Raw genomic sequence first — 250,365 nt, 5'->3', positions numbered from 1 at the left:
AGCTGTTTCAAACACTGAGCTCTTCAGGAAGCGCATTCCTGTGGCTGAGCCCTGGAGATGTGTTGTTGGGCTGCAAAGCAGGAACGCACCTCACGCCCCGCAAGTCCAGCAACCAAGAGCAAGATAAGGATCAGATGGTGAAATGGCGTTGGCAAAATACACGTTCTCAACAGGAGGAGGAAACCACTGCAGGAGGGAGCAAGGCTAGAAACATGCTGGTAGATTCGAAGCATGGGCCAGTCCTGGTGGATCCAAACCCTTCAGACTTCCTCATGCAGAGCTTCGGGGCAAAGCTACTGACTTCAACAGGCCCAAAATATCCATTAACTACAAATTGTATAAGAAAGATGTACTTTAAAAACCTCAAAAGAAGGCTTTTTCCCCAAACTATCCCTGCTTTACATCATAGCAGGTTTTTGCCTTTTTCTTTCAGAGCACCATAGACCCCAGACACGCACAGCATCGACACAACAGCTGCATTTCTGAACACGCTGATATCATCTTTTTGTCCACCTTTTGTAAACATACCATAATGCTCTGCCTATAATCCCTAGCCCTCGCCTCCTTGCTATGTTTGCTAATAATGATTATTGCCCTGCCAGAGAACAGGAAGCCTCCAGAAGGTGGTGGGGTGGCAGATAAACAAATGAAGAGTGACTATGGAGAAAAGTATCATTTCTTTCTTCTCACACTAAAATCATTTGAGAAGGAAAGAATTGCTCAAGCAAACTGCAGCCCATATAGCCAAGAGTGGGTTTGCTCAGCAGTTGCTGTGGGCTACAGCTCCCCTCTGGCTCTCAGCCTGGTGTGGTGGGGAACCACAGGTGGATCACATCTCCTCTAGTTCATAACACAGCACACCCAAAATGTAAAGGCTTGAGCTCCAGGGAGAAGCTGTGGGGGCCAGAGATCACAGGCAAGATCACACTGCATTCTCAGGATCCCCTTGTGTTCCCAAAACATGGAACATGAGCCCAGACACAGGGCTGTAGTGCCTGCTGCCCACTGTGAGCTGGCCTCATATGCAGGATCTTGGGGAAAGGAGAAAATTGCAGTCATTTCTCCCTCTGTCATGAGAGCTGGTCATGATTTCAGAGCTGTTTAAACTATGTTAACATGAATTACTTTAACATGCATTGCAAATCCTACTGAAATGTTCATCCCATGAACACCATTGATTTCTGTTAGCTGGTGTTCATGTTTGAAGCCATTCTTCCCCAAGCACGTGCTCTCTATGAAGGCATGTGTCTGTATCGCATACAAGGTTTTAGAAGAGTTATTTTTAAATACTGTCTTTCCATTTAAATTAGAACAGGAAGCATTTATTTAATCTATAAATGAGGTAGGTGATTTAAAACACTTAATACTGTGACTATGAGAAGAAACAAAATCACCTGCTGCCCATGTCGCTGGCCAGATATCAAACAGACTAATGCTGAAAGGACACGCATGATCCACGATTGCCCATCTTAAGCATCCCAAAACTGTGATGTGGAGCAAAAAAAAAAAAGAGTTGGCACCACTGGTCTCCAGAGCAGAGACATGATATATAATCCCCTACACAGAATAATGATTCTTTAACTATTTCTCTCAAATGCCCCATTAAGTTAACAAGTGGAATGACTGAAAACGCTCTTTGAAAAATCTATCACGTGTTCCTCATTCTTCACCCAACCTGCTTACTTTGGCCTGTGTTGCAGGGGTGTGTCAGCACCGCAGGCACCATGGTCACTGATGCAGAACTCCCCCATCTCAACCCTGTGCTGTAGCAAAAAGCTTTACTAGCACGGGACCCAAAGAGCAGTAGGCTGGAGCTTGTGTTGTTATAAGTGTGTGATTAAATGGAATGTTACCTGCAGTCACATCCCAGTGCAGTTTTATGGTCATCTGCGTGTTCCCCCCATCAGCAGTCCTGCTGCATGGCTCTGGGAAAGCAGTGCCAGCCCAGCCCCAAGCCAGTCGCAGCACGTCTTCCCTACATTGGTCCGTGCACCAGCTGGGTTACAGCAAACTTCTGAACATAGCGTATGTTTTGCTGCAAACACATGTACTTCACCCCAGTGCAACCTGCTCAGGAAACACAGCTGGCATGAACAGCACAGAGAGAGAATGCTTACATTGTGTTAAAGAGTTTTTAAACACTTGTAGGCATATTGGGTTCTGTAAAATCATTGTTTTATAAACTGGACTTTGGGATACATAACTCTAGCCTCAAACTCAGAAAAAAAAAATCTCCCATCCAAGTGCAAGTCCCAGTGCCTTTTATGCAGTAGCCAGCAGGAAGGTTTCTGTTCCACTGAGCAGAAAAAGAATGTTAATTGCAAGGGAAGTTGGGTACTGAAATGCTTTGCCTAATGGACTGCTGTGCTGGGGGAAGGAGATAAGCTTGAGAGGCCAATTCTTATTTTACCATAAAAGAGTGCAAACTCAGTCATGCTGCTCCCTTTCTTCCTGGCTTTGAAGCGGTCACTCCTCTCCTAGTAGGCTTTCTTTGGCTTTCCGGCCGAGCTACCTAAAAACCATAATAAACTCTCAGTCTCTTGGGGGCTTTCCAGAGGAGTGAAGCTCTGCACTCAGCGAGGAGAGATTCCTTTCCTGGCTCATGTGAGACAGAACTGTCATTCCAGCAACCTAAGCCATGCCCTGCCACATCCTCATGTCCAGACCAATCAGGTACAATGTCCCCAGCCACCTTGTGTGGGCAAACCTGAGCTGGGCTGAGTGTTCTCACGCCCAGCCTAGGTTACGGCGTGGGGACGGTGCCCCTCCACAACCCACGTGTACCCCAGCACTGTTTATTAAAAGGTTACCTGCTTAGTAATCAAATTGGCGTTGATTATTGAGTTTGGCTTTTCACAGCATCAATTTTGGCAACCCAGGTAGGGTAGATGAAGTGCTTAAGGATTTGGTTTAGTGGCAGAGAGGTATAGTTGGACTTGATCTCGGAGGCCTTTTCCAACCTGGTGATGCTATGATTCAAAGGCAAAGTCAAGCAAAGAGCTGGAGCCAGCTCCAAATTAGCAAGAGTTTTGACTGTTGTGAAGTTCATAATGATACCATGAAAAAGGCCAAACTCAATAATCAATGCCAATTTGATTATTAAGCAGGTATTGCTTTAATACATAAGATGATGTCGGACACACAGGGAATCATTTCACCTAATGTGTGTGTGCGTTGAGGCTGGTTACAGGACTTTTATACTTGTTAAACATACATATTCATATAGATTCTGAGAAACACTGATTACATATTCAGGAAATATTAGTTAAACATACATAGAATTCATTATCATATCACCCACTCTCGAGTGTACATCACAGTTCCTTTGCATCTCCAGAATCCTCTGGTGCTCTTTATTTTCTTACTAATTGTGAGCTCAGGTCTATCCTTTGCTCCTGCTGGGGGACTGTTCTTGTTTCAACTAGTAAACAAGCTAAACTCCCCTTACAATCACATTCTTGCTGCAAGCTGGCCATGATTCGATTCTTATGATTCTTATTATTCTTACTGATTTAGTCCTTCCTTAAATTATAACATTAAAATTAGACCTTGGAAAGTAACAGAATATGTGTAAGATTTCTCGGAAAAAATATATGCATGTATGTACGTGGGATATTTATTCCGTAAGCTGGAATAAATATATATAAAAGCGTAACTGGTGAGACTGCTCCTCAAATCCTGTGTTCAGTTCTGGGCCCCTCACCACAAGAAGGATGTTGAGGCTCTGGAGCGAGTCCAGAGAAGAGCAACGAAGCTGGTGAGGGGGCTGGAGAACAGGCCTTATGAGGAACGTCTGAGAGAGCTGGGGGTGTTTAGCCTGGAGAAGAGGAGGCTGAGGGGAGACCTCATTGCTCTCTGCAACTACCTGAAAGGAGGTTGTGGAGAGGAGGGAGCTGGGCTCTTCTCCCAAGGGACAGGGGACAGGACGAGAGGGAATGGCCTCAAGCTCTGCCAGGGGAGGTTCAGGCTGGACATTAGGAAAAAATTTTTAATGGAAAGGGTCATTGGGCACTGGCAGAGGCTGCCCAGGGAGGGGGTTGAGTCCCCTTCCCTGGAGGGGTTTAAGGGACGGGTGGACGAGGCGCTGAGGGACACGGGTTAGTGATTGATGGGAATGGTTGGACTCGATGATCCGGTGGGTCTCTTCCAACCTGGTGATTCTGTGATATTTTTTCTCGCTGCACACGATCGACAGAGATTGTATTGTGGGGTCTGATGAAGGACGCTCGCTTTCTAAAACTCAAAAAAAAAAAAAACAAAAAAAAAATGGGAAAAGAAAAAGAGTCTTGCGAAGCTCTTCGCCGGCGTTTTTGGGTCGGGACCCCACCGCGGCCCCCGCCTCCCGAGGGGCGGGCAGGGTGACTCCAGGCCCCAGGCTGCCGGGCGGCGGGACGGGGCGCGACGTGGCGCTGGGCGGCCCCGCTCCGGCCGCGGGCCCCGCTCCGCCGCGCCATGGGTGAGTGCCGGGGGGACACACACAGCGCAGGGCGGGGGAACGAGCCCCTGGCGGGACGGGGAAAAAAGTTTTCCGAGCAGTTTTCAACTTTTCCTAAAGGCGGAGGCTGCGCCCACCCCTTCCTTTCTGTTCTTTTAGCGCTCCCAGCAGCTGATGGAGCGAACGCAGAGAGGCGGTTTGCTATAGCACAGCCCCTAGGGCCACCCCGGGAGCACAGCCGGAGGCTCTTCACGCTTCTCCCCTCTCTTTCCGAGGAACGGGGAGGGGGCGACTCAGTTTTGCTAAAGGCAGCAGCGCCTTTTGCAGCGCTTCTTGGCGCTGGGCTGTGCAAAGAGGGACTCCAGCAGCTCAAAAGTCACCCCAGTCCCGGTCAAAAGTCAATCCCAGTCTCAGCCGGGACAGTGGCACCGGTTACTGCCCCGTCCTGGAGCGCAGCCCTCCCACCAGTTTGCCAGAGGCAGGGGATCGCCTGGCCCAGCTCCCTGGGACACCCACCAGGCTTGCTGTCCTCATGCGAACGTCTTGAGAGTCCTCGAGTTTTCCAGCTACATCAGAATAGGCTGTACACAAAGCTGGACTTCAATCAAAACTGCCCGGAGGAGAAGGACCTGGGGGTGTTGGTTGACAGCGACTGAACATGAGCCAGCAGGGGCCCAGGTGGCTGAGAAGGCCAAGGGCATCTTGGCGTGGATCAGAAACGGCGTGGCCAGCAGGTCCAGGGAGGTTCTTCTCCCTCTGTACTCGGCACTGGTGAGACCGCTCCTCGAATCCTGTGTTCAATTCTGGGCCCCTCACCACAAGAAGGGTGTTGAGGCTCTGGAGCGAGACCAGAGAAGAGCAACGAAGCTGGTGAAGGGGCTGGAGAATAGACCTTATGAAGTTAGTGTTTGATGGGAACGGTTGGACTCGATGATCCGGTGGGTCTCTTCCAACCTGGTTATTCTGTGATTCTGTGAAGAATGGCTGAGAGAGCTGGGGGTGTTTAGCCTGGAGAAGAGGAGGCTGAGGGGAGACCTCATTGCTCTCTCCAACTACCTGAAAGGAGGTTGTGGAGAGGAGGGAGCTGGGCTCTTCTCGCAAGTGACAGGGGACAGGACGAGAGGGAACGGCCTCAAGCTCTGCCAGGTTTAGGCTGAACATTAGGAAAAAAATTTTCCCAGAAAGGGTCATTGGGCAGTGGCAGAGGCTGCCCAGGGAGGGGGTTGATTCACCTTCCCTGGAGGTGTTTAAAAGACAGGTGGATGAGGTGCTGAGGGTCATGGTTTAGCGATTGATGGGAATGGTTGTACTTGATGATCCAATGGATCTTTTCCAACCTAGTGATTCTGTGAAAGTTCATAAACTACTACTGCTCATTAAGTTAACAAGAAATACAGAAAAATCTGATGGAATCAGCTGTGGTACTTACTGTAGGGCTGTCTGTGTCTAACTGAGTTTATGGCTTGAAACTAATGGCATGCCCACTTTATGCCAAGCTTTTTGTTCTCAGAGAGCAAATATTTTTTGCTAATTATCTGCATAATGTGTACAAGGAGTGATAAAAGCAGTGCAGGAGCATGGTGGGAGGCACTGGTACATAGCTGGGATGGTGCAAGTTACACAAATAAACACAGAGGGTTACAGAATAAATACAAATATAAATATCACCATCACTGGGAAATAACCTTTGTTGCTTGCTGCAATTAAATGCCAAATAGAGAGGGACACTTCCTATTAAACACAGCTTATGAGGGGAAAAAAGCCCTTAGGCAGGGTGAGAAAAGTTTTCCATGGTCTGTTGGTTATGTCCCCATTCTTTCTACATAGTCTACTGAAATTGTGAATATTTCTAATTAAAACCAATGTGAGATAGTATTATATACTGGAAACGAACACAAACCTCTAAGGTCATAAACTACCCATGCCTTCAAATTTGTAACTGGCGGGGAAGTCACTGTCACTGCTTTTCCCCAGAGATCCCTACATCAGTGATGGCTCTCACAGCATGTGCAATCGCCCCTGCCATTAACATGACTAGTAGTTTGTACGTGGTCAGCCTTTCATTGTTTCACAAAGGCAAGAAGAGTGTGCAGCAAGCCCTTTTTGTTTTTAGGGTTGTTTGGGGTGGGTGGGTTGGTTTGGGTTTGATTAGCTTTTGTGATTGTTTTTTCTTTTTCTTGTTTTACCTAAACTTACATACTTCTTAAACTTGCATGCTCAGCTATATGGGAAAGGCAAGGTCAAAGAATTGCTTCTTGTATTTGGGCCAGGCAACAGTGAGCTTTTCAGCTCATAAAGTTTGTTCTGTAGTCCTGGACCAGCCTGAGAAAGTTGTGCCTGGCTCAGGGATTCTGAATGCTGTGTGCTGGAGAAGGAGAGATGAAGAAATTGGGGCCACCCCCACGATGTCAGGCTGAGAGTGCAAGATTAACTAGGAGAAATAGACTTTGTGAGCAGTGTTTCTAGTATGGAGTGAGAATGCAGAGCCTGCAGCGAGAGCTGATAGTACCACAGGCAGTGAAACATGAAAATGATAATGTAGAACAACTCAGAACCAGAAAGCGGAAGCTGCATTTCCTGCCAGAACAGGTTTTGAAATTAAAATCACAGGAGACCAGAGGATCCTTCCGTGCAACTCCAGGCAGTACAAATCACTGTCTCCCACATAAATACAAGCCTTACCTTTGTTAACAAAGTTCTGTTTTCACAGTTCTGCAGCCCAAATGAGTGTCTCTGCAGTCAGTGGATGTGTGCAGGCCTGGTAGGTGTTGTGAATACACATAACCTCGTGCCTTTTGGGGAAATTCAGCATCATGGTTTTGTGGATGGAAAACTTTGGGTGTCCTGGGAGAGTTTTTTTCCAGCTTGTGCATGCCGATAGCTTGCCTACTAGGGCTAGAGAAATGAACCTAGTGTTGCTTGCTTGTTTTCCAGGTCGTGCACTGCTGGTCCTCCTGTTGTCTGCAACTGTCTCTCTCCTGGGTGGGCTGATATTTGGATACGAGCTGGGGATTATCTCTGGTGCATTGCTGCAATTGCAGATAGACTTTCAACTCAGCTGCTTCAAGCAAGAAGTTCTCGTGAGCGCCCTCCTTATCGGAGCTCTGCTCGCCTCTCTGATTGGAGGGATCCTCATTGACCGCCATGGACGGAGGAGAGCAATCCTGGTCAGCAGCTTGGTCCTGTTGGTTGGCAGCCTTATTCTCACACTAGCAAGATCATTTATTGGACTGGTCATTGGGCGCATCACCGTGGGCTTTGCCATCTCTGTCTCATCCATGGCCTGCTGCATCTACGTCTCAGAAATGGTGGCTGCTCATCAGCGAGGGCTGCTGGTGTCTCTCTATGAAGCAGGGATCACTGTAGGCATCCTGCTGTCCTATGCACTGAATTACATCTTTGCAGATGTGGATGAGGGATGGAGGTACATGTTTGGACTGGCCATTGCCCCGACGGCCATGCAGTTCCTCAGCATCCTCTTTCTCCCAGTGAACCCTGTTAAATTAAGCTCATGGGACTCAGACTGCCAGAAGGGCCTCATTCAATTGCAGAACACCAAAGACAGAGAGACAGCAAAGCGGGAGCCCTATGAGGAGAAGCATTACTCCCTTCTTGATCTTTTCAGGACCAGAGACAACATGAGAAGGCGGACTCTGGTGGGCCTGGGATTGGTGCTCTTCCAGCAGTTCACTGGGCAGCCCAATGTGCTGGGCTATGCCTCAAAAATCTTCCACTCGGTGGGGTTTCAAAGCAACTCCTCAGCGATCCTGGCTTCTGTTGGGTTGGGGGCAATCAAGGTGGTGGCCACGCTCATTGCAATGGCTTTTGCAGACAAGGCTGGTAGGAGAGTGCTACTCCTGGCTGGCTGTGTGGTGATGGCCATCTCTGTCACCACCATTGGCCTCACCAGCCGGAACGCTCCGCTGGCCATGGCCAGGGACTGCAAGGCAGCCGTAGACCCCAATGCATCCCACAGCCTCACCCAGTACCTCCTGACACCTGTATCCTCCCAGCCTACTGTGTCACCCATCCCACCAGCACTGGGTGCTATGAAAAGTCAGGCAGACCTTGGTTTTGCTGCTACAAGGAACCTTACAAATTTTTTTGCCAGTACTCAAAATAAAGAGGTTGTTCCTGATTCTTCCCTCACTCAGCAGAGGGGCTTGACAGGTCAATCTAATAAAGAGACAGTGAAAAGCACTGACCTTCCTTTCCGTGGTGCTTCTTGGACGGAACATATGGTTTTAAATTGGATTACACTGCTGAGCATGATGGCTTTCGTGAGCGCCTTCTCAATTGGATTTGGACCAAGTGAGTATGGTATTTATATATCCTCACACTAACCCAGAGAATAAAACTAGGGCTGATCTTTATAGTCTGCTTGAAACATTCACAATGCAACTGCTTTACCAAGCAGCTCAGTTTCTGGAAACTGGAAATATTTCCTTTTCAGCCCACTGAATCATTTTCTAGCATTGCAGATCTATCAGTTATCAGGCTGTTACAGCACTAGAATGATTTCTTTTCCATGTTATCACTACCCTTGTAGTGTTTTTTTTTTCCTGTCTTGCTTATTACAAAGTCAGAGCACCCCACAAGCACTTCACAGCACCCTGATGAGGAGGAAAACAGGGCTGAGGGGCTTCTTCTCTGTGATGAACAAAGCCAATGGCAGAACTGGAAGTGGAGCCTCCTCCAAGTTTCTCAGCATCATTTGGTCTTTTCCTGAAATTGTTATTTATTCATCAGATGAGAATAGGAATTAGTTCATGCTTTCATTTGAGCTCTACTCTTTTCTGGCAGTTATTGCTTTAAATGCTTTAATGGGAGAAAACATCTAACTCAAGGAAAAGCAGAAGTTCACAGCAAGCCTCACGGGTTCAACAGTGACTCTGTAAATTATTTCAGGTGAAATAACCCTGCGACAGGAGAGACTACTTTACTTCAGCTCTGATTTTAGCTAAAACGCAACATGGTCTCCCTAATACCGTCCCTTTCCCATTTCTCTACAAAAAGAGTGTCCTGACAGCAGGCGTGCCAGATCTTTTCCATCTCCTCTGAATGGAATGACCAAGTTGCTGGCTTTCTCCTTTGCTCTCTGGGTCCTTTCATTGGTGTTTTATTCCTCCGTGGAGAGCTGAACGTGAGAGTTTTGAAATGTTGTGCTATGACCTGACTGAGATTGATGAATGCTTGACACCACCAGCAGCAGATGCTTGGTGAAGCCAGAGCTTAAAACCCTGCTGAAATCTTCCTTGGCCATTTCTCAAAGAAATTGCTTAACCCCTACAACTGTCTTTCTGATCTCTCTAATCCATGCAGTGACCTGGTTGGTCCTCAGTGAGATCTACCCTGCTGGGATAAGAGGAAGAGCCTTTGCCTTCTGTAACAGCTTTAACTGGGCTGCCAATTTACTTATCAGCGTCTCCTTCCTGGACCTTATTGGTAAGTGTCTGTCCCTCATCCCTCTATCTCCCCCAGATGGTTAGTGAAGGCACTCTCCACAAACTGTTTGGAGATAAGTGGTATCTTGAACTTGATGCTGGAAGTAACCCTGATGCTTGTGACGGCAGAAAAAACAGGTACCGGCAACACTGCCCTCCACCACTGATTTCACAAAAATCATCCATCACCCACCGGGCTGTATTAAAATACTGCAGTATCGGGAAACTATGGAGTTTGTACCTTTCATGCCAGTAGCTTTACGATGTTTCTTGCTAGCAAAGCTCGTGGCTGAGGCACTCAGTGGGTGCTGCTGGATCCTGGAGCTTGGCTGCCTTCTCCTTCCCTCTGTGGTGCTGCTGGCAAAGCTTGGTGGGACCATCCTTCTCCCTTGCTGATTCATGGTCCAGACCTTGCAGATAAGGAGCTTCCCTTCCCTTTTGAGTGTTTGTCAAAATAAGATGCCTCTGGCAGGCACCTGTGACCATCTAGCAGTAAGCAACCAGCTTCCTTTGTATCCCATGATGTGACCTACCTCCAACGGATCCTTCACATGCTTGAATCTCTCTGCAGATGCCATTGGTTTCTCCTGGATGTTTCTTCTCTATGGACTGATGGGAGTGATGGCTGTTATATTTATTTACCTATTTGTTCCGGAAACAAAAGGACAGTCCTTAGAGGAGATAGACCAGCAGTTCTCCAGGAAACGGTATGTGTGCTGCTGAGCGTTGGCCTTGGATGCTTCCCACCAGCAGTACCTGAGGTCTATGGCACCAAGTAGCTCAGTGTCACAGCAAAGGCTGCTGAGAATACCTCAGCTGGCAGCGGGGCTATGGGATGGGAATGCAGTGTGGTTCAGCAGCAGGTCACTGCCCTGAGCCTTGCAGACATGCTGCTTGAAGGCAGTAGTGACTGTTGGGAGGAAAAGGGCTAAAAACCAGGGGTTGTGAGTGGGAGGAGGAGAGCAGGACCAGACCATGACATAGGCATGTCAGGACAGTGAGGTCCTTAGAGTAAGCCTGGACTGATCCTTCTCCTCAGGGGCAGAGACAGTGCCTGGTGTAACACATGCCATGGGCTTTCACCCTGTAATTCCCATGCAAAGTCTGTAATTCTGGCCGGGCTAGGGAAGATCGAGTGGTATTTGTAGAGTTCTAGTTGTGAAGGAGGTGTCAGGGCAAGGATCGCTGGAGCAGAGAGGTGGTGCAGCCGCACAATGACAGGGGGCAGGAGCACCCACCACATGGGGAATGGCCAGAGAGGGCTAAGTGCTGTAAGCCTGGCTCCTGGCTTGCTCCAAGCAGCAGCTGCTCCAGCTGACCCTCCCCGTTGCCTGGCAGGGTTTGGGAAGGAAACGTGTTTAGGAAGAGACACGGAAGAGGAGCGAGCTGCACGCATGCCCAGTACCAGAGAGTAGAGCACAACAGCAGCACGTGAAACCAACGACGCACCTGCAGCATCGCCCTGAGGAGAGGAGCAGGCTGGGCCATCTGGACAGTTCTTCTCCACAGCCTTTAACTGGTGACCTCTGCTTGGAGGTGGTTCTCACCGTAGCGCCTTAGATCTTGGACACGCTGATAACTGTCCTTTGGGTCCTTGGAGCATCGTAGGTCCCAGGCAGGGAAGATGTCTTTCCTTTGGTATCTTTTATTTTTCATGGTTTGTATTTTCTGTCACGTGAAAGATGCTCAGTTTTGTACACAGGAATTAAAGCACAACTATCGCTGACAACGCTTTCCATCCAGGCAGTTCTTTTGTGAGCAAGGGGTGTCATTTTCTACTTCTTTGAAATACGTGATGCTTTACAGAGGAGACGAGTAGCGCAGGAGGAATGTGTCAAGCGCACAGCAGCGACATGAACACTGTCACCCTTTCCGAGCTGCGCCCGTTTGCGTGTCCCCCAGCCCCGGGGCGGCCGGGGCCGCGGCTGCACCGCGCTGGGACCGCCGCGAGAGGGCGCCCCGACACCGCCGCCCCGCCGGCTCCGCGGCGATACCCACCCCGCCCCCGCAGACAGACAGACAGACAGACAGACAGACAGACTTACTGCTACGGCCGCAGCCCCAGCCCTCGGACACAGCGTCTGAGCCTGAGGGACAGCCCCCCCACCGCCCCATGCTAAACCTCTAGGACTGATAGAATCACCAGGTTGGAAGAGACCCACCGGATCATCGAGTCCAACCATTCCTATCAATCACTAACCCATGTCCCTCAGCGCCTCGTCCACCCGTCCCTTAAACCCCTCCAGGGAAGGGGACTCAACCCCCTCCCTGGGCAGCCTCTGCCAGTGCCCAATGACCCTTTCCATGAAATTTTTTTTCCTTATGTCCAGCCTGACCCTCCCCTGGTGGAGCTTGAGGCCATTCCCTCTCATCCTGTCCCCTGTCCCTTGGGAGAAGAGCCCAGCTCCCTCCTCTCCACAACCTCCTTTCAGGTAGTTGTAGAGAGCAATGAGGTCTCCCCTCAGCCTCCTCTTCTCCAGGCTAAACACCCCCAGCTCTCTCAGCCGTTCCTCATAAGGCCTGTTCTCCAGCCCCCTCACCAGCTTCGTTGCTCTTCTCTGGACTCGCTCCAGAGCCTCAACATCCTTCTTGGGATTAGGGGCCCAGACCCGATCTAGTGGGATGTCCCTGCCCATGGCAGGGGGCTCCAAACTAGATGATCTTTAAGGTCCCTTCCAACTCAAACTGTTCTATGATTCTATGGAGCCCCTGGAAGAGGAATTCAGGGGTTACTGCTGCCTCTCATCCCCATGCTGCACACCTCTGGGGTTGATGGAGCCCCTAGGAAAAGAAGGTGATGGGAATGGGAACTAGGTGTTGCTGCTGCCTCTTCCCCCTATGCTGCACCTCTGGGGTTGATGGAGCTTCTGGAAAAGGAGGGGATGGGAATGGGAATTGAGGGACAGCCCTGTGAGGGAGTGGGCAGGCAGATGGGGCTGCCCTGGAGGAGAGGGGAGACCCTTCGGCCTCAGGATGCAGGGCTGTGAGCCCAGGCTGGGGAGGCTGCAAACAGGGTGGGTGGGGTTGAGGGGGTCAACTGAGTTTTGGGGGCAGCAAACAGGGGTGCTGGCATTGCCAGGCTCTGCGGGTGATAGTGCAGAAAGCTGTGAGCCAGCCTGTGGTAATGGGGGCTCATAAACCCAGGCTGAGAGGGCTGTGTTCCCTTCCTTCTTCAGAAAAAAACTCATGATGCAGCTTTTCAACCCCAATTGTCTGAAGGGGCCATAGGCTGAAGCTGCCCATGAGGCAGGAGGGACCTGCCAGGGGCTGCCCAGCTCAGTCGCACCGAGCACACTGTGTTCAGGCATCTGTTCTTGCAGACAGTGCAAGGGGATAGTAGAGGAGGTGCTGGGAGAGCCTGGGGATGCTGCAGAGCAGAGCTCACCTCTGTTCTTGTAGCTCTTGCACCGAGGGGGTGTACGCACCCAGGAACAGCCTCCTGCTGGAGAGACTACTCAGAACCTGCCAGTGTCACAACATCCTCCGTCTCCATTGCAGCAGGGTTGGGCTGATGGGACTGAAAAGTGGAAAAGCCAGAGAAAATTGTTTAAATGAGGAGCTGAAGGAAATTCAGAAGGTATAGAAGTTCAGACTTGCACCACTTGTGAGGAGGATGTGGCCACCAGGGAAAGGGCAGCAGGGAAATAAGTGATGCAGCTGCAATAAATAAGGTGAGTTTGACTGTGTACAGTACTGGCAGCCCCACTATTATTAAGCAACAAAGCAAGGGCAAAACTTAGAGGTGGTTCTGTCCCTATACCAGAAGCTTAAAAAAAAAATTAAGATAACACCAGGCTTTCCCATTGCCCTGAATGACAAGCCCAGTGCCACTACAGGTTTCTCGAAATGAGAGGTCCTAGATTCCATTGAGAAAAATATAGAGCCAGGACTGTGTTACTGACTCTAATAAGGGTAAAAGTAATGATCAGCAAATATAAAATGAGATTAGAGAAGCTGATCCGGTGGGTCTCTTCCAACCTGGTGATTCTATGATTCTAATAAGCTCAGTGATCCATCAGGGAGTGAAAAAAAATATGTTTGGATACAATAACAAGTCTCCTGGCCCAAGCAGTGCTGGAAAAGGTGAGAAGAGTGGCTGCTCTGGGTTTGGTAGAAAGCAATGCACAGGATCTGCTTCACAAGGTGTTTGTGGGAGAGCTGCTCTCTGCTAGAGACCACAAAGCAACCAGCTTAATGCTGTAGCAGGAGAGAGCACACCAAATAAATCCAGTGTGTGGCTCTGCAGTTTCAAGAAAGGGAACTATGAAAAAATAAGGTGATTAGTCAATAACAACAAAACAAAAAGGAACAGACAGAAAGCAAGGAGCCTGCAAGCAGTCTGGAGGTGATTAAAAAACACTCTATTAAAGCCCAAGTAGATCACATGGGCAACTCAAAAAAGAACTAAGTCCTAAAAAACACCCTGCCTGACTCACTGTTAAGGTTAAGGAGGTACCACAGGGAAAAGGTCAGCGTTTTAAAAGTGGAAAGGTTTCCCACATGAGGAGTCAAGGAAAACCCATAAAACATTGCAAGGAAGGTGTAGACAGAAAATTAAAAGAGCTAAAAAAAGGTGTATGAAGATTTCCTTGAAAAGATTTCTTTTTTTAAAAAAGTTTCTTTAAATATATCAGAAGTAAAAAGCTGGCTAGGGAGCCCTTGCTCAATACAAAGGCGCAAAGGGTACCAGCAGGATAAGGCAGCTCAGGTACAACTTTGTGTTAATCTTCACTGCTGCAAGTATTTGAGAGATTCTCATACCCGGTTCATTCCACGTAGCCCATAAGCGAGAGGAATTAGATCAATGTGAATTTAGAAATGGCTATAGCAGAGGACTGGCAGGTTGCTAAAGTAGCTCCCACCTATGAATCAAGCTCCGAAAGGGAACCCTGGGAGCTAGAAGTGTGTGTCACCTGTACCCCTGCTGGGTTGGTCAGGTCTGCACTAGCAGTGAGCACATGGGCAGACAGAGGGGTGGGAAAGAGCCAGCAGACAGCTGCCAAAGAGGGAAAAACCTGCCTTGCCAGTGTGCTGGGGCTCTAGGAAAATATCAGTATGCACACAGGTCGGGAGAACTCAACGGGCAGAACAGATGGACGTTTTCAAAGAAGATATTGGCAAAATTATTTTTAAAAATTTACATTGGCACAGAGTAGAAACGAAGGTCTCCCTTTAGGGATAGAAACCTAGTTAAAAGATATCCCTGTCTTGCAGGTAGCAAAGAACAGGGTTCAACAGACAGTTTTTGAGGACAAATGAGATTCAGCAATTGAGCTGCCCAAGAATCTCTGCTGGGTCTGTGTTTACTCAACACTTTCATTTATGGTGTTGGGATGGGAATAGACAGTAAAATCTCCAGGTTTGTGGATGATACTAAGCTCCTTCAGGAACTAAAACATTTTGCCACTGACAAGTGGTTCCAGAAGAACCTTGCAAAGGTGAGTGGACAAAAAGGGCAGGTGAGGTGGATGTGCCAGGGAAAGCTGCAGGCTAGTGTCAGCGGCCTCTGAAAGCTGTATGGGGTTAGCATGGACTGGAGGAATCCTTGGATGGGCGAGCCAGCTCCCTCCGTCATCATCTAACTGGACAAAAGTATCCCCACTCTAAATTCGTGGCCCATTAATGTAGCAACAGGCAGTTTCTCTTTTTCTCTCCCCTGAGGCTGAGACCTCATAAGACCAGAGGATACAGAAATGCTTGAGGCAGTGATAAATCTTCTTTAGTTGGGCTTTTATTTCCTTTTCTTTCACAATATTTTCTTTAGTTTCCTAGCCAAATTTTTTTCTAAGGAAAGATTTCTGACTTCCTTTGAGCCACAGCTCAACATCTGTCCACATTGGGGGCTGAAGTAATACACTGTTAAGGGGTTTTGATGTCAAGCCCAAAACCCCATCAGGGATTTATGCAGCTCTCCCCTTTCCTCCCTCCTCCTCTTCAAACAGCCTTTCATTTGCTCTCACTAATTGTGCTGTCATGCCTTTCTTTTTACCCCGGGTTGTGCAGACAGCCTTTCATGCAGACAGGTTTTGGTGACAGATGCCTGTGCCATGAGCTTTTTAGAAGGCAGGTTGCACTGCAGAGCATGCGCATCATTTGATCGTGCCGAGCCCCGCTGAAATGATCCAGGCACCCATCCAGCCCAAGGGACAGATTAGGCAGTGACTTGCCTTGCCCTCCCCTGAGCTGCTGCTGGATAATCGCTGCCGGTTGGGAGAGCCCCGCCAGCCCACCCACAGACACCACTTGCTCCTCTAAGTGGGCAGGAAAAGATTAGCTGAGCATCTCTTGGAAAAGTGGAAGGGGAGAGTCTTCAGGAGGATTTGGGCTGGGGACAAGGACACTGCAAATCTGTGTCCCAGGTGAGGTGGCTGTGGGTAAGGGGAGCACAGCCAGGATTGTGGGGGGATTGCACGGGGTTGAACAGAGCAGTTCTGGACTGCGCCCCCTTCCTTGGGCACTCATGCAGCCAGAGCCATATAGAGGATGTGAAGATCAATGCTTTTGATGGCTTGTATGAAATTGTGAAGCAGGGTTTGGGACCATGTAAATCAACACGCTCAAATGGAAACCTGCTCTCAGGCCTTGTGAACAGAAGGAGAACAACACTTTTGAGCAGCTACCAGATCTCAAAGCATCTGGGACACAACCAGAAGCTATTCCTGGAGAGGTTCAAAGTTCAAATTTCCTCAAAGCTGGGAATACTTTTTTGTTGGTGGGAAGACTGGGATATAGAAATGAGGTAACGTACAACTCAAGTACGTAGGTTATCCTTATCCTGTTATCTCCATTTTATAGCTCTTCTCTTGGTCAGAAGACACCGAGAACAGTAAGAGACTAGCGCCGATTATCAGCCAGCTCAATAAGACTTTTCAGAGGGGCTGAATGTCCCATTGTGGGACCTCTGCAGACCTGCCTGGGTCCTCTGCTGCCCCTTCCCCACAGGGTGCCTGTCGGATGCTGCCATTGGCAGGAGGAGCCCCAGCACCCCCACACCCCCTGCACCCCTCCTTGTGCTCCCCTAGATCCCCATCTCCTCCCTGCTGCAAAGGAAATAGCTGCAAAAGTCACTGCCCTGGGGTCTGTGCCATGGGGTCAATGCTAAGACAGAGCCAAAGAGGGAAGTGAACTACATGTTTATCCTCTTTTTATCTGATTAGGATTTTTTTTTCTTGCATTTTGAATGCCTGTCTGCACAGATTTCTAAGACAGACAGAGAAGCATGTTATTTGTCCCAGGTTCTGCAGGCCTGCACAGGGATGGGATGGGATGGGATGGGATGGGAGGTGGCAGAGCTAGGGGCAGTCAGCACTGAATGGAAGGAGGTTTTAAGTTAAGTTGCAGTGCACTGGCAGGGTGGACTTTTAAAAAGCACTAACACCCCCTCACGCCTCCCACTGACACACGCTTGTGCTCCTGTAGTGTGCCATATTAAAAATCTGAATAATACAGAAGTAATTACAAACCTTGTCTTCTTGTCCAGACTGACCTCACAAACCAGCTTGTATACAATCAATGTGAAGTTTGAGGGGCAGAACGTACCATCACCAAGTCCTGAAGCCCCAGCTGTGGTCATATGATCTAGGTGACAGACTGAAAACAGAGGGAAGCGTCAGTCCTTGCTACACATGCCCCCACAACTCAGCAGAGAAATGTGGGGATTGGTGTCCGTGTTGCTCGTGTGCACGTGAAGGCAGCAGTCTCAAGGACTGGATCCTGCTTACTATCTGCTTGGGGGGATACAGGGCTGGATTAAAGGAGCCAGGATATATGAAATACGATAACTGGAAAAAATATAAACCACAAGATGGGCTGTTTAATGCACTACAGACCCAGAAAAACAGCCAGAGCTGAACAAAAACCATTCCTTTTACAAAAGCAAAGATACCAGCATGACCTGGGGAGAACCTGGAAGGAGAATGGCATGTTGAGATGTGCCTTGTTAACTTGTGTGTCTCCAGGCACTGCATAGATCAGACCCAAGCCCAGTGCGTGGCACAGACTTTCTCCCTTCACATCTTTCCTGTCCTCTCTGAAATGATCCTTGCAGCACAAGCACTTCCAAGCTCCCCATATTTGGTGCCTGTGGCTTGTAACCTTGTTCTTCCTGGCCTTCTTTACACTGCTTCTATCTCTGGCCCCAGCTCCCCAAGCCCAGACTTCCCTCTGCTTGTTAAATCAGTTGGAGAGTTACAGTCACTTTTAGCTGCAGGAGTAAAGAAGGGACAGAAAAGCCAGTATGGAGACAGGAATGGTTGGATTCAATGATCCAGTGGGTCTTTTCCAACCTGGTGATTCTATGATACCTTGGGATGATGGGCTGGGAGTGAGACCTCAGGTGCACTAGTAGCCATGCAGTAATCACCACTCTGCCCCTGGGCCCACCAGGACAAATTCAGCCTCTGAATAAGCAGGAATCACATAATTACCTTTGCTGGGGAGTTTTCCAGTTGCCTCTAGGTACTTCTCAGCCGCTGAGTTGAGCTCTCCCCACTGGGAATAATTTTCTCCTTGCAACAGTGGCAGGAGTGGGAAGGAGCTGCCAGTTGTCAGGATCCATTTCCCCTTGGAAAGATCCTTTACGAGGGACTGAGGGAAATCACCAGGCTTGGGCACCATGGTTCCACCATGACAATCCTGACACCGCGCCCGTGATGGTGACTGTGCTCACTGACAGGTCCTGGGAGTAACAACTGTCCTTTGTTTCTCACTCAAACTCACAGCTGAGACCCAGTGCACGTTGTGACCTCCTGCAGCAATACAAATAAAAATGTCAGTCCTATGACTATTAATAGTGTTTCTATTCCTGCTGCCACTATGATTGCTTTTGCTACTATTAATAATAATATTTACATATGCAAAACCACAGATGCAAAACAGATGGTTTGGTTGAGGCCTCTGAAAATACTTGTCTCTGCCACATATATTTATGACAAATACAGAGGGTTAACCACACAGACTGCTGTACCAAGAACAAATAGATGGGGAAAAAGAATGAAATAATTCCTTCCATATTCCCAACAGAGGCCAAAACTCATCCATTCCCTCTCTCTGCTTCTCTCCTTTCTAGCATTTGACAGTCTTTTCCAATACCAGGTCAGGGATGGTTTCCATATTTGTTCAGACTTGTCTAACTTTATTTTCCAGTTCAGCTATTATTTTTTCAGATGCAGCTTTTCCTGATGGATGGAAAATACAAAAGAAATCTCTCATCTGCTCCCTGCAAGTTTTTTCTGACCACTGGGAAGCTCGGGCATTATTCCAGGCCTGGAATAAACCTTGCCTTGTGGAGAAAACCTGATCCTTGTTTGCTGAGTTCACACGTCTGGGAATAATTTAGGTTAAGGGGAAAAGTAAAAGTGATAAAAACTACCACCATCCCTGAGGCCATCTCATTCCCTTCACCATGCAGGCCTGCCTGGGACGATGGCTGTGGTCATGCAAGATGAACAACCACATCTCCACAACCAGCCAATTCCATAAAGCGAGACAGAGGCAGCACAGAGCAGGATAAGAGTTTTGGTGGTTTCCCCCAGGCTTGTTTCACAGAAACAGAAAGCCAACAACACAGCATCCCCCTCTGCTTTCGGTGGTGGCTGCTGTAGGGCTGGACTCTCTCAGCAGCAGAGAGCAGAGGCTTGAGTAGCCACCTTGCTTCTTGCTCCTGGTTTTCCTGCAAGGATGAGGAGAAGGAGAGGGACAAGGCTGAAACGAGGACCTCTCTTGCTGCATTGATAAGTAGCTTTGAACAGGAGTTATAAGAGTCCCACCAGCATGAACATCTTCATTGCGAGCACGTTTTGGTCTCTTGTCCATATATATAGTTATGTGAACACCAGAGGCTGCCCTGCACCCACGGGTGTCGTGTTTGTGGCCAATGGGACTCCCCAGTTCTTTTCTGCTGACAAACACCTTTGAGGACACCCAGATCTCCCTGAGCAGCCTCAGGCCCAGCTGCTCCTTCCATGAGCAGGAGGAGGAGGTGTCTACATGCTCTGGCACAACACACCAAAGCTTAATCAGAGAAAGCCATTGGACAGCACGCTAACGAGTACAGCACGGTGTCCGCAAGCACTAACGTGTAATAAAGTGCCCCATGAACTAAAGAGCCCCCAAGTACTACTGAGGACTAAGTAGTCCCCAAATGCTCACATCTTTCTCATGTCAAATTCCACTCTTTAAACCAATCCCCATTACATTTTACACATCAGGCTGTAGAAGGCCTCGGAGGGGCTGTTAGGGTCTATGGTAGGAGAATAAAGCAAGTGACAAAAAGTCTTTTAATGCCTGGTTAAAAATGGCCAAAATGCAGCTTGCAGTTACCTGATAAGCTGCAAGGTCTCTACTGGGAGAAATATTTTGGTTTTTAAATTGTCTAAGCCCTTGAACACTTACAAGATGCTGGTCTTGGCTCCAAACTAAAGCTTTGTCAAGTCCATTAAAACAGTATTAAAAGCCTGGCTTTTGTTCCATAAAGACTTTTAATGCCTGTTGGTTGTGGTTTGTTTTCTTATAATGGTTATGACCGGTAATTATTGAACTTACCAGAGCACTGCAGATGTCTGCAGGTCTGTGTGATTTCCAGCATCAATCCTCCTCCCAGCACTGTGGCTGTCCCATCACTGCCATCCCCACCATGCCGGTGTGGGAACCAAAGAGCTCAAGAGGGAATTAACATCTCCAGAGATGCATAAAAGGGCAGTGCCAGGGGACAACATTCAAGTTCTTTGTCCATGGGCTCTGCTCATTGCGAGAGAAAATAGTCCTGATCTTCTCTCAGTGCAAATTACCCTCTTACTCTTTACAGGGAAACTTGAGAGATTGAACCTTTACTGGTTCAATCAACTTTTTTTGTGAACAACTACCTAATGGCTATGGACTATGCCTGGACTATGGTGTCCATCACCAGGGCTCTTTTGGTATTTTATATTTGGACATCAAAACCTTGGATATTTGAACAGCTGTAATTTTTTTTTTCAAAGCAGCACTGTAATTCATTCAAAGATTCAATCTCAGAGTGTCAACAATCAAGGAAGCCAGAGTTCAAGCTACAACAGGGTATTTCTTACTGTCCTGCACTGCTCCTCTGTGCTTTAAGGACTCTCTGGGGCAGATCAGCGTCGTGGTGCTGGTTTGCTGCTATCGCTGTGTGACGAGAAGTGTGTATGCATAGTAGCAGAGGCCAACACACAAAATAAATGGCATTTAAAGCTCAGTGCGAGTCTTAACTGTCAGGAATGCAACATTAAAAACAAAACTTAAAGCTTCCATATTGCAAAACCTATTAGCTGCTTTACCGTTTTTGCAGTCATGCCAGTTCACTCGTACTGAAGATTTTACCAAAGCATGACAGATCATGTGTTTGGCTTGGGCCAGGCTTAAAGTTCCAATGAAGCCTAATCTTGTGACCTGTATTTATTTTGGCAAGGGATGCCTTTTGGGCAGACGACTTCCTATCCTTCCTAATCTTTCCCGCAGGAAAGAAGCTGGGAGTTACGAGTCAGGGGAGGAAGGCAAAGCCAACCAGACACGGAGCAAAAGGGAAACAAGCGCTGCACATGTCGGTGAAGTGGGCCAGGTTCAGGGACCTTGTCTGTTAAGGGAAGAAATTAAAGGGGAAGTCAGCACCTCCGCTGTCATCATTTGAGATGCATCAAATCCATCATTGTTTCTCTGGAATTTTACCCATCTGGAAATACGTCTGGCTGCAACTGCAACAGATTCACGGCTTAAAGATGGAAAAGTCTCTGCTTGGCTCAAATTTGTCAAAGCTCCCGTTGAAACAGAGAAGAATTTTGCTGCTGTAAAGCCCTGGCAACCTCCTAGGATTTGTCACTGCTGCTCACAGGTCTCGGCCATCCATTCCCCATGGAGCAAGCTGGCTCTTGGCAGTGCTGCAAAGCACCAGTGGAAGGAGCTGCTCTCTCCTGTGTGACAATAGAGGGAGCATGGACCCTTTGCCAGGCAGCCTAGCTGGATGCCACCAAGTGGGTAACTCACTTGGCTCCTTACCTCCCCATTTCCAAATTCTACATCTAACTCACGAGCAGCACGTGTAAATACCAGCCCTGGGCATCATGCTTTTGCCATCCTTCTAAAATCTGCATCTGCACTTCCCCTACAACCACATGCCACTTTTAACACTATAGTTCAATTTGCTGCAAATTCTTTGAAAGAGATCGGGGAATCTGGAATCTGTTCCAGTCTTCACCTTCTGCTTTAACACACAGGCCAGTGCCAAGTGTCTGTACAGGGACCCTTTTTGTGTAATTACAGCTCGATCTGCACACAGGAAATACCCAACATTCCCCTTGGCCTCACCTTCAATTTACTTCGCAGCTTCTAAACAGTAGCTGCAAGATTAAAGACAGAGAAAAAAAACAAACTGAGAGAAATACCCAGTGCACACACTGATTGCTTTCTAAGAGAAAGTCAGGACCCCATGGTGGCATTTAGCCAGCTCTGGAGGCACAAGTCACCCGGGACATGACACAGTTAAGCCAGATGCATGAAGTACCAAATGGCTTTCTAAAAATGTCTTTCTCATAATGTTTTGAAGCAAAGCTCTAAGCATGAACCTACCTTTCTAGTTCAGCAGTTAGACACTACACATCAGCCTGGCACTGCAACTGCTGGTGAGCTTCATAAAATCCCTATTTTGTATTCAGAAATAAGACAGTGAATACAGAGACACAACAATGTGGTGGAGGATGTTTTCAGAAGACAAAAGGCCAGTCAGGTTTGGACTCTTGTTTGGTATCTTGGTTTGACCAATTCCCATGAGTTAAAATAAAAAATTCTGAACACTTGGAAATATTCCACAGTTTCATTCCCACGGAAGAGAAAGTGCTTAAAAGCGCTCTAAGGTTAATGGGAACGTGATGAAAGAGCCTTTTCTGTAAAGCAGCGTTTTGAGTAAATGCCTCCTTTAAATGCATTTTCCAAGCATTATGGCAGAAAAATTTGGGATACAGTTCAAATCTTTCAAACTTCTGGAAAGTGAGTGGTGAGGAAGCACCGCTGCAGAGATGCTCCAGTTCATGGCTTAAGGGTTCTACAGTGGCCAAGCTGGGGCTGCTGGGAGCCAGTGCACACATGAGCACCCGTATTTGCTCTGATAAAAGCCCCCAAACCCCGCACAGCCACCCAAAAGGCACATGCATGCTGCCTGCAGGGATTGGTCCCAGAATGATGTATTTCCAAAGCGGACTGGTACTTTTTGCCTCAGAAAGGAAAGCTGCATCCTAAAGTTGCCCTAATTAAGAAACTGGGGAGTACACGAGCGTGCTGCATCCCTAATTTCCATTGAACGGTAGGGCCAAGGACAGTGGTTTGGAAATATTGTGAGTTTGATCCATGGAGGGCCACCTTCCTCCTGATGTAAAACAGTATATCCCAGGTTTGCTTTACAAACACAGAAGTGCACTAGAGCAATGTGTGGTGCCTCACAGCAGCTCAGAAGCCATTAATTACTAAACGGGTGACAGGGATGAGTCTCCCTCACCACCAGTGTGTGGTTACTTGCTCCAAAGGGGAGTAGGATTTGCAGAGGGGTTGCACATGCTCATCGGGTGCTTTCCCTACCTGCACGCCTACCCAGTCTGCATATGCCACACCTGTGCAAAAGTTGGTTAATGCAATTACACGCATAATGTGTTGATTAATTGGTACCACTATTCTTTTTTTACAAAAGATAGAAACTCCCCAGCATCATAAATAGTTGAATTATTATTATTTCACTATTATTGTATTTTTTGCTGGTTCCGAATACTTGGGCCAAAGCGGTTGCAAAGATTTCAATAAGAACATCAAACCCACCAGCAAAAAAAGAAGAAAGCCTGCAATGGCTACTGGTTTTAAACCGCTTAAGAGCAGCTTAACGTGCACTGTGTATTGAGTTTAGTTCTATAATAACTGCTTTGCAAGGTTACCTCTCAGCAAAACTGCGATCAGTAATGATAAACCTTAAAAAGGCTTTAGCACAGATATACATTTCAAACCTGATGGCTCCAGAGCAGGGAGGGATATGTTTTATGCAGAATACATGCAGAAGTCTTGCAGGTGACTTGCTGAATCAGGACTTCAAAGTGAGAGCTATTTTCTACCACTGTGGTGCTTTGCTAAGACGTTGAATTTTAAATGACCCTGCTTAAAACGGTTGATCTCAACATTGTCCCCTCTGCTCCTGTCCCACCCTGTCCACATATGTCCAAGCCTAGAGGCGAGGGCACAGCAGATCAAATCGATTGCACACTCCCATGCTATGGATGTTAGCGAACAAGCTCCTCGTGACCCCTCACCTTTCTGCCATGGGAAAATGATGAGAGACTCATTTCCCCTTGTTTGCAGGAACAAACAGCAGAAGCCTTACATCACAGAAAAGTGTTATATTAATGAGCACGCTTCATGACATAAAATACTCTTTGTAGTGCAGTTAAGCAGTTATGCAAACCACTGAGCTGCCCCAGCAAAGTTCTCAAGATTCATCAGATGGCTGAGGAAACAAGAAGTTTTGCGTTTCTGTTGACTTAGTTTTAGTGCCACAGAAGGCTGTGTGGAAAACGGATGGAAAGAAAGGTTCTGGTGATAGACTGATCCAGCTGAGTTAGGGAGAAGTAATCAGACCAAAGCAAAGCAAATAAGAAGGCTGCCTCCAGGCAGCCTGGTCAGGAGGCTGTGCCTGCCTTTCTGTTTGTGTTTACCAGGACATAGCTCCTGCCATTAACTGCATTGTGCTTGCAGGGAGCAGCAGCTCCAGTGATGGATGGCTTCTGTGGAGATCCTTTGTACCTGCCAACAGGGCTGAGCAATAAACAGCCTCAGGCAGCATCCACTTCATTTCCTTAACACGTAATTGTGCTGTGCCCAGCTTTCAGATCATGCACAGGAGCCAGCTCGCAGTTGCAAAGTGAGCGTACGTGCGTCCAGACAGTTACACATCAGCAAGTTCCTGCAGCTCCCTCCGTCTTGGGAGAGAGGTGACATACTAAGGGCTGAAAGCCAAAAGGAGAAGGCAGTGGGTGCTTTATCAATTACCTGTGGACCGCTGACCATTTGTCAGTACAGGGTGCGTGTGGAGAAAGAAAAGCCTCATCTGGCATCTTTGCAGCGTTCCCAGCATGTACTTGCACTCAGTTAAGAAGCTGCGTTCATGTTCAGGGCTCAGATCATCTCTCCTGTGATAGAGCACTGAGCACTGATGGTGCTGGGAGAGCCTCCCGGAGCCAGGCACCACCTCGCAGCATCATGATCTTTGCAGTTCCACGAGCAGTGTGTCAGAGAAAGCACAGGAACATGATTTCTGTTTAGCTGCATTCAAGCATTTAGAACCAAGCCATCTTAATCCAGAAAAGGGAGGAGGTAATGTAGCTCTGATCCTGGCATCTGCAGCCACCTTGCCTCTGAGAACCAGCCCCCACTTTGCCCAGGCTGACAAGCAGGCTCTCTACACTCAGTCTCCCACTTGTTGCCAGCATGGCTGGCTCTACGCAGAGGTCCATGATCTTTCATTTAGCATTGACATTGGCCTGCATAACATCTAGCAGAGAGTACGAAGGTGTGTGACCTCAGCCTGTCCCAATCCCTCAGCCACTCCTGCCCTGGGACTCCTGCCGATGGCAGTGGGAGCTCCCAACACCAAGCAGCTCCAGCCCCAGCCCTGAGCACTCCAACTTGCCAGCATGTTTGCAGAGCAGACTGTGTCATACTTCTAAAGAGTGACAAATTACCAGGAAGGGCTCCCCCCGCACCCCAGCTCTGCTGTGCGCAGCCGAATTCCCCCGTGCCGCATTAACAGCTAATAAAACAATACAGCTTTTAGTGGTGGACTTCAAAGAGATCTCAGGCAGAAGAATGAATTTAGCATTTCTTCACTTACTGTCAGCACTGGGGGAGAGAAGGGCAGACTGAGGTCGAAGGCTTCAGCAAGCAGCGGCAAACAAATACAGCCTGGTATTCAAGCTACTGCAGAAAAATGAGTGGTAAATCAGCTAAGCTGTTGGTAAGAATGAGGTTTTTCTTCTGCTTTATCACTGCTTATCCACTTCAGATGCTCTGTTCTCTTTTTTGTTGTTGTTTTCCTTCTCTACATGAACACTAAAAAGAAATTACCATCAAAATTAAGGAAAGAAATAGTTATACCTAAACCACAACAGCTCAATACAGCATGGAGAATCTTTAGGCAACCTGCCCCAAACTGAAGCAAATGTAATTATTTTCAGACGTAACAACACAATTGTATTTGGTAATGTGCCTTGAGGTCCCACAGCTGATTTACAATTATGTGTCCATCTTCAAAATGATTTCTGCAAACCATTAGCTCATTGTCCTGTGCAGTCACAGTAAGCATCTATATTAACTAAGCTTTGAATTGTGCACTTAAGAGTGGATTAATATTACTTAATAGGTACCTCCGTTTTAGGAGCTGGAGAAGGAAGTACAAGACAGAAGGGCAAGTGGGGAGAATACTATTTGTCTCAGATGGCCAAGGAAGTATAATTTGAGCTATGCTATGTAGATAAAGACCCTCCAGAAGCCTCCTCCTGCATGGAGCAAGGGAAACACAGCGCTGGCCAACATAATCTGCAACTACAACAGAGATGCTTGCTGGTGGAGAAGACAGTGAGAACTTCACAGGTCTCACCAATAAGGCTGTACTTCATGAAGGCTGGAGCCTACAGGGCAGTTTGGAAGGGATTAGAGATGGAGGAGACCTTAAAGTGATGAAGCATCATTTTGTAAAATTGCCGCAAACAATATGGCTTAGAATCACAGAATAACCAGGTTGGAAGAGACCCATTGGATCATCGCGTCCAACCATTCCTATCAAACACTAAACCATGTCCCTCAGCATCTCGTCCACGCGTCCCTTAAACACCTCCAGGGATGGTGACTCAACCCCCTCCCTGGGCAGCCTCTGCCAGTGCCCAGTGACCCTTTCCGGGAAAATTTTTTTCCTAATGTTCAGCTTAAATCTCCCCTGGCAGAGCTTGAGACCATTCCCTCTCATCCTGTCCCCTGTCACTTGGGAGAAGAGCCCAGCTCCCTCCTCTCCACAACCTCCTTTCAGGGAGTTGGAGAGAGCAATGAGGTCTCCCCTCAGCCTCCTCTTCTCCAGGCTAAACACCCCCAGCTCTCTCAGCCGTTCCTCATAAGGCCTGTTCTCCAGCCCCCTCACCAGCTTCGTTGCTCTTCCCTGGACTCGCTCCAGAGCCTCAACATCCTTCTTGTGGTGAGGGGCCCAGAACTGAACACAGGATTCGAGGAGCGGTCTCCCCAGTGCCGAGTACAGAGGGAGAAGAACCTCCCTGGCCCTGCTGGTCACGCTGTTTCTGATCCAAGCCAAGATGCCCTTGGCCTTCTTGGCCACCTGGGCCACTGCTGGCTCATGTTCAGTCGCTGTCAACCAACACCCCCAGGTCTTTCTCCTCCAGGCAGCTTTCCAGCCAGACTTCTCCTAGTCTGTAGCTGCTCAGGGTTGTTGTGCCCCGAGTGCAGGACCTGGCACTTGGCCTTGTTAAACCTCATGCTGTTGCTCTCAGCCCAGCGGTCCAGCCTGTTCAGATCCCTTTGGAGCCTCCCGACCCTCCAGCAGATCGACACTTCCACCCAGCTTAGTGTCATCTGCAAACTTGCTAAGGGTGCTTAGTTGCTTTCTTGTATTTCTCCTCCATTTTCTGACTGACTCTTGTTAAGTCACAGTCTTTACTCCCACACAGTATCTGAGAAAGAAAGAAAAATATCTCTGATTGTTCTGTGCATGTTTCTTTTTATCCTTATGCAGTACATGATACCCAAAACAACAGGAAAAAATTATCCCAGTTTTTAGAGTTGGCATGTTTTAGCCTCTTGAATACCATCATCAATATTCTACATCGTTTCCAAGTCCAGCCCAAATGGCTTGTTCTGGAAAATGACTTTAAAGGTTGCAATCATTTATGTCGCATTTACATCTGCTGCCAAATTTTCAAAGCATTCTCCATTTGGCTGTCCTACAAAACACTTCTGCGGAAGACACTTTCCAAGCATTCACCACCACTGTGCAGTGGCAGGATTTGCATGCGAGTCAGCTCATGGGGAGCTGTGGCGCTGCTCAAAAGCAGCAGGCTCACAATCAGGGAGGGAGACGGCCTCCTGATAACTGAGCTGACAACTTCTAGACTCTCTAAAACCAGACCCTGCCAAGAATGCCCTTTATTCAGCAGTTGCTCCATTCAGTCTCTCTCCCCGTTTGCTTGTAATTTATTCCTTCTAAAAGTCTTGCCTTAGGCTAGTAGAAAATTAAAACAAGGAGCCAGATTTTCTTTTTTTTTTTTCCTCACTTTTGCTCTTTCATCAAGAACAGTGAAAATTTGGCACAGTTGAATATTTTGTTCAGCTCTTTCTTTCAGTCTTTGAAGTCCCCTAAAGCTTTGGTAGGAGTCTAGGCTTCCACTCACATCTGCTTTCCATGAAACCATTTACCGCACTTTATTTGTGCCATATTAGACTTTTTTTCAGGACAGGGACAGAACTAACGAAGCATTTACATTCCTGGGAAAGTGGCATATATACAACTACCGCATTACTCTGATAGAAACAAACTACAACTGACATATTTTGAGTTCTCAAGCAAGCAGCCAACGCAGCACTACATACAGCAAATGGTTACTTCTTATCATTTTAATGCTCACTCAAAATCAAATGCCCTCGGTGCAGTTTTAGCTTACACAGTTATCAAGAGATGCTCTAGCACCTGTAAAAAAAAATAAAATAAGGAAAAGGTTTTATGAAAGGGAAAGCTTAAATGAAAACTTAATGAAAAGGAATTGTGGTTGAACAGAAGCTGCATAGGAGACAGTATCAATGACACAGAGCACTGTCAACAAGATAATGGCATCATGCTGCTAACTAATTGCTAAGGCACTTCTTTTACAAGCAGAAGACTAATCCCGTGACAATGTTCCATTCCAAGGACTTTATTGTTATCAAAGGAGGGAAGGGTGTTAACTGAATCTCTTTATCACATACATCCTGGTGAACCATAGGGACTATTGATTATCCCACTGCTTTCTATTTTGTATTTCTCTCTTTAATAATAATACCCCCCCTGGAATATTTGCCCACCTCTCATATTGAGAATGTCATTGAGATTGTTCTAAGACAAAGGCAGTAAAGTACCAAATGAGAAAACATGCCTTGGAGTCAACATCAAAAGCCCAGCATGCTCATTCCTTGAGCATGATCTCCAATGGCCCTCTAAGCTTAAAGAGGGGATATTTGTTAAAAAGTCAACTGGAATGTGGAAAGTTCATCAGAGAACTATCTATCGAAGCTCAGCGCAGCTCCAGTCGCTGAAGCTCATGGAAGAAACATTTTTTTTGGAATCCAGCCCTTCGCCATCCAGGCAAAAGACCAAATCACAACCAAATGACAGAGTGAAACACATGCTTGCATTCATTCAGATTTGTGAGGAAAAAGTCACTGACTGAGCTTGATCACAGCGATGTGCATCAGACAGCAGGCAAAACTCTTTGTAATATTGTTTCACATTACTTAAGGCAGAAATGACCAAATCAAGCTTTTATATGCTGTTTTGAGTAACCAAATACCAGACTTCGATGTCTAAATGAACATGAAAATCATGCCCCACGTACAGCCATGAACAGCTGCAAGGAAGGGGATAGCATAGCCTCCTACCTCAGTTTCTCTCATGATTTGAAAGTGAGAGAATAATATGTCCATAATGGAAGTTATTTACTACATCCTGTGACTGAGAGGTAGGATCACAGTAGGATTATTCTGGATTTGATGGAAAGCCTGGAGAGGGAGCGTACACCCTATCTCTAAAGCTTTTTATTTTCCCCATCCCCAAGCTGGACAGAGGTGGTTCATCTTCTGGTTTCCTGTGGTCCTCTCCCTTCTTTCTGATACATTTTTCTTCCTAACAGTCTCTGTTTCTCCATGTCTTTCCATGGAAAACATTTCCATATCTGGAGGGTATTGAAATAACCCACAAAATAATCAATGCAGTCCCAAAAGATGACCAACCCCATGTCTTTTAGGTTACAAGAGGTATCGTGGATCTATACATCTTCTTCACTACTATCAGGTATCTTTGCTATCAAATTACACATCTGTTATAGAAATACTGAGCCATGAATTGGGTGTTTAAAAATAGTGTGGATCCTGAAACATTCCTTAATCTGGGAGGGCATCAGGTGCCCCAACGATGTTCAGGTCTCCCCTACCCACAGAGGCAAAGCTCTTGCTGGGAGGCTCTGCAATCACTGGAACAGGGACTGTGGTGGATGTTAAGAGGTATGGGGGCCCAGAAAGGGGTGTTTTTTTCCTGCTGCTCTAGCAATTTGAATTATTTCATGATGGTAAAAACTAGGAGAGGAAAAAACCACAGGGCTATGTTAAAAAAAGAAAAACATGACTTTAAAAAGTGCTGTGCCAGGTAAAACTCCTCTGCTTTGTTATTATGAGAGTTCCCAGTATTGATAATTTCTCCTAGTTGCTGGTTTGTAAGTTACTTCTGAGTAGAAAATTCAATTACATGGGCCAAGTCAACAATAATGTTTTTCCTGGCACCAGTTCATTTTGCCAGTGGAAACATTTTTTCCCCCTTCTTTTCTGGATTCAGGTCTGCAAAGTTGCTAAATTCTTCCAGATCTCTGGTCTGATGTGATCATAAATATCTTGATTGTATTCCACTGATTGACAGTCTGGGGATGGATTAAGTGGGGATTACAGACTGGAATGATCAAAATGTGCTTTCATGGTCAGTAACTCTGCAATAAGTCATAGTTCCAATGTACATTAACTATATAATCTAATTAACATGGCTGTTTATGTATTTAATACTATTCTTAAAACTTTTTAATAAAAGAGGCTTTAAGGAGACTTATATGTTGTTTAAAATATAAGAACCTGTTCCTTGAATGTACAGTAGTTTGGGGTTTGCACTGTCATTAATACTAAGATGACTAATAAAACCATCTCTTGCTATCAAAATGTGACTTGAGCAGCATAATGAGCCTAATTCTGCCCTCACTCACAGGCGGGTAAACTCAACTTTTCCGTGTTCTACTTAAAATTGCTTTGGGTTTACATTTTGGTAATTCAGGGCAGAATTAATTCATTAGGATTAAAAACCTAGTTTTTTTAATAAACTGGGACTATTAAATCCATATAGGCACATAACTAAAAGCATCTGAGTTTCCTAAGGTCCTCAAGACTCGCAGGTCTCAAGGCTGTCATTATTTACTGCGTGGGAGCTGCAGGAATAGGTCTTCTGGGTACAAAATTAAATGTTTTACTGCACGGGTTTACACACACACAATACATACCTAATGATATCAAACCAAATGAAACAATTAATCAAGGCAAAACTCCAAACTACACCAATGTGTTCAGCAGCTGCAGTTGTGAACAGAAAAAGAGCTTGCTATTTGACTGCAAGGTCAAGGAATCATAGTAAAGATGCTATGTGGTTGTCCATAAAACTGAAATCTGAAACGAGTAAATATTTTGCCCGACTGTGGATTCTCTGCTGTCTCCAGTCCACCTGGCCTTGAAGTCAGCATCTCAGGGCTGTCACTCGTATTGCTCTGCAGCAAAGCCTCTATTCCAAGACCGCTCTTTAGCTTCCAGAAGATTTTGCATTTTGAATTGCTGGAACTGCAGCTGAGCGTCCCTGGACCTGCAGCATTCTCTGGGCCATGCTCCTACAGTGGATGGAGGTATCACAAACCATGCCCAGCAAAGTTAAGGGCTACAGCTTCTACTTAAAGGGTTCAGGTAGGTATTCAAGGTCCATCAGGTATCTTAGGACTCTGCACTTGGTGGTCCACGTGTTGCAATACAAGAAAGTTTAATGCAGTGCATAAGTGCTGGTGAGCAATAGTGAGGAGAGCCAGGATGAGAGGCTGTAAGGATGAACATCCTGCCATGGTCTCTCGCTCATGTTAGTCTCCTCCTTCCACCATCTTCTGGCCTATATTCTTACAACTCAACCTGACCTAGGACCTTTTAAAATAAAAAGAAGCTGAAAAGTTTCAGGATTTCCATCTGTCAGCTTCTGATGTCCCTGTCGACCTCCTGATTAGGAAATATAACCAAGGGACTGCCTGTTCTGGTGCACAGACATCGCCAAACAAGGATCAAGATAGAAACCACCTGACTTGGATTTAGGATCTGATCAGGGGATCAGAGGAGGGTTCATCCCTCTGCTCACCCAACACCTGGTGGCCTGGCACAGACCACAGCTCTGGGCTGTCACCAGAGATCCAGTGGCGATGGCTTTCCTCAAGGCTGACCTCGTGCAGGAGTCAATCCATCGACCCCAGGATGAAATGTGCTCCATCGTACTGCCATTCCTCCAAGCCACACAGAAAGTCCTACGCAAAGCCCCTTGAATGAAGCAGGAATGTTTCAATTTAAAGGAATTAGAAGCATCTTTAAAATGTGACAGTTCCCATCATATGAAGTCCCTCCACAGTGCACTGCCCAACAAGCCTGATTATTCCCCAGCCGGCCAAGGGCTTAGAAAATATGTCGAGCACTCAAATAATTTTAGATCCTGCTGCACTGTACATACCCAGAATCTGAGCAGGGTTCACATTTGAGGGCTTATAAAAACTTGAATACGCTCCAATAACTTAAATCACTCAGTGAGGTTTATAGTGATTTAAAGCCATTGGAACTCTCCACGTTTGGTGCACAAGGGCTCCAGCTTGGAAGGGAATCAAGGCATGATCCAGCATGGCAGCTCCAGGCATATTGAATCAATTTTAGCATGTAAAAATAATTAGCAGTGATAAAAATACATTAATAATACTGTAATTATAAGGCCAGACCAAAGTTTCAGCCTGAAGAAAAAAAAAAAATCACTGCAGAAATTCAGCAAGGCTCGTGAACAGCTTAAACAGGGAGTAAGGAAGGATTGCAGTGACAGGAAAACAAATGGAGGCAAATCAAGAGCAAGGAGCAAAGGAAGATCACATTTGTCAGTAGTTAAACAGTTTCACTGGCCTGAGCTGCAGGACTTGCTAAATTCTGCCCTGGAGCCATGCCAGCACAGCATTGCTAGGCCAAGGGATCAGAAACAATTCAAGGTCCAAGATCCTGCAAGCCATCGGGACTAAGATCAGATGCTATATATCATGGAGCTGGCTCATAAATCTTTGCTTTCTAGTAGCATATAGTAGGAAAGCCAAATTTAGCACCTGTCTGGAAAGGATGCAACACTGTCTGAAGGATGTTTTTCCAGAGCTTCCCAGAATCCGTTCCGTCTCCACGGGGTGATGTCAAGCACCAGGGGACACCAGGGCTTTGGCTATTTCTACATGAGCTTTCCAGAAACAGGTACACCAGCTTCCAGCCTGGACCAGCACCAGGAAATGCCTGAGGCTGCAGCAGCAAACACTGACAGGGAAAATGATAAACCACTGAACGGCTTGGCCACATCAGGGGACTGAGTTTGGTTTTGGTCAGCAGTTCAGGACGATTCTTAATTCTTCCAGGCGGATTCATCCATCCCAGCTTGCTCTGTACTCAGCCATTGTGCAGGTGTCTCCTGGAGCCTTACAATAATACCATCTCAGCCTTCAGAAAAGTGTGTAAAATAAACTAATAGCACAAGACCTGCCCAAAGGCTGTGGGGAAAGAACACGCAAAATATAACAAAATTTCCAGTGCACATGGTGGAAAGAAGAGGGTTGAACATAGACAGGTGATGACCCTATTTTTAGAGGCAAGGCAGATTTAATTTAATTCCCCTAGCAGAAGGAGGAGAGATGTTTTCTCATTGTTTGGGTTAAGGTGAGTTTCTGAGCACAGAAGATGGGAATTTTGCTTCCAGAGCTACCAGCAGAAAAATAAAGCCTAGTCTTATGCCATTATATTCACAATTCTACTGTGGTTTTGAAATGAACCCTTTGCTTTGGCATGAATTCCCGTCTCATTTTCTGTGAAATACAACAGAGCTCAGGACAACTGCAACCAAGAGAGATTTCTATGAAAAAAAAGCCTGTAAACCCTTTACTATCTTTAATCACGAAAACAATTCAGTTGCTGCAAACCTGATATTCGTGGCTGAGGCCCAAGGACCTTGCAATTCACAAAAGCTCTGAAGGGATCCATAAAATGTGGCTGGCCATGAGGAATTTACACTTGTTTTTTAAAGGGAGTAAAAATGTGGCTATAGTAATTTAGAGGAGTTTATGTATTCAGGCCTTAGAGAGATTTAAATCTCAGTTAAGAAAGATGCATTGGTGCATTAGTGACCCTTCAGGCAACGCAAAGAGCCAGAAGAAATGGTATGACAGAAGCATTTTTGGGCAGAGGAGAGGACTGAAGCTTTCTGTGCCCATAAAAAGGGTCCCTGACTCAGGTGTGTGGTGGACTCCAGCTCATCATGACTTAGGTTCAAAACAACCTTCCAACTCCATTCCTGTCTCTTCCAACCCACTCTGCACCGGTTGGGGCCCCTCGTGACCCACGCTCAGACCCCCCAGCTCCCCTTGAGCAGCCCCTTCATTGTCCACCCTCTCTCAGCACCAGGAAGGTCCCTTGCCCAGTGCAGTTGTGGCTCCCTGGGACAACCAGGGGCCTTTGGCCAACAGAAGCTTCCAGGATGGGGAAGCCTGGGAGGAAAAGCGCTTTCAAAGGGCTCAAGATGAGACCTGGTCTTTTAGAGATAATGACAAGCCCCAGTCTCACAGCATGCAAGACTAATTACAAAGCCCATCTCCCTGACCTGGATTTCCCACCCTAAGCCCTTCTCTGTTTACCGTACTCACTTGCTAATTCTGTGCAAGCATTTTAATCCCACCTACTACCAGGAGAGAAAAGTAAGAACTTACTCTTTGGAAATAAAGCTAGTAATAATACAAGCACACAGTGAGGGAAGAGCCGCGATCTCTGGTTTTAGGAGGTCTCATGGCCTCTCACCTGGACTCTCCACATTGTCCTGATGTACCTGGGGGAGATCCTGTCCCTCTCTGCAGTGTGGGGTCAACATTATGACTGTTCAAGCTGTCTTCCAGTGTCACACATCTTGTGTCAGACAGCAAGAATCTAATGCACTACATTTCTTCTGCTTGCAGAGGACAGGGCTGCCACACCACCACAGTGCTCCTCACTGCTGCAGCACAGAACTGAAGGTAAGAGGAGCTGAGAAAAATTGGCTGATGCCAAGACCCTAAACCATGGACAACACAACATTGACAGAACCAGCTGGCTCTCAAGTGCCACGTGCTTCACCACTCAAAGGGCCACAGCTCCATCTCTGCATCTCCTAACACGGCAATCCCAGGAAAAGCCCAGTTGGCTTTGAAGACTCGTCATGCTCCCAGTCTTGGGAGCAAGCACAGGGAAAGACACTTTTCTTACTTTAGCTTATTTAGGGTGTGTGTTTTATTTTCCTTGCCTTGGTACCCTCAGGGTGGTTGTTGGCTGCAGTGGATGGTGGGTTTTATTTTTCTAGCCTGTTGTACCCCTCTCGGGAGAAGTTGTTACAGTTGTAGTTGTATTTTTCCAGCTTTTCCAAGCTTACCAACTCCCCAGGGCGCTGTTTGCCTGAGTGGTTTGGTACAGTTTTATTTTTACAAAAACTATTACACTTTTAAATTTTATTTTTGTATGTTAATTAAATACTTTTTAATCACAATGCAGACGCAGTTGCAGAGGCCAAGAAAAATACATAAACAAGAAGAGAATCCAAACATATATCTGCCCAGCATGGTACAGAAGAACTTTCCAAGCCCAAGTTCAAGCTAGCCCAGTCCTGGATCTCTGCATTAAAAAATTAACAACATAACTCAATCACCAGCAGCCTACTCTTCAGTTCCCTGCAAATCTTCTACTTGGATTATCAAGAAGGAAGGTAAAATGCCCAGAGAGCAGCTAGCAGGCAGATGGAAGAGAAATGTTGAGCTGTGGCACCAATTCTGCCCACCCCAGATGCACAGCAGTCCCTGAATCAGAGAAAAACATCCTGAAGTTATCTTTAGTGTTTGTCACATTGTGCTGAAGACATGCTGAAATCGTACAGCAAAGATGCAACTTGTTCCTCACTCCAGGAGCTGGACAACAGCTAGAGTTGCCAGGTCAGCCTGCTGCCCCATGGTTTCTCTTAGCCCAGGGAATCAGCTTGTCCACCTACGAAGTCACATCAGAAAGGAAGGAGAGAGCCTGCAGGCATCTGGAGGGGCAAGTCCTTGCCTAGTATGGTCAAAGCCACCTCCAAGTGCCAGCACTGTAAAATTCTTGCCATGCTTGAGAAATAAAATGTGAGATTTAATTTAAGATGAGAGATATTAGAAAAGAGAGCTGCAGGTGATGAGGTGATGGCATTTCTTGGGCTCACGGCCAGGAGGGTAGGAAAAGAAAACAAGCTAGATGCGTTATATCCTACATACCTTGGCAGCTCAACAAAGCGACACTCACGTCGAGCTCATGAATGAGGCAGTTAATGACAGGGTAGTGACATTAGCTGCAGCATAAGGAGCACTATAAGAAATCAGAGCTGAAGTTCATTCAAAGCACAGAAGAGACAAGTCCAAAAGAAAAAAAATCCTAGCAGTGGTGTATATGTGAAAAGTCAGTGCACTAGGTATGCAATGGAAGTGAAGACGATGTATCTTCTTAGAACTCGTGTGCAATGCTTGCATACCTGTCATCCTTATTTTTCATGTGTTTGACAAAGCGATGATTTCTTTATTATCTCCGTGTGTCTGAGTCACATCAGTTCAAGGCTGAGAATGGTGCAGAGTGGAACAGCTACATAGGAGGACACCATGTCCTCAAAAATACAGGTTGCCTTCTCTAATACTCTCAAAAATTACACGATGAAAATAGCAGCAATGGAGTTATTTACATGCATGCAGAAGTTAAATCATATTCTTTGAGATATATCCCTGCCCTTCTGTGGCAAGCAATGCTGAACAACCAACCACATCACCTCAATGATGAGTCGACCCTCCTGGACACAAGCACTGGGTGACTCTTAATCCATTTTGGATTCACTGGCACAAACCATGGCTCAGGTCGCCCCTGGGCTGTGCAGCTGCAGGTCATCCTCAGCAAGAGCCTTACTAAGGCTATTTTACTGTTTTTTATGTCTCTTGCAGGCCCAAGAACACTTCTAGTCACTTGGAGAACTTTGGGACTTGGCCACGTTAGGAAGGGTGCATTTCTGTTATGAATTATTTAATTATTTCCACCAAACCTACTTCTGTTGTTTGGTCTGAAAAGGTAACTCTAACCAATATGTCCCATCTCTCAGTTTAAATCTGGGCAGAAAAATCAAAGCAGTTTCACTTCATAAAACATATTTTGATGAAAATAGGTTGTTTCATGGTATTTCAAAAAATATTCAGAGAACATCTGAAAGACAAGGTTTTCTTGAAAATGTTTATTTTTGGAGTTTTCCCACAATAAAGTTTTATTCAACATTTGTGCTTATTTTCATATTGAGGGGAAAAATACAGCTGTGCTTGCCCCTTCAGCAGAAACTCTGAAGTCTGGCTAGCATGTGATGAACTTACTAAGTTTGTTGTAAATACTATTTTAGTAATTTATAGTGATTTGATTAGAGCATTTCTGAACAGGCAGTAGCTCTTCTGTTCTTGTAATTTGTCCAAAAAGACAACAACAAGGCTCAGCTGCTTGGCTGCCAAGCAGAAAGGTCAAATTACTGACCTCCGTTTTGGGGTATCAGTTACAGCCACCTCAGCACTCCCCGTTGCCTGCTGCAGTTGTCTGTCTTCTAAATATAGCTGCTCTTAGTTGCAAGATATTCTCTCCTTGTATACAATGGCAATATACTTCATCACTCCCCCCCAAAAAAAGCATATCACAGTATTTATCATTAAAAGTTACAGCCTGTGTGCTCTCTTATTTATGGAGTGTTGACAGAGACTTTGATGCTGCTGGTACGCCCAAGTAAAGACAGCGCTTTTTGAATTGTTTAAGCTTAAAACAGCAAAGTTAGGCCATGTAAGTTGGCCCAAATAAGGCTGGATCAGTGGCTTGACATAAAATCTCAAATAATTTTGAGCAGAAAAATTAGGTTCAGAGATGCATGCTACACTGAAGATTGTTTTACCATCATTTCAGTCACAAGAGCACAAGCTGACCTGAAATGCACGATTTAGACAGGCAAGGCAAAGAAGTTCAGGGCTAGGAAATAGGATCCAGACAAGCACCCATAGAAGCAAGTCAGGTCCCCCATGAGATTTCCTTCTCCAGTGCAGTGGATGGTGGGGACGAAGAAAACCCTAGAGATGCATTCTGTCTTGTCCTATTTTTAGACACAAACATGCTATTTATAAGAAAGTCTTGGGGTGTCTGTTGGTTTGGGAAGTCACAACAAAACAGCAGGAGAGACTGATCCATCTTTCTTCAGGGAAAATATATTGGTCTTGGCCAGCATCCACAGCCTGGGTCAACCATGGTCTGAGCAACATGTTCCTTACCAGTGTTCTCCATTTCTCTCCTGCTACAGTTACATAAATGTATAACACTTCTGTCTTTAGAGGATCCCTATCCTTGACCAATAACTAGAGTGACCCCTTAGTACCAATAGTTATCTACACAGCTCACCCTGCAAGAATAAACACAAACCAATTTCACTAACCATCATCTGAGACCATGTCTGGACTTGGGGGCCAAAGATAAAAGTCTTTCAAAATATGCGAGGGATAAGTGAGAAAGTTTGGCTTGAACAAGGCATTTTTGACATTCCCACATGTCTCAAGTGTCCACAGCTTAAACACAAACAAAATCAGTGGAGATGAAAAGAACTTTGAATCTATATTCTTCTTGCTATTCATTTAAAAAAAAAAAAAAAATCCAGAAGCCCCTCATGCACACTTGCAAGCACACATACTCATCCAGCACCCTGGCTTAGTCCCATTTTTAATCTCTTCCAGGGGCTGAGACTCCCCCTGGAGCCTGGCCAGGCTGCCCAGGGCAGATGGTGCTTGTTTCCGTATCTGCAGTCTCAGCAGAGCAGTGACTAAGTGCTGTCAGGAGTGTTGAACAAACACCATGCTTGACTTTTCGCTGGGCTCTTACAGGCCCAGAACAAAAGCCTGGATCCCAACATGTTGAAACTTTGGGGCATTTGAAATCTGGATCCAGATCTGAGGCTTGTGGTTGGACTTATATCTCTAGGGTTTCAGTTAGGAGTTTGGTTCATAAACACTTCTGCCACGGCCTTTTACTTCTTTACTCTGCCATGAATTAGGAATTACTGCTATGAAATTAAGTTAGATCGGATCACAAGTGGGAATAGAACAGATTTTACTTTTGTAACAGGCCACACCTTTTCACTTTTTAATTTCTGGATAAAATACACAGTGAGAGACAGCAGCTCATGTATATTATAACGTGGTGCACACAGTCCTGGGATAAAGCACAGCAGTGCAATGGTAGGAGGAGGTAAAATTAAGCAGACAAAGACTCAACAGAAGCACACGAAAAGAAAGTGCTCAAAACTGGATTTAAAAATTCATCTGCCTCTTCTGCCAGTTGATCATCACCAACATCAGCGCAGCAAGCACGCACTGCAGAGCCCACAGCCTGTTACAAGCCCTACACACATCTCCCTCAAAACATTTCCACTCATGAGCTCCTCACTGAAAATTCAGCTCCTGAGCTGCTTGTCACTCAGAGCAAGAAGGAGTCACACATCTGAGATTTCACCAGCCAAAGTGCTTTCATGCTGTCAATGAAATAATGAACATTTTAACATAAATTAAGAAAAGCTGTCTATGGGCTTGTAATAGTAAAGCTCCAAACTTGCACGTCCCAGCTCCAAGCATATTGCTTTAAAAACTACTGTAAAGCTTTCCTGGTGCTCAAACACCGTGGAGGAGAGAATCTGAACTGCGCGATTCTCCCCAGTCTGACACTAAACCACCGTGAAATGCTGAGTTTGGAGTACCAATGCCTTCTGGAACAGAGGGAGCCCAGAGAAACCAATGATGTTTTGGCACAGGTTTAGGGAGGTGATGCTATCACACTTCTTCCTCCTCCTGACTTTTTGTTGCTGGTGGCCCCATTTCTGCATTACAAATTCCCCAGTGATTGAGGACTCCCTGGCAGAAGGTCGAACAAGGACTTCATTCTTTGCTCACTGTTTTCATAGTATATCTATTTAAGGTTAAAACCTGTCACGTGAACAATTCCTAAAGTTAATGTGACCAGCTTGTGACATTCCTCTAGGACCCAAGACACGCATGCTTGGGAATGACTGTTAATTACTACGAATGCAGAGTATTATTTCCTATTTGCGGAGGGAAAAAGGAAAAGGAGATGATGGGAGGGGATATAAACCATCACCCAGTTCATCAGCAAACCTTTCACTAACCCTTTGCGTATTCAGTGCTTTAGGGGTTAATAAAGTCTCGTAGAAAGCAAAAGGTTTCCATCTGTAATTGGATCCTTTGTATGTGCTTTCCGCTATAGGAATCAACTTAGCATTGACATACTCGTAAAAATTTCCATTAGATTGAAGACTGAATGCCCACTAAGGCTCTGTGTGGTTTTGCAATTGATTCACTGAATGAAATCTTATCTAAAATCTTTTTATTTTATGCTATTATGGACACAGGGGAAAATAGTGATGTAAAAATTTTCACTGCTTAGTTAATGCACAGTGCCTCTTGGAAATGGCCTTCAGGTTACCTAAAAAGATTGCCATTTCTATTTCCCACTATTTTGTTTCACATTACCAGTAATTGAAAAATGTTTCATTTGTTACAAAGTTACATATTGACACTTTGAATTCAATTCAGAGACTTTATCTTTAATCTTATTAGATAACTTCAGGCAGCGGTTCATGCTATTGGAAGGGGGAGGAACAGTTCATCAGCTGGCTTTTTTTTCAGCAAGATATCATTTTCACAAGACATATGTAAAACTGTTCCTGTGCTTTAAAGATGTGAAAAGCAGACTGGTCATCTAGAAGCTACATGTCGAACTTTGTATTGCTAGTGTCCCTGTAGCCATGGTCTGCTCAGTGGGTCTCCAGGGAGAACACGGGGTAAGTCAAAATATCACTTACAAAAATATAAACTCTTTCTTCTTTAAAACAATGCCCAATCATGAACAGGGAGAACTAGAGAGGAAGAACATTTTGTCTTTGCTTAAGATCTGCAGGCATATATGGATTAACTACTACATCTTTTCCTTCTTCGCATGCTGTGAAAAACAATCTCCTAAACTAAATTCAGAAGTTGAAGCCAGAAAGAAGGCTGAGCTGGGGAATTATCAGAATTCTTTGCAAATACTTTTATGTCCTCCCAGGCATACAGATTGGACATTCTCATCTATCCACTGCAGCCACAGAGAACCATGTACTTACACCATGTACTCACAGTGTGCAAAGCCATAACCTCATAAACAACTGCACAGACCCAGGACAGAAGCACGTGTACAACACCTGCACACTCATGCCCTGCACACAAGCACTCAGAGATATGCTAAATGCAGGCACATGGGTTGCACACAAATATATGAGCTTAGATACAGCACATGCACATATGGTATGCACGTGGTTCATACTCACAAAGTACGTATTAGAAACTAACAGGTTTGTTTATTCTCCTGTTCTCTTTGCTGGTCCTGGCCTGGGAACTTCAAGTCCCAGCAGCAGTTGCAACATCCCTTACTCCAAACTGTAAGACGTTTAGACCACTGGGTCATGCCATCCATTTAAACAGGCAATTCTTATCGCCTGCTCTTGTGCACATCACAAACCAGAAAGTAATAATAATAACTGAGTTTGTCTTTACCTTCATGCCTCTTGTTTTGCTTGTGGAAGGTCTTTAGAGTGCATAGGAACAAAAAAAAAAAAATGCAAACCCTTACCCTATTGCTAGAGGGAAGGCAGCGCAGGGCTAGAGAAGCTGGGAGCAGGGTAAGACTGTGCCAGCTTGGAAAGCACCACGTATCCCAAGATGCAGAACGTGCCCCATCCCTTGGGCTGGAGGCGCTCGAAAGAAAAAGAGCAGCCCCAAGCTGTGTTCACGATGCCTGGATGATCCATGCCTGCCTAAGTTTCTCCACAGGAGGAATCTCTGCTCTCTGTGATGAGTGGTTCTCCATGCAATGCTCAACAATAATCTGGAAATATCAACCCAGCATAGCCTAGCTATGTTCTATTGTCAACTTTCCAAGCATTTATTTCAAGCTGAGCTGGCTGGCAATTTCCTAAACGTCTCTTTCTGAGAAAGACGTTCTCCTAATATTTTTTAGATAATCTTAAATTTTTATTAAAAATAAAATAATCCCAGATTTCAAAAATTAAAATGCACAGCTTTTATTCTGAGTATGGCACGTGTGCTACCCTTTCCTCTGCCTTTCCTCACCTTTTCAGGGTGAAAAACATGAGAAAGGAGAAAAGAGCAAGATAGAGCGAAAGAAGGGACACAAACTCAACCAAAATTAGAACCAAAAATATAAGTTCAAAATATTTTTTCTTATTTTGATGTGTTTTCTACTGAAGGTGCCAAAACAATTCTTTTTCTCAAAAAAAAAAAAATAGAGTAATATTAATGAAAACAGTCATTTTTCCTAACAAACCACATCTGGCCTGGCTAATCCTGAAGGCACCTGACATTAGATGAGCCATGGGACTGTTGGCTCAGCAGTGATATTTGTCATTAGTCCAGGAAGAAACCTCGAACTGGCAGAATTTATATTCTCTGCATACGCGAACACACACAGTGTGACCACAGCCTGGAAACTCCCCAAGACGACAAATGAGCTGAATCCCAGATTTCATTTCAAAGCCAACCTCAGAATTTCCATGGTGCATTGAACCCTCCAGCCTTACATCCAGAAATCAATGAGGTGACACTGGCACAGAATAGAAATAATGTAGTGACAAAACAGGGCCCTAAAGTGCTTCGCAATGACATTTCAAAAGACATTTCAAAAACAAAATACCATATGAAAAAAAAAATGAAGCTAAATGCCCTTTAATTTCCATGACTCTGTAGTGTCATAGTCTAATAAAGCCTTCAGCCTTCTGTGGAGCGAGAGCTTCTCTGAAAATGAATGCCCTGCGATAGACGTTATGAGGTGACCTCTCCCATCCCAACCTGTGTATAACTGCCCTTGGTCCTAATGAATGTGCATGCTGGAAGAATGATGGGATTTCCTACAAGCTCAAATTCACCCCATAAACTGCAAGGCATTGCTAACGTTTCTGTCTGTCCTGCTAAAAATCCTGTCCCTGGATCAGAAACGCAGGAGAAATGAGCTAGATCCCTCGACAGAAGTTCCTTGCAGTTCCCTTAATATAAATCTAACGCAGAAATAAAGGCAATTTATAACCCAGGCAGCCAGAAAACAGTGAAATGAAGCAAGCAGCCAGTTTATAGCCTCAGCAGTGCTTCTGAGACTGAAATTCAATTTCTGGCCCCAGAGGGTGGCTTTGGGAGAGCAATACCACCTTATGCACATTCCTGCTTTGCACTGTTCCCAGTCCCAGCACTCAGACCTGCTGAGGCTCACGCTCTGAGCATGAAACTCTTTCCTTTGGCCGTGGGCTCTTTATCATCCACCTGCACAAACTCTTTGTGCATATTCACAGAGCCTCCTTTGCTGGGCACCAGTGACAGCACATCTGGTTGCAGAGAGGTGCTCAGGACAGCTGCATATAGCAGGGTACCAGACTGCTAAAATTCCTGCAGCAGCTTCATCCAGTGCCCTCTCTCCTGCCCCTGGATCCAGCACATTTGGGGACATGCTTCTCACACAACTCAACATCATTTCCCCTCTGTCCTCATCCATGTCTCTGTGCAGTTTAAGAGCTACACAATACCACATTCTAGCAGACCAGTAACATTAAGGAGCTTATAGAATCATAGAAAAACCAGGTTGGAAGAGACCCACTGGATCATCGAGTCCAACCAATCAGTCCAATCATCAGTTCAACCAACCAATCATCATAATTTTGAATTATGATGAAAATGACCACCTCTCTCCCAAAGAACCCCTTGCCAGTCTTACTGTACCATTAGGAAACAACCATGCTTGTTTCAAACAGGAGAAAGAAAAAAAAAAAAAAGGACAGATTAGATGTATTTACCATTGAACTTTTCTATAACTACGTTCTCATGTCACATTCAGACCTCAAATGACCCAATTCGTGCCAGACACCATTCAAATACCTTGCCTCAAGACCTTTGAAAGAATAAATGGTAATAAAAGCATGTTAAAACGCACTCCCACTTCAGTGAAGATGTGCAATCACACACCACCCCAAACAAAGATCTTGCAATCCAGTTTGACACACTTCTCAGGTCATATAGCAACTGGAGGATGGACTGCAGGAGATTTGTGTCCTTCAGGTCAGTCCTACTACAGCTTCTGGCCCTTCCTGAGGCCAAGCTGCCTCTCCCAGGATGTGAATACACCCAGTCAGACCATGTTGCTGACAGTCGTCAAAAAGTCAGGTTCCCTGCACCTTTATGAGGAAAAACTAGTCTTCCACCAAGGAAAGACAGGGCAACGAGAGAGCAAAGAGGAAGGCAGGGGTGAAAGGTGTCTGGAGCATTTGCACACGCAGATGAGATGGTCAATAGGATCATCCACTGAGGGCACAACAAACGGATCTCTATCCTGTGAATAGCTTTGAGTACAGACAGATTTTCAATGCTGTGTTGGAGGCTTGAGCCTCAAGTCTCCTATTTAAAGCAAACCTCCACACCTAGTGTAGCAAAATGAGTATGTGTTTCACAGGTAGGAGCCCCTGGCTTCCCTCTCTGTGCATCTCTTGGGGAAAGGGGGCACTGGGGGGGCTGCAGAAGGAAACAGCAGCCCCCAGCCAGGTCATCATATTGCCAGGAACGAGGCATTGGGAAGGTGCCCTGTGGATGGCCAGGTGGGAACCTGCAGCAGGAAAACAGCAAAGAGCATCCAGCTTCCATGCTGGCTCTACTCAAGCAGGAAGAGAACACATGTTCACAGCCCACATTGCTCATGATTTACACTGACATGAATAAGATCAGAACCAGGCCCTTGTGCTTTGTTACAACAGTAAACGCGACAGGGAGCTTAGCCTCTCCTCCTCAGGGTATATGCCTTCCCTACCCCTTTGTGGTACCAGCACAATAAATAATGCATTCCTGGAAAAGGAGATCCAAGGAGGTTTCCATAAACAATTCGGGACTTCTCCTCTAAAAACCTCTGAAATATTTTCTTAATGGCTGAGCCATGTAAGTCATTAGGTTTCTGTCAGTGTGCTCAATACATATGTATGTGCCAGCGACCAGAACCCTGGTGGAGCCTGTACTGCAGGACATCTATAAAAGAAAATTACAGTTTAAGTGTCCAAAACGATCTGCGGGTGGTCCTCTGGTTAGCAGATGGGTTACTACAGTGCATATAGAGCTATTGATAACAAACACCTCCTTGTCTTTGTCTCAGTAGCCTCTGCGTATGGAGAAGAGTTAGGATTCACTGCCTATAGATAAGCAGTTCATATCTCTTTGCTGCATAGAGACTGCAATCCTGCCTAGGCAGGTCTGATCAGTCTAACAATATCTTCACTCAAAACGGAGCTACTTGTAGGACTTTATCAGCATAAAATAGCAAACAAAACCTGACCCACTGCTCTCACGTGGCATTATGCTTTCTAGGTGAAGCCAAAGCAGAACAGAATAGGGTAGAAAAAGTAATTAAAATTTGGTTTCCTTTCATATATTGAGACACTCGTATAGCCAGTTGGATGTTGCCCACTTGACTTACCAGCTTTGGCCACAGACACAGTGCAGAACCTCTTCAGTCTAAAGTTTCCTTCAAAAAGGCCATGAAATATCACCTTGAACTTCCCAGTTTCAGTTTAACCTGAACCATGTAAACCTTTCAATCCGGGGTGCAGCCCAAGGAACTGTTGCATTCAGGTAGAAAGAAACTGAATTCATGGGGCTGAATACAGGGAAAGGGCTATCAGGAAGGTCAGAAACCTTTTAAACCAGATTTGCACCTGCAGAAATTGCATCGAGGAACCATGACCTGATGGTAGCCAGGTGCTCTTGTCTTTCCACACCTGTAGGGAATCAGAACTTTGACTTCCCCACCTTGTTAATCAAAGTGTTAACTCAAAGCCTTCTCACAAGTGTTCGGACTAACAGGAGCAGCCCAGTGATTTAAGAACACCATATACTGTTGGGATGAGTAGTGACGTATGTGTACGTTAAGTTTAATACAGGCATCCAGAGAATCTAAAAGTAAACAAGTGTGGCACAGGATATGCTACTTCCCAGAAAACATTTGGGAGATGTTAAGAGACAAGGTCAGGATAAGGAAAGACCTGCAGCCACAGAAGTGCATCAGTTTTAAGGAAGCCACTGTGATTCTTGGTTCCAGGCTCTGAGAGGAAAGAGCCACTAACAGCAACTGTAGTCATAGAAGAAAGTTAAAATTTTGGGGTCCTGAGATGAGACCTTGCCCCATGAGTCGGGGGGGGAAACCCCTGCATCCTCAAAAAAAGGGGAAAAAAAGGATTCTAAAGCAATAAAGGCTGAGGGGATGCACACAGCCTGGCCAGAGGGAGCAGATGCACAAATGGCACTTTGACCAGAAGCAGGATAATCTCTTACCATCAATTATTTTGCTCAGGATCCCTCTGGTAGACACTCATGGAACAGCGAAGGAGTTGGGAGTAATCAAGATATAAGGATGTACTCTTAAAAGAGATTAGCTAACGTGGTCCAAGGCACACAGAGGCGGTGTCTATGCACCAGGTGGCCAGACGGTGCAAGGATACCCGCTCACTTCAAATGAGCAAGCTCAGATTTCAGCAACGGGTTCACCATCACCAGCACTGTGCTCAGCAGGGGCTGATGGATAAGCTGAAAGCCAGGATAAATTAGCCTCCACTGAGCTCTCTGTTGTGCTAGCTAGACCACTACCAGCATCTGCATGGTTAACTGCCTACATTACACTGCCAGCTCTGCTCTTACTGCAGTATGGACATTTTTACACCACAAAAAAAACACTAGGCAGTGCAAAGAGTTTGGTGCTGAAGCTCTGCAACACCCCCTGAGGAAGCACTGCTGTTTTATAGGTCTTACCTGGCTGTGTGAAAGCCAGAATAAATCACCTCTGACCAATTCATCAAAAGCCGGGCATCTCCAGATTCAGGAGCTGGCTGTGCTGTATCACTTTTCTGACCATAATTACACATTAAAGAGAATATAATGAAAGATGCTTTGCAAAAGCTTAAAAAATCAATTGGATTACATACTCCTGGAGGAAGTGGAGCTGCTTACCTATAGAGGCTCACACCTGCTGGGGAGATCCAGGAGGGAAGGGGAAGACTTTAAACTGTATTTGCTCCCAGCTGTGTCCAACAAGTAGCACAGCATCTCTCAAATCCACTGCATGCTAGGATACAGCCTGGACTTTTCTGTGTCTGAAAGGGATCACCAGCGATGAAAAGAAGGGGCAGAGGAACACCAAGCAGTGTTGTTCTGTGTTTCTACAGAGAAACGTTGCCATTCAGAGTGCTTCAAAAATTTAGCCGAAATGACCAGCCGGCCGCTTGAAACTTATTTTCCTGACTCCATGACTGGTGAAAATTGAAAATTGGCTGAAAAGGGTGAAAATTGGCTGATTCTAGTGTATAGTTCATTGGATGGACTATCAGAGATTACTCCATCTCTCCTGGCTTTAATCATTAACTAAGCCACAAGGACCATGGCTGGAATAGGACATTTTGGCCAAAAAAGTACTGAAATTATGAATGTCATAAAACACTCCAAAGTGAATCAGTTCATAGTACTTTCAGGGCACATGATGTTTCATTGTGCAGAGCATTTCATAAATATTCCTACTGGGAATAAATCCTAGAAGAAGATGTCACAGTCAGTTCTGAGAAAGTGAGGGCGTCATTAGCATGTTGCTTTAATTGTGTTTTAAATATTATATTAAACAATTTTTTGTACATTTCCTAAGAAGAGTCTTCTTTCACGAGGTGTCCCAAGTCTCATGTCAACTTACTGTGGCTCAGATGTGTATGTGAAATACAATTAGCACATTCCAAACTTCATTTCCACTGAAACACAATCAATTGTAACTTATTTTTGATCACGCTGCTTTCTCTAATTGTTAGCTTCAGCCTCTGCTGAATAGGTGGTTAAGCAAATTATTCTATCTCACATATGAAAATTGTGCTATTTATGCTGGCAGCTTTCATGGTTACTGATGAGGTTTCTTGAGCTAATGAAATAATGAAAACACAAAACAGATTTACCTTTCTTAATAAGGAAAAAGATAATGAACTAAAATTAAAATTTAAACTCTCGCTATACAGAGTTACTGTAATATCCGTTTTGTTTTAAATTAATGCCTGTGCTTTTTTATTTTATTTTTTACATGCCACTGACAAAGCATTAAAGATGCTTTTACTTTATTGCATTTTTATAATAGAATTATAGGACATACAGTTTTGGTGACTTTTCTCTTCTGTGTGGTTTGACACACGTGAAAGGGCAACACTTTGATTAGACTTTGTGCCTGCTTCAAGGAGATCCCATCATCGGAGAGGAAAGGATAGGACGGATGAAGGTGGCTTTTAGTTACCTTCGCACCCTTCTGTCTAAGCCTGGATGGTGAGCTGGCATCTTCCTGGTGCAAATCTGCTGGAATTTGCATTGCTGAAGCAAACAAAGCCACTCTTCTCACTTGCCCACAGCCCTGCTACACTTCTCAGCCTGTGCCAGTGATAACAGCTCATGAGGAAGCTTTGTCAAGGAGAAAACACAATCACACTGCGCCTAAAATGCCTATCCTGTCACCCCAGGGCCAAAGCGGGGAAGGAAACTTCAATATGCTTGTGTCATCTGCCTGGCAAAGCCTTCTTGCTGCCTTTAGTTTACGCACACGGAGTTTGAAATGTTCTAGCAATATTTGTTGTTCATTCACTCACGGACTAATGGGGAGGCTGAGGAGTGTGTCTGTGGGACTCCAGCTAATGCCGAGCCTGTGCTTGATGCCACACTGGGTCGTGCTGGGAAGGAGCCCAGTCACAGCCAGATGGGCTGTAATGGGAAATAATCCCCTGGCACCACTTCAGAGATGGGATCCCAAAAGTATGTGGCCCCTCCGTTTTTTAAATACATATTTCCAGAGCTGAGAGCCATCAGTTTTCAATGTGGAGAGACCTTGGCTGGGAATATAAACCTCAAGATATTCAGTACAGGGCAACTGTCAGGACGCGTTGCTGTATCTGTCAAATAACCAGGACGACAGGTCCAAGAGATGTTGCGTGTGTCCATAACGTGTGGGCTGGAGTTTCATAGGATTACCTGAAGTTAATCCTCATACTCCTCTCAAAAGCGGTGAAATTTGCTGAAGGAAGGACAACAAAGAATAACAACAGCAGAGCCTGGTGCTGAGGGACCTGGATACACCCAGGGGTCCCAGTGTTGGCACATCACTGCTTTGCTAGATTAGGAAATTGCTGCAAAGCCCACCCAGGCTCCCGCTCTCTCACTGAGCTCTCAGCTCACGCGTCCCTTTCCCATGCTGCAGCACCCACAGTTTTCTCCTTAAACGTAAAACAACAATGCATTTCTGTCAATAAATACCATGCCATAAATTAGCAGCCTTGCTGGCTCTCTGCCTGCCACTGGGGGAGGAAATGGCCCCATAAATATTTGTGCAAGACATCAATAAATTTGAAGTGTTGACTTGAGTACTCAGCTTCCCTATCTGAGACCTGGAGCAGAGCTTCCGGAGTTCACGTGTTTCTGCTGCCAGAGGCCAGGGCTGGAGACTAGCGATATCCCCAGGATGCTGAAACTGGAGATGGAGAGAGAAAACCCTTATAAACCCCTTTGCAAGGTCCCTTCATATTACTGATTCAGGTGGAAAAGCTCCTTGTAATTCAGGGAAGGTTTTAGGAAGGAAAGTGTTCCTCTGGCCCACTGCTGCTCTTCATTTTTACTGATTCTTTTGATTTATCAGTTTATACTGGTTCTTTCTACAGAACCAGCATTACTGCAGTGCTTCATGTGTCTGGACAGCTGGACAGCACCCTCCAGCCAAGCTGGTTTTGGCTTTGCATAACATCTAGGGTAAGATCAGTCAGTGTGATCCTGCCTTGTGCCACAGGACACAGGGACATCAGAGTCTGGAGCCCCCATGTGCTTCTGAGATCAGTGCAATTTTATCTAGGTTAAAAATATTATTGTGAACTGGCTCTATGTTCATACTGTTTGATTGGCATCACTTTACATCAGAGGCTGTTTTGCTGGCGCTAACATATTATTCCCTCTCTAGGCACATTTAGAAGCTTTTTGACTTCAGTACTGACTTTCCCGGGTTTGCAAACTTCCTTTGGGGAAGAATAACTCCAATCTGTAACGCTCACACACTTAGATTAGTGCTGGATGATCTTTTCCAAATGAACAGTTTTCATCAAGAGTAGAAAGTGCATCCCCATCATTGTATATTTTTTATTTCTCTTGCAGCTTTGTGTTGATGCATGTATGTGCACATACGGACCAGTCCAGGGACTGTGCACTGGGGAACAGCTCCTCTCCATCCTCAGGAGATGATCCAAGTCGTTTACCGAGTTTTTCACTTCTTGTAAATAAAATATTTGGGAGACTTGTCTAGAAGTGCTCTCTTGTTACCTATGTAGAATTGAAGAGTAAGGGAAAAAAATGAGTCTGAGGATCCGAGGAGAAAGTCAGGAGGTTAGCCCAGCTAGAGTAGGACTTTCTTACCCCAGAAGATGGGCAGCAGCCAACAGCACTGTTCAAAAGGAATTACATTGATTGTAAAGACAAAAGGGGTACTTTTGTTCCCAACAGACTCTCCTAGTTCTCAGTGTAGGAGGTCTCAAGTTGTGAAAACTAACTACAAATAGTTGTAAGTAAAGCATATTTGCGAAAGTTGGACTACAGTGTGAAGCAGATGTACTAGGATGTACTAGATGTACTAGGAAGGTACTCATTCTCTGCCTCTCTGTCTCCCATGTTCCCAGCTCACCATCTAGACTCAGCTCTCCTGGGAAGAAAGAAGGCAAGAAGGGTTGAAGAAAAAAAAAAAAAAGAAAGAAATCAAGAAACTCAAGCTAGCAATTGTCAGATTTGTGATAATGCTAAATTCCATAATTATTATCCAGACTACTCAGGAAACCATTTTACAAGGCTTAGTAGACATCTGGGAGTGAAGGAAAAGAGATATTTATTAAGCTACTTTTGTTTCCAGGTTTGCTAAACCAATTACTTTATCTCTTAATTTCCTATGTATTAAGACACGGTTACTGAAACACAAACCCGGAGACACTCCCCATCAGCACCCCATCACATCGAGGACCACAGGCTAGCAGTTGCACAGCACAGACATCTTTCAAGACATCATTTGCTGCCGTCCAGGGTGGTCCACGGACCAGCCCGCTCCCTGCAGTGCCACACAGCTTGCTCCCAACAACACAACCGCTCCTCCTGCCAACAGAAAATTCCTATGGGGCCCTGGGTACTCACTGGGTCTGTGGTCACAGATTGTTCACGGTTTGATGTTTTCCCCAGTCCAGCCTGGCATCCCCGGCTTCTGCACTGGAATTTGCCATTCCACTGCAGCCAGGAGCTCAGCATCGGGTTCCTTCTTCCCTGTTGGGACCTGGCTGCAGATTATTCTTTCCGTGTTGTTTTCAACACAAGAAAGAGCACTTTTTTTCCCAGCCTACTGCCCATAAGAGAGGAAATCAGGAAGAAGGACGAGAATTCTTCTAAGTTTGGGGGATCTTTTTGTTATTTATCAGCACAGGGAAATGGCTGGCATGCAGCAATTGGTTTTGTTCCCCAAGTTATGTTTCATTTCTAGAGAAAAGACAAAGCACTGCTAAGGAAGCGAGACCACAGAAGAGATTGTAGAGCTGCTGTTTGCATCGATGTGTGCACATCAGTTGGGTTCATAGCTAGGGTTGCACCACCAGTAACATCATTCTCAGCATTCCCCCACTTTCATCAACTAGAGATTCCAGCTCAACCCCACCAGTCAGTCCTCCTGTCTGTTAGAACATGAGTATTTATCACCCTTGCCCAGATAAATGTTAAAACAAACTGGAAATCTACCTTGAAATTACAGCTGTAATAAAGTCAACTTAATCTGACTACTGAAATGTGGCTGCAGGAAAGGGAGAGGAATGAGAACTCCCAAAACCCATTTGCTTTAAATCTGCTTACAGTCAACAAACTATTCAGAGAAGACGGCATTTGTTTTGTTCACAATCACATTGCGTGTCCTAGTTACCATCTACTACCCTCCTCACACTAGGTTTCTATCTCTTGTTAATCATTTTAATCTTATTATCTTCGGAAAAGCAGTGCAGCAGAACAGTAAAATGAATGTATAGAGGAAGACTTGTTGGCTTAAAAGGGTTTAATCTGGCAAAAATATGCATGGAAGCTATTTTTCAGGGGGAAAAATTTTTGCCACACTTCCCTGGCCATCAGAGATAACCCATTTGAAAGAGAATTTTTTCAGCTAGGCTGATGGGGAAGACTCTCCTTATCAGCTCCTTGGAAGAGGTACTGGAACTGCACCTGAGCAACTTCAGTTCACAACTTGGATCTGAGCTCGAGACCACAGAAAAAAAAAACCCCAGAAAAGGTCAAGAGCATCCAGATGCTGTGTCTAATTCTCTTGACTCTCTAGGGCTCCTATTCTCAATTCGCTGTGACCTTTAGAACAGTAGAGTTGATACTGAGCAAACAATACAGCTCCATCCTCTCTGTGAAGCCCCGCTCCTGCCCTCCGCCTGTCTCCAAGCGGTTTGCTCAGCGCTGCCAGCCTCACACACCGCACAGCCTGGCTGGAGGAGCAGGGATGATGCACCAAGTCATTTTGATTTGTGGTGTCTCCCTGAGTAGGATGTGCAAAATAAAGACAGATGGCAACGGATGAACTCCAGTGACTGTGAAGCTGCCGTTAACAATAGCTCTCATGCTGTGCAGAGCACCCTCAAATGAAGTTCACGGTGGCCCAAAGTCCCTGGTGACACAGAGAGACACTGCAGCCCATCTTTCAGTGGGAACTGCTGTGTCTCTTACCATTTTACCATTTGGTCTTTCTTCTTTAAAAAAAAAAATTTCAGCCTTCTGATCTTCCTCTTAAAAGCTACAGTTCTCACATGGCTTTTCCTGCAACCATCCTTTCCAGTTTGACAGTGGTACCCGGACAAAGCAGAGAGACCTTTCTCCTCCAGGTTCTACATGGGAAAACTTCCAAATCAGAGCTTCAAAATGCTCTGGGAGCTGCAATGTTTTTCATGTTTTTCCATCACTAACCTAATTCCTTAACACCTGTTTCTCCTGAGATTTCTGCAGGGTTACCAAACCATGCTGAACCTCAGCAGAAGGACTTAAGTGATAATCTAGGCACCTCTCTGACACAGGGGCAGTTTGCTTTCTCTCTTCCTTCTTCATGTTACCTCCAAGTTCAGACGTTTGAAGTCTGCAGCTGACATGGATGTTATGTTGTTTCATCCAAAGTCAATGCAGGCACCTTAGTCTTTTCTGACACATTTTTCCTTACGTATATGAATAGAAATAGACTGCTGATAGTCTTTTCCAGGAATGAAAATAAGTGAAAAATAACAAAAAAGCAAAAACTTTTTGGGGATAACATTTTTACGAGCCATGTGTATGGTTTCAGAGCTTACCCTCCATTTTCAAAAGTAATTTTTTCCACTATGGATTCACATCAATTTTGAAGAAAAATCCTACCTCACTTATATGCTTTTGCAATTGCTGCCTTCAGCTTTCAAAGGTTGGCTTGCTCTGCCTCCTGCACCACGCTCTTGGTCGTAGACAGCCAGAACCAGCTGAAAAGCCACTGCTGAACGTACATTGGGGATTTACAAGCAGCATTTGCCGGTGAGGCCGTTCTGTGAGCAAAGATCAATATTATCTTACAGCAAATGTGTTCTGTGTTTGGCCACGTCCATGCCATGTGGTAGCACAGGTACACGGTGTGAAGAAAACTGTGGGGTGGTTTTGCACAAATTATAATATCTGAGTCTTTTATGAAAAAAAATGCAAAAATGAACGACACAATGAGCAGAATAACCTTTGTGGGGCCCAGTCTAATTATTGTTAGCATGAAAGAGATGATAAAGGACATCCCACACATCTTCTTCAAAGTCCAACAGAGAACAAACCAGTTCTCCACAAGTCAGCTCCCCGGTCCACCAGGGGCTCAAAGTTACAGCCTCTCAGAGTCTGAATAGCAGATCTCCAAGCCGCTCTAGTTAAAGCAAAGAGTTTTCTCATATGTGCAAACATACCTGATGATTGGCATAATCCCAACGAACACACATTAGCTCAGTTAAAATATTCCAGCGTATCGACATTAATTCCACAGCTCAGGCCCAAGATCATGTTCTCATTTGTCCGAATAACAGAGCATTTAAATATTTAGTTAAATATAAAGACTTTCAGCTTATATACGGGGGGTGGGGGAGTAATCCAGGGGACAAAAATTTTCCTTGTAACATGCCCTGTGCTGATTTCTAAACCTTGGCAGCTGTGGGTACATCACAGCAATGGCAAACATCTGGCCAAGACAAATCTATAAAATTTACACTGTACGTACACCTCCTTTATGCATGAAGGTCTAATAAGCCCAGCTACTTTCTACTTTTCTGAACAGTTGAGCTACAGAGGTTTCCCCATGGATTCTAGCAGGGCCAAGAGCATGAAGAGTTTATTATGTAACAACCCACGTTATTTAGTGAAAATCTGGAATACACTTTATTAGCTGGGCCTTTGTTTGGTCAGGAAATACCTCCAGACAAATGTGATGACACAGACATTTTTAATTTGCCACTTCACATTCATAGCAAATTAGGTGATTTTACTTCTTATTCCCTCCATTAAAATCGACAGGCTGCAAGGTTAGCAGTTTCCCTCAGAAGCTCTTGATGACATTACAGACACACACAGAAAGCACGAGCACATCAGAATGAATTAAGATCATCTCCCTTGCCTATAATCTGAAACACTCCACTCTTAATATCAGTCCCAAATGCCAATGCACTGGAACAGCATGTGCAAGTGGTTGGAGGCAAGGGAAGGAGAGGTCAAATTCTGTGTGCTCTGTACGATCAAATTTGTGGTAGAAAACCAACAATTACCAGCAAAGCGGTGAGTGAAAAACAAACGTCCTATCTATTACCCAATTTCAAATGCCAACGCGATGTCTCCAGGACTCTCGCTCCTCAGTTATTTTTTTGACGTATTTGGTAACGCGTCAAGTCTTAATACCTGCTCTCAAATGGAGTTGGGTTTTTCCATTTGTGAGCGCAAAGTAATTTTCATTTCAGAACAGACTTAGAAAAAGTTCAGCTAGGCTGCTGCTGAAGTATAATTTAAGAATGTATTCCTCTGTGAATTACACTTCTGCTTAGGATAAATAGGAAAAAAAACGTAGCAGAAATTATGTTAAGTGCAAAATATTTAATCTTGACTGAATATCTCTGAAGCAGCTCAATGCAGACCCAAAGGAAACACTGATAAAGAAAAAAAAGAGAGAGAAAAAAGCAGCCTTAGCTTTCTGTGCAGTGAGGATTAGGAACTGAAATGCAGCCAGCATAGGAACATGCACTTTTGCTGGACTTCAGTCCAGATAATATGTAAAAAAAAAAAATACAGATTATGTAGAGCTGGGTAATAAAAGAGGTAGCCGTGGTGAGTCTGCAACTGCACGTTTTTTGGCTGGAGGTTTAATGAATGAGGCTGAGGGTCTGCCAAACGGCTCTGAACGAGCCTGACGCAGCTCCTGGGGTTTGCTGAAAGAGGGGAAGCATCAGTGGAGGTCTGCAGGCCAGCCGTGGCAAGTGGGTGGGAGTTTTACAGAGGATCTGCTGCTCGATCCATTAGCAGTGTGGGACACCTCACCTGCACACCAACATCTTCTTGAGGAGCACCAGAGTTACGGCTGTTTGTGTAGGCTGGAAGATACTGTGTGATCCCTCCTCAGTTACACGGAGCTATTTTATGGCCAGGCAATGAGGTATGGCTGGGATTTTGAGGAATACCAGGTGTGTGCTGAAGAAACCAGTTTCCACATCAGGAAAATGTCCTGCTCTTGAGCCCCTAAACCTGGCCAACTGGGTGGGCGTCTGCCTGCTGTCAGCATCCCCAGGAGAGCACAAATACTCACCTGACTGCTCAACGGAGCCAAATGCCACCAACATGCTTTGTTGTGATGGTGCAGGGAGTGAGGAGGAAGAGAAGAATTGCAGAGCTCCACATGGAAGTTGTCTCCCAGGGCCAGAAGTTGCAGACTTTCATCTCTTCCCACCTCATAACAGGGCTCAGAGCCCAATTATTATTCCCTCCCACCCTGCCATGCTCTGAAAGTAGGCACCTAAAACTGTCAGTGAAAGTCAGGCTTCAATGCACGAGGAATAATCAGGCTGCTCTCTACACACATATGTTTGAGAAGTACTTCCATGGCCAGTGCTGGGTGCATTTCTACACAACGGTTTTGTATTCCGTAATCACAGACACCCCAGTGTGTGACCAGACAGAGGAGAAAAGTTAGATAGAACTCTTTTCCTTCAAGTAACTGAATGTAGGCCATTTTTGTAATCACTACATGGGGTTTTCAGTTGCTGAAAAGTTACTTGCCTTAGCAAGAAAAGGCTCCTTTCAGAATTCATTCCAATCCCCAAAAATTAATCCCAAGATGAAAACATCGTCTCACTAGCAAGACACGCTTCCTTGGAAGCCACATCAGCAGAAGAGACGTGAGTGGTTTGCAGATACTTGTCTTCGGTTCTTGGAGGTGTCTGGTCTGCAGGTCAGTGAGGTGTGAGCGCAGCAGTGAGCAGTCACTCCTCTTGCTTCTGCTAGACAAGACTAAAATGCAGGAAATCCTATTCTTGCATTTTTTTTCCACCTCCAGATGAATAACCTTTCTTTTTAAGGCAAGAAATGCCAGATGAATTTTCAGACATACCTGCCCTGCGGTGGCCAAGCCTCACCCTCTTGCCACCTCCACTCTGCTCCCCAGCGTGCTGTGAGCATTCTCTGTTGACTTAGTTTGCACTGCAGCATTTTAAGCCTGTGTATAATTGCTGAGAAACCCTCTTTACCTAAGAGTCAGAGGAGACTCTTTCTTTGTGTTTCTTTTTTGCTCAGAAGGGGCTGAAGCAGCAATCTTGACTTAAAGGCTGACTCTGATTGGAAAATAAACAACTATAAAGTACAATAAATCCCATTGAAGAGTCCAGTCAAAACATCCCAATGAACAGCTAATGCTCTACTAACCAAATCCAGATGTCCCTGCCTTGTCTGGCACTAATTGGTTGACTGGAGAGTAAGTTAACTGTGTAACCTGAAGGAAATCTCTACTTCTTGCACTTGGGATGAGTTGCTAAGGCAGAAAACAGTTTGGGTTTGTTGTGTTTCTTAATTTCCTAACTACAGAGGAGTAACAGGCACCTGCACTCGTTAGAACCTCTGCTAACGTCCCCCCTCTGGCAGGACACACTCCTATTTTAGGCACCTCACAAAAAGTTTCTCCAGAGCACGAAGCTGCCTTTGACATCTGATGTCACTTCATTCCCAAACATTTCTAGGTTTATTTGTTTAACCAGAGGAAGCACCCCAGCAGATTGCAGCCAAATTCCTAGATAAAGGTAGTTGCAAAATCCAGCTGGAAGTGCTTGAAACACCAAAGAAGACACCAAAACTAGAAATCGCTTTCAAATGTAATTAAAAAAAAATAAGATAACTGGAAATAGAAATTTAATTTTCAAAATAATATTAGCCTGGTGCACCTCAGTTCCTACAGCCTGGAAATTCTATATCTGACTGTACAACTCCACATTGTCAGAGAACCCACAAAATGGATTTTCCTGGGATTTTTTTTACGTGTATTTGACAGGATCATATTATATATTCACATTTTAGAAACAGTCCTGCATAATACTACAAAACAATGTAAGTGTCCAGAAGATCCTCTCTGTTTTACCAGAATACATCCCAATTCTGATTCTGTACACATTGACTTGTGCTGCTTAACTTAGAGAAAAGATATCTCATTGGCTTCAGTAACTTCTGTGACATTAAGAATTGCTATTCATAATTCCTTCCTGGGGATCTTGTCATATCCTGAGCACACAGAAGGAGGTTCTGTGAAACACCTTGCTAGAAAGTTAGTTATTAAGATCCTGCTACAAAAAAATACTGTTTGCATTCTTTAGCATTTTAGATTAGTCAGTAGTATTATCTTTAATTAACTTTAATTTTATCAATTAACTTACTTACATGAATTTTAATACACATTTCCCTTAGCACCACTGACGTTTGTACTTTATGAAAGCATTTTAGAACTACGTAAATTTACACACCAAAGCCGAAGTTGAACTTCTGCTTATATGCATATAACTGATTGTTTAGTGCTTGTAAAAAAACTCAAGCCTATAACCCAACCCTCAACTGTCAAAGCCATTTTTTCAGTGGAGCACTGTGCAGAGGAGCATCTGTCTCGACACATCCAACCGTATCTTTCACCCATGAGCTGCAAATGGATAACACAGGATTTGAAATACAGCAGAGAGTTGTGCAAAGCGGGAACAATGAAAATTATATCCAGTCTTTAATCCAGGGGATTCTGGGCTGAGCTCAGCCTCTGTGGATATAGATATCCACACTGCATCTAGTTCCACGTATTCCAAAACTGAACGTTTCCCTGGAAGAGTCACATGGGATCAAAAGTGGGATTAAGTAGGTTTCTCTCCATGTTTGGTTATTAGTATTACACATGTAATATGCAGTCACATCAGCAACCGTGCTGCACAATCACCAGCAAAGAAACTCATTTCTTCCCAGATACCAGAAGGTTTCACATTTCAAGTATCGTCTTTATTTTGTTCCTAGCCTTGGGAGAGAAGGGATGGAAAAGAAGCGGGAGGTTATTCATACACCATACATTTGGAATCAGAAAAATTTTGATAAATCCTCCTCCTTCTAGTCTGAGTGAAGAACTGTTTCCTGCCAACAGGACTTTGAATGCAAAACCAGCTCCTTCACCAAACTTCTCTTTCCATGCTTTAAAACTGCCAGAAGTTGACCTGGCTTTGGTAATGGTGACACAATAGAGGATCCCTCCTGTGGGTGCTGGATATACATCAACATAAACAAAGCTACCACCTCAGTGGTACAAAGTGGCACCTGTTAGCACCCTTACAAAAAGGCTAATAATGAAGCAGGGTCCTCCAAGGACCATCTCCTCTATGTGCTTATTAACTGTTGGCTTCTCAAAAGCGTCTCTCACCAGCAGGAATTAGATGTGTAGCTTCAACACCAACAGAAATTATTAAAAATGTGTAATGCATGAACGTATCAAATGCACGTAGGCAGGTATTGAACTGCTCACTATAGGAGAAGGGAATTGAATTTTCTGTTTAAAGTTCTTAAAAAGAAACTGTGGATGTTAGGAAGAAAACACCTACAGGAGTTAAATTCCTGTTTCCGTTGAGCTGAGTTAATTAGATTAAATGGATACATTCTGAAACAGGTTTTTTTTACAGCAGTGGAGAGCACTGATGCTTACAGACATTTAACATTAGGTCTCTCTTTATCACCAACTGCTTTAGAGCACCAAAACCTATCTTTAAAAACCAGCCTTCGACTTTGGCAGCAAAGTTGGCTGCTAAAAGAAACTGTTAACGTTCAGTTGAGTGGCGTGTGGAAGAAAACTGGCAAAGTAAACTCAAGGGTTAATGAACGTAAATGAGATAATCCTCATTGATCCCCCATAATCCCCATGGTCTGAGTACAACTGTCAATCACTGGGAGAGACTTTTTCCCTAATCTATCCCTCTGTGAATAGGTCATTCCAAACTGAATATACTTTATATACATACATGTATTCAAACACACACGCACTGTACATATAGCAAAAGTCTTGGCAAGGTCAGATGCAAAACGCAGGAGGAAAATAAAGCATAGCTAGAAGTATGGTGTCTAAATTTAAAAAACAAAGTTTCTTTTGTAGTAGAAATACATTCAAGCTGTCTGTTCATACTAACTCCCTGCCTCCCATAGAAGCTGGTAGCAAGTAATGAATCTGTTAAACCCCTTGTCCATAAAGGAAGAAAGACTGTTCCCATAAAATTAAAACTTACTGTTTAACAGATTGACCTAAGCAAAATATGGTCTGGAACATAAAAGAAATTATTTTATTCCTTTTCGGAGAACTACGGACATATGAAATACATTAAATCAATTGATGGCATATCTGAGGCTTACAGGACCCCAGCATGCTGCTTTTTCTTCCGAGAACTGCACTGGATTCACAGGCAATCCATGGCACCAGTCTCTTTCACTCTTTTTTTCCCTTCGGTCCTTTGCTACTTAGGCAGTTGTGGCACAGCCAGGGAGGGATACGTGCAGCCAGGCACCAGACGTGCACTGTCAGAGATGGAGAAGGAGCTGGCTCAGGATGCAGCACGATCCAGGGGAGTGAACACATTTGGATCACAAAGGCATCAGCTCTGTAGTCCAGATTTGCCACAAAACCTCAGTTCTAAACCCATGTTCAGTTTTGCGAGAAATTCATCCAAGATGCCCAGTGCATAGAGACACTGTTATTTACATCATTTACAGGTACCTGCATATTCTGAGAAATTTCCGTCTAATATTTTGCTTCTGGAATTCTAGATATAATAGCAAACACTTATGGAGAAAGCCTATAGGATTTAAGAGAAAGATAATCTTTCTACAGAGCCACCTGTAATAATGTTATTGCATTCTGCAGCGGAAAAGGAAATTGTCTGTCAAAGGTATGGGGCAGAAATGCTTCACACCACCCAAAGGAACCTCTTGATAACCCAGTGCAACAACCATTTTCCTCCTGTAAACATCCAGAGCAAACTTTGCTGTCTCAGCCACTACTTCTAACCTGAGGCTCAGTTGGAAATAAACGCCCCACTCTCAGGTTTAAAGAAAAACCAGCTTGGTAGCCATTTGGCCTGCAGCCAAGATTAAAGTGTTAACTCCACGTCTGTCAACCTGTCACTTAAACATTTACCGAACTACTGACCACTTCTATTAAAAGACCATTAAACCAGGATTAAGCTTTTCCAGGGTTAAGCTAATGTAAAAATGCAAGGAATGTCACACCGAGGGTAGCTCATTTCACGTGTGTTGTAAACAGGCAGAAGATGGAGGACAAAATGTTACATGTTTATTAAACACCAGGATATGCCCTTGCTTTGCATTTTGCCTTCCTTCAGCCTCCTAAACCCAGATCCCATTAGTCAGTGCTCCGATAGCTGTAGAGCACCACACAGTGAACACAGAAACCTCCAACTGTCTCAAAACCAGCACTGGCTGCTTTACAACAGGGCTCAGGACAGTCTCATCGAACTCAAGAGCCTATTTTCAAGATGCCAAGGACATGAGGTGTGTGCACAAGCAGAGCATGGGTGCTGCTGCTCCTTTCAAATTGTTTTGTTATCTCGGGTAAAATAAGACCTATAGGAAAAGGCACAAAGCTCTGTACATCGTTTCATCGAGTAGGAGAGAGTATTACTTCTGAAAAAGGTCAAAGGAAGATAAAAGCAACCTGTAAATGAATCGTACTGTCTTATTATTAGCTTTTCAGTTCCCAGCAACTCAATGATGGATCACCTAAGCAAAAAAATCCTGGAAGACACCACTGGAGATGGTCTGTGCTTACAGTCAAAATCAACCATCCAGCCTTTCTGTCCCTGATGTCTGGGTTCACACGATGCTGTTCAACATACTCAGGTCAAACACAACTATCTGTGTAGTACCAGAAAGCAACTTTTGGACTGTGCAAATCTAGTGGATCTGTAGATGCTGCTTTCTTGAGAAAAACACAGGCTCCTAAGAGCTCCCCAAAGATGACACTGGAGCTAAATAACCATGTCTATAAATAACTACAAAGTCAAAACTTTAACAAGGACAATGGGAAGTAATGCTATTTATCCTTGCTACTTACTGCAAACAATGTGTCTTTCGTGTGACTTAACACTTATTTAATGCTCAGATTTCCATACAGTACTATATGTGAACACACTAAAGAAGCCTGCCAACAGCTACCAAGCCCTTCAGTTCAAGAGTCTCCAGCTTAGCTCGCCAGGTGCTGTGACAGGTGAGGTTACTCCTGTTGTCTTACATTTACCCACCACCAGCTCTTGGTGCAAGGCTAGATGGACTTGTAGCCTGATTAGCTTTAGGTGTTCATGTCTGCCACCTAATTAGTTTTTAACTAAAGTACAGTGGCCTGTATGAACATCAGTGCAGAGACACGACTCACAGAACTGTTGATCTCTGCATTTACTATCATGCAGATTTTCAAAATATGTCACTGAGCAATTCCACCTACGTGAAGACCACAGAACTGGCCACCCCTCAACAGGGAGGTGCATATATTTAATGAAATTCCTTCCATTCCTCTCATCCCTCCCCCCTTCTTTACCCCATTATCTATGTTAAATATAATTTTGCTTTCAGGAAGTATCTATGACACTTCCATCTGAAGCAGATCTTCCAGTATTTACAGATATCAAAGAGCTGGTCTTAATTTCATCTGATGCTTTAAGAAGCCTTTTATTCTAAAATAAATTATTGAAATGTGGTGTTGGTAAAATGGTTGCTCTAGTAATGGATTTACTGCGATGGTGCAATCAATTTCAGAGATTGGATTACAGGATAGAAACTATTCATCACTCTCCATGTCAATGCAAGGTTTACCTTCACACTGCGGTCACCCACTGCAGCTGATGGATACCAAGGGCAGAGGAGGATCTATAGAAAGAAAATTCTTTCTGTCACTTTTTTTTTTTATCATTGCTGAGGTCCGAGCCTCGGGAGTTTGTACAGTTATAGCAGCTCCACATCACAGTGCCACCTGAGGAGATGCAGAGGGACTCATCCTTATATAATAGCAGGTGTGCTTCGATATCCTCTTTGCCTTCTTTGCAGTAATCCAAATGCAGGTTTTGTTACATGTGTTTTCCCACTTCTTGGTTTTATTTCAGGATCAGTGGAGCCCTTCAGTAGGTAAAGACCTTCAGGGTAGGGACTACAATGGTTTTAACAGGAATGATGGGGAGAGACCTCGGAGCAGTACACTTCTTCCCATCCTGTAACATAAAGCAGCTGGCACATAAGTAGTGCTAATGGGGGAAAAGAAGAGATTTTTATATATATATATACACACATACATATATATATGTATATATATATATGTATGTATATATGTATATATATGTACATATATATATGTATATATATGTATATATGTACATGTATATATATGTATATATATGTGTATATATATGTATGTATATATGTATATTCACAGTCTCGTTAGTCCCTCTTTCTCCTTGCACCCCTTCAGTCCTGCCAGGGCCATAACCTATGGAGGCTCCATGAACCCCTACAAAACACAGTTTATCTGCAGCATCCTGATCTGTCAGTGGCAGGAACAAATGGTACCTCTCAGCCTTGTGACATGGAAAACATGAAGCTATTTTTCCATCCTCATCTCTAATGAATCTTACTCTTCATTCTTAGAAAGCAAAGTCAACTCCATAAATCAAGAAGTCTGTGGATTTGGGGTTTTGCATTAACACCTTCATTCATGCTTTGCTGTGACCTGTTGGATTGGGGTGAACTACTCTACTGGGCTGGGAAACGGCAGCTCCAGCGCCAAATTTAGCACCTAGAAAATTTCCCTTCACTCTTAGGTGCCATAATTCTAAACCTGACTCCTTGCTTGAAGACAAAGTCATGTCTACGTTTGATTTTTAAGCATTACATACAATAATTCAAGAAGTTAAATGGGGATCTGTCAAGTCTCTGACTATGGAAGGGGTTGGAAAATATGATTTGGAGCCAGAAAACCAGCTTTCTTGGCTATGGTCTGTACTCTGTCTACTAACCTTGGCTGTGCATTTAGTCTTTCACTGAATTTCTCAAGTACTACAAATACTGAAGTTTCGCTTAGCTACAGAATCACCATCAATAAATACAGCTGGATTGGGATAGCTAATGAAGGAGGAAGACTGGGCTGGTGATAGTTATTCATAATGCCTCTTAAGACAGTTAAAAGTAACTGAAAGGCCTCTGGAGTTTTATTACTTTCTTCTCATTCCACTCCACTGCTTCCACCCCTTCCTTAGCTCTGTTTTTTCATATGAAATATGGTATATCCTGGAAATTTACTTTAAAAAATACAAACTCTGAAGAAGTTCACAAGAGGCACTTTGCCATGGCTACGACACAGCAAGCCACCGCAAGAAAGCTACTGATGATGCCATCATGATGCCTGCCAAGGAAGGTCTCCTGAAAGGGCACGGTCTACCAGAGGCAGCTAACACTAACTTTGCTCACAGCAAGTGGGTGCTTAAGGTTCCTCTTAATGCTGTATTTAAATACTCAAATCCTGCATTTAAATGCACAGATCCTTGCAGTCATCAAATGTTGAGCTCACACATTACTGTTAGACCTATCCACAGCCTCAGCGAGTCAATAAGAAAGGTAACTCAGCTCTCATCTCCTTAGCATCTGTTCAGAGCTTTTGATTTTGCTCAGGGACAAGATTAGGCTGCTGTATTTGTACCACAGACTCAATATTTTCCACCTGTGGCAACCACACTTGAAACACTACAACAAACGAGCTCTTGGAGTGTGTCACCTTCTGCAATGCAGTGATGACCAGAGCAGATCTGTATAATTCGGTGGTCACAAATACGTCTACCTCAGAAGTGCCTTTGGGATGGGAGGTGCTGGAAGGGTTTGGGAAGAAGAGGCAACACTGTGAAGGGGATATTAAACCATATCATAAATTAGCCTTTTACTCAGAATTTGCAATCTCTGAATTTTGTCTTTTCAAAACAACAGCAATTCCAGTGATGAATGAAGAAGGGATTTCTTTATTAATGATCCAACACTCCTCACTGCTCAGATAAGATGTAAGCACTCCATGTACTCTAAGTTAAAAAAAAAAAAAGAAATCTATACTCAAGTCTGATCATCAAGCCATAAAGGTCTGTTCCAGAAATTGTTTTGTGTTTCTTGACTTAGAAATATCAATGGAGAGAAAATAAATTAAATTCAGAATACTTTTGAAGCCTGCTTAAGAGGAAAAAGTAAACAAAAAAAAAAAAAACCAAAAAGCCACTTAGATACAACCACATTCAGCAATAACCTGTAGAATCATAATTAAAGTCAGCTGGAGTGCAGGATAGTATGAAGTTATCAACACTATAACATTAGATTTACACATACCTAGGCAGAATCAAGCACTATCCAAGATAGTTTTAAAAGCCATGACTAAAAGCTTACTATGTAACCACAGTCTAGTGCCACAAACACATTCCCTGGGGTCTCACACGCCATATACCTGGTTCATTTAAAAAGAGATGAGATCTCGGACCTCAGATCTTCCCTCAATGAGACAGCAGTGCCTCCTGCTGTACTCCAGCCTGCAGCTATTCCCAGATTTCCAGCCCTGTCTGGTTCCTTTAGCAATGAAACTATGGTTGGCATTTTGAGAAGAAGTGGGATGAGTCACGGAAGATGCATCTAACTGACCTCAGCACCTCTGGAAACATCAGTCTGTGTCACAGAAATACACACCCTGCACAGCGTGGGACAACAGGGGACATGTGCAGTTTGTGAGGCAGCCTGAAGTATCCAAGAGATGTTCTGTTCACAAAGCAGCTTTTAATACATTTCTGAGTATGTCCGAGAACCACAGCACATCAGAGCTGATCTGCGGCACCCCCAGACTTTCAACCGACTCAGACTCCCTCCCGTCCTCTTGCTTTAACACATTTCAGTACTAATCTGCAGGAAGCCCTGCTGCAGCCCCTCGACCTTCTGCTGAACAGACTTTCCCTCGCGCTGACCCATGACAAACTCTCACAGTTGGGGAATGCTGGCTGTATCACAGCCCACATCAATGCTGAGTCTGGATTAATTCAAAAACATCAGAAAAAGGAACTTGGGGTCAATCTTCCTTAAGAAATGTGCCAAACTTCCCGGACGTCACAGCAAGAGAACAAGCCCAATGTTTCATCTCTGAAATGGAGAGACAGAGAGGTTTTAAATCCTCTTGAGTCTTCAGGCTGTAAAGCAGGTAGACTAGCAAAATAAAAGAGGGGCTTGTCTCTGCTCTGGGCTGTTACTGGGAGCCTTTCACTGGAGAAGGTTCTTCCTCCCCCTTAGGGTTGTTCTCTACGTATCAGGTAGAAAATCTCTTTGAAAAATAGCAAGTCAAATCTTTCAAAACAATCATTAAGATAACAAAGAATAATAACAACATTAAAGACTGCCACCACCTTCTACCCAAAAAGTTTCTGAAGGCTTTGCAGGCATTATTTATCAAACCTTGGTGCAAAGCAGCCAGCTCTGGGGGAGATCATCAATAACAAGCACCTCCACAACTTGATGTGGTCTTTCTCACTGTGGTCAGAAGAGCTTTACTGTTGAGGCTGCTTGAGCTGGACGATGAGGCTCAGGGCTGTTCTCAAAGCACACTGAGAGGCATTGGCAGCCCTCCACCTTTTCCTCTCCAGGCGACGCTTATCTCAATAACACACCCTCAGTACCTAACATCTAGCTCAGGTGATGGTACAGCTGAGATGGACGTGTCTGTTCCACACCCACACCATTTAAATGAATCTTGTTTGTCTGACTTCCAGACACTGGGACTGTGTAATATCTGCAAAGCAATCAGACCTTTGACTCGAAAGATGCCATGGTTGCGAAGGGCAGACTTTTCATATCTAGGTAAATTTTAGATAACCAGCAGGTTTCAAGGCATATCTGGGAGACATTTTATAGTTGGAGAAACTGAGGCAGGAGGCTACAGAGTTTCTAAAGATCACCAAATGAAACTGTAGGAGTGCCAAAAACTATCAACAAATAACTAAAGCTCTCCAAATGACCTGTTCTATTAGATAAACTTCTTTTCAATTCCTTTTCTATTACAGATCCAGAAATATCCCCAAACTCCTTCAACAGAAGGCAGAGGACAACACTTATACCCGAACCAAGTTTCATCAGGGAACAGAGTTCCCAAACAACTTCTTGATGCAGGTCCTCGTTCAGTGATAGGAGGGGTTGGTGGACCTGGAAGCTGTGACACCTCTGCAACTGCAGTGCTCCTGCCAGCCAAGCTCTGGAGGCTTGTGCTAAGTCCAGTTCTGCTGCAGTGACCCCCTATTGTCAGGAAAGCCAGGAAAAATGCAGTCTGCAAGTAGTGATACCAACATTGCTACAGTGATGAGCCCTAGGAAGAAGAGCCAGGGTGAACGTTAACTAGAAGCTGCAGAAGTGGTAGCTAAAGTTCTAACCAAGCTGCAGTGCAAAACCCTGTGAAGATGGCCCCAGCTGAGGAGAAGGTCAAAAAAGAAAGGACTTGTTGGGAGGCAAGTCAGTATCTGTGAATACTGGTTGAGCCACTCCAGACTTACTCTGGGATAAATGAAAGAAAAAACTTGGTCTCGTGCATGTACACCCAAAAATGAATGTATACAAAACCTGAGTAACGTAAGGGAAGTATTTCTCCTCACCTCTTTCCCCCTTTAACCGTCTCATACCTCTTTTCTTCCTCATTCCAGAGGAAAAGCCAGATCCATCAGCTGACACACAATCCACATATGATTTCAAATTTTCCTGAAACTCTCTTCAGAAACACTTTTCCTTAGAAAATTACCTGCTCCCTCTGCAGACCAAAAAGAGAGCATCATCTTCTGAAGCACCTATGCTAACCAAGCCAAACTTCTAAATCCTTGGCAGTTCAAAAATCGCAGCATAAAACTGGGAGATTTCAGGACTGAGCAAGCACTGCATTTGGGCTTGCAAATATTAATTTGCATTATGGAGATAGTTTTCTTCAGCTTAATTTTCTATCTTCTTTCCAAAACTGCCATTGAGAGTAAGTAGGAGTAATCAAAAAGTAACCCCTCAGACCTCAATAGGAACATGAGCGTGTGTAAAAGGACTTTTCCTTTCTGCACTGAAATAGTTGACGTGCATTGTCAGTCAGAGGAAGGAATGTGTGACCACAGCATCTATCTGCATTCTTATCACAGCTATTTTGTGTGCAGTAGCAAGAAATGTTCGAAGTGAAAGGTTTTTCAAGGGAAGGGGAAGAGGCTTCTCTACTTCACACCCTAAGATCTGTCAAAGAATATTTGCAGAAAAGCAATTTTGAATTAATTCAGGCAGATGTTGAAAAGAAAATCTAATGCTAAACATTGAGCTCCAGAAGAGTGATCCTGTGCCAAACACCTAGTACTAAACAAAGTAAATTCATAAATGAACTGCACCAAGTAATGAAAGCAATGAGCATCAGGCTGCTGCAAGACAGTTAACGAGTACATCTTGGAATACGTTAATTGCTGTTTATTTTGTGATCTGCTTTACCTGTTCCACTATCATTTTACTTAACCATTTTTTACTTTCTTAACTGTTGAAATTCAGCATCCCAGTGCCATTTCCCAGGTAACCAGTTAAAGGGACTTACCAGAGTAGGTTCCTTAATTTTGAACAGTAAGACAGGTTCAGGTATGACAGCAGAACTTCATTTATCCTGCCCAGCCAGTAATTACATCTGATGGATTTTCTGGCTGCACAAGTATTCTAGAGCCTCCTCATCTCAGCAGAGCAGCAGCTTCCTCGCTAACCTGCAAAGGCTTGGCCAAACAGCCAAGTACTCATACTTTCTACCATCTCTTGCATTTTTCTTAGCTGAAATAGCCCTGTTCTGTATTTCTCTGCAGAAAAAAAGACTTCGAAAATGTCTTTTTTTTTTTTTTTCATGCATATCCACAGCTTTGTGCCAGGATCTAATGAGAATCTGAACCAAAGCTGACACAGTCTCAGACAGAATAACCTCTTCTCATAGTGCACATAAGTACTTTTTGGACTGTTTTCCTTTCTCTCGGGCAATTATAGGTGACTTTAAACAGACAGATGTTAGCAGATTCCTTCTATGTCTGACAGGCTTTTTTTTTTTTTTATTTTCCCCTTGTCTCTCTCTTTTCTGAATAAAAATGTTGGTATTTTAGGGGGACTTCCCAAATTTCTAACCACACTCACCACAGGGCTGCATTCCAGCAGAAAATCCCAGCCATTTCCTGTTTTCTGTCACGATCAGTAAACAAGGACCCCAGAAGATCAGCATTTATAGGGAAAAGCTGTGGTTAGTCTGCTCGCAAATGTCTGCAGTTAAGTAAAATTTTATATTTATGAACTCTCTTCTCATGATAAAAGACAAAGGCATTTTTCTCATTTACTATACACTTAAGAACAACATCTAGCTGAGCATTTTATTACACTCTGATTGCCAGAAATATCCTTAGAGGGATAAAGTTACCTGTTACAATCCCTATGAAGAGCCTGGCAAACAGAAGCAATTAAGATCCCCATTAGCATTTCGCAGCTCCCTCCCAGCTGCTTCCCCCAGCATCCTGACCATCTCAGTGGCCCTTCACTGGACTCCCTTCAGTTTATTAGTATCTTAAACTGGGGGGCCCAGAACCAGCGTTTCATTCCAGGAGGGCTCACACAGCTGTGGAGCAGAGGAAAATGGTGATTTTCCTCTTATTTCAACCTACTGGTTGAGCTTTTATTAATAGAACCCCATGTGCTTGCATCACCTTTGCATTCGTTGTTCCTTCCTTCTTCTTGCATTCCCTGTTAGGAGATGAACAGATTCTTTCAATCAATGTGTTCTTTATTTTTGCATTGTGGAAAAAAAAATTAATAAAATGAGGTGTTATTTGTTTTACAGTAACCTCACTTTTTTTCAGACTTTCACTATAATTTAGCCTACTTTGTGATATGCTCTGCTTCTAGGAAAGCCTGAATGAATTGAAATGGGGCCCAAAATTAAGGGCTTGAGCAAATGTTAGACAGCTGCATGCATCTTTCCAAAGTAAAACAGATACTGAATGTAGCTGCTTGGAAATGAGGATTTTCTGCTTCTGCTATGCTTGTCATTTTGCAAGTTCTTGTTGGTTTATTTATCAGTTTGGATGCACCTGACCTTGTCTATTCCATCTTGAAAACCTCCTTGTGTAGTGACAGCAGCTGGGCAACCGTTCTGCTCGCAGTCCCAAGCAAAGTAATAAAATAACCCAACGAGTTTGTAGATATGTTTGTTTCAGACACTACAGAAAGACAAGGGGAGGGGATAGAACTTAGTGAGGTTCACCAGCCTTCACCAGAAAAGAGATGAAACACCAATGCAGATGGGAATCCCTCTGGGTTGCTGAGCTCCCTGTTGCTGCTGTGCAATGGCACTTTCTGACCCAACCAACCTATCTCCTTCCTCCCAGCTCCCGATGCAGCTCCCGCCCTGCACCCTCTGTTAATCTTGTTTCCATCACCATTTGCCAGGGCCACTTCTCAGCTACACTGCAATGAGGACAGACGTTTACACTAGGGAAAAGTGCCTGCAAAATGCCTTTAAATCAGATCAACAAACTTCCACATACACTTTGCAACAGGTAAATGAAAATATAAGTATCGAGGTAACCGAGGATCAGTCCTCTCACACACAGTAAACAACTTCTCAACCCCCGGGATCATTTCTTGGCTCCTCTCTCTTTAAATCATCAATGTTGCAGTGGAAAAAAAAAACCAGAAGGACTCAGTCCCTTAAAGCTCTTTCCTCTTTTTGCCTGTCGTTTAATTAAATTATCCTATAATGAAATCTTTCCCTAATGAGTTAGTGTTTAATAATTTATTAGACACTGAAGCCCTGCTTGGAGTCTCATCAATTATGTATCACAGCACCAGGCACTTTCAATCTCTCTTTTTTCATTTCTCATTCACTTCATTAAAAGCCCCAGCCTTGCCTAGGTTTCGATTCACTTGCCCAGACTCAGAGGTCAGTCCACTGGTACCAATTTTGCCTGGTGCTCACCAGCAGATGTGTGTGTGCCCGTCACCTGGTCTAGAATTACAGGCAGCATCTGTGAACACACGTACCAGAGCACGGGTACCTGCCCTTCTGCCTGTGAGCAAGAATGTGCATTTATCACAGATTTATATAGATTGTCATGTAGGTGTATGAGTGCCTATCTTCATAGATTTATGAAATGTATCTGTAGGTGTGTTTCTGCTCTACACTTGCATATCTGTATCTATGAGGTTATATTCAATTCTGCACCCATGCAAGTATTTCTCAACACTGGCATTCCTGCCAGCACACCCTCCTAGCTGCAGTGAACAAATTTACCTTATTCCCCTATCTTTATCATTTTTCTTCTCATTAAAACAATAGCCCATAGAACCTATAGGAATCAGTGAGGAAATACTATACATGATCTCTAACGATAATGAGTTTGTACCTACAGAAGCAATCAGGAAAGGACTATCAAGGACACGTTGCTGCAGTCCTGACCGTCACCCACAGAGTAATTTTGGGAAGTAGCTGAATTTTCCATGAGGTTTCCCATCTCATTCCCCATCAGCCCTCTGCAGCCTGTAGAGCAGGAAGCCTGCAAGCAGATCAAGCTCATTGGAGGCAGTTCTGGAGTCAGTAACTCCACTGACTGCTTACCTGGGAGCATTTTTCTGTGACCATTGGTGTAAAGTACACTGCTATTACAACAAGAGCCTAGGGGAAGAGTTGCCCCAAAGAATTGTTGACCTTGAAAGAGTTTTTACTAAAATTTCCCCCATTTGCTCCAGCTTGTTTCATTAAGTTTGCTCAATTACCATAAAAATATAAATATTTTGGTCTCCAGCTTGGGAGCAGAGAGTCAAGCTCCATTGTTTCTAACTCAGGTAGTGTCGTTGGTAATCTCAGCGTGCAGGTGCTCAGGAGAGCTGAGAGGTTTGGAGCAGGCTCAGTGTGATGACACTGGCAGGTCCAGAGCAGATCTGATGTTGAACCAATGCTGTCCTGTAGAGATGCAGTGGTTTATGGTTTCTTTTCCTGAGCAAAGCCATGCTTTGTCCATACCTAAATTTGGGCACACTGAAGCACCATTAGTTTATTATAACAGCTTAAGGTCTTTTCCAAGAGAGAAAGAGACCCACAGCACACACAGTGCTCATCGCATGTGCCCATTATCAGACTCTGACCGACCAGGAGGAACTTAGGGCAGACATAATTCCTTCTCCTTTGAATAACCAGCAGAGTCTTAGCACAGCCTGGGGCTGCTCCATCTGATTCCTGCCTCTGTTAGATTAAGGCTCCCATCCCTGGTGACACAGGGTGGGGACAGTGTTGGTCCACTCTGCTGCTCCTGCTCACCGATGATACTTCAAAGGATGGGAAAACCACAGTCACTCACAAGCATGTGCATTTGCATTTTGAATACTTAACTAGATAGCTGTGCATGGGAAAGATTTTTTGATCAATTTATACCCCAAAGCACAAAATTTGATTTTCCCCTTAATTATCTTATCAAGCTTTTCTAGAAGAGCTGTTAGCTGTAACAATTTCATCAGGCCTTTCAAAAAAAAAAATCTACTGTGATTTTAGAGGGTCTTTCTTTACTGCAAATTGTCTCTTTCAAACTGAACAATTCCCCACAACCGTAGTAAGAGAATCTGTAACAGACATCGATGAAGGACATTTTATTAATTAAATTATGATAATCTTGTTCTTTTTTTAAATAAAAAAAAAGGATGCTACCTTCCAAAACAACATTGAATTGGTGTCACTGGAACCTTCTGTTGCTCATCAATAAATATTCTGTGTCAATAGGCCATTAACTATTAATCCCAGTGCTGGCCATTTGAGAACTTTACATCAACACTCTTGTTATTTTACACATTGCTTCTCATCTTATTAAGTGGCTTGCACATACGGACAAGAGCACAGCTTTGCAAATGAGCCCACGTCAATAACGCACAGGACACCCCTCTGATAAGGCGGGGGCAGAATCACAAGAAAATGAATATGTCTGGGGCTACAAGTATTTATTTACACTGAGAAGAATGAGAATCCACTCTTGACGAACTTATTATATTACCTAAGCTGAACTTCCAACATGTCTTCACTCTCAACCACGTTCTGGCTTCATTTCCTTGTCCTTAAAGCAAATTTGGTGTTAGTGAAAGATGCCAGACTGACGAGCAGAGCTCACTACTCACTGTGCAGGCTGCTGCCTGAATGAGCCTCTCTCCAGGCTCAGCTCCCTGCTGCTACCCGATAGACACGTAAGATTTTTAGGGTGAGAACTGAGCTCACTGACTCAGCCCTATAATACTATCAAAGAGTATCACCTCCAGGAATGCATCCTCCAGAATAAAGAGAGACAATAAGGTAAAAATTTAATAGTTTTGGTTCTCACCCTTCTTTTTTCAACAGTACCTTGCAGCTAAAATGCATTAAATGCAAAAAGCAGGAGTGACACTTAATTTCAATGATGAAAAATGGTGCATCAATAAACAGTGGTTTTTCAAATGAATTCATAGAATCATAGATTAACCAGGTTGGAAGAGACCCACCGGATCATTGAGTCCAACCATTCCTCTCAAACACTAAACCATGTCCCTCAGCACCTCGTCCACCCGTCCCTTAAACACCTCCAGGGAAGGGGACTCAACCACCTCCCTGGGCAGCCTCTGCCACTGCCCAATGACCCTTTCTGTGAAAAATTTTTTCCTAATGTCCAGCCTAAATCAATATGAAATTCAATATGCTGAACGTTGTTCCTCCAAACAAATTCTCTCCAGGCACCTGATTTACAATCTCAAATCAAACACTGACCTGTTGATTTTAACCTGATTCTCCTGTAAGTCACCCTAGAAATATTTAGATTCCCCAACTGGCTTTTCTTTTCCTTCCAAGTAACTATTATGCAAGCCCACAAACCTACTCCAAGCAATTACTCGAGTGGACAAACCAAGAAATACAATATCCTGTATCCAGCTACTAGACAAGTCCCTGCAGTATTTCCTCAGGCTGTTACAGAAAGTGACTGACAAAGTTTTGAAAAGTCCTATTAGTGACGTATATGGTGAGATTGAAGGGGAAAAAATACTCACTTCTTGTTTTAACTCTAGCAGAGAAACAGAAGCAAGAGAGTAAGCAAAGAAGGGAGCTTTACAGTAGGTGTCAAGAGCATGTGGCAACGTGGTAGCCAAACTTGCACACACAGAGATAGAACTGAAGTGACAATTGCTGTTCTGATATTGCATTGCTCTAATTGCTGGCATTTAGCTGGCCAGAATTCAGCAGGAATCGTTGCGTCTTCGACGGAGAGAAATGATGACAGTGTGACAGCTGTGCTCTCTAGTAAACTGCATAATGATATTCAGGTTTCATGGCTCTTTGGTTTGATTCCCAATAGCAACTATCCTATTATCCATGGTCAAGACAGGTTAGCACCTGCTAAAAGCAATTTCTCATAAATTAGTTCATGTCAGCTCTTGAATGGCTGCTACTTAAGCCTAAGGTCTGTCCGTACCCCGGCGCCGCGGCTCTGCCGGTGCAGATGGCTGCGTCCCCGCAGCTGTGAGCCAGAGCGGGGCAGCCCGCGAGAACAATCGGGGCAGTGTGTGAGCTCTGCCAGGTTGTGCACGGCGTTTGCGTGGGGACCCACACCTGCGCTGTGCAGATGGTACGTGTGCTCCCTGCCCCTGGGGGATTGCAGAGGAGGAGCGAACGGTGTTTCTGTTTGCATCTAAACCTGGGTATCCCAGCAGCCACGTTTAGGAGAGGGGTCTGCAGGCCTGGGTCACTGCAGGAGGCAGAGCCCACACCCTGCAGAGCATCCCTGAGCAGCCTAATGGAACTGCTTCTGCCTGCCACTGGAAAACGCATCCTCTGTCAGGAGGTTGTGGAAAGGAGGGAGCTGGGCTCTTCTCCCAAGTGACAGGGGACAGGACAAGAGGGAATGGCCTCAAGCTCCACCAGGGGAGGTTCAGCCTGGACATCAGGAAAAAGTTTTTCACAGAAAGGGTCATTGGGCACTGGAACAGGCTGTCCAGGGACGGGGTTGAGTCACCTTCCCTGGAGGGGTTTAAGGGATGGGTGGACGAAGCACTGAGGGACATGGTTTAGTGATTGATGGGAATGGTTGGACTCGATGATGGGTCTTTTCCAACCTGGTGATTCTATGATTCTATGAGTCAGCAGGCCCACAGCTCAGACTTGACTGCTGCGTAAAGTGGGGCTCACTCAGCCACACCAGATTCTTGCTGAACATTGGCTGTTAGTTTTACATAGCATATTTCCATCCCATATTTCCATCCCAACACATGCAGAAAGATCCTGGACACGCCTTTACTAAGCATCTGAGCCCACATTCGGTCCTACATAGATGCTACTGTGAAGATAAGGATGGTCCGTGACTTAAGAGCAACATTTGAATCACTCTGCTGTAAAAAGGCAGGGTGGCCTCCAGTTCTCCCTCCCTTTGGCTGCTAGAGAGTAACAAGGTGCTGAGGGACATGGTTTAGTGCTTGATAGGAATGGTTGGACTCAATGATCTGGTGGGTCTCTTCCAACCTGGTTATTCTATGATTTTATGATTCATTCTCTCTGTGTAGACCCACGCATGTCTATTTATGCCCACTTTGCATCCAGCTCAGAGACTGCATCATGCAATGAGACCCTCAAGCAACAGCTTTGCAGGCTGAGGTGCCGGCATTGACCTTGATGTGGCGTCATTTGCAGGACAGTGCGCACAGATGGAACATTTCCTCGACATGGACAGTCCTTACGTTGCACAGAGTCCAGTAGGTCACTGTAAGTGCTTTGAATCAATGAGGCATCTCACGAGAGCCCATGCAGGCCCCCAGACTGGGGTGAAACCTGATCACGCAGCTCAATGTGTTACAACAATTTTTGAACTGCGGTGAAAACAAGGAGGCTGCAGGGCAAGCAGTTGTCTCTCCTGAGGAAATAGCCAGAAGAAGAGGAGGTTTACACAAGGCAGGTTCAGGATCATCATATTAGGATTTGAACAGACCAAACCAAAAAGTAGCAGTTGTGAATAGTGTGAAGCAACAAAACTTGATGCCGGTCAGTTGACTGGCAGTGAACAAAGCATGAGCAACGCGACACATTTGCCAGTTGCGGGAATTTCATTGGCCTTTTGTTATAGAGCAGCATTTCCTGCAGATGCCACAATTACCACACTGCAGACCAAGGAGCCTTGTTTCCACGTGTGCTCTTGGGTTCCAGTCTGCTCCTTCTCCGGTGGGAAGTCCCATCCCAAGCGGTGACAGCTGCACGAAGCCTGTGCAGGAGGCACAAGGGCTACATGGTACCTTTTCCCTGCCTCCATTACCACACCTGTTATACTCATTTTATAACTCTAGACTTCCTTTTCTATTTCAGTTTTGTTGCTGCCTTTGTTTTCATTTCCAGAGGATATTTTCCTCTACATTTTTCCCCTGCATCTGTTCTTCTGGCCTCTTCTTCTTTCTCATTTTTCTTTTCCACTCAGTCCTACCACCTCCTATACTCTTGAAACCATACATTTCCCCAACTCTTTCTTCCTCTTTCTTTGTAGACGGCTTCTATATATGACACAGCAATTTCTTTAGCTGTTGTGCAATGTACTAAACACTGCTCAAAGACTTATTTTTCTGCCTAACAGGAGGCTGAGCAGAGCTTTTATCCTTCCTGGGGGGTAATGAAAATGCAAAATGCTTTTGAAGAAAAGCATGGATGACTCACTTAGCACTTTCAAATTCATGTTAGCTAGCAACCAAACTGGACGGACACACCTTAATCCACAAAAATGGTAATGACTCGCATGAAAAAGATTAAATGTCATATTTTACCTGGGAAAAAGTGACCATCGGAGCAGATACTGGTTGCTGTTAAGGTGGTGTGTGTGCACATGGATGTATCACGTCTACAAAATCGTATTTTCGCCATATGCAATTTCTCAACAGCTGAACCCCAGCAAGAGCAAATACTATCAAGCATACAGCACAGAAGCTCAGGAGTTACGTAGACACAGGAATCATGCAGGACAGCACTTGCCATCCAACAGAATCATCTGTCTAAATAACAAGAAGTAACCTAGAAAGGTAGAAAAAGGTATGAGAGTCCATGCAGGAAAGTCATGGTCATCAAGAGCATAAAGATCTCCATTTATGGAACCAGACAGGGAATAAATAAATAAATAAATAATGAGATCCAACTTCATCTGTCATAGGCAAGCTGATAACAATCAATAGACACTTAACGGTCTCTCAGAGCCCCATCTGGGCAATTAGCAATAGCATTAAGCCCATGGAGACATTTTCCAAGTCTGTTTCTTCAGTGGCAGTGACAGAAAAGAGAAATAAGAAACCAAATTACATATTTAGATCCAAATTCTTCTCTCATTAATACTGCATGAAAACTACTGTTACTAGTAAAAATAGAACAAATGACAAAGCTTTGCTTTTCTGAGTGATTTTCTTGTGTTAAATTTTGAAAATTTAATCCCAGTTTCAAACTGTAATAAAGCCTATTGGAGTCAGGAGGTAAATATAAGCGCCAGTGAAGCGCCTTTGGGGTATTTCTTTTACAACCAAATAAATCAAAAATAATGATTCTGCATGCCCCTGACTTCATTAAAATCAAAGATCAGCATTCACGTTTTCACTTTCTCAATCCTAAAGTGCAGCACATCACCCCAGGATTTCTGCGGACAGAAAATAGCACTAGAAATTATTGAAATGAGGAAAGTTTTCTTTTCATCTTCCTTTTCGTTCACGAGAAACAGTGAAGAACAATGTATTAATCAGGCAAAGTACTTAATGCTCCTTCTGTTGGATTAAATATGACACTGCTGCATTATGAATGACAAAATTCTGTATCTATAAGTCATATAACTAAATTACTGTCTCCACTGTGATCTCAGGACTCTTTTCTTGAGAAATGAAGTAGATTCAGTACTTCCACAAATTTACTTGATTGTTCAGAATTTTTCTCCTGTGACTCAGCTGACCCACTATTGTGCAAATTTTGACCTGTGATTCCATAGAAAATAAAGACTAAGGTTGTTGTTGAATTGGAATAATATTTTCTCTTATGAGTTGTGCTCTTTTAGAGTCTACCAATCCAGATCTTCCAAAAACAACAGAGAAAGTAAATTATGCATATGGGAAGTTCCCGTGTGAGATGTGCTTAATTATTATCAATGAAGCAAAACAGGAATCTGTGCACGCAGCTGACAAATGGGGTTTACTCTTGCATTAAAAGCGATTACCTGGGGTTTGTGCTATTAGTGAACTTACACAGACGAGGCAAATTCTCATACAGAAGTCAAGTCTATAATATAAAAAAAAAATCTATTTCAAAAGTTTTTTTATCAGCTCAAGACTTCAGGGAGTCTGTCAGAGAGTAGTGTCAGGCTTCATAAATTTTGGCAAGTTATTAGCACCTTTCTATATCCAAGTGGAGCTACTAGAATCAAATTTGCAACAGATGCTTTTAACTTAATCAATGGGATTTTGGAGACAAAACAGACAAATTGCACACACGTATGTCAATTTGCCAATGGAAAGCCATACCCTGTCCATACATTGGTTACATTGAACAATTAAAAATAAGTGGTGAAATACGCATTCCTTATGTTTTTGCTGTGTGGCATATCTATAAATTGAAGACAATAACCTCAAAATAATAAAGCAAGAAAACACCACAGCTCTGAGCATGCCAAACCTGTATTATGGTAACTTACTGCATCACTTACCAATGTAACAGAAACTCCTTTGAGCTCGCTGCTGCCCTGTTAAGAATCAAGTTAAGTTTTAAACCTGCAGCGCTACTGGTTTTCTTATCTTTGATCTACTGTATGAAGCAATTATAAATCTGTCCTGAGTAGACCTGTTTCCAACAAACTTTTTAACTATTGTGCTGGTGGTGAGCTCTGAACGCCAGGAGCAGCAACTCACTTGTAAAGACTTAGTAAGTCGCTTTATCTGAGATAGTAGTCAGTGAGATGGAGCCTTTATTTCTTTACAAAATCTTATCTAAGAAAGAGGCCTGTATAATGGCTTTATTAACTACTCTAGAAGCCTGACAGTTTTCCAAACCAACAGCCATAACAACTGAGCCACAGCCAGATGCCAAGAGTCGGGCCCCGGTAGCAATTATATTTGGCAGGATAGGTTGCTGAAATGCTTCTAGTCATTGAATTTCTTCTTTAAAACCTCTTCCTTTCCTCTGCCATAATGAGTTTTGCAAACATATATAAAAGATGGCACCGAGACAGCTTGTAACATATTGACTGGGTTAACCAGGCTGCCTAGAAGGGTTTTAGGTATGAAAGTGATACTGAAAGCGATCCTGAATGTTGGCTGCTCACTCCTAATTGATTTACATAAATGTTTATGTGACTCTGATTTGATAAACATTGCATGCAATGTTAAGGGATTCGTAGGACAGATTTTTACAGCTTTCCATTTGGTCCCCATTTATCAGCAGAGACAGAGAAAAGGCCAGAAGGAGAGGCAGAGAAACACCAGGAGATCTAGCATCAGTGGTACTAAACATCACAGTAAGTTTATGATTTCTGATGGGTTAAAGATTTCTCGGCTCCCTGGTAAAACAGAGACGTGGACATACTGGAGCAAGCCCAGCAAAAGGCAGTAAAGATGATTAAGGGACTGGAGCATCTGACATAAAGAGAGGCTTAGAGCTGGGACTGTTCAGCCTGGAGAAGAGAAGCCTCCTGGGGGAAAATGTACACAGATAGCTGACGGGATGCAGAGGAGAAGATGGATCAGAGGTATCCAGTGACAGAACGTGAGGCAATGGGCACAAAATCTAACACACAAAAATTCCACTAAAACACATGAAAAGGCGTTTTTACAGTGAGGGTGGTCAGGCACTGGACCAGGTTGCCCAGAGAGGTTGTGGAGGTTCTCAAAACCCAGCTGGACATGGCCCTGAGCAACCCGCTCTGGCTGACCCTGTTTTGAGCAGGGGTCTAAATTGGATGATCTCCAAATATCCCTCCCACCCTGAGAACTTCGGTGGTTCTGCTGTACAGGTGGGGTCTGAAGAGCAATAAACACCCATGTCATCTTGACTTACACCATCTGAAAGGTTGGATCTATAACAAGATACTTGAGGCAAAGGTGATTTTTGTTACATTCTGGGTTCTGTAGATTGATTTGGTGACATGCAAAAAATTGATAATTTAACATTTATCACTGTCAAACACAGTGGCAGCACAATAAAGAACTATTTTTTTTCTAAACATAGTGTGGGTGTCTATATGCTAATGACAATATCTTACACCTGGGTATAATTGTCATTATTAACACTGATGTAAATGAAATGTTAATTCTTGATAATACATTAAACTGTGAAATGCTTTAAGAGCAGAATTGCTACAGTAAAAGCAACTGGGTTGTTTCTTTGTAATTTGATGGCCCACAGAAGTGCAGAAACATATCTTATGGCTTTACAAATCTGTGATAATTTCCTTCAACTTTTACTTTTATTGCCTTGTCATTAAATTCACATTGAGTTCTTAAAACAAAAATGTTTAAAACAGATGTGGCTGTTAAAGTTACAATATGAATTTTACAACCCTAAATTTTATGACACTGAAAGAAATTTCAGCCACCAAAGTCAGAGACAAGAATGGAAGCAGCAGGCAGCCCTAAGGGTGACAGATTTCCATAACTACCAAAAACTTAAGATAACATAATGCAAATATCGTATACTAGTTGCGCAAGCTGGTGTTCAGAAAGAAAATAATCCAAAACCTCATGAATTGTCAGGATAGAATAGCAATCAAAAAGAAAAAATAAAAAAGGAGGTAAAGCTTTAATGTCCTAGTTCCACATCTGTCCTTTATCAGATTCTTCTACAGACTTAATTTACAGGAACTAAATAGTTTTCTGCACATTGATCCACACAGTGTCTTTCAAGCAGTCCTAAGGCAAAGATTCATTCTAACAAAAATCATAATTCTCATGCTATTTTGGAGAGGAAATTCTACTTCCATTGAATCGGACTATAAAAAATCCCATATCCAGTTTCACCAGAAGTTCCACCATGGGTAGGCAGACAGAAATGTAGACATGGTCTCTTTATGTCATAAAATAATGCATAACAAGTGCAGGAATGACCTCTTGCAGTATATTATCCCACACAATATGTTTTCTGATCTTTCATGTGAATGGCTCCATGCTAATTCCTCATTTCCTGGATTTGAGTATGTGTGCCATAACCCTTCCCCAGCTTGTGCACGTTTCCTTCACTCCCTTTCAGCAAGAAACATCTTCTCATCTTGAATACTCTTCTCAGGTCAGATACAGCAGGATTACATCATAATTATCCCAAGTGTGAAAGGTAAAATACTGATGTCAGCCCTACTACTTGTTTTCTCTTTCTTTCAATTTTTATTGCCTTTCCAGCTCAACAGATCTCTAGAGCTTTGATCCTCTTAGCACCTCTATTTCTACATACTTCAGATCTGAACTGGCTGTCTATCTTTACAATAAAATATCCATAAATCGGTTTAAAACTGTCCAATTTTTGTTGTTTACTCAGCTCTACACACCTGAACTTTGTAATTTTCCCTGGAGGGGTTTAAGGGACAGATGGACGAGGCACTGAGGGACATGGTTTAGTGTTTGATAGGAATGGTTGGGCTCCATGATCCGGTGGGTCTCTTCCAACCTCATGATTCTATCATTCTATGATTTAAGCAGTTTTAGTGATGGTTTGAATTTTATGCTCAGGGAAAGTGGAAATTCCAGATCAAAATAATCATGAGTGAGACTGTATCATCTCGCTGTGTTGTGAGCCGCTGCCTGCTAGAGTGCACTGTGAAGTTTTCCTGTTGGGTTTCAGTGGGTGTGTATTTAAATAAAGAGTGGTATCTCCTAACTAACCCATGCAATCAAGTTGCCACAAAGATTTTTTTTCCTATATTTACATAGTACCCATTTTTTTCATTGCCTCCATGGTGTTCTTTAATTTGTTCTCTCCCAGAAGAGCATCTTAGCAGTGCTCCTGTCATCAGAGGCGGCTGTGCACGACACTGCTCCGTGTTCCTTCTTTCCTCTAACTCTCCAGCAAGTGAGCTCCTGTGGATTTTTTCCTGTTCCCCAACTCCTTGTTCTTATATTTTGCTAAGGACTGAGCACAGACTTTCCAGCCTTGGGATGGTCCTTGATTTACTGCTTTTCCTCCCATGCACTTCACAGTCAAAATTCCATAACTTCCTCATTGTTGTTATTCCCATAATATCAAGCACATCCTAGAAAATGTCAGTCAGCCACGTTATGACGTACACTTTTGGCTTCAGCAGAGAAAACTTTTTCCTTTTCTCTTCCAGTCCTCCCCAGCTCAGGCTCCTCTTCACCAGCAGCCACATTACCTCATGATTTCAACAGCCTCTGATCTCCCCCTTCCCTCATGACTGATCTCAACGCTGGCCAGGTAACTTTCCATATTAGCAGCTAATCTCTCTGCTCCCATATGGTGGGGGTCAGTCATCATTTCCATGACTTATTTTTTCAATATCCGTAAAAAGTGAGGAAGTCCTTGGCATCAAATAGCTTTAAATGATGTCAGGGGTCAACCGTGTCTTTGTTCCAGCACCGTAAATGTTCCCCCGTGCCTGTGCTCGCCTCCAAATGCTGCCCTGTAGTGAGCACAGGGGTAACACAGGTGTCCTTCCTTCTCCTTTAATTTACTGCAGACATTATTATATCCGTAGCGGTTCAGTTAAAAATAATACAGTCCCTTTTCTGTCAGCCAAGTTGTAGGTGCCTGAGAAACGTCTGTGTTAGGAGGGCAAGTCTGGGGCTTGTAGGGAAATCTGATAAAATACTGCCTGCATTTCCAGTAACACATTGTCAGCGAGTCTCAAATCTCTCTCAAAATCTGTATCATCCGTGTGAGGTCACAAAAGCAAAAGAAAGAAAAATACATATATAAAATGATCTTTAAAAAAACCAGCAATGATCTCAGTTGGCAGAAAGTAGAAGCTCCACTGCTTAAGGGAGGCACACAGCTCTGTTTGACAGCTATCAGTCCATTTTCCTCAGGTCTATTAAACTTCATCTGTTTTTAAATTTTCTTATAATTCCTCCCCCATTGCCGAGTAAGCTTTACAAGTAATGACGCTTTCAGGAGTAAAGCATATATATCTGCCAGCATCTTGGCTCCTCTGTCATCTAGATATGTTCAGAGTAGGATTGAATATCTCTTTGATGAATGCTAATGGTTGATTAGTGTAATAATGCTCTCACGAATGGCAGTAAGCTATCACACAGGAGAAAGCGTTACATGAAACACTTAGAGACTGGCAAGAGAAGATGATCTAAGGGGCCCCTTAACATTTTAAGTTTTATAATTTATTGTAGCTAATTTACGTGCAACTTACATGCTATAGTATAGTGTTAACATTATTTCAAGAGTCAGAAATCTCTGATATTGACACTCATGCACATATATAGTCTCATATATACTGAAATTCCCACATAGTCTCCAAACAGTCACAGGTCTAGCTATTGCATGTAGCTTCAGAAAAGGTATTTATTCACTGAAAGTATCACCAACAGTTCCCATTCACAAATAGTTTAGGCGTGATATAATAGCAACACTGCTTCAAACCAGGCAGCCCCTGATTTCACAGATGTGCTGTGTAACTGGCTGCCACCCAAATAGTGATATACCCCAGACATGGCAGTGCAAAAAGATTTCACCCACAAAGCCAGATCAGCTCCTCCCTAGGACTGCAGAATGCAGAGTATGAGTTGTGTTCATCAGCACTGACCTGCATGTTTTCACCAGCAAGAGAAGTAGATGAGGCATCATCCACAAATAACACCAGCTGAGGGTCCTCTGAGACAGCACTAGGTTTCCTTTTGTGCTTAGTTAAAAAAGGAATGCACAGAAGAATTATGGGAATAAATTCCACCTGCTGTTTCCGGAGATGTTCAAGAGCTAATTAAGGCTCCTCTGGTCACAAACCCACTATACAAGGAGGCAAAACAGGAGGAGGAGCAGGGTGTCTGCGTAAGGTTTTCAGCACATTAGGCAGCTTGAAGTGTTGCTATTCAGATCCTGACATCCTGACCCACCTGGGTGATGTCTCTGAAGCTTAGAAATACTGTAAAAATAACAATCTCACATACATACATTTTACTGAGAAGTTCTTGGCTCTTTCCTTCTTTTTAGTAAGGGCTGGACATTTGGTGTGGGAATCAGCACGGTGTCTGGATCTTTTGCAGTCATAGAATCATAGAATCATAGAATAACCACGTTGGAAGAGACCCACCGGATCATCGAGTCCAACCATTCCCATCAAATACTAAACCATGTCCCTTAGCACCTCGTCCACCCATGCCTTAAACACCTCCAGGGAAGGTGACTCAACCTTAGCATGACTAAATCTTTGCCTGTGTCTGACTGATTCATGCAGTTCAGAAATGCTAGTCTGCAAATACTCATCAGAGTCTCATGGAAGGTATCTTCTCCACATAGCTGAACAGGGAGGGCAAGTAATGTGATTGACTATTGCAGCATTGATGCAAAGGCAAAGTAATTGATTTCGAGAAGCATTCAGATATGATGGTGATACCGCCACGGAAATGTACACAAGAAAATTAACTTTCATATGCCAGCAGCAGCTGAATAATGTGCAGTACAAAACATCTGGGACCACATATTAAAATGAGATATAAAAATCCTGACTAACCAGTGAGCATCCAGTGGATGAAGCAGCACAGGGTAATGCAATTCTGATTTAACTGAATCAAGCATAATAAAAAAAAAACAAACAAGGCTTCATGTGACTTACATCATTAATTCTTGGCTATCCTAGGTTTTGAGTGCTTGAATTAATTTCAATGTATTAGGGAAAAGTAATATAAACATGTTTTGTGTATACCTTAATGATTTCAATGGAAGTGCACGTAGGTGTACTAGGCAGCATAACATATGCCTGATGCTTTATACCTGGGTCTGGCATGTGAGAGAGCACAGACCATGAGAAACAGAGAGAAAAACAAGCATTCATTTCTTGTAGCAGCTACAGCATTGAGGAACACCATGGACCTTAGTTCTGCTTCAAAGTTCCTGTTGAACAGCTTTCCAGCTTTTCACAGCTTCCCAGCTTTTCACAGCTTCCCTGATAAATGTACTCACAAAAAACGGCAGTAGGAAAACTTGATATTTCATGAAATTCATCTGGTTTGGAGGCTATGACAGAACATGAAACCATAGCCTTAATGAGTTTAAACAATTGAATTTAGTGAACTGATATTTGTATAACTGAATCCTCAGTTTGCTGATCCTCCATTGTTTTGGTTCTTACAGGCAAACAGAAGTAAAAATCAGTAAAAACTTTTTTTTGGCATGGGAGACAGTGGATCTGACTGAATACAGAAAAACAGCAAATCGACTGAAACAGTTCCATTATTACATGGTCATTCTGAATGTTGAACTTCACTTCAGGCCGAAGAACACGCTAAAGAAAATAAAGCTTGAATATATTGTTCCCACATTTGCAAACCACTAACATAAGAATATTTTTGAGCATCCTAAAATATTCACCATTTTTGGCTATAACATTATCTCAGTCACCATCTCCAATGCCAAGTTTATTTTTAAAGAGCAGTCTAGTTCCTGCTCCTTCAGGTTTATGCAGACCGCTGTTTTGTTTTGCTCTTCCCATGCTATGAAAAATCTGTCATTCAGTATTTAATTCTAGCACCTAACTGGCTCTCTTGAGACAACAGAGGAGCCTCCAATAAATATGAACCCATCATGATCCCCAAGTAGGATAAAAAACCCAACGTGAAAGCTAAAGCAAAACAGCAGGTCAGGAAGCTCAAAGGCTTGTAGTGTTGATTTTTTTGGCACAAAAACCACTGGGTTAGTCCAGTCCATACTCTGATTTAAATGGAATTATCCTGAGGTAAAAATAAAGGAATGCAGTGGTGAATCAGGCTCATTGTCTAGGTTTAGTACAAAGCTGAGATGAAGGCACTGGATTGCGCGTGATGCAAGGTGTAAATGAACAACACACACAAGCAAGGATTGATCTACTCCTTACAGCCCCCACTAAACTCTAAGTCAGGGATTTGTTTGTACAGCTCCTTAAGCCACGCAAGACTCATCTGTTCGGTAACAAAAAGATTTGGTTGCTACATCAAGATCTTAAAAACAATTGGAGCCAAACAGTACATAAGACTCCTCCATTCCTCTGTAGAAAAAAAACTTTTAACTGGAGAGTGTTTAAGGCTGCAAGCTCATGTTTGTCAATATTTTGGGAGCAATTTGCTGTCCTGCTTCTAATCCTTTCACGTGAATGCCCAAAAGGGGCATTTAATATTTTCATCCCTTGTGAATGTTTTTGGGCTGCTCCTGCTGCTTCTCCTTCCCTCTTCCTTGTTATCCAATGCAACAGCTCTACTCTGCCCTGAATAAACTGAAGAAAACAAAGGTTTAGCTGGCTAGCCACACAGACTGCAGCGTTTCAGGTGGGAAGGGGCTGTGGGGAGAAATCAGGCTGGGGAAGAGTGGAATATCAGTAACTCATCAAGCCCTCCACATGGCTTACAGCAAATATTGCTCTACTGTGCATTATATCCTCCAGGAAAACCAGCAGCAGGTGACTGAGCTTGACTTCAGACTGTTTGTAACACTGCCCTGTGTGCATCAAATATTAGCATGAGCAAGGGGCTCATCGGACCTTCTGTGTGCACTGAAACAGGACGGTTGCACACTCACAGTAACCAGACTTCTCAATTAGACTCACATTTTTGTGAAACACAATGGGCACTGAGCATTTTTTTAAGAGAGGACCCTAAGACAAAAATTATCAGAAATGCACCCACAGGAATATGCAGAGCTCCTGCCCAAGTGTTGCAGCATTTGAAGTTTTCTTTAAAGCAACAGCCCTAGTATTATGTTACTTGATAATGAGATACAACTTCACTTGAAATACATGAAGTATCTTAAAAAATCACAGGTACGAAGACAATCTAAACCCTTAAAAGCTCAAAGAGCACATTGTGATTGTTTTAAGCATCAACTGACTCTTTCTTACATCAGTGACAGAACCTCCCCATAATGCTGGAGCTGCGGGATTAGCAGCGCTGTCAGATTCGCAGAGACTGCGTTATGACCTGGGTATACACGAGACTCCCAGAGAGGCGAGAAACACTTCTTGAAGCAGCTTCCTGCCTTTACAGGATACCTCTTCTGGAGATTTTCATATCTCACTATAATCTGGCTGAATTTTAAACAGAAACTTAGCTGAAAAGGGGCTTCTCACTGTGTTTCACAATACCTGGCACTGGCTGCTCCAACAGTAAGCACAAACGCCCTAAGAAAAACACTAGTTCAGCCATAATTTCCTGTCTTTCTCTTTCTGTTTTCGAGGTTACGCATACCATTACCTACAGCTTAGCAGTGTTGTGAAAGACACTAACCAAGTGTAATGGCTTGGGGAATTCAGCACTCTTCAGAGTTTCCAGAAATTTTTCTCTCCCAAGAAGTTTTTCCAGCTATTTTATAGGCACCAGAAGAAAAAACAGTTTACCCAGACACCAGCAGCATCTGCTATCTTTGGATTTGCATTGTCAAATGTAGAAGGCATGACACAAGATTTAATAAATGAAACTCTAGTTCATGCCCTATTTTGCAAGAGGTATGTTCCCCAAAAGGTCTGGTCACACCTCCAGAGAAAACTCATCATCGCTGTGCAACAACACTGAGAAGGCAAACGCCTTAAGGCTGGAAACATCCCCAGGCTCCTGCACTGCCTGCTGCCCACTTGCCTTCCAAGCTGGGACCATAGTCTGTGCCTGGGCATGTGCAAACTGTGGGGCACTTCAGTGGGGCACTGGTGCCGCTTTCAGCATTACATGCCTAGCATAGCTCCTTCGTGGATCTCCTAAAAACCCAAGAATCATAGAATCACAGAATCATGGAATCACCAGGTTGGAAGAGACCCACCGGATCATCGAGTCCAACCATTCCTATCAAACACTAAACCATGTCCCTCAGCACCTCGTCCACCTGTGCCTTAAACCCCTCCAGGGAAGGTGACTCAACCCCCTCCCTGGGCAGCCTCTGCCAGTGCCCAATGACCCTTTCTGTGAAAATTTTTTCCCTAATGTTCAGCCTGAACCTCCCCTGGTGGAGCTTGAGGCCATTCCCTCTCGTCCTGTCCCCTGTCATTTGGGAGAAGAGCCCAGCTCCCTCCTCTCCACAACCTCCTTTCAGGTAGTTGTAGAGAAGGTCCTTCATAGTTGTTGAAAGTTGTATAGGTGTTCTTAGGATTTTTGTTCTTTTGTTAGACAGATAACTTTGATTTGGAAATGTCTGACTAGGAGGCAGACTAACTTGGGAAGCACATTCTGTTCCATAAACTGCACTAAGGTTATATCAGCCCAACTAGAAAAACTATCAACAACCAAGGCAGAGAAGAAATAGATCTTTGCTCACCGAAACTAGTACTTCTGTAAAAATAATCCTATGGAAGCTGACAGCTATTGAATGAGAAAATGATCAACGTTAAAATAATATTCAAATAGCATAAGAATCCCTCTTTTAGTAATAACAAAAATTAATGTCAAGGGTGATGATGATCAACAGCAATAAGGAGCAAAACATGTTTATTTTAAAGGGAAAACAATTGCTTTGTTTGGTTTGTTTTGTCCTGAATATTATAAAAATAGTTTTGCCTCAGGAGGTAGAAAAGGTTTCACTCCTCTAGTAATGCCTTTATTTTGATTCTGACCCCTTGGATCATTTAATTGGGCTCCTTTTAAAGCCAGTACGTAGGTAAACTGCATGCAGAATTAGCCAGCTGGGTCCCCGGCCAAGACTGTGTCATTTAGTATCTGTGGGTGCCAGCAGGGTCAGGCATGACACATGGTGCAGTTCTGAAAAGCAAACAACCATAAGGTCTTGTCCATAAAACATGGAACACGCTGAGGGCTGTATTGGGCGCTTTCAGCAGTTTCTCATGCGTGACCAGAGGTGTAGATTTTATGTACAACTCATAAAGAAAACTCTCCAATTTGCACACCACAAGCACTAGCAGGTGATGGCTCAGGGTAGCAGAGGAGGTGGAAAATCTTCAGTATTAAACTGTGCCTGTATTTAAAGAACCCCCTTCCCCATTTAGTGCAGGTATCAGTTGCCATGTGATGGCTTAAGGAGCTAAGCGGCAAGTTTGAACCATGGTTGAGAGTCACTGCTTCATAAACCAGCAGGACCCACTCAGCCCCTTTGGGAGGTGAAATTCTAGGAACCTAATTGCAAGTGCATTTTAATTTGCACTAAATGCTCTGCCAGGTTCCACTCTTCGCTTTCAGTGTGAACGTCGTGCTTTGCACAGCCACCCAAGAGTTGATGGTGCCCTGGCTGTGAGGTCACTGGCACAAAAGCCTGAATGGATTTTGCAGGAGGGTGCGTGTAAATAAACTCCAGGCATCTCTGCAGCCACTTGAAAAGCACTTGCTGTAAAATAAAGCTGCTGTGTTCCTGCTTTTTGTCTGATGATAGGGGCTGTAGCAATGAGACACACTGAGATTTATCCAGTTACCTGCTTGCACACGGAGAGGAACCATCAGACATCATCTGCTTCAAGAGACTCCCATTTCTATCAGTTATCTCACAACCAGCTCTGTAAAACACACACTAAACACCTGTGTATTTTCAAACAGCTACAGGCAAACATGAGCAGGGAACGTTCGAAGGATGTCAGTATCCCAGGATGCCCACACCACCTCTTATCACCGGCATTTCTTTACTGCGGACACTTCATAGGCCACTGCTTTTATTTGTTGAGGCATGGGCAAAATTGCAAGTTTAAAATGTAAAGACCCACCAGAACTGCAAAATCAAGAACTGTTACTTCTCAATATTTCTTAGTATTTTAATCTTTCAGAGTCTTGCTTCTAAGCTTTTCTCCACAAGTAGGAAAACTAGCAGCTCGCCGTGTGTGCTTGCGTATGTAAGGTATGTGGAAATGCTGACAAATTCATCAATTCCAGGAGCTGGAGATTTAAGAAAAACACCCAGTACTGTGAGACTCGTAACAGTCATAAGACTTTGATCTTTTGAATGATGGAGTTTCCACCACTTCCACTGGAGACTACTCCATAACAGGTCCCTGTATGCTCATGTTGCTGTTACTCAGCAGTTTTGTATTTTCACTACAAAACCGCTCCTTTCATATCATTCTTGACATCCTGTACGGAGGGAAGCCAAAGTATGGAGGTTTCTCAATCTTTCATAACACTTAGGGTTATGAGATTACTACATTTATGTGGTCCACTTAAGGTTATCACATGGTTGTCTTCAGGAAATGAAAGGGGCCAGAACTTCTACGCATTTTTAAGCATATACCAATAACAATTTAAAAAAAAAAAACTCTCTCCAATCTTCTTATTAACAAAGAAGATATTGTTTGGAAGATAGAAAATAAATTAATTTTCTACTATGACCTCATTAAAATTGGATTTAAGTCCCAACCCAAAATAATTTTAGAACAACATTAGTCCCTTGCCCTTAAATCTCCATCTATTGAAGCAGGTCTGTTTATTAATTTCCCTGCCAGAAAGCATATTTTGACTGGCCTGCGAGCTGAGCAGACAGTCTCTCCCCAGAAGCTCACACATGAGGGCCATTTCCTTATTCATTTCTTCTCAGTAAAGAGGGTGTTTCCAACCATATCATTTTTAATCAAAGCACTCTTGACTCAGACACAATTGTTCACATTGACGGACAGATGGGGATTTGATCCTGACCCAAGAAAACAAGAAAGCTGAAGGGGCAGTGCCTCTCTTATCTTCAACAAATGAACAAGATAAGCTATAACCTGCTTTCTTCTCACCATACAACAAATCCAGTGTGTGCTCCCAGCACAGCCATAGATTCTCATCTTGTAATTTTTAATACAAGACATATACAGCCTGAGGGAACAAATTGCTCTTCTGTATTCAACATGATTCAGTGCCTTCAGAGGATGGCGCTTGAGAAACACAGTTACTTTGCTTGGCAGGAAAAGCCTTGGAAAACAAAGGAGCAGACTCTGCAATGAAAGTCAAGTTCATCCCAAAAGCAACAAAAGCAGTTGGGGGAGTTGGATATGCTTTGGTGGAAAATTATTAAGACAAAAGTTTACTTTTTAAGTGGCACCGTGCATCAAGTTATTTTTCTGTGCAGTCCCAGAGTATGATTGTCTTTAAAAAACCCCCAGCAGTTTGAAATCTGCCAGACTCTGTATCCTGAGCAGGAACTTTCCCGCTGGGAACCTGGAGCTGAGCAGATAGGACAGGGGAGGCCCTCTCTCCCCTCTCCTCTTCTCCTCTGCTGTTGAAATCTCAGCTCCTCAGGACATGCGCTATTTTCTCATGTGAATGTGCAGGAAAATGGGATCTCAAATGCTACTGAAATAAACACACCAATGCGAGATTAAAAAAGTGGGGGGCTCTATAAACAAGACTGAGTTGGCTCACTGTCTGATACCCTCCGGCAGCTGTGCCAGCCGCGTGTGCACTAAATCATAGCAGTGCAGTCCTCCACCCTCTAAATACTGACGTTGATTTAAGAATCATGAGATTTTTAAAGTTACAAGGTTTGAGGGATCTTATTTGTTTCTTTCCGCATGAGTGGGTTTTGAGCCTAGGAAAGCAATAAAAACTGGAAACTTACGGAATCGCAAAAGATGAAATAAAGAAAAGAACTTTTCATGTAATTTCCTGTCTTTACAAACAAGTGAATTTATTTTTACTGAGCTAGGAAGTGGGGGTCTTTTTTATATTGAATATTTGACAAATCACATTGAAAGTTCCATTTGAATTTCTTTTCCCCATGCTTTGCTACATGGACGTTTCTATATGACTGCAAACACAGAATGTGTTTCTAGTTCTCTGACTGCAGTACTTCACACTAACCATACTACGGTACTTTGCTTTATTTTTTTTTGCCTAAGTACTCCTCATAAGAACCTTTCTCAAGAAAAATCCAACTACAAAAACTGCCATTGTTTTTATTTTCCAGAAATGTATATAATCCTATTTCCATTTTAAATGGCTCAAATTAAAATCTCAAAATATTGTTGCTTTATAACACACCCATTCAGAACATCGTTTCAGGTTTTGGCAACTGAACATTTTTGTTTTCTGCCTCTGCTGGCAGGTCACAGGATTTCCACTTTCTTAACATTCACCCTCTATAAAAAACAATAATGCTCACAAGGAGCATGAAAACAGAAAAAAATAATATTTTTTTAAAAGGATATTGCTTTGCCTAGGGGATATAAATGGTATTTATTTACCCCCTTTCCCTCTTGGAAACATTTAATTAGAATGCAGTTTTCAGATATGGATTAATTTCTTTAAAATAGAATAAAGATTTTCCTATGCATTTAAATCAAACACTCAAGTCCAAACTACAGTTCTATTTTCTCTTAGAAATGTAACCTCATTCTAGATGCCTCTTCCTAAACATTTACGGAGGCTTGGGAACAATGCAGGCTGAATTTTCCAGTTTACAAGTTAAAAAAATGTAACTTTCAGAAAGGAAACCTGAAATAAAGGATCCTGACATCTTTCCATACAGTGACTGGTGTAGTAGTTTGTTGAAATAAGTATGCAAAAATATATACAGACATTAAATATCATTTTAGTGCACATACAATTGTATGGGTAATGATGGCACTTCTGTTTGTTAGTTTGTGGGTGTTCTTCTTCAGCCTGTTCTGAAAACCTGAATTCACATACAGACAAATTCTATCTGTTTCTTCACTAACCATTGTCATAACATAAAGAAAAAACATATACAAAAGTTTACATATATTGTGCCTAGCAACACAATCTCAAAAAAAATCTTGCAAAACCAGTATATACACTCCCTGAGGTGAATTTGATTTTGCCTGGTCTGTAACTAAAATCCCTTGATACTCCAGTTTTATGACAATGTGATGTAGTGGTAAATTAGGGCCCTATGGATGATCTAAATCAGAATAACTAGCATGTTTTCCATTGCAGAAGCAAAAAAAAAAGTTTGAGAGAGAAAGTTTGCCAGTTTCAGCACTTCCTGCCCGCCAAGAACATTTACTGAAAATCAATGGTCTGTCCAAAACCTAATGTGAGCAGGAGTCCTAGTGCAGCTGTTCAGAATCTATACAGCTTCCTAGGCAGAGTTTCTAAGCCCTTTCAGTCCTTTAGAATAATAAAAATGATTAATGGTCTTGAACACTGCGAACCAAGTGTTTTGAAGTGTAACTTGCTACTTGTAATGCACTCAATATTTCTGATCTGTATTGTACTGGCATACAAGGCTGCTCAAAGTTGATGTTAAAACGGGCAACATTTGAAATGAATGAAGAGAGGTTCATAAAATCTGACAGCAAAATCATTTTCTCCCAAACCAAGACATTATTTTCCATCAGTTCATAAAGGCAAAAAAGAAGTGGCTGTGAAGATATATAAATATATATCATTTTCTATAAATACATATTCTGAGGAAGCACTGTGGATACCACACAATATTTTATCAGCAAAATGATCCATCTCATTCAGTGCACGAGTTTGCTATTAAGGGACCTCAACTTGCCTTGGAGAAATGTAAAAGGCATGTTCATGGCCTCAAGCTCCACCAGGGGAGGTTCAGGCTGAACATCAGGAAAAAATTCTTCACAGAAAGGGTCATTGGGCAGTGGCAGAGGCTGCCCAGGGAGGGGGTTGAGTCACCTTCCCTGGAGGGGTTTAAGGGACGGGTGGACGAGGCGCTGAGGGACATGGTTTAGTGTTTGATGGGAATGGTTGGACTCGATGATCCGGTGGGTCTCTTCCAACCTGGTTATTCTATGATTCTATGAAAAGTGTTTGCTTTTCTCAGAGACTGTACGCAGCAGAAAGAGGCTCGGAAACTTCATGGATAACTTCTTCTACCTGTGTCTTCCATATTCCTGCCCTTTTCGGGTGCAGTTCCAGCCATCGGCACAACGCTTAGAGCCAGTTTGATCTATGTCAAGAGTTGGTAGATACACCTAAATAACAGAACCCAGTGAGGCACAGTAGAACACTGGTGACCAGCAGATACCAGACATCACCGTGTCCAATCACACAGGTCACTGTGGGGCACTTTGGTTTGCACCGTGCCTGCCTCCAGCTGCCACACATCTGATCCCTGGGTCTGCTCACGCTGAGGCTGCAGTTGCACAACCACTGACTTCTAAAAACCTGGTCTCAAGCCAAAGCTGTCAGTTGGCTCCCTGTTTACCCCGACTTGTTTGCTCATGCCCTGTACCGAACTCAAGCAAACAAACTGATGAATTTGGACTTCATCTATATTTCCAGGTAGGATCAGGGCCCTGAATGTACCAAGAGGCCTTCATTGCCCCAACCAGCCTCACCTGGGACCCTCACCAACAGCCCAGGAGCTCTACTTAAGCTCAGCCCCAGAACAACTCAGCCCTATGTGGGCTGCAGGTGTTTGTGTCTCTAGTGTGAATCTTGGCCATGTGCTGTAGGTGGCTCATTTCTGGTTTTCTCTTCAGTCCTTTCTCCTTTTGCACCTGACTGTCCTCCCTGCATGGATCCTGGTTCTGGGTCTTTGTGTCTGGAGCTCTCAATGGGCCCCATTGCCAACATCAATCACTGCCTGTGCTAGAATCATATGTTGTTTCCAGGTGTGGAACCAAAAAACGAAGCTTTTTGGCTTTTGCTGCTCCATGAAATGCGAACTTAGTGAAAAGTTGTTGTTGTGGGCAGAAAAACAGCAACAAACTACAATGGAACAGAAGAAAGCTTGGCCACTGGATCAGGTCTCCATGGCTGCTTGAACATCCCTGCTGCCTGTTCTTCCCTGCCTGCTTATTGGGTGTAATAGAAGCTCAGAAAAGTGCTGTAAGGAACACTCAGCTAATGCTTATAGACAGGTAATGTGCAAAGTTCTCTTACAAAACTTTTTATTCTAAACTTACGGGCCTTATGCGAGATATTATTTTGAGGACAGCATATTGTATTCATTAGATATTTCAAATGGTATAAACAAGGCAGTAGAAGTACTCAAATTGCTGCAAGCCAGATGGAGATCTTATCACACTACCTCCCACAACTTAGAATAACTTATTTTTCAAAGCTCTGAGTTATTCTTATAGTGTAGCAGATCAGTGAGTCTCCTGGGTCTATGCTGAACTGTGCCATGTAGAAGAGGTGTCTGTCCATCCTTTCTTTCTCTTTGCTGAGGATGGATGCAAAGTGCAGCCTCCTGTCTGAGCACTCACTGTAGCAGTGCACGGTAGTAAAATGTGTGTGCATGCTTAACAAAAGCAAAGTAAAAATTAGATCATGAGAAATCACATTTTTGGAGCATAAGGGAACATTTTAGTCTAATTATCATCTTGAGCAGAGAAAGAAAAGGAAACATTTTACCAGAGTCAGAATTTTTTTTTTAAAGAATTATCCTAGGTAAATTGATCTGCAGAGAATTGCTCCCCAAACCATAAATCATATTGATTTACTTGCTTTACACTTCTAAAGGGTGACCAATGAGTTATTGGAAGGGTGCATGGAGCCCTCAGCCTCACAGATTGAGGATGTGCCCCATTCCTGCAATATGGATTAGCAAAATGAAATGATCTCTCTCTTATAACAAACAGAAAGGGAATTTTTGTTTCTTCCTAACAAAAAATGAGATCACACTGTATGTGAGTTCCTAGCACTATCTGACTAGATCAGTTTCTTAAATTTCACTGTACTTGCATTGCAGTTAGGAAAAAGCATTTATTCTGTTAAGTTGAGGTGAAGTTTTACAGCTTGTAATCACATGCAGTTATTAAATGTAGTATAAGTTGCACGCTGGACGAGTACATCCTTCAGTACTTAGCAGTTCTTCAGTATACAACATTCTGCCCTTTCTTTAGTTTGTAAAACAAGCTTAAAAGTCCAGTGAACACTAATGATGCAAAATGCTTTTATGCATCTATTGTATTCTCAGTTTTTGTCGAAGTCCTTAACAGCTGTTTTGAAGCAGTTTTTAAGATATTATGTTAAATTTTCTAATTAAAGTTCTGAGGCAGCCAGATTGCCAAACTAATTGCTCTGTTTGGATGAATCAGAATTGACTCATGGTCATTCTACCTGACAGCATTCCCCTTTTGTGGGAATGTAACTTTTACTGTGAAAATGTTGTACCGAGCAAACCTTAGTTCCGCTCGTAAATCAGTTCGATGAAAGGTTTGAAAGCCTGTTTCTAAGGTGTAGTTAAATTACATGGAGAGTACAACTGAATTTGCCCCTAGTTTTTGCATCAATTATAATGTAACTTAAAGTTCATGAAAGACAGAGTGCAGTTTAGAAAGACAGATGAGTTGGGTTTTTTTTTTAGTGAAAGTAGATAGAATTTAGGTAAACATTCTCCAAGTTTAAAATAACACACTGAAGTGCTTGTATGTGATTATCAGTTTTAATGTATATAATAACGAGACTCTGGTCTCAAGGGGACGGGCACATTGAAAAAGTTCCAGAGTGCTTGAGTTCAGATTCCTAAAATCAAACCCTTCCTTGCAGTCACAATCTGATGTAAAGTTGGAGGAAGGATGGCTTTTGATTCATGTATGAATGAAGTACCTCAAAATTTGCCAATTCTACAAGACAAATTAACTGGAAGACTTCCAGAAGGCCAGTTATCTACCCAGTCCCAGCGATGCTGCAGCACCTGAGGGGCATCGATGCTCTTGCATCAGAAGCTAACCAGTGCCTAATTTGGAGCTTTTCTTTGGCTTCTTATACTTATCTACCTGGAGGCAGGTGCAACATCATGTGGGTCAGAAGCAACTTCAGTGATATCCCTGAATGACATTTTGCCTCATGCATGCAGCTCTAGTCATAAAGAAACAGAGACAAAAGTTGTAACTTATGAGATTTGTTAGTCTATGGAATTCATAAGTCTTTCCTGGGGAAGAAGCAGATATTTACAAAATACTTCACCTAAGTATAAAAAAAAGATAAAAAACAATGTGAAAACTGCACACGTACCTTCTGTTTTCCTTCTCAGCCACACGAGTGGCCTGTGTCTTCCTCTTGGACCACAAATACATCCTATTTTCAAGAGGAATGTTCTTTCAGTAAAAATTAATTAAAGATTTCTTAATCTGACTTATGATGCACATATCAATTAGAATTGAAAACTGGCCTTTTTCCAGCCCTGCTCTGGTGTAAAAAAAACCCCACAATCATGCACCTCCTTTCCAAAAGGACCAGTGTCCAAATTCTTCCTAGTGTTTTGGATTTTTTTTTATTAGTGGTAATTGATATAACATAAATTCTAACTGTAGAATACTGCTGTAGCTCTGTCGCTGGTCAGGTTTTCAAATCTCTCAGGCAAATCATCATTCCTTCCACCAGCAGAGCCATGGTCATTTCCCATATTCACAACAGGGTTCATAACTGCATGTGCTGAACTGAGTCATTAGGAAGCGTACATTTACATATAATGCACCATCCCAAGTTCAGAAAGCAACAAAACACGAGAATTTTGCTCTCACATTATGATATTAAGAGAGTTCTTAAAAAAAAAACTCTTTGGAGAAAAAGATCAAAAATGGTCACAAAACTAATTTTCCATTTTAATACATTTCCATGGAAATTAATTGTTATGCAATTGTGCTTGCAAGTGAAATTGGGTTTATTCCCATCATTAGAGGTGGCTGCCTACAGCAGAGTGGTAGCATCCCACCCTGCAACAAAGCAATTTTTTTTTCTCTATGGATGTATTTGTGAAATTTCATTGTCTTCATAGTAAAAATTATTTTTCTGCTAGAGCACGAGGAAACAGGAAGGATGGAGTAGAGGGATATTTTGTTTCTACAGGAGAAATTCCAAGCAAAATAGTAAAAGGGTTTAAAAAAAAAAAAAAGGTAAAAAATTCTGGTTTTTTTCATTTCAAGCCAGTAGTGGAAATTGATTAATGAAGGCCGTCTGTAGCTGCTACAAAGGGCCAAATCTTCAGTTAATATAAAATAGCAAGCTTCTACTTTTAAAAACCAGAAAGAGGAAGGAGATGTAAAACTAAAAAACAAACAGGCATATTTGATCATTTAGTGGTGAAAAGACCAGGCACTCCTCAGTTGCAGGGTTTTATTTTTGTGCATTGTGTCAACGATTGGAAACCATATGTTTTAAGACCAGCTTCAATAGTATCAGTAGCTACAGTCCTCCTCTCAGATTACTTTTTACTGCCTGCCTAATTTTGAGCTTTAATAGCTAACATGCACTTTGTTTATCAGTTACAAATGTTCTGAATTTTGATGAAGCAGGCTAAACAACACGTACCAGTGCATCCTCAGTACCAAAGACCCAGCTAACGGTTTATTTAATATCATGGCCTGCGACTTGCAAACAAGTATTTCTTAGAAAGAAGAAGAGTAATCTTAAAATTGATGGCTCTGGTTCTGAAAGTGAGATATTGGCATCACGATCCTGACACAGCTCTTGTCATTCCTGGAAGGATCCATCCTACAAGGTGCTGAGCCGTTTGGCATCACAAGTGCAAACAAGTATAGCACCAAGTCCCCTTAGATGACACTCCTGTTAAGTAGCAATTCCTGTATTAAGTGCTTTTTTGCACTGAAGTCAGTCTCACAGTTTTAGAATTAACTGTACGTTTAAAGTCTTTCCAGAACCAGACCATTAGTACCTTGCAGGACTGAGCACTAACCCATGAACTGGCTCTTTTTTTAAGTAATTCTCTTTAGCTGTACAAAAAATAAATTCAAAATAGTCTTTAAGTTGTGCTTTTTATCCTCTAATTACTCGAGGGCAGAATACCTCTCTGTTTTTAAATCACTGCTTAAATTAATGATGTTCTAACAATAACAGCAGCAGCAATTCTGGGCATTTACCAGAGAGGAAGCTACTTTTAGCCTTAAGAGTGAAACTTCACTGCAGTTCACAAAATAATGTGTTAGGAAATATTATGGCTGCCAGCTTTCGTAATTTTGTTGAAAATCTAAAATGTGAGGGTTGGGGTGTTTTGTTAGTGGTTGCTTTTTTTCACAAAGCTTGAGCTCTGGCATCGTGTAAAAACATGAAAATGAGAGATTCTCAGTTTTAATTTTAGAAGACAAGCAAGTTACTCAGCATTGTGGTTGCAAAGAGAAATTGAAAACATGAACCCAAGGGCAAGACAACAATTAGTAAGGGCCCTGCTTTTAAAATCACACACTTTGTAAAGCAATTTCATGACACTCAGGGTCTGACTCAGAGTGTTTCTACGTTAGGGGTTAACCATATTCAGTACCCCAGTAAATCCCCTTTACGAGAGCTTCTCCCCTTGGTTTGTACCAGAGGGTGGCATCAGATATTAATTGTCAGATAGGATGATAAAGTTAAATATTGGCTCATTTCTTGTTTTTTTAAATGGAACCAGTTGTTTGCACTGATATAACTCTATTCCTTTTGATGATGAGGTGGACAGCAGAAACTGGAAATATTTCCTCAAGGGAAATACACTTTCCATAGTGACAAAAACCTTTGTCATCCAGCTCTTTGCCTCCACAGAGGAGCAGCTGGGGTGTAGCTTGGGCTCTCCGGCGCTGTGGGAAAAGCTGTGGGGATCCCACGCTCTGTTGAAAGGTGCCCTAAAGAAAGGGTATGGGCTGGCTGCTCAGGACCCCCGGAGTGCTACAAGAAGGAGAACATTAGCTCCTCAATCTTCCCAAGACACTGTCACCCGGCTAGGTGACATTCATTCAGTGAATATGTAGAGCTTTCTGCACAGTTTCTCTTTATTCTTTAAATCTATGGTACATGAGAATAGCACAGGGTAAAAACTTGGGCAATTCCTGTTCTAAACCTGTCTTGGTATTTCACAAAACATTCCACTGCTCTGAGAAATTCCTGGCGTTACATGGCTGACGATGACCCAGCCTGATGAAATGGAGACTTCTACGGAGCCAACTGCTAGGACTCGCTCCTACTTTCTCCTGTCTCACAGCATTTTTAATGGCTGAGAGAGCTGGGGGTGTTTAGCCTGGAGAAGAGGAGGCTGAGGGGAGACCTCATTGCTCTCTCCAACTACCTGAAAGGAGGTTGTGGAGAGGAGGGAGCTGGGCTCTTCTCCCAAGTGACAGGGGACAGGACGAGAGGGAATGGCCTCAAGCTCCGCCAGGGGAGGTTCAGGCTGGACATTAGGAAAAAATTTTTCATAGGAAGGGTCATTGGGCACTGGCAGAGGCTGCCCAGGGAGGGGGTTGAGTCCCCTTCCCTGGAGGGGTTTAAGGCATGTGTGGACCAGGCACTGAGGGACATGGTTTAGTGGTTGATAGGAATGGTTGGACTCAATAATCCGGTGGGTCTTTTCCAACCTGGTGATTCTATGATTCTATGTTACCCCGTGCACATCTGTTACCCGCGCACCCCAACTCACAGTCTCATCTATGGGGCAGAAACCATTTTGTTCCCTTGCCTTTCTGAATCACTGTTAAGATCTACAGGTATTTTGCTGGCTACTAACAATGATAAAAATACTTAAAATTCCTAATTGAAAAATATACTTTATTTTCATCTTTGCACCCTTTTTCCACTGTGCCCTTATCTACTTTTCTAAATATTGCATACAATGTTTTTAGTAAATAGAAAGGATATTAGAGTAGACAAATAATGTTTACCCACGAGCTCAAGAAAGGTGTTTCTGGCACCAATTCACAAGCTACAAAAATTACTTATACTGAAAGGGACAAGGAGTGTCTTTTTGTGTGCAGGGTGCTGTACAAACAATGAGGTCCTGGTCTCTGACTGGCTTTCTGTGGCATTACCACAAACAATACTAATTCTCAAATACCTGCCTGGCTCTAAGCACTTAAGTAAATAATTGTATTGATTGTTGTAGGACTATTCACATGCATAAAACTAAGCGTATATTCAAATATGTTGTGAAATCAGGGGTTGAGTGAATTTTGCATGCAAGGCATTTTTAGATGATTAGTATGTATGAAATTACTTGTTAAGACCAGCTTCAAAAGGAGCTAATGTGGCAATCATTTTTTTGGGCAGGGCAGGGGGAGAAAGGGAAAGAGTTTTTTTCAAGATGGATCTAAAAGCTTCCTTGTACTTCAGAGACTCCATACCAGAACCACGACTGCAGGCGAGAAACGCAGTAAGGGAGTCCCCCAAATGAGCGATCTCTCCGAGTTTAATGTGAGCACAGTGTAAACTCAGAACTGCAGATAATCCATGGGGAAATCAGGGGGTTAGTGCTGAGAACTGATGGGGAATAACAACTGAAAAAGCTTTGGTTTTTCTAGGCTGGCAGGAGGTAGCTCATGCTAGGAAGCCTGCCAGCTCAAACTGATGCTGGGAGCTTTGTCTCCTTCGGATTGTAGGAACACACTTTGCAGTCAAGCTGATCTGAGAGATTTTGATAGTAAAACCAGCTGTCTCATTGCAATGATGTTTTTGTTCCATTGTCAAAATTTTGAGTTAAGTCCATGAGTGGGCTGCAGCTTGTTCAAACCCCGAACTCAACACTCTTTGTGCTCCTTTGGCTTTTCCACTGTGGTTCATGGGATATCCCCTTCCTGAGGAAAGGGCTAGGTGTAATAAAAGCCGTTGGGCTGAGGACTCGCAGGTCTCCTCCGATGCCTCCCCAGTGCTGGAGAGACAGAACCGGAGAGCTGTAGTCTGCCTCGAACTGGTGAAAAGGGGAGAGTAAAGAGGAAGAGTGGAAACGAGACACCCCAATGCCGCTCGTGGCCACCCCGTATCCCCAGCGAGCAGGTACGCCGGCGGGAAGGGGCATTTGTGTGGTACCTGTGCCGTGTGTGGGGACAGGCTGGCACGGACAAGGTGAAGCTGCGTGGTGTACGGCACAAGGGCCCAAAGGGACGGTGCACATGGTGGGAGAGGTCCCAGCCCCATCTCCTGAGCAGGGGCCCTGTGAAGGTGCGTGTTGCCCCTCTCTTGGACGTGTGGAGAAGCAGATGATGAGGGATCAGAACAGGCTGGACCGCTGGGCTGAGACCAATGGCAGGAGCTTTAACAAGGCCAAATGCCGGGTCCTGCACTTGGGGCACAACAACCCTGAGTAGTGGTTGAGTCACCTTCACTGGAGGGGTTTAAGGGATGGGTGGACGAGGCGCTGAGGGACATGGTTTAGTGTTTGATAGGAATGGTTGGACTCGATGATCCGGTGGGTCTCTTCCAACCTGGTGATTCTATGATTCTATGTACCTCATGGAGGCACCGGGCATCAGGCAGGAGCATAAGTCAAGATCAGCCAGGGGGCTTTCACCCTCTGGGGAGCCAGGAGCTGTGTGACCCTGGAAGTGCAGAGGGATGGCTTGTGGGAGTGAGCAATTCCTGCAGGTCTGGGTAAAAAAAAAAAAAAAAAAAAAAAAAAAAAAAAAAAAGTGTCCACAAAAGCCCTTCTTTTTAAATTGATGTTTAAAAACCGTCAGCAGTGACGAGTCACACGAGGACTGTAGCGAGCACGATGATGCTCAGGGAAGCGGAGCCTGCAGACAGGGCGATATTCAAGTTTTAAACCGCAAGTCTCTCTAACAAGTCGCAGCGGAGCTCGGCAGCGCTAACGCCGACCGAGAGAAAGCGGCTGCGGAACGCGGGGTAGGAGAGAACCTGCTGCCGGGGGGACCCGCGGGAGGCTCCGCGGCCGCGGTGGGTGCGCTGGCCCGGGGGGAGCCACAGGTTAGATGAGCCGCTTAAGAATCGCGCTCCTGCGGAAAGAAGGGGGGGGGGGGAGGTGATGGGGGGGGGGGGGCAGCGCAGCGCGGGGTGCGGAGCCGCCGCCCCGCTCCGCTCCTTTCCGCGGGCATGCGCGCCTGCCTCGCACATGCTCACTGCGCCCGCGGCGGGCGCGCACACTCCGCAGCGCTGCGGCCCCGGTGAGTACGGGCAGCGCAGGGGCGAAGGGAGGGGGGTACGGCCGCGGAGACCCCCCTTCTCCATCCCGCGGAGCTCCCCTCTGCGCCGGAGCCCCCACTCTCCATCCCGCGGAGCTCCCTCTCTCCGCGCCCCGCGGAGCTCCCCTTCCCTCATCCATCCCGCGGAGCCCCCTTCTCCATCGGAGTCCCCTCGTCCATCCCGCGGAGCTCCTCTCTCCGTCGGAGCCCCCACTCTCCATCCCGCGGAGCTCCCCTGTCCCTCTCCGCATCCCGCGGAGCCCCTCTCTCCGTCGGAGCCCCCTCTCCACGTCCCGCGGAGCTACCCGTTCCCTTTCTCCATCCCGCGGAGCCCCCTCTCCCTCGGAGCTCCCCTTCTCCGCATCCCGTGGAGCCCCTCTCTCCCTCGGAGCTGCCCTTCTCTCCGCACCCCGCGGAGCCCCCTCTCCCTCGGAGCTCCCCCTCTCCGCATCCCGTGGAGCCCCTCTCCATCGGAGCTGCCCCTCTCTCCGCACCCCGCGGATCTCCCCTGTCCCTCGGAGCTGCCCCTCTCTCCGCACCCCGCGGATCTCCCCTCTCCCTCGGAGCTGCCCCTCTCTCCGCACCCCGCGGAGCTCCCCTCTCCCTCGGAGCTGCCCCCCTCTCCGCACCCCGCGGATCTCCCCTGTCCCTCGGAGCTGCCCCCCTCTCCGCACCCCGCGGAGCTCCCGAGCGCGCAGTGTTTAAGAGCATCCCACGTGTGTTGCGCGGAGCGGGGCTCTCGGCCCGGGGTCCCCGTGCCGGGGGGCACCGAGCCGAGTCCCGCGGGTGCGGAGCTGCGCGCGGAGCCTCCGCCCAGCCCGCCCCGCGGTCGCCGATAGATGCGCGGCGTTGGGTTTTACCTTAACCCGGCTCCGTTCGGTGATGACTCCAAACCAAACCGAAGCGCGCGTCTAAATAAAATGAGTTAATGCTCCTTTTCCGCGGTTGCGTGTGTGAGGGGAGCTTCTAGCGTGATTTATGCAGTTTAAGTAAACTCTTTTGAGTGTTGTGTTAGGCTTGAGCGCAGTGAACGGTCTCTAAAGGAAATTATTCGTGATGTACGACTACTGGCTTCCAGACATTTCAAATAATGATGCGATCCGTTGTATGAAATTGTAATTGTTAAAATACACATGGTTAACTGATAAGCCGCTTGTTGATCTGCTTCAAATTTATTAGCAGAGATTTTGTTCGGCGTGGTATCAAATTCGTGCATCCGTCAGTGCTGTTAAAGACAACGGTGGGATTTTAGTGTTTAATCTTTATAAATTTACTGAGAATTTCTTATCTCTGCGATGCCTTCCATAGAGGACTTGTTCCCCCTAGTATATTTGGCAAAACGCGTCTGAATTCTCTCTGCCTGCCTATATCTGTGTGTATCAGGGCAGTCTGGTCCCCAAAAGATGGTACGTATTTCAACTAGTTCTTCTGTGCCTAAACTAATATTTCTTAGATCTTTTTATATGTTTACTGCTGTATTGTTTTGCATTGCACGTTGCTACCTAGAAAAATTATTTCTGTGTTCTCCTTGACTTTAATAAACCATTTCTATTCTTAAAGCTGCATTTTTTTATTTCAACTTTTAAATTTAAGGCATCATGTGGCCTCAGATGTTACGCATGCAAGTAAGAAAGACTTGCAGTACACATGTCTTGAAAATAATCAGTGATTGCAGGCTTGGAAACATTCCAGAAACTTATTAAGCATATATTGAAAATTCACTTGAAATGTCACAGCTGCTGATAACTTGATTTAATTATTCTATCTTATGTCTTTTTTAAAAAAAAAATAAATCTTAATGTGTGGACATTAAATTGTGACATTGAGTCAAATTGTCTAGACAATTGTTGTGTGTCCTCTGCTTCTCCACCAACAGGTCAAAACGTTTGGCTAAATAACAAGCAGTGTGCTCGTTTGGCTTTAGGCTTGTTGATTTGCTTTGCCTTGCTTTGTTTAGCCTGCTCCCCTCGGCTCATTTTCTTTTAAAATACTACACAGAGCCTTGATTCCCATGATTCACTAATCTTATCACCATAACTTGGTTGAAATGTTCAAAATGGGCTCCTGTTTCAAATATCTCACCACCTTGGCAGTCTCTAAATATCACTAGAAAAGCTTCATTAGGGAGAAGTAAAAAAATGTTGATAATTCCCTCTCCAGCAATAAGTCCCATAATTAACTACATGATATGTGCAGATACGCCTTGGTTATACAGAGGAATCAAACTCAGGTATTGATATCAAGAACTTGATGTCAGGTTATCACCTAGACAATCCTGTGTGGTGTTGTGCTTAGATTGTTGATACACCAGGATTTTTTGGAAATGTAGTAATTTAACAATTAACGCTGCAAAAATAAGTTGCAAATTTATCTTCAAGTCTATGAGGTGTCCTCCTGGAGTCGGCGCAGCTACGTTTGTATGTCAGTGTGTGTATGTACACATTGCTGACAAAGAAAACAATTAAAGAAGTTTAGTAATTTTCTGATGTCTTCCCAACTGTTATTTATGATGTGTAGCAATTAAACAGCTCTTCTGAAATCAGCTATAATTCTCTTCAGTAAGATTTGTTTCTTTTGTGCCAGATTTTGCAGTAACTGAGTGGTTTTAAGGTGTCTTCAGCTGGAGAACAAGCAAGAACAGTGCTGAAGACTAATTATTCCTTGCAGTAAATTCCTTCTGCAATAAATTCACAGGTTGTTAGACTTAATCTGTGGAAATGATTGTTAAGATTACTTGTGCAGTGAAAAATGCTTTTAAAAGTTTGTGAAAACTAGCTAAAGTTCTTAGAATGCTAAGAAAGTATTTTTTAATTAATTTTGCCTGGCTGGAGTAACTTTTACTAGGGATGAACTGTGAAACGAAGTTGCAAATTCAAATCCTTTTCATAAACCATGGAACGCTGCCGTTTTAATACGAAGATTTTGTGTTTGTCCCGTAAGTGGAGGGGTCATTTGGTGCATCAAAAAGGGAAATCTTCTACTGCTGTTTCCAATGTATAGTTACCATATGCATGTGTGTTATTCACAGCAATAGCAATATAAACTGGATTAGTACATGTTGTAGTCTCCAGTACTAACAATGAAGTTCTTTTCAATACATTTTACAGCTTTATACTACACGGGACAGAAAATAGTTACACTTAGAAGAAACAAAAAATATGTTGAGAGCATATACAAAAGTAGAGCCACTCAGGTTTTAGATACATCCTCCTTTCCAGTGGCTTAATTTAGTAAAAGGTATGAGTTTATTTTTTTTAAGCGTATATCTACTTAATAAAAGAGATATAACTAATCAAGCTACTTGGGATAATATTCACTTTGGTATGAGCACAGGTAGAACTCTGCATATCTCTTCCCCTCCCGTTTCTGCCTGGTTAGGACAGTTTGTTAAGAGATCTCCTCAGAAAACAATTGTTCGTGGCAGTCTAATTCTTAAAACAATGCTTTATCTTTATTTGCAGATCTTAACTCAAGTAATGATGTTTAACAAACACCTTGTTTTAATCAGGTGAGGATAAACCCTTCAATTAGGATGCAAATAATTGCTCCTCAGTCTGGCCATTTGGGGCCTGGAGGTGCTGCCATTTGCAGGTAGATTTGGTGCTACCCAAGTATTGAGGGAGGAGAAAGCGGGAATAAGGATTTAGGACTCTGCAGTCATCTTGCAAAATATTTTTTTTTTTGATCCCAGCATACAAAATCAGATCCAGTTCCATTTTTCGGCAAGCTGTTCGGTCGCACTTGATTTACAGCTGCAAGAGGTGTGAGAGGAAAATTGGATCCAAAATAGTCGTGGCTGCACAGATGGTTCCAGCCAGAGTGTCACAGTGTGGATATTTAATTAAACATCATCAGACCTCTCTTCACTCGCTCTTTCTACTTGGGCTTTAATTTTGTGTTTGAGTTATTTCAAAGATGTGTGAAATGAGAGGAGAAAGAATACATGGCCATAATCCTTCCCATTTAAAATTATTTGTCTGCAGCTGCTAAAGTCCCAGCCTTAAGAGTCACGTATAAACATGTTTATTTAACATCAGCGTTATCTGTTAGATTGTACATGGTTCGTTAACGTGGAGAGAATACTTTTTGTTTAATAGTGTGTGGGAGCTGCCAGAGGTCAGAAGAGGTTGTTTGCCTGAAGTCGAGATGGCATCTTGGCTTTGCTCTCATTCTGTTTGTCACCTCCGCTCTCTCCGGGAAATACTTCAGTAGTGCCGTGTGAAGGTATTTTCCCTTCCCTTTAAGTACAGAGGCTCTGTGGAAAGCCAGGAGTCTGCTGCAGGCTTGCGGTAAGGTTTACGGGGAGTTTTAGGGAAGGTTTGTTGTAATTTGTGGAGGATTGTTTTAGTTGGGGTTCGATTAGCAAAAGCAGCTTGAAGAGGGAGGAGCAGCAGGGGAGAGGGGAGCCCGGAGCGTTGTGGTGCCTGCTAAGTGTATAAATAATTCTGTTTTACTGAACTGGGGAGATGGGGTGCCACGGCTCAGGAATTTCAGAGCGTCCTGTGTGGTGTTAAGTAATGTTTTGTTGCTGGGTCAAGGCTCAAAAGAGTTGTACCTGGTTGTGATGCTGAGTTGAGAGCCACGAGGAGAGGTAGCACCTCTGTCCACATGGGGTGGAGCAGGTTCTGCTCTCTCCTGCAGATCTTATAGGGTACTCTCTGCTTTCTCTTATTGAGAAACATGCTTGGCTATGTGAAAACGTATCAGGAACACTGGATATACTTTATATAGAAATAACTATGGCCTCAAGCTTGAAAAGATTACTTAAAAGATTACTTAAAAAATTCTAATATGATTTACCCATACAACTAACAGCCACGCACTGCACACAGTATCGAGGGAGGGAGGTGCACACACACACGCATATACACAATTTGTTTTTTTCTTTGAGCTTCTTGAAAATATTTCTGAATGTTTCCGAGTCAGTGAATTTCTCCAGCCTCTTTTGGATGGTGAAGGTGTTTGGGCTTTTTTTGCCTTGGAGGGAAAAGTTAATTTGAATTTGCATTGAAGGAAATTAGACAATTGAATTCTGTGATTTTTACCGACCAACACCCCTTGGTATATCATAAGCAAAAGGCATAAAATAAAGTGAGCGTTATTGTGGAGATCAAAGTGGTTGTGGAAGATGCAATGTGAATGAAGCACACCACAAATGTGCAGTTTTTTAAAAGCAATACAGTAAAAATAGAAAGGATTTTTTTAAAAAAATAAACTGAACTTCTGTGTTGATTATAACTTGCCACTGAAGTACACAGAGAGCCTGAATATTGTTTAAAAAGAAACCAGCAAAACAGCTATTTCTAAAAAAACAGTAGGTTCCCTCAGAAGGGTAGAGAGAGAACAAAAATCGGTGTTAACATTGGGGGGAATGTCTGGTGGGGGGGCAGTTCTTTCAATAATTTTCAACAAGTACTTACTGCGTTCGGTATTTTTAAGAAATTATGTGGACAGCAATTTTGTTTCTTTACCAAGGCAGTGAAAACACCAAGAATCCTTTTTATAATTTGGAAAGAATGTCAAAAGAATGAAGTAGTTAAACCTAAGTGTATTAGATCATATGCCTTAAATGCATAAATAAGCATAACTGCAATCACAGAAACCAATGTTAAAACCACCAGGAAAACTCACCCACAAACCCTAATGACTTAAAGGGAATGACCTCAGCCATTGTGAAATTTGTGCCTATTTGTTGAGTGACATTTTTCTGTAGAAGCCGAGTGCGTGTTTCGTTGGGGTGTGGGATTGCGTTGTTTGAAAGACTAAGGGGATTTTTTTGTTCTCGCAGCCAGGTTTGAATACAAAGAGTTGAAAATGCGATTGAGGCTGGAAAGAGCTTGGATATGGTTTGGGCCTCAGCGATTTGAAAAGCAGGTCAAGGCTTTGTTGTTGATGGACAGAGACTTGTAGAAATGGATTGAAGCTTGCTTTTCAGATGTCAGGAACTTCCTTGATGATAGCCCATTTCGAGCTGATTCCCAGCTGGTTTTCTCTTAAGGAAATGAAAGTTTAAAGTATTTGGTTACAAACCTGAGATTTCTTCACGTCCGTGTCTTTGCACGAGCGCTGCATAAAATGCCGGTGTCATTCATCTTCCCTCCGCTTTTAGGAGAGGAAATTGATGCATGGCAGAACCTCAACTTGCCTTTGCTGCAACCCCACCTAATAATTCAGGGAAAGGGAAGTCTTGAATTATTTCAACAATAGTAGACTTCTTTGGGAATGTTTTTAAATAAACCAGTGCTACAGACTGCAAGACTGGCCACAGCAAAGTCACTCTGCAGACAGGTTCCTCTCTGCTGCCTATTCCTGGTAGCGGGCTCCTGCCTTTCTGGTTGCAATAATTAAAGAAGGTCCAGACTTAATTGTTGTTAGATGTGCAGAAAGGTTGAAGAAAATTGGTATTTTATGCTGTTTGGTGCCTATTTTCAGTCTGTTTAGTCTGATGGTGCAGAAATTCTCATTTGCCATCCCTTCTTTTGACAAGGAAACTATCCCACTAATAATAAATAAATATCCTAAATAAAAATAAACTTAATACTAGTCTGTCCAGATAGTAACTAGTTAATCCACAGAGAGTTAACGCCTCGCTCTGTTGGAAAGGGCAGACTTCACAGAGAAACTCAACTGGAGTAGGAAAGCCTGTTGCTTCCAAACAAAGACAAGAGGACTTGGGGAAAATTTCTTAAACTCAGCAAATGCCTTAAAAAATGGAAATGCCTCTAGGATTACTCAGGCACCCACGAGAAACAGTGAGGGGAAAGTGGGGCAGGCATCTGAATTTTTTTATTTTTTATTTTTAGGTTGAGTAAGCAGAGCTGGGGGCCCCAGTTATTTACAACCCAGTCTGCACACCATGCAGAGAGCCTCATGAGCTGTCTTAAAGGCAAGTTCTGCGTTTATTGCAAATTATGTCTTTTGATGACACATTTGATTCATTGTTTTGCTGTATGATTGTCCTACAGCTACTTTGAAATAACTTTGATCCATTTTGAATGTAGATGTCTATCACCAGTCTGATTCCCCTTGCAATTGCTCTTCTGTTGTAAATTACCATCATTAATTGTAACTGTCTGATGGTCTGATTATTTACAAAATACTTTACTTTCAGTAAATGTTGACAATGTGTACTGCTATGCAAATTTATTATATTTTTCCGAGTTCTGTGGTTGAAACAACTCAATCTTGTTCAGAATTGAGCAATACTTTTTATTTGAAAAAAGGAAGATTGTTTTCCTACCCTTTAACAAACTAAAAAGCGCCATTTCTTATGAAACATGACACTTCTACTTATAAAACATTTGACTGCTATATTGGCTGCATCTAGGCTAACTTTTTTTTTTTAATTTATAGAAGCGTGGGGTTTGCTAGCTTAGGTTTGCTGAGTGCTGCGTTGATACTGCTTCTCTCCACTGAGGTGCAGTTACGACTATATCAGCCTTAATGCTTGAAGCAAAATAGATAAATTTTCTCCTTGCTTGTGTTTAGCTGTGGGTAAACATGTTAGGTCCAATCCTGCTACCGCCGCAGTTCCCAATCATTTCACTCAAATAAGATTTGGCCCCTTATTGTGAGGTAGCACTTTTAACTCTTTGGTACTTGTTTTGCAAGTGCATTTATAAATAAAATAATAAAACCATCGTAACTGCTGTCTATACAAGTCCAGTTGACTTCTTCAGTGCCTGAGCCCTGTAAAACAGGAGTAGGAATCATCGTCTTTCTGTGATATCCGTGCTCATAGGCCTTATTTGCAACTCCACAAAGGTTTTCAGCAATAGTTAGCACAAGCTAGCAAGTCCAAATCAGGTGGGGAGCCAGGACAGGCAGGTACTGCAACCACTGCGGTGACAACAGATGTAACCTCCTGCACTGAAAGACCTTTGCAGGGATATGGCTTAGTACTTGGTATAATATCTCCTCTGACCCAATACTCTTAAATGTGTTAGTGGAATTACGTGCGTAGCAGGAAAATAAGGCAGGCACCCGTTTTCTTCTGATTTATTGAAATAAAATTGTCAAGATCCTCATTCTGTTTAGCCTTGGTAGCCTGTTTTGTAAATGTCTGCTTTAGACGAATCTTGTTTTTAATAAAATTCAGTTCTCCCTCAATAAGAGGCAAGCTTAGGTCTCTGACCTAAAATACGTAATCGTTCAGCAATGCTGTAAATGTGTGTAACCCTGTACAAGGCATTGTAAGATATATTCTGTATGAAAACTTTGACAGGTCTTTGCTGTCTCTCCTTAAAATGACTTTGCTCTAGTCAGTATGTCTGCACCTGAAAATTTGAAGTTGTGGTTCAAAATAAGGTGTGTTTCTGCCTGTTACATGCAAATATTGTTTGTTGGCAATCATTATTCCTGTTCATTGCAGCAGACGGATATAATTTGGGGAAGAGGAATGGATGGGGAGGAGGATTAGGGAAGCAAACTAAGTCTTGTGTAAAATATTTGAGATCCAGCAAAACCTCTGGGTTAGATTAGTTTTGAAACACCACTTATGCCCCCCTGCAAAGTAGGAGTGGGGGATGGAGACAAGTGCTTGATTTGGAAGTGAAAGCAATAAAGGATGCTGCTGAAAGTCAGATGCATTGATGTTGGAGCCTGGTGCTTTCCTTCTTAAAACCCAGTGCTTCTCCTTTCCCCAGTCCCTCCTGCCACAAATCAGGATTATTTAATCACAACAGTGGTTTAACCGTATCCGTGGTGGTGTGGGATGGTTGTTTAATGATGCACAGAAGCATCGTGCCCTGGTTTAGGACAGGAAGTGGAAAATGAATATTGTTTTGAACTTGAACTTTGTGAGCAGACAGAAAGTAATTATCGGAGCTGCAACTCCCCCGGGAGAAGCAGGGGAGTGATGCACTGTGCTTGTAAGAAGCACTCTGGGATCTTAAATATCTAGTAATGTTTAGCGCTTTGGTTTTACGTTTCTGCTTTTTAATTGATCTTCTGCTCCTCCTTTTTTTTTCCTTGGCAAGTAGAGAGAGAAGCAATTGCGTGTAGAGTTCATGTACTGTGTGTATTGATAGACACCCTTCTGCACCCCCGTGTGCTGGTGGGACAAGACTCTTAAATTTCTGCCTTGTTTCTAGTGTTACTTGCAGTTGTAAAATGAACTATTTCACTGCCTGGGTTACTTAGTGGGCCTATTATAACATGGAAAATTGACTTAATTGATGATTAAGAGCACATAATGGTATGTGAAGTCATTTAATCATGAGCCATAAGCCTCTTGCATTTAGTATTAATTATAAACTATAGAAGTTTTTTATCTGTCTTATAAAGTAGAAAACCCTGCTGAAACGACACAGTCTGCATAGTTGTGAAGTTAACATTTTGAGTATTAACTTTTTAATAACTTATTGCTATTAAAATATCACTGACCAGTTTCTGGAAAAAAATGTGAATAAAGGCAAAGTTCTGCCTTCACCATGTGCTTTGCTGTATTTCAAGGGCCTGCAACTTCAGCAAACTGCCTAAGTTTCTGGGTTTGTTTTTTTTTTTTGCTCTGCTTTGGCTGCTACCTTACAGATTTTTCAGCAAAGAACAGTCAGTGCAAGACTTCATCTCTTCTTACGGACTGTTGATTTTAAAAATATTCTTCCCTATTAAGTTAGAAAAAAAATCCTTTCCCTTCTTTGTTTATTATCTAACTTTTTGAAGGTGATTATAGAATCATAGAATAACCAGGTTGGAAGAGACCCGCTGGATCATCGAGTCCAACCATTCCCATCAAACACTAAACCATGTCCCTCAGCACCTCGTCCACCCGTCCCTTAAACACCTCCAGGGAAGGGGACTCAACCCCCTCCCTGGGCAGCCTGTTCCAGTGCCCGATGACCCTTTCTGTGAAAAATTTTCTACCTACGGTAGGTACATGATTTTTTGTACTCGGGAAGGAATAATTCCTTATTTTAAAAATAACATATAAAATGTAAAAGTAAATTGCATTAATTTTTAAAGGAAAATTAAATACGTGTTCTTTATGATCCCTCACGAAGTTCATGAGACTATTTTAATCTTGTGTTAATGCAGTTGAGATTCTTTATTTGAGATGAAGTTTTAAAGGCAGTAAAATTAAGTCACTTAAAAAGAATATAATGTGATGATTTATTGTAGCAGAGTAGGCAAAATTCCTCTGGAGATTTTAATATCTTCCACCTGGTATAGAAGTGAAAAGAAAATATTCTTTAGCTGGTGACTAATTTGTCACTGATACCCAGGGGTTCCTTCATTACAATGCAAAGATGTCAGTTCTAAGAGAAACATACAGTGAAAAAACTCAGTGCAACTTCCTGTTGCAGACACTTAAAAAAAAAGGAGAAAAATAGAGGTCTGGAAGGCAGCCGAGGCAGCGTGAAGGTAGGCTCTGAAGCTATCAATCAAGGCAAAATGGTTGGGGAAGGATTCTACCTGCAGGCTTCAGTGGAATTCATTAGGACATGTTTGAGGAGGAAAGTCACTTGATATGACTCCAGAGGAGGAGCTGTGACATGCAGTAATACCCAGGCTGGTGCTCTGTTCTCCACACAGCGCGTACCGCGTCCTGGCAATTGTTTGAAGAGGAACTGCATGGCAAAAAAGAAGTCGCACTCTGCTTACTGATGGCTTTTGTATTTTATCGCAGTGTTAATGAATTGAGTCCTAGACTTATTGTTCAGATGAAAATGCTGCTGAAGAATATCTGCAGCTACTGAAAACAGGATCATGGTGTCTGTGCCAATTTGGTGTCTTAGAATCATAGAATAACCAGGTTGGAAGAGACCCACCGGATCATCGAGTCCAACCATTCCCATCAATCACTAAACCATGTCCCTCAGCACCTCGTCCACCCGTCCCTTAAACCCCTCCAGGGAAGGTGACTCAACCCCCTTCCTGGGCAGCCTGTTCCAGTGCCCAATGACCCTTTCTGTGAAGAATTTTTTCCTAATGTTCAGCCTGACTCTCCCCTGGTGAAGCTTGAGGCCATAAATGAGGTCTTGACAATGCATTTATCCTACCAGAGAACTATTCTAGTGTCCAGACACTTGCATAGTGTCATCACTTTGCCTTTTGCTGCAATGACAAAACTTTGACTCTGCTCTTGTCCTCCCAGCCCTGTGGTTTCACAACAGCTCAGTATGAGGAGGGAGAGCATGAGCCGTCTCAATACCAGGGGAGGGTGGAATGAGGCTTTCAGTCTCCCTCCCTTAAGAAACAAATTCTGCACTCGTGTTGTATGTGAGTAGTCAGAGTAAAATGTGAACGTGAATACTGGGTAGAAGACATGCTTATGGCTGGTTTTAGGAAAGGGAATGGCAACAGCGGCAAGGAGTTGACCCGTGGCAGCAGAATATCTGCAAGCAGCCTCTGTTGTCCACTTTACTGGTGCAAGAATGGCAGCAACTGGTCTGGTTTCTGCTGTGGGAGTAGCTGCTCTTGGATGGAGCAGGTATCACTACCCCACACTCCTGAAGCAGCAACAGCAATCTAGCTTCTTGAGGACTTTGTGGTTTACTCTTCCCCTACTTTTTAGAACAACCCAAAAAGTCGCTCAGGAAGCATTAGCAGGGGATGCCTATGACAGAGGTAATGATTAAATGTTAGCACTGCAGTGATGTTAGAGATTTGGGAAGAAGTAGTCAGTACCGCACAAAACAACGTACAAGTTAGAAACAACATGCATGACAGCTTTGTGGTAAAAGTGTTTATGTAGTGGGGAGAAGCCCTGGCATGTCCCACAGACTGCAGGCCGTGTTAACACAGTTCTCTTGTTTCTCGCTAGAGAGCGAGGTTTAATCTCAGCCAGTCTGCTGTTAGTTGGAGAAAAGGAAGATTTTCTATTCTGTCATAAGCAGATTGAGTTTGCTGCATTTCTTTCACTTTTAGTGCATCCTTCAGTTAGCGCACTGAGGTGGATAAGAAATATTTTTATCTATGTGGTGGGTTGACCTTGGCCGGTGGCAAGATGCCCACCCAGCTTCTGTCCCGCTTCCCATCATGAGCAGGTCACGATGATGGGAAGCACTTACATGCAACACCTGGTATAGTGTGACAAAATCAACACTTTATTAATCCTGATCGGACCGGGATCTGGAGCAATCTGAAGATGGGAAAGTTTACTGTAGGTCACCTGTCTCCCTCCCCATCTCTCCGGAGGCCAAGTCTTTTTACACATTTGGGTTTTTTTGCATTGTGTTCTATTAATATTCATATCAGGAGTGTAGAAACAGGTGAGATGGTCTAGCCATCCTCTGATTCTATTCATGTGTCCAGGGCTTAAATTACATTTAAATTTTCCATCAGATGTTGGGCTTCAGGGCTTGTCAAGCCATTAACCTAAAGCGTGGATGGCCCCGTTCTCCTACCTGATTCATGTTACAGAAGAAGATCTGTATTCAGTTCCTTTGGAGCCACTTGCCATTCCTGTTTGGGATGGAAGCTCTGTGCCTAGGGAGAGCCTGCAGTGTGCAGGGCAGAGTGGGTCTAAGCAGGGCCAAGGATCCTGCTGTTCTTGGTGAATGTAGGTTTACTTCGAGAGGGATCCTGCCAAAGGTTTGCCTGTAGGTGCTAACAAGGTGGTAAGTGAAGATAACTACATGATGCTAGTGTTGTCACACGTATTAATGTGCCAGGTGCTCTGCTGGCAAAATACAATTTTATTTGTTGTCTTTCTTCTTTTAAAGAGAGCCTTATGTTTATTCAAGTTAGAAAAATCATTTAAATGGTAGTCAGCTCAGGAGACAGCTCCATCCAAGCATTTTTATGCTTAATGTGACAAGCCAAAGTGTTGCCCCAAAATATTGTCTGCCACTCTACAAAGAAACTGTCGATCTTGATCATTCAGTGGTCCTTTAACTATACAGTAAACAAAACCCACCAGGCCTGTGTTCTCCTCCTTGCAGGCAATTCTCGTTTGCTCAACACCTCATGCAGAACTTGGTTTGAAACCCAATCTAGCGAGGTGCTGCCTCCCCCAGCAGACATACTATTAATGGCCCAGATGTCCCCTTAATGAAAGGGTTTTGTTGTGCCAACATGATGCTCTCTGTCCTTCCTCAAATGGCTGCTCTCTGTGTTGATGCAGATGCCATTACCAGAAGTAGTAGTATGGAACCTGCAATCTTGTGGTCACTGAAACTTAAAATTCTGTAATTATTCTTGGCGTATACTCTTAAAGGTTAGCGCATACTGGTTTTTGTTTTGGGTTTTTTTTTCGGAGTTACTGAAAATCAAGCCCTGAGCTCTGTTATGTTTGGGTTTGGTTTTTTGGGGTTTTTTTTTGTAGTGCCTCAAATGGTTGATACACCCTTGTGACCTATGGAAGTGTAGTTTGGATTGTAATCCACAAATCAAATGCTAGTAAAGAAGAAATAGCTGACTTGGGGAAGTGTTTTTAGGTTTTCCTCTTCACAGTGAACAGTGAAGTGCTTAGAAGCTGGAGTATTAGTTATGCAAAAGGGAAGCCAGGGTTTAGTTGCCAAAACCTGACTACTTTAACTTGCAAGTTGACTGAATATAAGTGTGTTTTGCCCTGTAGTTTTAGCATAGAAGTTACGCAGCAGTTCCCGACACTGTAAATTTGAAGATTTCCAGGCTCGTTTAAGTGCTGTCAGCCAAGGCTTGTGTTCAGTCTTAAGCATTTTTCAGTTCAGTTAAGAAGGCCTGAAATAATCAGTCCTTGGAAAGGAAGCTGTGTTATCCTGACATGAGTTTAAAAGAAATATTTCTCCCAGATTGTAAATGTCCAAAATACACTGCTCAGGTTTGTTCTGCCGAATGTTAACTTACAATTGTGAAGGTAAGTGACTGCAAAGTCCATTTTCATGTTTAATTAGTTGTGTGCATGATTCATATGTTTTTTATTCTCATTCTGATTTCTTGCCAGCTTTGTATTTTTATACTGCTGTGAATCTGTGAGTTTGTATTTCGAGGAGATACTTGTGGAGTGATGGGCACCAGCTCTCATCTTTCATGGACATACAAGTACAGTTTTGATCTGAGGATTTGACTCTCTACATACTGACAAGTCGGGTTGGGGTTGATACAAAAGAGATATGATCCAGTTGTCTTTAACAATGCGTGTAATCTCAGAAGAGTAAAACTTTAAGACTCTCTTCAGAAAAAGAATTGCATGAAGGGAAGAATTTGCCAAGCCTTCTGCTTAAAAACTCTTATAAGCACCCTGTAGCCAGCCACTACGTTCACTGATACTAAGCACCAGTGAGCAATCACCCACCAGTTCCTAAATGCTATTTAATTTTCGAGTTATCTACTACAGCTTTTTGGCTCTGTTTTTAACTGCAGTAGATGACTGCCAAGGTATATGGCCGACATGAAGTAAAACCCCCAAAGTAGTTTGATACCACTGCAAACAGTGCTGCAAATACCCAAAGTAGGTGTCAAGTAAGAATTACTGATTCAAAGTCTGCGCGAGTGTAGTTTATGGATTAGGTGGGGTGGGCATAGTCCTCAAAGCCACGTTAAATTAGTCTCTTTGTCAGTTAACATTAAAATAGCACAAGTGGTGCCAAATTCAACTGTATCGGAGTATTTAATTGTAATCCCATGTTAACGGGGAAGTACAGGGAGCTGTCGCCTAGTCGGTGGAGTAGTTTGGGCAGACTGTCTTACTTGGCATTAGAACTGCAGTCGCCCTGTGAGCAATGGGACCCTCCTTACAGCAGTTGTGTTGATAGATTGCAGGTATGGTTTCAAGACTGGATTAAGCTGACTGAGAGCTGTGTTGACATCAAAAGAAGTGGCCTTCTCAGCCTGGCTGCATGTTCCTGTCTCTTCCTCTGCACTGGTGCTATCAGACGTGCTACAAACTGGATCAACTCGCTGATCCAGCTGAGGAAAAAAAAAAATACAACCAAAAAACAGTTGTTGGTCTGGCTGTGAACAGGCTTATATTGCCGCAGTAGTCTGCAGGAGCTTGTGGCTGGGATAGGGAGAGGAAGGGGTTGCATCTTTGGTCAGAAGTAAGGTCATTGAATTTTTACAATCATTTGAAGCTAATCAAATCTTGAGGTGGATAATGATAACATTTTTGCTGTTACCCTTGATAACTGGACTTCCAGGCAACAATTTGAGAAAGAAGTCAGTTTAGAAGGTGTAGTCAACTTGTTGATCATTAATCAGCCAGACACTTTAGGCATTTTTTTCCAAGTTCCCTATTTTATTTATGCATTTCATATATAAAATCCCAACTCTTACCTGCCTTGGACTTCCAACAGCACGTGCCAACTCCTGTCCTCCTCCTTCACCTGGTTCCCAAGGGCAGTTTTGGGTAGATATTTTTGAAATCTGCATCTTGAGCACATTCCAGAAGGAGATACAGAGCCCGATGTGAAGTTTACTCCTGCTTCCTTTTAAGACAGCTGGAGGAAAATCACGGTTGTGTATTGAATAAGGGAGCTTGTACTAGTCATAGAAAGCCCAGGATTATTTCCTTCAGGCACAGGCTGTGCGTGGCATCCTCAGTGGGTAACAGTTACGCACTGATCCTGATTCCATTCCCATTTGAGATCTTGTCAGAAGTGACTTGGCCAAAATCTAACACCATGTTAGTAGGACAGTGATGAGAATCAGGAATCCTTAATTTCTGAGTTTCTGAAGTCATTAGTGCATTGGCTACTTAAAGACCTCACTGAAATGAGCTATAGGAATCCTGTTTTTTGGTTGCAGTTTGTACAATTTGGAAATTGTATTTCAAGTAGCGTTAATTCTTCAAGTGGAGTTGGTAAGATTGATTGACAGGCGATTTTAATTACTGAATGTAGGTTACATATATGCAAGAAAAACTTCTCTCTGACAAAAGCATATCTTGGCCCTTAGTACTAACCAGTTCAACTTTAATTTCACAGCTTGCTGCCAACAGCTGCCTTACTAAGACATAGTACTCGTAATAAATGAAATTTCATCAAAAAAGAAAAATGAAAACTTTGTTCCAGCTGGATTGAAAAGGCAGTTGGAGCATTTCTATCCTGTGCATGAAGCTGCCATCCACATAAACATTTCAAATTACTTTTTCTTTTTTAATAATCAGGATCAGACCTTTTCTTAGTATTGAGGCAAATGCAAAGTATTAGAAACATACAATTTAATTCAAAGTCCATTAGTTATTGAATCCTGTCCAAAGTTAAGCATTTAAAGTGTTCTGGGAGAAACTCACCTTTTACTTTCAGGTTTTTGACAGCCTACTTGGATGAATACCCTGATATGAGCAGACAGCTCTAGTCCTGCTTGATAGTGCTCAGAGAGACATTAGTTCTGTCATTTGCTGGTGGGGCTGTTGCTTGGGTATTGTTGAAAGTCCTGCAGCTGATGAGTGTTTGCCTGGACTACCAACAGGAATCTCAGTTAAATTATCACACAGCCTCTCTGCACATGGAAGAGATTAATTCTCATAGCTGCAAACAGAATGAATGCTTTGTACTTAGTACCATAATGCAAGATCATGTTGAAATACAGTACCAGTAACCAACTCCTTTACCAATAAATTCACAGTTCTAATAACCATGTGTTTTTACAGCATCCTGATCCCAAAGGATCAAAGAAACATTGATTTATTTAGCTTTGGGTCCCATCCCCTGTAGTTCTAGCCCCTTTGCCATGCTCCCCATGAGCTCCGAAGAGCCATATCTGAGATGAAACCCAACTGTTATTGTATGGTCCACAGCAGGGAGGGACACACTGTAAAACCACAGAAAAGAACATTTTAGCCAGTAGAAATGACTGGAAGTATTGTGGGCAGACAGAACGCGAACACCAGAGCCTGCTTTGGCCAAGAGTTGCTATCAACCTGTCTAAACTGCCTTACAGTTCTTTATTGATGATAAATTGACTGAAGATTAAAAATTGAACATCTTAAAAAGTTACACTATGCCTGTGGCATTATACAAGTTTGCTGCTATACAGAAGTTTGTTGAACAGCACTCATCTTCCCAAAACTTGGTTGAGGATGCAACTAACAACATTAATCCAGGGCAGTGAAGTTGAGGAGTGTTGATATGAGTGTCTGATGAAGCAGATATTACTCAGTAGAGGGAGGTCAGCAGTGGAGGCATTTTGTCCTTCATTAAGGAAAAGGTGAATAGTGCTCACAAGGAGCATTGCCGTCCTGTAGCTGAGCTATTGGTAATGTGATAACGTCTTCAGACCTCTGCAAAGGCCCCTTGTCCTGCTGCAAGCATATGCTAAGACATCCTGTAACATCTCTTGTAAGTAGTCCCTGGAGTCTGCTAGGATTTATACCCCGAGGGTTTCCAGAGTTGTAGGACTGGTTGATGTTCTTCATCAAAAGGCCAACCAATTACAGGAAGGATTCTGAAAATTTGAGCCGACAAAACTATTTAGCAAGCGCTACAGAAATTACCTTACAGAAAGATGTTTTATGGTGCAGAGGGTAATTAGTGGCTGCTGTATTACAGCAGCAGGTAGAGGTCCCAGTCCAACTCTATGTGTAGGTGTAACTGAAGTGTTTCTTGCCTTAGAATATTTATTTCTCATGACCAGAGAAAAACGCATGGAAAATCGGCATGGACACAAGATACAAATTGCTGTGACCAGATCATTGTTTTGTTATGAAGTAAACCAAATATTTGGGGGTTGCCTCTGAATTACACAGCTTTGGGAAAGCTCAGTAATTCCTAATAGCTGAACATTCTATTTCTAATGCCTAGAAATGCCTCCAACTAAAAAAAAAAAAAAAAATATTTTGAAGAGAAGAACCTTGGGCTGAGTAGCTGCAAATTTCACTGTTTTAAATGTTTTTCAATCCCATTTTAGACAAGTGCAATGAAATAAGAGTTATTGGTTGTGTGCAGGCCTTTGGGTCTATTGGAACTGGAAATTATTCAGGGAACAAAAAATTGAAAGACATAACAGCACCCCATCAGCAATTGGAGAAAATCCTTCTCTGGCATAATTCTTACTTTAAGATGTTTATGCTGCTGAAGTATCATCACTTCGAGCTGTGCTCTCTTTGTTTATTTACTGCTGCCTAGGGTCTATAAAGCAGAGATTGCAGCCGGTTCTTGAAGCAGCATAAATTGTTTTTGCCAGAAAGAGTCAGAAAGTGGTTTAGGGAGAGAGGGAAAGATGACATTTTTCTGTGTTCAAGAGCATGTGTCTTAGTTTTCTTTGGAAAAGGCAAGTCCAAAAGTGTGTACTGCAGAAATGTCATTACTTTGTGTCTTCATAGATGGGAATGACCGAGAATATCTGTTGGAAATACTTAAAATCAGAATGATCGGATATCTAAGTCTATTCCCAAATCTAATGTTTTCTCCTGCATCCAACATGTAGTGCAAACCTTTTTTTGACATTTGATCTATACGGTTTGGAGGCCTTTTATATACACAGAGGGATTTACTGCTTTGTAATCAAGCTGCTGAAGAAAAACGTTGTCCTTTTATTCACTAGGGATGACTGTAATAAATTAAAATGGTTTCCCATTAGCGTTCCCTACTTAGCTGAACCACTTAAAATTACTTTGGACTTTGCCCTTGTCTGACCTCCTCACCTTTGCTCAAACATTTCTACTTCCAGGAGTGCAGCAATGTTGGTTCTGGAGTCTTACTTCTGTGACTGAAGTTACAATTTATTTTGGGCTGGAAGCAGGATACCAGGGTGGATCCCATTGGAGTTAAATGTTTAGTAGTTTTAAAAGCATAATGCACACCTCAACTCGCAGGTGATCCCTGCTGTTAGTATTAATAGCAGATTATAGCTTGATTGTATGCCTATTTTTCAGTAAGTCTGTGTGCATACAGATGAGGATAGGTTACTTTGGTTTTAGGGTTTTTTTTCTTTTTTATTGCTCCTATGAGGTTTCTGAGGCAATAATGTCTTTACCAGCTTGTGGACAGAACTGTAGAGTTGACATAATCGAATCTCTGTACAGAAGTACTTTTAAACAAATATGGGTCTGTCTCTCCTGCACGTTAAATGTGACCAAAATTACATCGATTTACAAAACAAACTGCAGATTTAAAAGTCCTGTTCTGCAAATGTACAACTCTTGTTTTACAACTGGTAGTGCCCTAGTGTGAAATGCATACACGTTACTCAATTGTGCTAAAGTAAAAAGCCACCAACAGTTACTGGACAGCGTATATATACTGTTCAATTCTGAATTGCTCTTTTTAGTTCTGATATGAATGGAAGGGCTGGATTTCTTACTGAGTTCCCAAATCCCGTGTCCTCTTTCCAGTTTCTTCATTGTAATCAAGTTCTAAATTCAGGTTTAATACTTTTCACTGGCCTGTAATAGTAACTTGGAGGTGATTTGAGATGGTCTTAGTGCAGCGTTGTAATCTGGAGAGCACCGGAGATGATACCGCGCCTGTAACAGTGCAGAGAAATACATGGCATTGCTGAATGAGATTCTTCAAAATGTTTCTGTGAAGTAGTTGTGCATGAGGAATGAATAGAGAAATAGTAATAGCATGGCAAATACTGGATAGAGCTCCAACTACCTCTCAGCGCACCCATATTAGAGGCAACTAAATGCACCAGGGGGAAGGTAACTGCGCCCCTCAGAAACGCTTGTGGGAAGGCAGCAACTAAAAAACAAGCCCAAGTGGCATTCAGCGAAGTTGGCTTGCAGTAGCCTGCTTTTATAGGAATTAGTAGCTGATGCTGTTTCATATGATTCAAAGTTCTAAACTGTTCTATAAATCCCTGCAATTCTGAAAAGTTTGAAATATTTTTCTTAGAAGGGCAAACTTTTCAGAACAGAAAAAACAGCCATAGGATTCTTGGCTGGTAATAGTGAAGATCTCACATCTTAAATATTTTGAGCTATTTGTGATTATTCCTCGTAGGTAAAAATAACTGACAGTCTGCATAAATCTGAATAAACACAAGAAAACCACAAGCTGGCTGCAAATGTTGCTTTGAAGAAAAAAAAAAACCAAACCACTTATCCTGTGTGTCATTGAACAAAGTTATCAAATTGTAGCTGAGGGCAATTTGGTTGTCACTAGTGATTTCTGGTCAAGAGTGTGCTGGAACTAGCGTAACTCATGGGGTCATGTTGTGGGTTTCAGGTGTGTTGTATGGCATAGGAAATATCTGCCCATGAAATGTGAAAAACTACTGACATTTCTGAGCCTTTTTTTTTTTTTTTCCCGAATCTCTACCTCATGGAGCTTGGGCCATTGGGGTGCCAAAGGCAATATTGTGAGCAGTTGAGGAAAGGATATGTTTCCTAGTTTTGCAATTGCTGGTGCGCCCTTGCATCCTGGGAGGAGAGTAGACCAAGCAGAGAGTTTGCCCAGTGAGGCTTGTCTCTGTTCCAAAGCAAACTCTGGGCTTTTTGCATATGGAAGTATGCAAGAATTCATAATCTGACCTTCGATATTATTTGTGTGTATACATAACCTGCAATTCATTAGAGTCCTTGCTGCAGCTCTCTGCCTCTGCGCTGTCTGGGAATGATACAGAGATGAGAATGGTCTTAGTGAATGCAAGAGCTTTCATACAAAACCACCAACGTGAAAGAGCTTATCGCTGGTGAGAGAATGATCTCTGGCATTTCATAAATCATCAGCAGTACTAACATGCTGTTTGGAGATTTGTATCATTAGCAAATTAATCATCTTCAGGAACGCTCCCATAGCAGTGCTGGATGAGACGCTGTGCAATGCCTTTCTGCCAAATAAACTGCAGGGAGAGGGACCTGCGGGATGGGAGGTGGAGAGGAGCAGCCAGGCTCAGCTTTCATATTACGTCAGTGTTGTCCTTGATAGCAGTCTCTAAAAATATTTAACAAAATGGCAATGAAAAGTTCTTAGCAGTTTGACTGATGCTATTGGCAGAATATGAGGAAGGAGTGATTTCTGGTTCTGACATCTTTAGCTTCCATCCTCACAGAAAGCATCCACAGAAGTTTATTGAGATGCTGTCCAAGTCTAACATCTCTGCCATCCTCCAGCCCTGGAGTGCAAACGGCCATCAGGCTGCTGTAACGTAAAGAAGAGCAGAGGTCATAGGAGGTGCAGTATTTTTAGAGGCTGCAGGAAAACCCCATTTTGGAGTGAGAACTAAACCTCAAGTTCTTCCCACCTGAGCATTCCTGATGAAAACCGTAGAGCTTTTCTTGGCGTGAACCCAAAGTTTTGGTGTAACTGGAGGTAATTTTGCCAGCCTTTCTAGGATTTCATTTATGCACTCGGTTATTCATAGATTCATGCGGTATTCGTATAGCTCTGTTTTTCTCTTGAATTTACCAAGCTTCAATTTTTAATTCTAAAAGCAATTAGCAGTATTTCCCATTGAATGCACCCTTGAATACATACTTAGATTTAAGTTTCTATGCAGCTAAGGGTAATGTTTATACCACTACTCCTCTGGTGTTATCTCCTCTTCCCTTTAAAAAATAAATTTCAACAGTTGTTTTTTTTGTGGTATATATTTCAATGTTAAGTCATGATTTTTTTGTAGTTGCTGGGCGTTTCCTCCAAATTCAATTGTATAGCAATGCAAAAGACCAACAGAACCATTCTGTGTCTAGGTATTTGATAAGCTGACTTGTATGTAGCCTTTATTTGGCTTTTTTCTTTGACTACAATTATGTATTGATCGGAATTGAAAAATTCCACTAAGAAGCAATACAACTCCATCAGCCTGGAGTCAGGAGAGCATATTCAGGTGTAGCCACACGTTACATTAATCCAGAGACCACTGCTATTCATTTTGTGTTCATTTTGTGTTAGTCGGATAACTAAAGTTAATGACTAAACCCATGGTATAAATCTGCTGTGTTTCATGACATCTGTTAGATTAGTTCTCTCAGTTCTTCTGCTGTGCCAGTGGATGCCAGCAAGTTCCAAATGTGAGTCCTTTGTACAGCACTGGACGTGTTTTATAGAGCTGAATTGGGGATACACTATATCGTGCTTAATAGTTTTACTCTTTAAAATATCCATGATTCAGCTGCTTGTCTGGAAAAGTTTATGCTTAGCTTTGAGAAAAGTCTTAACTCTTGTAACTCTCAGTGTCAAACTATTGCTTTTAAAACTTGGAGTTTTGCTTAAGGTGTGTTTATGTGCTTTTCAAAGTATTTGTCCCACAGATTTACTGGCAGAGTGGTACATGACTGGAGAATTAAAAAGTTGCCTTTTTCAATGAGATGTGTTAAACCTTTTCCCTAACAAGCCAGAAACTTGCAAGCAGTCCTGTGACAGAGGAAAAAAGTAGATGGAGAGTAATTCTGGCAGAAATTCCTTTTGTTTGTTCACAAATTTTACTGAAAGGTTTTGTGGTTTGTTTTTTTATTTTTGTTTCCTCCAGTGCACAGAAATGGACAGAGATTGTTTTTTTTCACCAGTGCTTCATAACATTTCAAAAGGCTTTTCTCAGTCCCATGTCCCAGGAGCTTCGTTACTTTTTTTTTTTTTTCCACATAATCTTCTGGGGTTTTGTTGATTTATCTCTGACTTTGGTGTCTCGGTTTCCACTCTCTGGACACATGCATATAGACACTAAGAAAGGAGTTCTTAGACTAGTTTTAGAGGGAGAAGTTCTGGTACAGGCTGTCCTCTATTGTGAAAACTTAGTTTGGAATCTTCATTGTACCCATTTACTCTGCAATATCTATTGCTGAAAATGCACCCTGTTAATCTTCAGGAACTACGTTAGAAGTGAATGATGCAGGATTTTAAGATGTTAAATAAGCCCCAATGCTAGTTTGTGAAAAGAAGCTAAACTAAGTGGAGCTGCTTTAATTGTGGCGTTTCGATTCCATGCTTAAATTTGTAGCTGAACTGAATGAATCCAGTTGCTGGGGTCCTAAACAATCAAAATCCCACAAGCAGGCACACAGGCAGTCTTTGTGATGACAGCCTGTAAAACCAGCAGCTGTCCAGGGGTTAGCAGATTGGTTATGCTTAATGGGAACCATGGCAGGACATGCGCTAACAGATGATGTACAACATACCTAGCACCTAGTGCTGGAGGGTACACACAGACCAACTGGGGTAGAAGAGTTACATGCCCAAATGTGAATTAAAGACATAATTTGGCCTTGCAAAAGTTGGGTGTAGCAAGGGAGAGACATGTTATGTGGTCTAGGAGAAAATAGGAATATGAGACTTAATGCTTCTGTTCTGTATTGGCAACTGCAGGTGGTGTCTGCTCTTTGCAGTGGCAGAAGAGCAGAGAAAGGTTGTGGAGTAGTAAGGAAAAGTCAGAAATATGCCAGTTTCGTGGTATTTTTAGTAGGTGTAGGGTTGCTTTTCTGTCTTTGGCATTTGTATAGTTTTCTCCCTCGTGCCCTTGTGCTGACTTACCTGAGTGCAGCACATTATCTTCATGGCTTTGAGCCCAGTATGCTCAGAAGTGGAAAAATGCAGTAATCCTGGCTTTACAGAGCAGGGAAATAGAGGCAAGCAGATTAAATATGAGTTGGCTTTGTAAAATACTCCAGTAACAGGAAACCAACCTGATACAGAACTGAAGTCTCCCTAATGAGAGCCTTATCGACTGAAGTATGGTATCAGATTTGCCAATTCTGACGGTTCCGCTTCAGAAAAAAAGTGACTTTTTTTTTTTCTTAATTGCAGATTTATTGTTATTTGTACTTAGCTTGTCTCTAATTAGTAGTTCAGGGAAACTCATGTAGCACTGTAATACTGTAACTTGTCTGAGCTCAAACTGCGTTACTCCAATTTTTATTTTATTCCTGTATATGCAGTGATGATAAAACCCCGAAATTAGACAGGCTCTCCTTTTCCCGTATTTTTTCTCTAGAATTACCAGGACTACTTTTTTGTGAAGAGGGGGAAAAAGGTGAGCTACTCCGTTTCCTCTGGAAGCCAAACACAGGATTTTTAGGGGGTTTGGTAGCTCATAGCTGCAAACAGTGAGGGTCAGGAAGAGCACCTTTGCTTGCTGCTTATGAGTGAATTGGTCACATCTGTGCCATCCTGTAGTAGCCAGAGGGAGGAAATTATTTTGATTCTTTTGTCTGTTGTAAAAGTTTTTCTATAAAAGTGTCAGAGAGAAACTGTGCTTAAGGCGATGAGCTGAAGTTAATCCAATGTCAGAAAATGCATCAACTGTTGAACCAGGCTGTCGGGCTGCTCTTCTGGGCTGTGAAAGGGTAAGGGCCTTTGAAGTTCCATGCGTGCAAGAGAAATTTGCCTTTAAGCTAAGGATATTGCAGATCAAATCTGAGTTTTCAGTCTAAGGCAGTCACTTTTCTAATGGCACGTGTAAGCTTGTTCTCAAACATCCAAGAAAGCGAAGTTGAATTTACTTGCAGATGTATTTCCTAATCTGCATATAAAACTTTTTTCTCAGATTACGTGAAGTGAATTCTAGGTAGCTGCCACTTCTTGTACTCCCAAGAAATTTTCTGAGCTGCCTTGCAGTCCTGTAAATGAAGCAGTCATCTCTGTTGCTGTTTGGAATCCTAGCACTCTTGTGTTTATAGCAGTCTCCTCATTTGGCTTTGTGCTTGAGTAGTTGCTGTTGACAGGTGGCCTCAGAGGTGATGAGCTGTGTTGCAGAGTAGTTCTTGAGTTGGCCTGGTGATCCCAGGGTAAGTGGTATATGACATGATAGGAGGGAGCCGCTCTTTAGTGAGATGAAGTGCACTTCTAGATACTAGTTTTGTCATTGAAGCTGTAAATATCTTCCAGTAAAGGTGCCATGGTTTGTGGTCATTTAGAGTTGTCCTGTTCTCAGATTTGACAGCTCGGTTTGGACAATTTGAAGCCATCAGGGAAGAAGTTAGATCATAGTAATCGCATCATATTTTTTCAGTTGGATTTTTTGGGAATGGGGGGAGGGCAGAAAAAAAAGGTCGAGTTTTCACCTTGAATCCAATTCTTGCTTTTCATCTATGCCTAAGTAATTTACAATAAGAAGCTTTACATTTTATATGCCTCCACACACAAACACCATGTTGGATATCCCCTTAGTTGTGCTTGTAATTACTGTGTGTGGAAGTGCATGGGTACTGCTGAGGATCAGATAAATAGCAAAAAGCTGTTGTGCACCACACGTTTCTGGCTTTTATCTGCCAGATTTTATCTCCCTTGTTCGGGAGCTGGTGTTTGTAGAGTTTCAAAATTGGGGGAATTTTGGGATGGAATATAGAATTTTTCTGCTAGAGGTAATGAGTTTAAGGAAGAAAAAAAAAAAGGAGTAGCAATTGAAAAATGCTGCTAGTGCATGGCTGTCTAGTTGTCTGTGTGAAATAAGCTGGTGGCATCTGTCCAGTTGCAGGCAGATGTCCACATCACAAACCATCAGACCCTCATGTAGAGCAGAGAAAATCAGCCCATGCCTTTTCTGTTCAAGCAGGGAGAGAAGGATATAATGAAGAAAACTTGCATTGCACTTGTCTATGCCATCTGAATTTTAAAAAAGAAAAAAATGCGTATGCATCTCTTTCCAGAGCACTGCTCTGGCATCATTGAGTAGGACAAAAATTCCCTCTAAGGGAAGCGCAACTGGAAAGTACTGGGAAGATAAATTTGTTGAGACAGATCTGTTCTTGTATAGGTCAAGTATTTTTCTTAGAATAATCTGTTGGAACTTGCAGTTGTGCACAAATTCTTCTAGCTGATAGGTAGCTGGCTGGAGGGTTTTGTAGGCTCAGTTTGCTATGATGGACATATGAAAGGCACCGTTATGTTATGCTTTGGTCCCCGCTACTGCCCTTAATTTTGACATGCTGTTGTAAAACTCTTTAGTTTTCATATATAAGTAGGTGCTAGATTAAGTGGTTAGCTAATCGACATCTTTGTTCCAGTCACAAAACCATGGTCTCTTTCAGCACTTTTCCGTTTACTGCTCCGTGTGCCGTTAATGGCAGCAATGGCAAACTTTTTCAGTGTGTCTGCCAAATTTATTTCAAAGATCGCGGTGTTTGGTGCCAGCCCTAATCTCTCTTGGTGCCAAAGTTGGCTCCAGCAGTAATAGCTCCACATTGTTAGTCTTGTGCAACAGTTGCATTACATCATGGTGAAAGGAAGAAAAGGGATTTTAAAAATTCCAGTTATTCAAATGCAATAGTCACAGCGGGGAAAAACAAGATGGAAAACAAAACTCCTGCAGTTCAAATGTCAGTGTCCCTCGGTACTTTGGTAAGTCATTTGGGGCCTGTTTAATATCATAAAATGTCACTTTCAGGAAGTGGTTTTCTTTATCAGATCAGACTTTGCAAAGGAAAACAAGGATGTGTGTGTGAACAGTATCGAGTTGGTGCATTTGTCATTAGTTATTTTCACTTCCATGCTGCCTGTGGTGTAACAGTGACTGGATGGCAGGATCTCTGCAAAGATGCTCCATAATGCTTTTGTTTGATAATATCCCTTCCCTCTGATGCTAACAGGTTTGGGATCTTGAGCCCAACTTAGCCTTCACCTGAAGTTTCAGCCTTTTGTCACACCAAAACTCTTGGGAAATCAGACCTCAGCCCACCTAAGTGAATCAAACTGTCCTATTTGTTATTTCTATGTAGTTATCTTAGCCTGACTTTCAAATATCCACAGAAACAAAATATTAATGGAATAAATATCAAGGAAAACACTATGTGAACATTTGCTCTGAGTAAACAACTTCTCCCTGTGGCTGTTTCCACACTATTAATTGCCATGAGTGACAAATCAAAGTGCAGTTATTGCTCAAGCATAGCTTTTGATTAGTTGTCTTTTTTCTCCTAACAGGCCCAAGATGTGCAGCCGTTAGATTGTCTTGCTTTGCTCACTGCTATTGTACTGTAGCTCTTCAAAACAAGAAGTCTGCTCCACTCAACTTTTATCTAAAATCTACCATCATCGGCCTGTCTCCTGATTCAGAATATCTCTTTTGCACCTTCCAATTAGAGATACAGGGGCAAAACAATTTACTATTTGTTATCCCTACTGATGAAGTAACCAGCTTTCACTACAAAAGTACTATTTAGCAGCAGACCAGTTCTTAGACATTTCACACAGATTCTTGAAGACCTTAACCTAAACAATAACTTTTTCTTTTGTTTTTAAAAGCATTGGAGGAGCTCCGCGTTGTAAAAATGCGTATCTGCTATGCATATAGAGTTGCCAGTAATAACAGCGTAGACCTTTCTGATTTTGTATGGGCAGATGAAAACCTAGCCCTTGCACATGGAGGTACCCGAGTTCCAGTAAACAAGAATTACTGGTCTGCAGAACTGCTTGCTCTCAAGCTAGACAAACCTTTAACAGCCCAATATTAAGGAATGGGCGAAGGAATCTTTGCTGTGTTATGGCCAGGGAGTTACTGTCAGATCTGGCAATGAAAACTTTTGACTTCCTGCTTGTAACCTCTAGAAAAGAATTCCTTCTTCAGATAGGTTATTTGAGATCAATAGTCATTATTAATGACATTTGATTTTTATTTTATCAACAGTCAAAAGAGGGGAAAGAGATGGTTTTAATTATGTCGGTGAACAAGAGGAGGGAAGGATAACTTCTTCAAGTTTAGCTGAGCAATAGCCTCTCTTCCAAGACCACCCTCTGCTCTTTTCAAACAAAGAGAAAGGATTGTGATTAAGTGAATGTTAGACTTTTATAAATTTGGTTTATTTAACCACAACATTTACTAAATCCAGATTGGTAAATTGACTTACTTCAAATCAAAACAGGGAAAGTGTATCAGCACAGTTGGATTTTGTAATTCAGGAGTAAATCAGCTGTACATTCAGGCCCCGCACATGCAAAGCAACTTCAGGGTTAAGTGGTAATAATAAGCACCTCTATTCATAGTACTCTTCATAGCAACTGCATTAGCGCTTTACAAGCTTTGCCTATAGCATTTGTGAAGATTGTATTAAGCAGGATCAAAAGGAGGGAAGCAGCTCTTTTTACATTATTAGGCTTAACTAGTTTGATTCAACGTGTTTGAAGATGATCCATCCAGAAAGCCACTCTTGATCACAAAATGGTCTAAACTTTGTGAATCTCATATTTCCTTACACCCTAGCACTCACAGAGCAGTTTTGTTCTGAAGTCCCATAGGCTTATCAACATCATACCTGTTTTATCAATACGGAGAGCAAGAGGGTTGAAGGGTTGCTTTCCCTAGAGAGAGCATGTGGGCATCTTGACTTTCTCTTGAATATGCTGTCCCAATTTTGCAGAAGCAAGACAGGAGAGTCCTTCCCACCCACACTATGTTGATCCTCAGGGTGAATCCATCACCCTGGCAGGCAAACTGCCCTTGGACCAGTTAGCAGGGCTTGTGTCCCACTGCTGCTACAAGACATGCTCACTCAGCAGTTACTTGGGAACCACAAGGACTGATTTAGTGTTACTTTAATTAAGACTACAGCAGGGAAAAATCCAAAATGAAAAAGAGAAAAGCATCCCCTTCCCCCCTGCCCTGAAAAACCTAACCCAAAAATCTGTCAGGTAAGGAGAAGCAATTGGGGAAGCCACCTTGGGAGGAGGGTGTTAAGGGGTTTTGTTCTCCCTCATGTGTAGCGTTGGACTACCACAAAGACTTTTTTTGGGGCGAGGGGTTGTATTTTGTTGCTTGGTTGGTGGTGGTTATTTAATATGAGGAGCTGAGGGGTGGTTGGGAGGCTGTTTAAATTCCAGACTATGAGACCAAGCCAAAGCAGTACAGGGCTTTTAGACACATTGTCAAATTATATTATACTTCCAGTTTCTTAGGAAACTGCCTTCAGTTTTAGAGAGACCACAAGCTTGGTCACATTTCTTTCTGGTATGTAGGGCATCAGTTGTATTTAGGGCAATGAGGTCGGCATTTCTGTTTTCACTCTCAAGATACTTCTTCAGTAGGTGAAACAATGTACTAAAGATATAAAACATGAGGTGTTCATTGCTTCTATGTCCTTGAGAATGATCTTCCTTGTTTTTTTTCCTGTGGAGAGATGAGTGAGGAGGCTGAGGGGTGACCTCATTGCTCTCTACAACTACCTGAAAGGAGGTTGTAGAGAGGAGGATGCTGGCCTCTTCTTCCAAGTGACAGGGGACAGGACAAGAGGGAATGGCCTCAAGCTCCGCCAGGGGAGGTTTAGGCTAGACGTGAGGAAAAAATTCTTTACAGAAAGGGTCATTGGGCACTGGAACAGGCTGCCCAGGGAGGTGGTTGAGTCACCTTCCCTGGAGGTGTTTAAGGCACGGGTGGATGAGGTGCTGAGGGACATGGTTTAGTGTTTGATAGGAACGGTTGGACTCGATGATCCGGTGGGTCTCTTCCAACCTGGTTATTCTGTGATTCTGTGATAAGCGAGTCTTCCCTTCCTTCAGTGAGAGGAGGATCCCAGTTAAAGAAAGATGCTTTCAACCTTCTACATGTACAACAGACCTTCCTCTTTGCTAGCTTGACTGGTCAGAGAAAGTCTGAGAGGATTTAAGCAAGAAGAGGGTACGTCATTCTCACTCCAGCCTCACCTGTACTGTTATGATAGACTTTCCCCCATGTCCGAGGGCTTTTTATTAGTTTGCATTTCATAGTTCTTTTCCCATAGCTCTTTTTGAATTATTATTCCCTGAATGCCAGTCCTTTACAGGCTAAGAATGGAGGTGCTGACACAGGCCTGTTATAAAGTGGCAGCCTTACCTTTCTCGCTAGGTTGTTGGAGCCATTGCAGGACTCTGACAGGTTTAAAGAGTAAATCAAAAGTGTGAAGACATTCTCATAGTCTGGAAATGGAGAGCTTTTGGACCAAAAATGAGTGAGAGAACATGCCCTGAAGGACAGCTCTCGTGCCTCACCTCTTTCTTGGCTGTCTCATATTCAGAGCGGTCATTATTCATCAGCGTGGATATTGTTACTGCAGTGGTGTAAGAGATTTCACCTAAAGATTTCGGAGCACTTTCCAGCCCCTAAAAAGAGCTTAATTGGCAGTTTATACTGCAATTCCCAGTTTTACAGAGGCCTTAATGTAGTCCTGAGAAACTTGCCCAATCTGTTAGTGACGGAGCTTTGGAGCAAAACTAGACTTGCAGTTCTCAGTTGTCTTCTTCAACAGCTACACACAGTTTTCCTTAGCTGGTGTCAGGCTCAGCCTTGTGACAACATGCACCTTTTTATACTGCACCCCAGTCCTGTTTGTAGGGTCAGCTGCCAGCCCCACAGCATCCTCAGTGGTGGTAGCAGTGTTGGGTCTGATGTGGTCTAGTCACAAAGTGCTTTCCGTATTGGAAGAAGTCAGTAGAAGTTGCTTTATGTTACTGAAAGATAAACTGCAGCCGTATGGAAATTTATATATATATATGTATAAAAAATTCTATTATTGCTGTTTATTTAGTGCAGCAGTACCTGAGGTCCCACTGAAAGTAGGACACCATTGTGCTGGCTGATGCCTCACGTACACTGAAGAGGAACGCTTGTCCTGCAGTCTCTGTAAGGAAGGCACACAAAGGTCAGAAGGCACAGCCGTGGCCCAAAGGACTTGCCTAGGGATCCTCTGAGTCACCAGAGGCAGAGTGGTATTTTCTGAGTCTTGGACCAAGGCTTGATCAGCTATTTCTCTGTGGCAGAACTAATTTGATCTCACTTTGTACTCTGTGTTCCTGCGTGAGCACCACCCTTCCCCACACCCAATTACCTGTGGATTTTAAGGGTCTTATCTCTCAACTATTGTGGGCCAATGTTTTCTGGTACATTTATTTTTCTGTGGAAACTTCATGAATGATGCACTGCTACCCTTTGAATCCAGAGTTCTTCCTTAGCATCTGGCTGGTATAAATGTTTATGGGTAACCATGCACATTGAAATCCACAATAATGTGAAGCCATCCGTCTGCAAGAAAGACAGCTGCCAGCACTCCTTTCCCCAAGGTAAAGCCATCCGGCGCTAAACTGCCTGGAAAATGTTTCCCTTTGACACTTGTTCCAGCTAATGGCCAGTTTTCACTGCGTGAAACCATCTTCATTTCTCTTGATGTTAAGAAACCGTCCAGCTCTTCTCTTCCTTCCCTTTGCTGCTGAGTAGCAGAAGGAAAAATGAAGTTGCCACTAATGTTCAACTCAAACGAAAACAAAATTAAAGGCTCCTGAGCGGAACACATGGCTCAAAATGGGCTGCGTTTGCGATGAGAGATTTAATGTTGCCCTGTAACTCATACATCTGTTCAGCCAGCAGTTGTAGCTGCCGTAGCAACTCTCTGCTACTTCAGGCCTGTGTGGTGATGGCTTTTGTGTGTTGTTTGCTGCCCACATCCATCCTTTCTGTGGTCCCATCCCACAAACTCCACAACTCTCCTGGTTCTGAGCAATGCAGGATTTGTGGAAGAAGTTATTTTACTTGTTTCCATTTGATTTTCTTCTCTGTGGAGTTTATTGTTGTTCAGGACTTGTAGATGACTTAGCTTTTCAGAGCTCCTTTTCCTAGAAATTTCAAAGCTAGATGAAATTAATGGTTTTAGCAAGACAGCTGAGTAATATTATTCCTTGGCAAATAATAAGATCTCTTGCAAATGTCGCTGCATTTAGCAGACAGGTCCAATAGGCAAAGGCTTTCTTTAAAAATCAGCTTTCTCATTTTGACTTACTCTAAGTGAAATACTAGTGTTGAAATTCATTTTTAAAAACCCAGTGACTTGAAACATTATAAGATATATTTCCTGATTAGGCTGCCAAATTGGAAGTCTGTGGCGTGCACCCCATCCTTAGCTCCCTTTGAATTCTCGAGGTACCCTTCAGTCTGTGCCTTCACAACAAACAGCAAAGGTAGCTCAGCTTGTTTGTTTTTTTTCTGTGCACTGAATCCCTTTTACCTTGGACTGCTCAACCAGAAAATGCTGATGCTTCCCCTGGTCTATCTTCCTTCAATCTCTTCCCGAGCTAATTGCAGGAAGTGCAGGCAGGAATCGTAGCCCAACTTAGCCCCCCTCTTTCTTCTCAGTGTTGCTCTGTGTCTGCAGCTTGGGGGTGGGAGAAGGAGCATCAGGAGAATGGAGTAGTGAAGCAGTGCTAGGGGCAGGAAGAACATTTATAAGAAGACAGCCTGCTTGCTTTAAATCAGCAGGTCTCAGACAAAAAAAAAAAAAAAGAAACAGCGTGTTCAAAACAAACAAATGTATATAATCGAAAAGCACTGCAGAAGAGCAGGTGATGAAACCTGGTGAAGAAAGCAAATGCTTCTGGAAATTCTGGATTTCCAGGGAAACAAGGCATGCAATTAGTTTTGCTAGTTCCAAGCGCTCAAAAATCTTCAAGCAGGCTTTCCTCAAAAAAAAAAGGTAATCTGGCTCAAAAAATTCATGAGATAGGAATTTTCATCTGTTTTTTACTGTCTGGTCTATGGGTTAGGGCAAGACGGAAAACTTCCAGTGAGAGTAAAATTTTGGTCAAAAAGCCAGTCTCATTTAAAACAAAACAACAAAAAACGTGGGGAAGGATTTTTAAGCTGTTGGAATAATTTGGATATTTTTAAACAATAGTGGTTGCAGAAGTGTGACAGAAATTCTGTTTTGTTATTTCCTCAGTTATTTTTCTTAAAATTGTTTAGAATTAACACATTTTAAAAAGAAAGAGATTTGAAAATCTTAATGTAAACTCAAACCAATCTTTTTCTTCATGTGAAGTGAATCATTTCAGATGTACTCAGAATTAGACGGAAAGGAAGGGCTGTTTTTCTTTGTTAAAACTCTTCCGTTTGACTACTGGATGAATTTATTTTGTTTTACTGGGGTGTTTGTGCTTTTATTTCAAGACTTGAGGTGTTTGTTTTAGTGTCGGTGTGTTTTGCTCGAACTGAAGCTCTCTGTGTCTATCTCTTTTTACTTTGTTAGAGTTGTAGCTTTTTTTAAACATAGCCTATGGCCAACTGTGCCATTGCTGGACTAAACAAAAGATGAACGTTTTAAAGACCAACAGTAAGATGTAAAACCTGGGTGACAGTACGTACACAAGGGGAGGGATGAGGAGATGCGAAGAAGCAGGGCTGGAGACCACTGTGCTCTGTGCATGCTCCATGTGCAGCCTCTCTCCAGCTTTCTCTGAACCACACAAAGGCACAGCTCAGATGGGGCTTTCTCCTCCCTCTTTCAGAGAGCAAGGGGCATCCCACTTCTGTTGAAATGGAGATTTTTTTCCTTGCTATGGGCTAGAGTTTGGCCATTACACCCCCCAGCTCCTTCTTTGTCTCACCTTGACTCAATCCAATCAGTGTTTGCTTGAAGGGTTAGCTGTGTGCCTGTCATCTGGAGCAGCCTCATTACCAGCTTATTTAATTTCTGATTTCAGTCTGATGTGGTTTGTCCCTTGCCTGTCTGTTGCAACTCTTCTCTTGTTCCTCTTGGTTTAATCCTTAGCCTGAGATACTCTACTGGAGAATAATGCAACTGTGTACCCCCATGCACAGATGGTGTCCTACCCTCTTAATTTTTGTGTCTGGAATGGGCTGGGCAATGATAAATCTGGGCAAGTACTGTTGCTTTTATTGTCCAATTGCGTCAGCAAAAGGCAGCTCTCTCAGGAATATAAACAGCCCAGGGCAAACTGCCCTGCAGGTCACCTTGAAATGATATCTTGTCATCGCGGCTGTACTGTCAGCCTTGTACATGAGCATTTATGCCAGCTCAGGTTTAACTTTATGCTTGTTCAGGCCTTTCCTGTGTACATCTATCAGATGTTCTGGTGGATGAGCTAAGACTCATTATAAAGGAGAAAATAGCATAGTGGTTTTCACCTGCTGAAATATCTTTGAGCTCTTGAAATGGAAGGAACAAAGGTTCTATTGTAGATGGAGAGAAAATGTCCTAACAGCGCAAGGAGGAATTTACTAGCAGAGGAAATGAAGTTACTTTCCTCTGCTTTTGAAATGTGTGGATAGAAGCAGCCAAAATCTTCAGTATAGGATATTCCCTATTATTTTAGCACCTGGAAGGTGGGTGCAAGATAATAGCATTTTCCCAGCTTATGAATGATTCCTTTTTTAGTGCAGGCGTGGAATAAAATGGGGAGTGTAATTTTTGCAAGAAGTTAGTCCTGAAAAAGCTGGCTAAGCTGCCATGCTTCCATAGGAATTAAGACAGCGGGGGTCTTAATTTCCAATGAAAATTGATAAGACGTAGCAGGTGGTTTTGAAAAATTTACTCGCATGGAAAAAATTACAGTTAGTGTCTTTTTCCTTAGGAATGAAGACAAGACAGACGTTTTGAGACTAGGGTTTTGTTTGTTTGTTTTCTTTTTTTTTTTAGTTATCTTTTAGTAATATACTTAGAAAACAAAGTCAACAATCAAGACTGTCATCTTTTTAATGATGAGTAGCACCAGAGTCATAAAGTTGCAAATTTCTACTTGGTAATCTGCACCTTTTTTTGAGGAGAATAAAGGTGAAGGGTGTTGATCAAGTAATTAAAACCAGATAAAGTCATAGAGGCAAGACAATAATGTTACTCTTGCAATTAGGCTGCAATCTGTCTCTACTCCTCCCCTTCCCAGCAAAGCTAAAAGCAGAGGACTTGGCTTGTACCACTCCTGCCTAGGGCTCTGTGTTGGCATATGCATACGTTTAGGAAGATCTATTGGTTTAAGCTTGTATTTGGCCTCTAGCCAGATACAAGTAAAAATTCTTGTGAAGATCTTCTCATGGGGTTGTTGCAGGGAAAGGAAATTCTAGATTTGCCTCTCCCTTCATGAACAAACTCCTTACAATTTCTTACTCCTTTAAAGTGTCTTGTCTTTTCCACTGTAGGATCTGTCAGGCTTTTCTCAAGGGCAGGTGTCCTGTCTTTTGTTTCTCACCCGCTTAATCCTGCGGGGCTCTTAATCATCAATTTCTCCACTGATGACAGATACGGCTCTCATTCTCCTTATCTCCTTTCCACATCCACGCCAGCTTTTTTCCCCCACAGTCTCTTTTTGTCCTGGTATGTCCTGTCTGAACTGTGCCATCAACCTCCTGTTGCTCAAATACCCTCCTACAGACTGCTGCTCTTATTATGGGCCAAATGTTCTTCCTTACGTGCATTCCCTCTGAAATCTATTCTTCACTTGGCCTTTGACTTTACCACGTTACTATGTACTTCCCAGGTGTCTCATTTACTGATAATAAGCAGAATCCCAGGAGCAAGTCTGCTGTCTCCACAGTGGAGATGGAAATAGCCATGGTCCTAAGATGATGCCTTTAGTATATTGTGGGGATGGTGTTAAAACCAAGTTAGATCAGACTGAGGGATGCTTTAAATTATGCCTGAACAGCAGAGGTCCAAGCATTGGAAGGAGTCTCCTTCGTCTCTTGCTGGTGCCTTCTGGCCTTTCAGCTGTGCTGAGTAGAGCTGTGGTGTGGTTGCATCTGCCCACGACAGCACAGTGGTTTCTTGTTTCATCCTTTCAAAATATTATCCATCAAGTTCTCATCACCATCAGTATCCAGAGCACCTTGCTGACTTGGTCTGCACACCAGGTCCCACTTCAGCATTACACTTGGACCTGTCTTTGAGTACTTTGCTGGAGAGTGATGAAATCGTTCAGTAGCTTGATCCTCGGCACACGTTTGAGTGCTTTGAGTTGGGGTCTGGAGTCACTGCCTTCAAAACATGACTGTAAAAGAAAATGTGATTTGTAGGTTACCCCCAATAGCTCAATCCCAAATTTGAAACGTGAAATGTTTAATTTGGCATTACTAGCTTCAAAATGACTGAAAGACTTTTATTTTTCTCTTTTTTTTTTTTTTTCCTAAACATTAGTAAAGAGAAAAATTCTGTTCTTGGCAGAGATTTTGCAGGCCAACTTTCAGGGCAAAATAATGGTTTTTGAGTAGGGTATTCTAATGGAAAAGCTGAACACCAAATTCACACAAGCTTCTTAATTATAGAAACCAAAAGCTCTTCCAGATGTCTGTCAACCCAACATGCTAGATGCTGCCATCACTGGTTTTAATAAAAGCTCATATTCAGCAAACTTTATTACCAATTTACTGTACATTACTTAAGCCAAAAAAATGTTTTTGCTCAAAAAAGCGAGCAAAGATGTGGTATTTTTTATCAGTTGAGCTCCAGCATATCAGTTACTGTGTTATATACCATCCCACTTCCATTCTTCTCCAGAAGATTTTCTGTAGATTGCTGTTGTTAGAACTGGTATTTTAGAAACTCTTGTGAAGAAGCACATAAGCAAGAAATGCACAGGAACAAATCGGTAAATGGTGCGTGCAAAACAGGCAAAGCCACTAACAGCGCGAACACGACAGTGACACGCACAACCAGACAGGCATTTCTGTGAAGTTACCTGTTTGTACGTGCAACTGATACATACTCTGAGGAAAAATGGAAGCTGAAATAAAACCAGGAAAATGTTTTAGAACAAATACAGAACAGTGCGATTTGACTTTGAATACAAAAATGAAAAGGAAAAATGCATCAGTAGAAAAAAATCATCAGTCAGGGCAGCTAATGCAGTCTCTGAACAATGATGTAATTAGAGTACATTAATCATTATAAAAGATCGTTTCCCTTTAAACATCTGCTCCCTTTCACTTGGCAACAGTCTAGGCCGTGTCGTGAATGATGGGGTTTTGGATTATGCTGAAGGGCATGTGTTATCTGAGAAACAACGTAGAACATCCCCAGCTTGACTGGATCTGGGACAGCAGTGCTTTTCCTCACTTCAGGTATAATAGTAAGGAAATAAAGGGAGGGAAACTGGACAGTGCTTACAGTGGAAAGGAAGAACTGGTATAAAACTGAACCCTGCCTTCTCATGCAAACAAAATTTGAATGAAGTACTTCCTCTGGGAAAAGAGCCCTCGGCCATCCTGCTGCTTTTACGCGAGCCATAGTTGCTTGTAGGAGAGACCTTGTTCCTCCCCACTGAGAAGTAAGCATCACAAAAGCGTTCTGACCCCTTTCTCTGCAGCAGCCCGACTGTACCAGCAAGAACGTGAGATTATCACTTTCAGGAGGAAAGTATCTTTCTCCTCTGGCATAAGCAAAGTGTGCAGACGGGCCGCGACCATCCCTTACTGCCTGCCAGGCTGTGGCTTCGAGGCATCTGCCTGCCTCGGCGGTGCCTGAGGCTGCCTGCGAAGCAGATGCACATGTGCTGCGGTAAAGCCTCTGTCTGCAGAAACCGGTTTGGAGCATAACTTGCTCCAGTGCTGTCAGGGCTGAGTTTCTCATGGGCTGGGTTTTGGTTTAGGGTTAGGTCAGGAGTCCCAGATTGCTGTTTTGTCTCTGCCGTTAGACTGAGTTACTCAGGGAGGAGTTTTTACAGCTAGGGACTGGTTTTTCTCCTTATACAAATCCGAGTGCTTGTTGCATGTCCATGCAGTTGGTAGCCTGGGCACAATCAGTGGACTCTACGCACCTGCATTTTCCCTTGTCTTGCTCTGCTTTAGTGTTTGAGTCTAAGGCAGGGACTGGGAGGCAGGACTTCTGCTTCCCTTACAGGGACACATCTGAAGGTGAAGCCCTTTGAGGCCCACTAGCAACAAAGATCCTCCATCTGCACAGCAACACTGATTTTGATGCTAGTCTAGTTTTCTTAGTAAATCTATAACGTGTAGCAGTTAGGGAGCATGGATCTCACAAGTGTTGAATTGAGAGTCCTGTGTTGGTTGTTCACTGCTTTCGTTCTCCTTCGTGGCACGTAATCACCTCGACTTGAGGCTACTTTGGTGGAGAAAATTCATATGCCCACATGGATTTCCAAGGGAGCCAGACAAGAGGAGCCCAAGTCGCACTTGGAGAAATGAGGGCTGTGGCTGTGGACGTTGGTAATACCCCTTCATACCCATTTTGGCAGTTCTGCAAATTCACTGAGGATGAATGGTTGCTTTTTCTGCCTGGGCAAAGTGCCTTCCCAGCTGTTAAGTGTGGAAAGTGAAAATGAATTCAGCTTTGGTGTTTGTTCAGTTACAGGTAAAATACTTCATCTGGTTTAAGCCTGTTCATAACAATAGTTACTCTCCCTCACAAGGATTTGCAGGCTTTGTAAAAGTGATCGAAGAGGTTCAGATATAAGGTATGTGGTTTATTGTCCTGTATTTCTCAAAGCTGGTAAAGTCATACAGGGTATTTAAACAGGGAATCAAAACAAACCTTTTTGCTTCTCACACAAGTGCGTAGATGAGTATTGCAGAAGCCCAGTGTCAAGATTTCATGCTTAAGCACTGTAGTCTTTAACTTCATGATGTTTTAGATGTGATGTTTATTGCTAACAGCCTGCTGCTGCCATGCCATCTACTGCCTTTATAGGTTAGCTTAGATAAGTCTCAGCCAGAGAGCAAGGGGGGTGCCAGTCGCCTGTGCAGGTAGCATGTTCAGTGCTGGAAAGGGGAGCCTAGCCAGATGCTTCGGATCCACTCACCACTATGTGCCCTCTCTCTCTCTCTCTCTCTCATCTGCTCTTGCCTGGGCCCTGCTCTGTCCAAGAGCACAGTTACGCTTTTCCCTAATAGCCCTAATTCCCCTCAGTAGCCTCCAGAGGACTGAAATGAGGACATACTCTATGTGGCTGCAGAAAGCCAAGAAGGGCATAGTATCTTTGAGTCCTCCTCTTTTCATCATTTGTTCTGGACCTGAACCAAAAGCTGCAAAATATATTGGTGTAGTCCTATGAAAGTCAAATAGATTTCCATGGCATTGTGTGTATTTAAAAAAAAAAAACAATTAATTGTCAAATTTAGCTGACCAGTGGGTTATTCATAATTCCAGCTGCAGGCATTGGTTGCACAGAAAACAAGGGCAGAACATTATGGGGGTAAAAGTGTCCAGGAAACCTGCCTGGCATAAAAGCCATTGTTCAGATATTTAATAGAACACAGTTTTATTGCTGCACTTCCCCTGTTGTCTTTACCTAAACTTGCAAACATAGGTATACAAAGCTATGCACTTAATGCCGTATTTTGTACTAATCCAGGACATGCAACACTTGCAAGGGAAGCAAATGACCCTATTTCAATCAAGTGTTTTTGAAGCCCACTGATTAAAAAGTGTATTGCTAGAATTGTGTATTGAAAATGATGGTATTTAAATTAATAGATGTATTTGTGTTGTACGTAGGGTCTGAAATAATGATTTATCATTCTCTTTCCTGAACTGTTCATTCAGTGCAGAGTTTGTAAGCTTTCATTACAGCGTAGGTCGTGTGTGCACGCAAACACTTGTGTTTCTTCGGAGGCTGAAGTCCTGCATATTGTTCACTTGAAATTTTCAGTTAAATAAGATGAAGTTATTTATGTGCCTGTCCTTGTATCACTGCCACCTAATGGTCAGGACATTGCAGTTAAGTGTCTGGTTTAGATGTCCCCTGGAAAACTGATCCTATCACCAGTACTAACCTTATTATCTTGTAAGACTAGATGGTGCTGTTAACTGCCCTCAACTTCATTTTCAGCCCTTAGCAGTCTGTTCTGGAGACTCACTGGACACCGATGTGTACATTCTCGGTCTGATTGCACATGAGAGATAATATTTAGTTTTTGTATGGCAAAATCTAGGAAGAGAGAGAAAGCATTAATCAGATGGGTGTAATTTCCAAGGGAGCAAGTATTTCATTTTAATTCAGCGTTTTCCTTTGATGAAAACTTTTGTGAATGTTATTATGTAGAATTTATATGAAGCCTGGGTTTAGGTAATTAGCTTTAATATTTATACTCCTAGGGAAAAAAAAAAGAATCATTAGTAAGCATGCATAATTAATGAATAAATTATATTTTTCCTTTGTTTTCCTTCAGGTATAAGGAAATGCTAGATCTAGTGATATCACCCAGCCTGACTGTAAATAGAGAGTGCCCTGACAGACTGAAGCTTAACCTTTCTAACATTTATGCCACGGCTCCAGATGACATAGAAGGTAGGCTGCCTCTTTTGCTTACTGTTTACTAGCTTTAATATCGTGTGTGTATATACATATGTAATCAAAGGGAACTGGCCAAACACAAGCCTCTGCTTCTGAGAGTTAGTTCTACAGTATAGTGATCATCTGAGGTTTTTGAGTATTTTTTTTTTTAGCCAGTCCAGTTATGGTTTGACTCCTGTAGTTCAGCAACGCTGTGAATGCAAATGGAATTGAAATGTTTTATGTGTGGATATGCATCTGTGTAAAGGAGATGCGCACATACGCACACGTGCATGTGTATGTTTGCTCCAATGGAGTAACTGTGGGAACAAAATGTATTTTATGTAGAGCTGGTAGGTTTTGTTTGGACCCCCTAGGCCCCAAGTGGTGGCATGAATGTGAGCCCTGTGCTTTGTGGCTGCACTGCTGCTGTTGAGATGGGGAGTGGGGGGGGGTTCCAGGGCCCAACAACATGTCACACGGCCAGAAAACATTGTGCCAAAGCAGCCCCGTGGCCCACTTTGCATGGCTCCGAGATCTTTGGTATCGTCTCCAAACAGTTAGCCCTGCTGGCCTCTGGTCTGAAGTTTCACATTTGGCAGGTACCAAGGACAAATTCCTTCAGTGGTTGAGGCTCTGATGGAAATTTATCTGCTCTTCTCCTCCTCCTTCCCCCCTGCCATACTGTTCAAGTGAAGGAAACAGAAGAATGTTAAATCTGCTAAAAAAATTATTGGCAAGTGATGCAGATGAACTAGTTCTTGCTAGTACAATCCCAGCTATTGTTTGCTGCGGTCAGGATCTGTCAGCCTTCCTGTTGGAGGGGAGTTAGCGAAAAGCACTGGCTATTATGTTTTAGTAGTATGTTTAACCCTTCACTTATAGGCTCTTAGAAGCCAAGGAGGTGTTTTGCTTGCATGTTTGCTAAGGCATTAGAAATTGCGTGATTAAATCACGTACATCAGAACTGCCTGTTTACAAGAGCAGTTGAAGGGATAACAATCTAAAGGAAACGTTCTTTTGAATCTACATGTTTGCAGAAAAGATTAGCGCTAGAAATGATTTTTAAATACATCATTTTATATACTTCTTGATGCAGGAACTATTTGCTATTATGCGACACAAATAAGAGCCAGCATAGTGCTTGTATGGACACCAGTTTGCTAGTGACAGGTCTTGTTGATAAGGTTTTTTTAGAAATATTATTGTTCTTTTCCTACAGAATGATCTCCTGTGCTACCAAGATTATGCTCTTTCCCTTGAAAGTGCATATAGTTAATTTGAAGAAGAGGAAAATACTTGTGTCAAGTCACAGGCTGACACAATTTTAATGCAATAAATGCACACAAATCTATGCTTTATATTATACCTATAGGTTTAATTTTAGCAAGTCTAGTTACCATATTTACTTGCATACATATCCACGTAGATATCTGGCCTGCTATTTTCATGGGTGCTTATCATGGATGTCCACTTACATCAATATAATTTTCAAATGCACTTTTTGCCTGTAGTCCTATATTTTTGGGTAGAAACACACGTAGGTTTAGCTTGTCCTTTCTTGGCAATGACAGTAGCTAATTACATATTCGTATGCAGTAAATCCCCACTTGGTGTCCCTGAGAAATGTATTTACTTTGTACTTGCCTCTTTGAAAAATAAAAAAAATTGAAGACGTAACACTTCTCAAAAAAAAAAACAAAAGAAATTAAGCTCATGCTCAAACTGTCAGTTCTCTTGTATTTCATATGTAAAAGGCATTACAAATTAAATGAAAGCTAAAGAAGTGCCTTTGTTCAATGTCGTTCTGTTTGGTAGTGAGGAACAGTGTGACAGATTTTGGTACAGATTTTGGTTTCACAACCTAAAAGTCTAATTTTCTGAATTGTATTCAGTACAACTTGCAGGCAACTTGCAGGTTTCAATTTAGTTTTTTTATAATTTTAATTAATTAAACCTAAATTTATCTCTAAATAAAGATGGTGGCACATTTTTCTTTGGTAGTGTTGCAGGACGCAACTGTGTAGTTCATTGGCAGACATCCTGCACATGTAACCTGTGTGATACATTTTCTGCTGGTTTAATATTTTGATGACAGGCAGGTCAGTAAGGTAGGTTGTAGTTTAGATTGTAGTTAACTCAAAAAATTCAAGAGTAATTAGTTTTACAGTGTTGTATTTTTAATGTTTGCTTTTATTTTATGTACTTCAACGAACAAGAAAGAGAGTGAGTCATGGTCTAGGAGAGCACCAGAAAAGCCAAAAGGGCAAAATGTGCAGTGAGCTTAAATCACCTCAGTAATCATATGAGTTGCTTTTACAGCCTTTAGCATATCTGTCATCCCACCAAAGCTCAGCTTCATGCTTGGTATCAGTCAGAAAAGAAAACAGGTAGCTCAGTCAATCAGTATTGTCCTCAGTTAAAAACAAATCTGTGTGTATTTGTTGTTAAATGGAGAATAACTTTCTTACTTACTTTAGGTTGTGGAGATTCATTAAAAAACAAAGTTTTCTAGTTTCTATATATTTTTCTTAAACCAGCAGTGGTAGAAACAGTGCTATCAGCTTGGCTAAAGGACAGAACATGATGAAAATCTAAGGTACTTTAATTTTGTTTTCCAGGCAGCAGCAAAGTAGCACCGCAGTGTCCTCTCCATCTGTACTCCACAAAGTGAGTGCTCGTGCCAAGTGCTGTAATTTAAAAACTGTGTTTTGCTGAACAGCCATTTTGTGCAGACTTCTGTCACCTTACAAAGCATTCGCCTTAAGCCCATCCACCTGTTCCCCCACACGTCTCTGGCCCCATGAAGTAGCTGGTTCATACTTTCATTAGATATGGAGGGAAAAAAGGTTTGAGGTTTGTATGCTGTACTTTTGTACCCCTGGGAATCAAAACCTTATCACTTTTGAGTATTGTTGTGTTTATGAGTGACCGCAGAGGAATATGTTGAAATGTCAGAGATTTCCCATGACACTCAGTTGTTTGGTAAAACAAAACGAAACGTGAAAAATCAGTGTTGATTTGATTTTAATTTTTTAACTTGCTCATATTTTGCACGGTCCTAAAGTCCCATGCATTTCATAGAATCATAGAATCACCAGGTTGGAAAAGACCTGTCGGATCATGGAGACCATTCCTATATCAAATACTAAGCCATTTAGGTAGCTTAAACTTCACAGCTCGTATCAGGAGTTGTAGACGGAAACAAACTTTTGCCCTAGTCATTTCTTAGTTGCCAAAATATTCACCATCATACTTTGGATATTATTTTATCAAAATGTCTAGTAGAGTTCTACATATGCTCTAGAAGATCATGTACAGTAACTATTGCCTTAGATCTTCTGTTTTCTTGTTCTGAACAGACATTATCCTCATATAGTGACAGTCCCGTCTTTCCCAACAATGGCAACGTATGGACAGACTCAGTACAGCACGGGAATCCAGCAGGCTGCTGCATACACGGCTTATCCTCCTCCGGGACAACCCTATGGCATACCCTCCTACAGTGAGTACTCTGACATCGTGTTACCTTTTAGGACATCTTCCTCTTGCTCCTAGAAGAGTGTATTTGAAGTCTTAAGCTTTAGAATAAAAGGTCGTTTCTGTCTTGGCAATGTTCTCTTTTTAGGCTTAGAGGAAGATGTGACTTCATTAAAATTGTTAGGATTACTTTGCACTTGTCTATCAGCTCTTAATATGCTGGGTTATGGTCTTAGAAACCAGGTCTGTTTGGAGCCATTCAATAGTAGGATATGAGGCAGTATTAGAAATTCTGATCCAGTCGGATGTGCCACTTAGGAGTGTGTGTGTGTATATATATGTGTGTGTAAAAAAATAAAAGGAGACCTTAGAGCAGCCTTGAAGTACTTAAAGCAGGCCTACAGGAAAGCTGGGGAAGGGCTCTTTATCAGGGAGTGGAGGGAGAACAAGGGGAAACAGTTTTAAGCTGAAAGAGGGGAGATTTAGATAAGATATTAGGAAGAAATTTTGTACTGTGAGGGTGGTGAGGCACTGGCCCAGGTTGCCCAGGGAAGTCATGGATGCCCCGTCACTGAAGGTGTTCAAGGTTGGATGAGGCTTTGAGCACCCTGATCCAGTGGGAGATGTCCCTGCCTATAGCAGGGGGGTGGAACTTGGTGATCTTCAAAGTCCCTTCAACTCAAACCTTTCTGTGATAAACCAGCACTCTTGATGGGAGAATGCTTGGTAAGCTAAATGTTAAGAGTACCCTCAAGCTCTGCATGAGAATACTGAGCTCTTGAGGAAGCCGGGGAAGTTCTTTCCTCTCCTAAAGATCAAAGAGATCTTGTTCTTGCTTAGGTACAGCTCTTTAACGTAAAGCTTTGGGCCCCTTATTCCCAACTGATCCTGGTAGTGCTGAGTCTTGCAGCATTAAAATGGCTTCATTTTAAGTTTCCGCTCCTGGTTTCTCTTGTGCTCTTAAACACCTTTGTGTGGCAAATGCAATATCCCTTCCCAACAAGAAGCTTTTATACAGCCACATTGACAAGGCTTTTAGTGAAGGGAAATTGAATGCAGTGGTTTGGAAGGCCAGGGAAATGGGCTTTGCAGAGCTGAAGCTCTACCAGGATGATAGAAGGAATGTTTTGAGACCCCTTCCTAGAGCTACTTGTGTGTTTGCATCAGCTGGCTGATTTCCAAGGCAAACTCTGAACAGTTGTCCTGTTAGAACAGGTGAAAGTAGAGCCATTTGCTACTGCCTAGAGTCTTTAGGGCATACATGTGTCAGGCCCATATGCTGCTTATAAATCCTGCAGATGACCTCTTAGCATCCTTGAACAGTGTTTTCCCTCCCCCAGCCCATATACCCTCTCTAAGATACTCAACACAACATATGAAAAACTCCACCTGGCTGACAACCAAGAACAATGAAGCAGTATTGGTTTTAGGCACAAAAATAAAACTGGGCCAGTTTCTAGACAAAACAGAACATTGTGTGGAAATTAATTTGGTGCTAAGTTATTATGCTGTCTGACAACAGTTTTTAGACTTCCAAAAAGGCCCATTCTCTGAAGATTAATTGTAGCTGGGGTAGGTTGAGTGCTCACATGAGGAGCACTGATGTAATTGAAAAGCTTGGGATGTTATGAAAAGCGACTTCTCTGCACACACTCACAAATCCCTTCACTTCCCCAGCAGTAATGGAGCTGGATGCTTGCACCAACACATGTTCGTTCACTGTCCAAATAAACTTGCTGCGTTTCACAATGCAGCATTGTCATCTTTTTGCTAACTTGTATTCAAATTGCATTGCAGCTATTCTCACCTAAAGCTAAAAGATGTGATTTTTATTTGAGAAAACATTATCTGGGAGACCTGATTCCCAACCTGAGCAAATGCAGACTTATTGCTTTTAAGTGAAAGCAGCATGTTTGTTGAAAGTCACTTGAATTCCTCTTGCCTTTTGGCAAGTTTGCCTACAAGTGCTAAAAGATGACAACAGCCAGGGAAGCGTATAAATCCAGGGCCAGAACATCAACAGGGTCTTTGTTTAGTCCCAGCACTCAGGGTGTGTCCAGTGGCTATTTTTTGTTTTGTGCCAATAGACTTGCAAAGGAGGGAAAGGATCACACCCAAAGGGTTTATAATAAGATGCACCTTTCAGCTGTTTATTTTAATAATACAGCTGTACAATCTCAGCAGTATCTCAGAATAAAAGATCAACCTCTTTCACTACCAGCAAAGGTTTCATCTTGCAATGTTTAATTCAGCTATTGCTATTCCCCCTTTAAACTGTCAGTTTAATTGCCTGATTTTAGTAATGAAAAGATTTTTGGGGCTTCAGGGCTTACCTGTGGTTTCTGGAACTGTATGTTATATCTAACAGAATAGATGATACCACTCCTGTATGACTTGCCAATACATATTTTGCTACCAAAGCTGAAAACATAATACAGTCTTGAGGTTATTTCTCTGAAGGTCCTATTGCGTTGTTAATCATTGCTTGCATCTGATAACCATTCAGAAGGTTCATGAGTCAATGCATTTGTTTATTTCTAAAACAAAACTATTAGTTCAGAAATTGGTTTTGGAAACAATATGATTTATGGTTGTTTACCCTTTTCAGCAGAAGTTCATTCAGGTATGGACACAGGATGTAGCTGACTCAAATATTATTTGTGATGAATTTACTTGACTGTTATTTAAGAGACTTGTTTGGGTAATGCAGATAATTTTAAAAAAAATAAGAAAATGTAGGGAAAAAAAGAGTTTAGTAGATTAAAATCTAGCTGAAAAATTGTTAATTTCAAAACTTGCTTTTTTACAGCTTTATGTGACAAACATTCACGTTCTGCTCTTGTTTCCTACTGTATGTCCCAAAGGCATCAAAACAGAGGACAGCCTGAGCCATTCCCCAGGTCAGAGTGGGTTTCTTAGTTATGGATCCAGCTTCAGTACCCCAACTGCTGGACAAGCACCGTACACGTACCAGATGCATGGTAAGTACAACTTGGTGCTACCAAGTGCTACGAGAAGTCAGAATCCTGTACCTCCATGTTAGACCAGTTCTTCTTCTGCAATTACAATGAAGTGCTTGGGTATAGGCAGTGGGGACAAAGAAGGGAACAAGTCTTCATAGATCTGTTTTGCTCATCAAGGAATTAATTTCTGGCTGAAGTATTGTATTTGGCAGTGGTATACCCCAGAAAAACTTCACATGTGATCAATATAACCTTTTCCTTTCTGCAGAAACTGGTTTCTTTTTTTTCTAATTAATTTTGTGACTGCATAGCTGGAATTGTTGTGTTAGTATGAATTCCTAGATTCTGAGTTGAAGCAAAGCAAAGGTGGTTTTACACTTGATGCCAACAGTACTGCTAGTATAGTGCTTCTGACTTATACTGTCCTGAACAAACTGCTCTGTGGTTAAACTGCTGTATATTCTCTTCACTGATTTTTTTTTTTTTTTTTAAAGCTGATAACTTGATACTAAAAGAAATGTTTTTATTGTTAAGACATAACTGATACCTGCTAAGATACATCTGCCTGTTTTAACTCCCAAAGTACCAGCTTCATTAATTACCTGGAGGCTACTGAGGTATGGGTCTGAAGAGCAGAGCTGAAAGCAGCTGGTTTTCTCTCAGGGTTACTGAACTAAGATTTAGTAAGCTTAGAATAACTTTTATTGTTGTCAGAACCATACCTGATTATTTTATAATCAGTTGGATTCCCTTAAGGCTTCAAAGACGGTGCCTTGTGCTTGTAGCTTTGTAAAGTTTTGTTCTGTTTTACAACCAGGAAGGCCAAAATATACTTTTATTTCTAAAAATAAAGCTATTTTCTGGTCATTCCACTTGAGAAGCTTTATGAAACACCAACTCTTAGGAGACTGAATGTTGACTTGCCAAATCCAAGCAAGTGAAGAAGAGGTTTAAATCTGAATTGCCAAGAAGTGTAATGTAAATTAAAATGGTGGAATTTCATTTGTGGTTCCCTTCAGCCAATTGCTAGTATGGCAATTGATTTCTTTGAGTATTTTAATGCTGTTGGTCAGATGCCAGGATTGCATATAGCAGGTTTGCATTATTTAGCTGGTATTCTTGTTTTACATACAAGAATAATAATGAGTATATTCTGAGAAATAGATTATGTCCTTAAAATGTCACTCCATCTCTGTGCATTTACCTTGAGTCCTCTGGTAGGGCAGTTTCATTCTGCACTCGCAGGTCTCATATTCAGAGTCCGCTTCTTTTCAGATTTTTATGTCAGGAAGATCTCAGCCAGCTCACTAAGCCTTTAATGCAAAAGAAAACAGAGAAATACTGTTGCTGTGAGTGGCAGGTGCTTACTCCAAGGAAAAGGGAGCAGGAGTAAATGTGTCTTCCTGTTGTAAACAAATATTTCTATGCTTCTCCTTGCTCATGAGAGGGACGGTCTGAAGATCCCTGACTGCATGGTTTATTTACCTTGCTGAGTGCTAGTGAAAGGTTTGAGTGAGAAGCTAGCAGCCTTCCTGTGCTGAGTGCTACTGAGGAATGTGTGCTCGGTGTTTTCCCACGCCACAGCACTTGAGGGCAGAGAGGTGATCACTTCTCTCCCTAATGCAAGCAAGGAAATCTGCATGCTACCCAGGTCTGGGACCACTGAGATTTTTTACTAAGTTCACATCAGCCCTTTTGGTCGCCCCATTGCTGACCCAGTTTTATATTTTGAAGCGTGAGGGGAAAAAAATTATTTCCTTAAGCTAAGCTCTGCAGGTATTGTAAGTTAGTAATAGCTCAAGTACATAAGTTAAATAACTTTTGTTATTGTTTGCCTACGCTGAGAACCAGCTCCCAGAGCAACACGGTGAAGCCATTTGCAGGAGGGCATGGGTGGTCACACCGTGAATCTTGAGCAGATTGTGCAGCCTGTGTGATTTCTCCTCACTTTCACCCCATTTATGAGTTAGATGGTGTAACCAGCAAATAGGCACCCATCAGAGGTGTGTTACACCGATCTCCAAGGAATAAATGAATACCGTGTCTCACAGAGGTCTAGGACAAATGTTCTCCTTCAGTAAGTGCCAATGTACTTGGTGCTGGTTTGTTTACTCTCCTGTTTCTTTGGTACCAGCACTAACTCTGGCTCATATACCTGTGTCAGGTTGCAGCCTCAGCTCCCTGGTGGCTGTTGTTAGTAACATCGTATTTCTGAAGCCAAATTCTGCTCTCCCTTACGTCTGTTTGTTTTCATTATAAACACAGATGATGCAGGTGTAATAGGGTAGCATTCAGCTTTTCATCGTTAACTCTAGTTATCAACTGTATCCTGGTTCTTGAGCAAAAATAGAATCCACTAGCAAGAACGAATGAGAATATAACATTTTCCTGGCCATTAAATGGTAAAGGAAAAAAAAACCCTGTTTTACAGCCAGCCAGAAGGGGAAATGTATTTTCATTCTTCCCTAGCATGAAAATAAATTAAATGTGGAAGAGTTTATAAGCCAGATAGCTAATGCAATATGTCACATACGCATATAAATAAAAAAGATGAGATTGGCAATTTCCGTAGCTCTTAACAATAACATGAAACTATATCAGAAAGGTACTATAGTTTGAAATAATGCTTTTAATTGCCATGTAGCAATGGGTATGATAGTATATTGTCAGACTTCGTGTGACATTCGAATAAAGTGAAATCTGGTACTCATTTATTTAGTCTGAAGGAGTGAAATTGTTTCTCTCTCTCTTTTTTTTTTTTTTTTAACCAGCACTGTATACAGTGTTGTTTAATGCCATTATTGTATTTACAAAATTAGTTTGTTTTGTAATGAAGTGAAGATATTTCTCTTTTTCCGGAGATGTTCAAAACCTACCTGGTGCACTCATTTGAAAAAATGTGCATGTGTCCAGTCTCGGGGTTGCATTCATTTTTAAAGTCATGAATTGGAAAAGGAGATAGCAGCTTGCATTAAATTTTTGTCTTTGAAATGATAAATTTGTGATGCTGGTAAATAAATATTGTTTCAGGGTCTATGCCATTTCTTAATGAGTCCTCATCTAAGTGTACAAATACAGCATCAGGTCCCCAAGCAACATCCTTGGCTAGATACTATATTGTGCTTTTTAGCACACATTTTCCTAGGATTACATTTTCTGGCCATTTAGCAGTTCAGTGATTTGCTCAGACTTTTGGTAAAATTATTACTCAATGATAGAAATTGAATATAAGACACAAAGATTGTATTCAGCTTCTGCCCTAAAGAGCTCACCGTCTTAACTGGCAATTGAGGAAACTGCTTGTTGTTCCTGCTGGTAGGGGAGAAATCTTTGGAATACAAGAAATGACTATTTAATGAGCTATGTAAAATACAAAGAGAAAACCGTGCCAATACGTTAGCTAACATAGCAAACCATCAGCTATGCAGAGAGAGCAATAGCAGCCAGCTTATAGAGCATTTGCTGTGGTTGCATGAGCATGTGCTACCCCTTTATTGCACGTCAGGCCATCTCTTCTCAGCTTGTCATTAATTCCTAGACAATGCCTTGTTCTTCAGTTATTATGGCTAAAATGACAGCTGGTATGAAGCTATGAAGTTGCACAACAGTTAAAACTGTGGCCAAAGACCATTGTGGATACTGTCGTTGTGCAGGAAAAGATTTGACCAATTTTTTTTTTTTTTAATATCCAGATCTATCTACCCACAAAATACTTTTTACATTACAAAGGAAAATTTGGTTATGTAACTGAGATTGCTTTCTTTTGCCAAGGAATTGCAAAGCAGTATTGAGTTCGGTACAGACATAAATTTGGGGCCAAAGACCTACGCAGTGACATTCTCTGCTACTGCTGAGCATTTGTTTTCTTTCTAGAGTCTATTCTGATCAGCTGTCAAATAACAAATGAATAGAAAGCAGCATTTCTTTTGTGCAACGCTGATTTGAAATGGACTAATTATATATGTTGCTGATGTTTGTGGAATGAATTGTTTATGAATGTTCTCCTGGCCTGAGACCAAGTAAAATCTGAGTGTTTAATCAATTGAATTTTTTTCTTATGCCGGAAACATTTTGGCTCTTGTTGATATCTGGACAAATCATTTTCCAAGAGATGCCTGAATTTCTTGCAATTGTGTGCTAGCTTGTGTGTTACATATTTAATATGAGGCCATACATACCTACTTGGCATGAATTTTGCAAAGGAAGTGGCATGTTTAATTTTAAGCTTGATTCTTTAAATACTTAGTGATGAAATATATGAGAAGGGGAAATTTCAATTTATGCTTCAGAGCATGGATCACACTTCAGCATACAGATCCATCTAAAGTCCTGGAAAAGAAGGGAGGGCAAGAGCATGTTCCCAGCAAACTGTCACTCATATGCCTTAGATTTTTAAAATTAAAACCTCAGTAGAAAATGTGTAATCTCTTTCAAAAGCTTCTGCTTCACAGCTGGTTTGCATTAGTTACAGTCTAAAACTGTGGCAGTAGGGCTGTGCTCCACTCCATGGTGAGTTCAGCTGGGAGAGGCCTCTCTTCAGGAGGGGTCAGACCTCACTTTTTACAGTGTAAATACAGGGTTCCCCAGAATAACAGCTCAGTCTCCCTTTCAAAGATTTTTAAACACCAGGGGCTGACCATGCTACATTTACTTTGTTTTAAAATGAACTGTCTTACAGGAGAGGGAAGTCAAGGGAAGAGGCAAAGGTGTTGACAGTGATGCACTGTAAGCTGCAAGGATCTGTGCTACTGCTGCTCGGGGAGAAAGCCCTGCACTAATTTCTCCCATTTACTTTGCTTATTTGGGGCTTTTTTCAGCACTCATTCCTTGGTCATTTTTAAATAAAGACTTGGGGAAAGGCTGTGCTATTGGAAGGAATAGACACCAGTGGATGGTCCTGAAATTAAGGGAGCAAATGTGTGTTTGTAGGAGAGAAATAGTGTGTGACAGATTGTCTGTAACTTCTGCTACGTCCAGGCTCATCAGGGGTTTAATGTATCGATGTCTTTGTCCCTGAGGAGCAAGCTTAAAGCCTGGTAAGGCTTAAAATTATAAAAAATTATAGTAAGTGTAGAGATGATGGTGGTACAGCCAAAACCAGGAATCTGAGACAGAGCATTTACATTCAAGAGGAGGTTTCACCAGGTGGGTATGTGGAGAAGGACCCTGCCCACACTCCGCTGCCTGCTATGAAGAGCTGGCATGCAATTCACAAGGCTTCGTTCTTCTAGCTTGTTTCCTAAGTTTCAGAGTGTGTGTCCAAATCTCTGTGCTTAAAAACTAGTACAGGTAGTTTTAGAAGGATGCGTTTGAGTGTAAGATGAGTCATTGGTTCACTGCAGGAAGCACTGAATAAAATTCTGTGGTTGTCCTGTACTAAAGATCAGACCTGATACACAAAGTCTAGCTGGCTGGCTGAGTGTTAACACTGAAACAAAATATAGGGGTGCTGCCCAGTAGTAGAGATGCTGTTTGTACATCATTGCTGCAACTCTGAGCCTTGCTCATGGATTAGAGTAGCTTAGAGTTAGGAAAAGCATGAAAAAAGAATAATACTACTCATCTGCATTAGAAGCAATGAGTTGAGCATCGTGGCCTCCTACCCAGTGTCAGAAGTTTTAGAGGAACAGCAGAAAATTACTTTTTTGAATCATTAGTTCTGCAGCTATGTAGGAGGAAATCTTTCCTCAGGGTGAAGACCAGTGTGGGAGGAAGCTTGAGAGTTTTGTTAGCCATCCGGCTGGCAGAGGATGGCATCACGGAGATGGAAGCAGATGCAGCACTCAAGAATGAGAGAGAAGCAAGAATATAGGGGGTATAGTGAAGGGACTGAATAAAGAAAACAGTTTGTGTGTGTTCTGATGAGGAAGTAGGAGCCAATAGGGAAGAAAGGACTGATGTTTCCCTAGGCTGCTGCTTGACTCTCTTGGGAGCTTTTTTGGAGGTCTGTTAAATACTCAAAACATGGGTTAATGGGCAAAATCAGTTTGGATGTCACAGGTTTCTGCTTGTTGATTTAATTCTCATCACTTCGGTTAAAAAAAAAAGCAGGGTTTGTAACAGCTTGGGAAATTATGAACTTGGCCTTGATTATTCAGCTTATAGTGCAGTTGGCATAGAATATGCTAAAATGTTATAGAAGCTTCACTGAATAATTTATTCAGTATACCTTGTAGTGTTTTCTTGAAAATATCTAGAAGGCAATAGAAGAGCTAGTGTAAAATTACATATAATAATCTGCATCAAGAAACATCGTACCTGCATAGTCAAGCACTTGCAAGTTAGGAAAGATCAGATTCATGATGTTGGTGCAGTCTTGGTGCCGCTTTCTGTTGTATCTCATTTCCAGGCACTGTGGGAGGTAGTGCTCTGGTAGAAAAAATAGAATGCAGTCACATGGTCAAAAACTGTGAAGACATTGGTGAACAAATAAGCTCTGACCCTGCTTGTTGGCACAGGCTGTGCAACTCAGGAGTTTCTTAACTGCTGTGCTCTAGTGTGTTCGGTTGAGAGCTACCATGGTTCTCAGTGATGGGTCACAAAGCGGACACACACTGCCTAGATCTCTCTCTTCTTTTCCATTGGTATTTAGAGAATCACCTTGCTAAAGGGGAAGGGAATCACCGAAGGCCAGATTTTTATTCTTGGCTGCATGACAGTAGATGTTATAGGGCTGGTTAGATTTTAATGCTGACCTGGGAACTGGAATCTCGTAGCCACTAAACAGCGTAGGATGTGGCAAATCCAGCTTTCCTTGTCTTGTTATCTGTCAGTGGAGTATTGCATCCAGGATGGACCTGTGGCTGAAGGAATCTTTAATTTTTGGTGTCCATGAAGTCACCCAAATAGAGTCAGTTTTGCTGACTGTTTTTTCAACAAGTGATTTCACAAAAACATCTGGAGTGTTGTTGTAAGAACGCGCATTTTGAGGCCCAAAACATTTATTTGTGATTTGGTTTTTAAGAAAATCCAGTGTGATTTTCTTCTATAGCTGCAGCATCATTTGATAGGCATGTCTAAGGGGAACACTTTCTCCAAATATTATAAAATTTAATTGCTTTCCCTTGGTTCACATCCTGAGAATAAATATAAACCATCCCAGCACTTCCAACAGTGTTGCTGGGCTGGATTGAGCTATATAGGTGAGCGGGCTCAAAAGGATGGTAAAGCCAGGCCTTTAAAATTGCTCTGGTCATCACTTGTTAAAGCTCTTTGAGGCTCTGTGGGCTGAGTACTCCCAGAAGTAGGCAGCAGGGCAAGAACTTTGACTCAGAAAAACTGTACCGTAAACTGTGCTTTTTATCGCCATTAGAAGTGCCCTCAAACACTTGGTCGGGTTAGCAGGACTGAATGGGATTGTAGGGGGAAACAGTTGGACATCTTTTAAATGGGTTGCCTATCAGAGAGCATTATCTGCAGGAGGTGTTCATACACTTTTATCATGTCCTTTGATAAATACTGCTGATGGCAAGTGCTGTAATGTAGAATCATGTTTTTAATCTAGATTAGTATAGTATGCTCTCCCTATACTGTCTGAACCCTTCCAGACAGAAATACAAAACTGTTTAGGGGGAAGGGTTCATTATGCCTAATGGCAAACAGTTGAGCAAAATGCTGCAAGGTACTTAAGGGTTGTGTTTTTCTTCTCCTTTAACAGGTAAGATAGTCTTGAAATACCTTCACAGCTGACAGCCATGCAACATTTTATGAGTTTTCTTGTCCAATAAATGCAGGCAGATGTTGTAGGATTTGGAACCTTACAAGGCACTGGAGTATAGCTGGTGGGAGGTAATTTTGATGAGTGCTTAACCCCTCACTAAAAAAGTAGCAGCTTGAAGAAAGCAATATTTACTGCAGGAAACGTTAGCTTGTCAGAGAGCTATAGCACTGCAAAGAACCTTTCCGAATGACCATGCAAGTCCTCAGCCAGATGTTCTTCATAGCATAAAGTAACATACGCTCTGCTGGGAGTTAGACTAATGCCTTTCCTTGCGTCACTCCCAGTCAGCATTGTTTCCTGTAGGAAAACAGCTTGCTAATGTAAGAATACACAAGCCATTACATGCAGGCTTGTAAAGCACCATGCAATTCAGCTGAACCCTGTAGGCATTTATTTTAGTAGTGCTAAGTGATCAAATAATCCTTTGAGAGAACTCTCCCTGGAACCGCTGAGCAATTCATCTACAGGTTAGAGGAAACACTTGGATCTAAGCTTTGGTGTTCTGTTTCAAGTATACTCAGAAGTGCTCATGGTAGCCACCCTCTGAACACCCTCATCTCAGTCCAGTGTTCCATCTTTTGAGCGTTCATAGACTCATAATTGCTGCTGGCTATATCCTCATTCAACTGCAGAGCATTTCATTGAATACTGGAAGCATAAACCATCTTTCCTTGTAAGCCATCTGTTCTAAATATCACAGCTTATTGTCTTTTGAGCAGTACAGGAGACTTGGAGAACATCTTCCTGATGTCATGGCCCCTCTGACCTGTGAAGTGCAAGGACACAGACCTGATTCTGAAAGCTTGCTGGAGTATTGATCTGAATTATACCACGGGCACAGCCTGGCTCTGTAATCCTAATTCCCTAATACACTATACTAAGTATTTATTCATAAGGTGAAAGAAAATGTTTTTAGCAGTGCCAGAGCTTAGTTCTGCAGATACTGAAAACAACTGTGAATATTCCCTTATTTTCCTTGCTCTTACATGGAAAGGAGAGGAAGAAACGGAGCCTGACTGAAAGTGACTGAAAGACAGAAAGGGAGAGGAATGGAGAGGAAGAAGAAGCTGGCATGACAGTTTTTACAGGAGCACAGTCCAGATCACACACCATTGAAATTATCATTGGCCATGGCATAGATTAAAATGTTTGAATTAAAAATGGCATAAGGGGAAAATAGTAAATGGAATACATCTGTATGAGAACAGGAATATTCCATCAATCAGCTCACAAAGAGTTTCTCTATACACTCATATGGAGAAGGGGCACGTGCTTATCAAGGAAAAGTTGTGGCACTGAATATGTACGGCATATGCACACATGTGTTTTATGCTGTGTCTTTTCATGCAAGTGTGTTTGTGATATACATACTTAGCAGGAACATTTACAGTACCATACATCTGAAGAGCTATCCTTCTACAGAGTTTAGATTGTTTTATTACCAGCTAAATGTTCTTTAAGCTACCTGTGAATGAAGGCATTGTGACATTTAGCAACTGGTTTGATTGAACACAGATGTGAACCGTATTCCATATGGAGAAGATCCAAAGGGAGAGATTCTAGGCTTGTTTCTGATTTGCAAGTAGGCTTTGAATGTACTTACTTCACATTGAGCTACCAAGATAGGTGGAAACAAATCTCTTGCTTGCACATCTGCACTATTGCAAGTGTAAAATCAGCTGCAGTTTAAGACAGTGTGCCGTCTTCAGAGGTCAGGAAAAAAGCCAGTATATGTGAAAGCAAAAGTCCTGTGGAAACGGGCAGTATTCACTCAGAAATGGGAGGAGACTAGGCATTTATATACATTGCTTTCCAAGAGGCTTCCTAGATGTGCCCCATTCTATGTAAGCACCTCTTTCTAATGTCATTCCAGTCTATGTCTGATAGTACAAGAAGCACTGTTACCTGGCAAAGCATTTGAAAAAATAATTACATGGAGAACAGGGCTAAATTGATAATGCCAGTATGCCAGATCTGTTGATAGTTTTCCCGTGTTATCTTAAGTGTAAAATGTACTAGAGCAAAACTGAAATTGTGTGGCAGAATTCATTTTATTATGGAAATGAAAAGGGGGTTGAATTTGATCTTCCTTTAGACAAACTATGCTCAAATGTTACTCCTGCTTGGTCAAGATACAGTGACGTGGGCCAGAATAAGTGAAAAACCTCTGCTGCCAAAATCTGTTCCGAGGCCTGTTGAACTTCAGGTTATAGGAAATACCAGTCTTAAGGACTTTCACAAGTATTTAAATGTGCAGGTAAAAAATTAGGAAGTTTCGTTTCTGTCTGTGCACCATAGTCCTTCCTTTTGAAAATCTCCTGGGCATATGGAGCGAGACTGCAGCAGCCTGCAGGGACACCTGAACCAGGACCTGGGTAGCTCAGCTAAAATGGTAAAAGTATGTTCTATAAAACCACAGTGTAAAATGCACCACATAGGGTCTAGCCACAGTGTACTGTGGGAAGCTGTGGAGCATGAGTCATTCTCATCCGCTCACCCCTATTTCTGCCGTCTTCTCTCTGCTCACGTACCCGCCCTGTGTGTGCGTGGACACACTTGTTTTGCACAGATGGTGCAAAGTTCAGAGTAAGTTCATTCCAATTGTGCAGATCTCCTTCTTTTTATAATTCTCTGTTTGGAAAGCGGGAAGCTATGGTGTCATGTGCAGGTAGCACAGCAATAAACATGTTCTCATCACAATTTACACATAAAGCGTGAGTCCCTCGAGGTAACTCATCCCTCTCTTGACAGCTTTAATAAAGGATGATGGATTGTTTCTAAATGACAGTTTAGGAGGATCAAAAATTCCCCCCTGTATTGTTTTGAGCTCTGGTGTACAAGAGCTGTTCTGTGAAAGTTGTTTTTGCCTGTAAGCGCTGGGGCTCTATTACTTCCCTTCACAGTGGTGAGAAATGCTTAGTTACCACAGGAATATATTCAGCCTGCTGCATACTCGTGACTTCTTAAAAAACTCAGCAGAAAAGCAAAGCCTAGCGTGGGTGGGAAGTGGAGGAATGCCAATAGCTGAATGTGTTATCGACTGCAGCATGCTGCTCTGGGCAGTCTCCTCTTATGAGTTGTGGGGAGGAGGAAGGATTGGATACTGATCCACCCAGAGTTGCCTCTGAGGGTTGAATGCCATGAGGAGGCATCACCTGAACCCACCCTCACTGACTCAGCTCCCCAGCCAACATATTCAGGGGGCTTGGGGAGACTCAGGCCTCCGTATACCTGGCAATCACCTGCACGCTCTTTTCTCCCTCCCTGCCCTTTTCTCTTTATAGACTACATGTGGCAGCAAATTAGTTCTGGAGGGCAGAGTCTTTCCTCTTGTTTCTTTTTGGCTTGAGATTTATTTCTCAGTGCTTGTGCTTTGTAGCTGCACTTCGCAGAGTAGAGTTTGTTCAGCTGTCCATTCCCTAGTTAATCTGGTGTCTTAAAATAAAAACAAGCAAGTGGATCTTTGGAGAAAGGCTGCCACATGAAGATGTGCAGAGTGTCATATGGTTAGTACAGCACTGCTCAAAGTCATTCACACGGTAAGAAAACAGATAATTAAAAAAGGCTGAATGCCTGATTAGGTCGTGGTCTGATGGTACATGGAGGTGACAAAATGAAGCCCAGACAAGAGCCCTCTGTGGCCACACAGCACCACAATCATACCCCTCTCACTGTGGGAGCAGGGGTCTATGTGCCCTGAAGCCTGTCATCGTCTGTCAGGGTGGAATATGGTATAGTCCAGCTCTTGCTTCCTGTATATGAGCAGCCAGGTCTTGAAGCAAGCACTGTTGGAAAACACTGGAAGAAGATTTTTAGTATCAAACCACACACACTCAAGAGGAAGTTCTCCACCCATGTGAAATGGAAAAAAATTGAAACAGAAAACAGCATAGTCTGGAGTTAAATCAAGGCTAGAACTTGCCAGGGGTGCAGGATCTAGAGGATGGGAAGCTTACAGCTCCCCTACCGCTTTCCTGATGGGAGGTAAGGGAGGACTGTCCCTATATATCTGTTCTGAACCTTTACTTCTCCACCCATAAAATATTTGCAGTAATGCTTCTCCCAGCTAAGGAGGCCTGGCTAGTTATCAGCTGCTTTATTTAGGACAGAAGCATGTAGAACTCGCCTGTCCATCCTTTCTCTTCCTAATGTCCCAGGATGAAGCAATGGTTTTGCTCCCTGCTGTCCCAGAAATCTCAACAATATTGTTGTTATGTTTGGGATATTGACACTAGGGAACAAATTTTCAGTGTCATCTAAAAATTCCTGGGTACCTGATCCATAAGGACAGATTCCAGGACATACTATGCGTGTGTATGTGGTTGTTTATGTAAACTGAGAAGTTTTCCTACTGGAGAAGATGATTAAAAATACTGTTCCATTATTTATTGGGAAAAGAAGTAAGGGAATATTAAATTGGGGTTGAATCCTTTTTTTCCAGCTTTGTTTCCTAGCTCCTTAAGTGTTTATTTTAGCGTATGTAATGGTTGTCTTTAAATGCCTTTCAGTAAGCAGACCTCAGTAATAGCCCTAAGTCTTTACAGCCTGTGTTTGTCAAGATTTGTGATATGCTTTTTTTCTAGCGAGCCAGTACTTTTACTTCCTGTTGGAAATTATTTCTATTAATAGATCCTGTTACTTTGATTGCTGGTGTGTTTTATGACCATTATATTCTTTCCCTTAGGCACAACAGGGATTTACCAGGGAGCCAATGGCCTGGCAAATTCTGCAGGATTCAGTGCTGTGCATCAGGTATGGCTCAGCGTTTATTATTGGTAACCTTGTTGCTTATTTTAAACAGTTTGGAGTTTGGTAGATCAGAGAGATTATTCTGGTATTTACAGCTATTTAAACAAGGTGCTGCCGTGTGTTTTGCTGAACACCATTCCACTCTGCTCCCGTCGCCTGTCTAGTTGGTGGACTTCTAGATGTCTTGGTTAATTTTAAGGTGTGTGTATCGATACACACGCTTGCGCTGAGTGCAGACCTTGCAGGAGGAGGATGCCCCAGCAGTCTCTGCCGTGCTGCTGTAGCAGTGCCAAGAGTTTCATCATTCCTCTGCCATCTTACAACTTTCAGACATGTTTTCCATCCTCTACTGAGAGCTCTGCTTCTAGGATCGGGTTTTCTGCTGTCTTGGCCTGTGTAATAAATATGAACTATTTGAACGAGGTGTTGGCAGGCTCTGATGAATATTGAGCCATCTGAGCTGTCTGTGTGTTTGCTTCTTTGAGAATACACCTGTCTGTGGGCTTCATGCTTCAGATACTGTGATAAATGTGTGTGTATAAATAAACAGTGTGCATATGTACATGAGGCAGATGTTTCTTAGTAGCAAATGGTTCTCCTTGATTGGAGCAAGCAAATGAGTACAGCGTCCCAGAAACTGTGTTTTGTTTCACCAGTAATTTTAATTCCTTGTTTGTAAGGTGATTGTTGACTTGTGTTTTTAATGACCACAGTGGCCACATCTTTATTACTCCAGTTTTGGCTAAAAATGTCAGTATTTGCTGATAGAAGTGTGTTTGATTGAAGTACGGAGGTTATCTAAAAGGGGGAATAATATGGGGCTGTTTTCATTATTTTGTGATGTTTATTAAGAGAAAACAATGCATTTCTCTTGTTTCTTTTTCAGTTTGTTATTATGACAACTTGTGTCCTTGTTCTTGAGAGCTCCCTGGTGACTGAAAGTTAATGAAATACCTGTGTCACAAAAATATAAACTGTTATGGAGGAAAGTGCTTTTAGTCCTTCTAAAAGACTATTATTTAATTTTATTTAATACCAAAGACTAATTAACATTTCTGAGGAAATAAAAACCTTTTGCTGAAAGGCAATCCCCAGAGCCTGAATACAGTTCTCTGTCTGAAAAAGAAAATAGGTGGACAAGAGCAGGAGTTGCAATTAAAACAGGAAAAAAAAACAAATTAAAGCATTTCTTTTAATTGTCCAGAGGGAGGTTTTCTATTCTATTCCAATGTTTTGCTTCTCACAATGAAAGACAGTATGAAGATAATAATATGAAATATGTTTGGGAGTCTTAAAATCAAGACAAATGGGTTTGTGATACTTCAGCCCCCCAAGGTCACTTGCACCTCATGTATTTAGTTCATTTTGCTGTAGGTAGGGCAGCTCACTCAGACACTTAGTTATTGCTGAGACAGTTGGACAATCTCAACTGTGAACATTTCTGCAAAACAATTGCAATTTTTTTCATCATTTTTGTAACCCATTCTAACAGCTGATCAGAAAATGTTGCTGGTCATGGGAAAACGCAGCCCACTTTGCTCCTTCCCTCACCCAAATATTCATTCTGTTCTTCTCGTTTCTTAGGTATTTTGTTGTTTACAGAGACTACTTCACTCCAGAATAAAATCATTGAAATCTATAATACAAAATGCATCACCACTGATAACTAAAATCCTTTAGAAAAAGCACAACTCGCCTGATTTCTGACCTCGTGTTGATTAGTTGATTGTGATAAAATAGGAGTGTATTTAGGAGAAACAGAGAAGTAATTTCGTAAGTGAATGAAAAATGGTTCTTCAGTGAAATATTCCTGAGTCATGACTTGCTGCATGCATAGATGACACTGCCTTTGTGGTGCCTTACTCATTTATCAGATACACAGAAGTTAAATGTTTCTTTTTTCTTCAAAGGAATACTCATCATATCCAAGCTTTCCTCAAAGCCAGTACTCGCAGTATTACAGCTCCTCCTACAATTCTCCATATGTGTCTGCAAACAGCATCAGCCCCTCAGCTATCCCAACCTCCACTTACTCACTTCAGGAGTCTTCTCACAATATCACCAGTCAGAGCACAGAATCACTGTCTGGTAGGTGCATCTCTTCTGTTTTCAGTGTGCCAGACTCGGCCACCTGTAGACATAAACCCTATGACCTTGCTGTTGGAATTTTTTTAAATGCATATATTTACAAGGATAAATCGGATTTCTTAGCACATAATAGTTCTGCTTACATGGTGCAACACAGAGTTTTGGGAAGAGATTAGAATGTCCAAGCTGTCTAAAACCACCTTGTGTTATTTTCATGACAATGCAAGGTTTGGTCTCCTCTCAAGCTAGTACAGAAAGATGAAACAATTACGTGCAAAGTCCAGATCAGTACTGAGGGCTAACATGGGTAGCAGTGAGTTCAAAACAAGTAGCCATGCTCTGAAAAACACCAGAGTTTCCTGATTGTCTGATGACTTTTTAGTCCATGTCTCTCTTAAGGTTTCTGTTGACCTCTTATGCATTTATAGGTAAGTGCATCAAGAGGAAGTCCCTCTTTAAAAATCAACACAAATTGTTTGTCTAAGTTGAAAGTTCAAAATTAATTTCATGGAAAAAGGCTGCAGAATTTGTGGCCTCTTTGAGTGCTTAATTTTTAAAGTCTCAAAGCTTGAATGGTTTATGGAATTACTGACGAATTATGATGCTCCAATGTACTGTTCAAGCACAATCTTCAGATATCGCTTCCCTGCTGAAGTTTTCATTGGCGTGCAATAACATTTACATAAAACGCCACATAATTTGTGGATGATCATAGTATACGCCCATTGTAGGTCTGCTGCCTTATGAAACAAATCTGAACATCTGTGGTTGCTCTAAAAGAAAAATAAACTAATGTTGTTTTTTAAAAAGAAGTGATCACAGACTGCTCTAAAAGCAGTTGGAGGATTTTCTGTTCCTTAGATCTTATCTCAGCCTTTTTGAGACAGGGTGATTTCAAAAAGGCTTGTTAGGCACAATCCAAGCTTCTCTAAAGAAGAATATGGTTATTCTAGGAAGCTGGAGAGCCCACAACTTAGCAAGGTGAAAAGAAAAATATATTTGGAAAAGATTTGTAATGTAAGGTAAGTGAAATCCAGACAGGTTTATGAAAACCAAGCTAATCAAAACAGATACTTTATACAAAGGAAGTTCACCTTTGACTGTCTCTTCTCAGTTATTTCTAATATACTATCCTCTGTGAAATGGAATATGGCTAAATAGACTAGTTCTGTATTTTTAAATAAAAGTTAATTTTGAAAGTATATTTTTAATTTTAAGCATTTATCAAATTAAAAAAAAAATTTGTTTCAGAAGATTAATTTATCCTGGTTTCCTGTTCCATTGCCTTCCTAATTTCTCTGTTGAGAAACAGGAGGAGTAAAATTCACAAAGCTATTTTTTTCAGTGAAAAATGTGATAAGGTTTTCGAAATGACACATCCATTTAAAAATACTAAATATCTAAGTTTGGTGATTTTTTTAAATAGTTTTAACAAAACTTAGGAGTTAAAAGTTATTTCTCTAACAGTGTCAGCTATTAACATGAAAAAAGGAAGATTTTCTGATGGTGTTTTCACAGTGTTTCAGATCCTCTCCATTAAAAGGTTTCATGCTTTAATTTAAATTACACAGTGCAAAGTAGGTTTACAATGGAATTTCTTTTTTCGTAAAAGGGGACTATTCAACAACACCAGCAAAAGATATAGAAACAGACAGACATCACAGAGGGTCAGATGGCAAGGTACGAGCCCGGTCAAAAAGAAGCAACGATCCTTCCCCTACTGCTGACAGTGAGATTGAGGTAATAACTTTAATTGATATTCCCTTAGTAAATCCAGCAAAGATAAATATTTGCATCTATAAGCAAATCCCACCAACAAACTAGTGAGGGGTAAGAGCCAGAATAAAATCAGTAATTTAACTGGAGCCTATATACATGGGTAGTCAAAGTAATTGCTCAATTTCTGTGTTATCAGCATCTTCAACGTTCTTCATATGTGTTTTCTTTTTTCCTTCGGGCTTTTTATAAGTCTCCTGTTTTGTTCCCCTGACTTGATAGGCAACAGGGGATTTCTGGGGTTGTTAGGAGAGCAGACTCTCAGGATGGCCAGCACACACGTAGTTCCATAATTCCTGATGTTTCATTTTGCCTGCTTTCACAAAGTGTCTAGTCAATGCTCCAAGTGGGTTTGAGATCTTAAAAAGCTCTAGTCCAACAGGACATATTTCCTGACTGAACGAGTTCTTGCAGTTGCTTAATATGTAACTATATTTCTTTTTTCCACCCCCTCTGTCATCACAGCGTGTGTTTGTGTGGGATTTGGATGAGACGATAATTATTTTTCACTCCTTACTCACGGGAACCTTTGCATCCAGATATGGGAAGGTAAAATTTAATTTTTTTAGCATTACTGCTTGTCCAGCCAAATTGCATCGGGAACTGTGGGGGCAGCTAATGAGACAGCTTTTCAAACAGATGCTGCCGATTTTATTCAGACACATTTGTATAAATATGTCCTGTGGTATTTCCTTCGAACATGTGAAAATTTAATTTACCTCCCTTTCATGTTGCGAGCAGCGTCTTGTTTTTCAAAAGCGTGTATTGTTCAGCTGCTGCTAGGTAGGACATCAGGATGTTCTTTCAATGTCTCTTCTGCAAGAAAGAGCCTATCAAGCAGCCAGACAGCATTAAGTTTAGACTGAATGAGGTAACACATTTTTTGTTAAACCGGTGTTTTCTCATGACTCTCAGACAATTTCTAAGAGAGATTTTGTGTTGGTCAGTCTAGGTTGCCATGAATACTTCCCACGTGGCTAATGAAGCTTAGATTTTTAAGGGGTTTTAGGAACCGTATCTTTAGCTATCCATACTTTAAGCAGCCCCTTTGAAATGCAGCCAATTCCGTTTTTGTAGCTAACGCTGTCTGTGGCTGAACAGCCTGAACTTGGGTGTTAAGGAGAAAAGCTGGCTCTTGGATTTAGTAACATGTGATTCAATTTCTTCCTAAGGCAGCTTTTTATGATAAACACTTCAGTCACTTGGAATTACTGAATGGCAAACACTTTTAAATGGGTAGGAAAAAAGACAATATCATTACCTAATTAAAGGTGGATGACCTAGTTGGCAGCTGTCCCCACACATGGCTTTGAACAGTCAGCTTCATCAGGAGACTGGAAAATAACCCTGCTTTTCTCTAGAAAGCAGAAATATGATTTGACATCATTTCATGACTTTACCAGCTGTACTTGTTTTACGATGGTTATAACAAGCTGAATGTGTAATTAGTAAGATAGATTTATTGTTTGCTGTTAGATGTGCACGGTTGTAAAGGATATAAAATGGTGTTTGTGGTGTGGAAGTCTACTGCAGCACTTGGAATGCTGCTAACACTTCTAACAGCACCCTCTGAAAACCAAGCATGTGTTTCCAAGCAGGGATTTATTCAGACCCGTGTTGTACAAGGTAATTGAAGCGGTTACTTTTCCCAGGGAACATAATGAATGAGGCAGGCTGAGGTATACATGTGTAAACTCAAACCTACTGCCTGCAAAAAAACAGAAAGAATTAAGCAGGATCAGGAAACATAAACTTACTCTGTGTGGCTCTGCGACGTGGTCTTGCTTCGCGTTGGGTAAGGGCTGCAGTTTGCATATGGAGAATTCCCCTAATGGTCTTTGTCGTAGCATAAAACGTACAAAGCAGATGCCTTCATCTGCTGCCTCCTGCACAAGTTTATAAAGTGTGGGGTTGTGATCTGCTGCGTGGGGGCAGATGGTGATCTACCAAGGGGTGTGATGGACATGTGGAGGTGAGCAGCCCTGCCACCACAGTATATATGAGCTCGTGTTGATGGGCTGCCACGAAGGCAGAGGCTGCCATCTCTGGAGCAGCTGGTGTGAGGATGAAATAGGATTAGGGAGTGGAGCCAGAAAGGGTTTATCAAACCAGTCACCAGTGGCCAAGCAGTGTTAGGCCATGACAGGGCACTCTTCATGAGCAGCAGCCTACAAAATGGACCAGGGAGAGAGAAAAACAGCACAATTGGAACTCAGGGGAATTGTCTGCTTTGGAAGGCCCTTTAAGCTACAAAATGACAAACTTCTGTTGGCTGTTTCCTTTATACAAATGTAAAAAAATATACAAAAATCAGTATACAGCAGGGTCTTTGAGAAACTTCTCTAGAAGGATTTTTTTTTTCCTAGTTCTTCATTTGTTTCATCAGTATTAAATTCCTCAGGGCTTTCCTATAAGGGAAATGATTGTGTTATAAAAGTCTTATAGGCTAACGGCTTGATCCAAAGACAACCAGAGGCTTTGGTGGGCTTTGGAACAGACCTTAGACCAAGAGGGAAATACAGCACACTCAGACAGGCTGTCCTGGGAACTGTTAAGTAGTAGCACCGTTCAGAAATGTTTAAGTGAGCTGAACTATCAAGTACAAGCGAAGTAGTGAGCCAGATGTTAATAGAGTTTCAGAATCTCTTACTTGAATAATGTAGGAAGTGTTAATTTCAAAGTAAATTAAGTATCAAGGCCTAAAATCTTATTTTTGCCCATCATTTATCATATAAAAATCACGTGCCTGTAATTAGGCATTCACATGCTCTGAATTAAATCTCACACATGGGTGTCTTGGTTGTGCATGTCTTCCTTCAGAAAAAGTGTCAGTATGATACTGAGACATTAATGTTAGTTAGGGGAATAGTGAAGACCATATAAACTGTGTTGCCTTGGTAGAGCTGCTGTGCAGCCACTCAAAAGAACTAGTCTATGAAGTTGATCAAGCTGAAGAATAGCATCTCTTTCTGGGATGGCTTTTCTGGGAAGAGGGAAGGAAGAATATCAACCATAGCTTCAGAGATTTGGGTCTAAACTCCTGTGTTCTTTAACTACAAAATCTGAAATGGTTCTGGACCTTGTTCTTTCCTTGCTGATGCAGCAGTTGGGAGCTGTCCAAGCAAATCTGATTTGGGGGAGAAAGGGGTGGGGGGAAATTGACAAAATATATTATCAATTATAGTTGTATTATAGTTATATTGTTAGTCATTAATGCTTCAGTGTGTTTTCTGGTCTGATTTCATGCGTACATTCTCTTTGTTTGGTTTCTGAGGGAGACCTCTATGGTCCATGCCGTAGATACGGGCTCTTCAGAGCATGGACAGTTCATCTCAGGTGTTCATAAAATAATTTGCTCACAGCATTAATAGAAATTGAAACACAAAATATACTCAAGGTGGAAGCAAGAATTAATAGCTTAGCCTAGGATGCTCCTTTTTTGTCCCCTCTTTGCTCTGTCCTGTGGATACACACTCATCAGGCGTTTGTTCTTAATGTCTGTCCCGTTCAGTCACTGCAGCGTAATCCTAATAGTGGCAGTCAGAATGGCCTGCAAATTCACATCTTCTTTTGCTCTCTTGCCCATGGTTGAATGGATGCCTACCTGCACAAACATACAGAGTCACGGTCTAAGTGATCTGGGCAGCAAAGCTGTCAAACCCAAGGAAATCTCTCCACCCTTTGGTTTCTCAGCAGGAGGCCCTCTGAAAAGAAAAGACAAAAAAAAATAAGTTCCATAGGCAGTTAACCCTGGATAATATGAGAGGTTTAGAAACCTGTTCTGCAGGCTTCTGATCACTGTATGGGTGCCGAATATTTACCGTGTGCCTAGAGATCACAACAGACCATCATTATAGCTTAATGTTCTGTCCACCCAGCCCTTTTACCCTTCAGGCGTGTATATTAGAGCTCCCATTCAACAGGAAGATGACTGCAGTCTTTACTATCTGCCTGCCAAATCACTGACTAAACATAATGGGAAAAACTGTAGCAGTGCTGCTGGGGTTTCGCAGGAGCTGGGTACAAGTCAAGGGGCTTTGGCCATTCGTTTGAAGCAGCGAGATGCAATACAGAAAGACTCTTTTGGTGGTATTAATTCAGACACAATAAAAAGAGATTGCAAGCACTGCTGTGCCAAAAAAAATCATGAGTCTATTCCCCTTTCCCTGACTGAGATATTTGCAGGCTTGTTCCATGATCTGTTTTGTCAAACACATTAAAAAGCTTTTAAATTTCACCTCTTTCAGTCCAAGAAATTTAAGCATTATATTGCAGATTTGTTCTCACACTTTTCAGAGGGCTGGTGTTGAGAAAAATGTGGCACTGGGCGTATTGTTTTCTGTAGTGGAAGGGTACATGTGAAGTTAATACCTTTTCTCAGTATTTTGTGTTGTTACCAGAATGTGTGTTCTTGTCCTGTGTCGGTATGGTCCTTGGGATTTTAGTGTCAAAATGAATTGTGATTGAAGTAAAATCTGGCATTAAGATTTGCCTTTACATGCAAGTTACTCTGAAATCCTGGAACCAGGATTTTATCTTAGCACTGATTTAAGGAACTGAATACTTAGGACAATCTAAATTCTTGAATTATGTTGTAACTCTATCCATGCTTTGACAACATCTACTGATACCTGTGAGTTAGGATCTATAAAATTCCCTGTAAGATGCATAACAATTTCTCAGATTGTTAAGAATCTTGAATTGGCTCAAATTAAGAAAAATATACTGCAAAAAATAACAGAGCCCATTGTGTCCCTGTTCTAAATCAGTCTTGCAAAGCCATGTTCTAGATTTTCATTAACCTTAACTGAAAGGCATTCAGATTGCTTGTTTTCCACTGTCCCTGTGAGCCTGGACCATGGAGTCACTTTGCCTGGAGTGGCCACTCTGGCAGCTTCACTGGAGACTTGCAGTTTGCCTTGCAATTGCTTGATTGATGTAGAGGCTGGGGTTTTGCCATATTGTTTTATTGCTTTTGTATTTAGTGAGGGGCAGCATTAGATCCAGGTTGTAAGCAGAGCAGTATCGGTGTGGTAGATTCAGGGCATGCACTGGAGTTTCCAGCCTGTGTGAACATGGGCTTTGCCTCTCTGATGAGGGACTTGCCAGTGGCACAGGCATGTGAAGGACCAGGAGAGCATCCTCCAATGAGACCGAGGCCTCAAGTCCTTCTGGACAGAGTAGGTTCCTGCTTGGCCCAGCTGAGGACAGGACGTAACTGGGTTTTTCTAGCATTTCAAGCAACCGTCCTAGCGGCTGTATGCTGGTCGCCTGTGAACTGGACTGTCTTGTTCTCACCAGAAATGATGTGGTGGATCTAAGAAACCTTATTCCTCAAATATTTTCCTTTAAGTGAATTATAATTTCCAATCGAAAAAAAAAAAAAAGAAGTCATTGAAAAGTTCCTACTTGGCTTTACTCAAGTTCTGTGCAAAACCTTATTGTTGATTTTTGGTTTTTTGTTTGTTTGGTATTTTTTTTCCTCCTTTCATTGATTGCTTCAAGTAGCTTGTGCTTTCCCCTGCTTTGTTGTCTCTCAGGACCCTAAAGCCAGGACCCAATTGAAACACCACAGGGATTTAATCAAATCTGATGGTGATTCATGCTTCTAGTGGCCGAATCTGTCCTTTACTGCTTTACAAACTGAGAAGGAATAAAACCCCATTTTATTGCTTGACTGTTAAAAACTATTTGTAGAAGTTGCTAAGGTTCAAATCAAAAGCACCCTCCCTTGAGAACTATTAGTTAATTCTAAGTGCCATGGCGTTGCTTTTTTTTCTTCTCCCCTTGCTTGAGATGTGGCCTTATATCACTACTGCTGTTCAAACATCTGAGAGTTTTCCATTCCTTTGACAAACATGAGGCAAAGTGCTTAAGGACATCTGTTTATTTTATTTCTTTAATGAGAAAACCTTCCAATTTCTTACTGGCTCAGCTGTGTTTATTTACATTTTGTTAGTCATATGTGTGGGGCACCTTGGGACATTAAAAACCTGCAGAGGCCTATGCTGAGGGCTGCTAGCAGGCATCCTAGTTAGAAAGACAGAATAAGCCCTTCCTAAGGAAAACACAGTCCTTGGAACTCCATAAAATAGATTTTCAAAACAAATAGAGCCTAATTCACTCAGTAGATCATGGATTAAGTCAAGATGAATACAATTTGGAAAGGATTTTCTGAGGAAGTTGGAGATTTTTTTACCCACTAGAGGCTAAACCTTGTATTTAATGCCTTTTTAAGTTAAATTAAAAAAGCATTCAATCTCTGCAGGTAATAAAAAAGTCTGTTACTTTAGACATGCTGCTATATCAATTATTAGTTCGTTATTGGAGAGAAGGGAGTAAATAATTCCAGCCATTTGATTATTTCCAGTGTGTATTTCGGGAGCAAACATCTGTGATTGTCATCTGCGCTGGCTGATGAGAAGCGGTGGCAGAAACAGCAAAAGCAGATCCACAACAGCTTAGGTGGTGGGCACGGGAGATGCTCTGGGCTCATGTAGGTGTAACCTCTTGTACTAGAGCTTAGGTGAGCAGAGGGTCTTCTAAGCAAAGTGCACGTGTGGCATTTGGAAGTATTAAAGGATTTTTTTTTACATAAAATATGTATCAGAAACAATGCTAGATTGTCAAACAAGCATCAGTAAAGGGAACCTGCTTTCCAGCATTGCTGATTCATGACTTGATTTTGACAGAAAAATAACTTTTAAAAAACGAAGGCCTATAGCCTGTTGGTAAGTCTTGTGTGCAAAATAGCCTGGGTCTATTAGAAAGATAAAATTGCAAGCTAAGCTACTTACGTGTAGTAAAAGAGATAAACGTGTTCGCTTCCTCAAAAAGATGTAGACTTACTTGAACTAGAACTGGTGCACATAGTTAATCTCCCCTTATCATGGGAAAGGCTTGTTCATGTCTCAAATTCTGATCAAGGTATAAAATGTTAGAGCCAAAGAATGATTATTCTCACGGACTGGTTTTGTTCGAACATGTGGCCCAGACATCTGTATCTTTGCTTTTTTTGGGGGTTGTTTTCTTTTTTCTTTATCAGTACTATTATTATTTTTATACTACAACCAAGCTGGTCCATTTTCCAGGAGTTTCCAAGTAATTAAACCTAATTAAAACTATTAAATTCTTTCTTTTGGTGACAACTTCATTATTAACAGCTAACCACAAGGAGGAGACTTAACTTAGAAAGCCCTTGATTGTATACTAATCCGTCTCTCACCTCTGGCTGACACCTGTGGCAGATAAACCCTATAGAATAGGAGTTAGATGAATACACTTAATTAATACTTTCTTCCTTGTAGAAAAGTAATTATTTGCTCATGGCATAAACAGGTATTTGGCAGGGATTTAAAGAGACTGATTAGTTTTAAATACTAGGGCTTTATTTTGTTTTTTTAAAAGCTGGGGGGGAGCTCTGGATCCAAGATCCATGCTCGGAATGACTTTGTCCTAACATTTTGAATGTCGAGTTAATTGGCACATTGCTAAATAGAAGCAGAGTCAGACAACAAGCTGATTTGTCATCTGTCTCAAAGGAGCCAGCTTTGCCCCTTTGCTAATGGCCTGCATGTCTGAACAGCGTACCTGTAAGGCAGAGGCTTGGAATGGGCTTTGGAGCCAGGATCAGCAGCAAGAGTGACTTGCACTTGAGCGATTGCCAGAGATAAGTCTGCTTCTCTGTTCCTTTCAAAATTACAATGTACAAGAGGGGAGAGCTGGCTGTGGACATCCAGCCAAGTGGATTAGTAGTAGCTGCAGGTGTTAACAAATACATGTCTTTTTAATGCATACTCTAGGGCAAGTATAAGCAGTTTATGAAAAATCCATCTCAGCATTTCAGGAGAGCAGTGGTAAGAAGGTTTTCTAGAGCCGTTTGGGAAGATGCCGATGGTGCAATTTGAAGTGTGGCTGCAGTGCACATGGGCTTTTGTGTAGGAAATGCCAGTACCTTTAGTAGCAAAGATATGGCAATGCAGGCTTCTGTGCAGGTTAGCTTCTGAAAAAGGGTCTAGGGACCTACCTAGTGCATGCTACAACATACTTGCAGCTGTTTGTACCCACATTCACCTTAAAGCTAATTTGGCTGCACCTACATGTTCTGTATTCCCTTTCTTTGCTAAGATATAGACTATTCAGTTTCACATGGAGTGAACATTGTAGTTTTAAAATGCAATTCACTTATAATGTACATAACTAGTTCAAGGACTAGAAACAGTGCATGCAACTAGCCCACATAAAAACAACATTCAGAGCAAACATGCCAGCTCATGCCGTTGGGATATGGAAGAAAAGGTTCGCCTTGGTGAATGGACACTTGTGTCTTCCTGCACCATGTTCCACAGGCTTCTGTTGCCCATGTTTTCCTCAAGTAGGACTGTCTGCTGACCAAGCAGCAAAATTACCCCAAAACAGGCAGGTACGGAGCTGGGAGTTGGCAGTGCCTCACCTACAGTGGAAATTATCTTGCTCACAAGGTGTGGCCATCGTCAGCAGTAGGCAATAGCCTATCAGTCCTTAGCTGAAAGTCACAGCAACAGCAGAGACATGTATCCAAGGATGCTCTTTAGAGCAAATATTTTTGATCCAAAATGTTAAAAAGGGCTTATATTACTCTTTGTATGTTTTGATCCTTTATTGTTTATGAAGGAGTAGTAAGGAATGGGGGCTTTTTACCTCTCGGTTCCCTGAAGATGTGCACTGAACAGAAATGGACAGTTGTGAAACTAAGATTCCTCTTTGTGAAAAGTCAGGGTGAAGGTTGTCCTGAGAAGGGGGATATCAAGCTCTTTAAGAATGAATACTTAAAAATTACCACTGCTCCCCTGGTGCTTATTTCCCAAAGCCTATTAAAGCTGCGTGTTCGAGGGTCAGGAGTGCCTTGTCCGTCGTGTCCGAGTACCAGAGAGAAGCACTAAACTTAACTTGTGGAGCTGTTTAGTTTTGACCCTGAAGGAAGCTCCTCAGTGGTGCATGGCAGAGGTGAGCCATATAGGGATACGCTGTGATGCTGGAGGCTTTATTTACAAAAGGAGTTTATTGCCCTTTTTCTGTCCAGCCTCTCATTGTCCTTGTTTGTGAAAGCATGACTTGTAGATTAGCAGAGGGGAAGGACCTTGGTCTTCTAAAATTACTAAACAAGCACTCAGGATTGAGTTTTCAAATTAATCTGTTTTCACTGTAAAAAATGGTTCCTGGAGGAGATTTCATTTCAGGATGTCCGTGGCCCATTTTTCCTTGGGCTTCATATGCATCGGAAAACATTGGCTAGATCTGTTACCCAGGAAGCTTGTTCCCAGGGCTCCAGGCTGCAGTTTTCCAATGGAAGGATTTATTAGCAGGGATCATTGGTATGAATGCAGCAACTTTACATTGCTTTGCTGGACTCACACTGCTGTAACATAGTCATTAGCATAGAGAGATCGTTTAGTGCTATGGGATTTCTATGCTTAGGAAGAGCTCTCCATCAACATCTTCAGATAAATTTCATAATTCTCTTTCAGATTATTTATATTCTGTGTAGAGATTCTTGACAACCCATTAATTGATACAGCTATCTCGGTTTGGTGCTTTCTGTCAGTCTGATTTTCCTGCTTATTCGTACTTGAATTGAAAGCTGTAGTGACTGTGTCTTTCCTCTGTGTGGGTAAAACCTCAAGCACAGTGGGGTTCAGGTCTGGGACTAGTGCTTCTAGATGCTACAGTAATGCAAATAAATAACTGCCAGTGGAACCCTGGCCTAATGCCTCTAGACACCTGTGTCATACTGGGAGTGCTGATTTGTCTTTTAACTTTATCAGCCTCTTTAAGACTTGGAAGCATGCCTTGCTATAGAGGAAATGTCCATACTGTGAAAGCAGTGGTGCCAAATCATTTCCCCAAACGACTTCCTCTCTGCATGGTAAAGTGCATTTTTCTGTTTTATTTTCATTCCATCGTATTCTTTTATCTCAGGAGAAAGATTATTCTTTCTTTTTCCCCCCTCTCATCTACAGTTTAATTTCCATATTGTTTAGTTTAAGAGAAGGTAACTTCATACACTGTGAAAATGTTTCCTACTCCCTATTAGTGATTAATACCAATAAAGCTGAAGACAAAACTTGGAGGATAAATGACAGGTACCAACCAATGAGATTTCCTGAAAGAGTTTTAAAGGCTAATGATCCTTGAAATGTATAAAAATAAATTGCTTCATTAAAAACTATTTTACAAAATAGTTTCTTCCTAGCAGCATATTTGCTTCAAAACAGTTCCCCTGTGTGACTACACCTGGGTAGTAAAATTTGATTCAGTGGTGTTCACATGGGGCCACAGTCAGATGCCCCGATTATGCTTCTGTCCCTGTGTGTCGTCAGGGGAGCAGGTTTGGGGCTTAAAACCAGTGACATGTTCAAGGCAAGTCTGTTGCAGTTTACTTTTTGCCCAGAGGAGAAAGTGCCCGTCTTTCTGGGACAGCAACAAGCATGTTTAAACATGAGTGACAGAGCTTTTCTTTAGATGGGCACAATGCTAGTAAGTCACACACATGGCTGAAACCACAGCCATTCTGCTCTAATTAAAGAGAACTACACCAAGAATGCGTAATAATTAGGTTAGCGTGTAATACGCTATCCATGTCAACAGCATCTGCCGCAAAGGTTGATTGAAATGTACTCATCCTCCAAACATTGTGCTCTCTGTTAGAGCTCCTCAACTAATTCATTATTGTCCTCTCGTACAATAACATGACTCCACAGAAATCTGCAGAAAATTAGAGCAAAGACTACATATAAATCTGCCCTGGTTTGGCATGGCTTGTAACTTCAGTAGAGGAAAACCACCCACATAAACATAAAGATGAGAGATCCCTGTCCTAATGAAGATGAATTACAAATAAAAGGCTGTTGTGGGAATGCTGGGGTTTTTTTCCAAGTTGTCTGCTGTTGTTTAGTTTGAACAATGCTTTTGAGCTGTGAGTATTTATCAAATTAACCACAGATTATTTTTGCTTATGTTTTTGAAGTACTTAATGAATAAGAAAATGTTCTGCTTTTTGCTGTGGGTTTAGGAACAAGGTCAGTTATTTGCGAGTGGGAGGGGTGGTTGACTTTATGAGAGATCTGGAAAAGTGACTGAGGCTCGTTTAATAATGCAGTGGAGCAGGCTGGGTACAGCAGGTCACTTGATTATGTTTCAGAGCAGCCGATGCACAGAGGCTCTAACCAGTGCCCACTGGGGAAGCCAAGAACTGGGGGAGCCCTGCAGCCACCATCCCTCACCCAGAGGGCAGCTTGAGAGGCCAAGTAGATCTGCTGCACGCTTGCAGCCAGCTGCTAATGGAGCCCTCCAAGCCAGAAGAAAGGAAAATGGCCCAGCCAAAAGTGTCAGTCACTTCTGCCACGTGGGGTTGTCTGTGGGTGGCTTCTGTGGTCAAGCAGATTTAAGCTTGTGCTTGCTGACTTGGCCAGGAAATGTAGTGATAGCCTTCTCACAGGCAGTTCTGGTATCTCAGCTGGGTAGCAAAGGACAGGGAAAAACATGATTTTTTTAAAAATAATCAACTAAATACACTAAGGTAGAGCAGGAGGCAACAAAGTCCTTCTCCAGGGGAGTTTGCTTAAGGTTTTGCCATTGATGTTGGTAGGAACAGGATCTGGATGTGAAAAAGTTCACATGTGCTTAAGAATGTGTAGAAGCCATTTTAGAGCTGCTGGCATGTGCTTTTTCACATTCTCTTAATCATTAAAAAAGCATGGTTTAGAATGCTGCAGGCAGCCAGAGCTTCTGCATCATGTCCTTGCCATTTAGGAAGCAGTTTGGGACCCTCTCAGGGAAGGGCCAAGTCAGACCCACACCCAGCTGGGCAGGGGACTGCTTATCTAAGGAAAAAGCAGAACGAGCAAACCACCACAGTCCCCGCAGAGAGGAGCATTGGGTGCACATCACCATTTCTAACACTAGCTAGAGTGACAGATGAACCCATCCAGAATTGTAATGTGTTGTGCCTTGTCTTGGTTTGTCTTTTTTTAACTGATGTAGTCATTTGGGTGTAATTGCCATGATGGCTACAGTTCTGGCTCTGCAAGCGTGCTTTATGCCACTGAGTGTGTTCTGTCCGAGCAGGAATCGTCAGTCATACATGGACAAGCATTTTATCATGCTGTACTTGGGTTTGCATGGTAGGATGGGATTGTTTTAACTCTGCTGATGTTAAATAAGAAAGCAGCATCCATGGGGATAGAAGAGCTTTGCAGGAGTGCAGCTACTCTTGCATCTTCTGTCCAGGTGCTCATGTATTGCTGAGGACGGTAGATTCTGTGTCATGTGCTGGGCTTTGATGCAGAAACAACACATCTGCCTTTCTGTCCTGTTCTGTGTTTGTTAGCATGGCAGTAAAGACCAAAACCAAGTGCACTGAGACACAGGGATTGCACCTTTTAGAGAAAGAAACTTAATTTATGTTTGAACTTCTGGGTTCTGATTTCAGATTTTGCCCACCGAGTTGTTGTTTGACATTAAAAGAGAATAATGCGGACCTTTTATAGCTGGTTTGAAGCATGGATTCAGGAAAGGATCAGCTCTGTGTTCTCTGTCACTCATGATTATCCCCTAACCATTTACTAATGATGCTGTTGGAAATCAATTCTTGGTCTAACCTACTGAAGCAATTCTTGTATAGTCTCAGGTGTTTAAAGTTTCCTGTTATATCATCTGAATTGTGTGGGCTAATACTGGGCAAAGTGAGCCATTAACATCCTGCAAAGAACAGACTTTTGCTATCTAGGAAATCAAAAGAAAGGATGAGGAAAGCATATTAAGATAACACTTGGGAAATAAAATTACTTTAAGGAGTCTTCAAACAGGAACGTGTAGATCCTGTGTTTGCTCTTGTGATCTCCTACCCCTGCCCCCACCCCTCCCAGAAAAAAAAGAGAAAAAGAAAATCAAAGTGAATGGAAAAAAAAAAATGGTTTTCCCCTAACAGGACACTACGACGTCTGTGCGGATAGGTCTTATGATGGAAGAAATGATCTTCAACCTTGCAGATACACATCTGTTCTTTAATGACCTGGAGGTATGTAGCTGCTTATTTTATTTAACATCTTTCTTTCTAATTATTTGCATCTGGTCTACAAACTCTTTTTTCTGGCCAAGAAACTATCATTTTTGACCCCAAAGAAATGAGCCTTAGGTGGCTTATTGGAAGCATACTTTACTGTGTCCCTTTGACATCTTCATTCTGTTAAAGAATTTTTTTCTAAATACACAGTAACAATGATGGCTTTTGGCAGTTTTACTAAATCTAATAATGAGGCTGTTGCTGCTGCTTCTCCTGAAATTTGCTATTTAATAATTTTATTAAGCTTAATTAGCATAGATCCTATGGGGCAGGTAGCAATTAGATGTGAGCCAATGCAGAGATTTTAAAAATGATCTCTGTTCTTGAGGAAGTTCTGTTTGCTCACACACAGAGCAGGAGTTCTGCCTTAGCTCAGGCACACTGCAGGACAAAGCGATGGAAGTTTCAAGTAAACGACCAAGAGGAAAAATCCTTCCTGTTTGTGCCATGAGATCTGACTATACAAGCAAAAATCCTTTTGAATATATGGTAAAATTCAAGCAAAGGGTTGCTGGCCAAATCCTGTCACCAGCTGAGAAAGATGAAAATTTGTTTGCATTTCCAATCAGTAGAAATAGTCTGAATGAGTCACGTAGAAAAGTGAGTAAGATGGGGTTTGTGCTGTGGGCACCTTGGAGTCAGAATACTGCTTGGAGGTGTTTGAAGGAAAGAAATCTGGCATTCCTGGGCAGATTTCTGTGGTCTTTTTCTTCCCTTGAAAAAGGAATAATTTGTTTCTGTGCCAGATGAAATGAGAGAACTTTTTCTGTGCCTGATGAATTCAGTGAGAACTTCTGGTTCCTTCACTGCTTAATTGCACTGTGGTCCTCTGCATTACAGGAGGTGCATCCTTTCCTGCCACCTGCCTCCTTACAGTCTGGGGTTTCACTTGCTGAGAACTTTCATTTCCTTTCAAAGACAAGTAGTGGGTGGTGCCTGAACTGACAGGTTTTTATTCTTTCACCTTTTTTCAAAGAAGGAGTTGGTGATGAGGTTGCAAGAGGTGCAGAGTGAAAAAATCCATCTCTTACCAAAAAAAAAGCAGAGCTGCTGTTTGGGAGTCCAGGGCTCTATATGAGTGGTGATAATATTTAATAAGCAACCATCACTTTTCACCCATCAGATCTCAACATGTGATGCAACAAAGCCACCCTCCAGAAATTTTGTGCCTATCTAGACTTGCAAGAATATAAGTTGGCAGATCTCATTAAAGCAAGTTTTTTCCTTGCTCCACTTTCCACTCTAAAACATGAAATGAAGTAGCAAATTGTGCAGCCTCAGTCAAATTCTGCACATTTATCAGTCAGTAACAGCTTTGGCTGTGAGAAACAGAGTCCTTGGGTCAGTTTTGTCTCACATGGCCTCTCGAGTTCTTCAGCCACTACAGTAGAGCGAAGTTTTCAGTTATAAAAAGTTAGTGTGTTGTATTTTTTTTTTTCTTTTGTGGTTTCTAGACACTGAGGAAGCAAAAGCTAAGCAAAAATCCCTCAGATATGGGACTCTCTCATTCCAGGAGGACTATGTAACTGAGTAAGAACTAGTCCAGTGAAGAGGTAAAGTTTAGTAGTGTCTCTCCAAATAGAAATCAGAACCTTCTGCAAAATACCTGGTCTCCATCTCCAACACAGAGAGGGATCCAGGTGCTACAGCACAAACCTGTTCAGCAAAATATAAAGGGAGGGTGTCCCCCATCTCTGTTTATTAACCACCCTACTTCTACATTTAGGATGATAAATGAAAGTCAGGTTTGGGTGTTCGCACAGTGATATTTAAGGATTATACATCACCAAGACTCTAGGCTTTAAAAAAATGCAGTGAACAATATACTTAAAAGAGGAATCGATGAAAAACAAGCACCAAAGCTGATTCAATTCTAGACCCACAAACATTACCATATACATTAGCACCATCATGTGGTATAACTGGCCTGTACGAGACAAAATAAGGTAAAACCACACAGGGCTGAAACTTTTTCTGACCTCCTTCTGTTTTAGGGCAGGGTGAAAGAAGCTGTAAGTGAGAAAGTGGTGAATAGTTGCCCCATTCGAGACCAAAGCAGGAGTATTCATGGTAGTGAATGCTAAACACAGCAAGATTCTTCTGTGGCACAAGTCCATAGCTAAGTTTAGGCATATGAGGAGGGAGGGGGCAGTAGTCTGAACCAACGAGATCGTGGCTGGCCTCGATCCTAACAGGTGGAGACAGGCAAAGGGAGAGGAGAAGTGGAAGAAATGTAGCCCACCCTTGCCAGAGAGGCAAGTTGGACAAGGAAATCAGATATTACCTTGCTTTAGCACAGGGGAATAGTTTATTTTGCTGGCTGCAGTTTACAGTCCTGCGCCAAGCAGAAGGTGTTGTCAGGATGTAAAGCCCTTTTGAGGCATTCCCAGAAAGTGCCTGATGAGGATGAAATATTTGTACAGCAAGGTTTGCCAGCCCTTGCTAGCGTTTATGTGATGCTCCTTAGTCTTATGAGGATGTGACTTCACATCATAGCAGAAAACTGCCTTCAAAGTCTGAGTGAGGAGCCTGAGCTGGAATATTCCCTTTTTCCTATCAAAAAATTATCCTGAGACTCTTGTTAGCCAGGTCTTTATGTGTTTGCAGACTTTACCTGGAAAGAATTCAGGCAACTGTTCCCTGGGTGTGTTGTGTGTATGTATTTTCCTGCTATGCTCAGGGGTGGGAATTTCAGAAGTGTGAAAGGGCAAACCAGCAGATCCATTCAGATAACCAGCTTCAACCTATTCCCTCTTAGTATTTCAGCCTAGTAGAGCAGACAGTTTCCCATTCGAGTCACCCCAGACCTCAGGCTAGTTAAATAGAAGGCTGATCACTGTTCCATGGGGCAGGTGAGTGATTAGAGAATTAGATTAGACCTAGACTCCTATGAAACACTTTTGGCCTTTTTACAAGAAGGGATTCTCTGTCAGCAAAGCCAACTCTTAAGCTGTACAACTTAGAAGATGGACTTTTTTCCAGCTGGGGGATGCTGGTGATGTTTGTTGATGCACAGCTTAGTGGTGTGTCTGCCCCATAGCAAAGAATCAAGGCACCAACCTTGCAAGGGCAGCCAGCGCTTTGCGCTTCCAGGGAATGCAGCGAGACAAGCATTGCCCCATTCTGCAAGTTGTTAGCAATGTAAATCCCGGCAAGCAAGGCCTGTGTTGGCTGAGCCACACTGAAATCATACAAGTGTGGGTTTGCCACAGTAATTCACGGACCCATGTAGCACTTACATGCCTGTCGACCACTGTTTGTCGTTGCAACAGTACAGGCAGATTAAATCCCTATGGTCTGTGTGTATAGGACATACAAGGTGTTGTGTACAAAGGGCTCTGATCAGACTGCAGAATACATCAGCAAATATTTACTTGAAAGGAGATGTTCTCTCTCATGCTTTTATGTTCCACTTTGGGGAATCAGGGAGAAAAGGAGTTGCCCAAGGTTACAGATCACAATGAAGTTAAAATTGAAACTCTGGGCTTTCCAGGGTTGTGCTTTTTCTCCCAGATGCCTTTTGTTCACAGTGCGATGCTGGCTAAAGCATAGTACCTTCCACCCCCAGTCCCTCTGGAGATATTATTGTCTAGCACTTTAGAAAACAGGTATAAAGGACAGGGGGACTGACAAGGGGATGAGGAATTAACAAACAAGGGGATTAGTGTGTTTACAAGTTACTGCCTTCCAGAACCGTCCCTGGAGGTTTTCTGTTCTGGAGACTGTTAACCCCTTGCTTCATGAGGGATGCAAGCTCATGAATCCATGAAATGTTTAAAATCTCTAATGCAGTTCTGATATGCAAATAGATAACCTACGTTCATAAGTTGTTTTCATATGTGCATGAGACACAGCTTGAGAGTATTCAGAGAGAGCATAAGTAATAACAGAAGGAGTTGCTCCCTGTATCTTCAGGAACAGCTTGTATTTCACAAGGAGGCAGCAGAGGCTTTCTCCAAGCCTGCAGTGCCATTTCAAAGCTGTGGGCTAACCCAGGCTCCTTTCCATGTGCATACAAGGGTCTGGTCCCACCTGGCAGCAGGTTGTGTAACACAGACTGACCTAGAGATATCACAACTAAAAACAGTTTGGTTCCCAGAGTTGCAAGGACTGACTGAGCTCTTACACTTATGATTCAGTTACAGGCTGTGCCACACATCGTATACTTCTGAGATGCTAAAGTATCATTTTTAAAAGTCAGCAGATGTGAAAACTGGGATATGTCCCCGTTATGGGCTTCTATTTGAACAATCTGGACCTTCTTTTCGGCAGCCCAGATATCCTGCCTTGATTCCCTGCTCACTAAAATCTCAGGGAAATTCTGCAAGAATGAAAAATTAGTCTCGTAACCAAGTAGTAAAACATGGGCTACATTCTTGCTTCCCTGTGTTTCACCCAGTAACACGATAGGCTCAGCCGGCGGACTATGAGGTAGCGTCTCACCAAGTGTCATGGTATTTTATTAAGTTAGAAATGTGATAGCTACTGTTGTCACACTTCAGTGTACAGAACAATTCATTCACAAATGAGAAAAACAGATCCCTCCGCAAATACCTTTCCCCTGACTTAATGCCCTATATCATACAACTGAAGTGGAGTGGGCTGCATCAATATTATCCCAGCATGGCTCACAACAGCAATTGGGAAGGGGACTTAAAAAATGATGGGGGTGATGGAGAGAGCGAGCAGTGCCAGCAAAGATCTGTTATTCAGCTGCTTGGCTTCAGTTATATACAGAAATACACACCCCAGTGATAGGTTGATAAGAGTACTGATGAGATGAGAACAAGATAAAATTGTGTGTCTTTCTGAGAATAAAGTAAATGCTGCAGAAAAACCTCACGAGTATGGAAAGAACTGTATGTGATGTTTTGCCACTGATGGCAAGTTTGGTCACTTGTTTGGGGATTTTTCTTTTTTTGAAAGGGGCTATTTTAATGTAATTCATAAAATCGATAATTGTGTAAGGAAGGTAAGACTAATTCTGTGGTTTACGGCATACTGAAGTAGTGAAGAATAACTACCTTGGTTAGCTGCAGTTGTTCTGACTTTGGAGTCCTGTCGTACCAAGTGCTTTTACCTCTGTTGAAAAATCATCCAGAAGGAAAGATAGTATTCATCAGCTTGAAGGCTTTCTTTTTTGTTCTTACCTGCAAGAGTCAGGGAGAAATGAGATTCAAGGTGGTGGGAGAAGGTTCCTGATGTTTCTCTTTCTCATATTAATGCTGAGACGAGGAAAAAAAACAAAAAAAATAACATTACTCAAATTTTTGAGGCAAAGCCTGCACCATTCAAACAATGAAGAATTTTGGAAGATAAGATCTTGAGTACATACTTCATGCAGGCTGAGCTCCAAGTATATATCCTGGTTAAATTTCCGGTGCATAGATTTCCTCTTTACTGACACACATTATTCCATAACTCAGTCTGTGGCTGGGGCTATGAAAGGGTGCCGCCTTCATTGCTTGAGCCCAACTTCCCTGCACATCAAAGCAAGCTCAGCCCCCTCAAAACAAACTGGGAAAACACCACAGGACAGGCGTCTCTGGAAATTTCTTTGGGACCGATCTTCTCCCGTTGTAATTATGTGGGCATACACCGCCCATCCAAAGCAGTATTCTCACAGGAGGAGAGGCTGCCAAATCTCTGCCTTATCGTGCATACAAAGTTTAGAAAACACAGTTTTCCTGGCTAAAACACGAGCATCTCTCTCCCTTCTGCCTGCATAGGAAGGAGTTTCACTTACTGTTTTATTCAAGAGCTGTTGTGCCTTTAGAAAACAGCACATCTCTCTCACACACACACAGTCTTGTCTGTTCATATTTTATACAAGTGCTATGCCATACTTGTTCCTAACAATTAACTGGCTAGACTATGAAAGACAATACTAGCAGTATGTACGATTTTCTCTCTTTAATATCACCCTTAAAGTACATTCGTACCCTTCATTACGTTCTTTGATTTTTTTTTTTCTTTCAAAGTATTTACTTACTCATGTATTTTCTTTTATACACTTCTCAGGACTGTGACCAGATCCACATAGATGACGTATCATCAGATGACAATGGCCAAGATCTAAGGTATGGGGATCTCCAGGCTGGAAGCTGCAGGTCAGGTAGTCCTCAGCTGTTTGAAAATAGCAGGGGGCTCGTCAGTGATGTTCTCAGCTATGCTCCCTCTCCCCTCCCTGGCTGCGTGCTGTCTGCATTTGGTACCTGACAGTTAAGGCTCCTTTGGGTAATTTGTTCTTTTTCATCTTGATCCAGTGTGTCTTCAGAGCCTGTTTAGCAACATAGCCAAGCAGTCAGAAAGGTAACACCAGAATTCTGTCCTTTAGGACTTTTTTTCTGCAGTTACCTTACCACCTGGATGAGAGGCAGGTGAGGAATTTCAGTGACCTAGGGGCAGTCAGATGTTTGTAGTCTAGAGAACCTCAGAACTGGCAGGGAGTGCCAAGTAACCTGTGTTGTGTTTGCAGTAAGAACATCTTTTAAATCTGTGTTTGTAACCAAGCTAGAGATGAACTCCAGTACAGCACATCCTGTGTATATCTCTGCTGCCCCTCATCTCCACATTTCTTTTCAATTGTTCCCGCTCCACGCTGGCACTGCATAGACTGTAATTATACTGACCTCTCCCCTTCTCTCCTCCCCTTCCCAGCACATACAATTTCTCTGCCGATGGCTTTCACAGTTCAACTGCGAGTGCAAATCTGTGTCTGGGCTCTGGTGTTCATGGGGGAGTTGACTGGATGAGGAAATTAGCATTCCGCTACCGTCGGGTGAAAGAGATGTACAACACCTACAAAAACAATGTAGGGGGTAAGTGTCTGTGGCCAGGCAACAAGCGTGCCTTTCATCTTCCCAAACACCCTGCCCCTGCTATGGACTCTCGTGGAGGAGGTGTAGACAAGAGTGTTTCACAGCCAGCCGAGGAAGTGTTTCAGCAGTCATCCTTAAGTGAGGTCCTATACAGGATAAGCTAAAATACCTGGTTTAGTGGCTTGAGAAAGACTCAAGTCCAAGAGTGGGGCTTTATTTTGTTATTTCTTTGGCAGGAAAGCAACCTTCTCCAGTTTTCAAAAATGTTTAGTAGGTAAACAAACAGTTCAAACCAAAATATGCTTTTTTTCCCTCACAGAATACATGGCTGATCTCTGTCTGAAAGCATTCTTGTATCATAACTATTTGTTTTTAACTCTCCCAAAACAACACCAGATACCAGGACGGCCTGTGTTCCTTTATCTCAGGTAGTTCCAGACAGTTCTTTCAATAGGCTGATCTCCCTCTCTTTTAAAACATCAGCACCAGGTCTCTGACTAGAGGGAGAAAGAAGCAAAACTCAGAGTATCACCACAACCCTTTTTTTCTGGTTGGAGGAATAGCCTAGCAACCCCAGTACTGGAAATGGCCTAGAGGTTTTCAGGAGAAACAAAGCATTCAGATGTCTCTCAGCTCAGGCCACCACCTGCTATACGCAGCTCTTTCATCCTCTTGCTCACTTGCCATGCAAGCTTTGTGCTAACTCTGAGAAAGGTGTTTTGATGTGGTCCTGCAGCCTGCATGTGACTGATAGCCTTCTGCTGAAGAGGAACGGAGCTGAGCTGCAGTAGCATAGGGGTGACGTGGCAGTGGGCAGAGAGAAGCAGCCTCCAGCAGAGCCTGGAGAAAGGCAGTGGGAGAGAGAGTGTTCAGAACACACACAGGAGCCCCTTGGCCTTCTACATGCAAAGCCACGCTACTCCCTTTCTGTGCTTCTGCAAAGATGCTTTCCCTACTTACAGGTTTAATAGGAGCTCCTAAGAGGGAAACCTGGCTGCAGTTAAGAGCAGAACTTGAAGCGCTGACTGATCTCTGGCTCACACATGCTCTGAAGGCGCTGAATTTGATACATTCCCGGTAAGAACAGCTTAAAAAATTGCCTACAGGCTTCATCCAGGATCTCCTTTGCTTCCCTTTTTTTTCCCCTCTAAACAAATGGAGACACAATTATAGGACTTTGTTGGCCAAACCTGCGTGAGGCCAGTCTGCACGTGTTTGCCAGACTTAAATTATCAAGGGGTGGAGAGAGCAAGAGTAGGGAGGTGAGCAAAGGGCCCTTCTGTCCCTGAACATGTTCATTCAGAGAACTCAGCACAGACATTATTACATGGTGTTTAAATTCCCATAAAATAGATCCTGGCATGCAAGCAAAAAGGCTGCATCACTATTGCTATCTTAGTAATTTTAATTTTAGTAAGTTGATAAAACTGCATTCCAGTACTCTTGGTGTGTACCTCTAGCTGCGTCATCTCCCAGTAGCTTGGGAACTTCCAGTTGCAAGAAAGGTTTGCTTCCTGCCATCTTTCAGTCTAGAGTTAAAAGAGAGCAGCACAGATTGCCAACTCTGCTGACTTCTGTTCTCTAGGCCGAACTGTGTGAATGTGTTGGTCACCACAACTCAGCTGATACCCGCTCTCGCTAAAGTGCTTCTCTACGGACTGGGCACTGTCTTCCCCATTGAAAACATTTACAGTGCAACAAAAACAGGTAAGAGCGATCTAACTTAGCCCTCACTGAAGACAGATTGAAGCCTTGTCCCCAAGTCAGGCACAGCTGTCCAACCTGATCACAACAAGCAATGCCTGAGCTTTACTTTTAGCTCCATGTTTACACGCCTCTAATTCATGTCCTGACTGCCCACACTTAAGCTGGGAAAGACTGAAGAGAAAAGAAAAAAAATCAGTCTTCCCAAGTGTCTTCATGGGGGGGTGAGCCTGAAAAGTACCCGTCCCATGGAGTATCTGCCGCATGGGGGATGTTCAGCTGCACTGAGCTAGGGGGAAAACAGTCTGGTTGGACCTTTTTCATACAGAAACGCTCTTTGGATCCTGTTATTCTTCCAGAGCTGTCAAGTGTGCTAAATGAACTTTATGACGCTGTGTGTGTACTAAATATTGGTAGGTTTGGGTTGGGGCTCTTTTTGTGTTCTGTCCTTTCTGGGGTAGGTGTTTGGAAGCTCTCAGGTTGGCATTTTTGTATTTTTACCACAACCATAATAAACAGCAGAGGGCTTTCGAAGCTGAATATTGTGAGTATCACATCAGTCTGCCAACTGCCCATCTAAGCAGTGCGTCAGAGTCACAAAGCTTACAAAAAATTGGCAGGACTTGGAAGTCCTTGAGTTGATAAAGAAAATGCTACTGGCTGTCATGAGATGGAGAGAATCAGTCTCAGATGACAGTTCAGTTAGGTTCTAATTTCAAAAGAAAACAAGGAATGTAGCAGCAAGTTCAGTTAGGTCCTAACTCCACTTTCAATGCCTGATTGTCAGCCCCACCTGCTGTATGTGTCCAGATAAAAAAAAAAAATGTGTCTTCTTTTCTGTTGCTTAGGGAAAGAGAGCTGTTTTGAAAGAATAATGCAAAGGTTTGGAAGGAAAGCCGTGTACATTGTAATAGGAGATGGTGTTGAAGAGGAACAGGGAGCAAAAAAGGTACAGTTTGTGGATCCCATGCTGGATTCTTCCAAGTTTTCATTTCAATGATCCTTTCTTTACTAAAGCATTTAATGAAGCTCCTTCCATTTGAAACAGTTCACAAGTGGTCTCATTTCTTAATATGCAAAATACTCAACAGCCTCGGGAGAAATTTCCTACTGTAAATCCCCCCCCAGCCTTGGCAGCCAGTGCAGTTTTCCAGCTAGTTGCTCTCTCTCATGTTCCAGGAATTATTCTTGCTTAATAAAGATGGCTTTAAACACACAAAAAGGAAAACTCCAGTGTGTGAATTCAGGTGAGCAAGCAGGGTGAATTTCTGATCTGCACATGTTGCTTTTGTAAATTCCAAATATCTGGAATTAGTTTTGAATTACATCTTAGAATATGTGTGTATACATACATGTTTTTATATTTATGACTCTCATAGGGTGTAGCAACACTAGAGTGAATACCAAAGGGACTGAGTTCCTGCCTTTATCAATGAGTTATGGCTCACTGTGATTAATTTTGCAAGCAAAATGAAATTAGGAAGATGTATTGAATGCAAAGTAGAACAGAAACCATGAAAGCAGTGTGGTCAGGAATAACAAGCCCTTGGTAATGTTTCCTGCTTGCCACAAAGGTGCAGCCCACTGACATTGGTAGCCTTAGAATTAAGTGGACTAACCTGCATATCTAATTGAGCCATCCAGTCATTAGTATCAACAATCCAGTCATTGGAAAACAAGAACTGGAGTTTTAGGGACCAGCTACCCACTCTTTTGGGTAGACTGTAAGAGGAGAGAAGCCAAAACCCGAGAGCTTGGAAGAGATAAAAGCAAAATTTTAGAAGACCAAAGCCCACTTACTGCTTACAGTGATTTGGGGTCGGGGGGGAAGGGGGCAGAGATTTGGAGATCCAGCAAGGACTACCTTCTGCCATAATATAAGGGATATCAGTATATTAAAGAAACCCAAGTGTGGTAGAAACACAGAGAGCAACAACCAAAGACCTGAAGGAAAGCACTCGGGACATCAAGTGAATTCTACACTCTGAGAACTGAACAGCTGAAGTTTTCATTTCTTAAACTTTAGAACAGCAACCTGCCTGGAATCTCCATTTATTTGGCTTTTCAGGACAGGAATACAATTTGTTACTGGCAGTCATTTGCAAGATGTCTTTGTGCGTCCTGGGTCATCTGCTCCTGATGTGAATGCAGGAATGTGTGGTTCAGTTGCTTTTGCTTCAGGAGCGTTACACGAATTGAGATGCTAGAACTGGCTATTTTTGATGTACAAAATAGTACATCACAGGAACTCAGCTACACCGCTGAACCTTGTGTTGCAAGACCAAATATTTCGTTCTGAATGAAGATCCTGCAAAGACTTTCCAAGCAAATTGGTGCTTTCTAGGTGCACAAGCCCAGGAACAAAGGTATTGCAGCAAATACTATGATGGGCACATGTTCTGTCCCCAGAATCGTATCTTGCGTCTCCTTCAAAGCGGCAGAAACCTTAATTTTTACAGTCTGTTTCTTCTGGCTGATGGAAGCGACAGTACCTGCACCCACCTTGGAAAAGTAGCTGCATCTGCAGCTGGTTCTCTAGTTCACGAAGGGTTAAGGAATTGTCAGAGAAAAATCCAACTGTGTGACTGGGAATAGAGTGATAATAGTGTGACAGCCCAGTGCCATACTTCAAAGGTCCTGGGTCAGTGAACATGACGGCTTCAAAGGCTGCGAGGGCTCTCGGGCTCTATGAATGGTCTTCTATAGGAAGGATTTCAAGAGCCCTTTTGCTTGTGACTCCTGGCCTAAGCAGCTCTCCCATTAGTAGGGCACATTCTTTGCTGGGCTGTCCCTCCTTTGATTGATGACAGGCATTAGGCAAGGCTTCTACACACCTGAGCTTTATAAAAAAAGAAAAAAAAAAAGGTGAGGGGGCGGGCAGAGAGCCTTTTGCTGTTTGCCGACAGCACTGATAGTATCTCCGTTTTAGTGGGTCGTTTTTCTTCACCTGTCTGATGAGTGATAAATCTGTAAACGCTGAACAGCAGGAGTGACTGAGAAGCCAAGTTTTCTTCTTGTTTAGGAAGGAAAAATAGATAATTTAATGGAAGGGCTTTAATAACAACCAGGGGAGGGCAAAGGAAATAACTTTTCCCCTTAAAGTGAAATTGCGGAGCGATGGATTCCAGCACTTCAGATGTCTGTGTTTGCTTTCTGTCTCTACACACACTGATAAATAGCTTGAAGGAAACATCTGTTTACCAATAGAGGACGTGCCAGAGGGAAGGGAAGCTTGAGTTATATTTAAACATTAGAGATGCGTAAACAGACACTCTGTGAAACAAACATCTGGAACCGCAGTTTTCTTACAGAGGTAGGTACACTTGGAAAAGAAACACCTCCCTTCATTAGAATCCTCTGCCTAGGAAGTGTAGATTCACTGAAGCTTTGTCTAAGCTATTTATCCAATTTACAGTGATAAAACACTCCAAAACGTTATTCCCGTGCTCAAGGGGCAGTAGGCTCTGACCCTTAAGGCTTTCTGTGTGTTTGTTACTGCATACATATCACTGGCTCTACAGAGACAGGTATTTGGGGAGGAAGCTAAGAAAATCACAATCCCAAATGTTTTGAAGTCTTAAGTGCAGAAAGAAGTTCTTTGTTCTAAAGTAAATCCGCTTTAACTGTTTTGGAGAAGAAACAAATCCAGCCTAAAGACCAGGCTCACCAGAACATGCCAGGAAAAGTAATATTTAACGTCCAAAAGAAAGTTCTGATTATTTTGAGTTTATCTCTATGCAAGAAACCACCAGGATTGTAACTATTGCTAAGGATTGCAGAACTGTAGCGTAATGGTGCTTTGAGTGTCCTGTTTGTACTTTACCAGATTAGTTTCCATCTCAGGTCCCCGGCTTAATTGAACTGCACTTGTTTCACAGCATTTAAAAAGTTGATACTTCATCCTCTCAGCACAGGAGAAACGCTCCAAGATGAGCCTCCTTGCTGCGACACCGTGACAACCTAGTGTCCCAAGTGCACAAACTAAGAAAGTTGTTTTGATCTCAGTATTAAACAAAAACCAAAAAATCCCCTCTTTTGGTTTCACTCTAGCACAACATGCCATTCTGGAGAATCTCTTGTCACGCTGACCTGGAAGCTCTTCGACACGCCTTGGAACTTGAATATTTGTAGCAGACCCCAACATCTTAGCACTGTGAGGGCTTCACTCAAACTGTTACATCGGTTCCACCTATTCCTCAACACTTATTAAAAAAAAAAAATCCCACAGCAACTGCAGTTTTTCTTTTTTTTGAAGGAGAACCCTTTCAGTGGAAGCCTTTAAGAACTTGCAGCCAAAGAACATTGTATCAAGTCCTTCTTCCTTTGGACAGAGGAAAAGCCTTCAGATAACTCGCTGGGGATCCTGCAGTTACATGGTTAAGCCGGACACATAGAGCTGTAGCAGCCTTTTTCCTTCAACAACAAACCCTACAAGTCCTGGATCTACTTGCCAGTTTTCTTGCTTTTGAAAGGGGAAGAGGACATAGTAAGGAGTGTGCACAGTGCGTCACATCACAGGGGACCTTCTGAAAATGAGAGTGAAACTGTTGATTTTTTTTTTTTTGTAATTTTTTTTTTTAATTTATGAACTAATCTCATTACTCTGGTATTAAGCTCTGTACCTGTGTTTTTAATCTGGCTTTTTTTTTTTTGTGGGGGAGGGTTTGGGAATGGGGAAAGTCTTAACATTCTAAATTAATGGTTCATTTCTCCAGAACAAACTCTGGGGAAAATCATATTGTGTACATTAATAATAGGGACACATGGTACCATTGGTAAGAACTGTAGCTGTGTTTTTCAATCTTACAGAGATGGTATGTGGACTGTGCATGTGTCTACGCGGTGCCTTATGCTGCCATCCTGGGGTTGGGGGCTGGAGAAAAAGTACCTTGTGATGAGCGAAAGGCATTAAATAAAAACATGTTTACATTTCGGGGAACTAGATTACCTGCCTTCTCTTCTCTCCAGCCACAGTCCATCTAGAGGTATGTGTAGAGTACACACACTCTGTTTCAAGGTTTAGGTGAGGCTGGAAGGACTCAGAGCGGAGCCCCCCGGGTGCACCAAGCAGTCGGTAGGCAGCGAGTCTGTTTAGGGGGCACAGACTGAAGAGAACCAGCAACTCTGTCTGCTGGGAGAGGACGTGGGCACTTGGCAAATCTGCCTTGTCCTGCAGAGGAAGAGAAAGGGCAAGCAAATACCGCAGCTCTGTATATTTATGCTTATGCAAATAAATGCATCTACAAGTAAGCTTCAGCTTTAGGATTTCTGCTGAGCTGGCCTCTTAATTCTTGCTGTCAAAATGTTTCAGTTCGCAGGGACTGGATAAATCTCTTAATTCACTTCCCAAACTGCTCATGTTTGCTTGCTGTGGCACCGAGTAACCTCAGAAAGGGCAGAGCCTCACTGGAACACGGTGTTAGAGATGCAGCAAGTAATACAATCCCCTAATTTATCATGTGTGAATCGAGATCAAACAAGTGCGGGTTACCCGAGTTACAAGTGTGACAGCGCCACGCAAGCCAGAGCGACATCCCGACATCTAAGAACATTTACCTGCGGGAACAGAGTCATTGCTAGATGGGAGAGGGGATTTTCTGCCAGGCTGAAACACAAAATCTGATCCTCAAAGAATCTGATCTCAGCCTTTGGCTCAAGAGGAGGCAGCCGTGCAGCAGCTGTAAAACCTGTCAGCTCTACTTGTCGGCAGCAGGCATGAACAAAACCAGCCTTTAAGTACCTGCTTGGGAGGCATTCCCGAAGAGCTGCTCTCTGGGCTGAATACGGCACGCGACAAAATCAAAGGAGATTTTGCTAGCAGTGACGTTGCTTGCCTGGAGTGCTGCTGAAATGAAAGTCTGGCAGAATTTTCCCCTCAAGGTTTTCTAGCTGTTAGACTGTTACAAATAGTAAGTGATATCACAAGGCAAGGAAATCAAACTGAATGGAGAACTGAGAGATGCTCACAAGATAAGCGCGCCCGTAAATAAAACCTTTGGAAGAGGAACAAGCAGCAGGTGGCAGGCTCCTAAGGAGGCACAACATCAGCTTTAACACCCTGTCAGTCAGCTCTTTGCTCTTCCTGGAAATCCCAAATTTAACACCTGCCTCATTTGAGTCAATTATTGGAGTACTATTTTTTTTTCTAAAACTTTTTTTAGGAAGGTTTTGCTTTCTGACTGTCTATAAAGATTCTCCAGTTCTCTTGTTTCTGTCTCCAAAGCTCTTGGCAAAGGTCTGTGTTCTGTTAGTGCCTGCTCATGCTCCACATGGTGTTGCTATGAGTGAGTTCATATTCCTCCCAGCTCCCAATTTTTGCTTACCCACAGGCCACGCGGCCGATGAGGGTGGTGCCCACCAGCACCAGGAACACTTCTTTGTCCGACGGGAGTGCCCCTTCCTTCCAGTCCCTGCGGCCGATGCCCATCTCACGGCAGCAAGAGTACTAGAGTTTCCAGGGAAGCTGTGAGGGCTAAAAGATGGGATCTGTAACTGCTGTTACTCACGGACATGCACACTCCTATAGGCCTTGCTCAGCTCTTTCACCTATGTTTTTATATTTTTGTACATTGTTACAGCATAAAATCCTTGCTGAGTCACATCACTAATCAGGCGACATGCAATGATGTGACAAGGGTCCCCAAGCAGTTGCAGAACAGCTGAAGCAAGCAAGTTGTACATCATTAAAATGTATAACTGCTGCCAAAATCTGTTGTGTTAAAAGCTGCTTGTTCCTGTCTGAACCTCTAGATACAGAGATACAGACTTCTTGTATCTGGAATAGAAAAGGGTACGTGAATCAGAACTGCCACATCTGTGTGAGGAGGATGAAAATCTCCAGACGGAGTGCGCTCCTCTTGGCTGCTCTGTGCTCCTCTGCAATATAAGCACTTGTGTCTCTACGATGTAAGCACTGAAAAGCGCGTAATTCAGCAAGAACCAGCGCCAGAAGGTGACACCACAACTGATATCAAATTCACAACCTCTGCAGCTGTAGTCTGGCCACAAAGGTCCAGTTTGAATGCAACAGCCTCTCTGTAGCCACAACTGCCCGTTCTGGGCAGCCACGTGCCACCAACCCAGCTGCCTGTGTGCTCCTCACATCCATGCGCTAACACTGGGCTTCTGTGATGACTCCTCCCTGTGGTAAACTCCATTCTGGGGGCTAACACAAAACCTCAGAGCATCCTGAATGCAACATCAGCCACTACTTTCCAAAGGGTGTAGGACTCCTGCAGTAAAACTAAAGCTAGGAAAACACTGCCACCACTTGGTAAAGCTTTGGAGTTGACTGGTCCTTTAAGAAACACCAGCATCAAATCTCTCTCCCTTCTTAACTGAAGGTCAGCGTGATAAGGTAATAATGTAGAGATTTCTAAGATGAGACCCCCAGACAGGTTAATTTTGTTCCCCAAATTAGAGGAATCAGAAGTAACTTGCCCACATCCTTCAGTCGGTTATAACAGGATGTTAAACATAAGGACCCTCAATGCCTGTAGCTGAAGGACGAAAACAAGTTTTCCCAGGATGGTGTATGGCCAAAGAGGCTTTTCATTGTTTACTCCCTCAGCCTCCCTCAATTTGACACCCTGCCCCTGGCATCACCCTTTGCAGCAAGATGATGAAAGCACAGCCACCCTGACTCTGCCATCAACCCAGGACTGAGTTGGGTACCACAACTGATGAACCTTCACCACCAGCACAGGTAAAAATTCCAGACCAGGCACGGTAATTTCTCCCAAAATACTTGGATCCAAAATAAACCAGGGATATGCTACACCGGGCAGAGGGATACTCTATACACAAGCAATGGATGCAGCTTATGTGTAGTCATGGTATTCAATCATGCATTAAATAAAGCGATAGCCTATCTTTTAAGTTCATATCACAGTATCTTCTCTTCCCACGATATCAAAGCCAGAGATGTTTTCTTCCTTCACATTAATCAATACAAAGTAATCTTCAGAAAAACAGTGAACATCATACCATAACTGGCTAAAGCATCAAAAAAAAAAAAAATACAGTCACTAGAACATCCAAGACAGTACCTTGATCTAGACCCAGTAATTCTTTCTGGGAGTTATTTCGTGTTTATATAAACCTTTGCTAGGATTTGTTCACCTGTTGTTTATCACAAGGAAAGAAACCTGTTTTGTAGAAAAAAAACAATGCCCATTACAATTAAAACCCATAGACTGAAACAGGCTTCAGAAAGTTGTGTGTTTCCTGTAACAATTTGACTTGTGCCCCTTTTTCCTCCTAACACAAGAGCTCATCTCTGCAACACCAGAATTCATTTTACAAAACATCATTTCAAGCTTTCAAAATCTGTGCTTTTCTTTAAAGAGCAGCACTGGGAACATTAACTTTAGTTGTTTCACAGATGCTTGTATCAAGGTTAATCCAGGAGAAGGAACTTCAAGACAATATCCCCAGTAAGGTTTTACTGTGAGCTCCCCATTTCCTCCAGCAGATAATGAAGACACACACAGCAGTCTCACCCACTTTGATGCCCTCTTAGAGAGCTGCAACCGTCCTCATCATGAAAGCCCCTGTTCCTAACCCACAAATAAAGACTATACATAGCGATCCGACCCCCATCCAACCAATGTGTAACTTACACAGCAAACAATAGACCTTTGCTGCCCTTCAAACTGAGGGAAAGTGGATGCTGCTGAGTTTTACACCTCAATGGCTCCTGATTTACACACTGCCAGCATTGCACTGTTTTTCCTCAGATCTGACAGGCTCTGATTCAAAGGTCCCACACTTCTGAGACAGAAGAGCCAACATAAGTGAAATCATCTGATCTGGAGACTGCAGAAACGTGCATTCATCCAGATTGAAACGACACTGGAAATTCAGGAACGTGGAACATATTTCTAAAACAGTTTAATTAAAAAATTGTGACGTTTCTTGAAGAACTGGAGAAAACCCAAAGCATAGCGTGCGTCACCTGTCTTAGTCACAAAGAAACACAATTGTCAAAAAAGATATTTAAGTTTAATACAAATTTTATACAAAGAAAATGTGAAAAAATACTTCCATATGCTAAAAGCAATTATGCTTCACAAATAAGGCCAGCTAGGCTATTTTTGACACAACTGCAATTCACGAATATTCTGTTCTTGCTTTTTTCTTCTAATACTTTCTTCCCTCTAATATGGTACTAGCTGGAGACTGTACAAACCGTTCTTTTATAAACAATGGGAGAAATCAACATGACTAAAATGTACAACAGAAGGTACTGGAATGATATCATACAATTATTTTCTCATATACATACATCACCTTTGCTTTGTTCAATGCTTTCGTTTTACACAACATACAAAATGGTACTACAGTATAAGTGTAACAGACGGCATTTTCAGGGTTACTTTCTCTCATACTGTACTGTTTCATGCTTACATAAAAACATAAACTCCATCATATAAATAATACATGCTCTGGCCCAGCATCAGAGTCCTTTGCCCTCATTTCCCAGTCCATGTTTTTTTTCCACACCTAGTTCTTGTTCCATTCAAAAAGCTTTTCAAAGTCCTTTTTGGAGGATTTAAAAAAAAACAACCCAAAACTGAACTGTGAAGCATAGGAAAAAACGACACTTTACATTACTTTTCTCTGTCTTTGATATCAGTGATCAGAAATCACAGCACAACCAGCTGGTATTACACCTCCCACCTTCCTGATATTAGACTGAAGGAAATTTTTACTTAACTGTAAACTGTAAACAATATGAACAGTCTGGTCATTGTGAAAAACCAATGTCTATCTTTATGTATTTCAGGTCCACAGATTGGAAATGTCATAACCTGCCTAATACAATTAAGTGAAAAAAGATACCCTTCATCATTTGGTTGCTCAAAGAAATTCTACAAGAGTTTCAAAGTGCAGAAATTTTGTAACTGCAGTTTCCCAAGACCAGTTTTGAGTGTTAGCTTGCAATAAGGCTGTTTTAAGCTTTCCTTTTCCAACTTCAAACGCTCATTATAAGTTAAAGTCAATACAAATATAAAAAGGAGATGGTACTCTAATGACATCCACAAATTGTACATTATTTACAAAAGAAGCATAGATTTAATATGGATCTTACCTGTCCTCAGCTTTTCTAAGCCAGCACTAATGCTTTACATTAATGTAGTGTAGTTAATGCTTTGTATACGTAAACAAAGCTAAAGTCTGAACCTTTGAGGTTAATCCAAAGAACTGTATTTACTTTTCACATTTCTATTAGATTTACTAATCCCAACAATTGTATGGACTTCTTGTTAGCAGTTAGACTCTTCGTACTTGGACTGGCATTGTGGTCTGAACATACTGAACTCCAGTTCTCATTGCCACTGTCCCAGCAGAAGGACTTACCACTACAGGAATGGTCTGTGGATTAAAACCAAGAAAAACATATTGTTATGTTAAAGGTCACATAAACATGACCACAGAAGTAGAGATTTATTTTCCAGGGAAAATCCAGAACAATTTCCAATTTTGTGCAAGAATTAATACCTTTATTACTGCAGTATTACCTCATTCCAGGGTTGAAAGTAGTGTATTACTTTCCTAAAGCCAAGAGTTTTTCCCTATTATTCCTACTACTGTATAATTACAGGGACAGGTGGTCCTATAGGTACTGTACACACTCTGTCTGTGCTCGGAGAGCTAGGTTTTCATAGTTACATCCAGTTATGTATTTTCCCCAAACTGATACATGGGAAGAGGAAAAAAGGCTAAGAAAATCCTTTGTCATTTGAAAAAGTTTTGTCAAATCAAACTGGAGTACAAAAATACCCTCACTTATAAGTATATTCTTGTTACACATTTACTTAAATCTTTTTTTCCCAAAAAGAACTCCCCCATGCATTCAGTCTACACAGAACAAAGAACATCCATTTGAACAAAAAAAGTACTTAAGTTAACTTTTGCACAAATCAATAACAAAAACATCAGTATTACTGGGAACTGTCTTACACACCCTGTAAAAATATTACTATAGAATAAACTTTTCACTTCCGTCATACAGATCATGATTTATAAATCTCGACAGATGAAGTTTCGGGACATCTCTATAGGTGGTAATTGATTCTACAGATGCAGAGACAAAGGCACAAGAACGTTAAACAATCTGGTCAAGGTCACATCACTCTGGAAGATCTGGAAAAGGATTTATTGAATCTTATGTTTGTATCTTAACCTTCCTCCAAACATGTGAGAAAGGCTAAAAATGCCTATACCGTACAAACTGCAAGTAGGTTTTGGTACAATTCCAGTGATGCACGACTGGTGATCAAACAAATGCATCCTTTTCAGATCACAGCATTTTGTAGAAGAAACGGGAAGTGGGATCTTGAGGAATCTGAAAGGGATGCACAGATCTTCCCCCTGATGGTAGTGTGACATTCCAAAGAGAACACGGAAGAAGAAATACAAGTTCACTGAAGCCCAGCTTTTCCCCACACTGTTTTAAGAAACCACATTAGTGTCTCAATGGTATTCAACAAAGATTGCAAGTACTACAATGGATTACAGCCTAGAGTGTTCGTCAGCTTCTTTGTGGCAAAGTCTCTTCTCTGCCTTCCAGAAGCTTACTCATTTCATTCCCTGGAATGCAAAGACGAGGAATTCATATTTTTACATTATTTTAACTGCAGAAAGAATAAAAACAAAACATGGAACCAATTTGCTAAATAAATTCAAGATTGCTATCATTTTGTAACAATTTCAGACGTATGTAGAGGGTTCAACAGAAACGGTACCCAGGAGATATACTGGAAGTTGTTCAGAGGAAGAAATCCCTAGTTGTTAACAAAGTGCAAATTGAACCCTAAAGAAGCCATTACCTAAGTCACTGTTGGTACTACAGGTGGGGAAATCAAGGATGCCACAGTCACCTTTTAAATACACACACACACATGAAAAAATTAAGTTTCAGTTCTTATAGCGATCAGGATATGGAATGTGTGAGACTCCTTAAATGTGTTAAGATCATTCCCTGAGAGGTAAATTTTCCACCTCTGCCAGTTTCACCCATATGTACATTTTGCATACATATTAAACATGCACTAAGGTTTAAAATTATTTAAATTGCACGTGCAGTCATTAGAATACAGAGGTGTCTGTAGCTGTGCAAGACTAATGCAAATGTGTACAAAGTTTTAAACATGCACAAATGAAGGCTGAAGCCTTTCAGACGTTTCAATTACGATTTACAGAACTCAATACACTTTGTATTACAGAAAACAGATGAAGGTGCTGCCAATTTTCTGCATATCACACAAAACCACCTTATGATCTTACAACCTCTCAGTTATTCACAAAAGAGCCTAACGTCTTTGATGTTTGCTGTTTTGATTTTAAAACGTAGAAAACCTTACCGTTACAGTAATTCAGTCCAAATGACTTAGGGTCAATGCTGCAAAGGTGCACAGTGCTCTCAGTTGAGACAAAATGAGTTAAAATGCTGCTAGGAATGTGAAAAGTCGTGATCCCCACTAAGAGCAATGAAATTTGTGTGGAATACAATGGTTATGAAATACTGTACGTGTGAGTGCCTGTATTCACAGACGTCTCTATGCAAACACAGAGGCATGTATCCTGCATCTGGGGGAATGTGGGGAGTGCACACAGGGAGAGAGAAGGGCAGAGTAAATTGTGTAGCTAATTAGGCCTCACAATCACAGCACGATGAAGGTACACTATTAAATTAGTAGGTAGGTACTGCAAATTACCTAACTTCAGTCAGAAGATTTCCCACAGAGGGGTTTCTCTGGTGAACCCACCACCGAGACAGAGCATGCCACTCAGTTCCCAGTGCAGTATCAGCACCTTTCCGTTTTGTATGGAGAACGTCATATCAGTTCCCATGCTGCCTCTGAATTGAGCACTGCAGAACGTGACCAGTTGAAAGAATGGGGTATTATGCTGAATAAAATACAAAAATCAAGCTCGCTTCTTTCCCACCCTCTGAGACTGGCACTAGGGAATTCAAGCATCCTGGGTTAAGTCTTTGATGGAAAAAAAACCCAGATCTGATTCCAATGCAGGTTCTCATGATTTCGTAACACTAATGTGCAAGACTTCATGGGAGACGCACTGCTGATGAATGCATATTTTCTTTCATAGTTACTGAGATGTCACAGGAATATCAAGCATAGCTCAGAATTAATTCAATCTCTTTAGGATACCATAGACAAAAAGGTACTGAAAAGATATTTAAAATTAATTCTATATATTTACATTGATGTAGTCATCAAGTATTTACATGAAATGGACAAATAACCAACATAATAATGCAAAATGGAAGTCTGACTGTCCTCAGCGCCTTCGCTGTAGTTAATGACAATTCCTGAATCCTTGTAGTAATGAATGATGAAATGAATGGGTGGAATGTTGCACAGCAAAATAAGACATTTTGCACTGCAAGTTCAGACTATACCAGTGAATTCATATCTTGATAGAACAGCAGACGGAGACAACCCCCCAGAAATACTGAGCAATTTTAATGCCAGGAACAGTACTACTGCAGACTTTAAATGATGATATTGTACTTACAATTGTGGGTTGAGTAGTTGGAATATAGGTGGTGGTCTGCGGTACCTGGACCAGATTTATAGGCTGGTTGCTTGTCACACCTGTTGCTATCTGCAGAGACAGCACAGGCAACCTCAGTAGAAGTCTTAGCTCTTACATAAATTCCACCTAGTTGTTATTATTCTTATAATACGAAATTTGTGTTGGATGTTTTGTTTGTGTTAAAAATTTGCATCTTAATGAATTCACAGGTTACTTCTTTGTTAATGAAACAAAATTCAAATTATGAACATGATCAATGTATACAGCATGATGTTTCAGGTAGAACATCTATGTGAAAGCAATTCCAGATTTGTATAACTGGAATATTCCCTGGCATAAGTTTTAGGCAATTGATTTTCTCCCATCCCTTAATTCCCCAGTAAAACAGTTGTGCTGCCACAGACTATGCGTATGCACATCGACTGAGCCAGAGTTTAACTACCTTCACCCAAGCAATCGGGTGGAACAGCACATCCTTTTTCCTTCTTCAGATCTGTTTCCCAAGTTACTCCCTTAGATGATGTGTCAAGCCCAGAGATCTAACACCAGACAGTAGCAAAAGTGTCAAGAAATGAACACAGCTCTCTAGTTTACTATGCTTCCCAATTCTATAGGACTATCTCAATGAGACATCATGCTGGAATCACAATACTACAAAATTAGTTTGCTTTTAATATTTTAAAATACAACAAGGCTCCTACTGATGTGGGGGATCATGTGTAAGGGTTTGAAGGATCAGCCCACCCCATAAAATTTTTCATTTAATAAATCTTGCAAGGGCAGAAGAAAAACAATGCTGAAATTGCTAATAGTCAAGCCCTACCTATAAAGCAGAAACTTCTCTATAAACATTTTCTATATATGCAACGCTAAGTCCCTTTTATTAGAGCATTTGCTCATCCTTGCCTACTGAATACTATCAAGAGTAGATGCTATGGAGGATTTCATAACTGCACACTGCTCCGTTTACTGTAGATCCAGGTGATTTGTTGCATCAGTGTTATGGAACATTGTGGTACCCTAGTGGCAGTCTGTTGTGATAAAGTAAGTTGATTTGAATGCAGGTCTTGAGCTTGGCCTCTGAACCCCCAGGCAAGAAGGGCTTGGAAGTGCTGCAGTCAGTATTGCTTATCAGAAGGCAACTTGTATCGAAAGATCCAGACCAGAAGCTACACTGATGGGTCCTGGAGAGAGAGAGAGAAAGAAGTCCAGTCCCCTTTGGCTGGAAGGATGAGTCAAGCCAACACAGGTTTTATTGGGAATGAGTGAAGGGGAAAGGGTGTTCCTGGAGGAGAGGAGATTTTTTTTGTCAAGATGAAGGAAAAAAAAAACCACAATTCCCTATCTCACTCCCCAAATCATACTTTGAAATATGCAAATGGTCATAAATTCCTGGCTGATCCAGGGAAGCCTTAAGGAGTAGGTTGCAGAGAAATCTGACATATTATTTTTGTTTGAAGTTACCACAATGATACTCACTGAAACACTCTCTTTGCTTTTATCTGCCGAACCTTCCTTTTCCTTCGGGGTGCTGGCTGTTTCTGTCGGTGTAGGCTGCACACTTGAACTGGGCTGGGATGATTTATTTAATGTTTCTGTGTTAATTTCAGTATCTGTTTCTTGCTGTGTTGCAGTAGCTAAAATAAAGAAAAAAAGAGAGGGTAGTCACTACTTGTGCATCCCAGTCCCCAGTCACTCATGTCAATGAAGAATACTGAGTCACACTCTATCCCACCCTCTCTAATCCCCTCAGCTGTGAGACTGGGAACCCAGAGCAAGGTTACCTGACTGTGTGCAAGATTTCATATGCTCAGGCCAGTGAGCTTGTTGGCAGGGATAATCACAGTAGCTAGTATTCCAGCAGCAGTAAAAAATGGCCTCTTTCTTGCAGTTGGCACACCACTGCTTCTTTTTAGTTTCATCCACTGCTTGCTGCTTTTCCAGTTCCAGCTGCTTCTTCACCTCAGCAATCAAACGATCTCGTTCTTGTTCTAGACTCTGACGCATTTCAGCCATTGTCAATTCTACTCAAAATGCAAAGGAAGATGAGTTTTGCACTTTCCGCCCCCCAACAGCAAGGTGCAAACCAACGATTTTCATGAGCTTAAGGAAAACATGAAATTAGAAACAATAACTAAAATATTCCCTGAGTTTCAGCATCTCTGTTTCATATCCAGTCAAACAAATGAGAGTCTTCCATCCTCTTTTCTTTTTCTGGCACCAAGATTTTTACCCTTAACCATTAGCTTCCATTTAACATTCGTTCTAGATGTCCCAGAAAGGATCAGAATCCCCGTCTCCTTTGTGTAGTATTAACACAAAAAGGATGTACGCACAGCTGCTGCTACCATGTTCTGTCTTTACAAGACTGAACTTTTGTTCTGCTCCAATATTCAGAAAATACAGAGAATTACATTTCTTCTCTTTTCTCATAAATAACAGCAAACCAATTGTTCATTGTATCCTGATTCCTTTACAAAGACAAATGTGAAAGTTCCAAGAGGGACACTGAGAAAATTGTAAAAACTGATCACTGTGGGAACAAAGCTGTACATTTGAGCCCTACTTCAAGGAAGTGGGCAAACACAAAGAATGCATTCCAATTCTAGTTACTTTGACTTAGGATGAACCTCTGAAAAGCTCTGAAGTTGACATACTTTGAAAACACCATTAAAGTTTTTTCTTTAAATGAGTAGCTTTAGGCTGGTGACAAAGGGTTTGAAGGATTTTTCTTTTATTTCTGAGCACACCTAGACATTCAGTTCTGTGAGCTGCAGATGAGTTGTTGCCATGCCCATGTAATTCTGAAGGTTGCTATAACTGGAGTGCACCAGTGGAAAAACTGATCTATCCTGATTTGAAAGACATGAGTCTGAACATGGAGTTATTCAGCCCTTAGTTCACTTCCATTCCAGATAAGCTCTGCAAAAGACAGTGAAAAAGTGGTCCAGGACACTGTCCCACACAGTCCTAAAGGCCGTTTGGTCTGCAAGTAGTTGAGGAAGACTTGCTCACTCAATTGTAACCTTCTTCCCACAGTCAGTGCATTAAATAAAGATAATTTTAAGAGGAATTGTATTTTAATCATTGCTTCATTTCCTGCCCATATGTTTGAATGAATGCAGAGATGAAAACCCCCCTCCTAGGAGGAATATTCTTTTAACTGTTTAAGGCTGTATTTTGAGTTTGTTTCACTGACAGTCTGGCATCAAGGTTTAGTCAGCCGATTGTTCACTTTAAATAAATAGAGAAGTACACAAGTACATACATGAATCGAAGAGTCAGCTAGGATCTCCAAAGACACCAGAGGAAGCAGGTTCCCCCAGTGGCTATATTAACGCAACTTGGATCATACAAGAATTAGAATGAAGCAATCGGCATAAAATAGCTCATGAAAAGGGATTATCAACTGACGTACAGAATACTTACTCTGTCCTATCAAAAGCTCTCTTTAGCCTAAATTTGTCTCAGAGGGCTGATGGCCTGTTGCTTCCTATGCACTGACAGAAGTGACTGTGTACACAGTTGAAAAGGTGTCTGCTAACATCAGCACATTATATGATGTTTCATGTCCTTCACTTAGACAATTTGTAGTATCGTGTCATGAAGGAATACATACTACAGGCATACTGATACACTGCTTTGGACTGCTGTTTTCTTACCTAGGTTATGCTTCATTTCTGAAAGTTCTTGTTGATGTAACCATTGAAGTTTTTCTATCTCAATCCTCAAACGCCGAATCTAAATATTAAAAAATTTAATAGTTAGTAATATTCCAAGTGCACTGCATGATCCATAATTATACAGAAAAACATGCCCTAAGCAAAGAGCCTCATCGTCATTTACATCAAGGTTCCTTCATATTAACAAGAGGACAAGACCGGAGTAAACCCAAAACCAAAGTCTGAGGTATTCTCAGTATTTGTTTTGTAAGATTTTCCCACCATAACAAGTACAAGATTGTCTGAAAACAAAAAGCATTTCTATTAAACTTGCTCTTGCTTCCTCTGAAATCAATCGAGTCTCAAACTTCTCTGACTGGAAACAAAAAAATCGTTTCTCAGTTTTGCTTGCATTTATGACTTTTTTTTTCTTTTTGAACTCAATGAGGCTTAGGAAAGCATTTTGTTTCATTTACCGTTGATTGGGAATACAAATATTGCTCAAAATTGGGACTTTCTTATTTTACTTAAAACAAACAATCATTCCTTCTGAAACAGGATAGAAACTAGGATCTCCAGACAGCCTTGATTTTTAATGTTTTGCAGGTATAGCTATATGGCACTTCTATATATTAATACTATGCAACTTTTAAAGTTGAAATATAAGCAGTATGATTTTTTTTTTAGTCTTACACTAACCTCAGCTATTGTACTTCCAGTAGTATTTTTGGAGAGATCATTATATATTTCAGTCATTGTTCCTTTGATGGCATCCATCATCTGAAAGATAAAATTAAACAAATTCTTTTGCTACCTATTTTTAATATATACTCAGTTTCACTTCCTCTCAACCACTCTAATATGAGCTTACACTGCCATCAACAATGTCCCATATCTCTCAATATATTCACCTGGGTCTACTTTTAGAGGACTGTTCAGAAAGCAGGTAGAACACAACTTTTTTGATCAGGACTCTGATTTTTCAGTATCCTGAACTGGTGACCTGTTTGACTTTCTACTTCTCCAACAAATCGCCACTGATACAACTGACAAATACAACCATGAGTTTGGGGAAGAAACTCAATGCAACAAAAAAAGTGAAAAAAATGTAAAAAAGACACTGATATTGCTGATCACTGACAATCCACCAAGGCCATAGGGCTGACTGAGAACACTGAACACTGACAGTCAAGAGTAATTCTGGTGCCTTTAATGCCCTAATACCTATCTATTTCCTTATACTTTGTATTCTCCTTGATTGTTTTAAAGACCTAAGAGAGCATTTGAAAAGCTGATGTCCCATCCCTTGCTGTCACTGTTCTGATACAAATACTATAACACATCTTCTCTTGAACAGCTTTGCATCCGTTTAATAGATGAATATACACCTACCATTTGATGAAGCTATACGGTGTTTCAAAGCAAAACTACATTTTTGTTTATGTATTACTGGGCACAGATAAAGAAATATTAATGTTCACTGTAAATACGATGCTGAGGAGTTAACTACATCTTTAGGAGAAAAGATAGAAAATGGTCCAAAACACACTGCAATGGAAATAAGAAGCAGCAGTGGGGGAATGTGAGAGGCAGGGAGAATTTGGAATGTCAAAAACATGAACGTTCACAAAATTTCAGGAAAACCTTGCTCAAGAACTTACTTTGCTGGTGTATTTAGCAATATCTGCAGCCACATCAGCTGAAGCGGTTGCAATTGGCAAGTCTGCGTTAACTGAGGAAGAGAGCGTACTTGCAGATCCAGAACTGGTAACCATAGAAATCGGCTGTGTACTTGTAACCAAAGTTATAGTGGATGTGGAAGTGCTCTGGGTGATCTCTTTTTGCTGCACAGCTAAGAAAAGAGAACATACAGCAGATCAATCACATAAATGTTTATCAAAATAAATAAGCAAAGTTTTAACTTCAATGTCTAACTGAAATGTATGCATTTAACCATTTCAAACATATTATTTATACCATGCTGTCATTTAATCTATTAATTATGAAGTGCCCAGCCACTGAACTTGAACGTAATTATAAGGCTTAACGGTAAAGGTAATACACCTTTGAAATTTATTATTTTAGACTGGCCAATGCAAAAGTCTCCCTCAGATCTGTATCAGATAAGTATTTTGGGACTTTTCCATCCCACTTCCTAGGAATTCACTTCCTATCCTCCTAATATGGAAAACTCCCAACTAATACCATACGTATGAACATAAGTTAGACTTGGACATTTTCATTTGCCGTAACATTGAAACAAATTATTGAATTTTTTTTTTACTTTTTGCTTTGAAACAAAGCTTAGTGAGCCACTGTTGAAGAAAGCCTACTTCAGTAATACTTCCTGGTGTTATTTCCATTCTTTTGTTATTAACGCTACTAATTATGATTAGAGTTGTAATGTGTAATATACATATATCCAGATCAACATTAGCCTTTGGGTGGCTGCAGAGCAAGGAATACAACATTAGATTATCTCGTTAAAGCTAGTAAGCTATTCATAGTGTTAACTCAAACAGGAAAGAAAAGTTCTCTCATCTCTGATTAATGCTTCAAATAATCTTAAAACAGTAGCTAATTAAAAAAATGAGACTACAAATCAAAATGCAAAGATCCTCATCTTTTCAACTCTAATGACTTATCTGCTTAAAATATTTTAAAATACGTATCTTTTATGACAATACTTTTCAATCTGTTTTTAATGATTCACACTAAAAAAGATGTCTTCATTGCCAATATCCCCAAAACTAAATTACTGAACTAAAAAAGAATTACTGAAATAAAAAAAAATTATATTTATCTCTGTATAGTATATTTTGGTTTATGCCAATTCAGTATACAGAATTAATAGATTTTATAGTTTTCATTGGATGTATTTCTAGCATATAATTATTAAGATGGAACATTGCTATGCTGTGCTCAATAGTAAATACACTGAGAAAGAAGACTCACAAGCTGAACCTTTAAAGTTCAGTCCATATGATTAAGCCCCTATATTACTGCATGACTATTAAAAATAAGACTTCACAAAGTTTCACATTTATTTTTATCACTGAATATTTCTATATCAAACTTGCACAGTCTACAAGTAGAAAGATATTGCTTCTTCAACACTTCTGAAACGACAGTCATAAAAGCAGCCTGGGACCAGAGAAATGTGCCTCTGGTAAATGTCTGTATGTCACCCATTACCTAACCCTCTCTTCTGTATGAAGTCACCGGTTTGCCAGCTGTGTAAGCAGAATGAAGAATATCAGGCATGACTGTAAACAGTTCAGTTTATTAACTTGAATTTACAAATGAAGCTAGATTTGCATTTAGTTGCTGTTCTGTGAAGTGAAGCGTTAGAAGCATGGGCTTGCATTACCAGATACTACTACTACCAAAACCTCTGGCAAAGGACTGGTAAGAAAACAGTTACGCAAACATTTTAAAATGTTTTTTGTTTGTTTAGTAAACTAGCACCAAAGTCTTGTTAAGAGCTAAGCAACAGGGATATTGAAGACACCTGTGGTCTAGGTAATTTCATTGTTATCAAATTATATTCTGAAAAACCATATAGATCAGCTTCTCGTCGGATAAAACCGGATCCAGTTTGTCAATATTAAGGTTAGTGATAACCAAGCAAGTGGAAAAGAATTAATGGTTTTATCATATAATCAAAAACACTTCAGTTCACTCTCCCAAATCTGCAATGGCTAAGAACGGCAAGAGTATTTATACAGATACACGCATACAATCTTTTGTCATTAAAATAAGGAGACATGACTCTATATACACACCAGAAAAAGCAGGTATGGTGAATAAGTTGTTGTATTTTAAAGTCACTTATCAGAGTAGAACCACACTTTGAGATTTTGTTTAAATAGAAGAACTTCTGGTTGGGCAGCCTTGGAGCACTGAGATCACTACTGGGGAATTATGGCATCACAGGCACATTTGAGTTAGAAAGTGTATACCTTTAACTGCTTGTCTTGTCTGATATCTTGTCCCTTGAGAGGACTGAGGTTGCTGGGACTGAGAATGCTGGCTCTGCTGCTGCTGCTGCCTCTGCACCTTCTGCATGTGCCATTTCTGAGAAGAGGTCTGAAATTTATTTGAGGAATTCCACACTACACGCTGCACAGCAGGAGCAGTTTCCTTAGGCAGCAGAGGCCTCTGCTTTTTCACAGGGCTTCCCGTGGCTGCAGAAGGAGCACTAACAGTAGAAGAAGCACTAGTAGTTGCTGTCACGCCAGCTGGTGGAGTCTGGGATGAAGAGCGAGTAAGTACAGGAGTTTCTGGTAGAGGCTGGGTGCTTGCACTGGAGGAAGGCGGAGTTTTACCTGCAACTAAACAAACATAAAATGTGATGCCAGCTTTTCCCAACACATCCGATTCATGATTTTTCATCTAATGTTTTAAAAAAGCCACGTGCACCTTCCAGTCTACTTTGCATTCTTTTCCTCAAAAGGTAACTGATAGTCTACAAGTGAAATCATTCCAGCCTAGCTGAAGTTGGTGGTGATGCAGAAGCACTAGCCATTAAGCCTGACCTCCTTCAGAAGATATGTGAGAGGTACACATCTGTTAGGATGTTTCTGGTTTATCACTCACACCTCTCATCTCAATTTCTTTCAGGATAAAAATACATTGAAAAGGAACAATGACTGAATAGTAACTGAAGGAATCGCATACTCAAAACTTTGTAACAAAGGTTAACTGGCACTGACAACCAAACATACAGGGTATTGATGATATCTATGTTTACTCAAAAACCTTCAACACTTCTGTGTTTATAGCGGACTCTTCCACATATCTGATCAATTTAGGCACTGGATAATTCTTCCAAAGCTGTGGCCAGGAAAACCAGCTGAAAGAGAAGGCTCATGAATTGACAAGTTTCAATGAAAGGGGCAAAGGCCTCCAGACTTGCAAGCACCAGATCTCTGTTCTAGACCAGCCACAAGTAAAGGTAGGGGCATTGGAATCACAGATAGGACACATACTATGTCTAAAATAAATTCGTATTGGTGTCTACAGATAAGTATTTAAACCTACTTTTAATTTCTCCCACAATATATATTGTTCTTTTGCCTCCATAGCAAAGTAAAATTTTAGGATTATTTATTATTTCAACCACCACTAGGACACTCATAATACATGATTCAGTTGTTCTAAAAAAAGGGCTGCCCTGCTTGATAGATTTTTAAATAAAACAAGAATCAGCCAATATAAAAACTCCCCAAAATTACAATTATTTTTAGTTTATAAGCCTATTTCCTTGATTATCTCATAATAACGTTTATCTATTAAATACCATTTCAAGATTCTAAATTCAGATGCATTAAGTTGTCTTCTAAAGTATGCTTAGTTAAACTTATTGAAAACATTGTTTTAAATAAAATGATTGGGTCAACACGCTACCAAATATAGACAAGAAAAGAAAGATACAAAGAATAAAATATTTTTCAATCTAACCCTTACGTCTGGTGTCCTCTTTTTTTTTTGGCAAAAATCTAACATGCAGAACAAGCTCAGCAAAAGACTTTACTTATCAATTGAGATTGCATTCCTCTTTTAGCAACAAACAGAAACAAGGGACAATGTCTCAGGGGCAATACACGCGATTTAGCTGTTTTTGATTATTGCTGACATTCATTTACTTCGATCTCAATGACATCTCATGCAGTTTGCACATTTGGTAAGTTCCAGCTTCTTCAATATCTGCAATTTTGAGAGGTCTACAGAAATGTAAAGATTCAACTGAAAGTTATAATAATTGCAAAGTAAATTCTACAGCTGTCGCAGAACAAATATTATAGATATTCATAGTTCTACACTGCTGAAACTCAATGAAACACATTTTATTTAAATCAGAAACTATAATAGGGAGTGAAGACCATTTTCATAGTCACAACAAAATGAAAAAATCATTCCTAAAGGTTGTTTACTTACTACAGCTGTGTTTATCTTAATGCAAAAAAAAGGTAACAACTCTGACAGCAGCCCTACAGAACAGAAGAGAAAAAGGAAGGAAATAATTTCATCCTACCATCTTGTTTAGGAGGAGTTTCTTTAGATTCTTTCTTGGTTTTCCTCCCTTCACGGCCACAATGATCATCTCCTAGATCGATGACAAGTTCACTCTCTGAATCAGAGTCCAGTCCTAGATGCACTGTTGGAGAGTCTGTTTCATCTTTACCTTTCAGTTTTTCTTTTGCAGGATGCTGTAAACTTTTTCCCTTTTCAGAAAATTCTTTTTCAGTGTCTGTAATTGCCTTTTCTTTGACTGGGTCATCTGTTTTCTCCACTTCCGGACTTGTGCTTTTAAGTTCCTCCTTGTCTTCACTCTGTGATGGGGGCTTAGGTTTTTTTTTCAAGCTCAATGATTCTTTGTCGCTTCTCGTCCCTTCCTTGTCCTCTCCATCATCTTGATCATTCTTTGATTTCTGATCCTCATCACTATATTCACTGTCACTGGTGTCGGATTTTTCAGAATCTTCAGAGTCACTGTGTTCTACTGCAGTATAAACAGCTTCAGATATTTCATTTATTCCTAATTGTGGGGAGGAAAGTACATTCCATGCTGACATCAGACTGACTGACATTGCCTAAAAAAACACTCTATATACTGGAACAAAGGGCATACATACCATTATCTTAACTGTCAGTCCTTAAGCTATGAACATTTTCCTATCTCAGAACTAGAATGTGTAAGAATAACCATCCACATATTCCAGTTCATATTTTAATTTCGTTCAACATCCCTCCTTTCAGTGCTTTTTTTCCACTACCTGCAAGCTGTTTTGTTCAACCACCTTAAAATGAGTAACACTGTTCACATGATTAAAGTCACTTACATGTATGTTTGCAGCATCAGTTTAGCACTACGTAAGTTTTGCAAAGAGAATCTCTCAATTTTTATTACCTAGAAAGTCTTTAATTAAGTGTACAAAGCAAATATTAAGACTGTAATTCTGTCACACTACCTACAACAGAATGGTACAAAAACAGATTAAAAGAAGAAAGCTTTTTGACAAAAATCTGTATTTTCAAGTAAGCTAGTTCAGTGCATTCTACTTGCCTCAGAGCTCAAACATCCTCTACTCTTGTTTTAATGCATAAAATATTTAAGGTTCTACTAATTGAAAACTTTTTTTAAACCCCAATTCAGAATTTCCTCAAGTGTATCCTTCAGATGTCCACTGTATTCTTGAGGTATACTTACCAAGTTGTGCTTTACAACTCTCTATTGTCTTGTCCAGATTAAGCTGGAACCTACTACGTATCTGTCGTTTTGGTGAAATTAGTTGCACAGGAGTGGTCTGCTGTTGGACTGACTCACTCAACTCTTTCAGATCCATCTCAGCTTTGCTACGATCTAGAAAAAGAAAAATATTTTACCAAAAGAAAAGAGCAACCCAGATAAGACAAATTTCACTGAGTAACAGTGCAAACAATCTGAAACATATTTCACTTCTTTTATAATTGTGGGCTAAGTAATACTTCTAAAATTACTACAAAAAATGGGTACTTCCTCTCTGCTGGTACATACTTCACATGCAAAAAGTTTGCATTTATTATGTGGACATTTTCTCTGTCAACGTAAATTTATCAAGAAACCATCACTCTAGTCTGCAGGCTGTCTGACAGCTCTTCTAGTAAGTTACTGCTGTTACTTCCTAGTAGTAGCAATATTTTCAAAGAATATGAAATAAAGAATAAGAAAAAAAATCCTTATAGCCACCATTTAAAATTCAAAAGATGTCTCATAAGAATGGAAATGAAAATGTGATTACACTAGATAAATTTATTAATTGAAGATAAAATAATAAAATTCTCAACATGTGTCAGCAAAATCTTCGCGAGTTCTCCTATACACCTAGAGAATTTTCACTGTGAAACATACAGCTCTGTCTGCAAACAGTGTAGCACTCAGTGCTAAAGCCAAAACTCTTAGCAACTAAGTTTCCCCTTTTGGCTTCCAATTTTCAGTTTCAGATTATATTTCTGTCCCATAGTCTTGTCCTTCACTCTTTGCCAGCAGTGCTGATACTGCATTAGTCCTCAGGGCACCAAACCAGTCTGGAATTACCCGTTTGTTTGGAGAATGGGGAAGGGGACAAGAAGAAGGGGGAAGGAATGGAGAGAAGAATTGGGATCAAAAAAGCCAGTCCTCAAATATTTACAAAATGCTTTTTGTTGATGCACAACTCACAGAAAAGCAAAATATCTATAAAGGGCTGAGCCAGCGATTCCTCTGACAAGTTTGAATTTAATACTGAGGTACATTCCACATTTAAAATAGTGGAATGTAATATAGTAGCAAATAACTCCACTTCAACAGTACAATTGTCTCTATGAGGCTTAGCCACTCTACCTCCTGCAATGAGAATCTGTATTATAGACAGAGCAGGTACAGAAGGAACCATTCAAGTATTCACTCAGTTTTACTGTTTACTGCTAAAATAGCCGCTCCTCATCTCTTCCTAGAAAGAGGCAGCAACTTCTGTGGTGCAATCCCACAAGCTAAATATACAGGCTACAATTCGAACCATCCTGGTTTGTAACACATGCATTATAGCACACACAAATGCCATCCAAATTGTCCTTTCTAGTCCCCCTGAAACAGCCTTGACAGTAATACTGAATTTCACACTCCCATGTTATACATTCATACTGGAAGAGACTAAACATAACATGAACTCTACCACTTTCAGGGCAGTGTAAATCTTGAAAGTAAAAGTGAAAGTACTAAGGCAATTAAGTACTTATAAAAAATGTGTTCCTTGTATTAGAAATGTTTACTAAATTAGGTTTCTTCTTCCCGTGCTAACTATGACGCCTAATCCACAGAAACTGCACAGCAGCAGTGGTTGTATCACCCACAGAATTCAATGTAAGGCCTTCACAGAATTAGTTAACTACATGGCAGAATACAGAATGAAGAAAAAATGGAGAACGAGTGAAGTTGAGACACTAAAAAAAATGGAGAACGGGTGAAGTTAAGACATTAACACCTCACCAGGGAGCCCTATGTATTAATATATGAAAGAAGTCTTGCAATCCAGATTTCTCTATCTAACTTACAAGAAGGTCTCAGAGATCTGGATTTCCCATCTGTCTCATTAACGTCAAAGTATTAGTAAAAGGAAAACAAAGGGCAAACAAGCCTATTGTGGAGAAATCTTCAAGTTCTCATCTTGAAAGTCTATCTTTCTCATTACCAATTAGAACATTTTCACTCCTTACTTGGTGAAACCTGTTTCATCTTTTCTGCCTCTGTTAAACAAGGACAGATCCTGTATTATCTGGAATATGTATTTTTTCCAAGTAATCTCTGTATTGATGGCTCATTCACACCCAGTAACAACAGACAGCTCATTTCCATTGTTTTTCCTTCCTTCTTGCTGAATCGGAAGACGATCAAGGAGACCCCTAGTACGCTGCTCAAGGTACAGAAGAGTGTTTTCTGAACTTCCAGGAAGAAACCTTGTTTGCATTATGCATGACAATGAGTCACAGTAACTCACAGCTGAAACCCACAGGATTCACAAATGAATCTATGGCACAGCTGCCAGTATTAAATTAAGAAAGGTTGCCATTTTCATTCCTAGCACCAAAGAGTATATCTAGCAAAGGAAACTCCCCTAGAGCTCGAAAAATAATTGATATTCTACTTGAATATACTGATATTCTACTAGCTGTTCTTTTATGGATCATAACATCACCTTTTGCGATCCACATTATTTATTCAAAATATTCTATGCTCCAGCTAATGTCTCCCTCCTGTGGCTCAAACTACTGCAGCACTGCAGATTTCTTAACATTTCTTAACATTTTTCCAAAAGCACTGTCAACACAGTAAGGTGATAGATTAACACACCGAAAAAAAAAAAAAACACCTTGTCAGCTTGGATCCAGAATCAGAATGCCTGTAAGTCACTGAAAACATTAATTAAGCATTTGAGCCCAAGCCCTCCTGAAGTATTTGGCCAACACCAAGGGGGAGAACCCTGTTTCTCCATGCAATGTCACATGGAGGTACAAAATAGGCAGAACTGAATCAGAATACTCACAGGAACAAAGTGTGACTGAGGAAACCGATTTACACTTGTCTGACTTTGAGAACTATTTTACCAGCTTAGTACTTACCTAATCCATCTTTCAAAATTCCAGAATCCCAAAATTTACTTCTAGGTATTTTTTAAACATCCGCTAATTCCTTTCATCCATCTATCTCCCTAGAGAGGGATGGTCAGTGAGGAGGTGATGTGAAGGCAGCAAGAGAGAAGAAGCCCTAGTAAATCCTAAACCCTAAAGACCAAAGGAAAACCTTGCCAGCAATTCACTTGAGAGACTGAGGGGTGAAGAGCAGCAATGTTCATGTAATTAGAATCTTTAGAAATCTACCTACTCTTTATAACATTCATTTGTATAGTTCAGCTGAAAAAAAAAAAATCACCCTTTAACTACTTCCTTTCATCAACAAGAAGAAACAATAGCAGGAACTTTCATTTATAAAACAAAAAAAGAACAGCATAGTTGATCCAAAAATAATTGCATACATGCCTCATTTCATTTAAAGCCCTTTGTTCATTTAGAGCCACATACAAGCAAGTTTGTTCACACTATGTTGCACCAACACCACTCTAACATACTCAGCGATCACAGTACTAGATTGTCAAAGTTAAGACTAACCAAGATTAAGATTCAGAATGCTTCCTGGAGTGGAAGTTCTTTCTTGCTTAGAAGAAATTGGCGTTGATGCTTGAGGAGAGAAAGGTTTGGGGCTGCCTGACAAGCTCCCTGCTTGTCCCGTTCTTGTTGGTGCTGGAGAAGCTGAAAAAGTACAAAATTCATAAAGAAAGATTTAAAAATAATCGCAACAAAGCCATACGTACTGGGACAAAACAGTTTTTAAGCCTACACAAGCAGGGGAAGGATTTTTATTAAATAACTTCAACACTGTGTTATACCTCCATTGTAAGTTACAACTATCCCTTTAATTTTAGTTTAATAAAGAAAGAAATTGTAAGGAAAATAATTTTATTGCAGCTATATAGTCAGGCCAATTGCTGTTTCAGTAACTTTTTTCCAAGTTATTTTCTACACATCACTGAAAATACAAAACAGAAGCATCCAAATAAAATCATAATGTCTAAGGATAGAGCAGTCATACTACTTGAATTACTTTTTACAGCAAACAAGTAATTTAATTTACATTTGAATGGAAACACACAGATTCCAGTAACAGGACATCTAAGCTTATATATACATAAAGTAAATGTTACAAAAATTAGCATTGGTAACAATATACAGGTAGAAAAGCCAGGTGGGAAACCGAATATTCTGGTTTAACTGCTGCTAAATCCAATCCAGCATTTCTATGTGTTAGGAGAGAGGACAGTAAGGCCTGAGGAAAAGTTAGAAAAACTCCCCAGAACTGCTATGATAATCAAAATCCAAAGTAACAGGATAACATCTGTCATCTTCTTTTATCTTCATCTGACGAAATAGCTATAATGTGACTTTCTGTTACTACCTCCACTGCTATTAAGAATTAATGTGGTATAATAAAAGTTCTATATTTTAAGACACAAAATAGTACCTGTTAGCTACACCTTATGTATAAGAGCTGTACACACATAAATACATGACAATGTATAAAGTGAATTATTCCCTTCAACATGTTATTCTACTGAAAAAAATCTAAGTATTTTCATATATTTAAATTCATACAGTTACTTTGCCATCATGTTCTTAAGATGGTCAGGATCATATCACAAGACATTTTCATACTCAAAGGTAGTTTCACAGCCTAGCCTTTAGTGGCTAGAAAGAATAAGATTATAATGAATAAATAACAGCATTTTATCTACAAATCGCAACAAAACACATTGCTTTAGTTCTCTACACAAAGACATCCTTTCACAAAAACTTCTAATTCACTCTAATTTACTGCATCATTTCTTTCAGATAGTGGTGAGCTTTCTCTTAGATATGAAAAAAGTAAGATTAAGTAGTTTGCCCGAGTGCCTCAAAATTAGGTAGTGTAGCCTTTGACTACATTATAGGTCCAAGAAGTCCAAATTCCCTACTCTACAGTCCTTTTTGTCTTTACCCACTTCACCCATGGAACTGTAGTTTTATCATATTTTAGTTACTCAGTTGGGAACACTGAAAATTAAACTCATTGCCTTGAAAAAGAGCTATCTTATTTTAAATAGAATACCTCCTAATCATGATAATTCTAACTCTTCTTGTATTTACTTCCACTCTCCATTCATCCTCATAGTTACAACTATTTCATGCTATTTAAACCGAAGGGTCTGGCTGCTTATCGAGATTACTTTTCTTTCTCAATGTGACAGACTGTTATTTCTTATCTATGACCTTTTTTCTAAAATTTCTTCATAAAATGAGTCATCACACACCCTGTCTTTAAAAAGTACATGGAATAAACCCAGTCCATTAACCAAATGCAAAGTCCTGCACCCCCTTTTCTTTTACCTGTATTTTTCTCAATAAAGTCCATGGATTCTTCACTGGCACTAAAATGACTGGAAGTTGCCTTTTTATCTGCATCCTGTTCAACATCAGATCCAGTGTGAACTGACGAGTTTGTACTCATTGGTGACCGTGGCATATCTGTCAACGAAATCCTGCGACCAGTACTACTGCTCAGCATAGACTTGCTCATTAGAATCTTGGGTGACGCTGTCATGTCAAAGTTCAGTTTGATTTTCTCTTGTTTGTCTGTCTTTGCAGTTCCAGCAGTCGGGTTTGAAGGGTCTAACAACATTTGGTATTGATTGTTGGGAGTATATGGTGTCCGGAAAGGTGCGTAATTAAATACTCCAAATTTTCTACGAATGTTATCAACATAAACCTCCATTTCTTGCATTGCACTATTGAAGATGCTTTTAGTCTTTTTCACAGAAAAAGGAATTTCTTTAGACATGAGGTAGCAATTATTTATTGGAACCCAGGCCCTATATTTAAAACAGAAAAATAAAAGATAATATAACTACTTTTCACACTGTGGATTGACATTGGCAACTTTTGCGCACATACTGATTTATTTTAGCCTAATCATAAAGATAGCACACCTCCGAACATTTCAAAAGACTATCTCCTTTTTTCTGTGCTTAGTTTTGCTTAGTAAATTGTAAGCCTTAGGTTATAGTAGCTTATTTTCCTCTACCCAGTAACACACGCAATATAAATAAATACTAGTCAAATGTGACAAAAATATTCCTAATAAGACCAGCCTACCCAGCTGCAAGAAAACCATACCTTAACAGTCATTCCATCTGCCATAGTTATCAGAAAACCATAAAAAGCAGGACAGAAAAAAAAGATTTCACAAGCACATTCTTAAAAACATTATATTCTATTTTACACCCCATATCAGGGCGATTAAACTCCTCAACACCAGGAAAAGTTATGTCAACAAGAACTGGACGGATTTTTTTTATAATGAAATGAGGCAGACTCTAAACCCATCCTTTCCAAGATACTAAAATACAGTTTTAATTAATTTAATTTAGTTATTTCATGGCCCTTTACAGGGTTTGGAACAGCATGTTTTTGTAACTGTATACATTTATATTTTCAGTTCATGAGAAATCAATTCATATTCATCATGACTTTCTTTCACGTAGAGTTCATAAATACAGAAAACTCAGAGCAAAACTAGCGCTTTCACCACAGATTATTTTTTCTGTATTTTTTAAATCTTTTCTCTTAGTGTCTAGACAACATACACAACTTTATTGGCCTCTTCGACCTTTAAGAACTAAGTTCCCTGCAGCACAAAACCAGACACAGAAGTTAACTTGCATATTCTCTGAGATTATATATGTATGAATCTTACAAACGTGACTTACATTCTGCAGGCATCATGTAAGAAACTAAGACTGTGTATGCTACAGTGTTACATAGTTTATTACAGTCAAGGTTCAAAAGACGTGATCCAAAAAGTCTAAGATCACTAAATTAAAACAAGAATTTTGTAAGTACAGTCCAAGACATCCTTTGGTTAAATTCCCACCTGTCATGTTGGCCAAAGAAACGGGCATCAACTTGCCCATCTTTATCCCTCAGTGCTTTAGCAGGCCAGAATGGAAAGCCTTTGAGTTTAGCCCAGACCAAAGGGTGAGGATTGCTCTAGAGAAAGAGGCAGAACACACAGTAAGAGACTACAAGTAGTATTACCTTCTAATCTGATAAACAACATGACTTAAGTTTAAGAGAGAACTTTTGGATTATACACTTCTACTTAAGAATCTTAAGGTGCCTTCCCAAGTTCGGTGCAGTACTAAAAAGAACCAGAAAATAGACAACCTGTTAATAGACCATGAAAGAAAAATCACGTCTAAATTCTCAGATCCACACCTGCAGAGACATTCACAATTCAGAAGTCTTACCCCGAGTGCAAGTATTACATGCAAGCACAGATGACCCAGGAGCAGATATTTTACTTTTGAGAATAGAGAAGTCGTCAGCTGGTTGCTGATGCCCTTTGTAGTTATTTCTGACTGAAACAACCCTTTTGTAAAAGCATGCAATCTTACAGCTAGACATCTTAAGACAGTCTGACTCCACAAAGAGCACGATGCGCAAGCACAAGCTACCTGGTAAACCACAGCAGCTTTCCTCGACTCAGTAACCATCAGAGGTTTAAAACAAAAAGGGGATAACAAGCATCAGTCAAGTAAGAACTACTAGTTTAACATATTAGCTAGACTAGTAAAATCCTTAACTTACACAAGGCTCGCAAAACCAATTTTCTCGTTTTTGGCAAGCAGCTAAATAACATTCCGGACATACTTCAATTTCATTCATCTGAAAAGAAAAAGCAAACAGTCACCAAAAAGCATAATGAGTCCAAAGTGCAATTAGTAGGCTAGTATAGTAACATCTAGTTCGCTATCATCATTTTCCCACCAATTTGTGTTCATAAATCAACATTTACTTGCTGTTAAATCAATACTGTATTAACAGTGACCTATCACACCTGTAAAGTATGCATTCCAGTTTATAAATCAGTCACATTTTCCATCCCTCTTCATATTATATGCGACTGACATATACTCCAATCAAAAAACATATAACCTTTGCTTAATGTTGTATGAATCAGAAGATATAGGTCTCCTTTTCCAACTCCAAATGTTCATTTTTAAAGACAGGTGTCTTCATGCAGAATCTAGATGTCCATTTTCTTCTATTCCCTCCCCCCAGCAAGTCTTAATTATAGATAGCGACTATCTTAATGTCTTAGTGGAAGACACATTAGCCACGTCATTGCCAAAAGCCATTCTGCAGGCCGTGGACATGCATGTCTAAATGTAAGAAAGCCTACCAAAATTATAGTTATTCAATGCACACATTAGAAAACATATATTATTTCACTCACAAACACATGGAACACTTTAAGAACACAAAACAATCACATTAATCGGGACACACATACCTCATGCTCACAGATTTTGATGATGACTTTTGCTGTTTGTGTCAATTTGTGATTTCCTGAGGAAACAATAAAACGCTTTAACCAAGAAAACTGTTATGCTGCAATTATGATAAAATCAACAGGTTTTAGTTTTAAAAGTGAACATTAAAGACAACAGAGAACATCTAAAAAGATCATGTAAAACAGGTATGTATGAACTTGCAAAACATCAATTTACATCCTTGCAAAAGCAGAAGGCAGGCACTTTTCTTCTTAAAGTAACACTGCAACAATCTCTAAAGCTCTTGAAGCCTGCTGCAGCCTGCCCACCACCACTGTACTCTTTTAGTGAAGATCATGCTGTATCATCTCCTCAGTTAGGTCTCCTATACGGTGCCATACAGGAATCAGATGATCTTTAAAGTCCCTTCCAACCCAAACCACGTGATAATTCACTTTTTTGAAATTCTTTTAAAGGTGCAATGAGCAAGTGACAATATGAGCTGCATTTGGTCCTACGGTTTTACATATGCCAGCCATTAGAAAGTTTAGGCACTATGGTCATTAACAGGTAGATACTTTCAGCACTTGCCAACCCGAAGCCTACAAATTGCCCTACAACTTTAACTATTACAAATGTTCATATTTGAGGACATAAGTACGTATTAATACTTGCCCCCATTGTAAATAATGCAGTTGTGCAAAATCCATTTGGCATCAGCCAAAAATGCTTCAGTGCAACCGTACATTTTCTTTTTAACATTCTGTAAAGAAAAAAGTTAAGAATTAATACGGAAATATTCACCTCTCTCCCCCTCCCACCAAACATTCCTGAAATCTTAACGATAGCGATCAAACTCAAGTAAACTTCTTCCCTTTGCTTAATACAAACCTTCTCTAATGTACAAAGGTCCATTGGATGAAAGATATATTCTGCATAATCTGGGTGTTGATCCAGTGAAACTGGCTTTTGAAATGGCTCTGTCTGTTAGGAATAAAAAAAATCAAAATCACACTGCTTATTAATACTGAACAGTTTCATCAATGACACAGAACTCGTTCTTTTTCTAATACTACTTCCAACTGGCACATCAGAGAAAATTCTTTAAAGGTAATTATAAAATTTTGTGAATTAATAAAATACTGGCAGAACAAGGGAACTAAGAGGTCTCATTTAACTGATTTTTCATGTGCTGGAAATAATGAATTGTAGAAGTTAGGGGGTTTGTAAAATAGATTTCTTATTTACAGTAGGGCTTTTTTTGTAAGGAGTATCAGATGAGGCTCAACAGTTTTTAGCAGAATAAAGACACCAAATTTCCAATTCGCCAGATTCCTAAGTAATTCTTTTTCAGACTCTCATTAGAACCATAACTTTCAAAACAATGTGGGCTTGGTAATGCAAACACATTCGAACTTTAATCAGTGGGATTAAATCACACTGCTAATGTGGAAGGACTGCAGTTCTTCAAAGACAACAATTAGAGTACTGAGGTACCAAAACAACAGGTTGTTAGTAAAATACCTAAAAGGCAAAAACATCTCAATAACATTCATTAAGTTTCTAAGGATATTTTCAAAACACTTTCTGAATTCAATATAAACAAACACTGACACTCTTCTGAAAAGCAGCACTTAAGAATGTAATGGTTCCATCTAATGAGAGGATGTTTACCAGACTAAACTGATTCCAATAGCCAAAATCTCTCATTTCTTAAGAACAATCTTTCCAGAAAATGCCACTATTGTTCTGCTAGAATACTTATCACAGAGAGATCAAAGTTGCAGGGAGCCCATGATTCTGCACATCTGGTTTTCCCAACATATTTTACTACTGCACTGCAGGCATAGAAACACTCTCCCTGTACCTTACATACAGGAACGAGAAGGCAACAGGAGTTAAGATAACCCTTGTTAATTCATCATATTTTATTTTTTTTTTTCTGTTTTCTTCACACATGTGAAAACTAGGAAATGCTTGCATGGCAGAGAACAACTGGCCAGAATTGTTGAAACTTAGAAGTGAGTCTGAATGACTGGAACAGCCAAAACTTTGAGGCACAGTGATTTTGAGAATGGAATCTAAGACAAACATATGGAGATAGGTACAAGCTGGACGAAAACCCAACTTTGCCTCGATGATAAACATTTGTAGAACAGCAATCTCCTGTTGCATGGAAGTTCACAGCACAAGATTTCACCTAACAGTACCTGTGCCCAAGGTTCCTGCTCACTGAACTATATTGGTATGGGATCACGTCTGCTCATTCCCCTTGTACCTCAGAGGCAGCACTGTCTGCTTTTGATGAGTGAGAAACCCCCATAGCCCATTGAAAAGCCACATTATATTTTCATTACATCTACGGAAACTACATCCAGAAGTTACATCAAAATATTACACTTTAAATGCACTCCAGACCAGTATATACAGCTTAAAATATCTGTCTGTGCTAGACAGGTGGCAGACAGCACAGGACTATGGCACACATAGAAATCAAGCATTAAAAAAAATTCTTCCTTACCCCTGGCTGTTTCATTTTCTGTAGTGCAAACTTCAGTAAATATGATAGCTGTTCAATGGTGAGCATTGTCATAGCTTTACTCTGTGTTTCTATGCATTCTGCAACTGTGATTTTCTAAAAGTTAAGATTAAAAAATATTTTGTCAGCAAACATTTCTAGCTAATTCTTCTCACTGAAATGGAAAATAATAACTATCTTATAATACAGAAAACATTACCCGTGATGCAATAATAGTACCTCAGAAGACAGACAAAAAAGGGGAAAAGACAAAAAAATTATCCACCATCTTCAAAAAGTGAATGTGTGAACACATAAAATTCCCAAATACAATGCAGGTTCACAGCAGTGAACAAGTGAGAATGCCACCTGGGCTCTAATACAATAAATGACCGAAGACTGGTGATAAATCAATTTGCTTTCATTTAAGGTACTTTGATGTTAAGTACTCTTTTCCCAGGAATGATTGGAGAGCAAAGATTAAATTCTTCCTTAGCTCTGCAGGAAAAAAATAGCAATAAGATACCCACTTCTACATGTGGACCCTATAGTGCAATTTTTTTCTGCACTGCTGCAGAGCTCATCAGCCCACTAGAAGAAGCACAAGTTAATAAATTAATGAAAACTGCAGAATGTTTTCTACAGCAATGGAAGCCTCCTCTTCTGATAAAACTTCTTCTGGTATCTTTACCAAGAGGCAACGCACGAATAAACCAGAAACATTTCAGAACGCAAAAAAAAGCTGCTTATATCCCACAAACAAGAAAGAAATCTGCTCCTTATATCAAACTAACCTCACATTCTGGGCAAAACCAATCCCCCTCTGGTTCCGCTGTCAGTTTCAGACACTTAGCATGATAAACCCGAGGACAGAGTTCACAGCAGAGGACTTGGCCTTCCCGATGACAAACCCAGCAATAGAAATCATTCCGTCCATCCTGTGGTACAACATCAACAGGGTCTGTGGTGAGTGGCTGCTTCATATAGTAAAACGGACCATGTCTTAGTTCTGACTGAAATGTAGGCAAGAAAAACAGGTTTGGTTTCAAAACAAATTTGCATTTTTTCAAATAATAATATTCATACTATATAAGCAAACAGCAATTTACAGGGTTTGATTAATATTTATGCAAGCACAGTATCTTATTCATCGCACAAAAACTTTCATAAAGAGGTTGACTTCTTATTCAGATGTTAAATGCCATTTTACACTCAAGACTGAAAAATTTTTGTGGCAAGTGAGGGGACAGAGTGCAAGACATGCAATCCAACAAAAGTCAGTAAACACTTTTATTTTAAAGAAAGAAGTAGCGCTATAGAACCTATTAGGTCCTCTAAACTCAGAAACATAGGGCTATGCAAGGTAAATACGCAGATGTTTAGAGGTGGCTAAAGCTGGGACAACTGAAGAAGTTAGTCCTGAAACAAGAAGTTGGACACCATGCAGATCTGTCCTAAGATGCAGAAGTTCACAGCTTTGTATACTAAAGCAAATCAGTGGTGATTTTGATTAATATGGCCAACTGTAGAGCAGGATGACAAACGAGCAAATTCACATCCTGAACAGGCACCTCTGCTAAGGAACAGGAACACTGGAAGAGATTTAACCCACCATTTAAATGCATATCAGAACTTAAGACTCACAATCTCTACTGGTTTTCCTACACTAGAAAACAGTGTTAACTTGTAAATTCCATGAACCAGTCTTCCACTTGAGCCCCAGACAGCTCAAAGGTGACACAGCTGATGCCAAAAAACAAGCAGCAAGGAGCCTCTGATGGCTGAAATGGGTCCCAAGATACCTAAACCTTTGAAGAGCTGCTAACGTTTATTGGAAAACTACATTGTATTTATTAATGACAAGGGAACTTAAGGTTTCTTTTTGGTATTAATTATACGGTTAGTTTGCTGAGGGGAGCATGGAGAGAAATCCCTAGTCTTGAGTTTTAGGAAGTTCATTTACTGGGAATTTTTGTTTGATGCAAACCCATTTGCTCCTGACATTACTTGTAACTATCCAAATGATTGTTGCCTGCAGAACCACTGTTTGGTTCTCAGGTAATTTTGCATGTGTCCTACATCATTTACACATCGGGAAGTTCTTAGACCCTTGAGCTGTCAAATGCCCATGACTCACAGAACAGTGCAAGCGTAGGCATGTTCCATACCTCGACAGCATCCTGCACGAAATTAGTCACACAGGGCATAAATAAATGTCACCAGAAATCACCAGCATGTCAGCTTGGACTGTGATATTTCTAGATTTCAGAAATTACAAAGGATAAGGTCTAGTTATTTGCATGAATAGAGGACCTTAAAGATCAAATTAGAGGACACAGAACTGACAACCCAGCTGAAGATGTTATACCTCAAAAGTTACACCAGAAGAGATCACCTGCAACTATCTAACATCGTATAACATATCAGGCAAAGAAAGGATGTTACCCACAAACATTCCCCAAAAACACTCTGCTACCTAAAATTTTGCTTGAATTTCTATCAGTTCATGGTTTTCATTTTCTATTCTACAGATGATACAACTACTAAAAAGACACTTTGTTCCCACCACAGAAAGGGACAAAGCTTACTTTCTGTACTTTCTCTGTATGTATTTAATCATGTAACATGACAAGACTTTCAGAAGGAAGGTTCTGCAAGATCCTGTGGAGTAAGAGGGACAGCATAAGCTTTAACTACATTTCAAATGGGTTACTACTACAATCATTCAAACAGGCACACTGAAACGCAGAGTGAAGAAGGGAAAGTTGAAATTTACAGTGCAGAAACAGGTTTTATTTGCCGCTATATGGACAACAGCTGTGAGACAAAACCTCACACAAAATCAAAAAGATCAAAATCTCATACGTGGAGATGCAGCTATTTGGCATTTCCTCAACTGCAGATAAAGGAAATTACCACAAGAATTTAATACATACTCTGACTTTGAAGTGGGTATAAGTAGTGCATCCACACTAACTTCCAAAGAATGAAGGATACTGCTTTAAGACAAATATAAAACCTGTGAAACCACAGAAATCATCTCGTAACACCCAAACTGTGAGGGTGTTATGGAGGAAAAGAAGTCAGTTTATGCTACAGCATGAGAAAATTCATTCTCTGTTCAAGGATGCTCATGTCTCTTAGACACCTATTGCCTTATTTTGTCTAAGGCGAGTTTAAGAACCAAAACAACAATAAAAAGCTTCTGAGACTCAAAGAAGACCAAAACCACAAAACAAAAATGAATTATTCAACTGCATCAAAGGACCCTTCCACTTGTTCTAATCAGAGTAAAATGTTTTAAGAGTTTAAATTTTAACAGTTACAAAAGAAAAGTTTTGTTTCCTGAACTGTTTCACAGCTACTCAATTCAAGCTCAAATATATGGTAGCTTGTTTAAAATTCTTTATTAAAATTATTAAGACCTATAGAACGACATAGAAAAATGAAGAAAGAACAGTATTTTAGTGCTGTTTAGGGGACAGAACGATCACTATTTATATTCAGTTTGAATTAATACAGAAGCTAGTAGAACAAGCTGACAACTTCAATTACATTATAACTGATCGATTCAGTGTCAGAAATTCTTGATTTTTAACCTATCTTAGGTACATTCCACAATTCCATAATTCTTTCCTTGTATTTAAATACCTGTTGGCACCATTCTGAAGATCTGTTACTGCATCCACAACACGTAATACAAAGCTTCACGCAACTATAACTTTAGTAACGGTACCGTGAAATACTCAAATGTAACAAAACACTTTGTAATGCCAAATACTAAATTAGAGGTTTCCAGTAATGTTGTTGTACCTCAACATGGATTTATCAGCCAATCAAAACCACTGCTAGAAGCTCCGTTACGGTAAAATTCAAAAATCTTAAAACCCGAGAGCAAATCAAGTAACTGTATGCTTAAGTCACATCTCTTCAGCAGCAAAAACTTTTAATGATTACTGCTAACATACAGAGCGGAGTTTTGCACTTACTTTAGAAACAATAACCTTTAGGCATGCCCATTTCAAATTTGACATGCAAGACAGTATTAAATTAAAACCAACTTGTAAAAGCTAAACAATACTAAACAGGTGATATTTCCTTGCTAACTTGTAACCAACAGAGCAAAACAAACAAGTCTGTTTGCTTTTCTTCATTAGAAACATAACTTTATTCTATCCTGTAATATTTCAGGCCTGAGATACCTGGAAAACAGAAAAGGATTTACTGATGGGAATGTATCAAGTTCAACAACTGCAATTGTGGTTTCACATACATTTTTAAATGCATGAAGTAAAAATTGAAATTAATACTGTAAGATTCAATTCCACTACACTGGAATTCAAGTCTGCACTATACAGTTAGAAGCTCAGACTTCAGTGGGGCAACAACTCCTAAGTAAATGCCCAGGATGTAGAGGACTTTATACAGCCTGCAGTAAAGCTCAGTAGCAGCCAAAGTGAATATTAAACTACTGCAAGCATTCCTATGCTTGCTATTACTAGACCTCCCAATTATCCTTAAATAAAACACACTCGACACTGCAAGACTGTTCTCTAGCGAGGCCTGATTTATTCACAGTCTTTGTTCCAGGACAACTGCAGTGATGAGGAATTTCATTTTCTTTCTTAAACAGTGCAATTGTACCAGGATAATATTTAATGTGGATGCCGTTACACTAGGAAACCCTGCTTTAGTTCTCAGAACTTAATCCTGCGTTGATATGACCCTGGCAAAATACACTGACATGCAAAAGCACCTCGAAAAATACACAGGCATATAGTTATTAAACCAGATGAGAAATAATTTCAGTAAGGCTAAAGATTGCTTTCATGTAAATTCCTTCAAGATGATGCAGATGCTTTACAGGGTTTGCTATTCAATACACTTCATATAAGTCTTTCATTTGCATCATTCTGGAGTCAAGTTCTTCTAACTAGAATAAATGCTATAAATTCAGTATTCAGAAGACACTGAAAATAAGGTTTCAAGCATGAAGATTGAAAAGCACTATCAGTGTGATCTTGTGATTTAGCTAACTTAGCAGGACTGTACACTGCCCAGTGACAAAGGAATGAGAGGGAATCTGCACAGGACCAAGGAAGGAGTTGGGCTTTCGTTAATAATTGGCCGTAGGACTGAAAGCAGGTAAGAGACTTTCATTGACATTGTGAGATCTTCCTTAGTCTAGGATGTCACATCCCTGAACCTTCCCTTTTAATAGCTTTCATTTGTAACAGCTGTTGTTACTGTTACTATATTCCTTCACAATACTTTTGCTGAAAATTTTGTTCATTGGTTAAACATCTTACTAGCAAATAAAAACCAGGGCACATGTAGCCTTACTCATACAGATGTAAAAAATATATATATATATAAAAAAACATCCAAATCCAACTCATAATGCCAATTCCTACAGCCACTGCATGCAAAAATGAACATCTGCTTCTTAGAGTAGAAAAATGGAGCTTCCTAAAAACAAGAGAGCACCTGATCAGCTGTCTTACATCTTCATTGTTTCATATTCTAGCTTTAACAAGACTGTGACTTCTCTTACCTGCTCTTTATTATTACTGTTCAATAGACCAGGTTTCTTTTTCTTTTTTATAGGACTTGTGGATGCATCTTGTGGTGAGTGGCCATTAGAGGAATGTGGAGGGCTAGGAAACTTCCTTTTTTGTGCTGTGCGTTCGGCAGAGCCAGGATCTGTAACAGATACAAACAATACAGTTGAAGAGTGTATATCAATGAAAAAGTATTCAAAGAATGTTACAATTTGTGATTCACATTCCTTCTCTGAAAAGAATAAAAATTCTCAGCTCTCTTTCACCCGGTCACTGACAAAACTGGAAGCACAGACTTGCTAAGCAATGTCACTGTTAAGTGAAATCTCATCATAGGAGTTTAGATTAATGTCAAATATTTTTTTCTCTTTCCACAGCATTTGGGCCATCCATCTGTTTTCAAATTTTATTATATATTTTAGTATAACAACGATTATATTCTGTAATTCAACAGAATGCTATGCTAATCTATGTCATACATTTTAAAAGCAAAAAAAACAACATTAACAGTTCCTGACAGCTTCACTCATGTAATTTAGGAACAGAAGTAACAGAAGTTAAAGCATGGTAAGAATCAGTCCTTGTTATTTATTCCTCACATTTAAATAAACCTTCTGAAACATGTCAACAGAAAAAATGAAATTGTTCTATAATCTGAAAATAAATATGGTACCTCAAATACTTAGTCAATTCTAGTATCTGCTAAATTGGTTTGGAAAAAAAATAAAATTAAGACAAGACTCCAAGTCAAGGAGTAACTGTTGACAGCAAGACAGAGCAACAGTGAACTAACTTTTCAGTGCCTCTCACAGTCAGAGCTCTCACATTCAAACAAGCAAATTACAAGAGCATTTTAATAAGTCACAGCTTCCACCCATGTCTGAAGTTTCTATCCCAAGTAACAAAGCTGGCAGAAGGCAGTGTGTGCCTGTCTCTGTTGCTCTAAAGGTAATGGATTGTCACCTTAACGTAAACTCATCACACCAGCACCTGGTGGCTCATTTTACAAAACATGTGCAAAAGTCTTCAAAAAATAAGAAGGATATTGAGACACAGCTCTATCAAATGAATCTGTTAAGACGATCTTCATGTCTGCTACACTCCTCCAATTACGCTAAATTATTTGAATTCTTCAAAGATTTTTAATTAATCCTTTTTTTTTAACTTTGTCATTTTTTTTGTTTTCATTAAAATACTCAGAAGGACTTCCAGTCTTAAAAAACTTAATACACTTCTAAAAAGTTACAAGTATGCAATCAGCTCTTGTAGACAATCATAAAACAGCAGAATGACCTTGACAAAATACAAGTGGAAGTTCAACAGAGTTGGTTTGACACATTTCATTTTTAAGTCAGCTTTTATTGCATGCAACAAAACAAAACGATAGGTAAGACCACAGGTGTCAGAAATCCTCACGAATGAACCACTTTTTCAATGGTTCAACTGAGTCATTCCCATTTTTTCAATCCCCTACTCACATGTGTGAGAACAGAGGCTTTGTGGCTGCACACTAAACAACTGAGAAATAAAACCTGTCTAAAAAACAACCTTTTTCTGAGTGTTCTGTTTTCCTATGAACCCATTTACTGCGCAGACACGAAAATGCTTGTGATGCCTTCAGCAGAACAGTTACACAGGAAAGGAACATAGTGAGGAGGAGAAATTTTGCTTCTGATATTAATGCCTCATGTTGCCAAGTCACCAAAACATCACTGAAACCCTTCACCTGACATCTCAAATGAACACCAGAGGGACCAGAACCACAAACAGTAACTGGATCAACTTATCAGAGAAGGTCTATTGTCAATAGATTTAAATTAACTATAAAAAGGTCCACCAAAAGCTCCCCATATGGAAAATACTGAAAATCACCGCACCAGACCATTCCATGTAGGTAGTTGACAAACACCTTTCTCCCATACAACATTCCTCTGCAGGATCTACATTAATTTGTAAAATTTATTTGTGAAAACACCCATCTTACCTACTACATCACACTTTTTTCAGACTGGTCCAGACAAATGAAACATGTAATTGTTACCTAATCAGCTGTGAACATGACCATTTTTTTCAGTTCTTGAAGCTTTTAAATACTTTTATTTCCCAAAATACATAACTGCACAGAAAAAGACATGTTTTCAACTTGTTTCTATACAATTCTCTGGAAAATGTGGTGGTATATGGTAAACTCTGATCGACCAAGAACTAGGTAAGATATGCCAAAATAACGATTAAGAATCAAGAAAAGTATAAATAAAGATAAAAAAAGACTAAAAGGTAGATGGAAGGAGATATAAATAATAGAGCGAAGAGAAATACGGGAGCATTCACCCATCCCAAGTTTTACTAATCTAGAATAGCTGCACAAGGCACAACACATGTAATTTCACAAGCCCTAGGACAACAACTGCCACAGCTGTTTCAGCAGCGCTGCCTAGCAGAAATGTACCACTGACTCTCAGAGAAATGTTTTTGTTGACATAAGTTATAAAATTTTGGCAAAATGTGGTTAAGTTTGTTTAAACAAACAAACAAACCAACCCTTTTCATGTTCTGAGCTTTCTTTGACACAAGAAAAGTGATTTTTTTTTTTTCCTTTCCACTCCTCCTGTTTTATACTTGCAGGCAGCATTTCTGACATGCCTAGGCTGAATTAAGCTGATGCAATGTGTCTGAGGCCATTATTACTTGACTTGTTTCAGTTCAAGCAAACATGCCTCCCACTTAGGCCAAAATTTAGACTGATTTGACAATACAGAGAATTGCCAGGTAGGGTATGTCACCTAAGTGTATGAAAAATGCAGCGCCTGCCTCCTCCTCTCCTGAAGGAATTATGACAGTAAAGATCACAATACAGGTACAACTCTGCTGACAGAAGACTGGGAATCTGTTCAGTGTTGCCAATTGTGCACAGAAGGTGGCAGAAGAACTCCTTTGGCTGGCACAGACATCATACATCCCAAGAGAGCTGAGCCAGTGCGGCTATCCTGGAAGAAACACTGTTGCATCAGTGTCAGCTAAACCAAAGCCTACGATTTAACCAAAGAGATCAAATCCAAAACCGAAACAAGCTCTGAATTATGTTTATTTTTTTAATTAGAGTAGAACGGTGCTTACCCAGCATGGGAACTGTTTGCATTCAGTGTGATCAGCAAAACAAGCATCATACCATATCGTTTCTCATCTTTCCATCACCACATGATTCAGAACAGCACGTACAATATACGTCTTTGTTTCATTATTATAATTTTCAGTTCTCAACAGAGACTTTCCACACATTCCTAAAGGCAGCCATGGCAGCCATAAGTAAACTACTCTTACTGGAAGCTCTGACCATGCCTTAATCCTTGTTTTCCCACCGCAGAGAGATCTGCAGAATTGGTGTCTCTCTGCAGCAAACAACATCCTCAGAACACTTGCAAGAACCTCTGAGTCAGAGTTTCTCTCCAGCAAATAAACTCATTGAAAAGACTTAGGCTTTTATTTCCAGACTCTACATATGCAGGCACAGCTTAAAACAGAAAGGTAACAGGAGAATACAATTTTCTGCTCTTTGGCTTCCATTTCTTACTCCCAGGCACAAAACTGCCACCAGTGGAACACGCCAGTTTCCTTTCAGCCTCAGACTCTGGGGGTTACAAAGAAGCCTGTGACACTCCACTGCACATGCTTGGCTCCAAGTATGAAAAAAGAAAATCAGGTGTAAAGTTTCTCATCATCAGTTTGCCCCCATAATGTGATGCTTCTCACTTTTAAATGCAGTTTTTTTCCCCAACTAATTGATTCAGGGTCAGGAAAAGGGTTAAAACTGTTATTAGCTAAACCAGAATGGATTTACAACTCAGTCACTGCCAAACGCAAACTACACTTCAACTCCTATCACATACTGAGCAAGTCAACCTGAACCAAACTTTTCAGACAGGCATCCAGTTGTATACCCATAATTTATAATTGAAAAGGCTGAGATGACTTGCAGTTACTCAGCACTTCAGACACTTCAGGTTAGTAAGAAATTAAATGTTCTGTGTACTAAATGAAGGGCATTACAGCAAAATAACAAATAAATACGTCATTGATAAATCAATTGTACTAATGAATTAATTTGCTAAGCAACCTTATTCCACTTATTTCTTGATTTTTTAGTGTATGACTTTGCTTTCTAGTATTATTTCAAAATAGTGCTTCAAGTGTAAGTGAAAAAATAGACACCTCAAATAACTTCTTAAATTCTCATTAAAAGCTCCCTGGTTTTACTTTACTAGGTTATTATTAATTGCTCTGCGATGTTGCCAAGGTTGACATAAGCACCCATGAGTGCTCTGACAAACCATCCACTGGGGAAAATGCAGCTAACCAGAGCTTCACCTAAAGTTTAAAGTCTTTGTTCCAGTATGCCATCATGTGGCTAAAGGGCTAGTGACTACTGCTCCCAGGAGACAGACTAAAGCATGATTAAACCCTAAACCATCTGAATTTCACACTTTATGACTATTTTAGAAGTCAAAGTTTATGTGAAGGTAACGCAGTTTTTAAGCAGATAAAACCATGATGGTGACAGAATACAATTCAGCGTTGAAAAAAAAAAATCTACAAAAATAAAGAAATGTACGTTTTACTGTAGACCTGTGATCTTATCTTGCTGCAGCATACGGAGCATTGACCACAACCATATTTTCTGTGTTCTACACTTTGCAGTTGCTGTACTGTAAGCATTCAATAGCAACGATCCTTGACAACTAATTAATCAGTTTTGTTTTTCTCAATGGAAGCAGGTGCCCACTCAAGAAACGTGTAGAAGTAAAATGTTCTCCTTGCTTCTCCCATGACACCCAAATGTAATCCTTCCTGAAGACAAGTAACATCAACATGCCTTACTGTAACTACACAGCATAAACCACTTGGTACTAAGGACTTGTCGGCAGTGACATCTTACATCCCCTTATGCCCTCTTTTCCATATACATTTAAAAAAAAAAAAATAAAAACAGCTTAAAATTTGCTTAAGCTAAATGCAGTCGAAGTAATTCCAGACTAAAACCAAAATGAAATGGTGTCTATGTATGTATTTCTAAGTACCTACTACATTTGCATTCGTTTCTCTACCAATAAGGCCTTAAGGAGAGCTGAAATCCCCAGCAAGTTACACAGATCCAAGTTAAAGGCTTCACAGTACCCTTGCACAGACAGACTTTCTTCCTTTCTCTAGCACTGTTATTTCGTCACCCAGGAAGCAGCGTGGTTTATATAACTGATACAGCCAAACCCAACAAAAACCTCCAAAGTTAATTTCAGCTGAACTGGTACAACCAACAAGTGACGAAGTTGACAGTGCCAGTATAAACGAAAAGGATGGAAAAGTGGCTGACATGAAGGAGCACAGCGGGTCTGACTTAGATCAGCAGATACTGCGCTGGTGTTGCATCCTCAGTACAATGCATAGCAAGCCAATTAAGAAAAGTCTGAGTAAATCAATTTTACTATATGTTATGATTTTCAAATTCAACCTCACAGAAAGGTTAGCCAACTAAAACAAAAGCCTTCCCAAAAAGTGTGGAACAATCAAAAAATTCATCTTAACTCCATCAAGTTTACTATACTTTCACGAAGCGTATTAGTCAAATTTTGTACCTAATTTTCTTATATTGAAAATATGTTTTATGAAAAATCAGCTGTTGTAAAGTGATAATCTCCACTGCTTGTAGAACTCAGAAACACATTTATTTAAACAGTTAAAAAAAACCCAAAAAACACCAAACAAAACATGAGATATGATAAAGATGGTAAAATGAGACGTCATTTTGGTTTTCTAGGAGCCAGAAACACCAACGTATTTTTCAGTGGAAGTATTCTTCTAAATCTTCCAGAAATTCTATTACATATCAGTAAACTGAGCCTTAGTTACACCAAGGACAGGAAAAAAACCAAAAAAAAACCCAAAAAACAAAACCCAAAAATTTCATTAAAGGAGTTTCATGCAGAATTCATTTGGTGGCTAGAAGAAACAGCTAGGCTAGCTGAAAAAAAGGCAGCCTAAAAGAAGGTACAAGAGTACAAAGGTGACTGAAGACTGCTTAAGCTGCCATTGCCCCACAGAAATCTGTAACTATGCCTTTAGATGGAACAGGAACAAAAACCAGAAAACTGACTTCAACCTAGACTGTTACTTCTCTCTTCTTGCCTCCTCCTAAAAATCTTCCAAGCATGTACTTTAAATGGTGTTGAGGGGAATCAGTGAAGAATTTTGAGAGAAAAAGGAGCAACACTAGCTCCATTGTCAGCATTATTAGAGTGAGCTTTGACAGAAGACACCCAATTAATAAAGTATATGTGTTCCAGAACTGTGAGGTCTCCTAGTTATACTTATTATCATGAATGGTTGCTAATAAATTTATGTTTTTTCAAATCCATTACCTACAATACTATAGCAAGTTTAATTATTTTCAAAATACTTCACAAAATCATGGATAAATCTGTTAGAACTTCTACCCAGCTCTGAAGCATTTTACTCTTATGGCAAAATTTTGAAATATGATGCAGTTGCAATCAACCACTAAAGCCCTGTTTACATTCCAGAAACTTCAACTGCTGCAATTAACCAAATCCAGCTGCTTAATGTGATAAATAAGGAGAGGTTAGGCATGGTTGCGCATACCCTGATGAACTCCATTAGAATTTTACACAAGTACAAAAAGACAGTTACTTGTTTCTCCCTTGTAGGGCTATGGAAAATAAAGAAACACTTCACAACAACTTGCAATGCAAGAGATGTAAGCTGTTTATAAGCTAGAGTTTGCCTGCAGGGGCACAGGCTGCCCCATGGCACTCCTGAAGACCCCCTGTTGACTAGTAAGTGAGAGGGCTCTGCACTAGAGATAAAAGCCTGGGGCCGTACTGCTGTTCACTGGAGGATTCTCAGATTACCTTTCACACTGGAGTGAGAATCTCATCTCGATGTGATTATTGGTGTCACTGCATAGACAGTCGATATACAATGTGCTATTATGAAATTGTGGCAAAATATATAAGGTGTTCTGGAACTTCCATTTTACTTATCATTTTGCCTTTATACTCAAAATATCCAAACCTTTTACCACCGAGAGAAGCCCCTAAGCACATGATTTAATGACAAACTAAGACCATCCAGTGACCAGCTGTCACTTAAGGGGGCAAGTCTGCTACTAGCAACCTCATCGGTCCAGCTCCCTGGCAATCTGCTTCAGAACTACTTAACTGACTGAGAAGAGAACTGGCTAAGACCCAGCATAGATGGGATGTATGGCTGATGGGAAGGAGAGTTAAAGTGTTCCTTTTGACCAGTCACTAAACAGGCAGTGGTTTCAGTACTAGCTGAAACATATGAAACCTACATAGAAGTCCACATGCCACCACAGTTAGCTACTGTTGGCAGGTAAGAAAGACAAACTAGTAGAAAACTAACACGAGAATTTAAAAAATTCTTAAAATATTCTTCCAGGTTAATAGGATGAAAAAGCCCAGTAGAGAGTTCACTGCTGTCCAAAGAGAACAAGTAGAAGGAATACAGAACTTCACTCAACGGTGAAGTTGGTTATGCTGCTCTGGCACCACAACCTGGAAATACTCAGAAAATTCTCCAGAAAGCCTTGCAAGTCCCATCTTGAAATAGTTAATAAACAAGGTTAAAAAGTAGGCCATGGGGCTGGAACAGGAAAAACAACAAGATGTTTCTGTCCGACATGTTAATGAATCATACACAGAGGACAAAATATTATAATAACCTAATCCGTGGCCCTTCTCCTTGGCTGAAGAGCATTCCTCTGCTAACTCCATTTTGTAGTTTTGGACTCCTTTCACTCTCTTTAACCTGTAATTTCCAATTTCCAGCTCTCACATGCTTTATGCCTTCTAGTTCTGATAACAAGAATAGTGTATTTTGAAATCTCTCCTCCAGTAAACCTGCACATGCGCAGCTTATAAGCTTATATAAATTATAACTGCTACAGCAATTCCCTTCCCCACCTCACCAGATGTCTGTCCCACAACACTTTGCAGATAGGCACTTGTGTGCAATAGTAGGGTTAATCAGTTCATCATTCAGGCAAAAGTTATTAAAACAAAAAAAAATTATCAATTTTGAGCCAGAACACCTTCTTAATATAGCTTGCTACGCAGCAGCATAAGCGTCAGTGTCAGCCTAAGGAAAAGGGTAGGGAAAAGCAGCTGAAGGTGAGTGTGTAGGGCTGCATAGCTCTGACCATATCTACAGACTCACTCTGACGTGTCACATTAAGTGTAAGTAAGAAGAGACAGCTATGGTTTTCAGCCCTAGCTTCATTACAGCCTAACCCTATTGAAATACTGGCTAACAAAGCTCTCTACTTCCTGCACCCAACTGGTACATTCCTACCCTCCCTCCTACACCAGTTCTGGCAGCCTACCAAGCCACTTCAGCACACTAAGCTAGCAGAAAACCATTCATGTTTTACGGTTCAGTTAGTTTCCTGCCAGCTTCGGTATGGAAGGAAGTGGATAAAACTGCTGCGTGGAGCAGTTTGACCAGCTCAGGCTGCTTTGAAACCACTACCTTACTTAAACCGATTCAAAGGCTACGTTAACGCTCTTGTTATAGATTAAACAATGCATCCTTCACCTTAGCTGAAACTGAACCGGAATTGATTTATAGCAGTTAAAATTAAACTGCTTATACCAAAACAATGTTCAAGAAGAGGCATAATTGGTTTTAAAGCAATTTAATTTATTTTCCTACAACTCTCTTTAGACAGGACCTCACATGAGCTGTACAAACAAACTGTAGCAGACCAAGTCAGGTTACAAACTTGCAGCACATCAGCTTCTCCAGGACAATGGTGAAGCTATACGATACCGTTGATAAATCTGCACAGGCTTCTCAGACCATCAAAAAACCCAAACAAACCAAGAGGAGCTGTACGCTTCCCTGACAGATTTGTCTATACAGGGTCTATTTCCTCATGTACATCCTTTCTGAGACACACACAGGAAAATTCTGAATAAGATCACTGTTACAAAACGAAAAGTTAACACGATCCCACCAGTTTGGAACCCTATTGCGCTACTTCGACCTCACACCAAGCATAACCACATTGTTTAAATTCTGGTTTGATTTTCTGCTGCAGAAACACTGCACAAAACTAAGAGAAACTTGTCTCAATCCAGATAACAGCAGTCCAGAAAGATTCATTTTAGCAGATCTATAATATGGCCAGCTCTTGTACTAAGCAGATTTATGATCCTCATACTTTCTATGCAAAACTACATATTTAACCAGTATAAAGTTCTACCACTCATTCACAAATTAGGTTGGGAACACAACAAAGCAAGATGGCTTATAGGCAAGTCCCACGATTCCCTTACAACCCACATCACTTCTTCACTGAAAAAAGACATACCTTGGCATGGGTCATTGTTACTCTTTCCCTTAGAATGGTACTGGCATGGGTTTCATCAACATCTTTGTCAAATTTAACAAACCAATTAAAGAATATCAGTATCTATTTAAATAAATACCAATTCCATTATTCCTCAATTAATTCAACCTGTGTTAATTTTTATTGTTGCTACGGTTATTCAGATCACTCTCCCTCATGTTTAAAACGCTGATTACTGCTGTGTACAGACCAGTGACTTCCACACAATGACAGCTTGGGCCAATCTAAACTAGCCCTGTGGTGATCCTGTCTTTGTCCTCCAAACCACTGTCCTTTCAATCACTACCAGAGCTTGCCTAGGAGCTTGTTCAGGGAGTTATATCAACAGTAAACTCACTCAGTATAAAAACATGAGTCTGTTTCTGCTAAGTTAGCTCCCTCTGAATCAACCAGTTTGAAATGATCAGAGCCAACAAAGCAACGGCAGCTGCAAGATCATGTGGCTGAGAAGGTTGGGAGGTGAAAGATTGACCCTTTCTATAACTACGAGGTATTAAACCACCTCACTGCCCAGAGAAACTTCATCTCAACCCTACAAAATAGTAGAAAGTTTTCTGTGAGCTTAATCCATTGAAGCAGTGCACCTTCAGACCAGACCAGCACTAGAAATGATGCAAGCGAACAATTCACCTGTTTCCCAGCTGATTAAAGCAACTGCACCAAAATGCAGACATTTACCACAAAAATAGGCAAACTCAAATGACTTTTAGGCCATGATGATGTCACAGTGACAGAACTAACAGCAGTTCAGCTCACTTGATGCACGTGAAATTCTTGCTAGTACTAATAGGTGGGCCAAAGGCTTTCTAAGGAGAAACAAAGCTGAGATTTTATGTGCAGCTAAATGCATCTAATAATCCCCTTTGTCTCTTTAATTGAGTTCTCATACTCAACGAACTCTTTCATAAACAAACTGGTCACTAAATAGCAGGAAAATATTTCAGATTTTAAGCTGGTTAGAAAGTTCAAGTGGCTGGGATCTGACAAGCAACACAAAGGAAGTAAAGCAGTGAGAGTACAAAGCTGGGCGCTTACCCCATTCAGCAGCGACCACTAAAGCAACAAGAAACAGTTTATTTTCTGCTGTCTTAGAAAAGTGAAATAGAGAGCTAAGTTAACATCAAAAGCAGTCCAGTGCTGGAGACTGACATGCAAAACCAGAAGCAAAGGGAGAAAAGGACAGGGAGAAGGAGCAAACATAGCAAGTGACTCTTTTCTGAGCTGTCAGATCATATGTGCTATCTCATTTAACCATTCCACAGGAAGTCAAACAAGAAATGTACTGTCCGTTAGCACAAATAAGTCCCAAATGCATTTTTTAACTATGTTATCTACCCACACTACCTCCTTAAAAAATAAAGCAATGCAGATGTGATCTGTACCATGTTTTCAAAACGATTATAACTGTGCACTCCAGAGTTAGTAAGACCTATGAGCCCTGTAGCAGAAATGTGAAGAATAAGCGGGCATGTGCCAGAATTTAAAAAAGATGGTAGTTACCACTGCTGCCATTTTACAGAAGTGGCTTTCAAGTAAACTGAGCTGCAAAGTCAGCTGCAAGTACAAAAGGAGATGGACCGGCCACTGGCAGTCAGTTACAACGAACTGGAATAAACAATTATGCGCAAGTATCCTGATTGAAGGGCATTTCTGTTCCCTCACTCCAAATGACAGTAGGAATATTTACACTGATATAAATGGTTATATATTTGGCTTTCTTTATACTAAGAGACATCATTTGCCTGTAACTCATTCATAGGGAAAATTCCAGAAAGGAGTTTATTAGAAAGGAGGGACAGAAATACTTTAGGTAGGAGGACAGAAATTCTCAGTCACCTGCAATTCTACCACCACGTTCAATTCACATCATGGTAACAGGATGGACATGTAAATGTCCATGAAATACAAACTGCTCAGGGGATGAACTTCTCTGGAAACAGAAATTTTACTATGCTTATTCTTAGGAAAATGAGGATCCATTACTGCAGGAAATAGTGCCTTATTAGTATCATTACTACTGTTGTTATTTTCTCCTACATTGCAAATCTAAAAGTACTTTAAAGGAAGCCATGATAACTGAGATGATATAAGTGGCTGATTTTTTTTCAGTATTTAACCTTAGTTATTCATAAAGTAGAAATAACAGATCCTGCGTGGAGGGGAAGTTTGATAGATAATAAAACTCAAGCAAAAATTAAAACACTTTCTACTATACAACAGTCAATTTAAAAAATACAATGTGTCTTGAGTGGTCACTCAAGAGCAGCTTCCTGGTAGATTACAGTAGAACAAAAATTAAATACTCCTTCTTACTCACCTTTGGATCGAGTGGAGATATCCATCCCCTCCACCACCTCCTGCTCTGCCTTTATTTCCTCTTCAGCCAAGCTGCAGGATTCAAGAAGGTGAATTAGAATCGTTAAGGATTGGTCATTCCCATGTCTAACTTCATGTATGGAGGTTCAACACAGCACTGTCAAATACAACTATATTAAAATGTTTGGCGAAATAAAAGGCTTGCTGCTTGCCAAGATAGACATCGACCAAAACACGAAGAGAAACAGTTCAGGTACACATGTATGCTGTATGTTACCAATTTCAAAGGTAATATTTTCATACTAATGACAGTCTTGTAAAATGCACTGATTATTATGTCACTCTCTGAATAAATTGTATATGACTGACAAACACGAATTCTGTTCCTTGCAGCTCCTAATCTAAGGCCTCTATGAACTGTGGGGATAGGTGCCTGCTAACATTTCAACGGTCTCCAACACCAGTGAACAAATTAGCTGAAGCAGAAGATTTAGAGCAGCTTGCAAAATTAGAAGATAACATGCAATTTTTAAAACTACTAAATAATTTCAAGGATTTTGAAACTAGACTACGTAATAGAAAACAGAATATGTATCATTTATTGGGAATACAACTCCACCAGTTATTAACTACAATAAAGAGTAAACAAAACAGAGTTGTTACTATCATTCAACCATTTAATCTTACATAGACAGTTTTAATTCAGACCAGGTACGATTAAGTGATTAAGTAGATGACAAACTATATCTGACTTGCTGATGTTCTACTTTCTTATAGTGATGCCATTCAAGAAATAATTCAACTAATTTGGCTAGTTAAGGCAGTTTGTGGAAGGAAGGTGGGAGAGGGAAAAGAAAGGTGAAGTATTAATATTGAATTACACACCATATTTGGAGATCTGACTGTCACAGACGTAAGATAAAAGCAAACATATGACATTGAAGCAAGCCCAAATTCAAAATGATAGACAAATGAGATTATGGTGCCTGAAGCAGGCATCAGAGTTGTCCATTAATATCACCAGAGCGCAGCAGCCAAGTGGGATGTAAATCTTTTCCTCTGTAGTGACAACTTACTGTCTAGTCTGATAACAGAAGTTGCTGCTGATACCAATTTATATTGATATGGCAGACTGTGAGCAATTGCTGCTATGGAGTGGATTGAGATTCCATTCAGCCATTCCAGCTCTAGGGACAGCTAATTTCTGCCACAGAGGACAAGAGGACAGCTAGAGACTTTTGCTTTAGCCAGTGTGGCTAAATCTGCATGAGACAGCTATCAGAGCTCAGAAATAACACTGGGGACTTAGTTACATTTATATCTGAGAAACTCTTCAAGCTGACAAACAGTTTATATTAGCAGGAGGCTTATTACTGGTATAACTTAAAACAGCTTCCTAAACAAAGCACAACTTACCCGCAGAAGGACTTTTTAGCCTGGTATTTATCAAAGCTACTTTTAATTAACCATCAACTACTGGGGGGGAGGAGAGGGTTTGCAATTCCTCTCACACTTCTAAACAGGACAGCTATGTCAGCAAAAGTTTTAAGTACAAATTAACCAAGCCCAATGTATGGAAGACCCAAAGATGAGCAAACACACAAACTCCAGAAATCATTATTCTTTACTTGTCATTTGTATACAGCAACAATTTACAAATTAAGCTCTTTAAAGTCATAAAACACAGAAGAGTTCTTCTCTCCTACTGGCATCCAATCTCCCAGCTCATGGACTACACTGTTAATTTCAGCAGCAAGGAAAGGCAACCATGTGACCAGAATTAGGGTGAGTAGCACAGTTGACCATCGCACAAAGCTTCCCAGATTTATTTTGCATGGGTAGATTAAAAGCATAACACAGTTGACCGTACGACAATGCTCACCGATTTACTCTGCATGGGCAGATCAATTATCCTGCACATTTGTTACACCCTTTCCCAGAGGGCCCTCAGCAAAGAGGAGCTGGCAGTGTGTTGCAGACACCAAAATATTTCACGCATCGCTTGCCTCTGCCCATTCTCTTTCTTAAGCAATGGAAAGGGATGGGCTCATAGGATAGGTTCATTGCTCTCTTCCCAAGCTGCACTGGTTTTTTTCTTCCCCTCCCCCCTTATAAAATCATATTTCAATATTGCCAAACTGTAACAAAACCCATATTTTTAAAACAACTCGTATATATAATGAATAATACACACAGGTAGATAGGTAAAAACACACATTAGTTCTGTCAGGAGTAAAGCAATTTGGCAGTACACATTACCTGGTCTTAAAATATAGATCCAGTTTCAGCCACAGACTAGGACATACAAGTCTTTATGAGACTAAGGTTGAAGTCTTAAGATAATTTTACACAGATTGCTACTAAAAGGAATGGTTTCCCCACTCCCTAACCTCACGTTTCAGAAATCACATTCATTTTAACTGAATCAGTTCTGTGATCAAGCTCACTGTGCAGCTGGATGTGCAGAAGAGAGGAAATGGGAGTGCACCACATGTGGGGAAGGGGGATAAAGAGTAATATCCTTTTAGCGGTGGCTCACATTTAAGTTACATTAAGACAATCGTAACGTTCCAGACTTATCCAAAAACCTATCAGGTGCCATTTTGTTCAAATCACAAGCTCAGGGGAACATGACACAACAAGAAAAACACACTAGTTGCTACAAGTCAGTAATAAAAGAGAGAGAGTGGAGAAATGGGTGTGACAGATGAATGCAGCAACATAGCAGGAGGAACTGTTCCTACATCCCTGCCCAAAGCAGAGCAGGAAGTTCCAGAGCTGACTGAAGATGCTCTGCACCTGTGGGCCCAAACCCAGCACTGTTACAGGTGTTACAGGTCAGGGCTCCTATGAATTACTTTGAGTGCATGAGGTTTCTTCAGCTCTAATCTGCCTCTCCCCGTCTAATGAGTTTACTTTAGGAAATTCAGCCTGTTTCCTTCATCACTTTTTTGAGCGTACTTTCAATAGATCTATAGAGACGAGAAAAACATTCTTCATAAGCAGCTCAAGATGAACAGAGTATCTTGACTTGACAGATCTCTGACACATCACATAAAGGACACCTGAAGACAGCTTTCCCAAAGATTTCGAGTATAAATGAACAGTCAAAAATGCATTCACCACTTGACATAAAGGTCTTTCATTTTTCTTAGCGATGGAGGTGCACACATCCTATGCACACGTATGCACACTGTGCGTCATCCACAACTAAAATAAAATTCTGCAATTTTATACTATACTACAAAAGCTGAGCCTTAGAGGAACAGATTGCATCTCCATGTTCTCTACTATAATTAATTTTGCTCAATCTTTTAAGGGCACAAACATTTAAGTACGTAAGAAAATCACTGAGATCGTTCAAAAAAAAAAAAAAGAAGAAAATGTGGGGGGAGCAGTTAAATAAGCACATTAGACTTAGCTGTCAAACATACTTGAAATTCACAGCTCTTCAGAAGCATCTCCCATTGTTTTATTTGCTGTAATGTATTATGACTTGCACAACATGACATTGTTTGAATGGTGGCGGTGATGATTGTAGTGGTAATCTTTAAGACTTAAGTTTGTAAATACATGCTAGCAATTCACAGCAAGTTTACAGTAACTTTTCTAAACTGACAGATCTTTTCACCTTTTCACTTTCCATCAATATAAACAATATTCTGAAAATGCCTTATAAAGCACAAACTTCTAAACACAGAAATTTCATTAACAAGAGATTTCAAATTATATAATCCAAGAAAAACAGGTCCTTAATGACAGGTACCTTACTATTACCCATAACAAAATAAGAAGAAAATTAAAACCAGCAGCAGAACAATTATAAACAAGCATCTTGTTCTATGGAAACAATAACTGTGCAATCAAGTAGCCTATTCTAGAGAGTTTTATATTGAGAATTCATTTTTGCAGGACTTAGACTTGCTATTTCAGATGGCATGCAATACTATCTTGTATGTGTATTACGAATGTGATGCTCTGAGGTTGCGGATCAGAAATGATACTGGTATATACCCAGTTCAGTACCTAGACGAATATAATAAATACCTTACATCATTCTGAAAGCTACTCTTATTTCCTCATTAAGATGAATGAACACAGAGAAACATATTTGAAGAACAAAACTGAAATTTAAGCTTTGCTAGTTTCACTGTCAATTGAACGCCACCTAAGCATTTAAAATTTCCCTAATGGTTTTGACAAAACTTAAAGGAAAAAAAAAAAAGAAATTGCTATCTAAAACATTAAACTTATTTGTTTCATACAAAATTAGTTTAACATGTCTGAATGAGGACGGAAGGTGTGGAGGTTATTCCTTGGGGCATAGCTGGGGGCAGAAAGAATAAAAATAAGGATTGCAAATACACAAGATTTATTGATAGTTAAGTAAAAAGGCAAAGAGAACTTAGCTGCCTATTTTTTAAATATGCTCTCTATTAAATTGAAGAGAGGGTTTGATTTTTTTAACATTAAAGTCAGTTTTTCAAATTTCAGAACAGTAAATAAAATACTGACTTTTCTATTCAGGAAAATCATTCCTGTACATGTAGTAGTACTTACCTGAAAAATATACATAGACAAAAAAATTTAAAGCTGCTCTAACCTATATTAACTACAAAGAGCAATTAAAAGTTGCAGATGAACAAGTGCACCTTGACATTTAACCAAGAAAAACTGACAGATATGGAAAACCACTCAAAACAACTAATGCCCACATACACAGTCTAGATCCACATTAGGGAATATACATATTAATTTAAAATCAAGAACTATACACTTATGGATTTCATTTTTCCTTTTAATTAACAGAAAACAAAAAAAAAAGAAAAAAATTATTTAAGACTGTAAGCACCAAAACTGAATTTCATCCTTATGATAATTCCTGCCTCTCCTACATCACATTTGTGAGTAGCAAGTCTAAATAATGATTTCAAAAAACTGCATTCAATAAAAACTTGAAAAAAAAATATTTGCATGCCATTGCTGAATAAATAGCAGCTTTGTATAAGCACTCACCTATAACAGTCTCTTACTCATCGGTAGCTATGCTATTTATGCAGGATTCTTAAAATGGCGTCTGACAGCACTGCACTGCCTCATTCCTGCACTGTAGCTAAAATGGTAGCAGTTTATTCAATAACAGGACCTCTTGTTTAAACAGCAGTGCTATGTTCGAAGCAAGCATCTAAATATCAGAAATAGTAAAGTATGACAAAAGGACACTTGACATCCAAATGTTGAACTAAAAAGGCACAAGATAGGGAGTTTTGTGAAGTCACAGGTTACTAAGGAAATCACTCAATTTTAGATTCACTCTCCAGTTTGAGCGCCTCATGTTTTACGTTTCCTTTTGCAGAATTCCCTACAAAATGCTTAATTTGTGTTAGGCTATTAACATGCATAAAATGCTTGCTCAGATATCTACACACAGCAATGGTTAAGCTAGTCACTTCTGATAACAAAGTAAATACATATATATTTAATTTAAAGAACATTAAGTTCTTTTTAAAACCTTATTCTTTATCAGTGTGCATTCAAAACAGCTCCACAAAAGAAAAAAAAACAGGGGAGAGAGGAACATCCTTGGTGTCACACCGTCTTCTTTAATACTATAAACTATAGAGCTGAGGCCCAAGCAAGGCAACCAGAACAGCTATAGGATTTCAGATGCTAAAAAGATGATCTGAGGACAATCATATTTGTAAGTAAAGGTTTATACAGGCTAAGTCAAGAATGTTAACATTCTGATACAGCATGGTTTTAATCTCACAGTATGAAACACAGACGCTGAGACAACTGACAATAAAGGGTTAACATAAGAATGACAGACAACTTCTATCAAACAAAACCCCCTCAGTGCCTATTTCTAAACTAGACTTTAACTCATGAATACAAGACATGTTTATTAATAATCTATTTTAAATACTTTCGAAATAGAATTTAAAGGCCCAAACTTGATGGCCTACTATGACAATTTTTGGTCTCTGGTTTGTAGACCCCTCCAAACCAGTGTACTGCTGCAAAGGGGTTTGCAGACAATAACCAAGTAAACCAAACCTAGTCTAAGAGGTTTATATTCACCATAACGGGATTGGTGTGTCCATGGGAAAAATACTAGGGATCCACAAAAAGAACAGAATTTGAAAATTGCTGTATACTATTTTCTGCATGGGCAAAGGTTATGTTCAACTTCCAAGATATTTAGGAGATTCAAATTAATACCCTGAATTCCAAACAGAGAAGAGGAGAGCTTTTATTGAGATTTACCACCCTTTAACCAATTTTGCTGAACTGCCACCATTGCTCTGGAAAATTGACCATGACCTATCACTTTTCAGCTACTGGATCCGCATGGTCAATACCTTGAAAACAAAGGGGAAAAAAACAAAAACAAAATCACCAAGCAAAAGTGGCATCATAAAATGGAAGACAACTAAGAAAATAAGCCAACTGAACTTTGTGGACACTGATATAAAGGGCTATATATTTGTAACGTAATCTACCTATTTATGATTTTTGAGCATGATACTCCTTTTATTACATGCTTCCTCAGTAGCAATGTAGGTTTTCCCTTACATCTCAATACTCCTGCCTGACTGGGGGAGGGGGGAGGGGGGGAATGTCACATTTGGAGTGGTTTATATTCTGCATTTTTTTCATTCTCAGTATGGTAAGTAGTGCCATTTGTTTAAAGAAATCACTCAGTTTTTCCCTAGCACTATTTAGCTTCCAACTAAAACAGTTAGCCTGCAAAGAATGAAAGAGGCATGTAACTTCTAAAAAGCTACTGTTTTCATCACAATTTATAATCCAGATTCCTCCTTGTTTTCCCCCCCACTGCATTCGTTGTCCAGCTAATTACAAAAGTTAACTGGATGTTGGCACTAAATAGTTATGGCTAATCATATTTATCCCAGGCAATTTAAATTACTCTTTAGTAGCTAGAAAACTTCAAGTGCAATTACATGATTAACTGCTAGTTACATTAAAATAATGGCCATTTGCTACAAGCTGAATAAACCTCAGCTACATTGCTTCATACATGTCCTGTCTAATTGTGATAATAACAAGACCCAGTCCTGTAAAATCTTGGGTAGAAAGAATATGTGCCTTTTTCCCCGTGCCTATCACTTAAACAAAACCCCACATTCCATCTGTCCTGAACAGTAGAATAAACAGCAAAGAGTGCTTCTTATTATGCAATCTATGAAAGCAAGTGATAACTGATAACATCATACCTTGACAAAGCACCAAAAAATATATGAAATTCTTCAGCTTGGCTGAATTTGCTTTACTTAGATGGAACAAAGATGGCAGAAATTTCCAGAAGGCCTTTCTCAGTTTTGCCACTGCAATTGTCAGTCTTTAACCTACCCTCTGCTTCTATTGGCTCAAGCACTCCCCGGAGCAGCGTGATTGGGCTGATCTGTGAAACAACACTGCTGTCTCTACCTTACCTCAGACATCTTGCTGCAATGCAGACATTTATTTTTTGTGAACTATAAAAGAATTATATTTGAGTGATTAAAAATAGTGAACTTTAACAGACTCACGATTCTATGTTTCATTACATGCACAAGGGCAGCTTATACAAATATGCCTCACTGTCAGCTGTGTGTCTGGAGGTGCAGATTTGAAACAGATCCTGGTTTAACAAAACCTGTGGGAGCCATTTTAACACAAGCTTTCTGATTGCAGATCACTTACTCCTGCTTCCTCATATTAAACAAATATTACATTGCACACTATTTAAGACTGAAAGTAAACTGCTATTGTGTATAAACTACTGCTAGGAAAATTATGTCCAAGCGTAATTTCTGGTTTTAGCAATAGAAGAATAAAAAACAGAATAACTTCTTATCTGTGTCTGCACTTCCAACTGTGCTGAAAAACACATTAAAACTGCATACAAAAATGCTATCATATGAAACGTGGTGATACAACCTAGAAGTGGTTCGGGTTGCAAACTGAACGAGACATTCTTATAATCTAATCTTGGGGGGGGGATGATGGGGGGGAGGGCTGTTAAGCACCGTGAGATAGTCAAAGAAAAGATACCCATACTGGCAAACAAGTAACCACGGGTAAATTGCTATGTTGCAGAATGTTATCAAATACATGGCAACCTTCTATAAAAGTTAGCATGCAACTGTGCCTGGGTGCAGTCATTTGCAAAGCTAGCTAAGCTCCAAGTTCTTTCCTAAAATCGTGAACAAGTGTGGACTGTTAAAACAAGTCCAAATATTACATTAAAAGCACAAAAGAGCATCCTTCCTCTGCTTTTGTGACAATACGGGTGTTCACTGAAAAACAGCTTGTTAAAACAATCATGCAAGGACTACAATTAAAATCTCAGTAAGGGCACAAAATGTTCTAAATTAGTGATAAATCAAGCAAGTTTGTCTGAGATGATACTTTGTATAGCATCAGAAACACATATCCATTAAGCATTATTTACTTTACTTCATAAGGTCACTTCATAGCTGAGTACTAGCACTTTCATCACACCTCAAAAGCCTAAGGAACAACGAAAATGCGCTTTACCCTACAAATACGGTAATTCATGAACTATGAACAAACAGAAAGAAGATTTTTCACTGGCCTGAGGTACTAACAGGAAGTATAAGCCTCGAATTTCAGAGGCAAATTATTAAAAAATAGTGCTTTCATATTGGAACAGTTTACATGTACAAGTCCTTTAATATGGACGCTAAGTAAATCCAATTTTTTGTATGACTAACTACTTATCATTACTTCATCTACTGGACTAACTGACCCAGTAAAAGCAAAACGTTTGAAAAACTATTAAAAATGCTCAGAAAGTAGCATGCTGGTTACTTACCAAGTGTTCAAGCACCCATCTCATTTTTCCAGTTAAGAAGATACAACAGGCTGGCAGATTTCAGAATTTATCAAAAAGGAATTTCTTGAAATAATTACACAGCATTAAACCAAAGTTTAGGAAAAAAAAAAAAAGAAAGAAAGGAAGAAAAAAGGAACAAAACCCAAGAACGAACAACATGTACTACTGTCATGAACCACACATGATTTTATATCCCCTGGACTCCACAACACAGAACTGTGGCTGGTACAATGTATAACAAACAGGTACAGATAAAAGGTACATTAGTTTATTTGAACTATGTAAAAGAAGAAAGCTAACAGTTCAAAAACATTTTTCATAAAGAATCAGATTTGAAAACAGATGTACTGCTGCATTTTATTGAGCAGCAATCCATTTCCAAAACCTGCAGAACAAAACCTCCCTTTTAAAGGAACAAAATATTAACCATACATTGTCCCTCAGAAAGAGAAACACATTGTATTAATTACTCCTGCAAGATAAAAAGTTCAATAATCATTTTAAGTTAAGATAAGCTGCATAAAATACATGATGCAACAGCACACCACCACCTAGGCCCAGATCTACAATCTGCCATTAGCACTTTTTGCTGATGTCTAGGTTTTTAAAAATCCCATATTTTTTCAGAGATAACTTATCTTAGCTATTCCATTCACTGTTCAGAAAGGTAAACTTGCCTGTTCTGCTGTCTGCCATTATCCCTGCTTGGCTCCCTGTAGGGCAGTTAAATGCATCTGCTCCCTAGCTTCCATTTTCTCTTCAGCAGGCATGTGACACAACAGACAATAGTGCTGGCAAACTGCTCAGAGAGAGAAAGCTCCTTTGGAAAACCAGGATCTTGATAAACTCTAAAAACACCATCCTCCTGTGAAGAAGTAGGTATGCCAAGCCTTTGCCAGCCTGCAAAAACAAAGCTGTGGCTAATGGCTACTAACCATGTGACCCAAGAAAGCAAATTTAAACAGTTCCAACTTAATAAAGTGCTGTGGTGTGAGTTTTGCACGACAAATCGCAGAGAATCACGCTCTCAACCCACAACTCATAGGCCTTAGAGAAAAAAAAATGTAAAAAGTAAGGCTTACCTCTGTGGATGCATTGTTAACACAGTGTTATGTCAATACTTATAAAACATGGAGGACAGGCTCTCAGTACTCAGGCAGAAAGGGCTTGGCACTTCAGCTTGATGATCTGTCTTCCTAATAAAAGCTAATCCCGGATTGGCCGCTCCGGCAAATCTGAATGTAAAGCTTCAGGGGATTGGCCGAAAGACTTCCTGAGCGATTATCTTTGTGCAGCTCTGGCAAGCAGGAGCCATCCTGTGCGGGGAGAAGAGAGGCTAAGCTAGGCCGGGAGGGCTCGGGGAGCGGCCCCGGGCGCGGAGCCGCGGGGGGGGGAGCGGAGCCGGGGGCGACGAGGCTCGCCCGGGTCGCCAAAGCTGCTCTTTAGCCAGGAAAATAAAACAACAACACACACACACGAAAAAAAAAGCCGAGCTGGCACTGCGGCGTTCGGTGCGATGAAGGCAAGGCCGCAGGAAGGGAGCACATCGTGCAGAGAGGGAGCGTGGAGGGCGGGGGGGCGGGGGGGTTGAGACCTACGGCTCCCGTTTCACTCCGAATCCAGAGAGGATTCCCCTTTTCCAGCATCTGAACGCGTGAACGCATCTAGCAGCCGCCACAGTGTGGTTTCTTCGCCCACTAGGACGAGCCGAGCCTTAAACAGGACAGGCTCCATGTCTCATTTGCACAAATAAAAGCCCCCACGCTTTGCCCAGATGGCAGCGCACGGGGGCAGAGGGACAAGGGGGCAGAGGGACAAGGGGACAGAGGGACAAGGGGACAGAGGGACAGAGCTGCTGCTGCCGTGCCCCCCCCCCCCCCCAGCCGCCCGGCACGATCCCATCCTCCCCCCGCACCGACCTGCCCGTGGCAGCCGCTCCCTGCGGTTAACCCTGTCTGCTTCACGGGCACCTCACTGCAGCTTTTTTTCGGATGGCTGTGCTTTTTTTTTTCACCTTTGAGCGTTCTACTGAAACAAAAACAAAAGGAGAGAGAGGCGTGTAAGCAGCCGGTTTGATCTCGGGCCGGTTCCTGAGCGTTCGGTTTGGAAATGGGACTCAGTTCTCTTCCCTAGTGCAGTGGA

The 250,365-nt window shown here is 41.5% G+C and overlaps 3 protein-coding genes across 8 annotated transcripts; 2 read left to right on the top strand and 1 right to left on the bottom strand.

Annotated features, from left to right (window-relative positions):
* Positions 1-4,400: 4,400 nt before the first annotated feature.
* Positions 4,401-11,653, top strand: SLC2A10 (solute carrier family 2 member 10). The gene is made up of 5 exons (XM_069871913.1): positions 4,401-4,456; positions 7,370-8,746; positions 9,758-9,880; positions 10,451-10,586; positions 11,218-11,653. The coding sequence occupies exons 1-5, from the start codon at positions 4,453-4,455 to the stop codon at positions 11,312-11,314; spliced, it is 1,737 nt and encodes a 578-aa protein (XP_069728014.1). The 5' UTR covers positions 4,401-4,452; the 3' UTR covers positions 11,315-11,653.
* An 83,062-nt stretch (positions 11,654-94,715) lies between these two features.
* On the top strand, positions 94,716-191,862 carry EYA2 (EYA transcriptional coactivator and phosphatase 2). 6 transcript variants are annotated; one of them, XM_069872060.1, is made up of 17 exons: positions 104,901-104,957; positions 106,236-106,318; positions 142,343-142,461; positions 145,068-145,116; positions 145,809-145,951; positions 148,791-148,907; positions 161,294-161,361; positions 163,269-163,446; positions 165,059-165,186; positions 165,688-165,771; positions 178,190-178,279; positions 184,346-184,404; positions 184,985-185,145; positions 186,108-186,222; positions 186,731-186,852; positions 187,698-187,798; positions 191,105-191,862. In XM_069872060.1, exons 1-17 carry the CDS (start codon positions 104,916-104,918, stop codon positions 191,129-191,131), a joined length of 1,686 nt encoding a protein of 561 aa, XP_069728161.1. In that variant the 5' UTR covers positions 104,901-104,915; the 3' UTR covers positions 191,132-191,862. The 6 variants fall into 6 exon arrangements, with proteins under 6 accessions (XP_069728162.1, XP_069728159.1, XP_069728161.1 ...); XM_069872057.1 differs by having other exon boundaries at positions 190,900-191,862; XM_069872061.1 differs by lacking the exons at positions 104,901-104,957; positions 106,236-106,318 and adding an exon at positions 94,716-94,744 and having other exon boundaries at positions 190,900-191,862.
* Positions 191,863-195,830: 3,968 nt separating this feature from the next.
* On the bottom strand, positions 195,831-249,460 carry ZMYND8 (zinc finger MYND-type containing 8). The gene is made up of 21 exons (XM_069872090.1): positions 249,306-249,460; positions 239,362-239,432; positions 227,593-227,741; positions 222,833-223,051; positions 222,042-222,155; positions 220,412-220,504; positions 220,196-220,283; positions 219,541-219,596; positions 218,835-218,912; positions 218,119-218,234; positions 216,576-217,057; positions 214,764-214,904; positions 211,291-211,443; positions 210,115-210,618; positions 208,040-208,411; positions 205,739-205,929; positions 204,777-204,857; positions 204,078-204,156; positions 202,200-202,439; positions 201,895-202,052; positions 195,831-197,226 (listed from the first exon to the last, which is right to left on the bottom strand). Exons 1-21 carry the CDS (start codon positions 249,317-249,319, stop codon positions 197,125-197,127), a joined length of 3,501 nt encoding a protein of 1,166 aa, XP_069728191.1. The 5' UTR covers positions 249,320-249,460; the 3' UTR covers positions 195,831-197,124.
* Between the last annotated feature and the right edge of the window lie 905 nt (positions 249,461-250,365).

The sequence above is a fragment of the Phaenicophaeus curvirostris genome, chromosome 18, assembly GCF_032191515.1.
Source record: "Phaenicophaeus curvirostris isolate KB17595 chromosome 18, BPBGC_Pcur_1.0, whole genome shotgun sequence".
Classification (NCBI taxonomy): domain Eukaryota; kingdom Metazoa; phylum Chordata; class Aves; order Cuculiformes; family Cuculidae; genus Phaenicophaeus; species Phaenicophaeus curvirostris.
The sequence above is the reverse complement of the archived record's forward strand: the minus strand, read 5'-3'. Positions and strand labels throughout refer to the sequence as shown.

Coding starts and splice junctions, on each gene's coding strand:
- SLC2A10 (XM_069871913.1), top strand. Junction 8,747..9,757: donor CTCAATTGGATTTGGACCAA/GTGAGTATGGTA, acceptor TAATCCATGCAG/TGACCTGGTTGGTCCTCAGT. Junction 10,587..11,217: donor CAGCAGTTCTCCAGGAAACG/GTATGTGTGCTG, acceptor GTTGCCTGGCAG/GGTTTGGGAAGGAAACGTGT.
- EYA2 (XM_069872057.1), top strand. CDS start 104,916: ATGTGCAGATACGCCTTGGTTATACAGAGGAATCAAACTCAG. Junction 106,319..142,342: donor GGAGGTGCTGCCATTTGCAG/GTAGATTTGGTG, acceptor GTTTTCCTTCAG/GTATAAGGAAATGCTAGATC. Junction 165,772..178,189: donor TTGCATCCAGATATGGGAAG/GTAAAATTTAAT, acceptor TTCCCCTAACAG/GACACTACGACGTCTGTGCG.
- ZMYND8 (XM_069872090.1), bottom strand. Junction 223,052..227,592: donor ACAGTAATAATAAAGAGCAG/GTAAGAGAAGTC, acceptor CCTACATTTCAG/TCAGAACTAAGACATGGTCC. Junction 222,156..222,832: donor GGTTTTGCCCAGAATGTGAG/GTTAGTTTGATA, acceptor CTTAACTTTTAG/AAAATCACAGTTGCAGAATG.